Below are 288,358 nucleotides of genomic sequence, written 5' to 3' on the forward strand. Positions count from 1 at the left end.
GCTGAATTGACTAAGCAGAAGAAAGGATATCAGAGATTGAAGATCAACTCAATGAAATAAAATGAGAAGGCAAGATTATACAAAAATAAGTGAAAAGAATTGAACAAAGCCTCCAAGAAATATGGGATTATGTAAAAAGACTTAATCTACGTTTGATAGGTGTACCTGAATGTGATGGAGAGAATGAATCCAAGCTGGAAAATACTCTTCAGGATGTTATCCAGAACTTCCCCAACCTAGAAAGGCAGGCCAATATTCAAGTCCAGGAAACACAGAGAACACTACAAAGATATTCCTCAAGAAGAGCAACCTCAAGACATATATTTGACAGATTCACCATGGTTGAAATGAAGGAAAAAATGCTAAGGGCAGCCAGAGAGAAAGGTCGGGTTAGCCACAAAGGGAAGCCTATCAGATTCACAGGGGATCTCTCAGCAGAAACCCTACAAGCCAGAAGAGAGTGGGGGCCAATATTCAACATCCTTAAAGAAAAGAACTTTCAACCCAGAATCTCATATCCAGCCAAACTAACCTTCATAAGTGAAGGAAAAATAAAATCCTTTGCAAACAAGCAATTGTGGAGAGATTTCTTCACCACCAGGCCTGCCTTGAAAGAGCTCCTGAAAGAAGCACTAAACATAGAAAGGAACAACCAGTACCAGCTACTCCAAAAACGTGCCGAATGGTAAAGAGCATTGACACAATGAAGAAACTGTGTCAGCTAATGGGCAAAACAGCCAGCTAGCATCAAAATGGCAGGATCAAATTAACACATAACAATATTAACCCTAAATGTAAATGGCTTAATGCCCCAATCAAATGACACAGACTGGCAAATTGGATAAAAAGCCAAAACCCAGGAAGCCCATCTCACATGCAAGGATACACAAAGGCTCAAAATAAGGGGATGGAGGAAGATTTACCAAGCAAATGGAGAGCAAAAAAAGCAGGAGTTGCAATCCTAGTCTCTGATAAAATAGACTTTAAGCCAACAAAGATCAAAAGAGACTAAGAAGGGCATTACACAATGGTAAAAGGATCAATGCAACAAGAAGAGCTAACGATCCTAAATATATAGGAGCCTAATACAGGTGCACCCAGATATATAAAGCAAGTTCTTAATGACCTACAAATAGACTTAGACTCCCAGACAATAATAGTGGGAGACTTTAACACTCCACTATCAATATTAGACAGATCAATGAGACAGAAAATTAACAAGGATATCCAGGACTTGAACTCAGATCCAGACCAAGCAAACCTAATAGATATTTACAGAACTCTCCACCCCAAATCCACAGAATATACATTCTTCTCAGCACCACATCACAATTACTCTAAAATTGACCACATAATTGGAAGTAAATAACTCCTCAGCAAATGCAAAAGAACAGAAATCATAACAGTCTCTCAGACCACAGTACAATCAAATTAGAACTCAGGATTAAGAAACTAACTCAGAACCACACAGCTTCATGGAAACTGAACAACTATTTCTTGAATGTTAACTGGATAAACAATGAAATGAAGGCAGAAATAAAGATGTTCTTCGAAACCAATGAGAACGAAGACAAAACATACCAGAATCTCTGGGACACATTTAAAGCAGTGTCTAGAGGAAGATGTATAGCAATAAATGCCCACATGAGAAGCCAGGAAATATCTAAAATCGACACTCTATCAGATCAAAAACACTAAAAAGCTAGCAGAAGACAAGAAATAACTAAGATCAGGGCAGAATTGAAGAAGATAGAGACACAAAAAACCCTTCAAAAAATCAATAAATCCAGGAGCTGGTGTTTGGAAAAGATCAACAAAATAAAGCACTAACCAGATTAATAAAAAAGAATAAAGAGAAGAATCAAATAGATGCAATAAAAAATGATAAAAGGGATATCACCACTGATTCCACAGAAATACAAACTAGCATCAGAGATTATTACAAAGAACTCTATGCACATAAATCAGTAAACCTGGAAGAAATGGATAAATTCCTGGACACTTGCACCCTGCCATGCCTAAACCAGGAAGAAGTCAAAACCCTGAATAGACCAATTACAAGGACTGAAGTTGAGGCAGGAATTAATAGCCTATAAACCAAAATAAACTGAGGTCCAGATGGGTTCACAGGTGAATTCTACCAGACATACAAAGGCTAGCTGGTACCACTACTTCTGAAACTATTCCAAACAATCCAAAAAGAGGGAATCCTCCCCAAATCATTTTACGAGACCAACCATCATGCTGATACCAAAACCCGGCAGAGACTCAACAAGAAAATAAAACTTCAGGCCAATATACATGATGAACATTGATGCTAAAATCTTCAATAAAATACTTGCAAACAGATTGCAACAGCACATGAAAAGTGTATCCATCATGATCAAGTAGTCTTCATCCCAGGGATGCAAAGCTGGTTCAACATACACAAGTCTATAAACGTAATTTACCACATAAACAGAACCAAAGACATAAACTACATGATTATCTCAATACATGCAGAGAAGGCCTTTGACAAATTTCAACAGCGCTTTATGCTAAAAACTCTCAATAAACTAGGTATTGATGGAATGTATCTCAAAATAATAAAAGCTATTTATGACAAACCCACAGTCAATATCATACTGACTGGGCAAAAACTGGAAGCATTCTTTTTGAAATGTGGCACAAGACAAGGATGTCCTCTCTCACCACTCCTATTCAATAGAAAATTGGAAGTTCTAGCCAGAGTAATCTGGCAAGAAAAGAGAAATAAAGTGTATTCAATTAGGAAAGGAGGAAGTCAAATTGTCTTTATTTGCAGAAGACAGGATTGTATATTTAGAAGACCCCATCATCTCAGCCCAAAATCATCTGAAACTGATAAGCAATTTCAGCAAAGTCTCAGGATACAAAATCAATGTGCAGAAATCACAAGCATTCCTATACACCAATAACAGGCTTAAAGAGAGCCAAATCAAGAATGAACTGCCATTCATAATTGCCACAAAGAGAATAAAATACTTAGGAATACAACTAACAAAGGTGGAAAGGACCTCTTCAAGGAGAACTACAAACCACTGCTCAAGGAAATGAGAGAGGACACAAACAGATGGAACAACATTCCATGCTCATGGTTAGGAAGAATCAATATTGTGAAAATGGCCATACTGCCCAAAAGAATTTATAGATTCATTGCTGTCCCCATCAAGCTACCTATGACCCTCTTCACAAAACTGGAAAAAAAAACACCTTAAACTTCATATGGAACCAAAAGAGAGCATGCATAGCTAAGTCAATTCTAAGCAAAAAGAACAAAACTGGAGGCATCATGCTACCTGACTTCAAACTATACTACAAGGCTACAGTAATCAAAACAGCACGATACTGGTACCAAAACAGAGATATAGACCAATGGAACAGAACAGAGGTCTCAGAGGCAACGCCACATGTCTACAACCATCTGATCTTTGACAAACGTGACAAAAACAAGCAATGGGGAAAGGATTCCCTGTTTAATAAATGATGTTGGAAAAACTGGCTAGCCGTGTGCAGAAAGCAGAAACTGGACCCCTTCCTGATACCTTACACTAAAATTAACTACAGATGGTTTAAAGACTTAAACATAAGACCTAACACCATAAAAACCATAGAAGAAAAACCTAGGCAAAATCATTCAGGACATAGGCATAGGCAAGGACTTCATGACTACAACACCAAAAGCATTGGCAACAAAAGCCAAAATAGACAAATGGGATCTAATTAAACTCCAGAGCTTCTGCACAGCAAAAGAAACAATTGTTAGAGTGAACCGGCCACCAACAGAATGGGAAAAAATTTTTGCAGTCCACCCATCTGACAAAGGGCTAATATCCAGAATCTGCAACAGCTAAAACAGATTTACAAGAAAAAAACAAACAAACCCGTTCAAAAGTGGGTAACATATATGAGGCCAACAAACGTGAAAAAATGCTCATGATCACTGGTCATTAGAGAAATGCAAATCAAAATCACATTGAGATACCATCTCACACCAGTTAGAATAGCGATCATTAAAAAATCTGGAGACAGACGCTGGAGAGGGTGTGGAGAAATAGGAACACTTTTACACTGTTGGTGGGAGTGTAAATTAGTTCAACCATTATGGAAGCCAGTGTGGCAATTCCTCAAGGACCTAGAAATAGAAATTCTATTTCACCCAGCAATCCCATTACTGGGTATACAACAAAAGTATTATAAATCGTTCTACTATAAGGACACATGCACACGAATGTTCATTGAAGTACTGTTTACAATAGCAAAGACCTGGAACCAACCCAAATGCCCATTGATGATAGACTGGACAGGGAAAATATGGCACACATAAACCCTGGAATGCTATGCAGCCATAAAAATCGATGAGCTTGTGTCCTTTGTAGAGACATGGATGAACCTGGAAACCATCATTCTCAGCAAACCAACACAAGAACAGAAAATCAAACACTGCATGTTCTCACTCACAGACGGGTGTTGAACAATGAGAACACATGGACACAGGGAAGGGAGCGTAGTACTCTGGAGTCTGTTGAGGAGGACTAGGGGAGGGACAGCAGGGGGTAGGGAGTTGGGGAGGGATAACATGGGGAGAAATGCCAGACATAGGTGATGGGGAGGAAGGCAGCAAACCACACTGCTATGTATACCTACGCAACAATCTTACATGTTCTTCACATATACCCAAGAACCTAAAGTGCAATAAAATACATATATTTTAAAAAATAAAAAAGAAATAAAAATTTTAAAAAGGTAAATAGTAGAACTTAAAAAATAAAGTAAAATAAATAAATATATAAAAGTTAAAATTTAAAAAAAAAAGGTTATTTTGGAGCTTTAAAATTTGAGCACCCTGCATGATTTTGGACTTGCATGGGCCCTATAACCCCTTTATTTTGGCCAATTTCTCCCATTTGAAATGGCTGTATTTACCCAATGCCTGTACCCCCATTGCATCTAGGAAGTAAGTAGCTTGCCTTTGATTTTACAGGCTCATAGGTGGGAAGGGACTTGCCTTGTCTCAGATGAGACTTTGTACTGTGGACTTTTGGCTGAAATGAGTTAAGACTTTGGAGGACTGTTAGGAAGGCATGATTGACTTTGAAATGTGAGGACATGAGACTTGGAGGGGCCAGGGGCAGAATTATATGGTTTGGCTGCGTCCCCACCTAAATCTCGAATTATATCTCCCAGAATTCCCATGTGTTGTGGGAGGGATCCAGGGAGAGGTAATTGAATCATGGGGGCCAGTCTTTCCCAAGCTATTCTTGTGATAGTGTATAAGCTTACGAGATCTGATGGATTTATCAAACGTTTTCGTGCTTGCTTTTTCCTCATTTTCTGTTGCTGCCACGATGTAAGAATTATCTTTCACCTCCTTCCATGATTCTGAGGCCTCCCCAGCCATGTGGAACTGTAAGTCCAGTTAAACCTCTTTTTCTTCCTAGTCCCAGGTATGTCTTTATTAGCAGCATGAAAACAGACTAATACAGTAGCCATCACCAAAAAAAAAAAAAAAAAAAACCCTCAAATAGTGTAAGCCAAAAATAAAAATTGTAGACAGAGGATTTTGACTTCCTGATTGATTGATTGATTGATTGAGACACGGTCTTGCTCTGTCACCCAGGCTGGAGCACAGTGATGTGATATAATTCACTGTAATCTCTGGGTTTAAGCAGTCCTCCCACTTCAGCCTCCTGAATAGCTAGGACTATAAGCATGTGGTAACATGACTGGCTAATTTTTCATTTTTTTTTTGTTAAGACAGTGGTCTTACTTTGTTGCCCAGACTGGTCTCAAACTCCTGACCTCAAGCAGTCCTACTGCCCTGGCTTCCCAAAGTGTTGAAATTATAGGTATGAGCCACCATACCTGGCCAAAAGAGGATTTATTGACTCGTATAACTGGGAAGGAGAGTGTTAAATCCAAACTTTAGTGGATGTTGCTAGAAAGTCTTCTTCAATTCATGCCTGTAATCCTAGCATTTTGGGAGGCCAACACAGGTGGAATACCTGAGGTCAGGAATTCAAGACCTTTCTGGCCAACATGTCAAAACCCCGACTCTTCTAAAAATACAAAAATAGCTGGGTGCAGTGGTGCACGCCTGTAGTCCCAGCTATTCTGGAGGCAGAGGCTGGAGAATCCCTTGAACCCAGGAGGCGAAAGTTGCAGTGAGCTGAGATTGCATTATTGCACTCCAGCCTCAGTTACAGAATGAGACTCTGTCTCCAAAGAAAACAAAACAAAACAAAACCCAAAGTCCTCTTCAAACTTCTAGGTTTTGTTTGTTCTTGTTTTTAAAATCTTAACCTATCTTTGATTTACTTCATTTTTTTGGGCTTCCACCCAAGAAACAGACTTCCACCCATCTCTTATGGCTTACTTTATCATAGACTAGATTGAAGGGGAGAGGTTTCTTTCAATGTGTTTATGTTTTTCAGTCCTGGCTATGGGCTCCAGTTAGCTTTGACTGTGTCATGTGCCTGCATTTTGGACCAATTATCATTGTCAGGGAAATGGTAAACTGTAATTGGCTAATCCTGGGTCACTTGCTTACTTCTGTGGTCAGGTGAAAAACTTTATAACCAAAAGGAAGATAAGAATCTTGATGGGCAGATATCTTTCTTTTGAAAATATGTTAAGCTCATTTTCTGTTATATCTCTGATCATTGCCTAGTTTCATTCTTTCTTTTGCAATGCAAATAGTCTTTAAGTTTGTTTTGTTTTCTGTTTCATACATCTTTTTCTTTTTTTTTTTTTTCAGACAGGATCTCACTCTGTTGCCCAGGCTGGCGTGCAGTGGCATGATAATGACTCACTGTAGCCTCGACGTCCCAGGCTCAGTTGATCCTCCCACCTCAGCCTCCCAAGTAGCTGGGACTACAGGCATGTGTCAGCACACCTGGCTAATTTTTGTATATATTTTTTTAATTGTAGAGACAGGGTTTCATCACATTGCCCAGGCTGATCTAGAACTTCCATTATCAACAAACAATCCACCCACCTCAGCCTCCTAAAGTGCTGATATTACAGGTGTAAGTCACCGTGCCCAGTCTCATATATCTTAAAATCAGTGGAGATTCTACCCAATTTATGGCATATGGTAAACTGTGACCACTTTTTTTGTGTGTTTCTTCTAGAGTAAATTATTATCTTGTTTGCTTCTTGTATTAATGCCCTAGAGATGCTGTAACAAAGAACCAAAACTAGATGGTTTCTTAAAACCACAGAAATATATTCTTTCAGTTGTGGAGGCCAGAAGTCTCAAATCAAGGTGTTGGCAGGGCCATGCTTCCTTCACAGACTTGAGGGGAGGCACTGTCTTCTGTCTTCTGTTACACTCAGGCATTTCTTGGCTTGTGGAAGCATAACTCCGATATCTACCTCCTATCTTCACATGACTGTCTTTCCCCTTTGTCGTTGTTGTGCCTTCGCATGTGTTCTCCTTGTGTGTCTGTGTCTGTGTTCAAATTTCCCTCTTCTTATAAGGACACCAGTCAGATTAAAGCCCATCCTAACAACCTTATCTTAACTTGATTTCATCTGCAGAGACTCTATTTCCAAATAAGGTCACCTTCACAAGTACTGGGGGTTAGGACTTCAACGTATCTTTTTTGGGGCAAACACAATTCAACCCATAACACTTGTTTTCTTATTTTTCTGTCTAGTCCATCCTAAACTCTTTGCTGATTGCCTATATTGCCTCTTTAGATCTTCAGATTCACCAAATTTACTACAAATTTCAGTTTACTAGGGAAATCTCTCCTAGAGCATTCTGACCTGTTCTCACATAGGGTGCTATTGCCCTCTGTGCCCCATCCTGGGATCTCCTCATACCATCATCCTGAGAATTCACTTTGCCAATCTTCTGTTTTCCCCATCCCATGGCTTTCTCTGTTTTTAGGAGCTAGTTTTCCATTGGATTCCTATGAAAGAGTACATGATATAGAAATTAAGACTTTTCATGACTAAAAATGTTTTTATTTCATCTACTTAAGTTGGCTAGAGAGTTTTATAATTTTTTTTTCAGCATAACTTTATTATAATTCTAGCTTCCAGTGTTGCTTTGGAAAGCCATGCTGATTTCTCCTTCTTTATTAATGATCAACTATTTCTCTGTGGAAGATAGAGGGATCTTCTCTTTGTCCCTCGTGTTGTGAAATTTTAAGATGATGTGCTTCAGTGGTTTCTGCTTTTATCTTTATTGACTTTTTTTTTTCTATTTTCTTTCAGCTTATTTTATACATTGCTTAGTACTGGTTTAGCTTTATCCAACAAATTTTATAGGTTATAATTTCAGTATTATTTGGGTTTATGTAGTTTTAAATTCCATTATGATTTTCCCTTTGAGCCGGGAGTTCCTTAGAAATGTCGATTTTAGAATTCTGAGTGTATGAGAACTTTTAGCTTATATATTTGTTGTACACTTCCAACTTAATTACATTGTAGTCAGAGAAAGTGTTGCATCTCTGGTATGGATTCTTTGAAATGTGCTTTAGTATGAGTCTTTTTCTATGTAATATGTTAGAACATGGTGGATTCTTTTAATTTGGAAAAATATGCACTTGGTTTGGGGAAATTATAAAAATTATTTCATTGATAATCTCTACTTCTTTCTTTTTTTGAGCATCTGTTATATGGAGGTTGGGCTTCCTGTATTGGTCTTCTCATCTTCCTATCTTTTTCTAAAATCCTTTTGTCATTGTGTTCTACTCTCTGTAAGATTTCCTCGAATTTACCTTCCAAATTTTATATTAGGCTAGGCACCGTGGCTTACGCCTATAATCCCAGCACTTTGGAAGGCCAAAGGCAGGCAAATTGCTCGAGCTCAGGAGTTTGAGACCAGCCTGGGCAACATGGTGAAATCCCCTCTTTACAAGAAAATACAAAAATCAGTTGCACATGGTGGTGTGTGCCTATAGTCCCAGCTACTCAGGAGGCTGAGGTGGGAGGATGACTTGAGCACAGGGGACAGAGGTTGCAGTGAGCCAAGATCATGAGATCATGCCACTGCACTCCAGCCTAGGCAACAGAGCCAGACGTATCTCAAAACAAAACAAAACAAATCTTATATTAAAGCTTTTGCACTATGCAATAATATTTTTAATGTACTTTAATGTACAAGAGTTCTTTTTTGTTCTCTGGGTACTTCACTATTTCATGGTTACTACATCTTCTAATCTTAATATATATATTTTTTCTTTGAGGCAGGTTCTTGCTCTGTCACCCAAGCTGGAGCGCAGTGGTGCATTCATGGCCTCAAACTCCTGGGCTCTAGTGATCCACCTCAGCCTCCTGAGGAGCTGGGACCACAGGTGTACACTACCAAGCCCAGCAAATTCTTTTGAAATGTATTGATAGATGCATTATAACCTAATATATAGTCAATTTTTATTAAATGTTGCATGTATTTGAAAGTAATGTTTATTCTGTAATTGTCGATAGGTTGAGTTTCTCTATATGTCAATTAAACAAAACTTGTTAATTCTGTTTTTTAATATCTCTCTTTCCTAATATCTTATAATTTAAGCCATCAATAATATAGAGGAATGTGTTGAAATTAACCACTGTTATGATGGTAGATTTATTACTTTCTTCCTATAGATCTATAAATTTTTGCTTTATATATTTTGAAGCTCTTTTATTTATTCCATGCATGTTTCTGATTGTTATGTTTTTCTGGTGAACTGTACCTGTTTTCATTCTTTAGCAGGCTTTTCTGCTTCTAATAATGTTTTCTTTTGTCTTGAATTGTTTTGTCTACCATATAGTTATCCCCCTTTCTTTACATATTTCTTTGGCATATCTTTTTCTACCTTCTCACAGCTTTATGTTTATAGTAGCTCTCTTGTAAATATCTGGATTTACAAGATAAATATTTACAAAATAAAATATCTGTTATTTTCAACCTTCTCACAGCTTTATGTTTATAGTAGGTCTCTTGTAAATATCTGGATTTTTCTTCCAGTCTGACAAACTCTTTTAGCTTTCAAATTTAGTCCATTTATATGTACTGTGATTATTGCTTTACTGGGACTTGTTTCTGTGGTCGTAATTATTATTTCCTTTTATCCAATTTTTTGAATGCTTCCTTTTCTTCTTAACAATTTTCGATTCATTGAAAAAGCAATTTTAGCTGGTCATAGTGGCCCACACTTGATTATCAGCCCTTTGGGAGGCTAAAGCTGGAGGATTGCTTGAGGTCAGGAGTTCAAAACCAGCCCGGTCAACATAGAGAGACCCTGTCTCTACAAAAGAAAAAAAAAATAGCCAGACATCATAGCACATGCCTGTAGTTCTAGCAACTCAGGAGGCTGAGGTGGGAGGATCACTTGAGCCCAGGAGTTTGAGGCTGCAGTAAGCCATGATTGTGTCTGGGCAACACAGTGAAACTCTTAAAATTTAAAAAAAAATTTTAAACTTTTTTAATTTCACTTCTTTCCCATACTGTGTTAGAATTTATACTTTCTATTTTTTTTTTTTTAACCTTTCATTAGTCCATTCTCATACTGCTGTAAGTATACTACCTGAGACAGGGTAATTTATAAAGGAAAGAGGTTTAATTGACTCACAGTTCTGCATGACTGGGAAGGCCGTAAGAAAGTTACAATCATGGTGAAAGGCGAAGGGAAATCAGGTGCCTTCTTCACAAGGTGGTAGGAAGGAAAGAGCACAGGGAAAATGCCAGACACTTAACCAAATCTCATGAGAACTCACTCACTATCGCAAGAACAGCATGGGTGAAACTGCCTCCAGGATCCAGTCACCTCCCACCAGGTCCCTCCTCCAACACAGGATTATAATTTAGATTACAATTCAAGATGAGATTTGGGTGGGGCACAGAGCCAAACTAGACATATTTAAGTTAGTAATGTCTAAAAATTAAACAGTAACTCAAATTTGTTGGTGAAAAAATATAAAAACCTTATAATACCTTTAAGTTCAATGATCCTCTCCTAACTTACATATTTTTGTTGTATAGTATTTTGGTTCTGACCTTTCTTTAACCCAAAAATATAATAATCAGCATTATTGCTATGATTTAGACAATGTTTGTTTATATTAAATATATTTAAATTTACTTATCTTTTATCCTTTCCTCTTAGAACATCCTTATCAGATTATTTTTCTTCATTTTGAAATTCACCATTTAGGCTAGGAACAGTGACTCATGCCTGTAATCTCAGCACTTTGGGAAGTCAAGGTGAGAGGATCGCTTGAGCCCAGGAATACAAGACCAGCCTGAGCAACATAGTGAGACTCTATTTCTAGTAAAAAAAAGAAAACAAGAAAAATTCACCATTTAGATTAGTTTATTTAATGACAGTCTGTGGTGGTAGATTGCATTAGGTTTTTTAAAAAATGCCTTTAATTTGCCTTTATTCTCAAAAGATAGTTTTTCTTGGTTCACATTTCTAAGTTGACAGTCATTTTCTCTCTGCTCTTTTATGGTATCATTTACACTATCTTTTGACTTACATGTTGCAATTACAGTTGTCCTATTAGTATAATTGTCATTTCCTTGCAAAATACATATGCAGGAAAGGGTTAACTCAATAGGCTTGCACATTCCCAAGGTCCTTAAGACTGTCCTGTGGCCAGCCTCCTGGGAGATAACCTCTGAGTCCTTGGAGTATTCTTTTTCATAAGAATGTTTTCATATGACTGAGGCCTTGGGTTTTGCCAGATAGTTTATGCAAACAATGTGATTTATGGTAAATATTGTTTTTGATGCCTGAGGCTTTGGTCTACCCTGTATCTGTTTGACCTCTGGGGGCTGAGTAGCTGAGGTCTGTCATGAAGGAACTACATGCCTGTGTGACTGACTCCAAATAGAAACCCTGACCCCAAGGCTCACTGAGCTTCCCCTTTGTACATGGGAGAATTAACTGCTGACCATGTGACTCCACTGAAGGAGGACAACTGGAAGCTTCTGCTCCTTGGCTTGGCCCTGTATCTTTTCCCTTTGCTGATTTTAATCTGTATCCTTTTGCTGTAATAAACTCTAACCACTCTAACAGCTTTTCTAAGTCCTGTGAGTCCTAGCAAATCACAGAGCCTAAGAGTGATCTTGGGGCCTGACACAATGTATCTTTTCTTTCTGGATTCTGTTAAGGTCTCTTTGTCTGGGGTGTGCTATAATTTTACTGGAATGTGTACATAAGTGGATGATCATGATGATGATTTTTTAAGACAGGGTCTCACTCTGTCATCCAGGCTAGAGTGCAGTCATAAGATCATGGCTCAGTGTATCCTTGACCTCTTGGGCTCAGGTGATCCTTTCACCTTAGCCTCTTGAGTAGCTGGGACTACAGATGCATGCCACCATGCCCAGCTATTTTTTTACTTTTAGTAAAATGAGATCTCACTGTGTTACCCAAGTTAGTTTTGAACTCCTGGCCTCAAGTGATCCTCTTGCCTGAACCTCTCAAAGTATTGGGATTACAGTAAGTCACTGCACCTGGCTTGATTATTAATTTTGTTTGCTGTTCTTTGTAAATTTTAATTTTTCTTGGGATTGGGCTTCCTAAATCTGTAGATTCATGTCTTGTATTAGGTTGAGAAATTTTTCAACTATTATTTATTATATTCTCTCTGGAATGGTAATTATCAAATGTTAGGCCTCATTCTATCCTCCACATCTTTCAACCTCTGTTCAATATTTTTCATTTATTTGCTATAGTCTGGGCAGTTTCATTAGTAATTCTCTCTTTATGTATCTGCTTCTTAAGCCTTTCACTGAATTTTTTATTTTAACAACTTTATTTTTTATTTCAAGAAATTCTGATTGTTTTGTTTTCAAATCTGCTTTTCATTCCTGGTTTTTGGTTTTTTTTTGAGACAGGATGTCTTTCTCTGTTACCTAGCTAGAGTGCAGTAGTGGGATTATATCTTACTGTAACCTTGAACTCTTGGGCTCAAGTGATTCTCCTGTCGCAGCCTCCTGAGTAGCTATGGCTACAGGTGTGGACCACCACACCTGGCTACGTTTTCTCTTTGTTATTTTTTTTGTTTTCTTTTTTTTAGAGTCAAGTCTCACTATGCTTCCCAGGCTGGTCTTGAACTCCTGTACTCGAGTGATCCTCCCTCTTTGACTTTCCAAAGTACTGAAATTACAGGTGTGAGCCACTGCGCCTGGCCTGCATTTTATTCATGATAGTTTTTGGTTGCTTGCTCATTCTTGAGAGCCTGGGTCCTGGGAGAACTTAACCACACTGAAGGGAAAGGCCATGGGCAAGGTCTAATGCTGTGTTGGCTTCAGGTCTGACCCAGCTTAGTCCTATTGGTGGTAGTTACAGAGGTGCTTGCATCACCATATCCTCAGTTCCAGGTGGCTCAGCAGAGATAGAGACTCCATTTGTTTGGGAGAAAGTAAGGGAAAAGAACAAGAGTCTCTGCTTAGGAATCCAGATAATTTTTCTAGATCTTATCTAACACTACCAAGGTGGTACTGCTACAAGTCTGCAAAAACCAGTGTTACTGGGCTTGGGGCCCAAGTCCCTTGGAATACCTAAGAACCCTTCTCAAGAAGGACAGGCATAAACAAACTCAGACTATAAAGACTACAATAAATACCTAATTCTTGAATGCCTACACATTGATGAACATCTATAAGCACTAGCATCATGACCTCACTGGAGAACTAAATAAGGCACCAGGGACCAATTCTGGAAAACAGATATATGACTTTTCAGACAGAGAATTCAAAATAGTTGTTTTGAGGAAATTCAAAATAATATAGAGAAGGAATTTAGAATTCTATCAGATAAATTAGACAAAGACATTCAAATAATTAAAAAGAATCAAACAGAAATCCTGGAGATGTAAACTGCAATTTGGCATACTTAAGAATGTATCAGTCTCTTAACAGCAGAACTGATCAAACAGAAAAAATAATTAGTGAGCTTGAAGACTGGCTGTTTGAAAAGACACAGAGAAGACAAAAGAAGAAAGAATGAAGAATGAAGCACACCTACAAAATCTAGAAAATAGCCTCAAAAGGGCAAACCTAAGAGTTATTGGTCTTAAAGAGGAGGTAGAGAAAGAGATAGGGGTAGAAAGTTTATTCAAAGGGATAATAACAGAACTTCCCAATCATAGAGAAAGATATCGATATCCAAAGCCAAGAAGTCTGTAGAACACCAAGCAGATTTAATCCAAAGACTGCCTCAAAGCATTTAATAATCAAACTCTGAAAGGTCAAGGATAAAGAAAAGATCCTAAAAGCAGCAAGAAAACAGAAACAAGTAATGTAAAATAGAGATCTAATACATCTGGCAGCAAACTTTACAGTAGAAACCTTACAGGCCAGGAGAGAGAGAGATGACACATTTAAAGTGCTAAAGGAAAAAAAAAAAGTACTAAAGGAAAACAACTTTTACTCTAGAATGGTATATCTGGCAAAAATATCCTTTAAGCATGAAGGAGAAATAAAGATCTCCAAAGATAAACAAAAGCTGAGGGATTTCATCAAGAGCAGACCTTTCCTACAGGAAATGCTAAAGGGAGTTCTTCATTCTGAAAGAAAAGGATGTTATGTTAATAAACAATAAGAAATCATCTAAACGTAGAAAACTCACTGGTAATAGTAAGCACAGAGAAAAACATAGAATAGCATACATTGTTATCATAGTGTGTAAACTTCTCTTGACTGAAGTAGAAAGACTAAACAGCAAAGCAGTAAATCATAACTACAACTTTTCAAGACATAGACAGTATAATAAAAGATAAAGAGAAAAAAAGTTAAAAAGCAAGCGGACAAAGTTAAAGTATCAAGTTTTCATATTCTTTTTCATGTTTTGCAAATCAGTGTTAAGTTGTTACCAGTTCAAAATAATAAGTTATAATATTTGCAAGCTTTATGGTAACCACAAATCAAAAAACATATAATGGATACACAAAAAATAAAAAGCAAGAAATTGAAGCGTACTGCAAGAGCAAATCATCTTCACTAAAAGGAAGACAGCAAGGAAGGAAAAAATAAAGAGAAGACCATCAGTCTACCAGAAAACAAATAATAAAATTGCAGGTGTAAATCCCTAATTATCAATAACAACATTGAATGTAAATGGACTAAACTCTCCAATGAAAAGACATAGAGTGGCTGAATGGATTAAAAAGAAAAACAAGATCCAGTGATCTGTTGCCTACAAGAAGCACACTTTACAATAAGCTATAAAGATACACACAAACTGAAAATAAATGGATGGAAAAAGGTATTTTATGCCAATAGAAACCAAAAAATGAGCAGTAAGCTATACTTAGACAAAACAGATTTAAAGGCAAAAGCTGTAATAAAAGACAAAGCAGGTTATTACGTAAAGATAAAGGGGTTAGTTTAGTAGGAGAATGTAATGATTCTTCCACGGTTTTACTGTGGCCCATTGTATGAAGTTTGGTAGTTACCCAAGAGACATTCCCCCACCTCCCTCTGTGCCAGAGCTGTCTTTTCTGTGTTTTACTGTCTGCTCTTTCTGACTGCTTATAGTTAGAAGTGATTTCCTTGAAATGCATGAGGCTAGAAAGGGAGCTGGAACTTAAAGTGGCAGTGTTTGTGCAAGATGACGGTGCTTCTGCTCTGTCAGACATAATAAAAGCCATACATGACAGATGCACAGCTAGTATCACACTGCATGAGAAAAAACTGAAAGCCTTTCTTTTTAAACCCGGAACAAGATAAGGATGCTCACTTTCCCCATTGTTATTCAACATAGTGTTGGAAGTCCTAGCTAGAGGAGTCATATAAGAGAAAGAAATAAAGGGCATCCAAATTGGAAAGGAAGAAGTCAAATTATCTTTGTTTACAGATAATGTGATCTTATACTTGGAAAAAACTAAAATTTCCACCAAAAAGTTATTAGAACTGATAAATAAATTCAGGAAAGTTGCAGGATACACAATCAACATACCAAAATCAGTAGCATTTCTATATGCCAACAGTGAACAATCTGAAAAATAAATTTAAAAGGCAATCCCTTTTACAATAGCCACAGATAAAAATAAATGGAATTTACCTTACCAAAGAAGTGAAAGATCTGTACAATGAAAACTATAAAACATGAAGGAAATTTGAGAGGACACCAAAAAATGGAAATATATTTCATGTTCATAGATTAGAAGAGTCAATATTATAAAAAATATCCATATTACTCAATGCAATGTGCAAATTTAATGGAATCCCTATAAAAATACCAATGACATTCCTCACAGAAATAGGAAAAACAATTCTGAAACTTATATTCAGTCACAAAAGATCCAGAATAGCCAAAGCTATTGATATGGTTTGTCTCTATGTTCCCACCCAAATCTCACCTTGGATTATGGTAATCCCCACTTGTCAAAGGTGGGACCAGGTGGCGATAATAGGGGATCCAGGGTAAACTCGCACATCTACAGTAAGCTCATTTTCCATAATGGTACCAAGCACAAGGGGAAAAAGACAGTCTCTTCCGTAAATAATGCTGGGAAAACTGGATATCCATATGCAGAAGAATGAAAGTTGATCCTTACCTCTTACCTCATACAAAAAATTAAATGGATTAAATACTTTAAGACCTCAAACTATGATGCTACTGCAAGGAAACATTGGGGAAATACTTGTTGAATAATACTCCATTAGCACAGGCAATCAAAGCAAAAATACACAAATAGGATCACATCAAGTTAAAATGCTTCTGTACAGCAAAGGAAACAATCAACAACATGAACATACAACCCACAGAATGAGAAAAAAATATTTGCAAACTACCCATCTGGCAAGGGATTAATAACCAGGGGCTCAAACACCTCTGTAGGAAACAATCTAATAACCTGATTCAAAAATGGGGAAAAGATTTGAAAAGATATTTCTCAAAAGGAAATACACAAATAGCAAAAAGGCATACGAAAAAGTGTTCAACATCACTGACCACCAGAGAAATGCAAATCAAAAGTACAATGAGATATTATTTCACCCTAGTTAAAATGACTTTTATCGAAATCTCAGGCAATAACAGTTGCTAGTGAGGATGTGGAGAAAGGAAACTCTTATTAAAATTGTCGGTAGGACTGTCAATTAGTACAACCACTAGGGAGAACTGTCTGGAGGTTCCTCAAAAAAACTAAAAATAGGCTGGGCGCAGTGGCTCATGCCTGTAATCCCAGTACTTTGGGAGGCCAAGGTGGGTGGATCAGGGGGTCAGGAGTTTGAGACCAGCCCGGCCAACATGGTGAAACCCTGTCTCTACTAAAACTACAAAAATTAGCTGAGCATGGTAGTGCTCACCTGTAATCCCAGCTACTTGGGAGCCTAGGCAGGAGAATTGCTTGAATATGGGAGGTGGAGGTTGCATTGAACCGAGATTGTGCCACTGCACTCCAGCCTGGGCAACAGAGCAAGACTCTGTCTTGGCAAAAGAATCAAACAAGCAAACTAAAAATAGAGCTACCATATGATCCAGCAATCCCACTGCTGGGTATATACCCAAAAGAAAGTATATCAGAGAGATATCTGCACTCCTATGTTTATCAGTATACCAAAGAGATATCTGCACTCCCATGTTTGTTGCAGCACTGTTCACAATAGCCAAGATTTGAAAGCAACCTAAGTGTCCATCAACAGATGAATGGGTAAACAAAATATGGTACTCATACACAATGGTGTACTATTCAGCCATAAAAATGAATGAGATCCTGTCATTTTCAACAACATGGACAGAACTGGGGGTCATTATATTAAGGTAAATAAGCCAGGCACGTAAAGACAGACATCACTTGTTCTCACTTATTTGTGGGATCTAAAAATCAAAACAATTGAATTCATGGAGATAGAGAATAGAAGGATAGTTACCAGACACTGTGAAGGATAGCTAGGTGCTGGGGGTGGGGGTTGGTGCGGGAAGTTGGGGATGTTTAATGGGTACAAAACAATAGAAAGAATGAATAAGACCTAGTATTCGGTAGCACTATAGGAGATTGCCTTATGTACACAGGAAATTCAGTTATAAATTGTATTCTAAGAGTTCTTGCGCAAAGTGGAAATGGTAAAATTATAAAAGTCTGGTATTTTAAATTGTACATTTAAAAACAAAAGAGTATAATTGGATTGTTTGTAATGTAAACAATGAGGGATGGATACCCAATTTTCCATAGATGTGATTATTATGCATTGCATTTCTGTACCAAAATAACTCATGCACTGCGTAAATATTTATACCTACTATGTCCTTACAAAAATTTAAAATAAAAATAATTACATAAGAAGTTTCTGGCTGGGCATAGTGGCTCACGCCTGTAATCCCAGCACCTTTGGGAGGCCGAGACAGGCAGATCACCTGAGGTCAGGAGTTAGAGACCAGCCTAGCCAACCTGGTGAAACCTTGTCTATACTAAACACATAAAAATTAGCTGGATGTAGTGGCACACACCTGTAGTTTTAGCTACTCAGGAGTCTGAGGCATGAAAATCACTTGAACTTGGGAGGTAGAGGTTGCAGTGAGCCGAGGTCACGCCACTGGACTCCAGTCTGGGCAACAGAATGAGACCCTGTCTCAAAAAAAAAAAAAAAAAAAAATTACATAAGAAGTTTCTATATAGTCTTTATTTAAAATAGCAAAAGCCCTTGATAAATACATCTCTGCTTCTGAATTCTGAAAAAGAAGATATATCACTTCTGCAAGATATGCTGTTTCTCTCTCTCTCTCTCTCTCTCGTCCTCCTGGCCTCAAGGAGTCCCTCTCAAAGTATTGGAATTACAGGCATGAGCCACTATGCCTGGCCAGTATTTCTTTATTATGGGAAATTGTCAAAATTACCAGAGTTGAGAAATCAAGGAATTTAGTGTTTAACTCAGTTAAATTTAAATTTGTGTTTTAACTCAATAAAACATGCAAATTTTCTCTCCCACTTCAGCATGCTTGAATCTCAACTCTACCATTACTTGCTCCCTATCCTTAAGTAAGTCAATTAATCTCTCTGAAACTTTTCTCATTTATAAAATGGAGGTAATATAATCTGCCTTGCTTGGTTCTTGTGAATATTAAATGAACATATGTTTTAAAACCAATTACTGTTGGGAGTGGAGTAAGCATTTAATAAATGCTTGCTGTTATTAATATCTAATAAATACAGATATTGAGACTAGTTGCATTTGAAATAAAGCAATATACAAGTATAATATTTGGAGGAATTATGCAATATCTGCCTTTTTTCTTTTTCAGTTTCCTGCAAATACATCAGAAATATGTTGTATTATTAGAGCATCACCAGGAACAAGAAAAGTGAAAAATAAAGGTGTTATTGCAAAGAAGAAGAAATATTCCTTTCCTAAGGATATCCCTCAAGGTACTGTAGTATGAATGCAGAACATACTTTTTGAATGATATAATTTTTTCATTATAAATGCCTTATGTACACAGGAAATTCAGTTATAAATTGTATTCCAGTAGTTCTTGCACAAAGTGGGAATGGTAAAATTACAAAAGCCTGGTCAAGGGTAGACTCAGTGGCTCATACCTCTAATCCCAGCACTTTGGATAGCTGAGGCGGGAGGATCAGTTGAACTTAGGAGTTCAAGGTTATGATGAGCTATCATCAGGTCACCCAGCCTGAGTGACAGAGAGATACCCTATCTCTTTATTTAAAAAAAATGTCTGGTCAGATTTTGGAACCAGGGTAAAATAATTTTTTTAAGACAGATATTTTATCTTTTGAAAAATTAGCTTATAACACTGATGTAAAATCTATCCAGGACACTTCCTCTTACAATTATGTGAAATTTAGTATTGTTTTGGTTTCAGTTTCAGTTGCATTGTTTTTAGAGATATGGATATGTTTTTGCATTCACTTCATATTGGTTGAGTACTTCCTCTGTGAAAGGCATTGTACTAAGAACCTTATATTTCATTTATTTCTCACTATGACTTTATAATAGATGAGATATGTACTGTTATTCCCATATTACATATAAAGACTCTGAGATTTAAAGTAGTATGCAGTTTGTTCAACATCATACTTCTTCCAAGTGGTAGAGAGGAATTCAGTCTTTTAAGCCTGCTAAACTCCCAAGTGCAGCATTTGCAGTGTTGTTGTTTTTTTTTTCAGTTTAAGAGGCTTAACATCTCCCCTCACTATGCTTCAGGCAGAATGTCTAATTACTCAGTGGCACTTTGAAATTTTTATAAGTAAACAGCCAATGAAGCAACTGAAACTTAGTTAGATATGTACAACTTGAATTCAACAAAGATGTCTACTCTTAATTCTTGTACTTATTTCCTCCACAGTGCCTGCCCTGATCATTCTCTAAGTCTATAGAGAGCTCTCCTTTTTTAACAAGTTCCTTGAATATTCAATTCAGTGCTACTCATTTGATACTTAATAATTATATTTGTCAGCATTCTCCAGAAAAACAGAATCAAAAGGAGATAGATAGAGATATATGAAGGGATTTTTAATGAGAATTGGCTAATGTGGTTATGGAGGCTGAAAAATTCCATGACGTGCCATCTGCCAGCTGTAGAACCAAGGAAGCTAGTGGCATCACTAAGTCCAAGTCCAAGGGACTTAGAACCTGGGGAGTTGCGATGAAACTCCCAGAATCCATAGGCCAGAGAACCTGGAGTTCTGATGTGCAAGGGCAAGAGAAGATGGATGTCCTTGCTCCAGAAGAGAGAGCAAATTTGCCTTTTTCATGCCTTTTCTTTTTTTTTTTTTTTTTTTTTTGAGATGGAGTCTTGATCTTTCGCTAGGCTGGAGTGCAGTGGTACGATCTCAGCTCACTGCAACCTCCGCCTCAGCCTCTCGAGTAGCTGGGACTACAGGCGCACACCACCACACCAGCTAATTTTTGTATTTTTAGTAAAGACGGGGTTTCACCATGTTGGCCGGAATGGGCTCGATCTCTTGACCTCGTGATCCGCCCTCCTCGGTATCCCAAAGTACTGAGATTACAGGCGTGAGCCACAGCGCCTGGCCTTTTCTGCCTTTTCTATTCTGGTCCTCAACCAATTGGATGGCAGATCTTCTTTGTTCAGTCCACTGATTCAAATGCCAGTCTTTTCTGGAAACATCCTCACAGACACAGATCTACTCAGAAATAATGCTTTACTGGTTTTCTGAGTATCCCTTATTCCAGCCAAATTGATATCTAAAATTGACTATCACAATAATATATTGCTACGCGACCTAATTTGCAGTGCTGACTTTTCATATTTCATATTCCATAGGTTATAAAGTTTTCAAGGAGAAAGCACGTAATTGACTTCTTTCTATCTCTATCTCTGATAACATCAGCATAGTGGTAGGGAATAGCAAGATCCTGTATTTGTCAGGATTCTACCAAGAAAAAGAGCCAATAAGATGTGGAAAATATTAAAGAGAGATTGAAAGTTATAGAGGATAGAATAAGGCCTAATGTACACTAAATACCATTCTAGAGAGAACAAAACAAGGAATCGACGTATACAGTTATGGAACTGTACAAGTCTAGCTGGGCAAGTTTGCAAACTGTACAGCAGGCTGGAAACTCTTGGGCAGGAGCCGATGAGGCAGTCTACACATAGATTTCTTCTTGTTCAGATAAACTTTTTAAGATTTGCTTTAAGGCCTTTCAACTGATTGGATGAGGCCTACCTACATTATCAGGGATAATCTCCTTCAAGTTCATATAAAGTTTATTATAGATATTAACCACATCTACAAAATACCTTTGCAGCAACACTTAGATTAGTTTGACTGAATAATTGTGTAATGTATCTTAGGCAAGTTGTCACATACAACTAACCATCACAGTGCATTCCTTATCAACTACTCATCCATTTGCATCTCCTTAAACCATATTTAATCTCCAAATAAAGGCAATAATAAAGTCATATTTTTGCCTAACATGCTACAATTGTCCTGCATAAAACTGAAAATGTGCTAACCCTCTCTCCAGAAAAGGATACAAAGTTTTGGTCAATGTTCACCCTTCTTGCTATCCTGTAATTTAAAAACTGTGATAGAAAGTTAACTATTATTAATACATTATATGATAAGGGGATAAGAGAGAGAAAAAAACAAAGATATTTGCCTGACTAATCAAGCGATCGTGGCAGGTATTTATAACTACCTTCTTCCACTACCCATGCATATTCCTTTTGCCTTCAGCAAGCACTTCCAATGGTCATGGTTCTTTACCTGCTGGGTAACACAAACCTTTATTTCTGAGCATCTGAGCCATTAGTAGTCCTTCCTGGATTGAGTTATTGTAGTTTTCCATTAGCCTTAATCACAGAGTGTGATAAAATTAACAGATACCCTAAGAGATCTCCAGACATATTCTTCCTTACCACCATTGTGGAGTAGTAGTTCAGATTCCCCTTGGTAGTCTGGATCAGTCACTCCAGCCAACACTGTAAGCAGGCTTAACTTCCAGTTTAATGGAATCAATATTCTGGTGGAGGAATTCCTCCCTTTGGAACTAAGACCTCTAAGCCAGTGGAGCATCAAATTATGAGACCAGGAAGAATAAATTTTGCTAGTGGATCACTAGGTTTAATAATGCATGGTGCCACTTTTGTTTCTACCCCTTGATTCCTGGCTACAGAGGGAAAAAAGGTACCATTTATTGGATGCTGATTCGGAGCATATATATAGCCTTCTGGAGAACTTTGCCCTAGCCTGCAAGTTATTTCCCCCAGCTGGTGCTGTAATTGCATCTTCAAAAGGCCATCCCACTATCCTATTAGGACAGCTGCTTCAGCATGGTAGGGAACATAGACCAGTGAATTCCAGGAGCAAGGACCCCGTACTGCAATTCTTTTGCTGTGAAGTGAGTTCCTTGATCAGAGGCAACGTTGTATGAAATATCATGACCATGGGTATAGCATTCCATGAGTCCATGGATGTCAATTTGGGCAGAATTTTGACATGAGGAATGAAATTTTGTATTGAATGTCTGTTCTAGTAATAACAAAATGCTACCCCTTCCATGGAAGTAGTTCAATGTAATCAACCACAAAGCTGACTGAACACCCAGACGAATAGAGCCATACTGGGGAGTCAGTGTTGTTGTCTGCTGCTGACAGGTTGGGCACTCAGCAGTGGCATCCAGGTTGGCCTTGGGTAATGGAAATCCATATTGGTGATCCTATGTATGAACTCTATTCTTGCCACCATGGACACTTTGTTCATGAGCCATGAATGAAGAGGATACTAGTTAGACTCTTTCCCCAGCTCTGTTCTGACAGAGGTGGCTGGGAGAGACTGACTGGATTCTACAGACTTGATTATCCTATATTCACTTTATTATTAAAATCCTCCTCTGCTAAGGTCACCTTTTGGTGAAATTTTATGGGATACATCTTCATTTCTCCCCCCTCATTGAAAGAGGTCTGTCCTGGCTGGGTGCAATGGCCTATGCCTATAATCCCACCACTTTGGGAGGTTGAGGTGAGTGAATTGTTTGAGCTCAAGAATTTGAGACCAGCCTGGGCAACATTGTAAAATCCTGTCTCTTCAAAAAAAATACAAAAATTAGGTGTGGTGGTGTACTCCTGCAGTTCTAGCCACTTGGGAGGCTGACGTGGGGGGATCACCTGAGCCCAGGGAGATGGAGGCAGCAGTAAGCTGTAATCACCCCACTGCACTACAGCCTAAGCAAAAGAGTGAGATCCTGTCTCAAAAAAAAAAAAGGTCTGTCCAATGCCTCCCAAATTTTTCAGCCCACTTTTGATGGATTACTGAGTGTCAACTCGATTGGATTGAAGGATGCAAAGTATTGTTCCTGGCTGTGTCTGTGAGGGTGTTGCCAAAGGAGATTAACATTTCAGTCAGTGGACTGGGAGAGGCAGATCCATCCTCAATTTGGAGGGCACCATCTCTCTAACCAGCTGCCATCGTGCCAGAATGAAAAGCAAGAAGAAGAATGGGAAAAGATTAGACTGGCTTAGCCTCCCAGCCTACATCTTTCTTCCAAGCTGGGTGCTTCCTGCCCTCTAACATCGGATTCTAAATTGTTCAGCTTTGGGACTCAGACTGGCTTCCTTGCAGATGGCCTACTGTGGGACTCTGTGTTCGTGTGAGTTAATACTCCTTAATAAACCCCTCTTTATGTATATATATCCTATTAGTTCTGTCCTTCTAGGGAACCCTGACTAATACAATGTTCTTTCCAAGTCCCTAACCCTACAACCAAATCATTGGCTACCACTCTAGAATATAGTTAAACACCTAGCTATTCTTCCTTTCAACAACCAGGTGCACTCCTCTCAGTTCTGCCCATTGGGGGACTTATCTTTACCAATTTCCTTTAGGGATGTCCCAGAAAGAATTTGTAGGTGCTCTAACTGTACACTTTTAGGCAGTGACTGCATATCATAGAGAACCATTTGTAAATCAAACATGAGTTTTCTCTTCCTCAGTCAACTGTAGAGAATTCCTCATGTTATATTAAAAGCAGGCGGTGAGAGAAAAGGTAATGTAGCAAGGGTGGGGGCCACGGACATTTGGGTCACTTCCTCATGTTACTTACTTACGACTTCAGGGCCTGCTCAAGCTCAATCTTACATAAACCATTTCCATTTGATAATGGAGTACAGCCGTTAACACCAACTTTATGACTTGGTAGGTCAGACAACACATAGTCCATGATGGGCAGTGTGTGTCACATGGTAACTTGATAGCCTTTGGTTAAGTGTTTAGTCACTACTGAAGTCTGGCAATAGGCCAAAAGCTGTTTCTCAAAAGAGTAATTTTCCACTGAGGATGGAAGGGCTTTGCTCAAATCCTAAAGGTTCACCCTGTGATTCATCTGCAGGGACCTGCCAAAGGGTCCAAACAGCATCTCTATCTGCCACTAACACTTCAAATACTGTTGGATCTGCTGGATCATTTGGCACAATTGTCAGAGTATCTCCATAGCAGCCTGAACCTATTGCAGAGCATTCTCTTGTTCTGGGCCTCCCTTCCAATCTGGCAGCTTTTTAGGTCACTCAGTGAGTGGGCTGGAGTGGCACACCCAAATGAGAAATATGTTAACTCCAAAATCCAAAAAAGCTGACTAGGCATTGTATCTCCCTTTTGGTTATAGGAGGTGCCAGAGGCAACACCTTATTCCTCACCTTAATAGGGATGTCCCTCATACTACTGGACCCCTGGAAATTACAAAGATGGAAGGCCTTTGGTGACCCACCAATTCCATTTGTAGGAATATACCCAACTGTAATATATATCTGTGTCACCAAAAATATATATACTAGAATATTAATAGCATCAATGTTCATGATAGCCTCAAGCTGGAAACTATCTAAATGCCCATTAAGTAAAATGAATAAATAAACTATGGTATATTCATTCATTAGAGTGCTATATAGCAGTGAAAATCAATAATATAAAGTTAGATGCAACTGTTACATATTGCATGCTAGGTACACAATTACAAACATAATGATGCATTTAACAAAGGGTGCCAGACAGAGTTGAGTGCATTTAATATTATTTACATATAGTATAAAACCTGGCAAAACTTAAACTATAATGAAAATCATCAGAGTGGATCACCTTGTTGGAGTGGGGGCATTACTTGGAAGGGATTACAAGGGGGAATTCTAGGATGCTGGTAATGTTGTGTTTCATTATCTTAGTGCTGTTTACACAGGTATGTTCTGTTTGTGAAAACCTATCAAGCTGTACATATATGTATTTGTTATGCATCTATGTACTTTGTTATACTTTAAGAAAAAGTTGGCCAGACATGGTGGCTCATGCCTGTAATCCCAGCACTTTGGGAGACCAAGGCAGGTGGATCACCTGAGGTCAGGAGTTCAAGACCAGCGTGGCCAACATGGTGAAACCCCCTCTCTACTAAAAGTACAAAAATTAGCTGGGCGTGTGGCGGGTGCCTATAATTCCAGCTACTTGGGAGGCTGAGGCGGGAGAACTGCTTGAACCTGGGAGGCAGAGGTTGCAGTGAGCCAAGATTGCATCACTGCACACCAGCCTAGGCAACAGAGTGAGACTCTGTCTCAAAAAAAAAAAAACAAAACTTTACAAATAACACCAGAAATACTCTTAATTTGATTTTTGGCCTGTCATATTAGTTTCTGATATTAGATATTGTCAAAATTCTGGGCTTAAAGTATGCAACAAATCAAAACCAAAATGTATCTGGTGGTTCTTTTGAGTGTTCAGACTGAAGACTTTTAGTTTAATTTACAGAGATAACTGCCCTCGCTTCCCCACCCCATTACTGTTGAACTAATGAACTAATGGTGCCATCTCCTGACCTCTTTCTAGGCTCTTACCATAACAGCTGCCTCCTGTTTCCCTTTCAACCTCTGGCCACTTGTCTCTTTCCTTTAGTAAAAATAGCAAAGCACCAAGCTAACTAGTGATCATGTTATTTTAAACATGCAGCAGCCTATTTTTAGTCTTGGCATTTAAAGTTTTAGCTGTTTTGGCAGTACTCTAATCAGGACTACAGGGTGAAATTCACTTTTGAATTTCAGTCTAGGATTGTGATCAGTATGCTTTTTGTTCATTAATAACTGGCATTATGCTGATTAAATAAAAAACAATGGTGAAAGTGAAACCAAAGAGATGTGATAGAGGAGGTGGTGTGGGTAAGTAGTCAGAATAGTGACAGCCAGATAAAGGAGGCTGTAGAAAACATCTAGTCTAAGGTTTCTCAATATGTGGTCCTTCTGACCACCTCCACCAAAATAACTGCAGACTTGGTAAACTATAGTCTCTACCGATGGCACAGGAACCTGCATTTTGAAAGTGATTCCAGTAAACACAAACATTTGAGAACCATTTCATTAGTCTATTTTACATGTAACAAAAATGACCTGGCCAGGTTAAGTGACTTGCCCAAGTTCACAGAGCTTATTACTTGCATAATCAGAACTAGAACAAGACACTGTAGGAACCCAAGAGAGGACACTTTTAACTTTAAGGTGTTAGAGAAGACTTCCAGTCTAATAATACTGTTTGATAAATCAGACAAAACCTGTAGCTATCCTTATATTAACATTAAAATTTTTAATTTCATTTTGAGCTCCAGAAGAGATGATAAATTATGTGTTATGAATTCATATCTCAGGCTAGTACTGTAGAATCACAGTCTTTAACTAGATGCATATGTTATCTTTAGTGAGAAGTTTGATCTTCTAGATCATAGTAGCACGCAGAAGTATCACATAGATATGTGACAAATGAAGTAGAAACATATTAATTTGAGTATCTGAAAGATGGTAGTAGAAATCACTTAGGAATAGGACATCCGGCCGGGTGCAGTTGCTCACGCCTGTAATCCCAGCACTTTGGGAGGCTGAGGTGGGCAGATCACCTGAGGCTGAGAGTTCGAGACCAGCCCGACCAACAGAGAGAAACCCCGTCTGTAGTAAAAAATACAAAATTAGCTGGATGTGGTGGCAGATGCCTGTAATCCCAGCTACTCGGGAGGCTGAGACGGGAGAATGGCTTGAACCCAGAAGGTGGAGGTTGCAGTGAGCCGAGATCACGCCATTGCATTCCATCCTGGGCAACAACAGTTAAACTCCATCTCAAAAAATAAATAAATAAATAAATAAAGAATAGGACATCAATAAGTTCAAATTCTAGCTGTCATATAAGCAAATTCCTTAGACTTTCTGAATTTTAGCCTCCTATCTGTAAAATTAGTAAAATAGTAGTTCTTACCTCAAAGAATTGTTGTGAGGACTTGAGATAATCTTTGTAAAGTGTGTGACATATAAAAATCACTCATTATACAATGATTATTATTTCTTTCTATAGGTTAGGTTAGTTTCTCACGCTTAGCTTTCTTTGTCTCCCTTTTGGAAATTGTTCTTTGGTTTTTAAGAAAATTGCAAAAAGCCTAAAATATGCTGACTGGTTAGTTATAAATTTGGTTATACCATCTCATGTAAACAATGTATCAGGTAAATGTGTATAGTCTGACACAGAACCATTGTTCTAGTGAAAATACAGAGATGAAATATGCCAGCAAGTGCCTTGGGGATAAAGAAATCAAGCTAGTTTGACATCGTGGAGGCCATTTAAGTCTTTTGTTTTAGTATCGTGGTTATAGATGGAAAAGATGAGGTTCTCTAGTTGTTTAGTTCACTCATTCAGCAAATATTTATTGAGTCTGGATGTCATATGCTAGAAATAGTTGCTGGTGATATTGAGACAAAGACATAGTTATCTTCATAAAGTTTATAGTTTTATAGAGGAAGTCAAATATATAAAACAAGTCCAATGGAGGTATATATGTGTTTTTGTTTGTTTGTTTGGGACAGAGTCTTGCTCTGTTGCCCACACTGGAGTGCAGTGGTGTGATCATAGCTCACTGCAGCCTCTACCTTCCAGGCTCCAGTGATTCTTCTCCATCTCAGCCTGCCAAGCAGCTGGTACTACAGGCAAGTGCTACTATGCCCACCTAATTTTTATATATTTTGTAGACATGGGGTTTCACCATGATGCCCAGGCTGGTCTTGTACTCTGGGGCTCAAACGATCTGCTCACCTTGGCCTCCCAGAGTGCTGGGATTACAAGCATGAACCACCACACCTGGCCCAAATTTACTTTTTATTTGCTCATTCTCACAAGAAGTATAGGGGTGATTTGAGAAGAAATTACCCTAGAAGCAAAAAGGCTAAGTGGGAGTTTTGCAAAAGCCAGTGAACAAAGTTGAAAAAATAAGTATCTGAGCTAGTGTATCTCAAAATGTGGTACTCAGACCACCAGATGAATTTATAAATGATGCACATTCCCAGGTCATTGCCTCAGGGATCTGATTTAGGATTTCTGTAGGATTTAGGAGAACCAGTCTAAACTAAAAAAATTTTATTAGTATAATTGACAGAGCTTAGTGACTAACATAGGTACTGGTGCAGAGTAGTAAGAAAGAATGGTAGTTAGAGATGACTTGTGGGTCTCTAGCATTGTAAAGTGTCAGAAATGATGCACTGTAGGTGATGATGAAGGAAAATATAGCTCATGGTCTTTGATGTGTATTTCAAGACTGAGAAGGTAAAGGGTAGGTGAGACAAGATAGTTGGGTTGGCTGATTACCCACTTGGGAAGTTACCCAGAAGTTCATGTGGAGAGGATGACTGTGAACCAGTTTCCAAAGTCTTTAATGAATGAGCAGTGTCTGAGGTCAGGAAACAGGGAGGAGCAGAGAATAGTGTAATATAGCCAGCACCTCCAAAAGTTTAATGTGCTTTTGAATTGCTTGAGGATCTTGTTAAAATGGAGACTTTGATTCAGTACATTTAGAATGGGACCGAGGATTCTACATTTCTCACAACCTTTTAGGTGATGCTGACATAACTGGTCCGTGGACCCCACTTTGAATAGCAAAGATACAGGTTTCTGGTTCTCACGTTAGCTGCACATCATACTTTCCTGTTGTCTGATATTTGGGTCCCTGATCTAATTGGTATGGAGGATGGCCTAGATATCAGGATTTTAAAATCCTAGGTAGTTTTAGATGCAACAAAATTTCAGAGCCATTGAGATAGGCTGATTAGGCCACAGGATGAGGTATATCATAGCATGAAAGTAACAATGCTAACTAGGTAAAGCTGGTTCCACTCTTGATCTCTTGGCCCAAGATGTGGGGGCAAAGGCCCCAGAATCAATCCTGTCTTTGGGACGGAACCTGGGTTCAACTGCAACAAAGGGCAGGAAAACGCAAAGGAAGGGTAGGTGAGAGAATATAAGAGGCTTCTTCCTGGGTGGCGACTGAGGACAGGGATGAAAAGCACAACTGGATCAGGTGCTCCAGGTTACAACGCTGGGGTTAAAGACCCTGTGATGGCCACTAACAGTGATTTTTCCTGGGCTTTCCACCAGAATGTTATTGAGCAGATCTCCTTGTTTCTCCAAAGAGAACATGTCCTCAGCATGCCCTAGAAGGGATGAGTCAAATATTCCTTTTTTTTCTTTCTTTTTTTTTAATGGCCTCTGGATTTGTTTCCTAAGGCTTGATAGGGTGAAACTAGAGTGGCCTGGGCATCAAGTGCTCTCTCCCTGTGGGCTGGTTATTAATAACTATTGGACAACTGCTTGTATGTGAAGTAATCTATTGTTTTGTTTTTTTCCTCCAGATATCATAATAAAAATGGCATGAAAAAACAGCTGTGGCTGAATTTTCACTACTTTGAAGATAGGAATGTGAAGTCAAAGTCTGTAAAGCAGAATGTCTGCCTGAAATTTTATGAAATTAAAAATTCTCTAGTTATTTGTGATATATCTCTGTGTTGAAATTCAGTTGAGGTTCTTGTCATTTACTTTTAATCAGTTAAGAAAAAAACATTCATATGCTTCTTAAATGTATGTATTTATATTATAAAGAACAAAATCACTAGTATTAGAAGACTGTACACTAAAATAGATGGTTTTAGCTATTCATAAGGAGGCTTCATCCCTGAGAGTTCTCAGAAAGAAAAAGAAAGCCAATGCCAGGGTACAATGTAACTTCCTTTGATGTTTTTTTTTTCTTCAAAGTTTATTGTTAGTATGATTAAAAGTAGTAAATCTTTCTCTAAAGCAATGTAGAGAAAAAAACAAACAAACAAAAAACACTAAAAGGTAGTGAAGTTACTGAAGTGCTAAAAATGAAAATGCTTATATTACGAGCTATTTTTAACAGAACTTAATTGAAACCACATGAGTTAGAGACCTAATTTCAGGTCTGACTGAAAGAAACTCTATACTCAAGGTTTGCTGAAGCAGGGAATGTATAATATGTATAATCAGTCCCATATTATTTAATATATTACCTTATCCCCAAAAAACCTTCTTTAGCTAATACTATCTGTAGGATTTTTAAAAATTTGGTAATATAACTTGCAGTATTTCAATAATGCCCTTCTTTAAAAGCAGTAATCCTGTACAGTGAACAGAGTCCAGTTGTGTAACTTGGAGAGATTTTAACTTGATTAGTCCTTGATGCTAAAGGGCTTTACTAATATATATTCCTAAGAATCAAATTTTAAAAACTTCAGGATTAAGAAAAATTATAACATCTATGAGTTAATTTATAGTTAAATACCTGTATAGTACTCATTTTTAACAAGGCATCCCTATGAAGATATCCTTGTAATGATTTGACTAGGCTTTAAGCCACTAACAAAGCTATTTGTGATTTTGTGATTTCATCTGAAGGTGAAATATGGAAAAGTTGTGAAGAAACATAGATGAGACAGTTAACAATGGAGGCTAGCATAAAATTTAGACCTGTATTCTAAATTAATACTCAACTAAGTCAGCAACTCTTGTGGTGAGTTTAAAAGAAGAAATGTGATAAGCAATGGGGAAGTAAGGAATGAAATAGAAGCCCTGTTCTCTGCCTTCAAGCAGTTTATAATTCAGGTGGGATGGGAGAGAATGAGAATGAATTATTTGCTGGTTTCTTATCAGGTGGTAGGTTCCTATGAGAAAGAATGATACTTGATTCTTAGATTGGGCCTGGTGGGGTTGGTAGAAATAAACATTTGATAGTTCCATATTGCTGATGAAGAAAATATAGGGAGCCCAGAGACGTAAGTATTTGGCCAGGGTTATGTAATTTAGGAAGTGGTGGAGCCAAGATATGAGGCAGTAACATTTGAGTATATTTTTTTCTTCTCCCCAGAAAAGGCATATTCAATTTTTTTTATTTTTATTTTTTTAAACAGGGTCTTGCTTTGTCGCCAGGCGCCAGGCTGGAGTGCGGTGGCACTATCTCAGCTCGCTTCAACCTCTGCCTCCCAGGTTCAAGCAATTCTCCTGCCTCAGCCTCCCGAGTAGCTGGGACTACAGGCATGTGCCACCATGCCCAGCTAATTTTTGTATTTTAGTAGAGACAGGGTTTCACCGTATTGGCCAGGATGGTCTCGATCTCTTAATCTCATGATCCGCCCGCCTCAGCCTCCCAAAGTGCTGGGATTACGGGCGTGAGCCACCATTGCCCGGCCAATATTTTTGTATTATAGACTGGAGTACAAGGAAAGGTGGGAGGGGGTAAGGAATTGGAATTGGTGTTGGTATTCAAGACTTAGGAGTGAGGACACAACAGCTTCAATTATGATTAAGAGCAAGGAAAGCAGAAGAAGCCTGCTGGCTGGTAACATGAGAAGTCCAAAGAAGAATCCTATTGGTAAGTCCCTGGAAAAGATTGTATGCTTAATCTTGCATCTGTTGCAGGCCTAAGAGGTCTTTCATTGAATCTCCCTGGAAGAACATGAAAAAAGGAATTCATCTCTTTCTGGGATGAGGAGCTCATAGTTTTCATCCATTTTCAACATCGACTGCTATCTAAAAAAAACCAACCCTTTTACTTCAGCATGTAACTGAACTTTATTTTTAATCATTTTAAATTATATCTTAAAATTTTATCTCATTAAAAACAAATCTCAGGTTTTTGTTCAGTTAAAAAATTCAGTTAAAAGTACATGAAAGAGCTGGGCATAGTGGCTCATGCCTATATAATCCTAGCGCTTTGGGAGGCTGAAGCAAACAGATCGCTTGAGCCCAGGAGTTTGAGACTAGGCTGGGCAACGTAGGGACACTCTGTCTCTACAAAAAAAGTACAAAAATTTGCTGGGTGTGGTGGCACGTGCCTGTAGTCTCAACTACTCAGGTGTCTGAAGTGGGAGAATTGCTTGAGCCCAGGAGGCAGAAGTTGTAGTGAGCAATGATCGTGCCACTGCACTCCTGCCTGGGTGACAGAGCGAGACTCTATCTCAGAAACAAAACAAAACAAAACAATACAAAACAAAAACCTGAAAGGTGATGTCATTTCCATTTTAAAATTTTTAACTAGAATGGTTTTTTTTTTCCACCTCTCCAAGATATCATTCATCATGGCTTGTTCAGTTATGAATACCCTCTTTATGTTATATATAGCATACGTGTTTATAGAAAGGGTATTATGCCCAAAAAGTTATCTTCAACCTCTCCTGCTCTACTCTTATTTTCTAACTTGAATTTAAAAATGTTTCATCATCTTACATGTTAAATCCTACCTTGACTCCATATGTTCTTCTAGCTAACCCATAATTCCTCATCTGTTTGCATTCACGTTTCCTAAAGAGTGTGCTTTCTACTTTCTCACAGACCCCTCACATTTTACCCTCCCTAAATACACCCAAACACACATAATTTGGCCTCAGCTTTGTTTCTCCACTGACATTGTTCCCCTTAAGGCTCCCAGCAATCTCCTCAATGCTAATCTAAGGGATATTTTTCAGTTCTCATCTTACCCAACTTCTTCTAGCTAATGATGTTGCAGACTAGTACTTTCTTCCTAAACGCCTCCAGAAAAGAATAACTTCTCTGAAACATATCCTCCAGGCTTTCATCTCATCTTAGCTCACTCTTTTCAATTTCTTCCAAAGGCTTCTCTTCCTCTGCCCAATCTTTGAGTTTTGGTGTTTCCTGGGGTTCTGTTCTGGGGCCTCTTTTCATGCAACACACTTAAATTAGGTGATGTCATCTACTCACGGCTTTAGTTACCATCTCTGTGCAGTTGACCCCATGTTTTTGTCTCTGTTATGGATATTGGTTGTGGGCATTTGTGGTGACTTTCCCTGCATCTATCCATTGCCCTTCTAACTTTACCCTACGTAGATTTTAAATTTCTAAGCCATATGGTTTAGGTGAGATTGATCCCACGATAGTTCCAGGGGTAGGCCTTTAATGGCATAAGCCAATTCACATTAGCCGTCTCAACTCTGGCACAGTAATTGGTTTGGGGATAGGTCCAAGGCCTATAATGATCTTATTGGGATTAAATATCAGAGCTTTTCTGCTTGGAATGCTGGGACACACTTTCCTTTTTCTCCTGCACTTTTATCTGAAAGGATATATCATGGAAGCTGCTGGGGGCCAGCTTATGTCCACAATTGGAGACACTACCTGGGAATAGAGTCTGTACAGAGAAATTAGAGATGGGAAGAACAAATTGAATTCTCAATACTATTGTTGCAGTCCTTGGTTAAAGCTGTGCCTGACCTGTTCATCTACATTAGATCCGGTTATGAGTGCTCATCAGTTTCATTCTTTGCTTATGTTAGTTTTGTTTGAGTTTTCTATCATGTGCAACATAGAACATCCTGACTAATGGACTCAGTCAAAATCTTTCTAGAGTTTCCCACATCATAGCATTTATCACAATGTACTATAATTGCCCATCAATTTTTTATTTTTATTTTTACTTTTTTTTGTTACAGAGCCTTGCTCTTTGTCACCCAGGCTGGAGGCACTGGCGCAACGTTGGCTCACTGCAACCTTCGCCTCCTGGGTTCAAGTGATTCTCTTGCCTCAGCCTCCTGAGTAGCGGGGGCTACAGGTGTGCCATCATGCCCGGCTAATTTTTGTATTTTTAGTACATACAATGGTTTTGTCATGTTGGCCAGGCTGGTCTTGAACTCCTGATCTCAAGTGATTCACCTGCCTCGGCCTCCCAAAGTGCTGAGATTACAGGCATGAGCCATTGCACCCAACCTGTCGATTGCTTTTTCTCCTTAGACTGTAAGGTCCTTGAATGCAGAAACTATGACTTCTTCTTTATTGTATTTCTGGATTCTAGCACGGACACATATTAAGCATATTAAATGTTTGAAAAATATTTGTTAAAATAATCTTTGTCATAGTTTTGTGCACTTATAATAGAATCCTAGATGAGGATTTCAAGCCAATTTATATGTGAAGGAAAAGTTTGATTACCTAACAGAACTTATCACAATCTGTAATACTTTTTTGTTACTTAGTTTCTTAAGGACAGGGCCTGTACCCTTCCTGTTTATATTGTATTCCTAGCACATGGAACATAGTAGATGCTTATTTTCACCATCTCTATTAGATTGTTTTGGTTGCATACAAAATTCTCTAATATCTCCCATTTTAAACAAAAGAAAACCAATTTTCCCTTTCCATCTCCTGTCTGCTCCCCATCTCAGCAAAAAAAGAGGAGTTGTCTGCGTTTCCTTTACCACTTCCTATTTGCCCCCTTTGTCTTTTGGAACCTGGCTTTTACTCACATTACTCCACTGAAACTGTTCTTGTCAAGATATCCATATTGACAAATGTAATGAACACTCAAATTTTCAGCAACATTCAACATAGTTGACTTATTTCTCTTTTTGGAGACGTTTTCTTCTCTTGTCTTACTGCTGCTCCTTCTCATTCTTCTATGTTGGATCTTTCTCCTTCAGACCTGTAAGTGTTATCCTCTTTGGGCCTTAGTTCCTAACCTTCTTTATATACACACTCCCTTCAGGTAAAGTCATCCATTCCATTATTTTAAATTCATCTAGAAGCTAATGCCTCCCAAATTTCTCTCACTAATCCTAATTTCTCCCCATATATTCTACTCAGTATCTCCACATGGATGTCTAATAGGCAATTCAAACTTAATACATCCAAACTTAATATGTTTGGTTTTCCTCTTCAAATCCATGTGTTCCCTGGTCTTTTAATCAGGAAATGACTTCTACTTAATTGCTCACAGCAAAAACCTAGGAATCATCTTTGATTATTCTTTCCTTCATTCCTATTACAAGTGTGTATCTCCAAAATAACTTGCTCGCCACCATTGATTCTCTCTTAAAGTACAGATAGTCACCTGTTTCATTTCTCTGATTCCATTCTTCCTCTTCTAAAATTCCTTATCCACAGAACAGCCACAGTAGAATCATAAATTGTATCATGTCCCTCGCTGTTTTAAACTCCTCTGACAGCTCCCATCACACTCAGTCTGACCTCCTTTCCATAATTTACAAGGTCCTATGTAATCTGGTCCCTTGTATCTTTCTAACCATTTCAAACCATCTCCCATTCTCAAAGTATGTTTTCGTTCTTCTGGCCTCCTTTCTCCTCTTCAAACAGGCCCAAAGCTCTCTTAGAGCTTTGTACTTTTTCTTCCCTTTGCCAGAATGTTCTTCACCACCTTCTTCCTATGGCTGGTTCCTTTACATTCTTTACATCTTAGCTCAAATCCCACATCTTTGGATAGGCTTTCCTTGACCACCCTATCTAAATTTGGTCTCCATTAGTTGCTTGCTATCCATGCTTTCTTTCCTAGCTCCTAGCACAACTTGCAAACATCTTGTTTATTTTGTCTCTTCTCACAAAAAAAAAAAAAAAAAAAAAAACTCAGTTTCTAAGAATAAGGACTCTTTTGTTCTGTACCATATTCGCCATACCTAGAGTTTGAGATGTTGGAGGGACTCAAGAAATGTTTGTTGAATTAATCACTGTTTATGTTTTCTGGTGCCTGAGACTACTGCCATTTCCTTATTATATAGCAATAAATGGTCAGTTGGTTTAAGAGTTTTTAAAAGTGAGGTACTTTGAGCCCATCTAAATGTTTTTCAGGCAGGTATACTTGATCATCTTGATTTTTAATGTCTTGTTATGAGATATTATCAATGAAATTATAATTTGTTTCAGGATAATTCAGCATAATTGAGGCTATACTTATTAGTATGGTGGTTAAAGGAGGAAGATTTTAGTTTTGTTGCCACCTTTTCCTACATGTGGTAACCAGCAAATGCCTATAGCAAAGTGTACCCATGTCTTTTATGCTATTGGGGGGAATCTTTGAAGCAGGTGGACAGAAACCCAGACTGTTGAAGTTTTGGGGAGACTGAATCTTCTACCCTTGAGTGAGAGTGTAGGCCTTATGTCTAATCTTTGTTACCCAATAGTTCACACTGATATAACGTGAATGAGTAGATAATTATTTTCTTTCTTTTTTTTTTGAGACAGAGTTTCGTTCTTGTTACCCAGGGTGGAGCGCAATGGCGCTGTCTTGGCTCACTGCAACCTCCGCCTCCTGGGTTCAGGCAATTCTCCTACCTCAGCCTCCTGAGTAGCTGGGATTACAGGCACGAGCCACCATGTCCAGCCAATTTTTTGTATTTTTTGTAGAGATGGGGTTTCACCATGTTGACCAGGATGGTCTCCATCTCTTGACCTCATGATCCACCTGCCTCGGCCTCCCAAAGTACTGGGATTACAGGCGTGAGCCACCGCGCCCGGCAATTATTTTCTTTCTTACATTTCCTCTTTGCTGACTTGTTAAACTTAAAAAGGCTGCCTGTAAGACACCTCAGCTTTTCTGTGATGGGATGTAGTACTAAGTAAGAGGGGGGAAAAAGATAATATTCACTGATACTAAAATTGAAATATTTAATCTTTAAAATTATGTATAGTTGTATCCTCTTTTTTATATTATTTTAATTTCTGGGGTACACGTGCAGAACATGCAGGTTTGTTACATAGTTATACACGTGCCATGGTGGTTTGCTGCATCCATCACCCTGTCATCTACATTAGGTATTTCCCCTAATGCTATCCCAACCCTTGTCCCCCATCACGACAGGCCCCAGTGTGTGATGTTTCCCTCCCTGTGTCCATGTGTTCTCATTGTTCAACTCTCACTTATGAGGGAGAACATGTGGTGTTTGGTTTTCTGTTCTTATGTTAGTTTGCTGAGAATTACGGTTTCCAGCTTCATCCATGTCCCTGCAAAGGACATGAACTCATCCCTTTTTATGGCTGCATAGTATTCCATGGTGTATATGTGCCACATTTTCTTTATCCAGTCTATCAGTGTCCTCTCTTATTACAAACTTCTATCATTTCAGTGCTCTCTGATTTTGTGACTTTAGTATTACACTGCAATGTAGGAGAAATGTGATGGATAATAGGAAGTAAATCTAGTTTTTCTCTGTACCTGTCAAGTATAACACTAAATGAGACTACAGAAATAAAGCTATTACATGATTAGTATCTATAATTACCCATGAAGTAATTTTTTTCCCAAGATGAAAGCACACAAGTTTATTGTATTTGGAAAGTTCCTTCTGAGGGGACCCGAAACTATTCTTTTTTGTGCCAGTCATGAACAGCCATTAATCCTTAGTGTCTTTGGTCCTGTACAGACAGACTTGAGCCTGTTTCCACTTGTACTCATTTAGTGTAACTTAACTAATGTAAAAACAAAACTTCTTCAAATGATTGCCCCATTAATTGACTGATAGGATCTACATTTCTTTTGACTTTTTAAAAATTGCATTGACTTTATTTTTTTGTTTACAAAAATTTCATTCTACATTCAAATGTTTTGTGAGAAAAATATACATAGCTCATTTTACTCTGTTAGAAATCTTTCTGCATTTGGTGCCAGAGGAGTATCTGAAATGTCTAGGTGAAATAGTACTGCTGTTTTGATCCCATATTGCCCAGTAGCTTCTGGAGCTTGGGTAATATACAGAGAAACTGAATGAATTTCAACCTAAGCACCTCAAATAGTACCTCCTCAGTGTTTGCTGACACCCTCATTTGATTACTAAGTTCTTACTAACTTAACAACAGTAGTCACTACCTGAAATAACTTTATATACTTATTTACTGTCTTCTCACCTAGAAAGCTAGCTCTTTACTTTGGATCCCCACTTCCTAGAATTTAAATGATTGTGGAATGAATATGTTAATATCTTAATCATTTATAAATAGTGCTTTAAAAAAATCTTGGAACATTGAGACTCAGTATTTCAGTCACTGACAAATTCTCATAGGGATATAAATTCTGCCTATTACTTTTTCTTTTGTAAATATCTTCAGACCCTTATTTATAGCTTAAACTCTAGCTGCAAATCAGTGGGAGTTGGTAGCCACTTAAAGAAAATTTGATTTGTATACCTAGTTAAATGAAACTCCGAAAAAGTTTTTTTTTTGTTTCGTTTTTGAGATAGGGCCCTGCTGTGTTGCCCAGGCTGAAGCGCAAGTGGCACTCACTGCAGCATTGACTTCCCACACTCAAGCCATCCTCCCACCTTAGCCACCCGAGTAGCTGGGACCACAGGCATATGCAGTGACCACACCTGGCTAATTTCTGTGTTGTTTATTTTTGAGAAGGAATTTCACTCTTGTGGCCCAGGCTGGAGTTCAATGGCGCAATCTTGGCTCACTGTAACTTCCATCTTCCGGGTTCAAGCATTTCTCCTGCCTCAGCCTCCCGAGTAGCTGGGCTAACAGTAATGTGCCACCACACCCAGCTAATTTTTTGGAGACGGGGGTTTCACCATGTTGGTCAGGCTGGTCTCAAACTCCTGACCTCGTGTGATCCACCAGCCTTGGCCTCCCAAAGTGCTGGGATTACAGGCATGAGCTACAGTGCCCGGGCACACCTGGCTAATTAAAAAAAATTTTTTTTGTAGAGACAGGGTCTTACTGTTGCCCAAGCTGGTCTTGAACTACTGAGCTCAAGAGATCTGCCTGCCTTGGCCTCGCAGCGTTGGGATTACAAATGTGAGCTACCACACCTGCCCAAAGTATTTTTATCCAGGCTTCCAACCGTATACAAGTTATTTCCTACATTTCTCCGAGGAATTGCATCCCATTGTACAAGCTTCCTCATCCTGGAAGGTGAGTGAATGGATGGAGGTGCTGAAAATTTATAAGATTAGTTTGATCCAAACTGATGTATTTTGGTTCCATGGATTAAATAAGACTGTGAGGTCATATGTAAGCAAGGTTTTTCTTTTTTAGAAAGCGTTTCTTCCCTATAACTTGGTTAAAATTCCACAGTTCCTCCCTTCATCATACTTAAACATTAAGACAGATTTATTAAAATTCTAAATAGCGCAAAAAGGATTAGATATCTGTACATATATGTCTTTAGGCTTCCTGCCTTCGTTGGTTTCACTTCTGATTTTGTTGGTTACCAAGGAAACAGCCTAACTCCTGAGCCTCCAATCACTAGCTCTTCCAAGAGACTAATTCCCTGTGTCAGGGTTCGAGGCGCTAGTATAAACACTGAGGGCGACTGCCCGCAGTCCCTGCCCAAGGTCGTCTTTGTGGGGTGCCATGGCTGTGGCAAGGGTGCCCCGAAGTCCTCCACCAGTCCCCGTGAGCCAGCCTCCGCGCTGTCCAGATTCTAGACCTTTCGCGGGTCGGCGCGGCCTACTAAGGACGGGCCTGGGGTCCTGGGCTCAAAGTTCAGCCTTGACCACGGCCCCACGGGTACGTTCGTGTGCCTTCAGTGCTACAGGGCCAGCCTGACTCTGCCGGGTGCGGAATGGAGGTGTGAAGCCACAGAAACTAGGGAGGGGCTGACAAGCGATTGTCGGTTGCCCGTGGTTCCCTAAGCAACTCTGTGGGTATGGGGGTCGAAGGTTTCTCAACTCCAAGGCCCGTAGCATTGTCCCCGCGCCACCCTGGCTAGCCTCTGATGGCCGCTGACAGCCTCACGCGGGAGCATCGACACTGACCCCGCTCTCGCTACACATCCCTACCCACCTTCCAGCCCCGCCCCGTGAGCTGCCACGTGACGGGACCCGTCAGTGAGCCTATGGAAGACAGCTCCGCCCCACGCCCCCGCCTTGCCCCCTGCTCCGCGCGCCGCCACGTGATGCGGCCGACCTCCAGCCAATGAGCGCCGGCCTCGCCTCACGCCCCGCCCCGCGCGCCGTGGCCGTTTGAAGTGACTAATTTCTGTCATATGACTGAGGCGCCCATGGGGGTGGCGGGGCGGCTGTAGGAGCGGGGGCCTAGCAAGAGCCCAGCGGAGCGACCCCTGCCTGGCCGTGGCTACCATGGCCCCTACGCTGTTCCAGAAGCTCTTCAGCAAGAGGAGCGGGCTGGGCGCGCCCGGCCGCGACCCCCGGGACCCAGATTGCGGGTTCAGGTAGGGCGCTGTAGGGCTGGGGTCGCGGAGCCGATGGTCTTGTGGGCTACGAGCTCCAGGGGTGTTGGGGCCTTCGGTGTTGAGACCCGCGCGGAAGTGCCGCGCCGAAACCAGCACCTGGTCCACGGTGGGGTGGAGCCGGCTGCGGGCTCGCGGTGGAGGGTTGAAGCGAGGTCCTATCTCTCCTCTTACCCCACCCCCCTCGCCGGTGCCCCTTCCCCCTCCTCCCGCCGGTTTGTTTACGACCTGTCCCCAGCCACGCGCGACTCTGCTCCTCCGGACCTAGCACCGCGGCCTGAGACTTTGGGTCCACACGCCTTCCTGGCACAGAGTGGAGTTGGGCGCGGGCTGGATTGGACCTCAGCCGCCGTACTCCGGGGCCGCGAAGTTCTCCCCTCCTCCCCGTGACCAGTCGTCCTCCGGGTGCTGCGTTCCAGCTTGGTTGGCGTTGTGGAGAGAGCAGCACGTTTGGCCAAGCTACTGAGTTGAGAGAAGGTTGGAGGAGTGAGTAGGCAAGGTGCTGTTCTTTCAGGTTTTTTGGACGCTAAAATTGGAGGTGTGCAGTAACTGAACCGAGCGACCTTAATGTTATCAAAAAAGAAATGTGAAACCTAAGAGTTTAGGGCTACTACTGAAGCAAGACCAAATTAAATGAAATCTGGTCTTGGAACTGGCTGTAGATTCTTCCTCCTCAGAGCTGTTACTGAAAAGGAGTCTTAAAAATTGAAAAGGTTAGCAGAGTATTTTGTGGTGTTGCAGGCTTTGTTAATTTTTCATTGTAGTACCTGTTGCTGACAGAATAACTTTTAAGAATTGTAAGATTTGATGTACACCTAGATTCAAAGTAAAATTTAGTTGTTAAACTGCGCCCGAGGAAGAGATTATGTCCAAACGGCCTTTATATGTATTGCAGTGTGGAAACTTGCAAATATAACTAGGCTAAATGTCAAATACCACACAAACTTGGTAGGATAGGAGAGATCCCAGTTGTACAGCAGTAGTAGAAACAAACAAACAAAAAGAGAATCTGTCAAATTTTGGAACGGGCAAAATTGAAATGATTGTGCCACACTAGTAAGAAATTTTGATATTATTAAAATTATTCACTCTCTCTTGCTGATGCAGGTCTCAGCAGAAAACACTCAATAAATGCATGTGGAATTGAAGACATTTTTCCACTAATCTGTCTTTTCACCTGAAAAATAAATGTGCCATGCTCATCTGTCTCTCTTTAAACATTTCTTTAGTGTTGTTTTTCCTTTGAAAAATGAAAGTGCATCTTAGTTAATACTATATTGAGCCATTGAGTAACTCAAGAGACAATAGGAAACAGGTTCCAATTGGATATTTAAAAGGTGGCATTTGAATAGACAACTGCTTTGTTTCTGTGCAAAGATTGACTTTGGGTACCTAGGTTTACAAGGGTCTCAAGTCACTCACATAAAAAAAAATTTCTCGTCTATTTTTTAAAGTAAAGTCTACTGTATAGTTGTGCAATACTGTTTTACAGTTACCAAAAGACTTTCTCATCAGTTATCTTATTTGATGTTTCACAACAATCTTACGAGATAGAGCAAATAGCAGTACAGACAACTATATACTTTTGCTAGTGGAAGTAAGAATTATCAGTAAGCCCAGTAACTGCAGTACATTGTAGAATTGCTCACTTTAAAAATGAAACGTGTGCATGTGAGAAATGAAAACTGATGAAATGAAACAGAACAGGCATATCTGAAGAAAAAAATTAAAATTCTGGTTAATGTCACACAACTAATAACTTACAGATCTAATCAACCCAGGATTTTTTAAAAACAATTTCATTGAGCTATAATTTATACACAACAAAGTGTAAATACATTTTAAGCATACATTGTATACAATTGTATACCCACCACCCCAATGAAGTTTTGGAACTTTTCCATCACCCAAAAAGTTCCCTCATGCTGTGTTGCAGCCTAACCCCTCCTCAACCAGGTCACTGATACTTTCTGCCCATAGTCTTGTGTGTGGGTTATTTGTTGCATTTGTTAGTTCCTTTTATTTTTTTGAGACAGGTCTCACTCTGTCAACAGGCTGGAGTGTGGTGGCGCAACCATGCCTGATGCATCATGAACCTCCTGGGCTCAAGCGATCCTCTCACCTTGGTCTCCTAAAGTTCTGGACTTACAGGGATGAGCCACTATCCAGCCAGTTCCTTCAATTTTATTACTGAATGGTATTCCATTGTGTAGATATACCATGATTTGTTTATTCGCTCACTAGTTGGAGGACATTGGGTTTTTTTTCCAGGTTTGGGCTATTATGAATAATGCTGCTGTTCATGTTTGTGTATAAGGCTTTATGTGGACATATATTCTCATTTCTCTTGGGTGGATACCTAGGAGTGGGGTTGCAGAGTCATATGCTAAGTGTTGTGTTTAACTTTAAAAAAAATTGTCAGACTTTTAAAAAATAGTTGTACCATTTTGTATTCTCAGTAGCAGTGCGTGAAGGTTAAAGTTTCTTCACAGTCCCTTCAATATTGATATTGTTATTTAATTAAAACATTTTATTGTAAAAAACATACAAAATTTACATTTTGTTTTTTTTTTTTTTTTTTTTTTGAGATAGGTTCTCTCTTGCCCAGGCTAGAGTGCAGTGATGCAATCGGCTCATTGCAGCTTTGACCTCCTGGGCTCAAGTAATCCTCCCACCTCAGCCTCCTGAGTAGCCTCCCACTTTGGCCTCCCAAAGTGCCGAGATTACAGGCATGAGCCACTATGTCTGGCTGAAACTTACTGTCTTAATTGTTTTTTTGATTCTTTTGATTATAGCCATTTTAATAGTATCTTGTGGTTTTAATTTGCATTTCCCAAAGATCATATTCAGCATCTTTTTATGTAACCCAGGTTTTTGAGTAGACTCACATTTAGTTTTCATTCTAGTATATCATGCCTTCCTTGCAGGAATCCTTTTTTGGGGAATTAGCACTTTTTTTTTTTTTTTTTTTGAGACCGTGTTTCGCTCTTGTCACCCAGGCTGTAGTGCAATGGCACAGCCTCGGCTCACTGCAGCCTCTGCCTCCTGGGTTCAAGCGATTCTCCTGCCTCAGCCTCCTGAGTAGCTGGGATTATAGGCACCCGCCACCATGCCCAGCTGATTTTTGTGTTTTTAGTAGAGATGGAATTTCACCACTTTGGCCAGGCTGGTCTCAAAATCCTCCTCTCAGGTGATCCACCTGGCTCGGCCTCCCAAAGTCCTGGGATCACAGGCATGAGCCACTGCGCCTGGCCCATTATGCTTTTTTAAAAAGTGCCAGTTGTGGCCGGGCATGGTGGCTCACGGTGGCGGGTGCCTGTAATCTCAGCTACTCGGGAGACTGAGGCAGGAGAATCGCCTGAACCTGGGAGTAGGAGGTTGCAGTGAGCCGAGGTCATGCCATTGCACTGTAGCCTGGGTGACGAGTGAAACTCTGTCTCAAAAAAAGAAATGTGCTGTGATCATGAACCGCAGACAAAATGATGTTTAGAATGTAATATCTTCATAACAGGTTTATTTTAACGATTCAGAGATAAGTCATGTAAAGAACTTAATGTGGTGCTTAGCACGTGGCTTTCAGGAAGCAGAGGTAGTTGTTATTGTTACGATATCAGTCTTGTGTAAGAACCACTTGGTTTGGGCCCAGACTCATTAAAGGAAGGCTTTTGCCTATTCTGCATAGTGAGACTTTTGCCAATTCACTAGCTTTGACTTTTTTTTTTCCCCATGATGACATTTTAAAAAATAGCCACTATACTATTATTGTACTCAATATAACTTAATGGAATTAACAGAAATTCCTTAATAAAAGCTAATCTTAGTCCATATTCCAATTTTCTGTCACCTCAATATGTCTTTTTATGGTAGGTTTGTTTGAGTCAGTCTTAAGAGTCTGTGTATTGCATTTGCAGTTAGGTAGCTTAAGTAATTTTTATTCTATAGTAACCCTCCCTGCTTAAATGTGAAATTTCCCACATTGTGTTTGGCTTTTGCAGTCTTATGGTTTCCTAGCAATATGTGGTTTAAAAAGCCCCCTCCATGCAATTCTGATGCTCAGGTTTGCTGTAAGTTCGCTCTAACTTATTCCTCTATTTCTTGTCTTTCCTGAAAACTTGAAATTAGATTTAGATATTTTATCATATTTAGGTTCCCTTTTTTTCAATAAAAATATTTTGTAGATGTTGTGTACTTCATCAAAGCTACATACCTGATTGCCCCACTTGTACTAGTTTCAGGTGGTATCGCCTTATTCTTCTGTTACATAAATTTCTCCTTTAATGATTTTAGCATTCTTTGTTGATTATTGCTTGAATTCATTATTTGTTAGAGTTTACAAAATGGTGATATCTTGATTCTCTAACTTTTTGTGCATTTATTTGCTGCAACAACTTTTATCAACTATTTGATTACTCCTTGCTACAGAAAAGGGAGCATAAAAATTAGATGATTTCCCTATGCCATTTTCCAAAGTAATTGGTAATGAGTTGTTCACTGAACATTTTTTGTTTTAATTATCATTTTAAAAGATTATCATGAGCTGTTGAATTTTAATGTGTTTTAATCCACTCCAATCAAATTGTCTCACATTTGACCAACGGAAGCCTTTTTAGTTGACTTCTGTTTCTTTTTGCCATGACCTCATTAATCTTTGATAACTTCTTGCTTTCTTCTGGACTGTGTCTTAATCTGTTCTCCTCCTTTTAAGATTTTATCACCTTGGATTTATTGTAGATTCTGGGATATGCCAAACTGTACTGCTCCCTGTTCTTGATATAGTCCTTATACCTTTTTGTTTAGCTTTTTGTAGTGATCATCTGGGCTTATTCTAATTATTCCTTGCTCCAGAAAGCCTTTTCTGATTTCTTCCAGACTAGGGTAGGTCTGACTGTAACTTTGTTTCATAGCTTATCGCATGTCCTTCTGTGACATCTGTCACAGTTGTCATTGTCCACGTCTCTCTGCTTACTCTAGCGTTCTCTTCAGTGGTAAGCATTGAGATTTATTTTATAGTCGGGACTCTAAATTCACCTAATGAGTTGCCTGTGGGGAGTAGATGCCTAGGTAGTTAGGTAGATGTCATTTTTTTGGGCGCGAGGGGAGCAGGATCTCGCTCTGTCACCCAGGCTAGAGGGCAGTGGTATGATTTTGGCTCACTGCAACCTCTGCCTCCTTGACTCAAGTGATCTTCGCACCTCAGCCTTCTGAGTAGCTGGAACTATGAGGTGTGGGCCATCCTGCCTGGCTCATTTTTGTATTTTTTGTAGACATGGTGTTGCCATGTCTACATGGTTTCAGCGTGTTGCCCAGGCTGGTATAGAGGCTGATCTTGAAACAGTATCAAAAATAAACCTTCTCCCCATTTTCTATCAGAACACACTTTCTATCCATCATCGCTCTTTTAATAATTTATTATAATCCATCTCTCCCAAGTTTTACATTATTGTGCCAGTGGACACCACAGTGTCTGAGCATATGCTCAGTAAATATTTGTAGAATGAATAAATGAAATAACAATTTTAAGGGCAGAGGGAGAGGGTCAGAAGTTCTATTTTGGATATTTGGTCTAGTTTTAATTGCCATTGAGATATCCACCTAGAGATGACAGTTCAATAAAGTCAATCTGGAGTTCACGGTAGAGATTGGGATTGGAGATAAGAGTTTGTGTGTATGGTTAATATTAAAACTACAGATGGATGAGATCATCTAGGAAAAGGGTGTAGATAGAGAAGTGGAAAGGACCTAGGGCTTTGCCCTGAGGATGTGTTGAAATCTACAGATCTGAGAGAGGAAGATCTACAAAGACAGATAGGGAAAAGCCAGGGATGTGTCGTGTTAAGGGAAGCTAAGAAAAGGAAGTGTTTAAAAATGGTAAGAGTGAGTGATAAATTGTTTGTATGCTGTTGTCGACAGGTCTCATGAGATGAGAAACAGAAGAGTGTCCATTAGATTAGTCCAGATGGAGGTAATTGGTGACTTTGAGGGTTTTTTGGTAGGGAGGATAAATGTTTTGGGGAAAAAGTGAGAGAGATGTAGAGTAAATGTGAGGAAATGGCCTCACTACTTAACTTTCTGTTTATTATTTCTATAGACGAAATAATCTGTAGTGCTAGTTATTTTTTCACTTTCAGCGTTCTGATTTTATGTCACAGTTTGAGCTTCTGAATTTCTTAAAGGCTAGTTTCATAATATTGCCAACAATTTTAAGAATCATGTTTCAGAAGTTTTGTTTTTTAAATGGGATTTTAAAAAATTTGCCATACCCACAAGAATTTTTATTTTACCTAATTTATTTTAAATATATGTATTTTTAATTGATATAATAATTGTACATATTTATGGGGTATAGGATGATATTTTGATACATAAACTCCATTAACCAACTTTCCACTATCCTTCCCTCCCCTATATACTTCCCAGACTCTTGTAACCACTATTTTATTCTACTTCTATGAGATCAACTTTTTTACTTTCTACATGTGAATGAGGACATGTGGTATTTGTTTTTCTGTGCCTGACTAATTTCACTTAACATTGCGTCCTCTGTGCTCATCCGTGTTGCTGCAGATAACAGAATTTTATTTTTTTTAATGGCTGAATAATATTTCATTATGTATATATACAAAATTTTCTTTAGCCATTCATCTGCTGATGGACACTTAGATTGATTACATATCTTGGCTAGTGTAAATACTGCTGCAGTAAATATGAGTGTGCAGATATTTCTTCACTAGATTGTAAGTTCTGTAAGGGCACAGATTTTGTCTAACTTAGTGCTGGACTTCTGGTGTCCAGCTCAAAGAAGACATTCAATAAATATTTGATAAATGAACAAATGAATAAAAATAGTCACTGAACTGAAAAAGTTCTAATTCATTTAACAAAGATGCTTCTGTTTTGGGTTGCTTGCTTAAAGTTATTCATTCAATGAGCAATTTAAGCAGACTTTTCTTTGACATCATTGTTTATCAATTTAAAGGAAAGTTTTATTATTTTGATTTTTTTTTTTTTTTTTTTTTTACGTTGCAAGGGTAGCCTCATTTTCCAAAGTAAGTTATTCCAGAATAAGTTTTGGAATCCGTTATGACTCCCATAAATGTGGATTTTGTATTAATTTTGATTAATGTCTAGTTACTTTAGAATATAAAACAAACCACATATTTGTTAAAAAAAATAGAAATTATTTGTGAATAATTTAAATATTTAAAAATAAATATTTTCTTTTTTTTTTTTTTTTTTTTTTTTTTGAGATGGAGTCTTGCTCTGTCACTAGGCTGGAGTGCAGTGGTGTGATCTCAGCTCACTGCAACCTCTGCCTCGTGGGTTCAAGTAATTCCCCTGCCTCTCAAGAGTAGCTGGGACTACAGGCATGTGCCACTACGTCCGGTTAATTTTTTGTATTTTAGTAGATATGGGGTTTTACCGTGTTGGCCAGGATGGTTTCAATTTCCTGACCTCGTGAACTGCCCGCCTTGGCCTCTCAGAGTGTTGGTATTACAGGCGTGAGCCACCGCGCTCGGCCCAAAAAAATAAATATTTTCAAAGAAACAAGGTCTTACTTTGTTGCCCAAGCTATACTTGAATTCCTGGCCTCAGGCGATCTTCCTGCCTCAGTCTCCCAAGTAGCTAGGACTACAAGTGCACACCACTGCACCCATCTAATATTTTAAATTTTTATAAAGGAAAGGCCTGAATTGTTTAAAGATTACATGGTAAAGTCCTGTATTAACTCCTGACTGGCTAGGTGGTGGAGCCCATTACTGGAGTACAGTGGCACAATCTTGGCTCACTGCAACCTCCGCCTCCTGGTTCAAGTGATTCTCCTGCCTCAGCCTCCCGAGCAGCTGAGATTACAGATGCCTGCCACCACACCTGGCCAATTTTTATATTTTTAGTAGAGATGGGGTTACGCCATGCTGGGCAGGCTGGTCTTGAACACCTGACCTCAAGCAGTCTACCTGTCTCAACCTCCCAAAGTGGTGTTGGGATTATAGGCGTGAGCCACTGTGCCCGGCCTGCATATTAAAATATGACTGAAAATTTTATGTGTTGAATTTTGCCTGCCCAACAGCATTATAGCAGAAAATTACTTACGGTAGTAGTTCCCTGTCCCGCTGTGCCTCAAACCCAGTCCCAATTCTAGAGGCAAACTGCTTTTTCAATTACTTTGCCATTTCTTTGAGTATTTAATATTTTTTATTTTTATTTTTTTTGTAGAGACAGTCTCACTCTGTTACCCAGGCGGGAGTGCAGTGGGGTGATCATGGCTCAATGCAGCCTTAATATTCTGGGGTCAAACAGTCTTTCCACCCCATCCTCCCAAGTAGCTGAGACTACAGGCAAGAGCTAGCATGCCCAGCTTATTATTTAGTTTTTGTAGAGATGGACTCTTACTTTGTTGCCCAGGCTGATCTCGAACTCCTGGGCTCAAGCAGTCCTCCCATCTTGGCCTCCCAAAGGGCCGAAATTACAAGTGTGACCCACTGTACCCAGCCTTTCTTTTATATTTTCAAACAAATTGAATATGCTGTTTATTATTTATCATTTCCTAATAATTGTTTAGGTCTTTAACACATAACACATATACCCTTCTTCATTCTTTCAATATTAGAATTTTTGGTTAAATGAACAGAATTAACTATATTGTTATATTGTAAATGTCTGTTAACAGATGAGCTAAGTATATTTTATGTTTTCTTTCCTTTTTCTTAAAGGTAATTGCTGAATTTTTGTATTTTTTTCTCTGAAATTTTTAGCTAAGTATTTCTATATCCTTTAACAGCTCCATAAAACCTCTCAAAACAATTTATCTCTTAATTACCTGACAGATAATTGATCAGTTTATATTGTTTCCTCCTGGATGTGTCTTTTTTTGGAACCTTCCATTCCTCTCTGGCTGCAGTCTGGATTGCTCGCCCTGTAGGTATGCTCCCAGTGTTGTCAGGAGGCTTTCTTTGTCTTGCTCTAAGGAATTACGTTGCCCTTGGGTTTTTTCTTTCTTATTCTTTTTCTTTTGTTTTGTTAGGGTGGGGGATTACCCATTGATTGGCTTCCATGGCTTCTTTCTCTTTGGATTATTCCTGTGTTTCGGTGGACCATATCTATCCAGAAGATTCCTGAGAATGAATGGGTGGTAGATAAATTTTTGAGACTGCAAATCTGAAAATGCCTTTGTTGTATTTTTATGCTTGTTTGGCACTCTGCCAAGTACACAATTCTAGACTCAGATTCATTTTAAGTCAATAATTTGAAGGCATTGCCCTATTGTTTTGGCTTTCAGTATTGCAACTGAGAAGTCAAAAGCCATAACTGACCCCCAAGAAGCTTTTTTGGGGGTTTTCTTGGTTTTTCTTTTTATCTTCATTCTGAAATTTCAGTGATGTAACCCATGATTTTGTTTATTTTTTTTCTTTAATTCATTTTCTAATAATTGATGGGCCTTTTAATCTGGAGACATTTTAGTTCTGGGGAATTTTCGTACATGATTTCTTAGATTGCATCACTTCTTAGAACTTTAGATCCTCCAGGGAAAGTCTCCTGTATTGATCTTTCAGATTTCTTGGTTTTTTTCCTCTCCTAATTTCTGACTTAGCTTTCTATTCTACTTCTAGGAGATTTCATTATTTTGGGGAGAAGTGTCTATTTTTATGTCAGTTGTCATGTTTTTAGTTTCTAAGAGCTCATTCTTATTTTTCTTAATTCTCTGTTTTCAGATGTGTTTCTCAGCCTCTTTCTCTGAAGTCCTAATGACCATGTGTCTGGTATTTCTTTGACAGTTTCTGAAGAGAATGCACCTCTGTTCTGTGTAAGAGATGGGACTAGGAAAGGGAACTTCGTAGTATACAAGCATACATAGGTGATATTGCATGTTCAATTCTAGGCCAGTAATTACTGCCAAAAAGCAAGCTATGCAGATTTTTTTGTTTCCTAGTGCATATAAAAGTTACATTTATACTATACTGTAGTCTGTTAAGAGTGTGGTATAGCATTATGTCTTAAAAAACAATGTTTACATAACCTTAATTTAGAAATACTTAAGAAATGGGCCAAGTATGGTGACTTACACCTGTAACCCCAGCACTTTGGGAGGCCAAGGTTGGTGGATCACCTGAGGTCAGGAATTCGAGACCAGCCTGGCCAACAGGGTGAAACATCGCAACTGGCTTAGGCTCCACTTTGAATTCTAATTCTCTTACTATTTCTACCACATGTGCAGTTACTTCCTTCACTGAAGTGTTAAACCCCTCAAAATCATTCATTTTGGTTGACTTCAGCTTCTTCCAAACTCCTGTTAATGTTGGTATTTTGACCTCTTCCCATGAATCATGAATATTCTTAAATGGCATCTGGAATGATGATTCCTTTCCATAAGGTCTCTCTCTCTCTCTCTCTTTCTCTGTCTCTTTCTCTCTTTCTTTTTTCAGGGTCTAGCCCTCTTGTCCAGGTTGGAGTGCAGTGGTGTAATTTTGGTTCACTGCAGCCTCTGTCTCCCAGGCTCAAGCCTCCCACCTCAGCCTCCTGAGTAGCTGGGACTAAAGGTACTGCCACACCCAGCTAACTTTTGTGCGTTTGTGTTTTGTTTTGTTTTGTTTTGTTTTTAATTTTTTTTTATTTTGGTAGAGTCAAGGTTTTACCATGTTGCCAAGGTTGGTCTCTAACTCCTGGCCTCAAGTGATCCTCCCACCTCAGCCTCCCAAAGTACTGGGATTACAGGTCTGAGCCACATTGCCTGGCCTCCAGAAGGTTTTCGATTTTCTCTTCCCAGATATATCAGAAGAACCATTTTTGGAGGGCCAGAGCCCAGCAGTTCAACATCAGCTTTCTGGAGACAAAATAATCCTTCTTTTTCTTTTTCTTTTTTAAGAGACAGAGTTTCCCTGTGTTGCCTACGCTAGAATGCAGTGGTGTGATTCTAGCTCATTGCAGCCTTGAACTTCTGGGCTTAAGTGATCCTCCCACCTCAGCTTTCCAAGTAGCTAGTAATACAGGTGTTTGCCACCATGCCCGGCTAAGTTTTTTGTTTTACGTAGAGAGAGCCTTGTTACGTTGTGGAGGCTGGTAAACTCCTGGCAGCCTCCCCACCTTGGCCTCCCCAAGTGTTGAGATTTACAGTCATGAGCCACCACATGACTGTAAATCTGGCCTTAAAATGTGTTTCTTTTTTTCTTTTTCCTAAAATGTATTTCTTAATTAGTAAGGCTTGAAAGTCAGAATTACTCCTTGATCCATAAGCTGCAGAATGGATATTGTGTTGGCAGGCATGATAACAACATTAATCTTCTTGTACATCTCCATTGGAGCTCTTGGGTGACAAGATGCATTGTCAATGAGTAGTAGTATTTTGAAAGGAATCTTTTCTTCTGAGCAGTACTTGAGTGTGTCTCAACAGTGGGCTTAAAATATTCAGTAAACCATGCTGTCAGCAGATGTGCTATCATCCAGAGCTTGTTCATCCATAGAGCACAGGCCAAGTAAATTTAGCATCATTCTTAAGAGCTCTAGGATTTTCAGCATGGTAAATGAGCTTTGGCTTCAACTTAAAGTCACTAGCTGCATTAGCCCCTAGCAGGAGAGTCAGCCTATCCTTTAAAGCTTTGAAGCCAGGTATTGATTTCTCCTGTGTGGCTACGGAAGTTTTAGATGGCGTCTTCTTCTGATATAAATAGGCTGTTTTGTCTACACTGATAATCTGTTTTTTAGTATAGCCACTCTATATCAATTATCTTAGCTAGATCTTCTGGATAATTTGCTTTTTCACTTGTAATTTTATGTAAATGGAGATGGCTTCTTTCCTTAAACCTCTTGAGCTAACCTATGCTACTTCCAAACTTCTCACCTCTCTCAGAACTCATAGAATTGAAGAGAGTTAGGGTCTTGTTCTGGATTAGACTTTGGCTTAAGGGACTATTGTGTTGGTTTGATCTTCCATCCAGACCATTTGAACTTTCTCCCTATCAGCAATAAGGCTATTTCACTTTCTTATCATTTTTTTAAATTCACTGGAGTAGCACTATTGATTTCCTCCAAGAACTTTTTCTTTGCATTCACAACATGGCTAACTGGTACAAGAGGCCTGTCTCAGCCTTCCTTACTAAGCTTAATCATTTTTAGCTTTTGATTTACAGTGAGAGATGTGCAACAGTTCCTTTCCCTGGAACACTTAGAGGCCATTGTGGGGTTATTAATTGGCATAATTTCCATATGGTTGTGTCTCAGGGATTAGGGAAGCTCCGGGAAAGGGGGAGAGAACGGTTGGTGGAGCAGTCAGAACACACACAACACTTAGCAGTTAAGGTTGCTGTCTTATATGGGCACAGCTTGTGGTGCCCCAAAAACAATTACAATGGTAACATAAAAGATCACTGATCACAGATCACCGTAACAGGTAAAATAATAATGAAAAAGTTTGAAATATTTTGAGAGTTACCAAAATGTGACACAGAGACAAAAAGTGGCATGTTCTGTTGGAAAATGGAACCAACACAGAGTTGCCAAAAACCTTCAATCTGAAAAAAAAAAAGTGGTATCTGCAAAGTGCAGTAAAGCGAAGTTTAATAAAAGCAGATGCATCGGCCAGGCATGTTGGCTCTCATCTGTAATCCCAGCACTTCGTGAGGCCAATTTAGGCGGATCACCTGAGATCGGGAGTTTGAGACCAGCCTGTGCGGGTGTGGTGATAGGTGCCTGTAATCCCAGCTACTCAGGAGGCTGAGGCAGGAGAATCGCTTGAACCCAGGAGGCAGAGGTTGTGGTGAGCCGAGATTGTGCCATTGCACTCCAGCCTGGGTGACAGAGCGAGACTCTGTCTCTAAATAAATTAATAATTAAAATAAAATGAAATCAAATGAGATGCCTACATAGACTTTTGTTCTGTGCCTTTTTCCTCCATCCTTGAAAGCGCCTTATGCTTCCAAGGCCTTTGCTTCTCTAGGTTATGAGATGACTCCTTTGGTTGCTCATTGATACTCCCATATATAGACATTTAGAACGTAGTTACTTGTGTTTTTGAAAATTCATTTCCTAGAATATCTTTCAAATATTTATTGAAGTCTCTACATTTGATAGTCTCCTGTCATTCTTTTTGTCTTAAAAATACATACATATATTTCATTTACGGTCATTTTAGTGGGATTTGACTGTATCAGTGTTCCTTGCTTATATGGATTCCCTGAAACATTGTAAAGCCTTTTTTTTTTTTTTTTTTTTTGGTAGAGACAGGGTTTCACCATGTTGCCCAGGCTGATCTCAAACTGCTGGGCTCAAGGGATCCACCCACCTTGGCCTCCCAAAGTTCTGGGATTACAGATGTGAGCCACTGTGCCCAGCCTTAAAACTTTTATTATGAAAAATTTATAGCAAAAATGTAAAGAGCATGGTCTAACATCTACCGTTACCCAGATTTTACATTTATCAACATTTCTGGTTTTTTGTTTCATTTTTCCCTCATCTTATTTTAAATATTAATACTATTACTGTTATTTTTGGTTGGTGCCATATTTTAAAGCAAATTGTAGACATCCTGGCATTTCGTGTATATATACTTGAGTGTGAATCTTGAAACAATATAGCTAAAAATGAACAATGATTCTTTGATACTTAATACTCAATCCATGTTCAGTTTTCCTTGATTGTCTCAGAAATGACTTTTTAGAGATGGATGTTTGAAGTAGGATCCCAAGGTTCACATACTCATTGTCTGTAAAATGTTCCATATTTTGCATTTGGGTCTGATATCTTCCTTACAGTATACTTTACCTTACCTTGTTCCTCTCTCTACATTATTTTTGTTAAATTGAGAGTTAGATCTAGAGGCTTGAAGATTCAGAGTCAGGTTTTATTTGTTTGTTTCCCAAGACAATGTCATAGGTGGTACTGTGTTTTTTTGCTTTTGTTTTTGAGAGGAGGGTCCTGCTTTGTTGCCCAGGTTAATTTTGAATTCTCACGCTCAAGCAATCCTGCAACCTGGGCCTCCCAAAATGTTGGGATTATAAGCATGAGCCAAAAAAAAAAAAAACCAGAAAGCACTAGAAAGCACAGAAACCTCTGGTTTTCCCGTTTCTAGTGGTGTTAAGATGGATCGGTAGGTTCAGGGGTTGTCAACCTGATCCGTCCATCATAGGGTTGTGCATTCAGCTGATGGCTTTAGCATCCATTGATGATGATTACAATAATAATAATTTCAGTGATGCTCAAGCATTAGCGTTCATCAGAATCACCTGGAGAGCTAGTAAAAACTTAGAATGTTGGGCCCCACCCCCAGGAATTTGTATGTCTAACAAGATTCTAATTAGTGCTGATATTATTGGTATAGGGATCACAGTTTGAGAGCCACAATATATCATTAGTGGTTGCAAAATAACGATTTGCCAGTTTGCATTTCTTCTGAAATAAGTTTTTTCAGTAAAGAAAGTTTACATGTTTTATTAATTTTCAAAATAATGTTTCAGTGTTTAGCAACTTTCAAAGGTGACCATTGAACTTTCTTTAGTTGGTATTTTCTTTTTTTTTTTTCAGCATTTGATTCAGTCTATTGCAGTCATAATTTTTTTTAAAAATCATCTTTGGCCAATGGGAACTTTTTAGAGTGGCACCCATTTTCTTCTCACATTAGCTTAGTAGTTTTTTGGGGGGGCACAAAACTATGCTATTTCAAGCATATTTTTGTGACAGGACCATTTTACCCAACAATCCCAGTTCATTTTGGTAGGAACAGCATTTAGTGATCACACTGTATTCTAGAGGTCTTCGCTGCCACTGGTCATCATTATTTCTAAGTCTTTTCAGAGGATAAAACAGAGATACAGAATTTCTCTTGTTCAAAAAAAATAAGTTAGCTCTGAAAGTTCCAATTCAAATTAAATTTTAAGTTTTAAAATTTTATATTTCTCTCATGTTGAAAATTGTTTTTTAACAATCTTTATTTAGTTTATTTTATAACATGTACATATAGCAGCTTCAAAATAATAATGGTGCGCCACCATGCCCTGCTAGTATGTCTTCGACAATGTTTTGGTAGAGACAGTCTCACTCTGTTGCTTAGGCTGGTCTTGAATCTCCCACCTCATCCTCCCAGAGTGCTGGAATTATAGACATGAGCCATGCACCCAGCCTAAAGTACAATTTATTGAAGCATAACATGTATTCAGAAAAGTGTATGGATCATAAACATACACCTCAGTACATTTTCTCAAAATGAACACACATATGTAATCAGCACCCGGATGAAGAAGCAAAGTGTTACCAGTGTCCTGGAACCTACTTAATTTGCCTTTCTAGTCACTCTCCCTCATCTTTTCCCTGGGTAACTGCTATCCTGTTTTCTAACAGTATAAATTAGTTTTGTCTGTTTAACCCTATGTAAGTGGTATCATGTTCCAATTTTAGTATATGTGCTGTGGAAGCAAGCCCAGTGGAATCATATTGTAATCACATACCCCTGTGTTTGGCTTGTTTTCAGGATATTTCAGATATATTGTCACATGTAACAGTTGCTGCTGTTTAGTATCTTGTTGTATGAAAATACAATTTATCCAGTCTATTGATGGAGAATTGTTATCAGTCAAAGGATTGGTTCTAATTTTTGACTATTAAGAATAGTGCTGCTATAAATATTTTTATATATGTTTTTTGGTGGACAGATGCTGAATACTTTGATAGTTTCTCTTCAGCATTTCTATGTTTGGAATATATGTTAAATGACGGTTCCAAAGTTATATACTTTGCATTTCTAAATATGTTGTGTAATATACATTGCACGTGTCAGAATTATATGTTTAACCCCAGTATAATTATGCATGTAGAGAATATAGATAAAACCAGATCTTACCATGTAAAATATGCAGAAGTACACCAGTGACAACAGTTTTGCGGTGGTTGCAGTAAGCCGTGCAGTTCTACAAATTTACCATTTTAAAAGCATTCTGTCAGACTTTCTGAATACAAAGATGCTGCCAAGAAACTCACAGCCTAATAGATGAGTTAAGATGTGAACATAGCATAAATTATTTTGCATTGTGCTGAAATCATTTAAGTGCCAGAAGGAATGTGTGAAGTGGTATACTAGATAAAAAAATGTGGCATATCTATAAACAGAGATTTAAAAGGTAAGAGAATGTAACTTATAGCGAAATATTTATTTATTGCTTATGTGTCAGGCAGAATTTTAAGGACTTTAGATATATATTCATTTAATCCTTAAAACAGCTCTACAGGGCCGGGTAGGGTGGCTTCTGCCTGTAATCCCAACACTTTGGGAGGCTGAAGCGGACGGATCACCTGAGGTCAGAAGTTTGAGACCAACCTGGCCAACATGGCGAAACCCCGTTTCTACTAAAAATATAAAAATTAGCTGGGCATGGTGGCGCGTGCCTGTAATCCCAGCTACTCAGGAGGCTGAGGCAGGAGAATTGCCTGAATCCAGGAGGCGGAGGTTGTGGTGAGCTGAGATCACGCCATTGCACTCCAGCCTGGGTAACATGAGTGAAACTCCGTCTCAAAAAAAATAAATAAATAAATAAAAATAAAATATATATATATATATATATATATATAAAAATTAACCAGACATGGTGGCGGGCCCCTATAATCCTAGCTACTCAGGAGGCTGAAGCAGGAAAATTGCCTGAATCCAGGGGGCAGAGGTTGCAGTGAGCCAAGATCATGCCACTTCACTCCATCCTAGATGAAAGAGCAAAACTCCATCTCAAAAAATATATAATATATATTTATAATTCAATATTGAAATATTAGATAATTGATACATATTTTATTTTTAAATGAACTATTTTATTATCCTTACTATTTGAATATAAAAGATGCTTTGGGATTTTACATTTTCTTCAGTAAATATATACTGATAATTGTTTACGTGTTAATTTAAAAAGCTCAGAGGAAAAAATATTCAACTTTCTGAAAACATAGCATACACAATAAATAACTGTTTGCCAGGGGGCAAAAAAAGCCCTGTTGTCTTCTAGTACCAGTTGGTATTACGTAGGTTTGTTTGCTGTCTCATATCTTATTTATAGTAGTTTGGAACTGGAAACTAGATACTAAACAAATAGTAATGTTCCATGTAGTTTAACTATGCGTTGGAATCCTTCTTTGATCATAAGTATTTTTATTTAGGCATATGCCTCTGTGAAACTGGCAACTTCTGAGAAAGTGTCAACTTGCTTGGATCAAATCCATTTTTATATACCTTAATACAGAAACAATATGTAGCATATCTAAATCTAAATGTACTGATTTGTCTAGATGATATTTATAAAATCTTTGTAACATTACTAGTAAGTTATAAATTAATAGAAGATATCATAGCAGTTACTAAGAGAGAGAGCATGAGGAAGCATTTATGGGTATCATATGTCTGACTTTAGAAGCTTCCCAGACTTCTTCCCCTCAAGAAAAGTGCTTCTGTTGGGAGAAATTTCAAATTCCAAGGCTGTGTTTGTTAAAATATTTCAGATATGTACTAAATATTCTAGGGTTCTCAGAATTTGCAAGTGTTTAAAAATCATACTAGTGGAGAATTTTAGTTGTGTGTTTCTTGTTTTCTTGGCTTTTAGCAGCTGTCTAACCTTGCTTTCCTCCCTGAACACACAGACCAAAGCATTGGGATGACTTCATTTTATACTAGAAGTGACCTTTATTAGTTAGCCTGATTACTCTTTTATAATAGCAGAGAACCTTTGTGAATGCATTTTTCAAAATCTTGCAGAACAAATGGAAGAGTGTGAAATGAAAGATAGGTGTGTGACTTTCAAAAGTTGATCTGAAAGAGCTCTTAAAAATTTAAGACTTGTTCAATGTTATTTCTTAGAGGTAATATAAGATGTTATATCTGACCTACTGCCTTTACACTATTTGGAAAATAAAGACTATTTTGGCTTTGTTTTAAAAATGCAAAGGAGGCCAGGCGCAATGGCTCACACATGTAACCTTAGCAATTTGGGAGGCCGAGGTAGTAGGATGGATTGAGGCCAAGAGTTTAAGACCAGCCTAGCCAACAAAGTGAGACCCTTATCTATATGAAATGTAAAAAAATTAGCTGGACATGGTGGCACTCATCTGTAGTGCCAGCTACTTCAGAGGCTAAGTCCGGAGAATCACTTGAGCCCAGGAGTTCAAGGTTCTAGTGAGCTATGATCACGTCACTGCACTCCAGCTTGTTGACAGAATGAGACTGTGTCAAAATGTGAAGGAGTTAAACAAATGACTTCAAACATATATTGTTTCATTCGTTTGGTAAGCACATGTTGGGCACAGCTTCCCCCTGCTCCCTCTTTTTAATGCTAGCCACTGTACTGGGCCTTCATAGAAGAATGAGATCCTGTAGAGAATGAGATTAAGAATGATTAATGATTCTTAATTATTTTTTCTTGCCCTTTGACAGGTTGGTAAAACCTATACACAAACCTCTTCTTAGAAAAATGTTTAGAAACACTTAGAATGGCTGGGTGCGGTGGTTCACACCTGTAATCTCAGCACTTTGGTAGGCCGAGGCAAGCGGATCACCTGAGGTCAGGAGTTCGAGACCAGGCTAACCAACATGGAGAAACCCCATTTCTACTAAAAATACAAAATTAGCCTGGTGCAATGGCGCATGCCTATAATCCCAACTACTTTGGAGGCTGAGGCAGGAGAATCACTTGAACCTGGGAGGCAGAGGTTGTGGGGAGCTGAGATCATGCCATTGCACTCCAGCCTGCGCAACAAGAGTGAAACTTCGTCCCCCAAAAAAGAAAAAAGAAACACTTAAAATGAAATACACAGGATTATAAAGGAATCATATTGAAATAGTTGTCAGAAGATTAAAATATCTAATGTTGTAGCACATACCACATTATTAACTCATGAAATAACAAGACCTAGAAGTGGATCTAGTAAGTATTGTAATTTTGAATAATGATAAGCATGAAACATTTATCTAGGTATCTATATCAGCTGTAGTATGATGAAACTATCTATATGATTCCTATTGGTGATCAAAGTTATAGGAACTTCAATACCACTGAAGTTTGTTGCCTGCATTTTAATAGAAGGAAATACTAAATGGTAGTTAGAGACTGGTGGAAATTTCTAACTACAGTTCATTTCCCATCCAAGTTCATTGGCTCACTGAACCACAGATCCTTGTGGGTCAGCAGATTGCGCTTTAAGAATCCCTGCTGTAGGAGCTTTTGTTTAGGCTGTGAGACTGATACTACAGTAGGTAGTTATATAATATTTGAAATCTGAGCAGGTATTCTGTCTCATTTACCTTTATGTTTTTATAATCTCACAGTGTCCAGTAAACATTAAACAGATGGTTATTAATAGAGCTAGATAAATGATTTGGAGGTATATATGGGAGATTACTTCTGTTAGAAGAGGTAGCATTGAGCTGTATTCTAAATTTAGTATACATTGTAATTTTCAGGTTGGATGAAGTAAGAAAGGTATTCAGAATTGAGGCATGCTCATAGGCATAGCATCAGGAAGGGGTGTGACAGGTTTGATGATTATTGAGAGTCAAGATATACATTTAAGGGAATGGCAGGAGATGAGAGGTTGAGATAATGCTGGGGAGAGTTTTGTGTATACTAGGCAACTGGTAACTTACAATGATATGATACAATCAGCTTTGTGTTTTAGAAAGTTATCTCAGTTGGAGTCATGACAGACAAATGGGACAGAGTAAGGAGATTGGAAGCAGAGTCCTGTGAAACACTGTTGCAGTTATTACAGGTTAGAGAGGGCAGGGTCATGATGGTAGCAGAGAAATGGGAAATGAAGATCTGTATCTAGGAGAAGAGGATTCTGTGCTTGACTGGATATGGGATGTGAAGGAGAAGGAAGTTGTGGCCTGAATCTACCCTACTGGGAGGCTGGAGCATGGACCATGGTAGTGCCAAAACATAGAGCTATTAAACAAGGTGAGAATTGGAGGAGGGAAGAGTAGGCATGGTGGAAAAGATAGAGATATTTAGTTGCACTTAGTAAGTTTGAGGTAGGCTAAGATTCAGGTAAGAGTTTTCTTAGTAGGCAACTGGGGTGAGAGATTTTGAAATTTTACCCTTTAGATTGGTCACATTTAGATCATTACAGTCATCTGATGAGTTTTTTTTTGGTTTGAATTTGTTTTATTCTGATATAGTTTACATGCAGTAAAATTTGCTCTTTTTCAGGTTTATAGTTTGGTGAATCTGACAATATAGTCATATAGCCAACATGACAGGAGATATAGAATATCACCCCAGAAAGTTCCCTTGTACCTTTTGTGATTCTCTTCTCCCCCACATCAAGCCCCTCGCAAGAACTGATGTGATTTTTATCCCTATAGTTTTGCCTTTTCCAGAATGTCTTATAAATGATATCATACATTGTGTAGCCTTTTTGTCAGGTTCTTTCTCTTAATATAAATGCCTTTGAGATTCCTCTGTACATGTTATTCCTCCATGTATCAGTAGTGTATTTTTGTTGCAAGGTAATATTCCTTTGTATGTGTGAAGGTTTTGAGAAACATGTCTCCCTGGGCTCCAAACCTATATATCTATTTATATCTGAATTCAGAAGGACAGCCAGGAAATGGTAATTTCTTAGAAATGATATGAGATGACAGTATTATGGAGTAGAGTGCAAGGAGTTAAATATGCGTAGGTGAATTTAGTGTTAAATGTGCGTAGGTGAAATGGAACATAAAAGGCTGTGCCTAGGACTGTTTTTTTATGTTTGGTTTAAAAGAGAAAGTAAATGCGACAGTAACATAACATGAAACTTTTTAAAGATAAATAGATGAATGAAACAAATCAGAGGTGTAAGAAATAGGTAAGATTCAACAGGAGACCGGAAGGGATTGCTTACGGAGAGGAACACATTTTTCTTTACGGTAAAAGCAGAGCTAGTATGATTGGGTGCTGTTATAGTTGAATTTAGAGGACTTACAGATTTTTGATCTGAGCGTCTGGGTGAATAGAGACTTAGTAGGTTGACATTAGAGAAATAAACTTCTAATTAATTCAACTACAGGTTTTCCTGTTTTGGGACATTTTCCCTTTTTTTTCATTATTTCTTAGTTTTGTGACACTTTGCTGGTTTTCAAGCTAGTGGCCATCAAGCTTTTCCCTGGCCAATTATTTCCTATCCTGAAACCCTTCAGTGGAAAAACAAATCATGTTCTGCCTTAAAAGTATGATGGTTATTAAGCTATTTTATATTCCTTGGAGGAAAGGACATATAATCCTGGGGATTCAAAGAAGTGCTTCTTGAAATGAATGTGAAGTTTTAGTATCAGACTAGAGGTACAGATGAGCATAATACAGAAAACATAAATGTTTCCCTTTCTCCAATTCCATTTTCATTTCCTTGGGGTTTCATCTTTTAATAGTTAATTCTAAGTTAACTACTTAGAATTTATGTCTTTGTATTGTTTCTAATTAATCTTTCTTGAAAAAGCTTAGTGCACATACAAACATACTGTTAATGTTTGTTTGCCTCCCTACTAATGGTATACATAGTTTTGAACCTTGCTTTTCTTCACGTAGTAATCACTTTAGAGATCTTGGTGTGTGTGATGCATGTTCTAAGGGTTGAAGAGAGAAACATCCCTGTGTCAATCTTAGAGGTAGTCTTGCTTTATAGACAAGTAATTGAGGACTAGAGAAGTTAAGGCCCTTCTCTACAGTCACAGTGAATCAGTATGTGGCAGAGTTGGAATTTAAATCCAAGTTTCGCTGATTCAGAGCCCATTCTTCTGTTTTTGCCATGTTGGGTGTAAGGAATGATTCTTGGTCTGGGCATATTGTCTGTTACCTCATAAACTAACAGACTAATAGCTCATTAAGGCATTTCTGTTAACTGAATTAGTCCTTTTGGCATACATACACAGATGCACCCCTTGGTTTTTCTAAAATGATGTGCTGATACATATTAAAATATAAACCCACTGAAAAACAGTGCTTGTAAAGCACTCTAAAATGTCTCTATTTCATGAACCAGCTACATAATGTATTACAATATGGTAGTCTTATTGTGGTTTATAAATTAAAAGGCAGTAAAAGGCTAGACTTGTCCACTTGAACTCAACGCAAGAGTTCAGATTAGTGAGCCAGTTTACATACTGAGCAATCTGGGCCCTGTGTTCATTAGGGCCTGCTTTTCAACTTCCTTGTCCTCTGGGTAGAATACAAGCTTGCTGTGGCTTCCAAGAAGGTGTATGTGGACTTGTCTGAAATAGCAGAGTTTGGAAATACAGAAGTTGAGAAAGGAACTATTATGTTTTCTTGTTTACCAGATGAACCTCAATTTCTTATACATATGGATTATTGAAGACCTGGGTTCTAAGCCATAGTTGCCTAAGCCCTCTTACTCTGGACCTTGTTTAGTTAAAGCACCCTTAAAAAATACATACATTGGCATTTCTGGTCCGCACCAGGTGCCAGGACAGCACTTAGTTTACAGAACACTTAGATTGATTTTTTTTCTTAGTCATGTACTTATAGTAGAAGAGATAAAGGAATTGAAAAGCAGTCATAATTGCTTCTGTAAAAATCCCAGACTCTTCAGTGAAACAAAAAAGCAGGATGTTACTTGTGAAACGGTAGGACTGGAAAGATGGAGCCTTTTGCAAAAATAGATTTTGTCATGGGCAACAGATTTCTTAAAGGCTCCCAGTCCCTCATGGTTCCATTGCTAGGATTAAGCCTTTTTGCATTGCAGCATGGAGAGCCTTTTATTTGAGTTAAATTCAGACTTCTTGGTATGTCACCTGACAGTCTTGTGGTTTCAGATGAATATGGTTCATTGCTATTATTAACCTGGGTTGACAGTTGTGCATGACTGGAGTTTTTAGGGATTTTGAAAAGTGGAACTGCTTAAGAGAAATAGGATGCCACTAATGTAGAGCTTAACCTAATGTGATATTCAAGTGTGTTAGCATCAAAATAATCCAAACTAGTTATAAATTTGGTGATATATTTGCTTTAAAATATCTGAAAATTTTAAATGCCAAGATTTTAGATAGATTTATTAAAAGTTAAATTATGATAATAACTTCAATTATTAGAAGGACTTCTTGAGAATATTTTAAGCAAGTGTTAATCGTTGTTTAAAAATATGTAATTCATAAATACAGTATATTATTAGTCCTTGGTTTATGTATATTTTATGATTCTCTTTCTGCCATTTGTTGCTCTTTCTTGATATGTTTACATGGGAACCTTCACTGCAGGTATTTGGAAAGCAGTGTGCTTTTGTGTTTATATCATATGTATATATATATATATATATGTGTAAAATTTAAATTAAAAGCTTGACATTGTATTAATGTGTTGATCATAATCCAGTTATTTTTATAGTTAATACTATTCTCTAATTTAACTGAGATGGACCTGATTTTATTTAGAATTATTTTTGATGCTTTGTGAAAACCTTAAATGTTGCCGGGCGCGGTGGCTCAAGCCTGTAATCCCAGCACTTTGGGAGGCCGAGGCAGGTGGATCACGAGGTCAAGAGATCGAGACCATCCTGGTCAACACGGTGAAAGCCCGTCTCTACTAAAAATACAAAACATTAGCTGGGCATGGTGGTGCGTGCCTGTAATCCCAGTTACTCAGGAAGCTGAGGCAGGAGAATTGCCTGAACCCAGGAGGCGGAGGTTGCGGTGAGCCGAGATCGCGCCATTGCACTCCAGCCTGGGCAACAAGAGCGAAACTGCATCTCAAAAAAAAAAAAAAAAAAAAGAAAACCTTAAATGTGTGTCCCCACTTAGTCATTTGAATTAAATAATTTGAATTAATAATGGCCTTATACTAATTTAAGTACACTGTTTTTATTTATTTTTTTAATTATTTTTTAAGACAGAGTGTCACTGTATCACCCAGCCTGGAGTGCAGTGGCATGATCTCGGCTCACTGCAACCTCTGCCACCTGGGTTCAAGCAATTCTCCTGCCTCAGGCTCCCGAGTAGCTGGGATTACAGGTGCCTGCCGCCACACCCGGCTAATTTTTGTATTTTTAGTAGAGATGGGGTTTCACCATGCTGGCCAGGCTAGTCTTAAACTCCTGCCCTCCGGTGGTTCACCCGCCTCAGCCTCCCAAAGTACTAGGATGACAGGCATGAACCACTGTGCCCTGCCTGTTTTTATTTTAAATAAGTCCCATTATACAAGTTCTTTTTTTTTTCCCCCCCACTATGTATGGCTCAGTGGAACAACTTGGATACTGGCTCTCTAAATTGTTTTAGCTCATTTAGCACTCTTCCAGTGTTTTGCTATAGTTTTTAGGTTCACAGGTATATAGAGTTAATGTCAGAAAGTTAAACCACATAGGCCAGGTACACTTCAGTTAGATTATGTATTGCTGAAAAATACTAAGTAAATATAGCATATTTATACATGATAGCCCCTCATAGTATAGAAGTCTGTTGCTGAGGTTCCATTTTTACCAGGAATTCGTGTTAATGAATTCTTTGTGCATAAAATCTCATACATGTTAAATTATATGATAAATATAAGTGAATTTTGGAACTTTAATGCTGATAATAGTTTATCTTTTTGTTACGGTATTTTTTTCACATCTAATTTGATTAAATGATGATAGTAACCCTATGGCCAAGCAGCTGACTATACCTGTCATTGAAATGAAAATTACAGTCACTAGAATTTCATTAATACCCTGAGTATAGTTGAATTTATTATGACAAAATAAGTCTAAAGTTTAGTGTTCTTATAATATTTAGTATATTAAGATGTAGTTAGAGAAAAATAATGATAGAAACAGCCTATCTATATAAATATTAATCAAGATTTTTGTGATACAAATAAGTCCTAAATTGATAACTAAATTGTTTGGAACTGAGATTAGCAAATCAGTAATTGAATTATTTTTCTGTCAGATTAGAGAATTATAATTCCTTAGATAGAGAAATGATTACTATACATACAGGTTTCCAGCATTAAAATGGTACTTCTTGAAATAGGTATTTATTTACTCACTTGTTTAGCAAAGTAATTGAAGTTTTATTATATTCATTATCTCTCACAGCTTCTCCCTATGTTATTTAGGTTAATTTTTGATTAACCAGTTGTCAGTCTGGAAGGAATTTCCACTGCTTACAAAATAATTTGAATTATATAGAAACTGGTACTCTAATGATGTCTTGTCACTGATGGTCCTACCTACTTAAGAAAATTTCTTTTAAGCCTGACAGTAGGAGATACTTTCAATTGCAGTGCAGGAGAGTTGCAGTGATATAAGCCATGGTGGTTAATGTTAGGTGTCAGCCTGACTGGATTATAGAATACCTAGAAACTGGAAGAACAGTGTTTCCCAGTGTGTCTGTGAAGAGTGTTTCCTGAGGAGATTTGGTGTGTGAGTCTGTGGACTGAGTGCAGATCAGCCCTCAGCATAAGCAGGCACCATCCAGTTGGCTGGGGGCCTAGATAGAATAAAAAAAAAGGCAGAAGAAATGGAATTTCTTCTTTCTTCTGGAGCTGGAACATTCTCCTGCCTTTGGACATCAGAACTCCAGGCTCTCTGGCCTTTGGACTCAAAGATCCATAACAGTGGCTTGCTGGGTTCTTAGGCTTTGGGCCTCAGACTGAGAATTACACCATTGGTTTCCTTGGTTCTGAGGTGTTTAGATTGGACTGAGCCATGCTGCTTGCATCCTGGGTCTCCAGCTTGCAGATGGCCTATCATGGGACTTCTCAGCCTCTATAATCTCATAAGCCAACTCTCCTAATAAATCCCCTCTCGTATATCTATATCTATATCTTTATCTATATGTAGATCTTCTATTGTTTCCACCTCTCTGGAGAACCCTGACCAATACAGAAGCCTTCTGGACTATGACATTTGGGCTTGACTGCTTCCTGGCTAAATAACCTAGAGATTTAACCAGCATTTAACTGAATTGTAGATTGGGACCAAGGGCACCTGAAACATTTTGGATTGGAGAAGTCTCTTGTTAAAGATAAGTAGGGGCAGGGCTTTAAAAACTACAGGCTAGCCCGACACAGAGGCTTATGCCTGTAATCCCAGCACTTTGGGAGGCCAGGGTGGCGATCATGAGGTCAGGAGTTCGGAGACCAGCCTGGCCAACGTGGTGAAACCCTGTATCTACTAAAAATACAAAAATTAGCTCGGCACAGTGGCGAGCGCCTGTAGTCCCAGGTACTCAGGAGGCTGAGGCAGGAGAATCACTTGAACCTGGGAGGCGGAGGTTGCAGTGAGCCAAGATTGCACCACTGCACTCTAGCCTGGGTGACAGAGCAAGGCTTCGTCTCAAAACAAAAACAAAACCAAAAAAAACTGTAGGCCAACTGCAGTAGCTGATGCCTGTAATCTCAGCACTTTGGGAAGCCCAGGCAGGAGGATTGATTGAGACCAAGAGTTCGAGACTAGCCTGGGCCACATAGCAAGACCCTGTCTGTAGTCCTCGCTCCTTGGAGGCTGGAGGCATAAGGATCACTTGTGTCCAGGAGTTCAAAGTTACACTATCCCAGCCTGAATGACAGAGTGAGACCCTGTCTCAAAAGAAAAAGCACTAACACTACAGAGTAGAGGAAAGAGAATATTAATATGCATCAGAAAAAGATTAAATTTCTGAAACTTCCTAGTTGGAATCAAAATTTGTAATTAGGTAATTTGGTATCCTCAGAAGGATACAAGAAAGAGTGTTTTCTGAAACAGGAGCAGAGCATAAGGAGATGCTTGGCAAATAAGATGTAAGATTACAATGAAAAGGGAGATGGAGAACATAAAGATTGCACAGAAATGAAAACTTCTGTGGCAAAATTAAGTTTTATAAGGTCGTTAAAAAGTAGAGTTGATAAATGGGGATATTTAGTAAATGTCATGAAGGTCAAATATGAAATTCTGCTGAAATACAGAGGAAAAGGAAAAGTTGAAGAAAGTGTCAGATGTTATGTACTGTAGAGTTATGTACTATAAAGATAAACCATTGGAACAGAAGTCAGCATCAGATAGAGTGAAGACATCAGAATAGAATAAAGGATATTTATATGCAAATTAAGAGTGTTTAACATTCTTAAAAATATGGATTAAAAATAGTTTTGATTTCTTTTTAAGGAACACATGCTTACATTTGCCTTTTATTGCTGGATTTCTCAACTCGTCCTAATAGGTACTAATGGAGAAAGAAACATGTTCTAACATATCCTAAAGTTTTGCCTAAAGAGGTGTTTCTCCGTCAGACACTTCCATTCACTCTAAGAAAACAGTTTTTGAAAGAAAGCATGCTTACATTTGCCTTTTATAGCTGAATCTATAAACCCACGTAATCTGAATCAATGGGAAGGAAACGTGTCTTACGAACGTGTTTCTCCCTCAAACACTTCCGTTCGCTGGAAGAAAAGTTTATGATACAGTTTTTTTTTTCCCAGACAGAATCTCCCTCTGTCATCTGGGCAGGAGTGTAGTGGCATTATCACAGCTCACTGCAATCTGGACCTCCTGGGCTCAAGTGATCTTCTTACCTCAGCCTCCCAAGTAGCTGGGACTACAGGCGTACACTAGCATGCTTGGCTAATTTTTTTGTTTTTTGTAGAGGCAGGGGCTCACTATGTTGCCCAGGCTGGTCTTGAACTCTGGCCTTAAGCAGTCCTCCTATTTCAACCTCTGAAATTGCTGGAATTATGTGAGCCACCATACCCAGCCGTATGATGCATCTTAAAGGAAGCATCCTTCTATTTACCTTAAAAAAAGTTTTAATTTCACCAAGTATAGTGTCATAGAGCAGTATAACAGCCATTTTTATACCTCAAAATGGCAAAATTTTGATGCCTGAGTTGGGATAGTTATTGGATCTAGTCCTTGACTCTACAAAAATATTGAGTACTATCTATAAACAGTAAATAATTGATGCACATGTAGTTCTGGTTTTCAAATGTGTATAGATGTTCTTTTTATTAATGCTATACTAAATTCATAGTATTTTTCAGTCATATTTTGTTAGTTACTGTGTACTTAATTTTTTTTTAGACATTCAATAGATATGACCAGGTGCAGAGGCTGACACCTGTAATCCCAGCAGAGGCTGAGGTGGATAGATTGCTTGAGCTCACAAGTTTGAGACAAGTCTGGGCAACATGGTAAAATCCCATCTGTACTAGACACAAAAATTAGCCAGGTGTGGTAGTGGACATCTGTGGTCGCAGCTACTGGGAGGCTGAGGTGGGAGGATCATCACTTGAGCCCAGGAGGTCGAGGTTGCAGTGAGCCATGAACACACAACTGTACTCCAGCCTGGGTGACTCTGTCTCAAAAAAAAAAAAAAAAAAAAAATGAAATCAGTGTATTAGGCCATTCTTGTATTGCTGTAAAGAAATATCTGAGACTTGATGATTTATAAAGAAAAAAGGTTTAATTGGCTCATGCTTCTGTAGGCTGTGCAAGAAGCATAATGCTGGCGTCTGCTTGGCTTCTGGGGAGGCCTCAGGAAACTTGCAGTCATGGCAGAAGATGCATGAGGAACAGGCACTTCACATGGCTAGAGCAGGAACAAAAAAAGGCAAGGGGAGATAACGCACACTTTTAAATAATCAGATCTCGAGAAAGCTCTCTGATGCAAGCACAGCATCGAGGGGATCATGCTAAGCCATTCATGAGAAACTCACTCCCATGAGAAAATCACCTCCCATCAGGCTCCACCTCTAATACTAGGGATGAACATTCAACATGAGATTTTATGGGAACACAGATCCAAACTGTTTCAAAAGATATCTTACTAGAAATGGGAATTACTGATAACAGCACCTTATGCTCACAATTTTTTTTAATGTAGAGTAAACATATCAAAAGAAAAATTAAAAGCCCTCTTATCTGATACAATTGAGGCTTGCATATTAATGGAAAAGTCAACTGAAGTGACGAATTTAAAAGTTATATATTGTAACATTTTGTTTTTAGCTTAAAACATGTAAATACTGATATGGTTTGGATCTGCGTCCCTGCCCAAATCTCATGTTGAATTGTAATCCCCAGTGTTGGAAGTAGGATTTGGTGGGTGGAGTTCTCAGGAGACCTGGTTTTTGAAAACTGTAGTACCTCCTCCCTTTCTTTCTTCCTCTTGCTCCTGCCATGAGGTGCCTCTTTCTCCTTTGCCTTCCTCCACAAATGTGAGTTTCCCTGAGGTTTCCCCAGAAGCTGAGCAGATGCCAGTATCATGCTTCCTGTACAGCCTACAGAACTATGAGCCAATTAAAACTCTTTTCTTTATAAATTACCCAGTCTCAAGTATTTCTTTACAGCAATATGAGAAAGGGACCAATAATATGCATTCATTTACCAGTCTTTTGCTGGCCAGTATAGGGGTGTGTGTGTGTGTGTGTGTGTGTGTGTGTGTGTGTGTGTATTTACAGGGTACATGAGATATTTTAATACAGGCATACAATGTGTAATAATCACATCAAGGTAAATGGGGCATCTATCTCATCAAGAATTTACCCTTTCTTTGTGTTACACATAATCAATTATGCTTTTAGTTATTTGTTAATGTACAATAAATTCTTGTTAACTGTAGTCAGCCTGCTGTGTTATCAAACTCTAGATCTTATTCATTCTACTTAACCATATTTTTGTGGCCATTAACCATCCTCTTTCCACCTGCCTGTACCCTTCCCAGCCTCTGGTAACCATCATTCTACTCTATCTCCATGAGTTCAATTATTTTAAATTTTAGCTCTCACAAATAAGTGAAAAGATGCAAAGTTTGTCTTTCTGTTTCTGCAATAACGTGACTTCCATGTTATTGCAAATGACAGGATCTCATTCTTTTTTATGACTGGATAGTACGCCATTGTGTATAAGTACCACATTTTCTTTATTCATCTGTTGATGGGCACTTAGGTTGCTTCCCAGTGATTTCCTTTCTTTTGGGTATATGCTTAGCAGTGGGATTGCTGGATCATATGGTAATTCTAGTTTTAGCTTTTTTGAGAAACCTCCAAACTGTTCTCCATAGTGGTTATACTAACATTCCTACCAACACTATATGATGGTTCCCTTTTCTCCACATCCTCACCAGCATTTATTATTGCTTATATTTTGGATAAAAGCCATTTTAACTGGATGAGATGATATTGCATGGTAGTTTTGATTTGCATTTCTCTGGTGATCCGTGATGTTGAGCAACTTTTCATATACCTGTTTGCCATTTGTATGTCTTCTTTTGAGGAATGTCTGTTTAGGTCTTTTGCTCATTTTTAAATGGATTTTTAGATTTTTTTCTTATATAGTTGTTTGAGCTCCTTACACATTCTGGTTATTAATCTCTTACCAGATGGGTAGTTTGCAAATATTTTTTCTCATTCTATGGGTTGTCTCTTAACTTTGTTGATTGTTTTCCTTACTGTGCAGAAGCTTTTTATAACTTGCTGCGATCCTCCTTGTCTGTTTTTACTTTCATTACCTGTGCTTATTGAGTATTACTCAAAATATCTTTGCCTAGTTCAATATCCTGGAGAGTTTTTCCAGTGTTTTCTTTTGGCAGTTTCATAGTTTAAGGTCCTAGATTTAAGTCTTTAATCAATTTTGATTTAATTTTTATATATGGTGAGAGATAGAGGTCTGGTTTTATTCTTCTGCATATGGATATCTAATTTTCTCAGTGCCTTATATTGAAGAGACTGTCCTTTCTCGAATGTATGTTCTTGGCAGCTTTGTTGAAAATGAATTCCCTGTAGGATTTGTTTCTGGGTTCTGTATTCTCTTCCATTGGTCTGTGTGTTTTTATGCCAGTATCATGCTGATTTGGTTACTATAGCATTGTAGTATGATTTAAAGTCAGGTAATATGATTGCTCCAGTTGTGATCTTTTTGCTTAGGATATCTTTGGCTATTCTGGATCCTTTGTGGTTCCATGTGAATTTTAGGAATTTTTTTTCTATTCCTGTGAAGAATGTCATTGGTATTTTGAAAGAGATTGCATTGAATCTGCAGATTACTTTGGATAGTGTGGACATTTTAACAATATTGATTCTTCTATGAATATGGAATATGTTTCCATTTTTTTATGTCCTCATTAATTTCTTTCATCACTTTCATCACTGTTTCATAATTTTTGTTGTAGAGATCTTTTACTTCTTTGGTTAAGTTCCTAGATGTTTTATTTGTAGTTACTATAATTGAGATTACTTTAAAAAAAAACTTTCTTTCAGATTATTCACTGGTGGCATGTAGAAATGCTACTGATTTTTGTATTTTGATTTTGTATCTTGCAACTGTATTGAATTTACCAGTTCTGATAGTTTTTTTCTAAACGTAAGATGATGTCATCTGCAGACAAGCTTAATTTGACTTCTTCCTTTTCAATTTGTATGCCCTCTTTTTCATTTTCCTGTTGGATTGTTCTAGCTAGGACTTCCTGGTCAGTATGTTTTACAGAGGGAATGATGAATGCTATTTCTTTGTTGTAGGACCAAAAAAATTAAATGTTGTGTAAAGTAATAGAGCATTGCATGACCATATACTTTGCTGTCTGGAGACACATTTAAAAGTTGGTCAGTTAGCAGATTTCTTTAAAGTAAAATCTATTCAGAGGTTTTTAAAAACTCAGAAAATTTTACCAATGTACAGAAAATATTGCTTCAATTGACTGTGGTGCTTTTGGGTTCTGATGGTGGCCAGTTATTGGCATGATGTTATATTGGGAATATTTTTGCCTTTGCTCTTGCAACCTAATTTAGCATACTTCCCTCCTTCCCTGCCTCCATTCTTCCTTACCTCCTTTTTTCTTTCCCTCCTCTCATCAAACTCAGAATGTTTTTCACTGCTTGGTTGTTGTGGTGAATCCCTAATTCTGTATACATAGCTTTTGAAACTTGGCTCCTCTTTTTCTCCATTTCATATAGGAGCATGGGATGTTAATGGTTTCTTAGGTCTGTTATCACCTTCCATGTTTTCAGTGAGAAATAACAATGATGGATAAGGCTTAGGAAAGAATAACTAACATAGTGCAAGACACATCATAGGCACTGTACAAATAATTATTGAATTCATGAACTAAAAAAACTTAAGGTTTGCTAAGTATACTGTATAGTAAGATCCTTTGATGGCTAACTAGAGGTGAAAATATATGGACGGTCAAATGGAAGTAGGTAGAGGAAAAGGGTAGAGAAAGAGAAAAGATTAATTAATATTTATTTACAGGTTCATGAAATTAAATTTTAAAGTGATTGATAAGGCAGAGATTTTATCACATAGAAAAACAAGTAAGTTATTTCAGTATTTTTTATAGGTGACAATTTTTAGTGTTTTGAGATACAAACTAGTGTTTAGCCCAGTATTTCTCAAAATTTTTTTTTCGCTTATATTCCCCCAGGCAGCCTTTTTTAAAATTAACACCCTGATTTCTTTCTTTTTTTAAAAAATTTCAACCTTTATTTTAGATACAGGGTATACATGTGTAGATTTGTTACATGGGCATATCATGTGAGGCTTAGGTTTGGGATATGGATTCCATCGTCCAGGTAGTGAGCATAGTACCCAACAGGTAATTTTCCACCCATGTTTTTCCCCCTTCCCCTCTAGTAGTCCACAGTGTCTATTTTTCCCATGTTTATGTCAGTGTGTGCTCAATGTTTAGGTCCCACTTATAAGTGAGAACATGTGGTATTTCATTTTCTGTTCCTGCATTAATTAACTTAGGATTATGGCCTTTAGCTGCCTCCATGTTTTCTTCTGTGCATGATTTCTTTTTTTTTTATGGCTGCATATTATTCCATGGTGTATCTGTACCACATTTGCTTTATTCAGTCCACCATTGATGGGCTCCCAGGGTTTATTACATGTCTTTGTTATAAATAGCATGATGATGAACATATGAGTGCATGTGTCGTTTTGTAGAAGAATTTATTCTCCTTTGGATATATACCCAGTAATGAATTGCTGGATTAAATGGTAGCTCTGTTTTAAGTTCTTTGAGAAACCTCCAAACTGCTTTCTGCAGTGACTAAACTACCTTTTCAATAACAGTGTATAAGTGTTCCCTTTTCTCCACAGCCTCACCAGCATCTGTTATTTTTTGTCTCTTTAATAATAGCCAGTATGACTGGTGTAAGATGGTATTCCATTGTGGTTTTGATCAGTCTCTCTCTGATGATTAGTGATGTGAGCATTTTTTCACGTTTGTTGGCTGCTTGGATGTCATCTTTTGAGAAGTGTCAGTTCATGTCCTTTGTCCATTTTTTAATGGATTGTTTTTTGCTTGTTGATTTGTGTAAGTTCCTTATAGATTCTGGATATTAGACCTTTGTCAGATGCAGTTTGTGAATATGTTCTCCCATTCTGTTGGTTGTCTGTTTACTATTTATAATTTCCTTTGCTGTGCAGAAGCTCTTTATTTTAATTAGGTCCCACTTGTCAATTTTTGTTTTTGTTGCAATTGCTTTTGGGGACTTAGCCAAAAATTATTTGCCAAAGCCAATATCGAGAAGGGTATTTTCTAGGTTTTCTTCAAGGATGTTTATAGTTTGAGATCTTACATATAAATCTTTACTCCATCCTGAGTTAATTTTTTTATGTGGTAAAAAGTAAGGATCCAGATAAGGCTAGCCAGTTATCCCAGCACCTTTTATTTAATCGGGATTAACACCTTTTTTTTTTTTGTTAAAAAACATTCCCCCTTCATGAAATTTTAACACCATAGATATGCTGTGTATTTGCCTATGTACTGTGGCCCTTTTGAGGGCTACATCCCACTTAATATCTAAGTATTTTTCTCTCCCCTTCCCCACTTCTAAAAGTTTGCCCTTTTAGAAGTGATCCTGGCCCCACTGAGAATGCATGGCTTAGTCCTATTTTAGTAGTCAGTAATGTGTGTTACAGGAGTTCACATGGTCTTCTGAGGCACAGTGTCAATGTGTAAAGGAGAGTGTCTATTCCAGCATGTTTATTTTCTATTAGCATTCTTTGAAGGTGTCAGATAAAAAAACATGCAGAGCAGATAAGCTGGCACACTATAAATAGCATCTATGTAAAGTCTTAAAATAGTTTGTGGTTCATCACTGAGTTTTTTTTTACCGACATTTAAATATGCTAAATACAATTGCTTAATAGCAATTATTGAAGAAAGTTTTTCTATAGCATATAAATTTGTGTGAATGGTGGTGGTATACTTAACACTGTTAGTGATTTGGCTTGCATTTGTCTTCAGTTAAATTTTGATTAAAAAGAAGTAACATGGTGAAGCGGAGAGCAGTATCAGAAGACTTAGGTTCTGGTAAAATGAGAGATCATTATAAACACTTGAGTGCTGAGCATAAGCAAATACCAGTGAAGACAGAGTAGGGCTACAGGTTAAAAAAAAAAAAAAAAAAAAAGAGGCACCAGCCAGCACTATCCAGAACAGCAGCTTTAGGTGAGTCAGTTTTGCTTTTCCTTCACTTCTTTCACTTGATGAAGTGAATAAATTTAGAATGACTATTACCATTTAAACTTATTTGCCTTTTTAAAGAGCCACTCTGTTGTGAGGATTGTTGTTTAATTCTCATATTCTCCTAATGACAAATAATTAATCTGTGAGGCAACTTTTTGGTAGTAAGTTTATTTCGTTAATTTCATGTGTCTGTAGAGTTCCATGTCACAACTTCTTTCTATTATAAGGTAAAGGGAATCAGAGCTTAATTAGTAACCCTTCTCCATTTCAGGGACATACTCTGCAGAGGCACACATGTCTTCCCAGATGATTTTGACCAGCATTTTGTTTTCATTTTTTGTTTATGACTCTAGGAATGTCTGATCTAGACCAAAACATCTTCACAAAGATTTCTGTCTAAACATAAAGCTATGTTATTTTCATCTCTGCTTTAGACATTCCTATCTCAATTCAGACATGACCCAAAGTATAAGCCCCTCTATGAAGTGAGCCTTCATGTTTTACTCCTTCCTTCCCTTCCTTGTCTAATAATGCCTATGGTGCCTTTTCTTTGCATCATTTAGAACTCCTTTCTTGTGTCCCCATTTTCTTCCCCCTTGCCCACTTTTTTTTCTTTCTTTCTTTCTTTTTGGCCTTCAGGGGCCGTAATTCTTCCTTTTGCCCTTCCAATAGGGAATGTTTATTTTGCCATACCCTGTTCAACTTTGGGCTTAGTAACTTGGCCCTGTCACTATTGCCTGGAGACTGTTCCCTGTCCTCTCATGAGAACCTGTTCTTTTATGAGACCTATGACATTGTACTACACTTTGCTCTATTTTGTTATTGGCATCCATGGCCAACCTGTACCAGATGGTTGGCCAGTATTCATCAAGAACCTTGACACTTGGCTAATAGTCCTTCTTTTTAGATCACTTTGTGCAATCAGCTTGAGCAGCCCACATACCTATCATTCTGGCCTTCCAGTTCCTTCTCTTATTCTCTACCTTCATGTGTTCTTCTTGGCTCTACCTTGAGCCTTGTTAGCTAACTGATTGCTCTCTTTCTGAGATCTTCCCATTGTGACCGCAACTTCATATCCTTTGATCTTTCTCATATCCTTATTCAGACTTGTGCCTCCCAGAGTCAAGCGATTCTCCTGCCCTAGCCTCCGAAGTAGCTGGGATTACAGGTGCCCGTCAGTATGCCCAGCTAAATTTTTTTAAAAAATAGCAATGATATCCTCTGCTTTTATTTTTATAGGGCTTATAATTTTTCTATGGATATATGACAAGCTACCATAAACTCTTAAAACAACATCCATTTTTATGCCAGTTCTTTGAGGCAGAGTCTGGTATAACATGGCTGGATTCTCTCTTCATGCTTTCAGAAGATTGAAATGAAAATCTTGACCAGACTGAGTTCTTATCTTGAGGCTTTGGAAAACTGCTTTTTCCAAACTTATTAGGACTGAATTCTGGCAACAAGAAAAATAAGCTTGTTGAGGTCCCTGTTTTCTGGTTGTATGGACTCCTCCATCCTCAAGCCATCAACAGATCACTGAATCCTTCATGTACTTCAGCTCTCTCAATTCTCCTGTGAGCTATATGGTTAGGTTGGGCCTACCTGGATAATAGCCGTTTCTTTCTTTCTTTCTTTTTTATTATACTTTAAATTCTGGGATACAGGTGCAGAACATGCAGGTTTGTTACACCCATCAACCCATCATGTACATTAGGTATTTCCAATTAGTATTTGCATTAGTATTTCTCCTAATACTGTCTCTCCCCTAGCCCCCCACACATTGACAGGTGCTGATGTGTGATGTTCTCCTCCCTGTGTCCATGTATTCTAATTGTTCAACTCCCACTTATGAGTGAAACCAGGCAGAGTTGGGTTTTCTGTTCCTGTGTTAGTTTGCTGAGAATGATGGTTTCCAGCTTCACCCATGTACAGGCAAAAGACATGAACTCATCCTTTTTTATGGCTGCATAGTATTCCATGGTATATATGTGCTACATTTCCTTTTTTTTTTTTTTTTTGAGTTGGAGCCTCACTCTGTCGCCCAGGCTGGAGTGCAGTGGTGCAATCTCAGCCCACTGCAACCTATGCCTCCTGGGTTCAAGCAATTCTCCTGCGTCAGCCTTCGGAGTAGCTGGGACTACAGGCACATGCCACCACGCCTGGCTAATTTTTTTTTTTTTTTGTATTTTTAGTAGAGACAGAGTTTCACTATGTTAGCCAGGTTGGTCTTGATCTCCTGACCTCATGATCCGCCCACCTCGGCCTCCCAAAGTCCTGGGATTACAGGCGTGAGCCACCGTGCCCCACCAATATGTGCCACATTTTCTTTATCCAGTCTATCATTGATGACACCCAGCTAATTTTTGTATTTTTCATAGAGATGGGACTTCGCCATGTTGACCAGGCGGGTCTCAAATACCTGATCTCAGGTGATCCACTCACCTCGGCCTCCCAAAGTTCTGGGTTTACAGGCATGAGCCACTGTGCCTGGCCACCAGACCATTTTTCATCAATCTGTTGCACATCTTTCTCCAGATACCTCACAGCCCCCTTGAACTCAATCTGGCAACATGTTATCCCAGATTTACTCCCGCCTCCCACCCCCAGATATATTCTTTATCTATGTTAATGATATCTCCTTTCATCAAATCTGAAACCTGAGTGTTGGCCATTCTCATCCTTTATTTCCCATATAGTCTTCCAGGTCCTATCTCTGCCTTTTAAATAAGATGTAGCTCTATCGCTTTCTATTTTCAGTACTATTCCTTTGTTCAGCTTATAACATTCTTTTCTCCAGTCTTCTCTCTTGTCAGTTCTTTAGGTTTATGTCTGATTTTCTGAAATGCACAGGTGATCTTGTCAGCTATTGTTTAAAACCTTTGTTTACTCATTGCTTGGATGAAGAAGTCTGTATGTGCTTGTTGAACTGGTTATGTCTGTTGATCTGATGCTCCAGCCTGCCTTTATAGCTGTGCCTGTTGCTTCATTGTATACTCCTGAGCTAGGATCACTAAGAATTACAGCAGATGCTGTTTTCTTCTTTCAGGGAAGAGAATACTTTTCTCCCCTGCCCATCACTTGAAGCCGAAACTTATTAAGTATCACTTCCTACTTAAGTGGCCAAGACCATACAGAATGATTTAGATAATGGACTGAAACCTAAACCCAGCTTTGACACTTTTGCTAGCTAGTTGTATTATTTTGGGCATGTTATTTAATCTCTCTATGCCTTAAATTTTCTTACCTATAAAATAGTAGTACCTGCCACATAGAGTTGTTGTAAAGATCAAATGAATTACTGTTGTGAAAATTAAATGAATTAAAATATGTAATACACCTAGAACAGTAGCTGGCATACAATAAATGTTGTGTTTTAGTTACTATTTATTTATCGTCTATCATTTATTATTTTTCTTCAGTAAACCCTTGCCTTTCCTGCATATGCAGACCTCTTATCTAGATTGTAAGTTTGCCTCAGTCATAGCATATATCACATTGATAAAATCAGTTGTCTGTCTTCCCTATTAGACTGAGCGTTTAATGGTATGGCCATCTTTTTCTTTTCATGCTGAATGAATGCTTTTAAGTCAGTGAATGAATGCATAAAGAATGTGACAAGAGAAACATTCCCAGTACTTGGCATTATGCTGTGAGTTTTGTAAATGTTTAATATCTCTGTTTTAATGAGATGTCTATAATGTAATGTAACTTGATTAATATAGTGTTACCTTTTTAGTAGTCCTTCTCTTTTAAAAATTGAGCTATAATTTGCATACAATAAAATGCACATATTTTAAGTGTATAATTTGATTTATTTTGAAAAATACATGTGTCTATGTAACCACAACTGCAATAAAGATATAGAACATTTTGATCACTCTGGAAAGTTTCTTAGTATACCTCTCCTTTCCTCTCATTCTGTATCCCTGATCACCGCTTTGATTTCTATTATTGTCCATTAGTTTTACCTCTTCTACATATAAATAGAATTATCAGTATTTTATGTCTGGATTCTTTCACGCCACAGTATTTTTGAGTTCATCTTTGTTACTGTGTGATCAGCAATTCATTCTTTGGTATTTCTGGGTAGTATTTCAGTGTAGGAATATATCATAGTTTGTTTATCCATTCTCCATGTTATTTGGGGTTAAATAAAACTGCTGTGAACATTTCTTTGACTGTGAACATTTGTTTTTATTTTTATTGGATAACTCACTGTGAGAGGAATTGTTGAATCATAGCTGCCAAGCAATATTCCAATATTCCAACACTTTCACACTCCTCCTAACAATGTGTGAGAGTTCCAAGGGGCTTCATATTGTTACCAACAATTGGCGTTGTTAGTTGTATCAATTTTAGCCATTTTAATGGTTGTAGCCATGGTTTTTGTTGTTGTTGTTGTTGTTGTTGTTGTTACTGTTGTTCTTGTTGTTTTTTGAGATGGAGTTTCGCTATTGTTGCCCAGGCTGGAGTACAATGTCGGGATCTCGGCTCACGGCAACCTCCGCCTCCCAGGTTCAAGCGATTTTCCTCCCTCGGCTTCGTGAGTAGCTGGGATTACAGGCATGTGCCACCACGCCCAGCTAATTTTGTATTTTTTTTTTTTTTTTTTTTAGTGGAGACAGGATTTCTCCATGTTGGTCAGGCTGGTCTCGAACTGCCCACCTCAGGTGATCCACCCACCTCAGCCTCTCAAAGTTCTGGGATTATAGGTGTGAACCACTGCACCCGCCCATGGCCATATGGGCATTTCTCTGATTGATTGGCATTAATTGGCATTTCTCTGATGATTCACACTGTTAATTATCATTTCCATATACTGTTTATCCATTCATATATCTCCTTTTGTGAAATGCCCAAGTTGTATCTGTACCCTTTTAAAATTGGATTGTTTATTGCTTTCTGCTTTGTAGGAGCTCTTTGTCTTGGCTGTTTATAAGTCCTTTATTAGATATATGCATTGCAATGTTGTCTTCCAATCTCTGGCTGGCCCTTTTTCTTTTTTTCTTTTTTTTTTTTTTTTTTTTAGCTTGTTTTGATGTTCAGGTTTAAAGTTTTTATAAAGTCCAACTTAACAGTTTTTTATTTTATGCCTAGTAATTTTTTTATCTTGTTTAAGAAATCTTTGCCTAACCCAAGGTTGCATAATCACTTGTGTTTCTTTATAAAAGTTTATAATTTTACCTTTTTCATAAAGGCCTATTTTAAATAAACAAAGAATACAAATTTGCAAATAAGTTTGATAATAAAGCCTTAGTTTTTATTATTGCTGAGATATACTTCACATTCTATAAAAATCACTTTTCTAAAGTGTGTAATTCAGTGTTTTAGGTTCATTTGGTGGTGGTGGTGGTTTTGTTATTGGTTTTGGTTTTGGTATATTCACAAATTTTTTTTGGAAACCATCACCACTATCTAATTCCAGAGCATTTCATCTCCCCAGAAAGAAACCCCATACACATTGCAGTCATTATGGATTTGCCTATTCTGGACAAGTCATATAAATGGAATCATCATACGTAGTCTTTTTGTGTTTGGCTTTTTTTTGTTGTTAACCTAATGTTTTCAAGGTTCATCTATGTAATATGCATTCTCTTTATGGCCAAATATTCCATTGTATTGACATACCACATTTTCTCCAGAAAATTTTGTCCATATTAGGCACTTTTTAAAAATGAATATACCAGCCAGGTGTGGTGCCTCATGCCTATAATCCCAGCAGATTACTGGAGGCCAGGAGTTCAAGACCAGCCTGGACCCCATTTCTACTAAAAATACAAAAATTAGCTGGGCATGGTGTCACATGCCTGTAATCTCAGCTAATTGGGAGGCTGGGGCACAGGAATCTCTTGATCTCAGGAGGTGGACATTGCAGTGAGCCAAGATCACGCTACTGCACCCCAGTCTGTGTGACAGACTGAGACTTTGTCTCAAAAAAAAAAAAGAATATACCGCCCCCCGACACAAAGCATTCCTTCTATTGTAGTGTATTGACTTACCTGAAATTATCAAATTTATTTATTTCTTTGCTTAGCTACTGTTGTATCATTCTCCCAGAGCAGGTTCTTTCTTGTCTTGCCCTAACCAGTGCTTGGCATATAATAGGTACCTATCTGTATTTAATGAATGAATGAACTGTTCTACCTCTAATATCTTAAACTTGGATCCTACCCTGTGATTATAGCCTCCTATTCTTTGTTCCCTCTGCCTCCCACTCTCCTTCTTTGTGTTTTTCCAGCACTTTGACTATACTGCCTCCGTTTTCTGTTTCCCCATCCCATCACTATGTTCCCTAATTAGCTTAGATAAGTTCAGCTGTATTCTTGTCAGTTTGCCCATTTCCATAGCCTTCCTTTTCTTTTGGCCCATATACCTGTCAAAACCCTTACCTTGGCACAGTTTGATCCAAATTCAAGCACATGAGCGCCTACCAGAGAAAATCACCTAACTGTAGTTTGTGGCCAGTACATTGTCCGTCTTCAACATTATGTAGATGTACAGCATTGCCTGGAAATCTTATGTTTTCTATTCAGTATTCACTCATGTACCAGTGAATGATGGGACTGTGTTCTTAGAAATGCATTGTTAGGCAATTTTGTTGTTGTGCAAACATTGCAGAGTGTACTTACACACACCTAGCTGGTGTAGTACACACGTAGGCTGTATGTTAATAGCCTATTGCTCTTAGGCTACAAACCTGTACAGCATATTGCTGTGCTGAGCACTGTAGGCAGTGTAACACAATGGTAAGTATTTGTTTATCTACACATATCCAGACATAGAAAAAGTACAGCAAAAATATGGTATAAAAGATAAAAAGTAAGCCAGACGCAGTGGCTCACACCTGTAATCCCAACACTTTGGGAGACCAAGGCAGGCGGGTCACCTGAGGTCAGGAGACCAGCCTGGCCAACATGGTAGAACCCTGTCTCTACTAAAAATACAAAAATTAGCCAGGCATGGTGGCACACTCCTCTAAACCCAGCTGTTGGGAAGGCTGAGGTAGGAGAATCACTTGAACCTGGGATGTGGAGGTTGCAGTGAGCTAAAATTGCACTACTGCACTCCAGCCTGGGCAACAGACTGAGACTGCATCACATATGCACAAAAAAGGATAAAAAGTGGTACACCTATATAAGGCACTTACTGTGAATGGATTTTGTGAGACTAGAAGTTCCTGGGTGAGTCAGTGAGTGAGTAGTTAAGTGACTATGAAAGCCTAGGACACTACTGTATATTACTATCGGTTTTAAAAACAAGCACTGTATACTTAGGCTACATTAAATTTATTAAAAATGTTTTTCTTCAATAATAAAATTAACCTTAGCTTATTGTAACTTTTTTACTTATAAACTTTTTAATTTTTAAAATCTTTTGAACTCTTGTGTGGTAAAACTTTGCTTAAGATACACACACATTGTACCAACTGTAAGAACGTTTTCTTTATGTCCTTATTCTATAAGCTTTTTTCAATTAAATGTTTCTTAACCTTTTTGTTAAAAACTGCAACACAAACATACCATTAGTCTAGGCCTACACAGAGTCAGGATTATCAGTATCACTGTCTTTCATCTCCACATCTTGTCCCATTGTAAGGTCTTTGGGGGCAATGACACACATGGAACTGTCATCTCCTGTGATAATAATGCCCTTTTCTAGAATACCTCCTGAAGGATCTGCCTAAGGCTGTTTTACAGTTAATTTTTTTTATAAGTAGGAATATACTTTAAAATAATGATGAAAAGATTGTAAATACATAAACCAGTAACATCGTCTTTTATTATCAAGTATTGTTTATTGTACACAATTGTATCTATTATACTTTCATATAACTGGCCGTGCAGTAGGATTGTTTACAGTACTATCACCACAAACATATGAGCAATATTTTATGCTATCATGTTATGACAGCTACAGTGTTACTAGACAATAGGAATTTTTGAACTGCATTATAATCTTATGAGACCACCATCATATATAGTTTGTTGTTGACCAAAACGTTTTATGGTGCTTGACTGTATTTTATTTCCTAACAACCACTATTCTCTTTTTTACTCTATACTATCCCCACACTTTACCACCTTTCCCTTATATTCCTTCACCTACTTGGCAAAGAAAATGGATCTCTCTGACATGGATTCCCTCAGCACCTTACCTTCATATCTACAACTCTTTTTGCACCCACATATGTCTTTACCTCCTTTCTTTCCAGCCTAGTGCGAGAGTTATTTTCGTTGAGCTAATATTTTCACTTGTGCTCTATATCCTGTTCTCTACTTCCTCAGAGGCCTTGTATTTCTCCTCCATCTCAGATTCGTTGTCATCAACATATATGTAAACATGTTTAGATGTGTCATTTTTAATAGCAGAATATCGATCACTCTCACTCTACCTGAGGATTCATTTTCTTTCTCTCTCTCTTTTTTTTTTTTTAACCAGTTGTCTATTTTCTCTGCTCCTATTCACTCTTCAGTCCCCTGTAATCTGACCTCTGTACTCCTTATTCCTTAGAACTGTCCTTGCCATGGTCACCAACGACTTTTGCTTTTGTAGTGGATGCTTTTTAGTGACTGCCGTGGTATTTCTTTTTCCTTTCTAAAATGTTCTTTTTCATTGGTTTCCATGAGACCACTTTCTTTATTTTCATCCTTTGCCTGTTCCTTTACAGTTTCCTTTGCACAGTTTGAAAGCACAGTTTAGTAGAAACAGTTGAGTTAATGCAAATCAGTGTGGTATAAGGAGGAATCTCTGGTTTAGCCTGGATAACTAGTTAGGTCTTTATCATTTACTAGCACACAGACATTTGCTAAAGATTAGACAGAGGAAAACTAAAATTATATTTTCTGTCAAGAATTTGGGATGAAGATGTTTTATGTTGCCAGTTATATATAGTTTCACATATGTTGACAGGGTTAGAGTTAAGGCTCTCTTAAGGAAATGAAGAATTGCGCCTGATGAACAACCCACACAATGGCAGAAAATGTTCACAAACTGTGCATCTGACAAAAGTCTAATATACAGAATCTATAAAGAATTTAGTCGGGCACGGCGGCCTACACCTATAATCCCAGCACTTTGGTAGGCCGAGGCGGGCAGATCACAAGGTCAGGAGATCGAGACCATCCTGGCCAACATGGTGAAACCCTGTCTCTACCAAATACAAAAAAATTAGCTAGGTGCGGTGGTCCATGCCTGTAGTCCCAGCTGCTTGGGAGGCTGAGGCAGGGGAATTGCTTGAACCCGGGAGGCGGAGGTTGCAGTGAGCCAAGATCACGCCACTGCACTCTAGCCTGGCACCCGGTGACAGAGTGAGACTCTGTCTCAAAAAAAAAAAAAAAAAAAAAAGAATTTAAACAATTCAACAAGCAAAAAACAACCGCAATAAAAAGCGGACAGTCCAGGTGGGATGGCTCTTACCTGTAATCCCAGTATTTTGGAAGGCTGAGGCGGGCAGATCACAAGGTCAGGAGATCGAGACTATCCTGGCTAACAAGCTGAAATCCCATCTCTACTAAAAATAAAAAATATTAGCTGGGTGTGGTGGCATGCACCCGTAGTTCCAACTATTTGGGAGACTGAGGCAGGAGAATCATTTGAACCCAGGAGGCAGAAGTTGTAGTGAGCCAAGATCATACCACACCGCACTCTAGCCTGGGCAACAGAGTGAGACTCCATCTCAAAAAAAAAAAAAAAAAAGTGGGCGAAACACACGAACGTAGACACCTCTCCGAAGAAGATATCCAGGCAGCCAACAAACATGAAAAAATTCTCATCATCACTAATCATCAGAGAGAGACGAATCAAAACCGCAGTGATACACCATCGCACATTAATCAGATTGGCTATTATTAAAAAGTCAAAAAATAATGGATGCTGTTGAGGCTGTGGAGAAAAGGGAATGCTTATACACCCTTGGTGGGAAAGTAGTTTAGCCACTGTGAAAAGCAGTTTGGAGATTTGTCCAAGAACTTTGAAAGAGAACTACCATTCTACTCAGTGATCTCATTACCGAGTATATATCCAAAAGAAAACAAATCTGCTAAAAAGACACATGCACTTGTATGTTCATTGCAGCATTGTGCACAATAGCAAAGACATGGACTCATCCCAGGGGCCCATCAGTGGTGGATTGTATTAAGATAATGTGGTACGTAGGTACTATGTAATACTACACAGCCATAAAAAAGAATGAGATCGACTGGGCATGGTGGCTCACACCTGTAATCCCAACACTTTGGGAGGGTGAGGTGGGTGGATCATGAGGTCAGGAGTTCGAGACCAGCCTGACCAACATGGTGAAACCACATCTCTACTAAAAATACAAAAAATTAGCCAGGCATGGTGACGCATGCCTGTAATCCCAGCTACTCAGGAGGCTGAGGCAGGAGAAGTTCTTGAACCTGGGAGCTGGAGGTTGCAGTGAGCCGAGATTGTGCCACTACACTCCAGCCTGGGCGACAGAGTGAGACTCTGTCTCAAAAAAATAAAAATAAAAAAAGAATGAAATCCTGTCCTTTGCAGCAACATGGAGGCAGCTGGAGACCAGTATCGTGAGTGAATTAATGCAGGAACAGAAAACCAAATACCTCATGTTCTCAGTTATGAGTTGGAGCTAAACATTGGATACTCGTGGTTATACGATGGCAACAATAGACACTGAAGACTAGTAGAGCCAGGTGGGAGGGAGAGGGGCAAGAGTTGAAAAACTTAATTGTTGGGTTCTATGCTCACTGTCTGGGTGACAGCATCAATTGTGCCCCAAACTTCAGCATCATGACATATATGCATGTAATCTACATATATACCCCCTGAATATAAAAGTTGAAATTATAAAAAACAGTCTGTTGTAACTAATGAGAAACAGCTCCTGGCATATCCATTCTCCCATTGCCTAGCAGCTGTCCTGTCATTTATATTGTGTTTGGTTCACCAGATAGTTGTCACTCAGTTTGTTTTCTCTTTCCCTTCTTCTTTACCTTACCCACCCCATTAATCTTTTAAATTGTGGAATGTAATGCATATATAAAAGTGCATAAAACAAATGTGATGTACTGTTTAAATATATATTGTAAAGTAAAGATCCGTGTCAGCACTATCTGGTCAAAACATAGAACATAGTCATTGCCTATGTTCACCTAGTATGTCCCTTTTCTGGTTACACTTTTCCCTCTACCTTACTCTAGAAGTAATTACTCTCCAAACTCTTGAGGCCATTACTTACTTTGTTTTCTTTATAGTTTTAAAAACTAAGTATGAACCCCTAGACAAACATTACCCATTTTTAACCTCTATGTAAGTGGAAAAATACAGTAGCTATCTGTGTGTGTGTGTGAGGCATTCTCTGACATCTTTTGCTTGTGGTCTATTTTTGCCTATAGCTGAAATTCATTCATTGTGATAAATTTTTCTGGAGTAGAATTGCTGGGAACAACTTCATTTCTATTGGGATTTGTTTGTTTAGTACATACGTATAAATTTTTAAAAACCTGTTTTCTAAAGAGATTGTGCCAATTTATTTTTTATTTTTATTTTTTGAAATAGGGTCTTCTGTCACCTATGGTGGAGTACAGGGGCATGATGACAGCTTGCTATAGTCCTGACCTTCCAGGTTCAAGTGATCCTCCTACTGCATCATCTCAAGAAGCTAGGACTACAGATGCGTGCTGTCATGCCTGACTAATTTTTTAACTTTTTGTAGAGATGGGGGTCTCACTCTGTTGTCCAGGTTGATCTTGAACTCCTGGGCTCAAGTGATCCTCCTACCTTGGACTCCTAAAGTGCTGGGATTACAGGTGTGAGCCACTGCTCCCAGGAGTTTATATTCATACCAGCAGCATATGAGCATTTTCACTATACTTGATTGTGCTCCACATTTTTTTTTTTTGCTTTTTTTTTTTTTTGTCTTGTAAGGCCTTTGCTGTTATTTAAACTGAAAACTGTTTTATTTTTCACTTTTCCATGTTGGAGAAATAGTAACAAAACTACTTAAAAATATGGGTTAACCTTATTGTGTCATCTTGGTCCATGACATGAAATCAATACGTATTTTCATTATGTTAAATATACTCATGTATATTTATTAAGTTAATGCTTTTAAAAATCATAGGGTAACTATTTTATATATACTAAGTCATAGTTGCTACTGTTATTTTTAAATAAAAATAATTTTGTTTTGCCTTTATTTTTACTCTTAAGTTTTCAGCCATGAACTGGTGATATTTTGTATAAAGATAAAATAATACAATTTTGGGCTTTATTATATAGGTTTAGTTCTAAGAATGTATATGGAATATTTATTAAAATAACTCTAATGAATCTTTACTTTTCTTTCAAGTTGGCCTTTACCAGAGTTTGATCCAAGCCAGATTCGACTGATTGTATATCAAGACTGTGAAAGACGAGGGAGAAATGTCTTGTTTGACTCCAGTGTTAAGAGAAAAAATGAGGACATATCAGTATCGGTGAGCATCATTCTTCATTTGGTTGACTTTTGGTGTCGAATGTTTTGATAATTCCAGAATTATCAAGCTAAATAATTGGGGCTGAAGGAGAAGGAAATGACTGGATGTTGGGGCTAAGGGATAATGAAATGTTTGGTGAATCTAACATTTTGATTTGAATAGCTGAGGAGTGGTTTGATGCTTAAGAGTCATAGAATTGGAGATGGTCAAGCAGACAGTTAAAATCCAAGGCTAATCACAAATGTGATAAGCATGTTTTCTTTGTATTTAGACTGCTAACAACAGCTTAGCAGAACTTGTCTGAGACTGATTTATTTATTTGTTTGTTTGTTTTTAAAACTTATCTCTTATTTTTTACTTTTTCAGCAGACATTTATTCAAGTTTTGCTTTTTTTTTGTATTTGATCGTATCCTATTGAATTTCAGCATATAACCTAACTTTTAATCTTAATTTTGATTAATGCGGTTCATTGTGTGTTTCTTCAGTTGCTGCTTTTTTATGTTAAACCACCCTGTAAGAATCAACTCATGCTGTTTTTTGAACTCTCCCTGCATGCCTTTTCTGGGATGATGCTTCATTAGTCTCATTAATTTCTCTCCTGCTGATGTCTTTCTTTTTCCCTCTCAGCTTTTCTCTTTGCTTGGAAACATTCACAATGCCTCTTTACCCAACACCCACAAAATAATTATTTTTTACTTTTTCCTTCAGGTTTGTGTGTGTTTAGTTCAGGCTACTGTAACAAAATACTGTATACTGCATGCCTTAAACAAGATACTTTTATTTCTCCCAGCATATTTGGGATAAATAAAAGAAATACTTTTATTTCTCCTAGATTTCTTCTGGGCTGCAGACTGCTGACTTCTCACTCTACCCTCACATGGTAGAAAGAAGGGGAGATAACTCTTCATAGTCCCTTTTATAAGGGCACCAACCCCGTTCATGAGTACTTCACTCTTATGACCTAATTATCTCCTAAAGTTCCCACCTCCTCGTGTCATATGGTGGGTTAGGACAACATACAAATTTTGAGGAGACACAAGTATTCAGTCCATAACAGTGTTCTCTCTCTTTTCCCATGCCTGGCCCCTTTGTCCCTCTCAGTCATCTTTCTTGGTGTCTGTTGGTATCTCTTATTCTCCCTTTATCTCTCTATTACTCAGGCTTTCTAGAGTGTTTCTTCTCAGTCTATCTCTTGATCTCTCCTTGGTCTGTTTTAGTCTCTGTCTCTTGGTGTTTCAGTGGTAATATATTGACTCTCTTCTCAAACTATTCAGTTATTACTCAACTTTCTGAAATTTGCCTATAAGCCTACCCTTCTTTTCATTATAAAACTTTTCTGGAAACTCATCAGTGTCTAGAAATCAAACATTCCTGACTACTTTCAGTCCCACTTATTTTATTATGCCTTTACTGTATATACTCTCTCTCTTAATTGAAAATTTATCCTCCTTCAGGGTTTATTTTATCACAACTTTATGAATCATTTCTGATTTTCTCTAGGTATATTTATTTTCTCCTCCATCAGAATTTTCATAGTTCTTTGCTCATATTCATAGCCTTCTGTAGCATAGCTGTATTTGTATGTGTATTTGTTCTTAGACTGGGAAAAAAATCTTAAAGTAAAAAATTGTCCTATTACTCACCTTTATTTCCTACACTGCATGCTGCCTTACATGTGGTAAGTACTCAGGACATATTTTGATCAGTTGTAATTAACGTTAGGAAGTTTCTTTTCAAAATCCTGTAAATACCTTCCTGAAGATTTTCTGTCTTCCTTTTGAACACTACTGTACATACTGAAATACTCATTGTTTGTCCTGGGTTCTATATATGGAAAGAAGAACATTGTGTTGTAAATGTTTTTTTTTTTTTTTTTTTTGTATTGTAAATTTTTTTTTAAACTTTCTACACTATAATTTGGGTTCATACATAATGATGGCATTATGTTTATTTTATTATTAGCAGTTTGCTGGATGAAAGTAAATTATTCAGCTTTGCTATACTTGTACAGTATTATATTTTGCTCTGCTAAATGTTAAGTAACTTATTATGATTTTCTTTCTTAGTTTTAAAACAGTTTACAAGAGAATAAGGACTATAAATATTATTTCAAACATACAGTTTACCAAAGCTTTTTTTTTTCTTTTGAGACAAGGTTTTTTGTTGTTGTTTTTTGAGACAGGGTCTTGCTCTCTCGCCCATGCTGGAGTGCAGTGGCACAATTGCAGCTCACTGCAACCTCTGCTTCCCAGGCTCAAGCAATTCTCATGCCTCAGCCTTGCGATTAGCTGGGATTACAGGTGTGTACCACCACACCTGGCTAATTGTTATATTTTTAGTAGAAATAGGGTTTTGCCATGTTGGCCAGAGTGGTCTTGAACTCAGGCTCAAGTGATCCACCCGCTTTGGCCTCATAAAGTGTGGGATTACTGGCATGGGCGATGTTGCCCAGCGTATTTACCAAATTTGTATTGAAAACCTTCTTTTTTAAAAAATTAGAACACAATGTCACTGTGAGTCATAAACAGAAAGTCAAGCTTTAGAATGTGAAGCTTGCAAAATTGTTTTCCTCTGTTCTCTTTATCAAAAAAGGAATTAAAACATTTTCTCATTTGGAAACAGCTGTTTTTTTTTTTTTAAAATCAAACTGGGAATAGGCTCTGTCCTTCCTTCCTTCCCTCCTTCCTTCCTTCTGCCCTTCCTTCTGTCCTTCCGTCCTGCTATGTTGCCCAGGCTGGATTGAATTCCTGGGATCAAACAGTCCTCCCTCTTCAGACTCCCAAGTAGCTGCACTAGTGGTATGCACTACATAAATGCTTTGATTTTGTTTCAGAAACCAAAGTACTTTGCATGCTCATATAGTGTGGTATGCACAGTGCAACTACTTGGGACAGTTTATTATCAGCTGGAATCTGAATTTTAAGATTATTTTTGGAAAAATATCATTTGAAAGTTGCCAGGTAGGAGTAGAGGATAGTAATATTTGGGCTCACCCAATTTTGAGTGTATTTAATTAAATCAAAATCCTATTAATGATTCTTCTTTACTTTGAAGCTATTCCAGCATTAAAAAATGATCATTGTAAAAATACTAAAGTCCTTTTAAATGTATAAGACACATGGTAGTTTTGCTTATAAAGATTATAGGTGATCATAATTCACTTTTTTGAGTACCTTTTATCTGGAGTGAGAGAGAAGCCAATATTTCACAGTGGAATATTGATCCACTTTTACTTTTGGTTGAACCAAGGAATTGTCTGTGAAGAATATAACAGCACTTTATTAACATAAGGAGATTATTTTTGTATTTCCGTGCAAAGCAAGCATTGTGTATGTAGAGTGTATTTGATGGGATTGCAGAGAAAATTAGGAAACTATACATTTTATTACATTTTAAATTCTATACACAGTGAACTACATAAATGCTTTGATTTTGTTTCAGAAGCCAAAGTAATTTGCATGCTCAAATAGTTTCTTATATAAGTTGAAATAAAATTGTTAATCAGTGTATAGCTTTCTTAGAATACATTTTTTGAGATCTGTTGTATTCTATGAAAAATGACTGTTGAACTATAAAACCTGATTAAAGTGAATATGTGTACTGATCTTAAAGAAGTGAAGAGAGCGTTCTTGGATCTTGAGCAAGAAAGAATTCAGGGCAAGTCCACTAGGTGAAAGCAAGTTTATTAAGAAAGTAAAGGAATAAAGAATGGTAATTCCATAGGCAGACCAGCCCCGAGGCCTGCTGGTTGTGCATTTTTGTGGTTATTTCTTGATTATATGCTAAACAAGGGGTGGATTATTCATGCCTCCCATTTTTTACACCATATAGGGTAACTTCCTGACGTTGCCAGTGGCATTTTTAAACTATTTTGATGCTGGTAGAATGTAGCAGCAAGGATGACCAGAGATCACCTTCGTCACTGTCTTGGTTTCGGTGGGTTTTGGCCAGCTTCTTTACTGCGGCCTGTTCCATCAGCAAGGTCTTTGTGACCTGTATCTTGTGCCAACCTCCTACCTCCTTCTGTGACTTAGAATGCCTTAACCATCTGGGAATATAGCTCAGTAGATCTCAGCTTCATTTTACCCAGACCCTATTCAAGATGGAGTTGCTCAGATTCAAACACTTTTGACAGAAGAACCTTCCCATGTTTGAAAAAATATTGAGATGTGGTTTTGATATAAACACTAATATTGGCAAATGGATCCATTGTGATTTTATCATGCTACTATCCTTATCCTAGACATTGTTTTTATGTCAACAGTAGTGCAATGCTGTTTCATGAGTTCCCAGTGAAGTTATATGACTGTTCACATGGGTCAGCTTTCACTGATTATAAACAAGCATAAAGTCATACATCAGTAAATTTGTATAACTTTGGAAAGGTGAATACAGATTTTAAGGTGTGAGAACACTCTGACGCATCATACAGTACTAATTGGGTAGTTGAGTCTTATTTATAATATCAAATTTGCACATAGGTTTTGGTTAGGTAACTGGATTTAAGTTAACATACAGGAATCAGTAAGCTTGATATATGCAAATAGCTTCCAGTTTGAAGACATAAAAGTGAATGGCCCATTTAAAATAGCAATTAAGGACAGGCACGGTGGCTCAGGCTTGTAATCCTAGCACTTTGGGAGGCTGAGGTGGGGGAATCATGAGGTCAGGTGTTCGAGACCAGCCTGGCTAACATGGTGAAATCTTGTCTCTACTGAAAATACAAAAAAATTAGCTGGGCATGGTGGTGCATGCCTATAGTCCCAGCTGCTCAGGAGGCTGAGGTAGGAGATTCACTTGAACCCGGGAGGCAGAGTTTGTGGTGAGCTGAGACCTTGCCACTGCACTCTAGCCTGGGCAACAGAGCAAAATTCTGTCTCAAAAAAATAAAATAATATAAAATAGAAATTAAAATGACAAAGTGGGCCCAGCACGGTGGCTCACACCTGTAATCCCAGCACTTTGGGAGGCCGAGGTGGGTGGATCACGAGATTAGGAGATCAAGACCATCCTGGCCAACATGGTGAAACCCCATGTTTACTAAAAATACAAAAAATTAGCAGGTGTGGTGGCACACGCCTGTAGTCCCAGATACTCAGTAGGCTAAGGCAGGGGAATCGCTTGAACCCAGGAGGTGGAGGTTGCAGTAAGCCAAGATGGTGCTACTGCACTCCAGCCTGACTTCTCAAAAAAACAAAACAAAACAAAAAAAAAGAGACAAATTGCCAATTCATACAATTAACAAAATCTGTAAGTTTAGAACTTTAAAAGTCTTCTTAAGGGACATGAAAACATACCTCAACAAATGGAAAGGCAAAACATATTCTGTGCCAGTACTCAATGTTGTAAAATTGTCCAAAGTGCTTTGTGAAATAATGCTATCACAGAAACAGTGTTATCCTTATTTTTGTGTGTGGGGGGTGAGGTTAGTGTCTAGAACTAGATAGTGAATTCTAAAGTTCAAATGGAAAAAAATTAGCAATGATTGGTTGTAAAGCTGAAAAAGAAGGGTAGTGAGGATAAGTAGTCCTATCACATTTGAAAATTGCAATACTGCACAGTCTCAATATTTAAGAAGTATGTTATTGACACATAAATAGGCAATAGACTAATGGAACAAAATAAAGGATCAGAAATACATCCAAATACGTGCAGGAATTTGGTTTATGATTAAGGCATCATCTTAAATGTTGCTGGGATAATTGGATAGCCATGTGGACGAAAGATTAATTTGGACTCATATTGTTATTACTTACTATTATTATTATTTTAGAGATGGAGTCTCACTGTTTTATCCAGGCTGGTTTCAAACTCCTGGGCTCAAGCATGAACCACTGTGCCCGGCCTTAATTTGGATTCGTCTCTTACAGTGTACACCAGGATGAAACCAAGTATATCAAACATTTGAATGTAAAAATATAAAACTATAACATTACAAAATAAAAAATGAGGGAGTTCCTATGTATCTGTGGAGTGGAAAAGGTATTTCTAGGCTGAGTGTGGTGGGTCACCTGTAAACTCAGCACTTTGGGAGGCCAGGGTGGGTGAATCACTTGAGGCCAGGTGTTTGAGACCAGTCTGGCCAACATAGGAAGGCCTTGTCTCTACAAAATCACAAAAATTAGCTGGACGTGGTGGTGAGTGCCTGTAGTCCCAGCTACTGGGAGGCTGAGGCAGAAGAATCGCTTGAGTGCAGGAAGTGGAGGTTGTAGTGAGCCAGGATCACATCACTGCACTCTAGCCTGCGTGACAAAACAAGACCCTGTCTCAGAAACAAACAAAAAAGGACAAACATGAACATTCTTCTACGTAACATGAACATTCTTCTGTGTAACCACAATACAGCAAAAATTCAGAAAATTATTTATATATTATAACCAAATAATCCTCAGATCCCATTAAAAATTGGCAAGTCGTCCAAATAACATCCTATAGAACCAAAGGATTCAGTTGAGAATCTTGTATTGCATTTATTTGTTGTATCTCTTTAGAGATAGGTTCCTTGCATGCGCATTCACAATAGTATTCGAGCTCCTGTGAGAATCTAATCCTGAGGTGGATGTGACAGGAGGTGGAACTCAGGTGATATTGCTCACTTGCCCGCCACTCACCTCCTGCCATGTGGCCTTGTTCCTAACAAGCCATGGACTGGTACTGGTCTGCAGCCACACCCTGGCATAGAACACGTAGTACTTAACTATTTTTGTTGTCTGATGAAATGGTGGTTTGTGATAGTGGATAAGTCAAGCCAACTGGGTTTTGTCTGTAAGTAGATAACAGATTTACTAGCTCTTGAAACCTTGGTGAAGTTACCTAACCTGTTTGAGCTTCACATTTCTCATCTGTAAAATAGGATCAATAATATCTACCATGCTTCATATTAGAGAAAATGTACAATAAAGCCTGGCATTTTGTTGGTGATCAATAAATAATAAGGTTATTAAGATGTGGCCAAGGATACCAGTAGTAAAAATACCCATATTTTTATCAAGTGTTGAAACATACATGGAAATATCTGGTGAAGTCTCTGACTTCAGTTATGTCAGCCCCTCATTTTAACTGTTTTCTAATAACAGTTATAACTAGGTCGAATGCAGTGGCTCACACCTGTAATCCCAGCACTTCGGGAGACCAAGGTGGGAGGATCACTTGAGCCCAGGAGTTGGAGACCAGCTTAGGCAACCTAATGAGACCTTATCTCTACAAAAAGTAAAATTAACTGGATAGGGTGGCACACACTTGTAGTCTCGGCTCTGTAGAGGTAGTTAGAATATTATAACTATTATATATAATATTACATATGTATGTATATAAAATACACAGACACACACACACACACACACGTTCCCTTAAGTGTTGTTAGGTAGGATTTTTCTTCCCATTAAACAAATAACAAATTAAGGTTTAGAGAGGTCAATTAACTTGCTCAAGGATCCAGGTTTTGAACTCATATCTAGTTCTAAAGCTCTTATTCTTATTACATTAACTTTCTTTGTTAGAGATGATTTGGAGACTACTAAATGTAATTTTTAATGATGCCTTTGGTGATGTTGGTGACTATAGACCAATCAATCTTCAATAAATGATTTTATTCAGATTGTTTCTTCTAAAACCCTACCTGAGGTCTGTTAAATGGAAGACTGGACATACTGGTAACTGTGATAAAGCACTGAAATACTTTGAGGAATATCACAGATGTTGGTGGATTGTAACTTTGGTAGTTGTGAACAGTGAAAGACATGGAGAAGTTGTTGGGGAGGAGAAAGAGAAAAGGGAATTAAAAAAAAAATACATTTTTCTTCCACACTAGACTGCACAGTCATCTGGTGCTAGGTTCATTCTTTTATTAAAAATTTATTCATTACATGAATATATTCTCATTTCAAAAGATTAAACATATATATTTGTGTGTGGTTAGATCTAAAATTCTCACTTGCATCTCACCTTTCATCCCTGCGTTTCTACCCAGAAAAATAGATAATTTTTAATAACCGTGTTACTTATGTTAAATTGGGTTTATTGTTATATTTAAAGGAATGAATAAGTATTTTTAAATGGTTTTAGTTTTAATTTCTAATTAAAATATGGGAAAATATTGATAGATATAACCCGTGTACACAAAAGGCTCTTGGGATCCTTGATAATTTGTAAGAACATTAAAGGTTGTTTGTTTGCTTTTTTTTGAGGGGAGGGTTGTTTGTTTGTTTTGAGACAGAATCTTACTCTCACCCAGGGGGAAGTGCAGTGGTACAATCTCAACTCACTGCAACCTTCGCCTCCCAGGTTCAAAAGATTCTTGTGCCTCAGCCTCCCCAGTGGCTGGGATTACAGGCATGCGCCACCATGCCTGGCTAATTTTTGTCTTTTTAGTAGAGACAGGGTTTCTCCATGTTGGTCAGGCTGGTCTTGAACTCCTGGCCTCAAGTGATCTGACTGCTTCAGCCTCCCAAAGTGCTGGGATTACAGTTGTGAGCCACCATGCCTGATCCATAAAAGGATGTTGAGAGCAAATAATTTGAAAAACTACTGCAATATATTGTTACATCAGTATTAATGAATATCGTATAGGCCCTGGTAACCTGGAAAAGTCTCAGGATGTAATAATGTTAGCCAGAGAAGTGCATTACACACTGCACAAATTTTATTACAGTTATGAGACAAAGAATAGAAAATAGTATTGGAGAAAATATAGTAAAATGCAAACAGTTATATTAAGGTTGTATTATTTTGAGTTATTTTATCCTTGGTTTTTCCAAAGGTTTTTGCACCATGATGAAATTTGTGTATGGTTAAAAATCTGAGGGCCGGGCACGGTGGCTCACGCCTGTAATCCCAGCACTTTGGGAGGACAAGGCGGGTGGATCACGAGGTCAAGAGATCGAGATCATCCTGGTCAACATGGTGAAACCCCGTCTCTACTAAAAATACAAAAAATTAGCTGGGCATGGTGGCGTGTGCCTGTAATCCCAGCTACTCAGGAGGCTGAGGCAGGTGAATTGCCTGAACCCAGGAGGTGGAGGTTGTGGTGAGCCAAGATCACGCCATTGCACTCCAGCCTGGGTAACAAGAGCGAAACTCCATCTCAAAAAAAAAAAAAAAATCTGTTAAAATATGAGTGGAAATATTATCTGTATTTCAGAAACTCTGCAGTGATGCTCAAGTTAAAGTCTTTGGGAAATGCTGCCAACTGAAACCTGGAGGAGACAGTTCTTCCTCTTTAGATAGTTCTGTGACTTCATCTTCTGATATAAAAGATCAGTGTCTTAAGTACCAGGTAAGATCATTGATGTCATTTAGTTATTCATTCATTTATAAATATTTTTGAACATCATCCAGCAGACTGTGGGGATATAAATAGCTGTTAGTCCTTATCTTCCTAGAGGTTGCATTGAAGCTGGAGAGACAGATAAACAAGTAAGTTTATGAACTTTGATAAATCTTAAAAATAGGAGTAGAGAGCCATAGGTATAGGTTGCATGAGTATTTTATATTTCCCAATTCAGACTTACTGGTTTATCAGAATAATTTCTTATTTTATATACTTTTTCTGAAATATGAAGATAAATATAAAATACTAATGCCATTTCAGTTGTAGTATGAGATTAAAGTATGATTAGAAGTATACATAATGCACAAGTTTATTTTTCAAAAATAATGTGACTTGTAAAATACAGAATTTAAACATATTAGTAAGTATATATAGGAACTTCTCTCTAAATGTGTTACATTTTGGCCGGGCGCGGTGGCTCAAGCCTGTAATCCCAGCACTTTGGGAGGCCAAGGCGGGTGGATCACGAGGTCAAGAGATCGAGACCATCCTGGTCAACATGGTGAAACCCCGTCTCTACCAAAAATACAAAAAATTAGCTGGACATGGTGGCGCGTGCCTGTAATCCCGGCTACTCAGGAGGCTGAGGCAGGAGAATTGCCTGAACCCAGGAGGCGGAGGTTGCAGTGAGCCGAGATCGCGCCATTGCACTCCAGCCTGGGTAACATGAGTGAAACTCCATCTCAAAAAAAAAAAAAAAAAAAAAAAAAAAAAAAAAAAAAAAAAATGTGTTACATTTTATATAAAATCAGTGTTTGGTCTCATGCTCAACAAATGTCATCTGATGTAAATTTATTTGTGTCATCCAAGTTTGCATGAATCACAAGTATTTTATATTTACACAGTACCAAAATAGAATCTTGGCTTTTAATTATTGGTAATGAGATGATTGTATTTTGATGGAAGTTGATCTTTATACCTAATCAATGGGACCAGTTATGTGAAAGGAGTCTGAAATTACTAAATCCCAAATGGATTTACTGCATAGTTCCCCCTGCCTTCTTCTATTTCACTTCCTCTTTAGGCACAATACCTTAACAAATCCATAATAGTTCTGTGCCATACTACACCATCATGACTTGTGCCAGTTTGCACAACTTGGAAAGTTTCCTCATTTTTTAAAAATTAGCCATGTGTGCTGGGCGCAGTGGCTCACACCTATAATCCGAACACTTTGGGAGGCTGAGGAGGGCAGATCACCTGAGGTCGGAAGTTCAAGACCAGCCTGACCAACATGGAGAAACCCCATCTCCACTAAAAAGACAAAAATTAGCCAGGCGTGGTGGTTCACACCTATGATTTCAGCTACTTGGGAGCAGGAGAATCACTTGAACCTGGGAGGTGGAGGTTGTAGTGAGCCAAGATTGTGCCATTGCACTCTAGCCTGAGCAACAACAGTGAAACTCTGTCTCAAAAAGAAAAAAAATTAGCCATGTATGTTGGTGTGAGCCTGTAGTCCCAGCTACCTAGAAGGCTGAGGTGGGAGGATTGCTTAAGCCCATAAGTTCTAGGATGCAGTGAGTTATGATCATGCCATTGCACCCCACCCTGGGTGACAGAGTGAGACCCTGTCTCAAAAAAAAATTGTCTATATAGAGTGGTTGGTAAGATGGCCAAATAGGAACAGCTCCAGTCTGCAGCTCCCAGTGAGATCAATACTGAAGGTGGGTGATTTCTCCATTTCCAACTGAGTATAAACAAAGCTGTCTGGAAGTTTGAACTGGGTGGAGGCTACCTCAGCTCAGCAAAGCTGCTGTAGCCAGATTGACTCCCTAGATTCCTCCTGTCTGGGCAGGGCATCTCTGAAAGAAAGGCAGCAGCCTCAATCAGGGACTTAATAGATAAAACTCCCATCTCCCTGGGACAGAGCACCTTGGGGAAGGGGCGGCTATGGGTGCAGCTTCAGCAGACTTAAATGTTCCTGCCTGCCAGCTCTGAAGACAGCAGCAGATCTCCCAGCACAGCACTTGAACTCTGGTAAGGAACAGACTGCCTTCTCAAATGGGCGCCTGACCCCTGTGCCTCCTGACTGGGAGACATCTCCCAGCAAGGGTCCATAAACATCTCATATAGGAGAGCTCTGATTGTCATCTGGCGGATGCCCTTCTGGGACGAAGCTTCCAGAGGAAGGAACAGGCAGCAGGCTTTGCTGTTCTACAGCCTCTGCTGGTGATACCCAGGCAAACAGGATCTGGAGTGAACCTTCAGCAAACTCCAGCAGACCTATAGCAGTGGGACCTGACTGTTAGAAGGAAAACTAATAAACAGAAAGGAATAGAGTCAAAATCAACAAAAAGGACGTACACAAAAATCCCATCCGAAGGTCACCAGCATCGAAGGCCAAAGGTAGATAAATCCACGAAGATGAGAAAAAACCAGCATAAAAAGACTGAAAATTCTGAAAATTCCAAAAACTAGAATGCCTCTTCTTCTCCAAAGGATCACAACTTCTCGCCAGCAACAGAACAAAACTGGATGGAGAATGAGTTTGATGAAATGATAGAAGTGGGGTTCAGAAGGTGGTTAATAATAAACAACTCTGAGCTAAAGGAATATGTTCTAACTCAATGCAAGGAAGCTAAGAACCTTGAAAAAAGGTTAGAGGAATTGCTAACTAGAATAACCAGTTTAGAGAAGAACATAAGTAACTTGATGGAGCTGAAAAGCACAGCAGGAGAACTTTGTGAAGCATACTTATGTATCAATAGCTGAATCAAACAAGTGGAAGAAAGGATATCAGAAACTGAAGATCAACTTAATGAAATAAAGCATGAAGACAAGGTTAGAGAGAAAAGAATGAAAAGGAACGAACAAAGCTTCCAAGAAATATAGAACTATGTAAAAAGACTAAACATATGTTTGATTGATATACCTGAAAGTGACAGGGAGAGTGGAACCAAGTTGGAAAACACTCTTCAGTAAATTATTCAGGAAAACTTCCCCAGCCTAGCAAGACAGGCCAGCATTCAGTTTCAGGAGATACAGAGAACACCACAAAGATACTCCTCAAGAAGAGCAACCCTAAGACACATAATCGTCAGATTCAGCAAGGTTGAAATAAAGGAAAACATGTTAAGGGCAGCCAGAGAGAAAGGATGGTTTACTCACAAAGGGAATTCCATCAGACTAACAGTGGATCTCTCTGCAGAAACTCTACAGGCCACAGGAGAGTTGAGGCTAATATTCAATATTCATAAAGAAAATAATTTTCAACCCAGAATTTTATATCCAGCCAAACTAAGCTTCATAAACAAAGGAGAAATAAAATCCTTTACAGACAAGCAAATACTGAGAGATTTTGTCACCACCAGGCCTGTCTTACAATAGCTCCTGAAGGAAGCACTAAATATAGAAAGGAAAAACTGGTACCAGCCACTGCAAAAACATACCAAATTGTAAAGACCGTCTACACTATGAAGAAACTGCATCAACTAATGGGCAGAATAACCAGGTAGCATTGTAATGACAGGATCAAATTCATACATAACAATGTTAACCTTAACGTAAATGAGCTAAATACCCCAATGAAAAGACACAGACTGGCAAATTGGTTAAAGAGTCAAGACCCATCGGTGTGCTGTATTCAGGAGATCCATCTCACATGCAATGACACACATAGACTCAAGATAAAGGGATGGAGGAATATTCACCAAGCAAATAGAAAGAAAAAAAAAAGGGGTTGCAAAACTAGTCTCTGATAAAACAGACTTTAAACTAACAAATATCAAAAAAGACAAGGGAGGGCATTACATAATGGTAAAGGGGTCAATGCAACAAGAAGAGCTAACTATGCTAAATATATATGCACCCAATACAGGAGCACCCAGATACATAAAGCAAGTTCTCAGAGACCTGCAAAGAGACCTAGTCTCCCACACAATAATAGTGGGAGACTTTAATACCCCACTGTCAATATTAGGCAGATCAATAAGAGAAAATTAACAAGGGTATTCAGGACTTCAACTCAGCCCTGGACCAAGTGGACCTAATAGACATCTACAGAACTCTCCACCCCAAATCAACAGAATATACATTCTTCTCAGCACCACATCACACTCATTCTAAAACTGACCACAAAATTGTAAGTAAAACTCTCCTCAACAAATGCAAAAGAACGGAAATCATAACAGACAGCCTCTCAGACCACAGTGCAATCAAATTAGAACTCAGGAGTAAGAAACTCATTCAAAACCACACAACTACATGGAAACTGAACAACCTGTTCCTGAATTACTACTGGGTTAATAAAGAAATTAAGGCAGAAATCAAAAAGTTATTTGAAACCAAAGACAGTGTACCAGAATCTCTAGGACACAGCTAAAGCAATGTTTCAAGGGAAATTTATAGCATTAAATGCCCACAAAAGAAAGCAGGAGAGATCTAAAATTGACACCCTAACACCACAGTTAAAAGAACTAGAGAAGCAAGAGCAAACAAATTCAAAAGCTAGCAGAAGACAAGAAATAACTAAGATCAGAGCAGAACTGAAAGAGATAAAGACACGAAAAACTCTTCAAAAAAATCAGTGAACCTAGGAGCTAGATATTTGAAAAGATTAACACTGCTAGCCAGACTAATAAAGAGGAAAAGAGAGAGGGATCAAATAGACACACAAAAAATGATAAAGGGAATATCATCACTGATCCCACAGAAATACAAACTACCATCAGAGCATATTATAAATGCCTCTATGCAAATAAACTGGAAAATCTAGAAGAAATGGATAAATTCCTAGACACATAAACCCTCCCAAGACTAAACCAGAAAGCAGTCGAAACCCTGAATAGACAAATAACAAGTTCTGAAATTGAGACAGTAATCAATATCCTACCAATCAAGAAAAGCCCAGGACCAAACGGATTTGCAGCCACATTCTACCAGAAGTACGAAGAGGATCTGGTATTGTTCTTTCTGAAACTATTCCAAACAATCGAAATAAGAGGTACTCCTCCCTAACTCATTTTATGAGGACAGCATTATTCTGATACCAAAACCTGGCAGAGATACAACAAAAAAAGAAAATTTCAGACCAATATCCCTGATGAACATCAATGTGAAAATCCTCAATAAAATACTGGTAAACCAAATCCAGCAGCACAACAAAAAAAGCTTTATCTACCACAATCAAGTTGGCTTCATCCCTGGGATGCAGGGCTGGTTCAACATACACAAATCAATAAACATAATCCATCACATAAACAGAACCAATGACAAAAACCACATGATTATCTCAATAGATGCAGAAAAAGCTTTCATTAAAATTCAGCAGCGCTTCATTCCAAAAACTCAATAAACTAGGTATTGATGCAACGTATCTCAAAATAATAAGAGCTATTTACAACAAACCCACACCCACTATCGTACTGAATGGGCAAAAGCTGGAAGCATTCATTTTGAAAACCAGCACAAGATAAGAATGCCTTCTCTTACCACTCCTGTTCAACATAGTGTTGGAAGTTCTGGCCAGGGCAGTTAGGCAAAAGAAAGAAATAAAGCGTATTCAAATAGGAAGAGAGGAAGTCAAATTGTCTCTCTTTGCAGATGACATGATTGTATATTTAGAAAACCCCATCATCTCAGCCAAAAATGTCCTTAAGTTGATAAGCAACTTCAGCAAAGTCTCAGGATACAAAATCAATGTGAAAAAAATCATAAGCATTCCTATACACTTATTAGTAATAATAGACAAACAGAGCCAAATCATGAGTTCACTTCCACTCACAGTTGCTGCAGAGAGAATAAAATACCTAGGAATACAACTTGCAAGGGAGGTGAAGGACCTCTTTAAGGAGAACTACAAACCACCACTCAAGGAAATAAGAGAGGACACAAACAAATCGAAAAAAATTTCATTCTCATAGATAGGAAGAATCAATATCATGAAAATGGCCATACTGCCCAAAGTAATTTATAGATTCAGTACTATCTCCATCAAGCTACCATTGACTTTCTTCACAGAATTAGAAAAAACTACTTTGAATTTCATATGGAACCAAAAAAGAGCCCATATAGTTAAGACAGTCCTAAGCAAAAAGAACAAAGCTGAAGGCATCATGCTATCTGACTTCAAACTATACTACAAGGCTACACTAACCAAAACAGTATGATACTGGTACCAAAACAGATATATAGACCACTGGAACAGAACAGAGGCTTCACAGATAATGCCACACATCTACAACCATCTGATCTTTGACGAACCTGACAAAAACAAGCAATGGGGGAAGTATTCCCGATTTAATATATGGTGTTGGGAAAACTGGCTAGCCATATGGAGAAAGCTGAAACTGGACCCTTTCCTTACACATTGTACAAAAATTAACTCAAGACTTAAACATGAGGCCGGGCACGGTGGCTCAAGCCTGTAATCCCAGCACTTTGGGAGGCCGAGGTGGCTGGATCATAAGGTCAAGAGATCGAGACCATCCTGGTCAACATGGTGAAACCCCGTCTCTACTAAAAATACAAAAAACATTAGGTGGGCATGGTGGCGCGTGCCTGTAATCCCAGCTACTCAGGAGGCTGAGGCAGGAGAATTGCCTGAACCCAGGAGGCAGAGGTTGCGGTGAGCTGAGATCGCGCCATTGCACTCCAGCCTGGGTAACAAGAGTGAAACTCCGTCTCAAAAAAAAGAAAAAAAAGACTTAAACATGAGACCTAAAACCATAAAAACCCTAGAAGAAAACCTAGGCATTACCATTCAGGATATAAACATGGGCAAAGACTTCAAGACTAAAACACCAAAAGCAATGGCAACAAAAACCAAAACTGACAAATAGGATCTAATTAAATAAGAGCTTCTGCACAGGAAAGAAACGATCATCAGAGTGAACAGGCAACCTACAGAATGGGAGAAAATTTTTGTAATCCATCCATTTTACAAAGGTCTAATATCCAGAATCTATAAGGAGCTTAAACAAACTTACAAGAAAAAAACAACCCCATCAAAAAGTGGGCTTAAGGATGTGAAGAGACACTTCTCAAAAGAAAACATTTATGTGGCAACCAACATATCAAAGAAAAGCTCATCATCACTAGTCATTAGAGAAATGCAAATCAAAACCATGGTGAGATACCATCTTATGCCAGTTAGAATGGCGATCATTAAAAAGTCAGGAAACAACAGATGCTGGAAAGGATGTGCAGAAATAGGAATGCCTTTACATTGTTGGTGGGAGTGTAAATTAGTTCAACCATTGGAAGACAGTATGGTGATTCCTCAAGGATCTAGAACCAGAAATACCATTTGACCCAGCAATCCCATTACTGGGTATATCCCCAAAGGATGATAAGTCATTCTACTATAAAGACCCATGCATGTGTACCTGTATTGCAGCATTATTCACAATAGCAAAGACTTGAAACCAACCCAAATGCCCATCATTGGTAGACTGGCTAAAGAAAATGTGGCACATAAACACCATGGAATACTATTCAGCCATAAAAAGGATGAGTTCATGTCCTTTGCAGGAACATGGGTGAAGCTGGAAACAATTATTCTCAGCAAACTAACACAGGAACAGAAAACCAAACACCGCATGTTCTCAACACATAAGTGGGAGTTGAACCATGAGAACACATGGACACAGGGAGGGGAACATCACACACTGGCACCTGTTGGTGGGTAGGGGGCTAGGGGAGGGATAGCATTAAGAGAAATACCTAACATAGATGTAATGTTGATGGTTGCAGCAAACCACCATGGCACATGCATACATATGAAACAAACCTGCATGTTCTGCACGTGTATGCCGGAACTTAAAAGTATAAAAATTTTAAAAAAATATGTATATAATTTCAGGTAAGTGGAACATTGTCTTTGAGTTATACAAGTTATAACAGATTTATTAGCTTCCAGCAGTGAGTACTTAGAATAGACCTTTAAATAAGGCATTTTTTAAAAGACAGTAATGGTAATAGCATCATTTTAATTATAAGCTTCATTGTAGATTATGTCATACTAAAATACATAGCTAGCCAGTTATTCATGATAACTAGTATATGTTAGAACAGACAAAGAGAAACTTAATGGTAAATTACATGGTCTCATAAAATTTACATAGTAACTTATTAATATATATATATATCTGTATATTGAGACAGAGTCTCGTTCTGTTGCCAGGTGCCAGGCTGGAGTGCAGTGGCGCAATCTCGGCTCACTGCAACCTCCAGTTCCTGGTTCAAGCAATTCTTCTGCCTCAGCCTCCTGAGTAGCTGGGACCACAGGTGTGCACCACCACGCCCAGCTAATTTTTTGTATTTTTTAGTAGAGACGGGGTTTCACCAGGGTCTCTATCTCTTGACCTCGTGATCCACCCGCCTCAGCCTCCCAAAGTGCTGGGATTATAGGCTTGAGCCACTGTGCCTGGCTACTTATTAATATTTTTACTCTATTTTCCTTACTGGGGATCATTGTATTTGTATAATAGTAAAATCTATAAATGCCTTGGTATTTAAATTTGTGTAACTTAATATAATAAATAATAAATGCATTCAAAATAGCCAGGGAGTTAGACACATTATAGTAAAAATGAGCTTATAAGGGAAGGCTGCCATGTCTGTCATTAGCCAGAAGTAATTTAGGTTGCCAAGTAATATAGGCATTGATTTTTTTTTAAACTATTTTATCATTTAAAAAATTTATTCCACTCTGTTTCTAAAATGTTGTCCTCAGTACCCAAGCCTCTGTGTCTTGAAATAAAAATTTGATCTTAACCAGATCTCAAGAATAAATTAACTGCTTCCTGTATTGGTAACGTAGGTATGACAGAATTTTTTTTTTTTTTAATTCACTTTGTGCTCATATTAAACCAAAATTAAGTGTATAGCTCTGAGAAAGAAAAAAAAACATGTAAATGAACATAGATAAAACAAATATAAAAACAGTTATATATAGTAAACTATGTTGCTACTTGGTGTCTTTTTAAAAAAAGATGTAAATATTTAAATATATGGATTTTCTTAACCCAAAATAATAAGACAATGTAAGATAGGGAGTAAACAGATAAAAGAGTAAAAGAATCACATTATGAAACAAAAAACAATGTGCAGCTGTATATCCTGGTCTGCACTTGTACAATGGGGATTCTCTTCACTTTATTGTTATTAGAATTTTCCTTAATATTTTGAAAACTGTTTATTTCTTGATTTTTATAATTGCATCAGTTAAGACTTGTATTGGGATACTCTCTAAACAGTGGCTTAAACAAATTAGGGATTGTGTTTCTGACATGATAACACTAAAAGTATACTATCTAGGTATGATATTGGGCTTTAAGATACCCTTAGAAACCATGGTTCTCTTATCTTTCTACTTAGAGTTAAATTATACTTCTTGCCTTATCATTATATTATGACATCTCCATCTGTAGTGACTTCCTCTTACATCTAACTGACCAGGACTGTGTCAAATATATGTAAATGAATAGTTCTGAAAATTGCTACTCCAACCATAACACTAATCTTTTAAGTATAAAAATTACTCCAGCTCTCCTATCTTCAAGTGAGGCTGTGAAATAAATTTTTTTTTTTCAGTTGGGCATATTAGTGCCCTGAAACAAACTAGACTTCAAAAAAATGAGGAAGAATTAGAGAATAGATACTTGGTAGGTAAATAGTGATATTTGCCATGATATCTAAATAGTAACCAAATGGATAAGCTCAATCTTTAACTGTTTTCTGACTCCTGTGAAGACAAATAATAATGAAATGGAATAACTTTTTAATCAGGAGTTTCCTTGAAAAAAAAAAAATTTCAGTGGTTCAAGGAAGTCTTTTTTTTTTTTTTTTTTTTTTTAAACGGAGTCTTCCTCTGTTGCCCAGGCTGGAGTGCAATGGTGCAATCTTTGTTCACCACAGCCTCTGCCTCCTGGGCTCAAACGATTCTCCTGCCTCAGCCTCTCCCGAGTGGCAGGGATTACAGGCACACGCCACCATACCCAGCTAATTTTTTTGTATTTGTAACAGAGATGGGGTTTCACCATGTTGGCCTGGCTGGTCTCGAACTCCTGACCTTGTGATCTGCCCACCTTGGCCTCCCAAAGTGCTGGGATTACAAGTGTGAGCCACCACACCCAGCCTCAAGGAAGTCTTTAAAAAAAAAAAAAAAAGTTGTAGTGAGAACATGAGATCTACCCTCTCAAATTTTTAAATGCACCATGAATTGTTGTCTATAGGAACAATGTTGCACTATGGATCTGTAGAGCTTATCCTAATTGCTTGACCGAAATTTACTGTCATTGATTAGTAACTCCCCATCTCCCCCTCACCCCAGCGCCTGGTAACTGCCATTCTACTATTTGATTTTGTAAATTTGGCTATTTTAAATACCTCATGTAAGTGGAGTATTTATCTTATCTTGCAGTATTTATCTTTTTGTGACTGGCTTATTTCATTTAGCCTAATGTCCTTAAGATTCATCTGTGTTGTTGCATGTTGCAGAGTTTTCTTCTTTTTAAAAATTGAATAGTGTTTCATTCTGTATATATATCATATTTCATTTATCCATTCATCTGTCAATGGACATTTGGGGTTATTTTCATACCTTGGCTATTGTGAATAGTACCATAATGAACATAGGAGTGCTAATGTCTCTTTGAAATCCTGATTTTAATTATTTTAGATAGATACTCAGAAGTGGAATTGCTAGTTCACATGGTAGTTGTATTTTTAATTTTTGAAGGACTTGCCATGTTGTTTTCCATAAGGACGGTACCATTTTGCATTCCTACAATTTGCAAGGGCTCCAGTTTCACCACATCCTCACCACTTGTTGTCTTTGCTTTTTTGATAATAGGCAACCTGACAGGTTTTGTGGTTTTGATGTGCCTTTCTCTGATGTTTAGAAATGTTGAGCATTTTTCCTGTATCGGTTGGTCATTTGTATGAATTCTTTGGAGAAATGCTTATTCAAGACCTTAATTGCGTTACTAGTTTTTGCTATTGAGTTGTAGTGGTTTCTGGTACGTTTTGAAGCCTAATCCCTTATCAGATACATGGTTTGCAAATATTTTCTGCCATTCCATATTTTACCTTTTCACCCTCTTGATTATTTACTTTGCTGTGCAGAAACATTTTAGTTTGATGTAGTCCCACTTGTCTATTTTTGCTTTTTGTTACCTGTGCTTTCGGTGCCATATGTGTGAAATTACTGTCAAGACCAGTGTCATCAAGCTTTTCTCCTGTTTTCTTTTAGCAGTTTTACAGTTTTAGGTCTTACATCTAAGCCTTCAGTCCATTTTGAGTTGATTTTTTGCATAATGTAGGAGACCAGTTTTATTCTTTTGCATGTGAATATCTAGTTTTCCCAGCAGCATTTGTTGAGGAGACTATGCTGTCCCCATTGTGTATTCTTGGCACCCTTTTTGAAGATCAGTTGACTGTATACATGTAGGTTTATTTCTGGGCTCTTTGTTCTGTTCCACTGGTATATATATGTGTGTATTAATGCTAGTGCCTTACTGTTTTCACCACTGTAGCTTTGTAGTATAATTTGAAGTCAAGAAGTGTGATGCCACCAGTTTTGTTCTTTTTCAAAAAAAGAACAAAAAGATTTGACTCGTGGTCTTCTGTGGTTTCATATAAATTTTAGTATGTTTTTCTGTTTTGTAAAAAATGCCATTAGGATTTTCATAGGCATAGTATTAAAACTGCAGATCACCGATATGTCTTTTCAGAAGTACAAAATAGATATAAATTGCCCTATTTGTGGATTTTTCTTTTGTACTACAGGAGTAGTAAAAGTTATTCTGCATATTCTTTGAATTTGACTTATCTATCCTGGAGAAATATTATATATGCATAAGATGTGGTTAAGAATGCCTACTTGTGCATTATTGATAATAGCAAACATCTGGAAGTGACCTAAATGCCTGCTAGTAAAGGAAACTGGTCTGACTGTGTAATTTTCATACAGGAAATATGGTACAGCTCTTAAAAGGAATTAGTCAAATTTATGTGTAATAACGTATTTACATCCACAAGACATTGTAAAATGAAGAAAATCAAGTTGCAGAACAGCATATACAATGTAGAATTACAACTCTTAATGTAGAATAACTATATAAAAAATTTTTAATAAAAACATGAAATAATCATAAGGTTTAAATTAACACAGTTTGTTAATGTATGGTTATTGTGTAGGGTTCGCGGTGTTCTTCTGATGCCAATATGCTTGGAGAGATGATGTTTGGCTCAGTAGCAATGAGCTACAAAGGATCCACCTTAAAAATTCATCAGATTCGGTGAGAGGTTTTCTGATTTTTTTGTTATTGAGTCCATTTTTAGATATTTGGGTTTTTTAAAGAGAGAATTTTATATGATCTTCACTCAGATTGAGCTTGTCATACTCCATTTAAAATGTTCTGTGATTTTAATGCTACTTCATGGCTCTCGCAGCTATGCTGTGAAACCTCTGTGACTTATACATTTTTATTTGTAATAAATCCAAAAAGTCATTATATTTTAGTTTTGAGCCCTGTCTTTCTCTTTTTCTTCATAGGTCCCCTCCACAGCTCATGCTCAGCAAAGTGTTTACTGCACGGACTGGCAGCAGTATTTGTGGAAGTCTCAATACGTAAGCGCTTGTGGATACGGGGGAAATGTATTACTTTAGATGTGCAAAGTATGAAAAGTAACAAACGGCTTTTAGGACTGCAGCCCAAGTTCAGATTTTCTCTCTTTCCTTAAGTTTAAAAGTTCATAGAGGCCAGATTTCACTCTCAATTGCATTTGGTTGAGAAACAGGAGAGGTGGTTTCTGTTTCTCTAAATTGGTAGAAGCAATGTCTGCAAGTAAAATGTTGAATGGATTTCCGTCTTAGGTCAACTTGCTGATTTTTGGTTTTGTGGTACCATGCTGAGTTACTACAGTCTGTAGGCTTATGCTCTTCAATTTTCAGACCACTAAGAAATTAGCCCTGCAGACAGGACTGACCTAGGTCAGCCATATGGATATTAGACATAATATATACAGTATATAATGATAACCACCAGGGTATTACAAGCTATTAATGCAAAGAGTGGAATAGTGAAGCTGAAACAAAGGCAGGCCTGGTGTCAGGATCATGCGCCATGTGCCAGAACCTAATAAATTATAGGGGCTAAAGTTAGGCAGTAGAAGACCCCAGAGAGAGATTTTGCAGGTTCCATATCAGAACAATGCTCGTTGGCTAGCCAGAGCCTTTGGGAGTACCCCACGGTCAAAGGCAGCAGAAGGCAGCAAAAAAAACTACTCCAAACTACAGATATTCTCTAGAGCCCCCATTAATTGTTAGTGGTTTAGAAAGACCTGTTTGGCAACTCCATCAAAAAGTGGGTGAATGATATGAACAGACACTTCTCAAAAGGAGACGTTTATGCAGCCAGCAAACATATGAAAATAAGCTCATCATCACCGGTCGTTAGAGAAATGCAAATCAAAACCACAATGAGATACCATCTCAGGCCAGTTAGAATGGTGATCATTAAAAAATCAGGAGACAGGCCGGGTGTGGTGACTCATGCCTATAATCCCAGCATGTCTCTGAGGGCTGAGGCAGGTGGATCACAAGGTCAAGAGATCAAGACCATCCTGGCCAACAGGGTGAAACCCTGTCTCTACTAAAAATACAAAAATTAGCTGGGCGTGGTGACGTGCACCTGTAGTCCCAGCTACTTGGGAGGCTGAGGCAGAAGAATTGCTTGAACCTGGGAGGCAGAGGTTGCAGTGAGCTGAGATTGTGCCACTGCACTCTGGCCTGGCGACAGAGCAAGACTCTGTCTGAAAAAAAATCAAGAGACAACAGATGCTGGAGAGGATGTGGAGAAATAGGAACACCTTTACACTGTTGGTAGTAGTGTAAATTAGTTCGATTGTGGAAGACAGTGTGGTGATTCCTGAAGGATCTAAAACTGGAAATACCATTTGAGGCAGCAATCCCATTACTGGGTATAGACCAAAAGGATTATAAATCATTCTATTATAAAGAAACATGCACAAGTATGTTTATTGCAGCACTGTTCACAATAGCAAAGACTTGGAACCAACCCACATGCCTATTTGTGATAGACTAGATAAAGAAAATGTGGCACATATACATCATATACATCATGGAATACTATGGAGCCATAAAAAAGGTTAGTTCTTGCCGTTTGTAGGGACGTGGTTGAAGCTGGAAACCATCATTCTCCACAAACCAACACATGAACAGAAAACCAAACCCCAAATGCTCTCACTCATAAGTGGGAGTTGAACAATGAGAACACATGGACACAGGGAAGGGAACATCACACACTAGGGCCTGTCAGGGGATGGGGAACTAGGGGAGGGATAGCATTAGGAGAAATACCTAATGTAGATGACAGGGTGATGGTTGCAGCAAACTACCGTGACACAGTGTATAACTATGTAACAAACTTGCACATTCTGCATATGTACCCCAGAATTTAAAGTATTTTTTTAAAAAAGGACCTGTTTGGAAGAGTTTTATTAGCTAAATTTCTAATACTTGTAGCTTTTTTTAACTTTTAGGCAGGAAGGAAAGTGGGAGGTGTTCTTTAAAATATTATGGATACTTTAAAAAATCTTGAAGCCAAAAATATAGAGATTAGAGATCTACTAAAGTAGAAATTAAAGATTCCATGTTGGAATCACTGATGTTAGCCATGATCACCTGAGTTTTTTCATCTCTTCTAAATGATAATTCCTAAAATCTCTAGAAAGGACATTTTGCACTAAAAGCATAAAGTACTTTTATTTTCGTTATCTTGAAAGAGTCACTAAAAGAAATGACATAGGTTATTTGTAATATATTAGACTAAAAACAGTTTTTGGATATTTGCCTAATGATGTAGTCTCCTCCTCTTCCTCCTAGCTTCTACCTCTCCTTACCAGATAATTAGAAAATATTTTTAGGTCCAAAATATGCGGGGAAACCTTGTTTGTAATCTAAATCAGGTTAGCAGCTTTCTCCTTTAAAGATTCAGATAGTAAATATTTTTGGCTTTGTGAGCCAAACAATGGGTTACAGTTTCTCAGCTCTGCTGTTGCAGCATCAAAGAAATCATACACAGTACATAAATGAATGGGCATGGCTATGTTCCAATAAAACTTTATTTACAAAAAGAGGTAGTAGCAAACTTGATCTGGCATTCAGGCCACAGTTTGCCAACATCCTATTTAAGTAGTTATGTTAGTTAAGTTATAATGATAATAGGAAGAAACTGTTTTTGCACTTAAAATTTCATTAGGATGTACAGAGAATTGCCATTAAACCGTAAAACAAATTTGGAATTAATTTTTTTCTCACCCTCCATAGGCTACAAGATAGTCTTGAATTCATCAATCAGGACAACAATACATTAAAGGCTGATAATAATACAGTTATTAACGGACTGCTTGGAAATATAGGTAAATGGCTTCCTTGATTTTATAAGTTTAAAATATATGAACAGTATAGGAAGTGTTTTTTGAAGTTATTCCTTAATGATAGAAATCTGTTATGATAACAAAGAATTTCAAATACTGTAAATGGAAGAGGCATTTAAGTTGCCAGTATCTCTTACATTTGTTTTATTTGGAAAACATATTTTTCATATATTTGAACATAATATTTATTTTTTATCTGATTAAGAGAACTGCTATAGATGTATCTAATTTGTCTTCATTATTTTTCATTGTTAAATTTGATGCATCTTTGAAAGATCTGTCAGTGATAAAAAAGCCCTTACTAGTTCCTTTGACTATTTCAGCCGAAGAAGACTATTACACCTTCTTCCTTCTCTTTTCCATAAACACAAAAGTCATTTTAAAATGATGCTTGTTTTTGTCACCTGTAATTCAGATGAGCAGATGTTTAAATTTGATATTTCTTAAAAGATTTATTAGAACAGTTTATTTAGTACTTCAGTTAGCTGATTGTTGTTATTTAAATTCTGCATTTTACAGTGACAGACTCTAAAATTTCTGGTCATTTTTTTCTAGACAGCTCAACTGAACTGCTGCTGTATTGAGATATTTCTGGTGCATAAAAAGCTGTAGTAAGCCAAAGGAATGAGATAGCAATTAGATTAGTGTGAATATTTCTCTCATTTTCTGTTTAGTAAGAACTTTTATTTATAATTAATTTAAACAAATATTTGTAGAAAACAGAGTTTTTTCTTCCAACTTGAGCTGTGTGACATCCTCTTGTTTATTTTTTTATAGTTTGTGTTTATTCAAATGAGCAGTCACTTATAAAACATTTATTACTGTGGGCTAGTCATAGTGTTAGGCATATACTTTTTAATGTGTGAGTGTTATAGAAAAATAGAAGTTCTGCTTTTTCTTAACTTGCTTGATTACTTCATTGATTTTAATAAAAGAAAAATATGACAAATAATGAAATCTTTTTTCTTTATAATTTGATAATTTTCAAAGCTCAGAGGGCTTGTTGAATGTTGAAAGTCATTCATAGGGTTTTTTTGTTTGTTTTTGTTTTTCGATACGGAGCCTCACTCTGTCACCCAGGCTGGAGTGCAGTAGCATGATCTTGGCTCACTGCAACCTCCACCTTCCAGGTTCAAGCGATCCTCCTGCCTCATCCTCCCAAGTAGCTGGGACTGCAGGCATGCACCATCATACTTGGCTAATTTTTGTTTGTTTAGTAGAGACAGCGTTTCGCTATGTTGGCCAGGCTGGTCTCGAACTCCTAACAGCCTCCCAAAGTCCTAGAATTACAGGTGTGAACCACCATGTCCCAGCCAAAAGGAATTCATTATAATAACACAAATTCATTATTACTTATAAAGGTAAATTATACTGTGGAGGCTATATACTTGTTGTCTCTTTTAAGATAGAGTAGACGATCCATTTTACATACTACTGACTTTACATATGAGCAACATTTACTTGCACCCTTTTTAATTGTGAATCAAGGACTTTTTTTGTGTGTATCATTTTTTATTTCTTTCAATTTCCAGTCAGTCAGTCAGTCAGTCAATCAATAAGTATGTGGTGAGCACCTGTAATATGCCAAGCACTCTGCTGGCCCCTGAAGATACAGTGGTGAACCAGATATAGTTCCTGCCTCAGTGGATTTATAGTTGGTGGAATTCAGAAAAGTAATACAACAATTACAGTATACTATAGTAAATTCTTAGACAGAGTTAAGAACAGGGTGTGATAAAAATAAAGGGAAGTACTTAATTCAGTCCTGGAGAGTCAGGGAAGGCGTTCTTGAGGACATGAGGCCTAAGCTTGAGGGATTAGCCAGATGGTTAGGGAAAGAAATGTTCTATGAAGCAATATTTGTACACAAAGCTAGGAGCAAGAGATCATAGAGTATGGAAAGAATGTGAATAAATCAGTATGTATGGAGCACCGAGTAGGAGTAAAGTAAATGAAAAGAAAGAATGGAGCAAGAGCTAAATCACAAAGGATACTATAGGCCACACTGAGGAATTTGGACTTAATGCTTCATGTAGTGTAGTTGGGCACCAGTGCAAGTATGTTGGTTTGGGTCCATCACCTGTTTTTTTCACAGGTGCCAAAGACAGGATTAAACATGCAAGAATTGTATTAGGGGAAGTGACTATGTAAAGGAAAATGAGGAACATGCTGGGAAAGGCTAAGAGACCACTGAATTGTGATGTAAGTCTGACCATGAGTGAAGGAGAGAGGGATAGAACATTGACTGGAAGTATCTTAGCTTGGTATACAGTTCAAGGGAAGTTTGGCAAGGCCCTGGGAAGTATTTGAGTCAAAGGTGGTTGTCAGAAATGTCCTGTACCTCCCCAAAATGGGCCTGCTTTAGTATACCTACTGTGTTCACCCATTGGCTGGGAGCAGCCTATCAGCTATGTGTCCTTGTGCAAATGTGGCAATGGATTTCAGAACACAGCAGCAGGGGTTCTTAATCAAACAGACTCTTTATAGTTGGAGATCTTTGAGATACATTCTTGAGGCCGTGACAGAGGGATTTTCAGAATTTAGTAACACAATCAGATTATATTTGTATCTGCAGAAGAATATCCTAACTGCAGCAGGAATGGATTCAGGTGAGCAAGTAGGATTGAGAAAAGGCCCATATTAGAAGGCTGCTCATGGTAATCCAAATGACAGATAATGGTACCTATAGTAAGTTAGTGTGGGTGGGGATAGTTGAGAAATTCTTTTAAGGGAAATAGAGTGGACAGGATTAGCTAATTAGATAGAAGAGGTGAGGTCAAAGGAAGGATCAAGTTTGGCACTTTGCTGTCTGTTTAATTGCATGGGTATTGGTGCTATTCACTGAGGGGAATAGAAGAAATCAGAATTGATGATTTTAGGTTTAGGCATGTTCAGTTGGAAGTATTGGGATATCCAAGTGTAGAAATCCATTGTTGTTAGCTAGTTAGTTAGGTATATTGTAGTATTCTCTTTAACATAAAAATGGATGAATGTTTAATAATTTAAAAATAATAGAAGTTGACCAGTTAGCTGTATCTTCTGTAGATCTGAGAATCATCAGGACCTAAATTATAATCGAAAGCATAGGAATAGAGGTTGACCTAGGAAATGTAAAGAATGAGAAGGAAAGATTGTTGAAGATGGAACCCTGGGGAATGCTGGCTTTAAGAAGGGGTAGAAGAGAAGCACACAAACTGAGACTGAGAGTGAGGGGAAAAAAATACAGAGAGTGTGTTATCATGGGGAAAATGTTTACAGTATAATATAGTCAGCATCAATTACTGCTATAAGGTAACATAAGATAATATGGACTAAAGCAACAGGAAGCCTTTTGGTGGCCTACATGAGCAGTTTCAGTGGGGAGAATCGACGCCAGAATTGAGAATACTCAGAGGTTAGACCTTTGTCCAAGATGCAAATAGTCGTACTCAAACGTTTTGGTTTCAGGAGCCCTTTACACACTTAGAAATTATTGAGGTCTGCAGAGAACTTTTGTTTGTATGTATTACAACTATTGATAAATACTTTATTAGAAATTTAAAAAAATATTTAGCAAATCCTTGAAAAATAACACTAACATCCCCTTTCATGTTATTACAAACCTCCAAAAAATTAATGAGAAGAGTGAGATTGTTTTACATTTTTACAAGTCTCCTTAATGTCTGGATTAGGGTACAGCTAAATTCTCATATCTGTGTCTGTATTCAGTCTTTTGTGATATGTTGTTTTCATTGAAGTGTATCAAGAAAATCCAGTCTCACACAGATATGTAGGTGGAAATTGGAGGACTTCACAGACCCCCTGAAAGTCTCGGAGACCCCCAGGGGTCCTTGGATGATATTTTGAGAACTGCTGAACTGCTGTAGGATTAGATGTATGGAGGGAGGTGGAAGAAATTTGGCTATGTTTAAGTGTTGATAAAAGGAAGTTATAAGGAGGATAAAATTAAAGACTAGAAGTTACAATTCACAGAAGTTTTTGAAGAATAAGGGTTTGGGGTCCTAGCTGACTTACAGTTAACTTAAGGGAGGAAGGAACTTAGGATTTTTTACTAAGTCCCTAGCACATAGTAAGACTTGAATAGCATGACTGCTTAGGCAGGAAAGAGGCAAGGATGGATGAGAATTAGAGTAAGTTTTGAAGCAGAATAATAGGAAAAAAAGGGTTCCAGTCTGGTTAATTCTACTGTGTGTATGTGCATATATGCATGTGCATACTCTAGGAAACAAAGTTTTATGCTCAGAAGAAGAGGTAGGGAAGGAGATAAAAGAAAGTAGATAATTTCTGAAGTAACTAGAGAAAGAAAGCTAGGGAGAATTAAAGAGCTGACCATTGAGACATGGAAGGATTGCTATACATGTGCTATAATTATAGAAGCTCTTGTTACAGAAAAATAGTATCTGTTAGCAATTTGAAAACTACAATTGGCTGGATACAGTGGCTCATTCCTGTAGTTTCAGCACTTTGGGAGGCCAAGGCAGGAGGATCACTTGAGCCCAGGAGTTTGCGATCAACTTGGGCAATGTGGCAAGACTTTGTCTCTACTAAAAGGTTTTCAAAACTGGCTGGGCCTGGTGGCATGCACCTGTTGTCCTAGCTCATGGGGAGGCTTGAGGAGGGAGGATCACTTGAGCTCAGGAGTTCAAGCTTGCAGTGAGCTATGGTTATGCCATTGCATTCCAGCCTACATGACAGAGCAAAATGCTATTTCAAAAAAAGAAAGAAGAAAAATAGAGTTGTCACTTTTTAAAACAGAAAGCCTCGTATTCCATCCTAGATAAATGTCCTACATGGCTATTTAGACTATTTTGATTAAGCATAACTAACAGGTAACCCAGCTGCTTGCTTTCAAACTATAATGCCATTCTTGGGTCTTCAGACTACAGTTACCTTTTCTTGATGAAGCATGTGGCAGCCACTTCTCTTGAACAGCTGGGAGTCTGGTCCCTGATGAGCTTCATTTGTGTTCCTTCTTCCATGGTGGCTGACTTCTGGTTTAGTAACCTTGGTTTCTTCCATTAGTTTGTAATTTATCACTGGTTTAGAAAAACCAATTTTTAATTTGTCAGTAAGATCTCTTTTCTGGTTTTGCTCTCTGTTGTATGCTGTGTGCCAAGTGCATAGGTGGTTTTCTCCTTACTGCAATTGTATGAGCATGCTATAATATTAAAACAACTTTTTAAAAAATAAACTTATTTGGCAAATATCAGATTCAATAGATAACATTATTGTACTTTTTCAAATCTTTGAAAATACTATTTCACATTAGAAAGGATTGAACATTTAAAATAATTTTTACCTTATATAGCAGAAGCTTATTTTTACTATAAATAGATTTATTAGTAAAAATACATGAAGTTGTTGTTTGATAATCATGACTAAAGAAACACCATCCTGTTTCAAAAATGAGAAGACACCTTGAATTATTCTTAGTTTAAAAGTTTCCATCCATATCTGTTGGTCTGCTCCTGTGCTGCCTTAGCTCACCTTTTTTCCCTGACGCATTGTGGCTTCTCTAACAGTCCTCTTTCATGTGTATTTTACGTTTTTGCCATGTAGGTCTTTCACAGTTCTGCAGCCCCAGGCGGGCATTCTCTGAGCAGGGTCCGCTCCGCCTGATCAGGAGCGCCTCTTTCTTTGCAGGTTTGCGATGTGCTGTGTGGGTAGACTAGTTGGTGTGCCCCAACGGCTAGACTGTAGTTAAGTTGTGGAAACAAGAGAGTAGATGAATGCATTTGTTGAGGTTGCGGTTAAGAAAACATTGCTTTAGGAAGTATAAGAACTTGATTGCTTTCTACTGAACATGTTCTTAAAGTTTCCAGACACTGAGTTATCAGTAAAATTGACATTTTTATGAAATTTCAGCTTGCCATTTCTCTCATGGCATAATGCTTTTAACTTTAGAATCTGAAACCAAAACTTAATATGAACTTTATTTCTCAAGGTACCACTTGGAATTTTTAATGTGACACTGTCTTGTTTCCATGGCTGAGTAGCTTTTGTACCATAGTTCACCAATTGCAGAAAATTATCCTATCTTGTTATTATTGTAAAGTTTCTGATCTACACTATTCCATAAGAACAATTTTTCTTGGAGCTAGGATTTAGATGAACAAGCACCACTGTAATGCTCTGTAAAAAGCATATATGACTATATTTGCTTATATAATCAAGTTGATGATTGTAAAGTATGTCCATGCATATATATCCAGCATTCTAATCATAGTCCTTGTTTTCACACATTTTAGTGGGTTACAACCTTTTAGTGGAAATTATTAGAATGTAAACACATTTTCTTGTCATTGTTTTCAAATTGGTGTCAATTTAAACCTTTTCTTCATTAATATTTTCTTTCCCTATAAATATTAGATGTAAACAATATGTATTTATAGAAAACTTGGAAAATATTTTTAAAAGGCAAAAATAAAATATATGTTAGTCATTTTATCAGCCAGAAATACCTGCATTTTTGTTTTTTTTTTTTAACAAAATTGGGATCATACTATTCAAACAAATTTCTCAAAACAAATTTCTCAATGTATTATGGAGAATTTTGAAACATACATTGTTATAGGCAGAAACAGTGTAGTGAACTGTGATATACCCACCACTTAGACCCAGCAAGCACTTATACTGTTCAGTAGCTTGCTTTTTTTCATTTAATAGTATATTATGAATATCTGTCATTGACTATGCTTCTAAAATATGACTTCTAGTCACTCCTTGCTGCTTTAGATATTATGTTTTAGATTCTCATACTGTGTATCAAATCTTCACAGAGCTCTCAAAGCTTGTTCAACTGAGTAATAGCTCTTGGTGTTGGGTTGGTGCCATGCTATTGAAAAAAATAAGGGAATGCAATGAGATGAGCATGATTTTGTTTGCTATTTAAAAGGAGCTGTTCATCCAGCTTAATAGCAATATATTTTATAACTGACAGTTTCATCTTTATTTATAGTTCACAGCAACCCAATGGACATGCCTGGAAGAGAGCTGAATGAGGACAGAGACAGTGGCATAGCACGGTCTGGTAATGTCAGGTTCTTGTATTCAGTTTTTTATGAGATTGCTGTTGGCATTGATTTTCTTTTTTATCTCTCCCTTGTATTATCAAATTTGTTCATATTGATATTAGCCTTACAAGAGAACTGTGAAAAGAGCAGGGCAAAGTCTCATATATTTAACATTTTTCATGTTTACTTTTAAGTGTGCTCAGTAGAATAAAACCTGGATGAACTAAAGCCAGAATAAAGTATATTGGTTAAAGCTTAGTATAAGAAGAAAAGCATTGGTCAGAAGACTGCTTGGAAACCATAAAAACACACACACACGCACGCACGCACGCACACACACACACACACGCTTATATTTGCTTGCTGCTAACTAGAATTTAAATTTTCATATTGTCTCTTGCCCAGAAAAGCATAGGCATTTTGAACCAATGTTACACTTTTTTTTTTTTTTTCTAGCAAACATTTATTGAAACATGGTGGACATTAAAAAAATTAAAGCCCAGAGTCTACCCTTAAGGAACACAGAAGTATGGAGTCTACTGGGAGAAAAATTAGGAAAATCATCTGTCATAGTTTATTGTGTGATATGTTTAGTGATAGACCTGTGCAAAGAGCTTCAGAGAAAGGGCAGCACACTTAGCCTGGGCAAGGGGCAGGGATGCCAACAATGCTTTACAGAAGAATGATGATTGAGTTGTATTTTGAGAAATAAATAGCAGTTATCTAGGGAAAAGCTCAGAAAAAAAGGCATTTTAGCTAAAAGGAAAAGTGTTTGTTGGGGCCCAGAGAGCAGCATAAGTAAAAGGAGGAGTAATTTCAGATTTGAATTACTATTTGATATGAGAAACTTAGTTCACTGTGATAGTCATCATATGTTGTTTCTTTATATGGCTCTGCTATCAAAATTGTTTTATGATTCAGTTTTGAGATAAATAAAAAATCTAACCTTGCCATATGTTGTAATCCCTAGGTGGGTATTAGAATAAGAAGGAGAAGTTTTAAAAACAAATTCCAGTGCCTAAACTTTACTTCCAAAGACTCTCATTTAACCTAGAGAAAGGGTTAGGCATCTGTATTTGAGAAACAAAACAAAATGTAAAACCTAACACCTGATTCTAAAGGACAGCTAAGGTTGCCAACCACTACTTTAAGAAGAAGAGCTTGTGTTTTTCAAGTAATCTCATCTTTCTTTTCTAATTGAGTTCCTTATTTTTTGTTTTAAGGAATCTAGAGTATATTTATCTTAATACCCTTTGCTTCTATGTGATCTAGAGGTTTAGACTTCCCTGGCAGGAATTTAATTCTCATTATTTTATTTAAGATTTGAAAGATGATAATTTATCTATACTTATATTATTTGTAAGTTGAAGCATCTGGCTAGACTGATCTGTTACGCTGCTTCAAGTTATTGGATTCATATATCCCATTTAAGTTAATGTGTGTTTTCTTCTTTTTCTAATAGGGTTATTTTTAATATTAGAATGTAGTAAAATGTATTTTTTCCAAACTTAAGACAGCATTTTATTTTTCACTGAAGTCATACCCAGATTTAGTTGTACATACCCAATATTGGATTATAAGGCTTTATAATACTAATTGATAAAACGTGGTCTATACAAGAAAGTAATTTAGAATGAGTTCATTGATGGTCTCCATGTTTGCATGGCACATACAGCTTTATCCTCTACCATTGAATTTGTCAGAATTCAAATGAATAGATTTTTGTAATGAAAGTCTCTCAGTTTTTAGTGCCGGTGTCCAAAATAATTTATCATTTGGCATATACCTTTTTAATAGTAATGATAATACTTTCCTGTTTTGAATATACATTTTCAGTATGTGCTTATGATCATAAAAGAAGTCTAGAATATTGCCAAACACAAGCCCTTAATGGCAGGTCTTATCCTCTCTAAATCCAGTGGGGAAAATGGGAGGACCCCTAGCTTAATGAAAAATCAGCAGTTGTGGCTCTTAACATGTCAGGCAATAAACATATCTTACAGATTTCAGAGTGTTTTGGGAAGGGAATAATCCCCAAGGTCAGGGGATTGCAGCCATTACAGAGTGGAGTCTGCTAGGATGTGTTTATCACCTTGGTACTCCAGAGAGCATTCTTTTTTGGAATTTATTAAGTATAGTCATGATTCGTAATTAAAAGTGGTAGGTTTGACTGCATGTGCACAGGTGATCCATGAGTATTTGTAAATGACCTCTTTAAATGCCATTCAAACACTTATTTTCAAATATAGCTTGTTCTTAAAATCCAGCTGCTACATTGTTTGAATAGCATCAGATTTCCTTTAATTTAAGAACTAAAAGGATTCAGCTAAGTTATGGGACAGTCAGTCCAGTGGCCAAAGGGTTAATGCCTTGTTGCAAAGTATAATTTTATTTTGGAGTCCCTGGAGGAGAATGCCAAAAGGGGATTGTCTGAGTTTTTTGCTGATACATTGTTAATATATGATTTTTCTCCTCTGAGACCTTGCTCCAAGAAGGATGTGTTTTTTTTTAATGGACATTTTAGAGGCTCATGAAGCAAAATAAAGTTTAACTTAACCTATTTGTAATTTTGTTAAAAGGAAATTTGTCATTATGCTCAGTCATTACTGATAACTTGTTCTTCTGACTTAACAGCATCTCTCAGCAGCTTGCTGATCACTCCATTTCCTTCTCCAAACTCCTCACTTACACGAAGTTGTGCCAGCAGCTACCAGCGACGTTGGCGACGCAGCCAAACAACAAGTTTGGAAAATGGAGTATTTCCTAGATGGTAAGTTGGAACTTTAAACACAGAACAAAATTGAATAGTTCCTTAAACACAATTTTATATGGGTTTCTTAGAGCCTGGACTTGCATTCTGTGTATTTTAAGTTTGGAACTGAAAACTTAAAATTTATTACCTTTTAAAAATTGTGGTAAGTTATACATAACAGTTTACCATTTTAACTATTTTTAGATGTACAGTTCAGTGACATTTATTTAAGTACCTTCATACTGTTGTGCAACCATCAATACTATCCAACTCCAGAACTTTTTCCTCTTCCCAGCTGAAGCTCTGTATCCATTCAATGTAACTCCTCATTCCTCCCTCCCCTTCCCCTTGTCACCACCATTCTGTTTTCTGTCTCTATGAATTTGATGAACATAGGTATCTTGTATGAATGAAACCATACACTACTTGTCCTTTTGTGTCTGCCTTATTTCAGTTAGCATAATATCTTCAAGGTTTAGTGATGTTGTAACATGTGTCAGAAATTCATTCCTTTTTATGACCAAATAACATTCCATTGTATATACATACCACATTTTATTTATCCATTTGTCTATTGATGGACACTTGGGTTCCTTCCACTTCTTAGCTATTGTGAATAATGCTGCTATGAACATGAGTGTGCAAATATCTGCTCAAGTCCCTGTTTTCAATACTTGTGGTTATATACCCAGAAGTAGAATTGCTGGATCATATGGTAATTTTGGTTTTAGTTTCGTGAGGAACTGTCACAGTAAACACTGTTTTTCATGGTGACTGTACCATTTTACATTCCTACCAGCAATGCACAATGGTTCCAATTTCTCCATATCTTCACCAGCACTTATTTTCTATTTTTTTTGATAATAGCTATCTCAATGGGTCTGAAGTGGTTTCTCATTGTGGATTTGATTTGCATTTCTTTAATAATTAGTGAAGTTGAATATCTTTTCTATTCTATTCTTTTCTTTTTGAGTCACCCAGGCTGGGGTCCAGTGGCGCAGTTACAGCTCACTGCACTGAAGCCTCAACCTCCCAGGCTCAGGTGATCATTCCACCTCAGCCTCCCAAATACCTGGAACTACAGGCTTACTACCATGCTTGGCTAATTGTTTTTTTTGTTTGTTTGTTTTGTATTGCATTTTTTTGTAGAGATGGGGTTTTGCCTTATTGCCCATGAGCCCAGAGCTCCTGGGCGCAAATGATTTGCCTGTCTTAGCCTCCCAAAATGCTAGGATTACAGGCATGAGCCACACAACACCCGACTTGACCATCTTTTCATGTGCTTATTGACTACTTGCATATCTTTTTTGGAGAAATGTCTACTTAAGTCCTTTGCTCATTTTATATTTGGGTTTTTTTGCTTTGTTGGTGAGGTGTGGGAATTCTGTATATATTTTAGATATTAATACCTTATCAGATCTACGATTTGCAAATTTTAAAAAAAATTCTGTGGGGTGACTTTACTCCATTGATGCTGCCCTTTGATGCATAGAAGGTTAAATTTATATGTAGCCCAGTTTATTTTTTTTTTCCTTTGTTGACTGTGTTTTTTGTGTTACATCCAAGAAACCATTGCCAAATCAATGTCATGATGCATGATGCCTTTACCCTTTGTTTTCTTCTAAGAGTTTTATGTTTAGGTCTTTGATTTATGTAATACATGTTTTGATATTTCAGTTTTTCATGTTTTTATTTTGGCGAGGTAATTCATTCTTGAAAGAGTTTTTTAAATCTACATTAAGTACAACTGTAGACACTAAAAATTCTTGTTTTCTCCTCTTTTTCATTTCCTTTATTCATTCATCTTTGACTTAGCTCCTGAAATCAAAAACAGAGACCAGTAGATTCTAGAACAGGGAAAAGAGTCTGTCAGACTCATCTATAAATCTTAAAATATAGACACTTTTTGGTTAATTATGAATTGGAATTATCTGCTTCTTTAGTAACTTCTAATTGGACAAAAATGTTCCCAATCTGACTCTAGTAAAATTTTTACTAAAACATGAACCTGAAAAAATAGCTGGTAGATTCCTTAAAGAGATACACAGCTGGTACAAAATTATGGGTTTGTTTGATAAAACAACAAAATACGTTTAGCTTGTCTACATTTAATTAGCAAGAAGATTGAATTGTGATTTCAATTATTTTTATTTTTTAAATTAAAAAAACATTTATTTTTAAGGTCTATAGAAGAAAGCTTTAATCTCTCAGATGAAAGCTGTGGCCCTAACCCAGGAATTGTGAGGAAAAAGAAGATTGCAATTGGGGTAATCTTTTCATTATCCAAAGATGAAGATGAAAATAACAAATTTAATGAATTCTTTTTTTCACATTTTCCTCTCTTTGAAAGCCACATGAACAAATTAAAGAGTGCAATAGAACAGGTAAGCATAGTTGTTTATGTCTTTTCCTTTTGAAATCTTATTCTCTCGATTAAGCATTATGTTTCTTTGTTTGGCAGAAAAATTGACAGACATTGTGCATGTGCCCTATAAAGTGCTCTGGGGGATGCAAATAGATTGAACCCTTTTTAAGGTGCTTACTCTCTAATAAATGATATAAGATCATTCATCCATTTGTTCTGTAAATAAATATTTGAGGGCCTAAAATGTGGTAGACACCATTCTACCAACTAACAAGAAGTGATAAAAGCAACACTCTGACCTCATGGGACAACAAATAAACATATGAGTTTAGATGTATGTAATAAGTGTTGTAGAGAAAAATAAAATGGAGAAAGGTATATAAGGAACCCTAGAAGGAAGAATTACTAATTTTTATAGGCTAGTCAAGAAGGCCTCTGATTAAAAGACATTGGATATGGTCCAGAGATATGGAGGAAGTGAGCTACAACCATCTGGATCAAGATATTCCAGGCAGAGGCAAAGGCCTTACTGCAGGGGTAAGCCTGATTCTTAAGCAACATTAATGAGGTCAAGGTGCCTGGGTTGAAGTGACACTAGATCATGTAGGGTCTTATAAGATACCATTGTAAGAATATTAGCATTTATTCTTACAAAAGTATGAAAGATGGGAAACCTTTGGAGGGTTTTGAGTGGAGGAAGAATGACATTGTTTATGAGAATCACTCTTACTGATGGTGGATAATAGATTTCAATTAGGATACTGTTGCAGTAATCCAGGTGACAGATGATGAATACTCAAACCATTTTAGTGATAGAATTGTTAAGAAATTGTTGGATACTGGATATATTTTGAAACATATACATGAAAACAGAGCCAGTGTGATTAGCTGGTGGACTGAATTGGCATATGGGAGAAAAAACAATTAAGGTTGACTCTTAAGTTTTTTTATCCAAGCAGTTAGAAGGATGAAGTTGCCAGCATTGAAGTGAGAAAGACTACAAGTGAAACAGATTTGATGAAGGAAGATGGATTTTTTATATTTGTGTCCTTGGAATCCAAGTGTTTTTATGAGTCTAGAGTTCACCAGAGAGGTGATGAGTGTATAGATAGTGTTTAAAGCCATGAAACTGCTTGAGATTGGCAAGAGAGGACAGGGAGTGTTAAGCCTGACTTGTGGTGCGTTTCAACATTAAGAGTTCAACGAGATGAGAAGGAACCAGCAGAGGAGAAGGAAAAGGATTGGCTATTCAATTAGGAGAAAAAACAAGACTGTACTCTTTTGGGGAAGCCAAGTACAGAAAGTATTTCAAGGAGGAAGTAATCACTTTCGTCAATTGCTGCTGAGATAGTATATATAATACAAATATGTAAAGTAAAAAATTTGTGAAATATTAGAATGTAAGCTAAAAAGGAAGGACAAACAAAGTTTTTTCAGAAATTCAGAGGAAAGTGGCCAGGCACGGTGGCTCACGCCTGTAATCTCAGTACTTTGGGAGGCCGAGGTGGGCGAATCACGAGGTCAGTAGGTTGAGACCATCCAGGCCAATATGGTGAAACCCCATCTCTACTAAATACAGAAAATTAGCCGAGTGTAGTGGCGAGTTCCTGTAGTCCCAGCTACTTGGGAGGCTGAGGCAAGGGAATCACTTGAACCTGGGAGGCGGAGGTTGCCATGAGCTGAAATCATGCCGCTGCACTCCAGCCTGGCAACAGAGCAAGTCCGTCTCGATCAATCAATCAGAAATTCAGAGGAAAGTGAAATGACTTCCTGTTGGGAAGAAGTTTTGTTTGGATTGCACTTTGAAGGATGTATGGGATGTTTTGAAACATACAGTTCTGAAAATTGGATATAGCAGAATAGCAACAAAATTTATATTCTTGCCACCCAAAGGGAACACAGTAACTCATTATTGAAAAATCTTATTTAGGCCTTTTCTATGCATATTGTGCTTTTACTTGGTAGGGATTGTGCTATGCCCACATTTTTCAAATTATATGCCCATTTTTAAAAACTCAGATTGAGCAACCTGTCTCTATTAAAAATTTTTTTTAAATTAGTCAGGCATGGCCAGGCATGGTGGCTCACACCTGTAATCCCAGCACTTTGGGAGGCTGAGGCAGGTGAATCATGAGGTCAGGAGATGGAGACATTCCTGGCCAACATGGTTAAACTCCATCTCTACTAAAATACAAAAAATTAGCTGGGCGTGGTGACGCATGCCCGTAGTCTCAGCTACTTGGGAGGCTGAACCCAGGAGGTTGCAGTGAGCCGAGATCATGCTACTGCACTCTAGCCTGGCAACAGAGCAAGACTCCATCTCAAAAAAAAAAAAAAAAAACTAGCCAGGCATGGGGGTGCACACCTGTAGTCTTAGCTACTAGGGAGGCCAAGGCAGGAGAAGCACTTGAGCTCAGGAAGTCAAGGCTGTAGTGAGTTGTAATTGTGCTTCTGCACTGTAGTGACAGAGTGAGTCCCTATCTCATAGTAAAATAAAATAAAAATCATTGTCACGTACACATTTCTTAAGTTATTGTAAATGGTTCTTACATATATTTTAGTAGGTCTCCTCAATTTAAGTAACAGTTTCCCTGTTAGGCCATTTCTACTGTTTGACAATTGTTGCTACCCTATCATTAACATATTGGTGAATTTACCAGATTATTTTTTAGAGGAAATTCCCAGAAGTTGAGCTCATAAAATCAGTGGCTGTCACCAAAATTTGTTACAACAGTCTGTGGAGAGGAAAGGATATGAAGAGGAATAGTGAGTGGTACAACTGGCAAAGTTAATGAGGACCTGATGACAAAGAATGTGGAGTGCTTGCCAGAGAGTTCTGACTTTGTCTTTAAGGCTGTTTGCAAGTTGTACTTTGGTGAGATTAACTTGGCGGTGTGTTTTGTGTATGGCTGCTGAAGGGAGCACTTGGCAGTGTGTTTTGAAGAGACTAGAATAAGAGATGAGAGGTGGCTAGACCAGTTAGAATAGTTTAGAAAGCAAAGGATGTAACTCAATAACTCATTAGTGATTAAGGATCATCTGCCTCTAGAAAAGACATACATGTTAGTTGTTCATATTTAATATGTCAGAAAACAAATACTTCATTAGCAATACTTTTTTATTGAACATATGAGTAAAGGCTATTTTCATTTACCTTTTCTTAAAAGCTGGATACTGATTACATTTTCTTCAGTTGGCTATTCTCACATTTTGTAGTCTAGCCAGAGTCATCACACACAGTAATAAGTTGGGGGTGAACTGACATTTTGAGTTATTTGGAGAAGTATTTCAGGCTTTGTATAAAACTTGAAATAGGCATTATAGAACTCATTAAAGATTACTTTGCAAGTGTTTTCATGTTTTAACTCTTTGACAATTCTGTAACGTAAAGCAGCAGTCCCCAACCTTTTTGGCAACCAGGGACCAGTGTTTTGGAAGATAATTTTTTCATAGACGGGGCTGGTGGTGGGGGAGTTGCCATGGTTTTGGAGGCTTTAGATTCTCGTAAGGAGCGTGCAACCTAGATCCCTTGTATGCACAGTTCACAACAGGGTTTTCGCTCCTATGTGAATCTAATGCTGCCACTGATCTGACAGGAGGTAGTGCTCAGGCAGTAATGCTTGCTCACTCGCTTGCTGGACCCAATTCCTGACAGGCCACTGACAGGTACTGGTCCATGCCCCAGGGGTTGGGGACCCTAACCTAAAATGTACATTGTTAATGCTTATAGTTTGGATATTTGTTCAATTGTTGTATCCCATGTTTTATTAAAGCTGAAAGATGAAATTGAATGCTTTTACATAAACGAATGGGAATTAATAATTTTTAAAGTTCTATAGTAGTTACTTAATGATAGAATATTAATAAGAATAGAATATAATAGTGAATAGTGCACCATCTAAAGAAGTTACCTTCTAGGGCCAGTTTTCAAACTTTTTTTTTTTAATAAAAGCTGTGGATTTTGTTTCTGAGTACCTTGGCAACAATTATTTTGAAGTCTTCTACCTCTTGAGATTTGTGATTTAATTTAAAAACAGCATTGCTGATAAGATTAAGGAAGAACACTGCCAAATTCTAGCAAAATAATATTCACTTCTTTATAAATTGCCAGTTCTTAACAGTTTGAAAAATCATAAAGTATGTTTCACTTTCACCCTCTGAAGCTTTTAGATGTGTAGGAACATGATTTCTGGTCTGAAGTAGGCTGACCTCTTAATATGTTTTTTAAACAATATTTAATCACTTTATAATTACATAAAGAATATAGAATTAGGCTGGGTGTGGTGGCTCATGCCTGTAATCCCAGCAATTTCGGAGGCCGAGGTGGGCGGATCACCTGAAAGGGCAGGAGTTGAAGACCAGCCTGACCAATGTAGAGAAACCCCATCTCTACTAAAAATACAAAATTAACCGGGGGTGGTGGCACAGGCCTGTAATCCCACCTACTTGGGAGGCTGAAGCAGGAGAATTACTTGAACCCAGAAAGCAGAGGTTGTGGTGAGCTGAGATGGTACCATTGCACTGGAGCCTGTGCAAGAAAAGCAAGACTCCGTCTCAAAAACAAACAAACAAACAAACAAACAAAAAACCAAAAAAACAGAATTACATTCTCTTTGAAAAAGTGTAAGAGATTAAAGTTCTTTTTGTACTCCATATCCTAATCCTGATCCCCTTGCCGTCTACCTAAGTTAAGGCTTTTTAGCCTTGGCTAAATATATTTTAAGAAAGCAAATATTGCTAATACCTTCAGATATCTTACTGTAGAATCTTTATATTCTTTTTTTTTTTTTTTTTTTAGGCAGTCTCACTGCATCACCTAGCCTGGAGTCCAGTGTCATGATCTCAGCTCATTGCAACCTCAGACTCCTGGGTTCAAGCAGGCCTCATGCTTAGCCTCCTGCGTAGCTGGGATTACAGGTGTGGGTCATCACACCTGGCTAATGTTCGTATTTTTAGTAGAGACAGGATTTTGCCATGTTGACCAGGCTGGGCAAAATTTTTAAAAAGAGTTAACAGAAGTGTTATCTGTGAAATATAAGCGTAAAACCATGAGCTGTTGTTACTCAGTTATTATGTCTTGTTCTGTTTGAGAAAAAGAAGTTTTTTGTAACCCAGAAACAGCAGCAGTTTTTTTTTTATGTATTGACAGTCTGCAGTTTTAAAAATAAGAGATTGAAAACAGTTGAAAATTTTTAATTTTGTTCAACCATTCATTAAATGTGTAGAAGAGAAAGCTACAATAAATGCATTTACCTTCTTTATTTCTCAATAAGAATTTTGGTAGAGTGTTGTGTAAATATGTGACTCTGTCTAAAAAAGACTCTTTTCCATGTTTTGCTCATGATTGACATAATAATTAACTATCTTAATGATTGTTTTCAAGGCTATGAAAATGAGCCGGAGATCAGCTGATGCCAGTCAGAGGAGTTTGGCATATAATCGAATAGTTGATGCCCTAAATGAATTCAGGTACATATTCCCCAGCTTTCCATAATGCAGTTATTCATAGTGTACACAGGAAGATTTATTTCTTTAATTTGTTCTAAAAAATTTAATTTCTTTGTCCTATAGTCAAATGAGGGTAAAATTTAGTAGACCATTGGCGACTATGTTATTACATGTCAGATGTGCTTGAGAGTCAAGCACATTGAGAGCCATCAGTGGTGTGTTTTTCAGTATTGGGCCATTTGACAAGCAAATATGACCACGAAAGACCCTTGTTCTAGCAAAAGTATGCTTTGTTCTTTCTTAGGCTCCTAGATGTAGGGACTGTTAAGTGTTATTTAACCAGTGGTAGTAATCAGATGTTCTTGAATACATGAGATACAAGGATATATGGATATAAGGACATGAACTGGATATGCTAAGTGGCTTTGTTGCTTGATTCTTTCTCTAAATATGGCACAGTGAATAGTCCTTCTGCCAGGGTTTTCTGGCTCAACAAAGCTTGTACCTGAAGCCCCAAAAATTGCTGTAGCTATCTTCTAACTATATGGCAAACATACATATTACAAATGATCTAATCTTGGGAATTATCTAAGTGACTAATATGTCTCCTTTGAAAGAGGCTCGGTTTAGGTCTACTTCATCTTCTCAGTCTTTCCTTCTTTAGAGAGATAGTATAGCACTGGGTGAATCTGTCAGACAGAGTTGGATTTTAACCCTGGCTCTGCCACTTACTACCTGTGGTGATCTTGGGCAGGTGCATTAGTGTTTTTGACCCCTAGTTTTCTAGTATAAAATAGGTAAATTCAGTTTAGTAATAATCTATTAGATTGTTATAAGGATGAAGTGAGATTGTATGTGTAAGGTACTTAGCAGAATGCCTAAGAATAGTGGTACCATTTTTTTTTTTTTTTTTTAATTTTTAGGTAGAGTCTTGCTCTGTTGCCCAGGCTGGAGTGCAATGGCGCTGTCTTGGCTCACTGCAACCTTTGCCTCCCGGGTTCAAGTGATTCTCCTACCTCAACCTCCTAGTAGCTGGAATTACAGGCATGTGCCACCATGCCTGACTAATTTTTTTTTTTTTTTAAGTTGAGACGAGGTTTCACCATGTTGGCCAGGCTGGTCTTGAACTCCTGACCTCAAATGATCCTCTCACCTCGGCCTCCCAAAGTGCTGGGATTATAGGTGTGAGCCACTGTTCCCAGCCTATGATAAACATAACCTACAGCAGTGCTTCCCCAACTTAAGTCACTTACATCATATCTTCACAATTTTGCCAAATTTACATTATCATGTATACTTTTTAAATGTAGTGTTTCTGGGTTTTTTTGTTTTTGTTTGTTTTTTTTTGAGACGGAGTCTTTCTGTGTCGCCCAGCTGGAGTGCAGTGCACTGCAACCTCCACCACCTGAATTCAAGCGATTCTCCTGCCTCACCCTCCCTAGTAGCTGGGACTACAGGCGTGCACCACCACGCCCAGCTAGTTTTTGCATTTTTAGTAGAGACAGGGTTTCACCATGTTGGCCAGGATGGCTTCGATCTCTTGACCTCGTGAACCACCCACCTCGGCCTCCCAAAGTGCTGGGATTACAGGCATGAGCCACTGCACCCAGCTATGTTTCTCTTCAAATTTGACCATCTTTTATACCTAAATAAATTTATTTCAACATGAAACTTCATTATCCTATATAGGGAAACAATATCCTTTACCATTATAAGCTAGCTATAAAAATACATTTATAATAACTAAAATTAAAATTGTGTATCTGGTCTGGGTGTGGTGGCACATGCCTGTAATCCCAGCACTTTGGGTGACCAGTGCGGTTAGATTGTTTGAGCTCTGGAGTTCAAGACTAGCCTGGGCAACATAGTAAGACCCCGTCTCAAAAATAATAATAATAAATGAGTATTTGTATACCACGTTGTGTACACTGTGTAGCACTGTGTAAAGTTTATTATTACCAGTAATCTATGTATTTGCTTTTAGAAAAACTATATTTTTTAATTGACAACTCTGTAGTCTTTTATTGTGACAGGGATCTTCTAGGTTGTTTGTTTAATAGACCATCACATCTTGGAGTGAAAGGCTGTTTTAGCTAGTAAAACTCTGGGATTGACATGATGAAATTGTAGGCATGCCATATGTATATCTAAAATTTTAAAACTTTTAAAATATATAAAACTTTTTTAAAAGCTGAGCTAAAGAGTGGTAGATTTAAACTGAAGAAATTTACTTTATGACTATTGTGTAATAATCATTTACTCGACTCAATTATGGAGAAGGACAATAATGTCTATTCATTCATTTGGTTTATGCATCATAATGTTTAGGATAAAAGACATGAAAAGCTAGTTAAATAAACCTTAATGTTCCATACAGTAAACTCAGTGGTTAGGGGAAATGTGAAGAAAAACATAGAGCATCTAATTTAATTTATATTATTTTTTGTTATTAGAAGGAAATAATTCGCACAGGAAAAACTATATTTGAGATGATATTTCGGCCATATATGTTAATTTTATTTTAACATTAATTTTAGGCATTTCTTAATTTATTATATGAAGCATGCTAACGAATAATATAACATTTAAATTTAATATTTTTATTGTAAAAATATATAACATTTAATTTTATAAATCATTTCTTAAGTGTACAGTTTAGTAGTGTTAAGCATATTTACATTGTTTTGAAATAGATCTCTAAAACTTTATCATCTTGGGACACTGAAACTCTAGTGATACAGTAATCAATGTGGTTTCGTTTAGTTCACTGGCATCTTCACTCTATATCTGAATTATATGCAGAGTTATTCACAATTTCATTTGCTTGTACATAAACCTTAAAGGTTTAGATTGTCACATTTTTGGGCACCATTTATGATTGAATAAAAGCATTATATAAATTTTTTTTTTTTTGAGATGGAGTCACGCACTGTCGCCCAGGCTGCAGTGCAGTGGTGTGATCTTGGCTCACTGCAATCTTCGCCTTCTGGGTTCAAGCAATTCTTCTGCCTCAGCCTCCTGAGTAGCTGGGATTACAGGCATGCGCCACCATACCCAGCTAATTTTTTTGTATTTTTAGTAGAGACAAGGTTTCACCATGTTGGCCAAGATGGTCTCGATCTCCTGACCTAGTGATCTGCCTTGGCCTCCCACAGTGCTGGGATTATAGACATGAGCCACTGTGCCTGACCATATAAATGTTTCTTATAGACAAAGTGTAGGAGAAATAAAATACATTTGCAGAGGGGATTTAGAGCAATTTTTATGAGCTGCCTGATGTGTAGTCTACTTTGGCTTTATAACTTCTCAATTTATATAGCTCTGTTTGTATGTTTCTAGAAGCTCTTTATGTGAAAGCACAAAATTTGATGATTTTACAAGTGTAAGAAATAATTTTAACATCAGGATTGTTTGCTTTAGATGAGAATTTCTTTGAGTTTTATTCTTTTAATATAAATGTTTAGGTGTCTTCTTTATGATTTAGGAGGTGAATTATACAAAGTTGCTTAAACCAAATGTTAATGGTTTAGACCTGCCTAGGATACATTTTTTAACCATTGACTTGATATTTCATTAAGTGTTCTATAGTTAAGGAAGAAGAAGCCCATATTAAGCTCATGATAAGTGTTTTCTGTTTTCTCAGTGTTGAATACAATTTTTGAAAGCAGGTAAATTGTAGGTGATGGAACTCCAGCCAGCAAGTAGACATTTTATGTGACTACTGTGTTTTTTTAAATAAACATTTGAACCTTTTGGCCTGTAGACCAGGCAAGCTTTCTTTAGTTTGGTATAGGCTGTATCTCTCTCAGTTGCATTAACCCATATATTGTATAATTTTGTTCCTGCCAGGCCTCTGAAGATTATTAATTTGTACTTCTGTTTTAGGAGTTGGTGATTGATATCCATTAATCTAGCCTTGTTCTCTTTTAATCTGTAGTGCAGTCTGATTTTCTTGCATCTTCTGATACTATCCATGTTTGTATCTGAAGAGCTAACCCTCCACAGGTTGAATGATGACTATTCCTTCTTTCTTTTCTTCTGGAATGTTGAGAGTGGGAGTGGAGGACAGCAAAATGAAATAATAACTAAGTGGTGAATTCTAAGACATGTCTATCTCCTATATCCTCTATTTCTTGGCCACTCTGTATTATCAGTTGAGTATAAATAACTGTAAATAGCTTTATTTTTCCAATTTGGTGCATACGTTTGTGCATGGATGCATGCGCACACATAATGAATAGACTTAATTTGAACAGTTTCAGATTTAAAGAAAAATTGAGCAAATAGTAGTTTTTCCATATAGCCCTCTCCCCCTATCTACAGTTTTCCCAGTTATTGCTTTATTTTAATTATTTATTTATTTTGAGACAATGTCTCGCTCTGTGGCCCAGGCTGGAGTGCAGTGGCATGAACTCAGCTCACTGCAGCCTCTGCCTCCAGGGTTCAAGTGACTTTTGTGCCTCAGCCTCCCCAATAGCTGGGTTTACAGCTGCTCACTACCATACCCAGGTAATTTTTATATTTTAAGTAGAGATGAGGTTTCCCTATGTTGGCCAGGCTGGTGTCAAACTCCTAGCCTCAAGTGATCTGCTTACTTTGGGCTCCCAAAGGGGTGAGATTGTAGGTGTGAGCCACCGCACCCAAACTCAGTTATTAACGTATTGCATCAGTATGATATATTTGTTAAAACTAATGAACTAATGTTAATACATTATTATTAACCAAAGACCATAATTTACATTAAAATTCACTCTGTTGTGTAGTTCTATGGTTTTTAGTAAGTGTATGATGTCATATACATGCCATTGTAGTATCATACGGAATAGTTTCACCACCCTAAAAATCTCCTGTGCTTTACCTGTTTATCCCCACCCACTAACTGCTGGCAGCCACCGATCTCTTTACCTCTTTACTGTCTCTGTATTTTTGTCAATTCCAGTATACCATATACTTGAAATCATATAGTATGTGAACTTTTCAGACTGGCTTCTTTCACTTAGCCAGTCTTTCTTTCTTTCTTTTTTTTTTTTTGAGACGGAGTTTCGCTCTTGTTGCCCAGGCTGGAGTGCAATGGCGCGATCTCGGCTCACCGCAACCTCCGCCCTGGGTTCAGGCAATTCTCCTGCCTCAGCCTCTCGAGTAGCTGGGATTACAGGCATGTGCCACCATGCCCAGCTGATTTTTTGTATTTTTAGTAGAGACGGGGTTTCACCTTGTTGACCAGGATGGTCTCGATCTCTTGACCCCGTGATCCACCCGCCTCGGCCTCCCAAAGTGCTGGGATTACAGGCGTGAGCCACCGCGCCCGGCCTTAGCCAGTCTTTCATAACATTCTTCCTTGGTTTTGTTCTTGTTACCTAATAGCTCATTTCTTCTCATCACTGAGTAATATTCCATTGTATAGACGTAACCCAGTTTATTCATTTACATTCTCTTGTTGAGAGATATCTTTCTTATAGCTTTTGGTGATTATGAATAATACTGCTATAAATATTCATGTTTGGGGTTTTATGTGGGCATAAGTTTTCAACACAGTTAGAAAAATGCATAGGAGCATGATTGCTGGATGTTACGGAAAAACTGTGTTTAGCTTTGTAAGAAATGATCAAACTGTCATCCAAAATGACTGTACCATTTTCATTCCTACCAGCAATTAATGAGACTTTCTGTTACTCTACATACTTGTCAGGATTTGATATTGTCAGATTGTCAATTTTAGCCATTCTAAGAGACAGGTAGTGATACATCATTATTGTTTCACTTTGAAGTTCCAAAACAACATATGTTGAGCATCTTTCAAATGTTTATTTTCCATCTGAGTATCTTTTTTGGTGAGGTGTCTGGTTGTTTTTGTCCATTTTAAGTTGGCTTCTTTTTTTTCTTATTGTTGAGTTTTGAGGGTTTTTGTTGTTTTTTTTTTTGGATACCAGTTTTTTGTCAGATTTTTAAAAAAATACTATCTACTAGTCTGTGGCTTCTTTTTATTCTTATAACAGTATCTTTCACAGAGCAGAGTTTTTCGTTTTAATGAAGTCCAACTTAATAATTTTTCTTTCCTGTATAGCATTTGGTGCTGTATCTAAAAACTCATCACCTAACCAAAGGTTATTTAGATTTTCTCCCGTGTAATTTGCTATATACTTTATAGTTTTGCATTTGATACTTATGACTATGATCCATTATGAATTAATTTTATGAAAACTGTAAGATCTTTGTCTAGATTTATGTTTTTACATATGGATGTCCAGTCATTGCAGCACCATTTGCTGAAAATACTTTCTTTTCTCAGTTGAATTACTTTCGCCCCTTTGTCAGAGATCAGTTTATACTGTATTTGTTTGAGTCTCTTTGGGGACTCCCTGTTCTGTCTGGTCTGGTCTGGTCTGGTCTGTTCTGTTCCCTTGATCTCTGATTTTTTTGCTTTTATTTTTGGCCATTCCCATGTTTTTTTGTTTTTTTTTTTTAGTTGACAGGTAAAAATTGTGTATCTTTACGGTGTGTAAAATGTTGTTTTGACATGTGTACACATTGTGGAATGGCTAAATCAAGCTATTTAACATATCTTTTACTTCACATAATTATCATTTTTGTTGTGAAAAACACTTAAAATCTACTGTCTTAGCAATGTTCCAGTATATAATATTATTAACTGTAGTCACCATGAAGTGTAATAGATCTCTTGAGCCCTGAATTTTTATTTATTTTTTTTTTTGGCAGTCTCTCTCTGTCCTAAAGGCTGGAATGGAATGGTGCAATTTCAGTTCACTACAGCCTCCACCTCCTGGGTTCAAGCAGTTCTCGTGCTTCAGCCTCCCAAGTTGCTGGGACCACAGGCGTGTGCCACCACACCTAGCTAATTTTTGTATTTTTAGTAGAGACAGGGTTTTGTCATATTAGCCAGGCTGGTCTCAAACTCTTGGACTCAAGTGTTCCACCCACCTCGGCCTACCAGAGTGCTGGGGTTACATGCATAAATCCCCATGCCAAATTTTGTGTTCTTTGAGCAACATCTCCCCTGTCTCCCAATCCCCATGCTATCTGGATTACTATATCTTTATAGTAAATCCTGAAGTTGAGTAGTGTCAGTCCTCCAGCTTTTATTCTTAAGTATTGAGTTGATTATTCTGGGTCTTTTCTGTTTCTATATAAACTTTAACATCAGTTTGTAGATGTCCACAAATAACTTGCTGGGATGTTAATTGGGATTGTGTTGAATCTATGGATGAAGTTGGGAAGAATTGACGTTTTGACAATAGAGTCTTCCTATTCGTTAACATGGAAACTCTTCCCATTTATTTAGATCATGTTTGATTCAACAGAATTTTGTACTTTTCCTCTTATAGATCCTGTGTATATTTTTTTAGATTTATACTTGCCTATTGGGGGCGGGGGGAGGGAACCTAATGTAAATGGTATTGTTTCTTTATACATATATATATATATATATATATATATACACACACACACACACACACATATGTATATATATATATATTTTATTGCATATTAGATTTTGGGGTACATGTGAAGAACATGCAAGATTGTTCCATAGATACATACATGGCAGTGTGGTTTGCTGCCTTCCTCCCCATCACCTATATCTGGCATTTCTCCCCATGTTATCCCTTCCCAACTCCCCACCCACTGGTGTCCCTCCCCTAGTCCCCCCACAAACCCCAGTATGTGATGCTCCCCTCCTTGTGTCCATGTGTTCTCATTGTTCAACACCCGCCTATAAGTGAGAACATGCAGTGTTTGATTTTCTGTTCTTGTGTTGGTTTGCTGAGAATGATGGTTTCCAGGTTCATCCATGTCCCTACAAAGTTCATGAACTCATCGTTTTTTATGGCTGCATACTATTCCATGGTGTATATGTGCCACATTTTCCCTGTCCAGTCTATCATCGATGGGCATTTGGGTTGGTTCCAGGTCTTTGCTATTGTAAACAGTGCCGCAATGAACATTTGCATGCATGTGTCCTTATAATAGAACAATTTAAAATCCTTTGGATATATACCCAGTAATGATTTGCTGGGTCAAATGGAATTTCTATTTCTAGGTCCTTGAGGAATTGCCACACTGTCTTCCACAATGGTTGAACTAATTTACACTCCCACCAACAGTGTAAAAGTGTTCCTATTTCTCCACATCCTCTCCAGCATCTGTTGTCTCCAGATTTGTTAATGATCGCCATTCTGACTGGTGTGAGATGGTATCTCAACGTAGTTTTGATTTGCGTTTCTTTAATGACCAGTGATGATGAGCATTTTTTCATGTTTGTTGACCTCATGTATGTCTTCTTTTGTAAAGTGTGTATTCATATCCTTCGCCCACTTTTGAATGGTCTTGTTTTTTTCTTGTAAATCTGTTTTAGTTCTTTGTAGATTCTGGATTTTAGCCCTTTGTCAGATGAGTAGATTGCAAAAATTTTCTCCCATTCTGTTGGTTGCTGATTCACTCTAATGACTGTTTATTTTGCTATGTGGAAGCTCTGGAGTTTCATTAGGTCCCATTTCTCTGTTTTGGCTTTTGTTGCCAATGCTTTTGGTGTTTTAGTCATGAAGTCCTTGCATACGCCTCTGTCCTGAATGGTTTTGTGTAGGTTTTCTTCTAGGGTTTTTATGGTGTTAGGTCTTATGTTTAACTCTTTAATCCATCTGGAGTTAATTTTAATGTAAGATGTCAGGAAAGAATCCAGTTTCTGCTTTCAGCACGTGGCTAGCCAGTTTTCCCAACACCATTTATTAAACAGGGAATCCTTTCCCCATTGCTTATTTTTGTGAGGTTTGTCAAAGATCAGATGGTTGTAGATGTGTAGAGTTGCTTCTGGGGCCTCTGTTCTGTTCCATTGGTCTATGTCTCTGTTTTGGTACCAGTACCATGCTGTTTTGATTACTGTAGCCTTGTAGTATAGTTCTAAGTCAGGTAGCGTGATGCCTCCATCTTTGTTCTTTTTGCTTAGAATTGATTTGGCTATGCCAGCTCTCTTTCGGTTCCATATAAAGTTTAAGGTGTTTTTTTTCCAGTTCTGTGAAGAAGGTCATTGGTAGCTTGATGGGGATAGTGTTGAATCTGTAAATTACTTTGGGCAGTATGGCCATTTTAATGATACTGATTCTTCCTAACCATGAGCATGGAATGTTTCTCCATCTGTTTGTGTCCTTTCTGATTTCGTTAAGCAGTGGTTTGTAGTTCTCCTTGAAGAGGTCCTTTACATTAATTGTTAGTTGTATTCCTAGGTATTTTATTCTCTTTGTAGCAATTGTGAATGGCAGTTTGTTCTTGATTTGGCTCTCTTTAAGTCTGTTATTGGTGTATAGGAATGCTTGTGATTTTTGCACATTGATTTTGTATCCTGAGACTTTGCTGAAGTTGCTTATCAGTTTCAGGAGATTTTGGGCTGAGACAATGGGGTCTTCTAAATATACAATCATGTCCTCTGCAAATCGAGACAATTTGACTTCTTCCTTTCCTAATTGAATACCCTCTATTTCTTTTTCTTGCTCTATTTCTGATTGCTCTATCTAGAACTCCCAATACTATATTGAATAGGAGTGGTGAGAGAGGGCATCCTTGTCTAGTGCCAGATTTCAAAGGGAATGCTTCCAGTTTTTCCCCATTCAGTATGATATTGGCTGTGGATTTGTCATAAATAGCTTTCATTATTTTGAGATAGTCAATACCTAGTTTATTGAGGGTTTTTAACATAAAGGGCTGTTGAATTTTGTCAAAGGCCTTCTCTGCATCTATTGAGATAATCATAGGGTTTATATCTTTGGTTCTGTTTATGCGGTGAATTACATTTATAGACTTGCGTATGTTGAACCAGCCTTGCATCCCTGGGATGAAGCCTACTTGATCGTGGTGGATAAGCTTTTTGATGTGCTGTTGCAATCGGTTTGCTAGTATTTTATTGAAGATTTTTGCATCTGTATTGGCCTGAAGTTTTCTTTTCTTGTTGAGTCTCTGCCAGGTTTTGGTATCAGGATGATGTTGATCTCATAAAATGATTTGGGAAGGATTCCCTCTTTTTGCATTGTTTTGAATAGTTTCAGAAGGTATGGTACCAGCTCCTCTTTGAATGTCTGGTAGAATTCGGCTGTGAACCCATCTGGACCTGGGCTTATTTTGGGTGGTAAGCTATTAATTGCTGCCTCAACTTCAGCCTTTGTGATTGGTCTATTCAGGGTTTTGACTTCTTTCTGGTTTAGGCATGGGAGGGTGCAAGTGACCAGGAATTTATCCCTTTCTTCCAGGTTTACTAGTTTATGTGCATAAAGTTGTTTGTAATAATCTCTGATGGTGGTTTGTATTTCTGTGGAATCTGTGGTGATATCCCCTTTATCATTTTTTATTGCATCTATTTTATTATTCTCTCTTTTTTATTAATCTGGCTAGTGGTCTTTCTATTTTGTTGATCATTTCCAAAAACCAACTCCTGGATTTATTGAATTTTTAAAGGGCTTTTTGTGTCTCCATCTCCTTCAGCTCTGCTGTGATCTTAGTGATTTCTTGTCTTCTGCTAGCTTTTGAGTTTTTTTGATCTTGCTCCTCTAGCTCTTTCAATTTTGATGATAGAGTGTCGATTTTAGATCTTTCCTTGCTTCTCATGTGGGCATTTATTGCTATATATTTTCCTCTAGACACTGCTGTAAATGTGTCCCAGAGATTCTGATATGTTGTGTCTTCGTTCTCGTTGGTTTTGAAGAACATCTTTATTTCTGCCTTCGTTTTATTGTTTATCCAGTCAGCATTCAAGAACCAGTTGTTCAGTTTCCATGAAGCTGTGGGATTCTGAGTTAGTTCCTGAATTCTGAGTTCTAACTTGATTGCAGTGTGGTCTGAGAGGCTGTTTGTTATGATTTCCGTTCTTTTGCATTTGCTGAGTAGTGATTTACTTCCAATTATGTGGTCAGTTTTAAAGTAGGTGTGATGTCGTGCTGAGAAAAACGTATATTCTGTGGATTCCGGGTGGAGAGTTCTGTATATGTCTATTAGGTTTGCTTGGTCCAGGTCTGAGTTCAAGTCCTGGATATCCTTGTTAATTTTCTGTCTGGTTGATCTGTCTAATATTGACAGTGGAGTGTTAAAGTCTCCCACTATTATTGTGTGGGATTCTAAGTCTCTTTGTAAGTCATTAAGAACTTGCTTTATGTATCTGGGTGCTCCTGTATTGGGTACATATATATTTAGGATCGTCAGCTCTTCATGTTGCTTTGATCCTTTTACCATTATGTAATGTCCTTCTTTGTCTCTTTTGATCTTTGTTGGTTTAAAGTCTATTTTATCAGAGACTACGATTGCAACTCCTGCTTTTTTTGCTCTTCATTTGCTTGGTAAATCTTCCTCCATCCCTTTATTTGAGCCTTTGTGTTTCCTGGTTACAGCACACTGATGGGTTTTGGCTTTTTATTCATTTTGCCAGTCTGTGTCTTTTGGTTGGGACATTTAGCTCATTTACATTTAGGGTTAATATTGTTATGTGTGAATTTGATCCTGCCATTTTGATGCTAGCTGGCTGTTCTGCCCATTAGTTGATGCAGTTTCTTCATTTTGTCGATGCTCTTTACCATTTGGTATGTTTTTGGAGTGGGTAGTACTGGTTGTTCTTTTCTAATGTTTAGTGCTTCTTTCAGGAGCTCTTGTAGAGCAGGCATGGTGGTGATGAAATCTCTGAGTAATTGCTTGTTTGTAAAGGATTTTATTTCTCCTTCGCTTATGAAGCTTAGTTTGGCTGGATATGAAATTCTAGGTTTAAAGTTCTTTTCTTTAAGGATGTTGAATAATGGCCCCCACTCTCTTCTGGCTTGTAGGGTTTCTGCCCAGAGATATGCTGTGAGGCTGATGGGCTTCCCTTTGTGGGTAACCCGACCTTTCTCTCTGGCTGCCCTTAGCATTTCCTCCTTCATTTCAACCCTGCTGAATCTGACAATTATGTGCCTTGGCGTTGCTCTTCTTAAGGGATATCTTTGTGGTGCTCTCTGTATTTCCAGGACTTGAATATTGGCCTGCCTAGCTGGATTGGGGAAGTTTTCCTGGATAATATCCTGAAGACTATTTTCCAGCTTGTGTTCATTCTCTCCGTCACATTCAGGTACACCTATCAAATGTGGATTAGGTCTTTTCACATAGTCCCATATTTCCTGGAGGCTTTGTTCATTTCTTTTTACCCTTTTTTCCCTAATCTTGCCTTCTTGTTTTATTTCAGAGTTGATCTTTGACCTCTGATATCCTTTCTTCTGCTTGGTCAGGTTGGCTGTTGAAACTTGTGTATGCTTTGTGAAGTTCTCATGTTGAGTTTTTCAGCTCCATCAATTCATTTACATTCCTGTCTAAGCTGTTTATTCTCATTAGTGTTTCATCAAACCTTTTTTCAACGTTCTTAGTTTCTTTGCATTGGGTCAGAATATGTTCTTTTAGCTCAGAGAAGTTTCTTATTACCCACCTTCTGAAGCCTGTTTCTGTCAATTCATCAGACTCATTCTCCATCCAGCCTTGTTCCTTTGGTGGTGAGGAGTTGTGATCCCTTGGAGGAGGAGAGGCGTTCTGGTTTTGGATGTTTTCATCCTTTTTGCACTGGTTTCTTCCCATCTTTGTGGATTTATTTACCTGTGGTCTTTGTAGTTGGTGACTTCAGATGGCGTCTCTGAGTGGACATCCAGTTTGTTGGTGATGAAGTTATTTCTTTCTGTTTCTTAGTTTTCTTTCAAACAGCCAGGCCCCTCTGCCGTAGGACTGCTGGAGGTCCACTCCAGGCCCTGCTTGCCTGGGGATCTCCTGCACCGGCTGCAGAACAGTAAGGGTTGCTGCCAGTTTCTTCTTCTGCTATCTTTATCCCAGAAGGATACCTGCCAGATGTCAGCCTGAGCTCTCCTTTGTGTGATGACTCTTTGGCTATATGGGGGTCAGGGAGCTGCTTGAGAAGATAGTCTGTCCTTTATAGGACAAGTGCTGAGCTGTGAGCTCTGTTGTTCCATTCAGAGCTGCTGGGCAGGTACGTTTAAGTCTGCCGCAGCAGAACTCATAACCACCTTTTTTTCCCTAGTTACTCTGTCCTGGGAAGGTAGGGCTTTATTTATAAATTTCTGTTGTGCTGCTGCCTTTTGTCAGGGCTGCCCTGCCCAGCGAGGAGACAGCCTAGTTACAGTCTGCCAGCAGAGGCTTTGCTGCGCTGCTGTGGGCTCTGCCCAGCTGCTTTGTGAACTTCCCTGCAGTCCGGTTTATAGGGGCATAGTTAGAACTGCCTTGGCAGTGGCGGCCCACCTCTGTAATGACGGACTCTCTCTGTAATGGCGGACTGCCTCAGCAATGGCGGGCTACCTCGGTACTTGTGAACTACCTTGGTAATGGCAACCCGCCCCCCCCCCGACCTCCCTCACGTGGCTGGACCATCCCAGGTTCAGCTGTGCTTCCTGTGAAACTGCAGAGCATTTCAGATTGCAGAGCTTTTCAGATTGCCGGTTTTGGAGATGGGACCGGACAAGCCTGATCACCTGGCGCCCTGCCTCAGATCCCCTATTTTTGTTTCAGTTGAACAGGTGACTCTGTCTCCTAGGCGTTCCAGTCACCAGTTGAAATGGTGCCCAGATTTGTATGATTTCTTGTGCAGGGACCCACTGCACTGGCTGAAACAGCCACTGGAGACGCGTGCTGCGTTTTCTCCTGGCCTGGCTCCCTTTTTCAGTCCCCTTTTTATCAGTTGAATGGGTGACTCTGTCTCCCAGGCGTTCCAGTCGCCAGTTGAAAAGACGCCCAGATTTGTGTCAGATTTTGTGTGGAGACCTGCTACACTGGCTGCAACAGCCGCTGGAGACTTGCGGTGCCTTTTTCCCAGGGAATCTCCTGGCCTGGCTCCCTGTTTCAGCCCATTTTATCAGTTGAATGGGCAACTCTGTCTCCCAGGCGTTCCAGTTGCCTGTTGAAAAGGCACCCGGATCTGTGTGATTTCCTATGTGGAGACCCACTAAGCCGCTGAAACAGTCGCGCTGGAGATGCATGGTGCCTTTTCGCCTGGGAATTTCCTGGCCTGGCTGCCTGTCGCAGTCCCCTTTTTATCAGTTGAGCAGGTGACTCTGTCTCCCAGGGCTCCACTTACCACCTGAAATGGCGCCCAGACCCATGTGAGTATTTCGTGCGGAGACCCACTGCTCCAGCCAAAACAGCTGTGCTGACGACCCATGGGGCTCCTCTGCCTGGGAGTCTCCTGGTCTGTGGGCAATAAAAGTCCATCTGGAAATTCGGCATCCACTCACCCACCGGGCTCTCACTGGGAGTTGCAATCCAGAGCTGCTCCTAATCAGCCGTCTTGGATCCCTCCTCCAAATGATACTGTTTCTATTTTCAGTTATTCATTGCTGACCTATAGAAAAGCAATTGACTTTTGTATATTTACATTGTATTCTGCAGCCTCCTTATAATCACTTATTAGTTACAACAGTTGTTTTTTCTTGGTTGATTCTTTGAAGCTTTTTATGTAGACAATCAAGTCTTCTACAAATAAAGACTTTTCTTTTCCACATGTATACTTTTTCTTTTTTTTCTTCCCTTTTTTTTCTATCTTCATGTCTTTCTTACTGCCCTACCTGTAACTTCCAGTATGATATTGAATGAGAATGGTGAGAGGACACATCTTGACCTTGTTCCCAGTCATGGGGAAAAACATCCAGTCTTTTACTGTAAGTATGATGTTAGCTATAGGTTTCTTGTAGATATTCTTTCAAGTTGAAGTAGTCCCCCTTTTTTTTCAGGAGTTTGCCAAGAGTAGATAATTATTTATTCAATTTTTTAAGTAGACATAGGCTATTCAGGTTATCTGTAAGTTTTGGCAGTTTGTGTTTTTCAAAAAATTGGTTCATTTCATCTAAATTTGTGGGCATAGGGTTGTTCATATAATTAATTCCTTAATTATCCTTAATTATGTTAATGTTCATAGTATCTATAGTCATACCTCTCTTTTGTTTCTGTTATTTGTAATTTGTGTCTTTTTGTTTTTTTTGTTGATTTCCTGGGTAGAGGCTTAAAAATTTTACTGATATTTTCAGAGAATCAGTTTTTGGTTTTGTTGATATTCTCTATTGATTTTTCCATTCAATTACAATGATTTCTGCTCTAGATTTTATTATTATCTCTTGAATTTTTTAGTTTTATGTTGTTCTTTGTCCATTTCCTAAGATGAAAGGTTGGATTGTTGATTTTAGATCTTTCTTCTTTTCTGACATATGTATTCAATACTATTAATTTCCCTTTAAGCACTGCTTTTGCTATATTCATAAATAATGATAAGTTGAATTTACATTTAATTCAAAATATTTTAAAATTTCTTTCAAGATATCTTATATGACCCATGTGTTATTTAGACACATGTTGTTCAATCTCCAAGTATTTGGGGATTTTCTAGTTACCTTTTTCTTACTGATTTCTAGTTTCATTGTGATTTGAGAACATACATTGTATGATTTCTCTTATGTTAAATTTGCTAAGGTGTGTCTTATGGCCTAGAATGTGGTCCATTTTGGTGAATATTCCCTGTTAGCATGGAAAGAATGTATATTCTCCTGTTTTGGTATGAGGTATTGTATAAATGTTAATTAGATTCAGTTGACTGGTGGTACTGTTCAGCTCTATTATATTCTTACTGATTTTCTGCCTGATGGATATGCCATTTACTGATAGAGGAGTACTGAAGTTTCTGATGATAATAATGAATTTATTTATTCTTGCAGCTTTATCTGTTTTTGCCTCACATAATTTGGTGCTTTTTTGTTAATTGCAAACTCATTAAGGATGATTATGTCTTCTTGGAAAATTGGCTCCTTATCATTATGTAGTGCCCCTTTTTATCTCAGATAATTTTTGTTGTTCTGACCTCTGCTTTGTCTGAAATTAATATAACTATTAATCCATTTTCATACTGCTATGAAGAACTGCCCAAGACTGGGTAATTTATAATGGAAAGAAGTTTAATTGACTCACAGTTCAGCATGGCTGAGGAGGCCTCAGGAAACCTATAATTATGGCAGAGTATGAAGAGGAAGCAAGGCATCTTCTTCACAAGGCAGCAGGAAGGAAAAGTGCCTAGCAAAGAGGGAAGCGCTCATTATAAAACCATCAGATCTGGCTGGGCGCAGTGGCTCACTCCTGTAATCCCAGCACTTTGGGAGGCCAAGGCAGGTAGATCACTTGAGATCAGGAGTTCAAGATCAGCCCGGCCAACATGGTGAAACTCCGTCTCTACTAAAAATGCAAAAATTAGCCAGGTGTGGTGGCATGCATCTGTAATCCCAGCTCCTTGGGAAGCTGAGGCAGAGAATAACTTGAACCCAGGAGGCAGAGGTTTCAGTGAGCTGAGAATGCACCACTGCCCTCCAGCCTGGCCAACAGAGTGAGACTCCATCTCAAAAAAAAAAAAAAAAAAAAGAAAGAAAAACCCATCAGACCTGATGAGAACTTACTCACTATCACAAGAAAAGCATGGGGGAAACTGCCTCCATGATTCAAATACCTCTACATGGTCCCTCTCTTGACATGTGGGGATTATGGGCTTACAATTCAAGATGAGATTTGGGTGGGGACACAAAGCCTAACCATATAAGCAATTCCAGCTTTCTTTTGATTAGTGTTGATGTAGTATATCTTTTTCTTTACCTAACTTTTAATCTATCTGTGTCTTTATATTTAAAGTGAGTTTCTTATAGACAACATAAAGTTGGGTCTGTACCTTTTAACTGGTATATTAAGACCATTCATATTTGAAGTGATTATTGATATAGTTAGATTAATATCTACCATGTTTGCAACTGTTTTCTATTTATTTCACTTTGTTTATGTTTTTGTCCTGTCCTCATTTTATGTCTTCTCTGGTTTTGAGCAGTTAAATGCTTCCATTTTTCTCTCCTCTTTTAACATGTCAATATATTTCTTTAAAACTTCATTTTTTAGTGTTTGTCCTATAGCGGGAAGTACACATTTATAACCAATCTGCTTTCAGATAACCCTGTACTGCTTCATGGGCAGTGTGCATACTTCATAACAAAATATTCCAAGTTCTCCCTCACATCCCTTATAACATTGCTGTCATTCAGTTTACTTTTCCATTAGCTATGATAATTCAATATGTTGTTTTTTTTATTACCCTAAGCAAATATTTTTCTATTAGGTCAATTTAGAATAAGAAAAAGGAAAGACTTTATTTTATATGTATTACTTTTCTGATACTCCTTTTATGGAGATTTGAGTTTCTATCTTGTATTTTCTCTGAAAAAAAAAAAATTTTTTTTTGAGACAGAGTCTAGCACTGTCGCCTGGGCTGGAGTGCAATGCCATGATCTCAGCTCACTGCAACCTCTGCCTCCCCAGTTCATGCAATTCTCCTGCCTCAGCCTCCCGAGTAGCTGGAATTACAGGCATACACCACCACACCTGGCTAATTTTTTGTATTTTTAGTAAAGACAGGGTTTCACTATGTTGGCCAGACTGGTCTTAAACTCCTGACTTCATGATCTGTCTGCCTTGGCCTCCCAAAGTGCTGGGATTACAAGCATGAGCCACCGCACCTGGCTGAAAAATATCCTTTATTGCTTAAATACATTTTTTCTGCCATCAAATTCTTTCAGTTTTTGTCTGAGAAAGGCTTTCTCTTTCCCTTTTGAATTATTTTGCAGGATACAGAATTCTAGATTGTTGTTTTTCTTTCAACGTTTTAACCATTTTTCCCTAGCCTCGTTTTGTTTGCATAGTTTCTAACAAGAACTCCAATGCAGCTCTTACTCTTTTATAGGTAAGGTTGTTTTTGTCTTTCTTAATTCTATTAAAACTTTGTCTTTGGTTTTCTGCAGTTTGAGTATGATATATATAGGAATAGATTTATTGGTATCTGTCCTGCTTGGTGTTCTGTGAGCTTCCTACATCTATGATTTGTTGTCTCTTAGTAAGTTTTTAAAATTCTGAACTATTATTCGTGTATTTTATTTATTTATTCTTCATTTTTTATTTATTACATGTTTACTTTTTGTAATTGTACCACAGTTCCTGGATATTATTTTTCATCCTTTATTCTCTTGGCTTTTCACTTTGGGAAATTTTTATTGGCCTATCTTCAAGATCATTGATTCTCCTTGGTCTTGGCCAGTCTGTTGATGTGCCCATCAAAAGCATTCTTCATTCCTGCTCCTTTTTTTTTTAATTGCTAGCATTTCCTTTTGATTTTTTTAACGACTTTCCATCTCTCTTTGCATTGCTCATCTGCTTGCATGTTGTCTGTTTTAAACATCAGAGTAGTAATAATCAAGCATATAATTATGTAAAATAAACATTTATCATAATTTTCGATGCCCATTCTGATAATTCTAAATAAACTCTTTGCCAAATTTGTGTTTGATCCTGATGCTTTGTCTGTTCAGACTAGTTTTGTGGCTTTCTAATTTTTCATTGATAGCTATATATGATGTGTTAGGATATAGGAACTGAGTTTAATAAGATTGTAGTATGAAGTTTTATATTAACCTGGCTAGGAGCCTTGGATGTGTTTAATGTTTGCTCTAATGTTAGTTGTGGATGCCAGAAGCTTCGCTTTCCCATAGTTTCTTTGTTTTTTAATTTTAAACTCTTCTTTCTTTGGTTTTACCCTATAACTATTTATTTAAATGGATTCTGTGTCCTACAGGTATTTTAGTTGTAATCCACTGTTGTTACAACGGGAGCTATGTTGATATGGTAGGAAGGTGTTGGAAGAGGAAGGGAAAATGTTCTGTAATCTTATAATTAAATCTGATTTTTTTTTTAGTTTGAGTTTCTGGGATGTGACCTTTGGAAGTATTTCTTAGCGGCCCCCCTCCCTTCCGCCCCCCTTTTTTCTTTCCAGAGGCCAGCCAGGAAGGCTAGTGGGGATTAAAGTTGTCTAACTGCCCTCTCTCAAGTCAGATAAGGCTCTGGTAAAGTATTTTGTTTGGAGGACAGACCTTTGTTTTGGTGAATGTTCTAGGAATATTTCAAAACTGTAACATAGCCAGATGTTTCTCTGATTTTCAACATGAAAATCTGATAGTACCCCATGGAAGTGGGGAGGCTCCCTAAGACTAGGCCCCTAGGAGTTTTTGTCACTGAGAGGTAATTCACACTCAGTCTTCATCAGTTACTGTTTAAATGTTCCTACTGGTTATTGGTTCTAAAGGCTTCTGCTTCAGGTAAGTTGTCATTCTCTGTATTTACCTATTTTTTCCAGTTTTCAGGGTGATGGTTTTCCCTCTGTCGTCAGTTCAGTGATCGTAACTAAGAAAAGACATTGGCCGGGCACGGTGGCTCAAGCCTGTAATCCCAGCACTTTGGGAGGCCGAGGCGGGTGGATCACGAGGTTGAGAGATCAAGACCATCCTGGTCAACATGGTGAAACCCCGTCTCTACTAAAAATACAAAAAATGAGCTGGGCATGGTGGTGCGTGCCTGTACTCCCAGCTACTGAGGAGGCTGAGGCAGGAGAATTGCCTGAACCCAGGAGGCGGAGGTTGAGGTGAGCCGAGATCGCGCCATTGCACTCCAGCCTGGGTAACAAGAGTGAAACTCCGTCTCAAAAAGAAAAAAAAAAAGAAAAGACATTGATTTTTCAGTTTCTTCAGTTTTTTCTTTGTTCTAAGAACAAGAATAACGACTTCCAAGCTTTTTACAGGTCAAAGCTGAAATTGGAAGTTCAAGTATTTTTAAATCAATATTTTAATTTAAGAACACATTGAACTGAAGTAGGATTTAAAACTTATTGGAGTTAAAAACTGAAATTGGGCCACGCATGGTAGCTCATGCCTGTAATCCCAACACTTTGTGAGACCAAGGTAGGTGGATAATTTGAGTCCAAGAGTTTAAGAGCTGCCTGGGGAACATGGTGAAACCCTGTCTCTTCAAACAGTACAAAGATTAGCCAAGCTTGGTGGTGCATACCTGTAATCCCAGCTACTTGGGAGGTTGAGGCAGGAGGCTTAGTTGAACCTGGGATGCACAGGTTGCAGTGAGCTGAGATTGCACCATTACACTCTAGCCTGTGTGACAGAGCAAGACCCTGTCTCAAAACGAAAAAACAACAACAAAAAACCCACAACCTAACTTGATCTAGACTTTTGTTTGGTATTTAAATTACATTATAAACCTATGCTTTAAAAAAAAAAAAAAGACATCAGGTACTCCTGTCACTAGAGAAGTATAATGAAAACTATTTACCAAACTCTTAGAGTTTGAATCAGTAGATATGAGGCCTGGCATCTATATTTCACAAACTCTTTTGGAAATAACTGTCTTAAACTTATTCAAGGGCCAGGCTTGGTGGCGCATGCCTGTAATCTCAGCCCTTTGGGAGCCCACAGAGAGAGGATTGCTTGAATTTTTGAGACCAGCCTGGGCAAAAAAGCAAGACCCTGTGTCTGTTGATAGCATAACAGGGTGACTGTAGTCAGTGGTAATTTAATTGTATAATTAAAAGTAACTAAAAGAGTATGATTGGATTATTGGCAACACAAAGGATAAATACTTGAGGTAGTAGATGCCCCATTTACCCTAATATGATTATTACACATTATATCCCATAATTTATCTATGCTTACAATGTACCCACAAAATTTAAAATTTAAAAAAAAAAAAAGACCTCATCTCTATAAAGTAAAAATTTTAAAAGTAGCCAGGCTCAAGTGACATGTGCCTGTAGTCCCAGCTACTCAGGAGGCTAACGCTTGGCAGGATTGGTTGAGCCTAGGTATTCAAGTTTGCAGTGGGTTACGATTGTGCCGCTACACTTCGGCCTGGGTGACACAGTGAGACCACATCTCTTTAAAAAAAAAAAAAAAAGGACAAAACTTTTCAAGGAGAAAAATTACCACATTGTGTCTTTCTTCTGTGCTACTGTAATGCTACTATAACCCTTGTCTTATATAATTGCTGTTCAACTCTTGGTAGGGATGTCAGAGTCAGCATTTGAGAGCAGTTTTGTATTGAAATTAAGCAATTTCTGATTATTAAGAGAGCTTGTATATGTAAAGGAAGGCATTTGTATGTTTAATTGAAAGCAAGACATTTTGAACCTAATATCTTGATAAACTAAAATATTATCAATTGGGTAAAATTGGTTTTTTCGTATTCCTAATGGGTTATGACAGCTTTACTCTGTACACATTCCTGTGTAGCCCAGTGCATCTGCCACCAGGGCATGTACTATTTACATTGCTGGGAGATTGAACTTAACGACAATTCAAACACAATTTAAAAACAATTCACACAAAACTGGAGTGGGTTCTCTACCTATAAAATAGGCCTCCTATGAATATAAGTAGTATTTGAGAACTATGCAAAGTTATAGCTTTGATTTTTCTAAATTTAATCGATAGTTTTAAATTTTAAGTGGAGTGAGGCAGGACTGCTTGAAAGCTTACTCAAAGATTCTTAAGGAGCCAGGTGCAGTGGCTCACGTCTGCAGTCACAGCACTTTGGGAGGCTGAGGAGGGTGGATGATCTGAGGTCAGGAGTACAAGACCAGCCTGGCCAACATGGTGAAACCCTGTCTCTACAAAGAGTACAAAAATTAGCTGGGTGTGGTGGCAGCTGCCTGTAGTCCCAGCTACTGGGAAGGCTGAGGCAGGAGAATTGATTGAACCTGGGAGCTGGAGGTTGCAGTGAACCAAGATCACACCACTGCAGTCTAGCCTGGACAACAGAGCAAGACTCCGTCCCCGCCACGCCCCCCCCAAAAAAAAAAAGATTCTGGAGACAACAGATGCTGGAGAGGATGTGGAGAAAAAGGAACACTCTTACACTGTTGGTGGCAGTGTAAATTAGTTCAACCATTATGGAAGACAGTGTGGCGATTCTGCAAGGATCTAGAAATAGAAATTCCATTTGACCCAGCAATCCCATTACTGGGTATATATCCAAAGGATTATAAATCGTTCTGTTATAAAGACACATGCACACGTATGTTCGTTGTAGCACTGTTTATGATACCGAAGACCTGGAACCAACCCAGATGCCCATTAATGATAGACTGTACAGAGAAAGTGTGGCACATATACACCATGGAATACTATGTAGCCATAAAAAATGATGAGTTCGTGTCCTTTGTAGAAACATGGATAAATCTAGAAACCATCATTCTCAGCAAACTGACACAAGAACAGAAAACCAAACACTGCATGTTTTCACTCATAGATGGGTGACAAACAATGAGAACAGTTGGGCACAGAGAAGAGCACAACACTTACTGGACTAGGTAGTGGGGCAAGGGGAGGGACGGTGTGGGGGCAGGGAGGATGGGGAGAGAGAACACCAGGAGAAATGCCTGATGTAGGCAACTCAGGGGCGGGGGGATGGAGACAGCAAACCACCGTGGTGTGTATGTACATATGCAACAATCCTGCAGGATGCAGGATGTGCACATGTACCCCACAGCCCAAAGTACAATTTAAAAAAAAAAAGATTCTTAAGGGTTTTGCTTCCCCTAAAATATATTATGCTACTAATATAAAAGAAATGTGCAATGAATGATCAAATGAATTACAAATTTCATTTGTAAATTTTTATTTTTGTGGTTTAAGTTGTTTTTGTTTTGGAGACAGGGTCTCACTCTGTTGCTTGGCAGGAGCATAGCTACTTGAGGATAGCTCACTGTAACCTTGAACTCATGGCCTCAAGCGATCCTCCTGCTTCAGCATCCCAAGTAGCTAGGACTATATATATGCATACCATGCCTGGCTCACTTTTTAAATATGTTGTATAATGGGGTCTCACTGTGTTGTCCAGGCTAATCTTGAACTCTTGTCTTCAAGGGATCTTCTTGTCTCAACCTCCCAAAGTACTGGGATTACAGGCATGAGCCAGCATGCCTTGTCTGGTTTAAGCTGTTTTAGTTTACTTTGTTTACACCAGAATTATTAGAAATATGTTTCCAGTAGTTCTTTTTTGCTTATTTGCTTGAAATAATCCTTCAGGATTCTTTTTGAGTATCACATTTTGTGTTAGTATAAGGCAGTGAATCTTTGCCCTTGAACTTGCAGTTAATTATACTGTTGGATTGACAGATTCTTTTCTGCAGTCACAAGCTTTGTGGCAAAGGCCAAAAGTCTCTGCTTGGGCTCTGAGGAAACAGTCATTATAGGTTCAGCTGAGGTTACCAGAATAGTAAATATTGTCATAAGACTCCTTCCAAACAGGATACTGATCTTGCTCTTAGATTTTAAAAAACATTTTTATTTTTCAAAATGTTATTTAAATACTTGTGAGTCAGTTGCTATGGTATTGGTTAGTATAAATGGCCTAGACTTAGAATTTCAAGATTACCTGGAATTTACAATGTGCAGGTTATAAAATCTATGAAAGTATATGTCATGATTGTGTGCCTTTCCATTTGTATTGTTTAATTATTTTGCTTCAGTTACTGTGCAAATCTGAAAGGTTTATTAAATATTCTTATAGTATTTCATAATAATTTTCAATAGAAATAATTTTCAATAGAAATGCTACCTGTGTAAGCATTTGCACATATACAATTGATATTCGCCATTTGTAGATTTTGTATTTTAGAATTCACCTACTTGATAACATTTATTTGTAACCCCAAAATATATTTGCAGTGCTTTTGCAGTAATTTATGTACATGTGTAGAGCAGTGAAAAATGTGAGTTGCCTGACGCACACGTGCCCAGATTAGATCAAACAAAGTCTAATGCTCTGCCTTCTTGTTTTAACTCTTGTACTGTTAACAAATGTACTTTTTTGAAATTTATTTAGTGCCAAGTTTTTTACATTTTTCTGCTTTTTGTTAGTGATTTTGCTGTTAAAAATGACTTCCAAATGTAGTACTGAAATGCTATCTGATATTCAGTGTAAGAAGATTGTGATGCACCTTACAGAAAAAATACATGTATTAGATAAGCTTCCTTTAGACATTATTTATGGTGTTGTCAGCCATGAGTTTAATATTAATGAGTCAACAGTATCAAATAAGGTATCCTTAAACAGAGAGGCACATCAAGGTGTCATTTATTGATGTGTTGATGAAAATGTAACCAAAGGCTCATAGGAACCTGTTTATTTTCCCTAGGGGCAGTGGTTTAGTGTTTGCTAATTTGATGCTTGAGTGGACTTTATAGAACGTAACTATTTCACATAATGAGAATAGACCCTGCAGTCAGCCCTTTATATCTGTGGGTTTCACATCTGCAGATTCAGCCAACCTCAGATCAAAATATTTGAAAAGAAAAAACAATAAAAATTACAATTTAAAAACACATTAAAAAACCGATGCAGTATAACAGTTATTAACAGCATTTACATTGCATTTGGTATTATAAATAATATAGAGATGGTTTGAAGTATACAGGAGGTTGTGCATGGGTTACATGCAAATGGTATGCAATTTCGTAGGGGATTTGAGTATCCACGGATTTTGGTAACCATGGTGATTCTGGAACTAATCCCCCCAGGACACTGAGAGATAAATGTACTTCTTAAGGGATTATTTAAAATTACAATGACATATTCTTTAAAGTAAATGATTATTTGAGATCAGGTGATTAATAAATTTGGGGTAGTTGAGAAGAGGAAGGAAATTATTTACATGTATACAGAAACCTTGAAAGCTGGCGAAGCAGGAAGCATGTTTAGTTAGCATTGCTGCCTAACAAAGTCTTTAGATTTTTATGTAGACGCTAGGCATATTGAAGAAAACTAAGTCATGCCCACAGTTTTCTCCCAACCAAAGGAGTCTTTCATTGCCAGGGCACAGGCTGAGAAAAATAAGGGGACAGATTACTGAAAATACTTGCCTTTCTTATCATTGAATGACAGGGCATAATTATTAGTGGGGATGAAAGAAATGATTTCTAGAATAAACCATTACTTCTAGATTATATTTTTTATTTTTTTGAGACGGAGTCTTGGTCTGTTGCCCAGGCTGGAGAGAAGTGGTGTAATCTCAGCTCACTGCAACCTTTGCCTCCCAGCTTCAAGTGATTCTCATGCCTTAGCCTCCCAACTGGCTGAGATTACAGGCATGCACCACCAATGTATTTTTATTAGACACAGGGCTTTGCCATGTTGGCCAGGCTGGTGTCGAACTCCCAACCTCAGGTGATTCGCCCACCTCAACTTCCCAATGTGCTGGGATTACAGGCATGAGTCACTGCATTCGGCCATTACTTCTAGATTGTTAATGACAACAACATAGATTTGTGTATAGTGAGAGGCACTGTTGTGTAATTAATTTCTTTGCCTTCTTAGTACTTGATAACACTCTGACATCACAGCATATATAACACTAAAATAGTAAAGCAAAGGTCCTCAGTGGACCACTAATAGCAGTGTTTGTGATCTGGCTCTGTCCCATGGCACAGACTTATAGTAGATAGTAATATGCTGAAGAAACTCATGAAAAACTCTTAAATGGTCAGCTTATTTATTTATTTATACATTGTTTCTTTTAATCTATAAGTATATGCACATGGTTAAACAAAAATTCCTGAAAGGTCTAATAATTAAAAATAAATGAGCCCTATCCTACCCACCTCATTCTTCCTGAACACATTCTCTTTTTAAATATTAGTTATTTCTTGTTATTTACCTCCTCATTATTATTATTATTATTATTATTATTATCATTATCTTGAGACAGAGTCTCAGTCTGTTGCCCAGGCTGGAGTGCAGTGGTGCGATCCTGGCTCACTGCAACCTCCGTCTCCCCACTTAGGTGATTCTCCTGCCTCAGCCTCCTGAGTAGCTGGGATTACAGGTGCGCAGCAGCATGCCTGGCTAATTTTTGTATTTTAGTAGAGATGGGGTTTCACCATGTTGGTCAGGCTGGTCTCAAACTCCTGACCTTGTGATCCACCTGCCTTGGCCTCCCAAAGTGCTGGGATTACAGGCCTGAGCCACTGAGCCTGGCTGATTACCTCCATATTACTAAAAAGTATACATAACGATGCTATTTCTTTGATATATCAGTTTTAGATCATATTTATTTTCTGCCACGATATATGAGTTTACACCCGTTCCTTGGTCCTTTATGCTCTCAGTATGGTTATAGCACCATCATGTTCTTCAGCTCTGGTACTTTTTTTTTGTTTATTCTGTTTTCTCTCTGGAATCCTTATTTTTTTTAAGAAATTGGCACTCCTGGATTGTTCTGTGTTCCTTTTTTTTCATATTTTCCTTTTTCTGAATGCTTTGTTTTTCTATCCTTTCTATGCTTTTTTTCATTTCAGCAAATGTTTGTTGCTTTCTTAATTTTCGGATAATCCTTTTCTATGAAAATTAGATTTTCTACCATATTCTTCAATTTTAATGTGCATTAGAGTTTTGTGTAAAAGTTTTCTTCCATTGTGTGCATGATTTCTGTTTTTCTCTGGATTCATTTTGTATGTGTGTATTCTTTCTGTTTTTGTCTGTTTCTCCTCTTGGAGGCTTTCTTAGTGTAGTGTTTTTGGTTGTGCTCTGTAGTTCCGAATGAGTTATCAAACTGCAGGTTGGGAATTCTGTGCGTAATCAGGCTTCTGACTGGAGACCTTCACTTCAGGCAGTGTTTTTCAACCTTTTTTCGTTATCATTATCTGAAGAAGCATATTTAGATACTTTTCCCCTAATCTCTGCTCTTCCCAGTACCCCATGAAGATTTAATACTACGAGATATACTCTGTGTCTGATTATATACTCTGAAAGATACAAATGTCAGGAAGGGTTTTGAAAAAGTCATTCTGGGCCATTCAACTGCTGTATTTGCTCTCTCCTGTCTGTAGTCATTTTCTGGGGAAGCAGAGAGGAGGTAGGGAGCTGCCATCCATTTATGGACTTTGAATTAGTCTCCCAGTTTTCAGTACTCTTTCTTAACTCCCGCCATGACTTTGCCAAGAATTTGTGAGTCTTGAGCCTCTTCTTGTTTTAGGGGGCCAAATTAGCTCCCCTTTGTCCATGTCTCCCTCTGTGATACTGTAACCTTGTAACTTTCTCTATTCTGCTACTTCAGTCACAATTCCACCCTATGTTTTGTCTTCCAGAATTTCGTGAAATCCCTAATTTTAATTTTCAGTAATAGTTCCTTTCCAGTTTTTTTTTTTTTTTTCGTTCATTCATTAACTTTTTAAATAATAGAGACAGGATCTTGCTATGTTCCCCAGGCTAGTTTCGAACTCTGGGCTTAAGCAATCATCCTGCCTCAGTTTCCCAGCGTGCTGGGATTACAGGTGTGAGCCACCACACCCAACGAGATCCTCTCTAATTCTGTGTGTTGCACTGGTTTATCCGTTTTCAAATGTTTAGGTGGTATTGAGTTGGGGCTTCAGACACTGAAGAGAGGATAAATATTTGTCTTCAGTTTCCCATCATATCTGGACATCCGTAATAAGCTTTAAAAACAAACATTTTCATATATCCCTAGTTTGTATTCTAGTTGTATTTGCTCTATAAAATACCTTTCTGTTTATTTAAAACTTCTTTTTAATGATTGTATGTTCTACAAGGAGCTCATTAAAATGACCTGTTTTTATTGCTTCTATCCATTGTAATATATCATATTTATATTGTTTCAGATTCAACGAAACTTTAGAGGCAAGATAATTCTTTTCCTTTTTTGGCTCCTAGGTGTTAGACAATTATACTGAGGTTGGTATTAGAATTTGTGGAAATCTCAGAGAACTTTATAGAGTAGTATTGTACAATACAATCTCGGCTGTCAGCCACATGTGGCTGTTTAACTTAATTGAAATAAATTCACTTCCTTAATCATACTGGTCACATGTCATGTGTTCAGTAACCACATACAGCTAGTGGCTACCATTTCACAAAGTGAAGGTTTCCATCATTGCCAGGCTCTACTAGACAGCACTGTTTTAAAAAGTAGAAAGTAGGACACCATTCTGTAGTGTCTGCAAGATTGACTAGTTTCTTAAGCCTCAGGCTTTTTCAGGATTTTCTTAGTCTAGTGAGTGTATAGGGCTTTGTTGAACAGATAATGATGTAAAAAGAAAGTAATTAGCATCTTAAAAGTATGCTTTGAAGCCTTCAGGAGAAAGTACAATTCACAGGACTAGCTATTGTGTAAATTAGTCCAAGAGACAACCAAGAAGTCACTATACTAATTGTGTGATAATCTTTTCTTTTGTTGATTCAAGGAAACACACTGTAGAAGGTTGAGAGAGTCATAAAATATAACATGAATGAATGTATAGTGCTCTCACTGTCCTTAAGAATGTTACTGGAGTCTTAGAATCGGCAACAAAACAATGGAGCTAAACTGTTGTTTTGAGTGGGTAGATGGATAAGCTGTTACCACATTTAGAATATTTTCCTTTTGTATATGAAATTGATTATTTGCAGTATACTTAGGTACAGCATACCCCTTAGAAATGTGGGGCTGGAAAGAGCTTTAGAAATTATCATCATATCCTTTCAGTTTACAGATATGGGAAACAAATGCTTAAAGTAGGGAAATTATTTACTCTAGGGCACATAGTCACTGGTAGGGAGAGCCAACACCAGAACCAGCATATTTTGAGAACATTCTGGTGGTACTGTGTTGTTGACAAGGAAGAAAGGACTTGGTTCATTGTCTTTTCTCAAAAGCTTTAATAATCTAGGTGTGAGGCCCAAGCTGGCAACATAAAATTATTTTAAGAGTATGTAACTCTGGGGGGCCGGGCGCAATGGCTTGTGCCTATAATCCCACTGCTTTGGGAGGCCAAGGTGGGTGAGCCATGACATCAAGAGATTGAAACCATCCTGGCCAACATGGTGAAACCCCGTCTCTACTAAAAAAAATGCAAAAATTAACTGGATGTGGTGGTGCACACCTGTAGTCCCAGCTACTCAGGAGGCTGAGGCAGGAGAATCGCTTGAACCCAGGAGGCAGAGGCAGTGAGCCAAGATCGTGCCACTGCACTACAGCCTGGCAACAGAGCAAGACTCCGTCTCAAAAAAAAAAACAGTATGTAACTCTGGGAACTGTAAATTTCATAATGTATCTTCCTCTTTTTAGAACAACAATTTGTAATCTTTACACAATGCCACGAATTGGAGAACCTGTCTGGCTTACAATGATGTCGGGGACTCCAGAAAAGAACCACCTTTGCCATCGTTTCATGAAGGAGTTCACTTTTCTAATGGAAAATGCTTCCAAAAATCAGTATGAATTTATTTATTTATTTATTTATTTATTTATTTATTTATTTACTTATTTATTATACTAGCTATCTAGATTGTAAGCAAACTCAATTACAGATGTGGAAGAACCATCCATTATCTTTGGAATTATATTATTAATCAAGATTAATAATCAGAATTCTAAAAGATAATTAAATGATAGGATATGGAAGAGTATCACAGAACCTTATAAATGAAAGCAGTGAAAATGTCTATAATTACGTAATTAAAATTCCTGACATAGAATTCTCTGAGGCTTTGCATATTTTGTGAGTTGTATCCATTTATAGTTTTATTTCATAGAAAAGAGGTAGAAAACATGTAAGGAAATGCTGGCATTCTAATGATGCGTTTTTGATGTGATGTTTTATCATATTGTTGTCTTTTAACTGTTCATCAAGTCTTTGGAATCCAGATGAGTAATTCAGATGTTTTTATTCTCTTTGATGGGAGACAGAGTTTGCTTAATACTTTGCTTCATTTTCCCATTCAGTGATTTAGAAATGTAGGGACATGCTAGTTGATTCAGTAATGAATTGTGTGATTAAAAACTGAAAAGAACCCATAATTTTTGAAGTAAAATGACATTTCTGTTTTGTACTAAGAACTGCAATAGCTCTTATGAATGTTACCTTTATTTCAAGTAGTTTTTAACTCCTAACCAGAAGCTATTAACTTTCATTTTAATCCTGGTGTTATATACTCATCCTTTCTCCTCTCCATTTTTTGGTGCCATTTGGCCACATGAGCATACTCTCCTTGCTTACTTTGTCACTACATTTTACCTAAGGTTTTGTGAAGGCAGATTGGAATCTGATCGGATGTATTTTGTTTTCAGATTCTTGCCAGCTCTCATTACTGCGGTTCTGACCAATCATCTTGCCTGGGTTCCAACAGTCATGCCAAATGGACAACCACCTATAAAAATATTTTTAGAAAAGCATTCCTCTCAGAGTGTGGACATGTTGGCAAAGACTCATCCATATAACCCACTTTGGGCACAATTGGGTATGTAATCTGAAAACCGTTATACTGTGTATTAGACATTTTTGTAGCTATCTGTAGTTATTTTATACCAAACCCAAAAATAAATAAAATGTTCTCTTTTACCTCCTGCATTCTAAAGTTTCTCTGCTTTGCTTGTCCTTTCATGCCTGCCAAATTGTCCTATCCTCATTTTAGACCTGAAATCATTCCTTATAAATGGAAAACTGCAGATACAGAGCAAGAGGAGCAGGCTGATAGCTGGTTTACTAGTAACTTCAGATCTTCAGGGTGATTTGTGATTTTGTACTTTCTGTTAGGTACTTCGCAAGAAAGAATTTATCAAAAAGTCACCTGTGATACCTAAAATCAATCTGGTTAGGAGGGAAGCAGTTCACTGAGGTTTCTGTGGATCCACTTTTGTTCACTTGCTAACTCATTTTGGAAAATGTTTCCCTTAGTGTTATGTACCACTAAACAGGTGGGGAACAGAGGGGAGAGTGAATGGTTGATAAGTTCATAGGTGATAGGAAGGCAGTGTAGCAGGGTGCTAAAGACACACGCTGTGGAGTCAGGCACACCACATTTGAATCACAGTTTCCTTATTTATAAAGTAAGAATAATAATAGATGATACATATGTTAAAAGTTGTAAAAATTAAATGAGGTAATACATGTAAAATGATTAGGACAGTATCTGGTAAACATAGCTGCTAATTACATGTGCTGTTACTCTATTTGCTGTTAAATGATAAGGGAAGAGTAAGAGGAGAACATTTTAGTGACTGCATAGTAACTTTCCTTAGGTTGCTTTGGTGATTGAGCTTGCCAGTTGGATTATCATATGACTTATCAATTCATATAACCAGTCTCCATCCCTATTGGCTTTCTCCCTTGCTCCTACCCCACTCTTCCATTTTATTGAGTTATAGTTGACATATAGTAAATGCATTTTTTAAATGGGGTCTCAGTCTTTCCCCCAGGCTGGAGTGTAGTGGCACAATCATGGCTGACTACAGCCTCAATCTCTCAGGGATCAGATGATCCCCCTACCTTAGTCACCCAAGTAGCTGGGACTACAAGTGTGTACCGCCGCACCAGGCTAGTTTTTGTATTTTCACCATGTTGCCTAGACTCGTCTCAAATTCTTAGACTTAAATGATGTGCTTACCTTGGCCTCCTAAAGTACACAATTTGGACCGGGTGCGGTGGCTCATGCCTGTAATCCTAGCACTTTGGGAGGCCAAGGCAGGTGGATCACTTAAGGTCAGGAGTTCGAAACCAGCCTGGCCAACATGGTGAAACCCTGCCTCTACTAAAAATACAAAACAATTAGACGAGCATATTGGTGGGCACCTGTAATCTCAGCTACTCAGGACCTGAGGCAGGAAAATCACTTGAACCCAGAGGCAAAGGTTGCAGTGAGCTGAGATCTTGACACTGCACTACAGCCTGGACGACAGAGCAAGAATGTGTCTCAAAATAAATAAATAAATAATATAAAATACACAATTTGATAAGTTTTGGCGTGTGTGTGTGTGTCTGTGTGTATGCCTCTAAAACCATCACCACTCAAAATGGTAATCATATTGCATCACTTCCAAACGTTTCCTTATACCTTTTTTGTAGTCTCTTCCTCCTCCATCTTCTCCCTCTCCCCAACTTCCCAGTTCCTCTTCCACCATCCCTAGGCAGCCACTGGCCTACTTTCTATCATGGTAGATTTGTTGCATTTTCTAGAGTTGTATACAAATGGAATCATACAGTATGTATTTTGTCTGACTTCTTTCATTCAATGTAATTCAAATTCGCCTATTTTGTATGTATTAATACTTCATTCCTTTTTAATGCTGAGTAGTATTCCATTGCATGTACCTATTTATTTATTTATTTAGAGATGGGATTTCGCTCTTGTTGCCCAGGCTGGAGTGTAATGGCGCTATCTCGGCACACTGCAACCTTCACCTCCCTGTTTTGAGCAATTATCCTGCCTTGGCCTCCCGAGTAGCTGGGATTATAGGCATGCACCACCACACCTGGCTAATTTTTTTGTATTTTTAGTAGAGATGGGGTTTCTCCATGTTGGTCAGACTGGTCTCGAACTCCCGACTTCAAATGATCTGCCCACCTCAACCTCCCAAAGTGCTCAGATTATAGGCGTGAGCTATGGTGCCTGGCCTGCATGGACCTTTTTAAAATCAGATTATTAGTAGTATTTTTTAAATTGGGACATTTAAGTCCTTTTTAAATTCTACAATCATTTGTTGACTGCCTAAGGCTCTGTGCAAAAAGCACAGCGGATATAAAGATGAATAATTTGGAAATTATCCTCAAGAAGTCAACAGTCTGAGACTATAGGTAATATATATGCAGACAACAATGATAATTCAAGGGGGAACTATAAGAGAAATGAAAAGTTTATTTAATAGGAGTGCAATAGGGGAGCCTACTTTTGCCTAAGTGAGGATGCTTAGGTGGGAAGCTATGGACTGGCAGAGATACTAAGGAAAGGGACATGAGTAAAAAGTCAAGGTGTTAAAAGTGCAGAGTATATTCAATGGTCCAGTTTAGCTGGGGCTTTGCATGAATAAAGATTATTTCTTTTTATGACTGCCAAAAAGGAGGATGAGTATAAGAAGATAGAGCTGGAAAAGTAAACTGGGAATCATGAAAGACTCACTGCATGCCAAAGCAATTTCAACTTACTTGGTAATTCGTGGGAATTGTGGGAGTAGTTTAGACCAGTGGCATGGTGATATTTGAGCCAAGTGTTAACCAGAGGAGAAAATTTATCATGATAATATTTATAGCATATATTTATTTGAGACCTATTTATATTTGTTCCTTTAAAAAATGCGAGGGTTTTGTAAAGTAAAAATAGAGGTTTTTAAATGTGTATACTGAAAATTTGCAAAAGTTGAATTTAAGTTGAAATTAATGGCTTTGTAGTCTCCGTTTTTTTTGTTTTTTTTTTTTCTTGAGACAGGGTCTCACTTTATCGCCCAGGTTGAAGTGCAGTGGTGTGATCATGGCTCGCTGCAGCCTCAACTTCCTGGGCTCAAGTGATTCTTCCACCTCAGCCTTTCAGGTAGCTGGAATTTCATGCATGCACCACCATGCCCAGCTACTTCTTTGTATTTTTTTGTAGAGATAGGGTTTTGCCATATTGCCCAGGCTGGTCTTGAACTCCTGGGCTCAAGTGATCAGCCCACTTCCACCCCCGAAAATGCTGGGATTACATGTGTGAGCCACCATGCCCAGCCCTATTCTCCATTGTTTTGGCACTGAAATTACGGGTTTGATTTGAATGATAGCATAAATACAGAAAGGATACTGATAATTTCTAGTCCTGTCCCCCTCACCTCCCCTGCTTTTAACATAATGGCTGGTCATATTTAGAATGGATTCAAAAGTGAAAATGAACTGCATGGCTAAACTTGTTGCCCTTTCTTTTTCTTTTAGTAAACATGAGTCTCTCTCTTTCTGTCCTTCCTGGCCTATCCTGAGTACCCAACCCTTTATGGAATGGAAGGGTAAAATAGGCTTATACTAACATGGGAGCTGGTGGCGTGGGGTGCTGGCTAAGGGAACAACAGTTAAAGTGTGGAGATATGACATTTAAAAAAATTTTTTTTGAGATGGAGTCTCACTGTTGTCACCCAGGCCAGAGTGCAGTGGTGCGATATTGGCTCACTGCACCCTCTGCCTCCCAGGTTTAAGCAGTTCTCCTGCCTCAGCTTCCCAAGTAGCTGGGACTACAGGCACCCGCCACTACGCTGGGCTGATTTTTGTATTTTTAGTAGAGACAGGGTTTTTTTTTACCATGTTGGCCAGGCTGGTCTTGAACTCCTGACCTCAAGTGATCCACCCCTCTCAGCCTCCCAGAATGCTGGGATTACAGACATGCAATCCGTGCCTAGCCCCAGAGATATGATTTAAATCAGGAATGATTAGGTGTGTGGTGTGACTACTCTAGCTTTGCTCCATTTTACCGCTACTCCTTTCTTCTCCTTACAAGCCAGCAGAGATTGTGCTTTGTCTTTTCTTGAATGGACACAGCTACAGAATCCTTGTGTACATAGTACTTCAGGCAGTACTTCTCTAACCAGGTAAAAATGCTCTGCATGGAGCCTGGCTTAGAGAATATTCTTGGGATATCTGAGTTTCAGAACTATTTGCTTAAGGTTCCTGAACCATAGCCTTTGTTTAAGGAGGAAATCAGAAAACCCTTAAATTCACCTTTCTCTCTGGTTAAGATTTTTCATCTCATCTTCCCCACCTTGAATAGTCACTCATCTGTTAAAGAACTAAGAGTAAGGGAAGGCGTGGTGGCTCATGCCTATAATTCCAGCACTTCGGGAGGCCAAGGCCAGAGGATCGCTTGAGCCCAGGAGCTCAAGACCAGCCTGGGAAACATGGCAAAACTTTGTGTCTACCAAAAAAATATGAAAAAGTAGTCAGGTATGGTGGCATGCACCTATAGTACCAGCTACTCAGGAGGCTGAGGTAGGAGGATCACCTGAGCCTAGGAGGCCGAGGCTGCAGTGGGCCATGATTGTACCATTGCACTGCAGCCAGGATGACAGCATGAGACCCTGTCTCCAAAAAGAAAAGAACAACAGTAAAACCTAAACTACTATTCATATAGTAACAGTAGGTTTCTGATCATTAAAAACAGCCTACTTAGCTGTGTCAGTAAAGAATGTGCTTAATAACTGAGTTTTTTTTCATTACAGGAGACTTGTACGGTGCTATTGGCTCTCCTGTACGGTTAGCAAGGACTGTGGTGGTTGGCAAACGACAAGACATGGTCCAGAGGCTACTTTATTTTCTTACTTATTTTATAAGATGCTCTGAACTTCAAGAAACACATCTTTTAGAAAATGGAGAAGATGAAGCCATTGTTATGCCAGGCACAGTTATTACTACCACTTTAGAGAAAGGTGAAATAGAAGAATCGGAGTATGTCCTTGTCACAATGCATAGAAACAAAAGCAGTTTGCTCTTTAAAGAATCAGAAGAAGTAAGAACTCCTAATTGTAACTGTAAATATTGCAGTCGTCCACTCCTTGGGCAAAATGTAGAGAACATTTCTCAACAAGAGAGAGAAGATATTCAAAACAGCTCTAAGGAGCTTTTAGGAATTTCAGATGAGTGCCAGATGATTTCTCCTTCTAACTGCCAAGAAGAAAATGCTGTTGATGTTAAACAGTACAGAGATAAATTAAGAACTTGCCTTGACACCAAGTTAGAGGCAGTTGTTTGCACAGGATCTGTTCCAGTAGACAAATGTTCATTGTCAGAGTCAGGCTTAGAGCCAACAGAGGAAACATGGCAGAGTGAGAAGTTGCTGGATTCAGATAGTCACACAAGCAAAGCAATGAGATCCACAGGAATGGTTGTGGAAAAAAAACCTCCAGATAAGATTGTGTCTGCTTCATTTTCTTGTGAGGCTGCCCCTACAAAGGTTACTTTCCTGATTGGGGATTCTATGTCACCTGATTCAGATACTGAGCTTCGAAGTCAGGCAGTGGTGGATCAGATTACCAGGCATCACACCAAACCACTGAAGGAAGAAAGAGGGGCTATTGATCAGCATCAAGAAACTAAACAAACAACTAAGGACCAATCTGGAGAGTCTGATACACAGAACATGGTTTCTGAAGAGCCCTGCGAACTTCCCTGTTGGAATCATTCAGACCCAGAAAGCATGAGCTTATTTGATGAATATTTTAATGATGATTCAATTGAAACCAGGACTATTGATGATGTTCCCGTTAAAACAAGTACAGATAGTAAAGACCATTGCTGTATGTTAGAGTTTTCAAAAATATTGTGTACAAAAAATAACAAACAGAACAATGAATTTTGTAAATGTATACAAGCAGTTCCCCAAGATTCATGTAAAACCTGCTTTCCTCAGCAGGACCAAAGAGATACACTCTCCATTCTTGTCCCCCATGGGGATAAAGAGAGTTCAGACAAAAAAATTGCTGTAGGAACTGAATGGGACATTCCAAGAAATGAAAGTTCAGATAGTGCCCTTGGGGATAGTGAAAGTGAAGATACAGGTCATGATATGACTAGACAAGTTAGCAGTTATTATGGAGGAGAGCAAGAAGACTGGGCAGAAGAGGATGAAATACCGTTTCCTGGGTAAGTAGGAAGTTTTCACCTATAATGGGCCCTATGTAAATATGTACCATTCTTTTGTTTAGTATTCTCTGAAGGTTGGTATAAAAGAAGAGATCATTGTCCTAGATAGATCTCTCTTATTTTCATATTCTCTTAACTCATAAAAAGGATTAAAGCCTGAGCTCCAGAAACACCTCAGAAAGGTTTTATGAAGACCTCAGAGAAAAGTTAAAGGATCTGGTTACGATTTCTTACTGCTTAGAAGGCTTCAAGCCATTTAGGAGTGAATTATGCCCCACAAAAGGACATATTGCTGAGCATGGCAGTTAGGGAGCACTAATCCCTGAGATGTTAGAATGGCTGTTAGAAATATATTTGGCCAAGACTAAGAAGAAAACAGAGAATGTATATTTTCAGTCAAGTATGTAAGAAGATTCATGCTTGAGAAATGTTACATACCCACCTTTGGACTTGTGAAGCATTTAATTACTTTGTTTTAGATGATTGTATTAAGAATGTGTTACAAACATAGGAAACAGCTCTCTTAAAGTCTGTTACAAAAGATTAATTCTCACTTCATTACTGAGTTGCTCCCCAGACCTCCTCTTGATAAGAAGTGTTTTATTTTCTGATAGAGCACTTGAGCCAGTTTTTAAATAAGGATGATTTTACTATTATTACCAGTTACTCTTGATTTTTACCATTACCATTATATAAGGATGATTTTACTCTTTGTATTAATACAGACTAGTATAAAATATGGACTAGTAGAGTTCACAATTCTTTTTTTAAATGGTTAAATATATTTATTATTAATTAGATGTCTTTTGGGGGCATTTTGCTTCCAGGTCGAAGTTAATTGAAGTGAGTGCTGTTCAGCCCAACATTGCCAATTTTGGGAGGTCCTTGCTGGGTGGCTACTGCTCATCTTATGTGCCTGACTTTGTTCTTCAAGGAATTGGAAGTGATGAGAGGTTCCGTCAGTGTCTGATGTCAGATTTGTCTCATGCTGTGCAGGTGAGTGACCTTCACTGTTCTTGAGTTTATTTAGAACAAACTCTCTTAACCAGCAGAACCCAAAATTGCCTTATATTTTTGGTCATACTTTTACAACACAATCCTTGTCCTCTGATTCCATTACTTTATATTCAGTGCCCGTTATGTATTCATGGATGTCCATCAACTTAGGTTATTTACAGTATCAAAAATTTACAAATGCTTAAGTTTGAATGGAATTATTTTCTTAATTTCCGTTTCAGATTGTTCATTGTTTCCATATAGAAGTGGGGTTGGCTTTTGCATATTGATCTTCTGAACTCATATTAATCTTTTCAGTTTTTTATATAGATTCCCTAAGGTTTCCTACATAAAGGCTCATGTTATCAGTGAACAGATAGTTTTAAATCTTTCTTAACAATCTGAATGCCTTCGTCCCCCCGCCCCCAACTTTTTTTTTTTTTTTTTATTCATTGCACTGGCTAGAACTTTCAATAGAATGTTGCATGGAAATGGTGACCATGGACATCATTGCCTTATTCATGATCTTAGGAGAAGACGTTGCATCTTTTATGATTAAGTGTGATGTTAGCTGTAAGGTTCTTGTGATGCTCTTTATTAGATGGATGAACCCTATTTATTTATTTATTTATTTATTTTTGAGATGGTGTTTCACTCTTGTTGTACAGGCTGGCATGCAATGGCGCAATCTCAGCTCACCGCAACCTCTGCCTCCTGGGTTCAAGTGATTCTCCTGCCTCAGCCTCCCGAGTAGCTGGGATTACAGGCATGTGCCATGTGCCACCACACCTGGCTAATTTTGAATTATTTTGTATTTTTAGTAGAGACAGAGTTTCTCCATGTTGGTCAGGCTGGTCTTAAACTTCCGATCTCAGGTGATCCTTCTGCCTTGACCTCCCAAAGTGCTGGGATTACAGGTGTCAGCCCCCGTGCCCAGCCCCCTTTAGATTTTTATTATTTTTTTAACCCAATGCTTCTTTTAGAGACAGGCAGTTCCCTTTTATTCCTAGCTTTTAGACCAGGGTGGGGTTCCATCCTTTATTCATGAGTGAATGTGGGCTTTTGGTCATATGCTTTTTCTGAATGTCTATTGAGATGGTATTGTCGTATGATTTTTCATCTTCAAATTATTAATGTCATGGATTTCATTGATTGATTTTTAGACATGAAGCCAACCATTGTATTCCTGGGAAGCAATCCCACTCTGTCATGGTATATAATTTTTTTAATATGGATTTGATTTACTAATATTTTGTTGGGGATATTTGAGTCTATATTCGTGAGAAATGTTGCTCTTTTGTTTTCTTATGATGTCTTTGTCTAGCTTTGATATCAGGGTAACACTGGCCTTATAGAGTGAGTTGGGAAGTATGTCCATCTCTATTTTCTGGAAGAGTTTCTAGAAGATTAGTACTGTTTTTATTCTCTGAATGTTTGGTAGAATTCACTAGTAAAAACATCTGCATCCAGGCTTTTAAAAATAAGAATATTTTAAATTGCTGATTTAATTTCTTCACCTTTTATACATTTAGATTTTCTAGCTCTTCCTGAGTCAATTTTGGTAATTTTTGTCTTGTAGGAATTTATTAGTTTCATTTAAGTGGTCTAATTTGTTGAAATAAAGTTGTTTATAGTATAAACTTATAATCCTTTTAATTTCTATAAGGTCGCTAGTAATGTCCCCTCTTCTATTTCTGAATTTTATAATTTTGTGTGTGTGTGTGTGTGTGTGTGTGTGTGTGTGTTTCAAAAGGTGGGGGCTTCTCCACAAAGAGGTTCATTTGTGGTTTAACTTAAATTGTATATATTTTTTTGCCCATATGCATCAAGGATTAATAAGCTATGGACAGTGGGCCAAAGAGTCCTGATTTTTATAGATAAAGTTTTATTAGAACACAACCACAGTTATTCATTTATATACTGTCTGGCTATGTTCATGCCTAACAGCACAGAGTTGAATCATTGAGACAGAGACCTTTCAGTCCCCAGACCATAAAATACTTTCTGTTGGTTTTTTGCTGCTGCTTCTTTTTCTTGAGACAGAGTCTCACTCTGTCACCCAGGCTGGAATGCAGTGGCGTGATCTCAGCTCACTGCAACCTCCACCTACCGGGCTCAAACGATTCTCCTGCCTCAGCCCCCCAAGTGGTTGGGATTATATGCGTGTGTCACCACGCCTGATTAATTTTTTGTATTTTTAGTAGGGATGGGGTTTCACTGTGTTAGCCAGAATGGTCTCCTGACTTCATGATCTGCCCTCCTTCGCCTCCCAAAGTGCTGGGATTACAGGCATGAGCCACCACACCTGCCCCCTTTGTTTTTTCTTCTTGAGACAGAGTCTTGCTCTGTCACCCAGGCTGGATGGAATGCAGTGGCTCGAGCTAGACTCGCTGTAACTTCTGCCTCCCAGGCTTAAGCAATTCTCTTGCCTCTGCCTCCACCTCCTGAACAGCTGGGATTACAGGCACCCACCACCACACCTGGCTAATTTTTGTATTTTCAGTAGAGACAGGGTTTCACCATATTGGCCAGGCTAGTCTCGAACTCCTGACCTCGGGTGATCCACCACCTCGAGCTTCCAAAGTGCTGAGATTACAGGCGTGAGACTCCATCCAGCCGAATCTGACAAATTTTGATCTGTTGTGTTTTCAGTCTCATTCATTTCAAAATGTTATTAAATTTTACTTGTAATTTCTTTGACTTGTGAGTTATTTGGAAGTATGCTATTTAATTTACAAATATGTATGGAATTCTTAAAAATTGTTTTGTTGGTTTCTAGTTTAATTCTATTATGGTTGGAAAACATACATTGTTCAACCCTTTTAAATTTATTGAGAATTGTTTTATGGCACTTGAAAAAAATAAATATTCTGCTCTTGTTGAGATGTTCTGTAACTATCAGGTCAAGTTAGATAACCATTATATAATAGCCTTATATAAGTATTTTATGTCCTTGCTGATTTTTGGTTTGGTTCTGCCATCAATTACTGAGAGTGAAATATTGAAGTCTCCAACTATTGTTTTGTTGGGTTTTCTGTTTCTCCCCTCAGTTGTACGTATCAGTTTAATATTTTGCTTTAATAACAAAATCTGGCCACCTCTAAATTTAAAAAGTTAAAAAAGAAATGGAGAGGGCAGACATGGTGACTCAGGCCTATAATTCCAGCACTTTGGGAGGCTGAGGTGGGTGGGTTACTTGAAGTCTGGAGTTTGTGAGCAGCCTGGCCAACATGGTGAAACCCCACCTCTACAAAAATACAAACATTATGTGAGCATGGTGGCGTGTGCCTGTAATCCCAGCTGCTGGGGAGGCTGAGGCATGAGAATCGCTTGAATCTGGGAGGTAGAGGTTGCAGTGAGCCTAGATCACGCCACTGCACTCCAGCATGGGCAACAGAACAAGACTCACATCTCAACCAAAAAAAAAAAAAAAAAAAAAAAAGAAAAGCGATGAAGAAAGCCAAGTGGGAAATTATGGATGAGGAAATGTGGCTCAGTGAGCAACAGTCAGTTGTTAGCCAATAAGGTTTAACCTGTGTCTGTAGAAAGTTAGCTAAGTTGTGAAGTTTGGTGTTTTATTAGATAGTAGAGGAATTATGGCAAATCTAGATAAAGTTTGTGAAAAAAATTCATCAGAACGTATGATCTCATATTTAAAGGCTAGTTTGCTCAGCTTTTGAATACCAATCAAATCAATATTTCCTGACCTACTGTGTTCTGAATATAGTGCCAATACTCCAAGGGATATATGTCTGAAAAAGAAAAAGTTTCTAACTTCAAGTTTTTTACTTAGCAACAGAGAAAATAGGCCAAGTGCATGAATAAATGTAGTACAAAACATAACAAAAGTAGTGCTTGAGAAAGGTACTTGAATGTATTATTGCTTGAAAGGACAGAATTTTTATTATTTGGTGGTATGGATGCCCTTCAGCGTAAAGGAACCGTTTCTAGTTTTTCCAATGCTTCCCTCCCAATGCCTAACGTAGTGCCTACTATTTGTTGAATTACTTGGTTAAGGAATTGTACATGAGTTATTCTAATGCACTCTGTGTACTCTTGTCTTTATGTCTTATCCTAGTTGCTTAGTCTCTTTTCTTTTTTCATCTGTACCTGTCACCAAACATAGTGTCTTTTGACTTTTACTCTGTGAAAGCTTGGCGTTGGAAAGGCTTGCTGCCTCCTGTTGAAGATAAAGATAACATTTTGATTTTAAGGGTTTCTACCTGCTAATTATTATAGGATGAATAATAATAATAATAGCATTTAGTATTTATTGTTGTTTTACTGTGTCCCAGGCACTTAAATGTGCTATTTCACTTAATCTTATAATAATCCTTTGAGATACTTATTATTGTTATCTCTGTGTTTCAGATATGGCTCAGAGAAGTTTTTAAGTTACATAGATAGGGAAAGGCAAAAACTAGAATTCAATTCTTACCTGCCTGATCTTAAGCTATGTTCTTAAGCTATTATGCCATGCTGTTACTAAAACAGATGAACAAAGAGTAATACAAATAGCAAAATCACCATTACAAAGTTTATAAGACTTTTATATTAGTGGTCCCAGGTCTGTTACTCTTAGATTCTTTCCAAGAGTAAAAGAAGGAACTATTTGTCTTTCCCCCTCTGTTTTAGTAATTGGGTTTCTAGTCTTTCCCTCTCATATTTTCATTTAGTCATGTAAGTATATTATCAAAACACTGTTATAGAAAAATTTGACAAAAAGGAAAATAACGAACTTCAGTCTCACCACTGACAGGTTGTTGAATTTTTTTATCAATCATTTTAAAGCATGTATAGGATTCCTTTTCTTTTCTTTTCTTTTCTTCTTTTCTTTTCTTTTCTTTTTTTTTTTTTTGGAGACGGAGTTTCACTCTGTCACCAGACTGGAGTGCAGTGGCACAATCTCGGCTCACTGCAACCTCTGATTCCCTGGTTCAGACTATACTCTTGCCTCAGCCTACCGAGTAGCTGGGATTATAGGCACCCACCACCACGCCCAGCTAATTTTAGTATTTTTAGTAAAGAAGGAGCTTCACCATATTGGCCAGGATAATCTCAGTCTCCTGCCCTCGTGAATCTCCTGACCTCATGATCCACCTGCCTCAGTGTCCCAAAATGGTGGGATTACAGGTGTGGGCTGCTGCGCCCAGCCAGGATTTCTAAAAAAATGACTTTAATCCTTGCATACTTATAATTTATCATATTTATAGTGCAAATTATTTTTTATGTGACTATATGGAAAAACATGTAGGAACCTTTTACTACATAAATAATGGAAGTGATACTTTTTTAAAAAGATAAAATCCTGTTTTTCTGAATTATAAGAGGGGAGTTTCTTTTTCTCCCCGATTTCTAAGAAAGTAGCATTTTTCTTACTGAATCAATATATATTTATTATACAAAATGTTGAAATTTGAAGAAAGTCAAACACAAATTTTCCCAACTCTGTTATCAGCTATTCTTAATACAAAACTTCCTCCAGGCATTAGGCAGCATTGTGGCTTCTCATAAAACCCAGAATTGACCACTTTCTACCTGTATATCATAAGACAGAATGTTTACTCTAGGAAAGCCTCAGTTTCTTTGGCTATAATGAAAGTAATACTGATGTTTATATACCAGACTTATACTGTTTGGTTACATTAGTCACACTGTGCTTTGCATCTTCTTGTTAGGATTATTACTCTGTATGTATGTGTGTTTATATATCATGTATTATGTGAAGCCTCATATATAAAAGATATGCTTGTATATATCTGGGCATCCATATGATATATATTTTTATATAGTTGAGTCCTTATATATAAAATATGTACATGTATATGTATTTACATATATATATATTTTTGTACTCTATATGATTTTATGTTATCTGTTTTAAATTCTGCTTTTGTCACATAACAGTTAAGAATATTTCCCTATACTAACATAGTGTGTAAACATTTTTTTAATGTGTGTGGATTATTGCATGGTTTTTGCATAGTTTATGTTTCTTACCATTCTTCCATTGCTTTTTCTTTTTTTTCTTTTGAGACAGAGTCTTGCTCTGTCATCCAGGCTAGAGTGCAGTGGCACAAACATGACTTACCGCAGCCTTGAACTCCTGGTCTCAAGCAGTTCCCCCACCTCAGCTTCCCAAGTAGCTGGGACTGTAGGCACACGCTAGCATGCCTGGCTAACGTTTGTGTGTTTGTTTGTTTGTTTTTGTGAAGATGGGGTCTGGCTGTATTACCCAGGCTGGTATCAAACTCTGGTGCTTCAAGTGATCCTCCCACCTCAGCCTCCCAAAAATCTTGTTTTAAAGAGAAAGCCAAATTTCACCTTTGCATTAGTGTGTTAGTAATGTTAAACCCAATTCTTAATAAAACCTTCTAAACAAATCTATTGAATCTTAATTAGCTCAACCATAAGGTAAAATTTTCATAAACCTTTTTTAATCTTTTATAATTTTACTTTAAGCAGTAAATCAATTTAGTAAGAAAACCATGTAATTCAGAAACATGAGCCCAGATTCTGGCCCTGCATTAGTGTGCTCTTATTTCAGTGTTCAACATACTGAAAAATTGAATAGCCCCTTCAGATCTTAGCAAACTTGCTCATACCTACAGAAATTCCTTTACAAGATCAACCCTCCACAAACCCTCTATACCTTGCCTAAACCTTCAGTTTTGTCACATTACTCTTTCAGGTTAAGACAATCATTAAAACCCCCTGAGCTACACAAAATGTTATTCCCTTTAACAAAAACATATTCCCATGCCTTCTTATAGCCTCCCACCAAAATCACATTTCTTTTTTCCTTCTGCACCTTGCATATAAAACTGTTTTTACAGTAGTCTCAAATGCATGCTGCACTGTTAAAACTTTTAGCAAATTTTATTTTTGGTGAGAAACCTGGTAAGCAAGCATTTTTAACCATGTATAAGATTTCAGAGCCTGTGACTTTTCCCAGCCTAGCCAGTGGACCTGCCTAACTTCTTACATCTCCAGGCCTTACCTAGAATCTATTGGCTGGAGAACAGACAATTAGTAAAAGTCACAGAAGTAATTTATAACCTTAAAGCATCCAGCAAACAGTGTCTGACCTGCCTAATTTAGTCTAAATATATGAACTTTGAAGACATTTTCATTTTACTTTACCAATAACCTTTTTTTTTATTTAAAAAAAGATTATTAGAGTCATGTGACCTACAGGCCTTAAAGTTTCCATTTTTCTGACAATGTTTAATTCAAGTGCTTATTATTCTTTAAACCAATTAATTGAAGCTCTCTGTATAAACATCACACACACAGCACATATAAATACACAGAAACAGAATCAAGGCAAAATTCCATCTACTGAGAAGTTTTTGGAGGGAGAGCAAGGGCTTTCAAACAATATCTGTACACATGTAGCCCAAATATCAGCTTTAATTAAGTTGATTTCTGACTATGAAGCTCTCAAAAGAAAAATTCTTTTAAAATCTTTTATTACCAGATTTCAGTGAGGACAAACTCTTGACTTCTGAATCCTTTTACTAGAGGTAACCTGATATGTGAAATCAGTAAGCCTTAATTAAGGGGATGACTTAAACAGGGATGCAGGAGTTATCTCCAAAGAGACGGTAAACGATTTACAAGATCTAGAATATCCCCAGGCCGGACATGGTGGCTCATGACTGTAATCTCAGCACTTTAAGAGGCCAAGGTGGGTGAATCACCTGAGGTCAAGAGTTCATGACCAGCCTTGCCAACATGGCGAAATCCCATCTTCACTAAAAATACAAAATTAGCCGGGCACAATGGTGTGCGCCTGTAGTCCCAGCTACTCAGGACGCAGAGGCAGGAGAATTGCTTGAACCTGGGAGGCAGAGGTTGTGGTGAGCCGAGATTGTGCCACTGCACTTCAGCCTGGGTGACAGAGCAAGACTTTACAGTAACTATTTCTCTACTGCAATTAAATCCATGCGCCATGGGTCAGCAGTGCGTTGCTAGTAGAGATGATGCCAGCTTCAGCCCCCAGTCCAAGAGAACTACACAGCCACTTGGGCTAGTCTCTGGATCCGTTGCCAGTGGGGGGCTACCAAACCACAGGCAGGTAGCTGCAAGGGTGATCCCAGATGAGCCCCCAAATTCATAACCGCCCAGGGGTTCTTCCTGCCCACTGCATAAAGACAGACTATGGTATCGTAGTAGAGAAAGAGTTCAGTAGACACAAGGCCAGCCACCCAACATGGGAGATGGAGTTAATACTCAAATCATCTCCTTCAAAGCTTGTAGGTTAAGGGTTTTTTAAAGGCAGTTGGAAGGAAGGGGTGGGGTGGCCACGTAACAGGTGCTTGTGGCTTATTGGTTGGGGCAGAAATAAAATCACAGGGGGTCGAAGCTGCCCTACTGGGGCCAAGTCACGTCTGGATGGGGCAACAGGAGCAGGTTGTCAGTCCAGGTGGAGCCAAGGCAAGGGAGTCAGACATGCAAAAAAACCTGGAAAGATCTCTCAAAAGGCCAATCTACAATAATGGTGTTATTAGCAATTGGGTAAATTTCATATCCTATAACCTCCAGAATAATGTCTGCATCTTAGCAGGACTCAGACTCCTCTCTTCCCTTTTAGCTTTACAAAAGTGGTTGAGTTTTGAGCAAGGTGTATTATCATTTAAACTGTAGCCTAGACTGCCAGGATTGCATCTGCCTTGAAAGCACAGAGCCTCGTTCTCACCACTCTGCCACCTGTCCACACCTGTAACCAGTCCACCATGGATGATAATATCACCGTACTTTTTGTCAACAACGGCTCCAGCATGTGCAAGGCCAGCCTTGTGGTCAATGATCCTCCCAGGCCGTCATCTTCCCCGTCATGGGGCAGCAGAGGCACCAGGACATGATGATGATGGGTGTGAGTCAGAAGGACTCCTGCATGGGCCTTGAGGCCCAGAGCAAGAGAGGCATCCTGACCCTGAAGTACCCTATTGAACACAGCATCATCATCAACTGGGATGACATGGAGAAGATCTGGCACCACACCTTCTATAATTAGCTGCATGTGGCTTCCAAGGAGCACCATGTGCTGCTGACTGAGGCCCCCTTAAACCCCAAGGCCAACCACAAGTAGATGACCCAGATCATGTTTGAGACCTTCAACATTCTAGCCATGTACGTGGCCATCCAGGTTATGCTGTCCCTGTATGCCTCTGGCCATACCACTGGCATTGTGATGGACTCTGGCAACGGGGTTACTCACACTATGGTCATCTACAGGGGATACACCCTCGTCTGGACCTGGCTGGCCAGGACCTGACTGGCTACCTCATGAAGATCTTCACCAAGCATGGCTACAGCTTTACTACCATGGCCAAGTGGGAAATTGTGCATGACATCAAGGAGAAGCTATGCTATGTCACCCTGGACTTCGAGCAGGAGATGACCACAGTAGCCTCTAGGTCCTCCCTAGAGAAGAGCTATGAGCTGCCCAATAGCCAGGTTATCACCATCGGCCATAAGCTGTTCTGCTGCCCAGAGGCACTCTTCCAGCCTTCCTTCCTGGGCATGGAATCCTGTGGCATCCACAAAGCTACTTTCAACTCCATCATGAAGTGTGATGTGGACATCCACAAAGACCTGTACATTAACACAGTGTTGTCTGGTGGCACCAACATGTACCCTGGCATTGCCGACAGGATGCAGAAAGAGATCACCGCTCTGGCACCCAGCACGATGAAGATCAAGATCATTGCTCCTCCTGAGCGCAAATATTCTCTGTAGATGGAGGGCTCCATCCTGGCCTCGCTGTCTACCTTCAAGCAAATGTAGGTCCGCAAGCAGGAGTATGAGTCCGGCCCCTCCATCATCCACTGCAAATGCTTCTAGGAGGACTGTTATTTAGTTGCATTACACCCTTTTTTGACAAAACCTAACTTGTGCAGAAAACAAGATTGGCATGGTTTTATTTGTTTTGTTTGGCTTGACTCAGGATTTAAAAATGGGAAAGTGAAGGGAACAGCAGTTGGTTGGAGTGAGCATTCCCCGAAGTTCTACAGTGTGGTTGAGGACTTTGATTGTACATTGTTCTTTTTTTTAATGGTCATTCCAAATATCATGAGATGCATTGCTACAGGAAGTCCCTTGCCCTCCTAAAAGCCACCCCCCTTCTCTCTAAGGAGAAGTCTTAGAAGAGGGTCCATAGAGGTGAAGTGATAGCATTGCTTTCTTGTAAATTATGTAGTGCAAAATTTTCTTAATATTCACCTTAATTTTAAAAATTTTATTGTATTTTGAATGGTCAGCCTTCATGGCCCCTTTTTTTGGTCCCCCAACTTGAGATATATGAAAGCTTTTGGTCTCCCTGGGAGTGGGTGGAGGCAGCTGTGGCTTACCTGTACACTGACTTGAGACCAGTTGAATAAAAGTACACACCTTAAAAAATAATAATAAAATTAAAAAACTATAGCCTAAATGTCTGTCAAAGTTAGCTTGGCCCCATAGACCATAATAATTAAGGGAAAGGCAAGATGGGGTTTGGGTTAGCTTAGTTTACTCTAATAATGTTCTCACTAATATAACTTTTGCAAAGGCAGTTTCAGTATCATAGAAGGGTCCATGTTGTAAAAGAAATAAAAAGCAGTCTTGAATAATATGAACCCTTCTGCTAGATTGTCTAATGTCAATTTGATTTTTGGCATTGATGTTTCTGTGTCTTGTTCCTCATTGCCTGGCACTGGTTTGGAAGCACTCATCTCCATTGAGTTGTCTTCTGTTCATTCCTCTGGTATGGTGTCTATTAGCTCTTGAATTTCTTGACAATCCATATCTTGAAAGTCTTCACCCACCATTTTTTTTTTGGTCATATTTACAATCTCTTTCATGATTTCCTTGATTGATTCTGTTGTTAAGTTCTGTGCACATCTGGACGTAGTTTTCTCCAGCAGGAAGTTATTGTTTCAGGCTTGAAGGCTTCCATAGATTTTTCTGTTACAGCAATGGCATATTCTGTGGAGTAATTCTTCAGACTGCCATCATGTTCTCTCCATTGGGGTTCTTTTCCATAGCACTGACAGTCAGTTTTATAGAATGTTGTGTTTAATGGCCTTTATGGCACCCTGATCTAGAGGCTGAGTTAGAGATGTGTTTAGAGGCAACTAGACTACTTTAACACTTTCAGTGTTAAACTGACAAGGTTCTGAGTGGCCAGGGGCATTGTCAAACATAAGAGCTTAAAAAGGCAGTCACGGGCCGGGCGCGGTGGCTCACGCCTGTAATCCCAGCACTTTGGGAGGCCGAGGTGGGTGGATCACGAGGTCAAGAGATCGAGACCATCCTGGTCAACATGGTGAAACCCCGTCTCTACTAAAAATACAAAAAATCAGCTGGGCATGGTGGCACGTACCTGTAATCCCAGCTACTCAGGAGGCTGAGGCAAGAGAATTGCCTGAACCCAGGAGGCGGAGGTTGCGGTGAGCCAAGATTGCGCCATTGCACTCCAGCCTGGGTAACAAGAGCGAAACTCTGTCTCAAAAAAAAAAAGGCAGTCACTTACTGGCAAGGTACTTCTTGATTTTAGAGATAAAGCTTGGTGGGGCCAGGCACAGTGGTCATGCCTATAATCCCAGCACTTTGGGAGGCCAAAGTGGGCAGATCATGAGGTCAGGAGTTCAAGACCAGCCTGGACAATGTAATGAAACCTCATCTTTACTAAAAATGCATAAATTAGCCAGGTGTGGTGGCAGGCACCTGTAGTGTCAGCTATTTGGGAGGCTGAGGCAAGAGAATCGCTTGAACCCAGTAGTCAGAGGTTGCAGTGAGCTGAGATCTTGCCACTGCACTCCAGCCTGGAGGACACAGTGAGACTATCTCAAAAAAAAAAAAAAAAAAAAAAAAGGCATGGGTGGATTCAATCCAGAAAAAGAGCTTTTGTTTTCCCAGATTTCTTTTTCAACGGTCAGAAGACTGGCAGAGGTGGTGATTATCTTTTTTCCTTCAAGGCCCAGAGGTTAGCAGCTCTTTATATAAGGGTAGTTCTGATCTTACTCCTGAATGCATTTACACAAAACAGTGGAGTTAGCTTATCCCTTCCTGCCTTAAATCTTGGTGCTTGCTCCTCTTCCTTACTAATAAATGTACTTTGTGGCATCTTTTTCCACAATATGGTACTTTCATCTGCAATAAAAACCTGTTCAGGCAGGTATCTTTTGTCCTCTATGATTTTCTAGATGGTGTCTGGGAATTTGTCTGTTGCCTCTTGGTCAGCAAAAGCTGTTATCTTGATGTTTTTTAAGCTAAAACTGTTTCTAAAATTATCAGACCATCCTTTCCTAGCATTAAATTCGCCAGCTTTAGATCCTTTACCCTCATTTTGCTTTATGTTGTCGTATAATGACTTCATTTTTAAAAAAACGTTAGAGTCTATAGTTAGAGCTTTTTTACAGCAATCCTGTACCCACATAACAGCTGCATTTTCATTATGAGATAAAAAGGTATTCTGCAGAAGTACATGGTTTTCACACCTAGTGGTGTCGCTACAGTGACAGCTTCACAAATTTCCTTGTGTTATTTTACAACAATCCTCTTGGTGGATTCATTTTATCTTGAAGTGGTGGGTAACCACAGCTACTAGACTTCAATCTATGGTCCATTTCAAGACGTTCAACTTTTTCTTGTAATGTCTTAACTTCTCTCTACTTGAGAGCATTCCCAGCATCACTAGTGGCACTCCAGGTGGGTCCCATGATATTATTCAGGGTTTGCTGTATCACAGTAAACATGATGGAAAATACTTGAGAACCTTTAGAGATCAGTTTTATTTGTTATCTTTTTGTCTTATTAGAGACAGAGTCTCACTCTGTCACCCAGACTGGATTGCAATGGTGCAGTTATAGCTCACTGCAGCTTTGAACTCCCGGGCTTAAGGGATCCTCCTACCTTAGCCTCCCACAAGAGATCAGTTTTTGACTGAGATACGCAATTTATTGGAGAGAGGAACTGCTCCTGCAGAGTTGATTAACTTGTTGGGGTGTTTTAAGTACATGCTTGCAACACTTGACCTCAGGCAATAGTGACAGGAAGTGGCTACAACACTATTACAGTAGCACAGTAGGTTCTACAGCTAATTTTATGCAGTTATGATTTAATACTACATCTTTACATTTGCTTACATTTCACTGGGCTGTGAATGTCACCTTGTATGCTTTGTAAGTGTGTAAATTTTTATAAATTTTAACTTTTTTAGTTGATTTGCATATATTTTACAGTAGTAAATGATAAAATATACTATCTATATTTTTTGTTTGTTTTGAGATAGGTTTTGCTGTGTTTCTCAGGCTAGTCTCTCGAACTACTGGGCTTAGTTGATCCTTCTGCCTCTGTCTCCCCAGTAGCTACGATTAGAAATGCACACCACTTTGCCATGCATCTACATATATTTTATGTATTCATGACATGCCTCACTTTTTCTTATATTCCGTTTTCCTAGGCTACGCGGTTTTTGTCTCTTAAGTTTTTCAAATTGTTGCAAATTTCCAAAAACTTTTTCCATATATTATATTGAAAAAAATTGGCATCTAAGTGGACCTGCAGTTTGAACCCATGTTGTTGGTCAGCTGAATATATTTTCCAATATCACAGGCGTATATACCTTTGCCAAAATTGTACTTCAGTAATTAAGTGAAGAATAACAAAGTATTCTATCCTTGGCAAGAGATGAATAAATATTTGAGTACCATTTTATAAAAAGCAAATACAAATTTTGCATTCCATGGAAAATCTTCCCAAGGTGTATTTCTGGACTTTTCCTTTGCCATTCTCTTCTCTCTTATCTCTCAAAATTATTTCTCACAAATGTAGCCATTTGTATCTACTTCTGAGTCTTATTCTTACTGAATTATCCATGTTCTCCCATTTTTTTTTTTACTAGCAGTCCTATCTATACACTTCAATGTCATATTCCTATATCCCTTTCACTGAGAAACTCTGTATCACACAGATCCCACAATTGCCTTCCTCTACTTCCCCAGTACTTGGTTTCTGCTTCATCATTAACACATTTTTTTGAAAGTTAGATGTATATATTTTTATCTCCCTCACAAGCCTATGAGTTCTGTTGCCCTTGTTTCTTTAGTGTCCATGGCAGAGCTTTATTCAGAATAGTTGTTCATTAACTAGGCAAAGGAATATCATTTGAGGATGCTAAGCCTGGGCTTATAAACAATATAAAGATACACAGAATAAAATATAGAAGACCTTTATACTCCTATATTCCTGCTTCTTCAGGGAGATCTTCAGTACTTCATACTTGATTTGAGTATTTTCTTTTTTCTATACATTTTTATTTAGATGTAAATATGAATTTTTAGATACATAACTGTATGTATAGTGACTCTTTTTTTGAGACGGAGTTTCACTGTTGTTGCCCAGGCTGGAGTGCAATGGCGTGCTCTCACCTCACTGCAACCTCCGCCTCCCGGGTTCAAGTGATTTTCCTGCCTCAGCCTCCCGAGTAGCTAGGATTACAGGTGCCCACTACCACACCTAGCTGATTTTTTGTATTTTCAGTGGAATCTTGGTTTCACCATGTTGGCCAGGCTTGTCTTAAACTCCCAACCTTAGGTGATCCGCCTTTCTCGGCCTCCCAAAGTAGTGGGATTATAGCCATGAGCCACTGGGCCTGGCTCAAAAAAATTTTTTTTTCATTTAACAATGTATCTTGGGGAACCATGTTAGTATATGTTGATGTGTCCCATTTTTAACTGCTGTATTCATACTCTGGACATATGTCTTAGTCAAACAGAAAAATCTAATGCATGTAGGCAGCAAAGTATTTCATGACATCAAGGAATAGCTTCTCTGGTGCTGAGGGAATATTAATGCCTGACATATTGGGATAGTTAGCACAGGATCTTACCACTGACTTATTTGTGTGAATAAGTCTTTTTTTTTTTTTTTTTTTTTTTTTTGGAAACAGAGTCTCACTCTTTCACCCAGACAGGAGTGCTGTGGCACAGTTTTAGATCACTGCAGTTTTGAAGTTCTGGGTTCAAGCAATCATCCTGCTTCAGCCTCCTAAATAGCTGGGATTACAGGTGCATGCCACCATCCCTGCCTGATTTTTTAGATTTTTTTTTTTTTGTAGAGATGAGGTCTGCCTATGTTGCTCAGGCTAGTCTCAATCTCCTGGCCTTAAGCAGTCCTCCCACCTAGCCTCCCAGCATGCTGGGATTATAGATGTGAGCCACTGCATCTGTCTTGTCCTGTCCTGCCTTGTCCAATTTTTATGTTTTTCTCAGATGCAGCACAGTGGCTCACACCTGTAATACCAGCACTTTGGGAGGCCAAGGCAGGCTGATCATGAAGTCAGGAGATCGAGACCATCCTGGCCAACATGGTGAAACGCTTTCTCTACTAAAATACAAAATATTAGCCAGGTGTGATGGTGCAAACCTGTAGTCCCAGCTACTCGAGGGGCTGAGGCAGGGTAATAGCTTGAACCCGGGAGGCAGTGGTTGCAGTGAGCTGAGATAGTGGCTCTGCACTCCAGCTTGGTGACAGAGTGAGATTTCGTCTCAAAAACAAACAATAAAAACAAAATAAAATGTTTGTCTCTTTCAGGGTAAAGAACATTTTCTTTCAATTGCCTGGCACATAGTTAACACTTAATACATTTGTCAAATTAATGAATGATCAAAGACTGTTGAAAGTTAAGTTCTAGACTAAATCATACAAAGTGCTTGTAATGAATACAAAGTCTCTATCTATGATGACATCTATAATATGTCTCAGGGTATTTGTTAACGAGTTAGTTATTCTATTCTCCTTGGTCAAGGAGATATCAAAATATTGAAGTTTAATATTCTTTTGTTTTTGTTTAGTAAACCTTCATTGCTGAATTACTATTATCTTTGGAAACTTCATTTGCTAATCATAAGATGAATTATTCTTTTATTTCCAGCATCCAGTGTTGGATGAACCAATAGCAGAAGCTGTCTGTATTATAGCTGACATGGATAAATGGACTGTTCAAGTGGCCAGTAGCCAGAGACGAGTAACAGATAATAAATTGGGAAAGGAAGTATTGGTTTCCAGTCTTGTTTCCAACCTGCTTCATTCCACACTTCAGCTTTATAAGCATAACTTGTCTCCAAATTTTGTAAGTATGTGTAGCAATAATTGCGTTACTTTAAGGGCTCTAGTAGATAACTAAGCTCTGCTTCATTTGTGCCTACAGTAAATACTGCTGCTAGCTTTCATTATTGTTTTTGTGAAAGAAAGCTGTTAGGGACTGAATATTTGTGTTATAGCCCGAACTCATGTATTGAAGCTCTAATCCACAGTGTGACAGTATTTGGAGATAGGGTCTTTGGGAGATATTTTAAGATCAGGTCTCGAGGGTGGGGTACTCATGATGTTATCAGTGGCCAAAGAAGTTGAGGAAGAGTGAGAAAAGTTGTTCTCTTTCCACCATCTGAGGATACAATGAGAAAACAGCTGTCTGCCAGCAGGAAGAGAGCCCTCACCAGAACCCAACTATGCTTGCACCATGGTCTTGGATTTCTAGCTTCCAGAACTGTGAGAAAATAAATATCTGAGTTATTTTCTTTGTTTGTTTGTTTGTTTGAGACAGTATCATACTCTTATCACCTGGGCTGGAGTGCAATGGTGCCATCTTGGCTCACTGCAGCCACGACTTTTTGGGCTCAGGTGATCCTCCTGCCCTGCCTGCTGAGTGGCAGGGAATACAGGCACATGCTACCATGCCTGGCTAATTTTTTGTATTTTTTTTGGTAGAAACGGCATTTTGCCCCATTGCCCAGGCTATTCTCAGACTCCTGGGCTCAAGTGTTTCTCCCGCCACAGCCTCCCGAAGTACTGAGATTACAGGCATGAGCCACCATGCCCAGCTATACATGTGTGTGTGTGTTTTTTTTTTTAAGCCACTCAGTCTACCATATTTTGTTATGGCAGCCCAAGCTAAGACAGAAGGGGATGTATACCTGTCTGTATGTTCTGATTTCAGCAGCTAGAATTTTTGATCATGTGTAGTATAGTCATGCAACATCTCCCTTGGCCGGACACGGTGGCTTATGCCTATAATACCCAGCACTTTGGGAGGCCAAGGTGGGCAGACCACCTGAGGTTGGGAGTTCAAGACCAGCCTGACCAACATGGAGAAACCCCATCTCTACTAAAAATACAAAATTAGCTGGTGTGGTGGCACATGCCTGTAATCCCAGCTACTCAGGAGGCTGAGACGAGAATCACGTGAACCCAGGAGGCAGAGGTGGTGGTGAGCCAAGAATGCGCCATCGTACTCCAGCCTGGGCAACAAGAGTGAAACTCCATCTCACAAAACAAAACAAAATCTCCCAAGCTTTATGTAGAATGTCAGTATATTCTGGATCCTCACTGTCATGTCAGGACTTTGAATGATCTCTTTATAATACTGGTAACCTCTTACTAATTACCCCATTTCAAACTTATAGGGTTCTTTCTTTCACTTATTAGGAGAACTATAATTTAGCATAGTTTAAAAGCTCTGTAGTTCAAGATGATAAAGGAAATCTCTGACAAACCCACAGCCAACATCACACTAAGTGATGGAAGACTGAAAGCATTTCCCTAAGATTAGGAAAAAGACAATGCTATCCACTTTCACTGCTTCTGTTCACACATGCTACTGAGAGTTTTAGCCAGAGCAGTCAGGCAAGAAAAATACAGATGACTTCAAAACTGGAAAAGAGGAAGTAAAATTATCTGTTTGCAGATGACATGATCCTCTTGTACATAGAAAACATAAAGATTCCACAAGAAAATAGTAACGCTAATAAGCACATTAAGCAAATTTGCATAATACAAAACATATAGAAATAAGTTGCATTTCTGTACAATTATTTGAACAGTGAACACTCTCAAAAGGAAATTAAAAAACAGTTCCACTTACAATAGTACCAAAAAGAATAAATTACCTAGGAGTAAATTTAGGGAGGCAAAAGACTTGTACACCGTAAGACATAAAACATTACTGATAGAAATTAAAGGCATATGAAAATGAAAGTACTTCCCATGCTCATGGATTGAAAGACTTAATATCAGTAGGATGTCATTACTACTCAAAGTTACCTACAGATTGAATGTAATTGCTATCAAAATCAAATTGATATTTTTTGCAGAAATAGAAAAACCCATCTTAAAATACATGAAGAATGTCAAGAGACCCCCCCAAAGAGAAAAAACAATCTTGAAAAACAACAGTGTTGGTAGATTCACATTTATTGATTTCAAAACTTATTACGAAGCTACAGGACTGAAAACATTTTGATACTGGCAGACCAATGGAATAGAATGGAGATTCTAAAAATCCTCACATATAAGTTTAATTGATTTTCAACAAAGGTGCCAAGACCGTTCAACAGGGAAAAGAGTCTTTTTTTTTTCTTTTGAGATGGAGTTACACTCTTGTTGCCCAGGCTGGAGTGCAGTGGTGTAATCTCAGCTCGCTGCAACCTCCACCTCCTGAACTCTAAGCGATTCTCCTGCCTCAGCCTCCTGAGGAGCTGGGATTACAGGCATGCACCACCATGCCCTGCTAATTTTGTATTTTTAGTAGAGACAGGGTTTCTCCGTGTTGGTCAGGCCGGTCTCAAACTCCCAACCTCAGGTGACCTGCCTGCCTTGGCCTCCCAAAGTACTGGGATTACAGGCATGTGCCACAATGCCCGGCCGGAAAGGAGTCTTTTCTACAAAAGATACTGGGAAAACTGGATATCTGCATACAAAAGAATTATGCCATGTACAGAAACGAACTCCAAATAGATCAAAGATTTTAGTTAATACTATAAAACTTGAAAAAAACCTAGGTGATAATCTTTGTGACATTGGATATGGCAATGACTTCTTGAATTTGATACCAAAAGCATAGGTAAAAAAGTAAAAAAATAGATAAATTGGACTTCATCAAAATTAAAAACTTTTGTTTATTAGCTCTATCAGCAGAGTAAAAAGACAACCTATAAAATAGGAGAAAATATTTGCAAATCATATATCTGAAAAGGAATTGATACTCAGAATATATAAAGAACTTCTACAATTCAACAGAAAGTAAACAATTGAATTAAAAAATGGCAAAGGACTTGAATAGATATTTTGCCAAAGAAAATATACAGATGGCCCATAAGCACGTGGAAATATGCTTAACATCATTAGTCATTAGAGAAATGCAAATAAAACCACAGTGACCTGCCATTCAATACTTGTAAGGATGACTATGATAAAAAGAATCCATAACAAATAGTAAGCATTGGCTAAGATGTGGCGACCTTGGAACCCTCATGCATTGTTGATGGTAATGTAAAATGGAGCTGTGGAAAAGTTTGGCTGTTCCTCAGAAAGTTTAACATAGTATTACCATATGATCTATTGATTCCACTTTTATGTTAATACTCAAAACAATTAAAAGCAGGGATTCAGGCAGATAATTGTATACTATTGTTCATAGAAACGTTATTCTCAATAGCCAAATGTTAGAAATAACCCAAGCATCCATCAGCAAATGAATGGATAAACAAAATGTGGTTTTGTTGCAATGTTTATTCAGCCATTAAAAGGACTGAAATTCTAATACATGCTACAATATGGATGATCCTCATAAGCATTATGCTAAGTGAAATAAGCTAGACACAAAAGGACAAAAATTGTGTGATTCCACTTATATGAGGTACTACAAATAGGCAGGTTCATAGAGACTGAAAGTAAAATAGTGGTTACCAAAGGCTGCAGGAAAGAAGAGAATGAGGAGTTACTGTTTAATGAGTACAGAGTTTTCGCTTGAGATGCTGAGTACAGAGTTTTTGTTTGAGATGATGAAAAAACGTTCTGGAAATGGATGGTGTTGATGGTTGCACAACATTGCGAATGCTCTTAGTACTATGGAATTATATACTCTAAAGTAGTTAATACAGTAAATTATATTACATATTTTATGTATACATATATTCAGCAGTTAACATTTTCTTATGGCATTATCAGCCTAAAGCATTGTAAAAAAAAAAATACACTACAAAGCCACAACCATTTGGTTGTGTTTTTCCAATAATAAAGTAGATTTTTATTAGGAGCTTAATAGCTGATTTCCATTGGAAAGGAACACTCTGAAGAACCTAATGTTTAACACCTGAAACTTCTGGTTTTTTTTTTTTTTTCTTTTCTTTTTTTTTTTTTCCATTTATTTATTTTATTGCATTTTAGGTTTTGGGGTACATGTGAAGAACATGCAAAATTGTTGCATAGGAACACACATGGCAGTGTGATTTGCTGCCTTCCTCCCCATCACCTACATCTGGCATTTCTCCCCATGCTATCTCTCCCCAGCTTCCCCCCCCCCACCCTCCCTCCCCTATTTCCCCCCAACTGACCCCAGTGTGTAGTGCTCCCCTCCCTGTGTCCATGTGTTCTCATTGTTCAACACCCGCCTATGAGTGAGAACCTGCGGTGTTTGATCTTCTGCTCTTCTGTCAGTTTGCTGAGAATGATGGTTTCCAGGTTCATCCATGTCCCTACAAAGGACCCAAACTCATCGTTTTTGATGGCTGCATAATATTCCATGGTGTACATGTGCCACATATTTCCTATCCAGTCTATCGTCGATGGGCATTTGGGTTGGTTCCAGGTCTTTGCTATTGTAAACAGTGCTGCAATGAACATTCGTTTGCACGTGTCCTTATAGTAGAACGATTTGTAATCCTTTGGATATATACCCAGTAATGGGATTGCTGGGTCAAATGGAATTTCTATTTCTAGGTCCTTGAGGAATCTCCACACTGTCTTCCACAATGGTTGAACTAATTTACACTCCCACCAACAGTGTAAAAGTGTTCCTGTTTCTCCACATCCTCTCCAGCATCTGTTGTCTACAGATTTTTTAATGATCGCCATTCTAACTGGCGTGAGATGGTATCTCAATGTAGTTTTGATTTGCATTTCTCTGAAGACCAGTGATGATGAGCATTTTTTCATATGTTTGTTGGCCTCACGTATGTCTTCTTTTGTAAAGTGTCTGTTCATATCCTTTGCCCACTTTTGAATGGGCTTGTTAGTTTTTTTCTTATAAATCTGTTTTAGTTCTTTGTAAATTTTGGATATCAGCCCTTTGTCAGATGGGTAAACTGCAAAAATTTTTTCCCAATCTGTTGGTTGCCGATTCACTCTAATGATTGTTTCTTTTGCTGTGCAGAAGCTGTGGAGTTTGATTACGTCCCATTTGTCTATTTTGGCTTTTGTTGTCAATGCTTTTGGTGTTTTGGTCATGAAGTCCTTGCCTACACCTACGTCCTGAATGGTTTTACCTAGATTTTCTTCTAGGGTTTTTATGGTGTTAGGTCTTATGTTTAAGTCTTTAATCCATCTGGAGTTAATTTTAGTGTAAGGTGTCAGGAAGGGGTCCAGTTTCTGCTTTCTGCGCATGGCTAGCCAGCTTTCCCAACACCATTTATTGAACAGGGAATCCTTTCCCCATTGCTTGTTTTTGACTGGTTTGTCAAAGATCAGATGGTTGTAGATATGTTGTGTTGCCTCCGAGACCTCTGTTCTGTTCCATTGGTCTATATCTCTATTTTGGTACCAGTACCATGCTGTTTTGATTACTGTAGCCTTGTAGTATAGTTTGAAGTCTGGTAGTGTGATGCCCCCCGCTTTGTTCTTTTTGCTTAGAATTGACTTGGCTATGCGGGCTCTCTTTTGGTTCCATATGAAGTTTAAGGTGGTTTTTTCCAGTTCTGCAAAGAAGGTCATTGGTAGCTTGATGGGGATAGCATTGAATCTGTAAATTACTTTGGGCAGTATGGCCATTTTCACGATATTGATTCTTCCTAACCATGAACATGGAATGTTTCTCCATCTGTTTGTGTCCTCTCTTATTTCGTTGAGCAGTGGCTTGTAGTTCTCCTTGAAGAGGTCCTTTACATTCCTTGTTAGCTGTATTCCTAGGTATTTTATTCTCTTTGTGGCAATTGTGAATGGAAGTTTGTTCTTGATTTGGCTCTCTTTAAGTCTGTTATTGGTGTATAGGAATGCATGTGATTTTTGCACATTGATTTTGTATCCTGAGACTTTGCTGAACTTGCTTATCAGTTTCAGGAGGTTTGGGGCTGAGACGATGGGGTCTTCTAGATATACAATCATGTCGTCTGCAAATAGAGACAATTTGACTTCCTCCTTTCCTATTTGAATACCCTTTATTTCTTTTTCTTGCCTGATTGCTCTGGCTAGAACTTCTAATACTATATTGAATAGCAGTGGTGAGAGCGGGCATCCTTGCCTGGTGCCACATTTCAAGGGAAATGCTTCCAGTTTTTGCCTATACAGTATGATATTGGCTGTTGGTTTGTCATAAATAGCTTTTATTATTTTGAGATATGTTCCATCGATACCTAGCTTATTGAGTGTTTTTAGCATAAAGGGCTGTTGAATTTTGTCAAAGGCCTTCTCTGCATCAATTGAGATAATCATGTGGTTTTTGTCTTTGGTTCTGTTTATGTGGTGAATTACGTTTATAGACTTGCGTATGTTGAACCAGCCTTGCATCCCCGGGATGAAACCTACTTGATCATGGTGGATAAGCTTTTTGATGTGAAACTTCTGTTTTTTTCCTCAAATGCGTTTAGCATCAATTCACATGATTAAATCACCTATTTTAGTAAATTGAGCAAGTTAATTGACAATAAAATATATGTGTTTTCATTGTTTTTTTTTTAACTTTTTTCACCCAGGCTGAACTGCAGTGGCACAGTCATGGCTCAGTGCATCCTCAAAATCCTGGGCTCAAGCAGTCCTCTCACCTTAACCTTCTAACTAGCTAAGACTATAGGATTGTGCCACCATGCCTGGCTAATTCTTTTTTTTTTTTTTTTTTTTTGTAGAGACAGGGGTCTCACTATGTTGCCCAGGCTGTTCTCGATGATACTTTTGCCACCACCTCTCAAAGTGTTGGGATTATAGGTGTGAGCCACCATGCCCAGATGTGTTTTAATTTTCAGTCTTTCAGCTTTCTTTGTGAAGTTTTGCCAACTGTTTTTTATTCTCCACAGGAGAATACATCCTTTCCTATGTAAACACAATTGAAATGTATTTATTCATAAAAATTTTATATTGATCAAATTTACAATAAAAACATAGCAAAAAAAAAAAGTTTTGGAAATGGAAAGTGGTGATGGTTGCACAACATTTTGAATGTATTTTAGTGCCACTGAAAATGCTTAAAAAAGGAGCCAGACACAGTGGTTCACACCTGTAATCCCAGCACTTTGGAGGCCGAGGCAGGCAGGTCACCTGAGGTCAGGAGTTGAAGACCAGCCTGGCCAATGTGGTGAAACCCTGTGTGTACTAAAAATACAAAAGAAATTATCTGGGTGGTGTGCATGCCTGTAGTCCCAGCTACTTGAGAGACTGAGGCAGGAGAATCTATTTAACCCGGAGGCAGAGATTGCAGTGAGCTGAGATTGTGCCATTGCACCCCAGCCTGGGTGACACAGTGACACTCCATCTCAAAAAAAAAAAAAAATTGTTAAAAGAGTAAATTTTATGTCATGTGTATTTCAGCGCAGTTAAGAAAAAACAAACAAAAAAATGCTGTAGAAGCTAATCTTTGATATGAGCCAGAAAAAGGTTCACTTCCTTTTTAGCTAAAACTACATACTTTAAAAATGTGCTTCAAATCTTAGTTCATGTTGGAATAAATAAAGAGAATTGTCAGAAACATTATGTTTTGGAATTTGCCATGACTTAGAGTTGCATACTATTTTCTCACTTGATTATTGATTTCTCCCTAACTGCAGTGTGTAATGCATCTTGAAGACCGGTTGCAGGAGCTATACTTCAAAAGTAAAATGCTGTCTGAATACCTGAGGGGGCAGATGCGTGTTCATGTCAAGGAGCTGGGAGTGGTTCTGGGGTATGTTAATGCTTTCTTTTCTGGCTTTGCTTCCATTGCTCTGTCATCAGGTAAGGAATGATCCTTAGAATTGCCCTTTTTCTTTTAAGTATCTTTTTCTATGAGAAGCTGGAGGCTGTTATCATTTAGGTTGCCCTGTACCATGTAATAGCAGATTCCCTGTCATCCACTAATCTGAAAGGCATTATCCCTTCTTTGTGCCATTCATGTAGTAGGTTGAGAATATAGTCAGAATGAATTAAAATCTGAATTTTTGTGTCAGAAAAAATAAGTACATACTCATTTTTAAATTTTTTACATATGTTGAAAATTCATTCTTCCCAAGCATCTACCCTGCCTTCCAAATGATGTAACAGAAGTCTGCGAATGGTAATACATTATCTACATATTACTCCTTCTTCCCATTAACTATATATTATATCTGTCTACTCTGCATTTTTCTGTGGCAGAAAAGTTAACAATAATGCTTACTGAAAGAAGAATGGGAACTTGGTGGGGGACATAGTATAGCCCTATTTCATTATGTTCTGTGGTCACTTTTCCTCTGTTCTTTGGCTACTTTAGGCGTGTTCATGTGAATCATTTCTTGAAATCCCATTAAAGAAAGTAAAACAAGCTAGAGCTTTTATCTAGTTTGGCTTTTATGATGGGAAAAGAAACCAACATCACTGAGAACCTACTATATGTCAGAAACCCAAATGAAAAATTTTTATTAGTGTTATTTCTTAATTCTTTTTTTTTTTTTTATTTCTTAATTCTTATTATCATCCTACAGTGCGTAGGCAGTGTCATCAAGGTTAGAAACAGATGATTCTGTCAGTTAACATGCCACATGTCACACACTGGTAGGACTGATAGGGATTTGAATGACTCTGTATCTTGGTTACTTTAGACCCTATTTATATTCTGTAGTACCACACTGTTAGTCAAGTCCTGATGAAGATTTTTACTTGAGTTATACAGAGAAAATTGTTCTCCAATATTTGGAAAATCGGTAACGGGATATAATCTTGTATTTCTGGGGAGTGAGGGGTATGTGTGTGTGTGTGTGTGTGTGTGTGTGTGTGTGTGTGTTTAATGCCTTTATGTAAAAATATTTAAGATAAGATTTAAAACTAACATACATAGAACCAAAATGTACAGTATATTTTGGCATACAATGAAAAGCAGGTCATTGTCTTTTTTCCCCCAACTTCCAACCCCTATTCAGACACTGTTAACAGATTGTTTTATAGAATTTTTAAATGAATATTATTTAAAAATCTAAGTTGGTTTATACTCTTATGTTGTTGTACAACTTTTAATATATCTTGAATATTCATATAAGCACATACCAATCAATGTCATTCTTCCTAATGGCTGTCTAGCATTCCATTATATTTTGGAACTTAGATTATTTTTAGTTTTTTGCTGCTATAAACCAATGCTAGAGTGAATATAAATCTTTGACATTTGTAGGATAAATTCATTGAAATAGAATTTTTGGTTAAAGGGCCTGTATTGATAGTTTGATAGATTATACTGAATACTCTGCAGAAAGTTTCAGTATGAATTCCCACAAATAGTAATAGGCACTCTACTCACTACTGGCTATTACCACATTTCATCTTTTCCAAGGTACCAGCTAAAAAATGGCACCTGATTTTATCCAAATTTCTCTAACCATGAGAGATCTGATTACTATTATCTATGTTGATTGGCCATTTTTCTTTTTCTATAAATTTGTGGTAGGATGTATTTTGATGAAGCTCCCATTACTTCCAGTAAATCTTATTATAAAAGCATTTGAATCTCAAACAATCTGGGTACAGACTATTACTCTTTTTTTTTTTTTTTGAGACAGGATCTTGCTCTGTTGCCCTGCTGTTGGTGCATGGCTGACTTTAGCCTCAACTTCCCAGACTCAAGAGATCCTTCTGCCTCAGCTTCAGCAGTAGCTGGGACCATGGGCACACACCACACTCCCAGCTAGTTTTTAAAAATTTTTGTGGAGACAAGGTCTCACTATGTTGCTTAGGTTGGTCTTAAACTCCTAGGCTTAAACAATCCTCCCACCTAGGCCTCCCAAAGTGTTGGGATTACAGGTATGAGTCACTGTATCAAGCTATTATTACACTAGATTGTAGTTGTTAGTCATTGTGCCTTGCCCAAATGTATGTTCTATCAGCATGTCATTGAGACACTTTCCTACATTTATGATTTTGTTACTTATATCTGTAGTTCTGTGTTTTATTTACTGAAAAATTTTCCTTTTGTCCTGAGTGACCTAGGTCCTTAACCATTGAGGTACTGTGACCTTACAGGTAGTGGTCATTGCCTGTAGAGTTCATGTCCTCAGTACAGAAAATCAGAACTGACATTTTTTTTTCTTTTATTTCAGGATTGAATCCAGTGATCTTCCACTTCTGGCTGCTGTAGCAAGCACTCACTCTCCATATGTTGCACAAATACTCCTTTAGTATGCCTAAAGATTGTTAGAAATTGGTGGGAAGTTAAGTAGAAACCAAGGAAGCAGACACAACATGCATTTGTGGAGATTCTTTTTCCCTCTTAGACTTTCTTCTGAATGAGTCAGTCACCAGGGTATCCTGCACAGCATTGTGTATTCTGTATATGTCAGATGGCTTTTTCTTTTTGACTGGACTTTTGGGTGGTGGTAGATTTTTAAACAAATTAGAGCAACGTTAATAATTTTGAAGCATTCGAAAAAGCCAAAATGTATGGTAGAAATTTCTACAAAATGAATATTATCAGGAGTTTCATGTGATCACTGCAGTGTTGTCACAACTCATAAATAGCAACAGTGTCTCATGATTTAATGGCTCAGAAAGTCATTTTGTTAGTTTTTAATTTTCAATTTCTAAGGTACAGAAATCTCTAAAACCTTGATTATTTGTTATTTTGTTTTGCAATTCAAAACAGCTAATTTCTGGTTATTTCTCCAAGTATTTTAAACAGCCTGTTAATTATAACAAACTTAGAATAATGAGTGTAAATGTGTTATGTTATCCACCCAAGTGTACATATATACCTATTTTTTTAAAAAAGCAGAAGTAAGAAATACAAGATTGGTAAACACACCTTTAAAAAAAAAATTACAACTAGTATTGTCCATAATGCTGAACTGTTACTTACTGGTGATTTTTCTGTTTCACATAACCTAAAATATAAGTAAAGCCAACCTTTTGAAGGTTGAGATTCCCCAAATGAGAATACTACTTCATACCATTTGTTTATAAGTATGAACTATTCTTATGAATATTAATATTTACATATTCACTAATTTGACATAAATAAAAATTAGGATTAAAAATTACACCAAAGCATTGGCAAAAACAATACTATATTCTTTAAAACTGCTCAGGTAGCCAAGGCCCTTGCTTTTGGTATCAGCCCTTCATGAACCCATAGGAGCTGAATATTTGTTTCACTGCTTAATAATACTCCATTTACACTAATAGAACTCATAACTCTTAAAATTATTCTCTTTTTTTCTACGAGACTCTCCCTTCTAAAATTGCGTTGTTTTTTTTTTTTTTTTTTTTTTTTTTTTTTTTTTTTTTTTTTTTTTTCAAAGAATTTTACTTCTCAGTCGTTGCCTTTGTACATACTATAGAGTGTTGCTTGTAAGAAAGGCTAATACGGAACCAAACTCTTGTAAATAATGTAAATAGAAAGTTGGGTGGATAAAGTTTTCAATATGCTCTACTACCTCAGTTTACTTGAATACTACATTATAGCTTATTCTTTGCTTATCTGGTCTAAGAAACTTAATGCTAGTAGTAAAGTTGGTTTCTGCTTTCATTGACTATTTTCATCATAATTTCATCATTGATTTAAAAAATACACTTGTTTATTCAGTTATTAAAATACATTTACTGTATAACACATCCATTCTTGCTGTTAAATTTTCAACAGTTAATGGAAAGTTGTCTTTGACCTTGAATTTACAGCATTGGGTCACATTTTGCCTTGTTCTGTATGTATTCAAGAGACCTCCAGGCCAGGTGCAGTGGTTCACACCTGTAATCCCAGCATTTTGGGAGGCTGAGGCAGGCAAATCACAAGGTCAGGAGATCGAGACCATCCTGGCTAACATGGTGAAACCCCATCTCTACTAAAAATACAAAAAATTAGCCGGTGTGATGGCACTCAGGTGGCTGAGGCAGGAGAATTGCTTGAACCTGGGAGGCAGAAGTGGCAGTGAGCCAAGATTGCGTTACTGCACTCCAGCCTGGGCAACAGAGTGAGACTCCTTTCTCTCTCAAAAAAAAAGAGAGACCTCCAACTAGATGAAGAAGAAATGATTGTTTTTATGGAATGTAAACCTGAAATTGGTATGTCTGCAATCTGTTTGGCCCACGACCTTTTACCTGGTCCCAGTTATTACCTGAGTCTCCCATGGATGACTCGCTGCCAAGGAGTGTTTGTGGATATATTTTCTTTGGCTTAATTTTCTTATTGCATGCATTAACAAAATTATTCGGTTGTCTAATTTTGGAATTCTGTGAGTCAATCTTTTTGGCAGAATTCAGAATATTAAAAAGTTCATACACATGTGGGCCATTTTACTTTTTTTTTTTTTTTTTTTAAATGGAGTTGCACTCTTGTTACCCAGGCTAGAGTACAATGGTGCCATCTCAGCTCAGTGCAACCTCTGCCTCCCAGGTCAAGTGATTCTCCTGCCTCAGCCTCCCAAGTAGCTGAGATTTCAAGTGTGTATCACCACGCCCAGCTAATTTTATACTTTTATTGAGATGAGGTTTCACCATGATGTTGGCCAGGCTGGTCTTGAACTCCTGATCTCAAGTGATCCACCCGCCTCGACCTCTCAAAGTGCTGGGATTACAGGCATCAGCTACTGCACCTGGCCTTGTTCATTATTTTTATATTGTAGCTGTATGTAGCAGTTGGATAATGTCTGGGTGTTTCCTTAACCATCAAACTATTCTTTATTTAAAATGTTTATTTACCATTTATAAATTCTAGTCCTCAATAAGTGGGTGGCTCATGCTACTGTTGTTTCTAAAGCTAAGCTTTGCTGGGAAGGAAGTGGCCTATAGTTCCTTAAAGAATCATTAATCCTTATAGGATTCCTGAGTTGTTGTTGTTTTCCTCCCCCCTCCCTCCCATTCCTGAGTTTTATAATTCCTAATCCTTCTGTAATTTCTGTTACCTTCATCATAGTCATTCTTTCCTTATGCAAAGCCCAAGGAATGAGCTGCTGCTAGTTTAAAGTGTGGTCATTATGATGAATGTGAAAAGACTTTTGGCTTGTTCAAAATAATTTTTTCAAGTTATGATACAGACAGTTGTTACATATCAAAATGAAAACCCTGTTTATTGAAATAGGAAATAAAAAAGGGATCTTTTACATTATAGAATTAAAACTTTTTTTCTTGTATATAAACTAATTGGTTTGATTTTAAGTATTTCTGGCTTTTATTAATGTCTTAATTTTGAGTTTGAAAATGTTAAGTGCAATAAAAACATACTATTACAGATTTTGTTTTGTTGGAATTGGCATACTCTGGGGATGATCACTTAAAAAAACAGATTTTACACAATGCCTATTTCTGGTATATGTCTTATGAGATTGTTCTGCTTTTTCTAAGTTACTTAGTTGATGGATATGTAAAATGTACATAGTTGTTTCTTGTTCTGTATACATTTCTCAAATGTACACTTGTATTATAATAACCTCCCAGTTCTAGGGGATATTTGTGCAATAAATACACATGTCAATTTGATGGATGGTGTTGGTCTTTATTTCATATATTAAAGTATACTTAACATTATGGAGTCTGATGTCAGACCACCTAGATTCTTGCCCAGAGTTAACTTCTAAGGATGTGACCTTTCCACAAAGGTAATTTAATAGAATCTACTTCATGAGGTGGTTGTGAGAATCAAATGAAATAATGAATGTCAAGAATTTAGCTCAGTGCTGGCATACTCCAAGTGCTTAATAATTTTTGGTTGCTACTTTTACCAGATAATGTGGCCAGTCTTTCTCCTGTGTCCCCCCTACCTATTGTTGTGAGAATTTTTAACATGTTCTTATGAATAAAAACATAGTTACAGAAAATAGTGTATCTTACACAGACAACAAATTGAAAATTTATTTAAATGCTTTTATGAAAGCAAACTGAACCCAACAATCAAAAACCTAGAAGTTACATATGTTGTTAAGATAATTGTATTCAATGCAGGCCAGGTGCAGTGGCTAATGCCTGTAATCCCAGCACTTTTGGAGGCTGAGGTAGGCAGATCACCTGAGGTCAGGAGTTTGAGACCAGCCTGACAAACCTGGTGAAAGCCCCTCTCTACTAAAAATACAAAAATTAGCCAGGAGTGGTGGCAGGCACCTGTAATCCCATCTATTCAGGAGGCCGAGGCAGGAGAGTTGCTTGAACTGGGAGGCAGAGGTGGCGGTGAGCTGAGATCGCACCACTGCACTCCTGCCTGGGCACAAGAGCAAATCTCGGTCTCAATAAAAAAGAACATTGTATTCAATACAAATTAGTATACTTTACAAAAAATTGGCTGAATAGTTTGGGTTTTAGTCCTCTTTGTTCACTGATTTGCATGTGACTGAGCAAGTCTGTTGTCTTTATCTGTATTGTAGGGAAGTCAGCTTTGTGCCTGCTCTATAGCAGTGATTCATCAGTGAGTAAGCATACAGTATTGGTAAGTTCTCTTCCTCAGGCTGGGTTGATCTGGGCAGAGTTAGTCCTGGAGGCAGGACTAGACCAGGGGTTTTTTGATGTACCTGTTTTCGTATAATATTACATGTATCACTCGTAACCAAAGAGAATAAGTGGACTGTTTCAAAGCAGATAAGTCTCAAGTATTTGAGAAATCTCAGCTATTTTAGAGGTTTAAAATTGGTAACATTTACGAGAAGATTTTTGCTAATGAGAAAAGGAAATATAGAGAGTTTAATGTGATTATTCGAAGTCATATAGTTTTTCCTGTGATGTTCATCTTTTCTCCCAGACCAGAATGGTTTCTCAACTACTGTGTGGTGACAGATACATTGTAAAGATATCCGGTATTTCTTCATTTGTCTTTGCCAATATGATAGGTAGGGGTAGGGTGGCAAGTAGGACCAAACCTGAGCTGAAGGTGTGAGTGGGAACAGCTTAGGCAGATAGAAAAAGGGGAGACAGGAGAGTGTAGTGCTTCCTGTTTTTTTTCCTTACTGCAGACTGGGCTTTGCCATGTTTGCTCTAAATTTAAGATTAATTGAGACTTCCCTGAAAAAAAAAAAAAAAGCAGTCAAAACCAGAATATGTTTCCACCCATTATTTGTCAGGAGAACTTTGGTGGCCTTTTGGTCTTAAAGGATGTGCTCAGTTACCCTCTCTCCTCCGATAGTGTGGTGATTAGGTCTCTTTATCTTTCTTTTAACACCAACTTTCTTTCTGGTGAACCTGAATCTAGACCTGATCCCTTCATCAGACTGCAGACACCACTATCTGGGTTAACACAGACTTCTTAGACATCCCACAAATAAACCTGCATTTACTCTAAGGAGAGTCTTAAAGAAGCCTGAGCTTCCTTCCTTTTCAAGTGCCTGTCTTAATAAGGACAGTCCGAAAACCTGTCTTTATATTTACCTCAGTACACAAATTCAAATTAATGATAAAGGCAATATTCCTTTCCTACATTGTCTCAAGGGGAAGGACGAAACTGTCGATAAATGTGTAAATACACGGAAGGTATTAGTTCCTTAAGAATCTTGTGATACCATTCTTGGGGGGCATTTTTGGTCTAGCACTTACAAGTCAATGTCCTTCTTAAGTATGGTACAATGGCTGGGCTTAAAAATGGATCAGACTAGTTTAGAACTACAGATACTATAGTTTAAAGTTGTTTTCAAACCTGGTTGCATATTAGGAGCACCTGGGGTAGCTTTTGAAAAATATGAATTCCTAGATCTCCACTCCCAGAGATTCTGATTCAATGATAACAACTGACCTTCTGGATGTGAGTCAGTAGAAGCTCTTATTTTTCCATAGTAGTGACTCAACCTGTAGCATACTCCAAATCTCAATTCCTTACTTCATTTCAAATACTGTTAAAACCAGAGCCCTTTACTTCATGTTTTTGTGGTTTGCAGTTATTCTGGAAAGATGGATATATGATTATGTTTGTTTACTGAGCATTCAATTTTGCAATGCAGTAGCTATGTAACCAGACATCATCTTTGTCAGTGGAGAGCAATCTACCTCTCTTTTCTTTTAAAAAAATTTTTGGCTGGGCACAGTGGCTCACGCCTATAATCCCAGCACTTTGGGAAGCCAAGGTTGGTGGATCACAAGGTCAAGAGATCGAGACCATCCTGACTAACACAGTGAAACTCCATCTCTACTAAAATATAAAAAATTAGCCAGGCACGGTGGCAGGTGCCTGCAGTCCCAGCTACTCGGAAGTCTGAGGCAGGAGAATTGCTTGCATCTGGGCGGTGGAGGTTGTGGTGAGCTGAGAATGCGCCATTGCACTCCAGCCTGGGCAATAAGAGTGAAACTCCATCTCAAAAAGAAAAAAAGAAATTTTCTTTCACTCAAGCAGGTTCATGATATTCAAGTACCTCTTTTTCTAATTGCAAAGTGTCCTCTTAATAAGTCAGTCCTTAGTTCCCTTTGTTAATTCAGCAAATGTTTATTCAACACCTATTATGCGCTAGGCATAGGTTTGGGTACTAGGGATATGCCAGTAAATGACACATTATTTCTGTTTATATAGAATTTACATGTTTTCCCTTTTGTGGAGGGGATAGACGAAAAAAACTAAATACATATATATGTTACTCATATGTAATGTGCTGTCAGGTAATAGTAAGTTTAATAAAAATAAATAGTTAAGCCAATTTTTTTAAAAAGTCCTTATTTTCCCACAATTTGATAACTTACTTGCATTTAGACCATTATATTTTTCTTTCAGATACAAGTTAATGCTGGTGAACCCTGCCCTGGAGGTTGCCTTTTGTCTGAAAATAGCTATTAGAACTTTACTGTCTCTCCTCACTTTTTTCTGTATATAACAATATAATATAGTAAAGGACAAGACAGATTTTGAAAATGTATACTTTTTAGATATGGATAGTCACCATGGATATTAATGTAGTTTTTACTGTTGCTGTTTAATGACAAAGCCTAATTATGTTTGCATACTTTCTCTTGTGAAATATATTCAGAAAACAGAATATATACTCATGTAACCATCAATAAGGCCAATAAGTAGATCATTTTCAGCAGCCCAGAAGACCCCCTTCTCCATGTGCTCTATCCTGATCATAATGCTCTACCTTCTCATTTTTGTAACTACCAACCTGACTTTATTTCCTTGCTTTCTCTTTACTATTTTACTTCTTTATATGCATTCCTAAAAGACCTAATTTTGCTTGTGTTTAAACTCTGCATGTATAATTATACTCTGTATTTTGTTTTCCTTTTTTTCTCTCAATATTATGTTGGAGAATCATCACTATGTGCTATGTAGCTATATGCCATTGTGGATGAATATTTCACAATTTATCCCTTCAGTATTGATGGATATTTGGGTTATTTCCAGTTTTGGGCTTCCATGAGTAATGAACATTTTTGTCCATCTTTTCTGTTAATAGGGCAGGGGTCCCCAGTCCCCATGCTGAGGCTGCTACTGGTCCATGGCCTGTTAGGAAGCAGCTGCATAGCAGGAGGTGAACAAGCATAACTGCCTGCGCTCCACCCCTGTCAGATTAGCAGGGGCATTACATTATCTAGGAGCAGGAACCCTATCATGAACTGCACATGTGAGGGAACTAGGTTGCATGTTCCTTATGAGAATCCAATGCCTGATGATCTGACCTAGAACAGTTCCATACTGAAACCCTCCCCCCGCAGCCCCATAGAAAGTTTATCTTTCACAAAACCAGTGAAATAAAAGGTTGGGGACTGCTGCTACAGGGCCTATATCAAGGAGTGGACTTGCTGTCACAAGGTGTGTTATGTTTCAGCTTTATTACTTTTTTTTTTTTTTTTTGGTCAAAAGTGACTTCCCAACTTGGACTTAACCAGCAGTTTGAAAGAGTTCCTCTTGCTCCACATCTTCACAAATACTTAAATGTGTTTCTGAATTGTTACAAGTGAAAAAAAACTACATTTAAAAAATAAAGTATTCATAGTTGAATTTCTACTTTAGAGAAATCACTTCCCAGGCTGAAGCAGTGGTTCACAACTATAATCCCAGCAGTTTGGGAGGCCAACCAAGGTGAGTGGATCACTTGAGGTCAGGAGTTCGAGATCAGCCTGGCCAATATGGTGAAACCCTATTTCCACTAAAACTACAAAAATTAGCCGGATGTGGTGGTGGGGGCCTGTAATCCCAGCTACTCGGGAGGCTAAGGCAGGAGAATCCCTTGAACCCAGGAGGCGGACGTTGCCGTGAGCCAAGGTCATGCCATTGCACTCCAGCCTGGGCAACAAGAGTGAAACTCAGTCTCAAAAATAAATAAATAAATAAATAAATCACTTCCCAGAGGCGAAATAATGGAAATAATAAAGAGTGCTTGGATTGTGCAGACAACACACTAAGTGCTTCATGTGAATTTTCTCACGAAACCTTAAGAAAATTCTGAAACAATAGGTCCTTTATATTCCCATTTAACAGATTAGGAAAATGAAGTTCAGAGATGTTAAATAGCTTCAAGTTACTTAACTAGAAGAGGTTTAATATTAGAGACACAAATTCTAGGTTTGTTTGCCCCTAAATTCCAAGTACATGGTGATTATGCTTTATAGTTCCTTTTCTCTCTTTCAAACTATTCATGTGACTCTGGAAATTGATCCTTGAAGAATGGAAGGGATAGCTTTTGTCTGATCCTGCGCAGGCCTTTGAGAGGTTATATTTATACAAAAAAAAAAAAAAAAAAGATGAGGAAAACGGATCATCTGTCCCACCTTGTGATTTTTCCTCAATTTATTTCTGCAATGGCTATGTCACACTTCTCTGGCAAGGTTTTTGTTCTACACCTGAAAAAGAGAAATGTTAAAAGTATGTTGTTGTAAATTCCCAGTTTGGACAAGCCCCAGGACCAACAGAAAACAGCCCTTATTAGCATGAGCCGTCATTGCCGAAAATTACTGTGTGAATCGGTCACTAGTTGAAAGCACCGTCATAATCATAAATCACCTCGTTATTCAGTGAGCTGTGCTAATTGCTGTGAGAAATACCAAGGCGTACCTACATGTGGTTACAGCCCTCAAGGAGCTTAAAATTCAGTGGAAGGGTGGTGTTGCCAAAGTTAGGAACTGTTACCTATGAACTTATGAGAAAGGGTAAGGACTATCCTAGAGCGATGGATTCTGGAATTGTCAGTGAGCTTATTGTTGAAACAACCTCAGCAGCTCTCTGGCTGCTCCTAAGGGTGGTCTGTTTTTCTTACCAGTGAAACAGTCTGTTGGGAAGCAGACTAGAATGTAAAAAGTATTGCAAGAGTTGCCACTCAAGTTCAACCCTAAACCCAGTTGCCTGAGAGACGGCTGCCCAGGGCATTTAGTTTCACGAACGCAGTCCAAACCCAGTTTTTTGACTCAAAGGTAATCGTCAGCTGGCCGCGGCACTGGCTGCCCATCCTGGCCGTCAAAATTTGCTTTCTCTGCCCTGGTCTCAGGACGTCCGTTTCGAATAGAACAAGGACTTTTCTGTGGGCATCTTTCACAAGAGATTTCGTTTTATTTAAAGAGATATGGTATGCGTGGACTTCCTTCTTTGCCAAATGGCGGCTTCTACTTCCGTATATTCAAAGTCGGCCGTGGAAGTTGCAGAAGGGGAGCGCAAGCCCGGGCTTGGCCACGCCCTGGGCTTCCGGATTTGAGCACAACAGTTCTCTCCACTCACAACGCCATCCCACGGTTCTGCCCCAAAATGCTACTTTTGCTCAGGCCCCGAGCACGTTTCCGTCTCCTACGGCGGATGGAGAGGCCAGAACCACAACATTGAGGCGGATCCTGTGACGGGTTTAGGTGAGGTCTCGCGAGGTGTCTTTGAATCTCACGACTACTGCAGGAAACAACCTACTCGCACCGCCCCAATTCTGACGTCACAGTGGAGTCACTCCCTTGGGTGCTGCTTAGCGTGCGCGTGCGTGCGGCGCAGGCGCACTTACCCTCCCCCGCCCCCGCGCGGGTTTGTCTCCGGCCAGTCGCGCGTGGGTAGAGGCCCTAGGCGGGCGTTGCGAAGGGTTGTTTGCTTGAGCTTGGACCTTGTTACGGCGCGAAGTTCCCTCTTTGGGGCGGGGGCAAAGTACCGCACCCTTTGCCTGGGGTGAATGAACTGTGGCGTGGGCTGCTAAGGGCAGGCTGGGGAGCACCCGGACCGTGGCCATGAACTCACCCGTGGACCCTGGCGCTAGGCAGGCGTTGAGGAAGAAGCCGCCCGAGCGGACTCCCGAGGTGAGGCTGGTCGACCCTTGTGCGCGCCCCACAGTCCAGCAGACAGCATCCCCCTGTCTGTCCGAAACCCGCGGCGACTGCCCTGTTGCCAGAGCCTCGCACCTGCTACTGGGTATCTGTTCTCTTGAGTGTCTGCCCTGACCCAGGCCCTTGTCGCCAGTAGGATTCTGACCGCCCTTACTGCCGGTGATGCCGTCTTAACCCGCGTACCTGTTCTTGCCGGGGGCTTCCAAGTGTAGTTAAGAAAGCACCATTATTAAGTGCTTTATTTATTATTTTTTGAGTTGGGTAAAATATTCGTTTCGGAGTTAGATGCCTATTCGTTTAAGTAGACTATGAAAAACGAGATGGAAATTGTAAAGGAAGTATCTCAGCCATCTAATTTAGAAATAGTTTTTCTTTTAAAGATCCCTGAAATATTGTACAGTTGCCTAAAAATATATGAAGTTTTCAAAGTTAGTTTAAAAGTTTACGTCCAGTCAAATGGTGAATTCTGTGTAAATGATGGATGTTTAAAGATCACCACTGTAGGGACTTTTTCAGACTGTCCCTGGGAAATTTTACAGTATTTCGTGCTCAGATCCAAAATTTGCTGTGTTGAGTTAACAGTAATTGCATTAGCTTAAATGAGTTCATTCGACCTGAAGGCTAGTTTTCACGCACATAACTAAAACCTGTTAGATTTGCCTATCCAGGTAGAATGCTGAGGTTTGGGGGAAGATTTTCCTTTATTTGGAGAAGTTTCTATAACAGGTGGGACGTGTTTTCTAAACAAAACAGCAACAGTGTGGGTGGATTGTTGGGATTGTCTTATTTAAAGTTGCAGTAAATGAAATGAAATGCTTTGTTTAATTCTTTCTAAGTCACTTTGGAGTTCTTCAGATATGTAGTGTTTTGCATACCGAGCCTTAGGGCTGCTCAGCGGTTGGGCTGACCTTTTGGTACATGATCATTATTCAGGCCCTAACTGATGTCATGATAGATCAAATTATGTTATTGAAGATCCTGATGCTTGCATAGGAACAACACAGATTCTACCACTTTCCAGAGTTCTCTTTTAGAGGTATGTATTCATAATTCCATGTGTTTTTATTTCCTTATGATGATTCCTGAAGTCAATTTGAGCTTACTGAAAGTATAAATTTGAGTAGGCGAATTCGCGTACAGCTTTGTAGCATTGGAAAGTATTATACAAGGCTTACGGTGTGTAATGTAGGTCTAGTTTAGTGTAATTTTTTCTCTTTTTTTTTTTTTTTTGTGAGACAGCCTCACTCTGTCACTCAGACTGGAGTGTGGTGGCACGATCTCAGCTCACTGAAACCTTTGGCTCCCGGGTTCAAGAGATTCTTCTGCCTCTGTCTCCCGAGTAGCTGGGTCTACAGGCACGTACCACCACACCCGGCTAATTTTTTGTATTTTTAGTAGAGACGGGCTTTCACCATGTTGCCCAGGCTGGCCTCAAACTTGTGACCTCAAGTAATCTGCCCATGTTGGCCTCCCAGAGTGCTGGGATTATAAGTGTGAGCCACAGTGCCTGGTGCCTAGACTCTTAATTTTAAACATTACTTGTGTTACTAAATTCACATTTTAATGGGAAAATTCTACTGCTCTTTAACAGTAGAATTATTTAGTTTGAAATTGCCTTTTTATTTGTTTGAGACAAAGTCTCACTTTGTTGCCCAAGCTGGAGTGCAGTGGCGCAATCTCAATTCATTGCAACCTTCACCTCCTGGATTCAAGTGATTCTCCTGCCTGAGCTCCCGAGTAGCTGGGATTCAGGTGCACACCACCATGCCCGGCTAATTTTTGTATTATTTTTAGTAAAAATGGGGTTTCGCCTTGTTGGCCAGGCTGGCCTTGAACTGCTGACCTCAAGTGATCCACCCACCTCAGCCTCCCAAAGTGCTGGGATTACAGGTGTGAGCCACCGTGCCTGGCTGAAATTGCCTATTTTTGAGCCTTAGGAAATTTTCTAAACTGTTTTTAAAGTTATGTTGGCCAGTGTGTGCTGTGTTAAGTACTTTATTTTGTTTTATTGGAACAGTAACATTGCTCAAGGGAATAATAAATAGCTGCCCACAGTAAACAGAAGATAGCCCTGACATCTAGCAGCATAAGAGATTAACTGATGCATTTTTAGTGCTTTTGAATGAGTGTAGAATTTGTTTGGGGTAAAGAAGTATGAAGAAGGAAATCTGAATCTTAGTGATGATTTGTTTGTGATAAATAATTTAACGAAATTCTCACAAGTTCATTTCTGTTTTAAGAAGGTCCTTGCTCTTTTACTGGACTCCTAAGAGTCTATTGTAAATATATTAGCTCAATAGTTGCTTACTGAGAGTCTACCAGTTCAAGGCACTATTCTGTGCACTAGGTTGTATCCATAAGCAAAGCACGTCTGCCCTAGTAAGACTTACATTCTGATAGTGAAGAGGGGGGAAAACAGATAATGAATATAATAAACAGATAAGTTACATAATATGTAGCTTATAATTGCTATTAAAAAGCAGAATAAGAGGGATTGAAAGCAGTGGGCAAGGGCTGGGTTGCAGTTTAAATAAGGTGGTTTGTTTGTCCGGGTTGAGATGATTTTTGATCAAAGATTTGATGCATGTGATGGCATTAACTATAGGGGTATATGGAGAAAGTGCTTTCTCAGCAAAGGGAGCAATCGTTGCCAAGACCCTATGTTGAGAGTGTGTCTTGATACATTCCAGAAATAGCAAGCAGCTTTGTGTGACTGGAGAAGGGTGAACAAGTGTGAGAGCACTAAGAGATGAAGTAGGAGAGGAAGTAATGATGCATAGCATAGGGCACACGATGTAGAACTTTCTAAATCATTGTAAATTATTTGACTTTTCAGTGAGACGGAACACTGAAAGATTTTGAAACAGAGGAGTGATATTGACCTACTTAACCTTTTTTTTTTATCTTTGGTTTTAAAGAAGGTCTCACTGTATTGCCCAATCTGGTCCCTAATTCCTAGGCTCAACAGATTCTCCTGCTTCAGCCTCCCAAGTAGCCGGAACTACAGGCAGGTGCCACTACACCTGACTACCCCGCTTAATAACGTTTTAAAAAGAGTCTCCTGGCTGCTGTGTTGAGAATAGACTGTTGGTGTTTAAGGGCAAAAGCAGGAGGTTAAGGCTATTATTGCATTAAATCAGGTAAAAGGTGATAGTAACTCTGACTAAAGTGATAGTGATAGTAACGGAAGTGATGAGAAGTGGTCAAATTTTAGAAATACTTTGTAGGGTTAGCCAACAGGATTTGCTAATGGATTAGGTGTGGACCTTGAGGAAAAGAGAAGAATCAAGCATGATTTCAAGGTTTTTGGCCTAAATGACTGGAGTGTTGGAGTTATTGTCAGAGAGGTTTAAGCTGCCATCAGAGAGATGGGGAAAACTGCAGAAGGAGTCGGTTTTAGGGGGCAAGATCAGAAACTGAGTTTTGAACATGTCAAGTTTGAAATGTCTGTTAGAAATGAGTAAGAAGTTTCATATACAAATTTATATTACTAAGAAGCCTGGGCTGGAGATAAAAATTTATAGTCATCAGCATACATATACTGAAAGTCATGAGACTAGATAAAATTACCAAGTAATGAGTGTACGTATAGAATAGAAGAGGACCAAGGACAGTGAGTGCCATGGGACGTGAGACCAATATAAGGTCAGGGGAGAAGAGTAGAAATCAGCAAAGGAGAATGAGTGGAAGCAAACAGTGCAGTAGGAGAAAAACCAAGAGAGAGTGGTGGTGTACTAGACGCCAAATTAATAAAGTGTAAAATAGAAGGGGTTTATTATTCAGCTTATTTTTCCTTGAATGCCTACTGGGTGCAAAGCATTGTGAAAAATATATAAAGGGATAAGAATTAGTATGTTGAAATCATTTGTTTGCATTGTGTAATAGATGAGTAAATAATGAGTAAAGAACTCCTTGTGTTTCTGGGACAAAATTAATGGTTCCTATATTTTGAACCATCTGTTGTCCTTAGGTGAAACTACCAACTGTGGCATAATCCTAGTGAGCCAGACATCGAGTATAGACACATGTTATAAAGTGTGCCATTTAGATATCTTTCTGTGTGTGTGTGTGTGTGTGTGTGTGTGTGTGTGATTTCTCCTTAAGATTCAGCTTTCACAGAACATTGTCTTTCCTGAGCTAGTTCTCTGATTTCCTTTCTCAATTTGCAAAGATTTTCTTATGGAAAATTTTAGACTTAAATACTTTATGGAAAATTAAGTGCTCTAAAAAAACAAAAGCTGTTAAGGTACAGGTATACCTCCCAGATACTGCAGGTTTGGTTCCAGACCACTGCAGTAACACCAATGTCCCAATAAAGTGAGTCACGTGAATTTTATTTCCTGGTGCACATAAAAGTTGTTTACACATAGTCTACTGTGTATGATAGGCTTATGTCTACAAAAAGGTATGTACCTTAATTTAAAAATACTGTATTGCTAAAAAAACACTAACCAGTCATCCGAGCTTCAGCCAGTCGTCATCTTTTGGCTGGTGAAGGGTCTCACCTTAGTGTTGATAGCTGCTGACTGATGAGGGTTGTGGTTGCTGAAGGTCAGGGTGGCTATGACAGTTTCTAAAAATAAGACAATGAAGTTTGCCGCATCTATTGACTTCCTTTCATGAAAGATTTCTCTGTAGCATGTGATGCTGTTTGATAGCATTTTACCTACAGTAACTTCTCTCAAAATTGGAGTCAGTCCTCCCAAACTCTGCTGCTGCTTTATCAACTAAGCTTAAGCTTATGTGGCATTCTAAATTCTTTGTTGTCATTTCAACAACGTTTACATCATCTTCACCAGGAGTAGATTGTCTCAAGAAACCACTTTTGTTGCTCATGCATAAGAGGCAGCTTCTCATCCACTCAAGTTTTATCATGAGATTGCAGTAATTTGGTCACACCTTCAGGCTCCATCTCCATTTCTTTTTTTTTTTTTTTTTTTCCTTTCCTTTTTGTTTCTTTGAGGTAAGATCTCATTCTGTTGCCCAGGTTGGAGTGTGATGGCATAATCACAACCCACTGTACTCTCTACTTCCCAGGCTCAAGTGATTCCACCTCAGCCTCCTGAGTAGTTGGTACTACAGGCGCAGGCCACCATGCCTGGCTGATTGTTTTTGTAGAGAGGACATCTTGCTATGCTGCTCAGGCTGCTCTTGAACTCCTGGACCCAAGCAGTCCTCCCAGTTTGGCCTCCGAAAGTGCTGGGAGCCAGTCCAGCCTCCATTTCTAATTCTAGTTCTTTTGTTATTTCTACCCGACATGCAGTTGCTTCCTTCACTGAAGTGTTGTACCCCTCAAAGTCATTCACAAGGGTTGGAGTCAGCCTCTTTCAAACTCCTGTGTTGATATTTTGACCTCCTCCTATGCATCACAAATTTTTTTTTTTTTTTTTTTTTTTTTTTTTGAGATGAAGTCTCGCTCACGCTGTAACCCAGGCTGGAGTGCAGTGGCGCCATCTCGGCTCACTGCAGCCTCCACCTCCCGGTTTCAAGCAATTCTTCTGCCTCAGCCTCCCGAGTAGCTGGGCTTACAGGAGCATGTCACCATGCTTGGCTAATTTTTTGTATTTTTTAGTAGAGATGGAGTTTCACCATGATAGCCAGGGTGGTCTCCATCTCCTGACCCTGTGATTTGCCTGTCTCGGCCTCCCAAAGTGCTGGGATTACAGGCATGAGCCACCATGCCTGGCCCACAATTTTTTTCTTTTTCTAAGTGGTAGTCTCACTACATTGTCTGGGCTGGGAACTCAAGCGATCCTGCCACCTCAGCCTCCCAAAGTGTTGGGATTGTAGGCGTGAGTCGCCCTGCCTGGCCCACAGATATTTTTAATGGCATCTGAAATGATGAATCCTGTCAAAAAGGTTCTCAATTTTTTTTTCACAGGTCTGTCAGAGGAATCACTATCTATATCAGCTGTAGCTTTATGAAATGTGTTTCTTTTTTTTTTTTTTTTTTTTTTTTTTGAGACGCAGTTTCGCTCTTGTTGCCCAGGCTGGAGTGCAATGGTGCAATCTCGGCTCACCGCAACCTCCGCCTCCTGGGTTCAGGCAATTCTCCTGCCTCAGCCTCCTGAGTAGCTGGGACTACAGGCACGCGCCGCCATGCCCAGCTAATTTTTTGTAGTTTTAGTAGAGACGGGGTTTCACTATGTTGACCAGGATGGTCTCGATCTCTTGACCTTGTGATCCACCCGCCTCGGCCTCCCAAAGTGCTGGGATTACAGGCGTGAGCCACCGCACCCGGCGAAATGTGTTTCTTAAATAGCAAGACTCGAAGGTTGAAATTTTTTCCTTGATCCATGGGCCACAGAATGGATGTCAGCAGGCCTGAAAACATTACTAATCTCCTTGTACATCTCCATTTGTGCTCTTGAGTGACAAGATGCATTGTCAGTGAGTAGTAGTATTTTGAAAGAAATCTTTTTTTCTGAGCAGCAGGTCTCATCAGTAAACTTAAAATAGTAAACCATACTGTAAACAAATGTGCTGTCATTTAGGCTTTGTTGTTTATTTATTGAGCACAGGCAGGGTAGATTTAATGTAATTCTTAAGGGCCTTAGGGTTTTAAAAATGGTAAATGATCATTGGCTTCAACTTAAAGTTACCAGCTGCATTACCCTCCAACAGGAGTCACCCTGTGCTTTAAAGCTTTGAAGCGAGACATCGATTTCTCCTCTGTAGCTATGGAAGTGTTAGGTGGCATCTTCTTCTGATATAAGGCTGTTTGTTTTGTCTACATTGAAAATCTGTTTTTTAGTGTAGCCACCTTCATTAATTATCTTAGCTAGGTCTTCAGGATAACTTACCTTTTATGTTAGTGGAGATGGCTTTTTTTCTTAAACTTCCTGAACCAGCTTCCACTAGCTTTAAACTTTTCTGCAGCCCTCTCATCTCAACCTTTATAGAATTGACAAGTTAGGGCCTTGCTCTGGATTAAGTTTTGGCTTAAGGGACTGTTGTGACCGGTTTGATCTTCTATCCAGACCACTCAAACTTTCTCCATATCAGCAATAAGGCTTTTTCATTTTTGTAAATCATTTTTTTTGATCACTAAAGTAGCACTTTCAATTTCCTTCATATGCTTTTCCTTTGTATTCACTGCATGGCTAACTGTGTGGTGCAAGAGGCCTGGCTTTGGGCCTTTCTCAGCCTTCCTAAGTTTAATCATTTCTAGTTTTTGATTTAATCATTTCTAGTTTTGAGAGAGATGTGACTTTTTTCACTTAAACACTTAGAGACCATTGTAAGGTTATTAATTGGCCGAATTTCCATGTTGCTACCTCTCGAGAAATAGGGAGGCCCCAGGAGAGGGGGGGAGAGAGAGAGAGATGGGGGAACAGTCAGTGGAGCAGTCAGAACACATATATCGATTAACTTTGCCATCTTACCTGGGCACAGCTCGTGGTGCCCCAAAACAGTTACAGTAGTAACATGAAAGATTGCTGATCACAGGCCACCATAGCAAATATAATGAAAAAGTTTGAAGTGTTATGAGAATTACCAAAATGTGACATGGAGACATGAAGTGAGCATGATGGACTTGGTTGAGATAGGGTTGTCATGAACCTTCAATTGTATTTTTAAAAAAAACACAAAAACCCACAATACGAGCCAAGCACAGTAACAACAGGGTGTGCCTGTACTTCTTCATGTCATTATGCCAGAATTTCTTAAAGAAGCCACAGTGATAATTTGAGACCTTGAATTTAGCTGTATCTCAACTCAGTCCACATTTAATACCATTCTTTATAACCTTTCTTTTTTTTTACTTCAGAATGAACTCCTTATATTTTCCTAAATGTTTATTTCCCTCTCAGTGTTTAATGCCGTGTTTTGCACCTACTAAATGATGAAAAATATTTTACAAACCAAAATTTGGAAATATATTTTGTAAAGTCATCACGTATTGAAAAGATAGTACTTCCAATTCATTAGAACTGCTAACTTCATATTTCTTGGACAGTCTTAGCAGCTTGGTTTCAGTTAATTGTTATGGACTAGGACCTCCTAGGACTGTGTTTTCCCACTTACTCGCTACATTTTATGTGCTTCAGCATTATGTATCTAACCACCTTGTCCTCAAGATTCTTCAACCATTTGTCCTAAATTGAAGCCATTATTATTCCTTTTTCATATTCTGTTGGCAGTTGGCCCAGTTGCGCTCTCTAGAAATTTGTATTATTTCTCTTTATGCCTCATAGACAATTTGCCATTAAACTTTATTTTATCCCCGGAATCTTTTTATTTCCCCTTTTCTTACTAGTTTTACTACTCTAGTTCAGGCTATTTTATTGTTTCTACCCCCAGATTTTTGCTTGAGTCATTTTTATTGTCATCTTGCTGCTAGAGTGATCTTCCTAATGCTCAGATCTGATTATGTTCTCTTGCTCAGAATTTTATTTCCCATTTCCTAGGTATAGATTACCAATTCGTTATTCAAATCATTTTTGGAAATTAAAAGAGAAGGTATTGTCCGGGCATGGTGGCTCACACCTGTAATCCAAGCACTTTGGAGGCCAAGGCGGGTGGATCACCTGAGGTCGTGAGTTCAAGACTAACCTGACCAACATGGTGAAACCCTGTCTTTAAAAAAAAAAAGAAATTAAAAAAAAAGAGAAGGTATTAATATTCATGCCAGAATAACAGGTTAAAGAGGGACTGCCCCACTTAAACTGGGATATGGTTACCTCACCCGGATGATAACATTAATTTGTACATTCATTTAAGAAATAATATATCTGACATATTAAAAACCAAGGTTGTAGAGAGGAATTGGAGCATGATCCCTATTCATCAGTGACTTGGGAGACATAAACATAAATGTGGCTGGATGCAGTGGCTCATGCCTGTAATCTTAGCACTTTGGGAGGCCGAGGTGGGTGGATCACGAGGTCAAGAGATTGAGACCATCCTGGCCAACGTGATGAAACCTTGTCTCCACTAAAAATACAAAAATTAGCTGGGCGTGGTGGCGTGTGCCTATAGTCCCAGCTACTCAGGAGGCTGAGGCAGGAGAATTGCTTGAACCTGGGAGACGGAGGTTGCAGCCAGCCGAGATCGCACCACTGCACTCCAGCCTGGCGCCAGAGTCAGACTCTGTCTCAAAAAAAAGAAAGAAAACATAAATGTAATAAATGTTATGATTATTAGTGACAAAGATATGAATAGGGCTTTGGGATTACAAGATGGGGAAAGGAAAAAACTTCATGGAGCAGCATTGAATTCAGTGTTAAATGTCATGAATTGATTTCTGGATGATCGAGAGAGGTCATTCCAAGCAGAGAGGCAGGAGCAAAAGTACTGATGGTGGCAAGCCATGTGTAGTTGTAGAGTAAGAAGCCAGTCTGTAAGTCTAGAGCATGCATTCCCTTTGGAAGTGATATCACTCCCAGAGATGCAAAAATTGGTTTTTAGGGGAGTGAGGAAAAAAAATTGCTGCTATTGCTATGGTTTGTAGTCCTCCAAAACTCAGCCCTAAATTGACAATGTCTTATTCCTTAGTATTTAATTAGGAATGGGGCAGTGCTTAGGAAAATTTGTCTGAAAGGTTCTTTTGGAGGGGGTGAGAATGAAAAAAAGGTTGCAAAACACTGGGCTAAAGTTTACGATGTTTGGGGATGATGGTTCATGATATCAGATGTTTAATGATGAAGCTGGATGTACTAGCAGGGCTTGGATAATTTCAGGAATTTGGACTCCATCTTGTAAATAAAGGAAAAAACCATTGCAGGGTGTAAAGGTTGGAAATAAGATCAGGTTTATAAAGATTACTATGTGAGCATTTTGGAAATGTAATTGAGTGGGGAGGAGCAGACCAGAGACAAGGAGGCTTATATGTATACAGGTAGACCAGACATATATTTTATCCAAACTGGGATACTTTTCCATATGAAAGATAAAACTATTAGTGATTATACTAAGATAATATGGAAACCAAGAAGTTTGTTTTGTTATTAGTAACAAATGCAGTAGTTCATGTGTGAGATAAGGTCCTAGACCCAGTGGTGGCAGCAGTTAAGTGCGATAGTGAGATATAAGGAGGTAGAATTAGCCCAACCTGGTCACTGATTGGAAAGGTAATTTCTCTCTGTCCCCCAGACTTTTTTAAAAAAAACTTTGAAATGGACTATAAAAAAGATAAAGACCATATGCCCTAAATATATATTTGCAGGTTAATTTTTTTTTTTTTTGAGACAGAGTTTCATTCATGTTACCCAGGCTGGAGTGCAATGGCGTGATCTCGGCTCACCGCAACCTCCGCCTCCTGGGTTCAGGCAATTCTCCTGCCTCAGCCTCCTGAGTAGCTGGGATTACAGGCACGCGCCACCATGCCCAGCTAATTTTTTGTATTTTTAGTAGAGATGGGGTTTCACCGTGTTGACCAGGATGGTCTCGATCTCTTGACCTCGTGATCCACCCGCCTCGGCCTCCCAAAGTGCTGGGATTACAGGCGTGAGCCACCGCGCCTGGCCATTGCAGATTAATTTTTACAAACATATTTTACTCTGTATATCATGATATAGAATATAGATAAAGAATATTACCAGCACACCAGAAATTGCCCCATTTTCCTTCTCAGTCAGTATCCTCCCAAAGGAAACCACTGTTCTGCTTCTGTCATTGTAGATTTGTTCTTCCTTTAAACTTAATTTGAGTGGAGTGTGTGTGTGTGTGTGTGTGTGCACGTGCGCGTGTGTTTTAGATGAGGTCTTGCTGTGTTGCCCAGGTTGGCCGCCAGCTTCTGGGTGCAAGCAGTTTTCCCAAGTAGTTGGGAGTACAGCTGTGCACCACCATTCCCAGCTCATTGTGAGTATTCCTTTCTAGCAGCCAAAAGGACTATGAAGCTACCTTGGTTCTTTGCATTTTGCCTTTGGACTGGACCTTGAACCTCCTGTCTTGGGGCTTTCCTTGGTATTCATCTGATTATCCTTCGTATCCTGGCACTAAAATCTCTCCTTTTTCTTTGCATTGCATAGGATGGGAACATGTTAGATACAGTATGGTGTTACTGGCCTTTGAATTTTGCATTTGGACAACCCTACTTCAAATCTGGGCTCCAGTTCTGAGAATTTGAGTGATCCTAGGCAAGTTATCTAACTTCTCTAGGACTGAATATCTTTTTAGGATTCTTGTGTGGGGTAAATGAGATAATATGTGTGAAATAATTAGCAAAGTGTCTTGATAATAAACACTCAGTAAATGATAGCCATATGTATTAGCTGGCTATTTTTTCTGTTTGGAAAGCCATCCTCTGGCTTGGCACATTCTGATTTTTCACTAAAATCTCTAGTGCTCATTTGCAGAATTGTGCATCCCTCCCTCCTCACTTTTCCACTCCTCTGTGTTCCCAGGATACTTTGCGCCCTCTTTCACCATAGTAATTACTGTGCTGTGTTATGATTACTTGCATATTTCTCTCTGATTATAAGCTCCTTGAAGACAGCGAGTGTACCCTTATCTCCTGGTGTTCATCACACAGTACTTGGTACATAGAAGATATCTAAATATTTGTAGAGTAAATTACTTTAAAAAGGCAATGTGAAAAATACTGTTTCTTTACTATTCTAGTAGTGATATCTACTTGTCTAATATTTAAAGTGCTGAGATAAAAAGACTTGATGAATTTTGGCAAAATGGCAAAATTTTCTTTTACTATTCTCATTAAATATGAATAAAGTAGAGTTACCACAAACTGTTTTACCTGGCAATTCTTGAGAGACAATTCAGATGGAGGAAACTTAGTAATATCTTGGAACAGAGACTCCTTTTCTGTATGGCTTCAAAACACATTTCCAGGGAACATCACAGAAAAATAAAGATAAATGCCAGTTTCAACTGTTTATGTTCTTTCACCAAATGATACAAAACTTCTCTGGGCAAAATTTCATGCTCTGCTAGGTGTTAATGTGATTGCCGACTTAAAATCAGAAAAAGTTTTTTTTTCTTTAAGAACTAGGTTTTTTTGGTTATTAAAAGTTAAGAGCTGAGATTTTTTAAAATGTAAAATTTAATATAATCTGTTACAGAATTTAGAATAATGATCTTTAAATGTACACTTGTAGAGTTTTTTTCTGAATTGGCGAAAGAGCATCATTGATTATACTTGGAGTCATTTTTGAGTGAGTCACTGTGCACATCTCTGGTTGTCAGAACAAAGATTCTGTTGTGCTTTCCTGCAACAGATGCACATTCAGAGGGTTCTTTGGGAAGAAAAAGAACTTACTCATACTTCTGGGGCCCCTTGACCTTCATTTGTAAATCCAGTTGGATAGAAAGGGAATGTTAGATCAGGATGAGACCTGGATTATCTGGATGAACATTTTTTCCAGGCCCATCATTTTACATATGTTGGAGATTCCTAATTTGATGAGCTTGACCGAAGAATGAGAAATTTTATTAAAAATAGATTGTGGAGGCATAAGCAACACATGTTTGATGTTCCTTTGGCATGGAATGACAAAGGTGAAACACATTCTCCACTATTTTAATAAAATTGCTCATTCTGTTTTTATTTACAGCCAGACCTTAGTTTACTCAGGCTGGTCCAAGGTAAAGTCAAATGTTAAACACAGTGTTATAGAGTTCACAATCATTCCGTCCCTTGCGAAGACCAAGATTTTGTCACGTAGTTAGGCTCATCATGCCTGCCGCCTCCTCCTCTTTGGTGAATTCTGAGGGAAGTTTCTCAGTCTTTCAAAATCAAAATCTTAAGTGTCTGAACTTGCACATGACCACAGCTTTTCTCAAGGAACCAAACTAAAATAGGTTACCATCCTCTGTGCTTTTTAGAAAAGAGTTTTTGAGTGTCCTAAGTGCCTGTTGTGGAGTTTGGATTCTTAAGTGTCTCTGTGAGGCACAGGTGAATACATAATTTTTTTGAGGGAGACTGCCTAATGAACATTTGTGCAGTAAATATTCTTAAGCACTGTTTCATGTGCTAAGGTTAAAAGATTAAAGACGGCTCTTCCATTTGGGGAGGAGATAGAGAAATACATAGACAATTAAAATATGACCTGATTAAATACTGTGATAATTATAAATATCAGGTGCTCAGGAGTTTGTAGGAAGGCCTTTGGGGGAGAAGAGCAAAGTGTAGGCAGGTGCTGTTGAAGTTGTTTTAGAAAAGGGAACCCTGATGAGTCTAGGATAGAGTTGGCCCTTCATATCCATGAGTTTTGCATTTGCGGATTCAACTAACCGAGGATGGAAAATTAGTTAGGCCTCTGATGGTTGCGCCTGTGCTGAACATGTACAGACTTTTTTCTTGCTAGTATTCCCTAAACAATACAGTATAGCAACTCTTTACATAGGATTTCCACTGTATTAGGTATTAATAAGTAATCTAGAGTAATGACTTAGAACATACAAAGGCCAGATGTGGTGGCTGATGCCTATAATCCCAAAATGTTGGGGGCCTAGATGGGTCCTCAAACTCCTAGCTGCTTGAGCCCAGGAGTTTGAGACCAGCCTGGGCAACATGGTGAAACCCTGTCTCTACAAAAAAAGTACAAAAATTAGCAGGGTGTGATGGCATGTGCCAGATACTCAGGAGGCTGAGATGGCAGGATCTCATGAGCCCAGGAGGTTGAGTGTGATCACACCACTGCACTTCAGACTAGGCAACACAGTGAGACTGTCTCAAGAAAAAAAAAAAAAGAAAAAGAAATTAAAGCATACCAGAGGATATCTGTAGGTTATATGCAAATACTGTACCGTTTTATATAAGGGACTCAAGTGTCTGTGGGTTTTGATATCCACGAAGTCTCCTGGAATGAATTCCCAGTAGATACCAAGGAACAACTGTATATAGAAATTTAGGTGAAGAAGGGAAGGTATGTTTCTTGAAAGGGTAACAACCGCATATGCCAAGGCCACAAGATAAGTATGGTATATACATGCAAGTTGCCTAGGCAGCTGGAACACTGGGACAAGAATAAGTGGTAAAGTAGATGAAGCTGGAGGGATAGTCAGGATCCGGATCATGAATTGTGTTCTCCTTATTAAGGAACTTAGATTTGGCTTCCATAAAGATTGCTCTGGCAGTAGTGTGAAGAGTGGATTTTAGGCTGGGGATGGTGGCTCATACCTGTAATCCCAGCAGTTTGGGAAGCTGAGGCAGGTGGATCACTTGAGGCCAGGAGTTGGAGACCAGCCTAGCCAACATGATGAAACCCTGTCTCTACTAAAAATACAAAAAAATTGCTGAGCATGGTGGTGCGTGCCTTTAGTCCAAGCTGCTTGGGAAGCTAAGGCATGAGAATTGCTTGAATCCAGGAGGCAGAGGCTTGCTTTCTTTCCTTTTTTTTTTTTTTTCTTTGCTCTTGTTGCCCACTCTGGAGTGCAATGGCGTGATCTTGGCTCACCCAACAACCTATCATCAGCTGAGATTGAGTCATTGCAATCAATCCAGGGCAACAGAGCGAGACTCTCTCAAAAAAAGAAAAAGGAAAAAAAAAAAAAGGATTTTAGAGTCCAGTTATTTCAGTTATTCACTGAGAAATACTGAATTTCTAAAATGCCTCATTTGTTTGCAGTAGTAAATGGAGATATTTAGAAAGTAGAATTGACAGATTTCTGGCCAGAGCCAATGAACCTGAGTACTGTTACCTAAATTAGGGAACTGGTAATGAATTTTGCACTTGAGTTGCTGATGAGTCAGCCAGATGAAAGTGTTCGGTGTCCAGTAGAACATAGAATTTCTAAGTTTACTGGAGAGCTTTGGGCCAGAAATACAAATATTGGATTCATAGGCATATATGATAGTTGAAGCTATGGATGTGGAAGATATTCCTCACAGTAGAGAGTCTCTAGTGAATAAAAGGCAGATGTTGCCGTTCTGAGAACATAAACTTTATAAACATTTATAGGAGTAAGAAAAAAATGAGAAACCTATGAAGGAGACTTAGATGGAGCAGATGGACCGAAAATGACAAAAAATAGAAACGGAAAAAAAAGCAGCCAGAGCAGAAAGGTAATAATGGAAATAAAATACTGAAGACTTGCATGCTATATGGTGGTTATTGGATGCCTGTCACTGTTATGAAAACTATATATACATTCAATCCTTCAAGAAACCCTCTGAAAGAAGGTATTATCCACATTTTACATACAAGGAAATTGAGTCAGATTAATTTGTCTATTGTCACACAGCTAGACACAATGTAGTCAGGATTCAAACCTAGGCAGTCTGATTTCATAGTCTGTGCTTATAATCATTGCTAAATGTTTCTCATTTAAACAAGCATCCAGAGAGAACCATATTACAGGAGGTTGGGAGAGTGAATGATAACATGTCAGCAGTCAATTGCTGTAGAGAATTCGAAGAGAGATAAGGATTGAAAAGTACATGTGGAATTTAGGATTAACAAGTATTAGGTGACTTCAAAATGCATAGTAAGATCCGAAAAGTGAAGTGAAAAGCTTAACTTTGAACTTGTAAATAATTGGATGCTTAATGTTTTGATACATTGTAATTTCAGTGATTAATTATTGAAGTCCTAAAGTTTAAGCATATCATTTGAGACTTTCATTCTTAAAAATTAAATTTCTAGGGTATAGTTTTTATTTTTTTTTTGAGACGGAGTTTCGCTCTTGTTACCCAGGCTGGAGTGCAATGGCACAATCTTGGCTCACCGCAACCTCTGCCTCCTGGGTTCAGGCAATTCTCCTGCCTCAGCCTCCTCAGTAGCTGGGATTACAGGCACGCGCCACCATGCCCAGCTAATTTTTTGTATTTTTAGTAGAGACGGGGTTTCACCGTGTTATCCAGGATGGTCTCGATCTCTTGACCTCGTGATCCGCCCGCCTCGGCCTCCCAAAGTGCTGGGGTTACAGGTGTGAGCCACCGCACCCGGCCTATAGTTTTTTTATATATATGTATACTTTGAATGTGCAGGTTTGTTACATAGGTATACACATGCCATGGTGGTTTGCCGCACCCATCAACCTGTCATCTATATTAGGTATTTCTCCTAATGCTATCCTTCCCAAGCCCCCGACCCCCAATAGACCCCCTGTGTGTGATATTCCTCTCCCTGTGTCCATGTGTTCTCATTGTTCAACTCCCACTTAGGAGTGAGAACATGTGGTGTTTGGTTTTCTGTTCCTGTGTTAGTTTGCTGAGAATGATGGTTTCCAGATTATTCCACATCCCTGCAAAGAACATGAACTCATCCTTTTTTGTGACTGCATAGTATTCCATGGTATATATGTGCCACATTTTTTTAAATCATTGATGGGCACTTGGGTTGGTTCCAAGTCTTTGCTATTGTGAGTAGTGTTGCAATAAATGTACGTGTGCATGTGTCTTTACAGTAGAATGATTTATAATCTTTTGGGCATATACCCAGTAATGGGATTGCTGGGTCAAATGGTATTTCTGGATCTAGATCTTTGAAGAATTGCCACACTGTCTTCCACAATAGTTGAACTAATTTACACTTCTACCAACAGTGTAAAACCATTTCTATTTGTCCACATCCTCAGGGTATAATTTTTAATGTCAGCTTTTATTAGCAAAGTTAATTTTGTAGCAATTTAATTAAATAATGTATTAAGCAATGTTAAATAATGTATACTAGTCTACAAATGAAAAGTTCAGGTTTACTATGAGAAATGTGTAAGTGCTTAGATCTATAGCAAGCCAAGGACTAGATTCTAACATAGTTGTAAAAAGAGGTAGGCTTTCCCAGAGAACATTGCTGGGGGCATTTGTCCTCAGCAATAATGAAAAAGTTGAAATTTAAATATAGCTAGAAATATCTGTCACCACATGAAGGAGAAGTAGGAAATAGTTATATGTTCCTCACCCCTCATCTTTCTATTTGAAAATTTTTAAATTGCAGAAACAAGGATCTAGAAATAGAAATGCCATTTGACCCAGCAATTCCATTGTTGAGTATATACCCAAAGGATTATAAATCGTTCTATTATAAAGACCCATGCACATGTATGTTCATTGTGGCACTGTTTACAATAGCAAAGACTGGTAACCAACCCATATGCCCATCAAGGATAGACTCTATAGAGAAAATGTGGCACATATACACCATAGTGTCCTGTGCAGCCATAAAAAAGGATGAGTTCATGTCCTTTGCAGGGACATGGATGAATTTGGAAACCATCATTCTCAGGAAACTGACACAAGAACAGAAAACCAAACACTGCATGTTCTCACTCATAAGTGGGTGTTGAACAATGAGAACACATGGATACAGGGAGGGGAACATCACACACTGGGGTATTTTGGGAGAGGGGGGGCTAGGGGAGGAATAGTAGGGGGTGGGGAGATTGAGGAGGGATAACATTTGGAGAAATACCTAATGTAGATGATGGGGGGATGGGGGCAGCAAACCACTATGGCGTGTGTATACCTGTGTAACAATTCTGCAAGATCTGTACGTGTACTCCAGAACTTAAAGTATAATTTTTTAAAAGCCTGAAAAAAACACCTTTTTTTAGATAAAAAGAAGAAACATTGACAGAATAGTATCCTTTATTATATGTTCCTTACAGTAATATTTTGTCATGTTTATTTCTGTCTAACATATACATTTGCTAAACGATATGAAAATAGTTGCAGTCTTAATGACACTTTACCTCTCAACAGTTATTGCCAAGATGTCTCTTATACCTGTTTGTTTCTTTCCTTCCTTTTTTTTTCTTTGAGACGGAGTTTCGCTCTTGTTGCCTAGGTTGGAGTGCAATGGCGTGATCTTGGCTTGCTGCAACCTCTGCTTCCCGGGTGGAAGCGATTCTTTTGCCTCAGCCTCCCACATAGCTGGGGTTACAGGCATATGCCACCACTCTCGGCTAATTTTTGTATTTTTAGTAGAGACAGGTTTCTCCAGTTTAGTCAGGCTTGTGTTGAACTCTTGACCTCAGATGATCTGCCTGCCTCAGCCTCCCAAAGTGTTGGGATGACAGGCGTGAACCACCATACCCATGTCTTTTCTTCATTTTCTTCTTTTTTTGACAAGGCCTCATTCTTGACGCCCAGGCCGGAGTACAGTGGTGTGATCTCGGCTCCCTGCAGCCGCTTGTTTCCCGGATTCAAGCAGTTCTCCTGCCTCAGCCTCCCACATAGCTGGCATTATAGATGTGCGCCACCAGGCCTGGCTAAATTTTGTATTTTTAGTATAGATTGAGTTTTACCATGTTGGCCGGGCTGGTCTTGAACTCCTGACCTTAAATGATCCACCCGCCCCAGCCTCCCAAAATGCTGGGAGCCGCTGTGCCTGGTCATCTTACCCCTGTTTCATTTTTCAATCCAGGTCTAGCCAACGTATATTACATCCTTTAATCTAGAACAGTCCTGGTTTTTTTTTTTTTTTCCCTTTTATGAACATGGCACTTTCGAAGAGTCTTGCCAGCTCTCTTATAGAATGCACTATAGTCTGGATTCATCTGGTTGTTTTCTTATGATTATATTCAGGTGAAATGATTTTATTGAGAAACTGTATAGATGGTTGTCTGTATTTCACATTTTGTCCCATCACTGACACGTATTGTCAGTTCTTTCCATTATTGGGCATGCAAAATAGGGTCATTTGTTGTAAAGGTACAATGCTATAATTTATAAGTGATCCTGAGGTTATACTTGAAGGTGTGAATGTTGTGTTGTCCAACAATGTTTTTACCTTGTGGTTTTAGCATGCATTGATAATTCTCACATAAATTAACTATTACTTTGCTGTTACAAAGTGATGATTTTTTCTTTGAATCAGTTTCACTCTGTCCTTCAGGCTGCTGTGCAGTGGTGTGATCTTGGCTCACTGCAGTCTCTGCCTCCTAGGTTCAAGCAATTCTTGTGCCTCAGCCTTCTGAGTAGCTGAATCTGCAGGCATGCATCTGGAGGATCACATCACACCTGGCTAATTTTTGTTATTTCTTATTTTTTTAAGTAGAGATGGGGTTTCTGCTGTGTTGCCTGGGCTGGTCTGGAACTCCTGATCTCAAGTGATCCTCTCACCTTGACCTCCCAAAGTGCTGGGATTGCAGGTGTGAGCCATCATGCCTGGCCATATATTTTTGATTCTGTATTTCTTTTACATTTATTAGTTGTTTTCTGTATAGAAGTGCTTTCCTCACCTTTCTTTCTCCTCCTCTCTTTTTTAAATCCCTATGAAGTAAAGGATAATTTTTGCATTCAATATTGTTACCCTTTTTGATTATTAAATTGCTCCAAATTTAGCTAGTGTAAGCCCTTTCAAAGTCAGCTCCTATGTCCTTTTGACGTGACCCTGTTAGTCTTTAAGTACTTTTTTGCTTTCTGGCATAAAAAGATGTTCCAGGCCTGCAGTTTCTTAGCTCTAGTACTGAAGTCAGCTGTTTATCCAAAGAACTTCAATTCCTTTTAGTGAGAAATGTATTTAGACCCCAAAGTCTGGGCTCCAGTTGTGTTAAATGTTTTATACATCTTTACTGCCATTTTGCTGGATATATTTACACCACCATGAATGAGAAAATCAGGAAGTTCTATGTTTAATATATGATATTGTTAACTTTGACATATTGTTAAATCTTCAAAATGCTTTAGTAGTCTGCTGTGTATTTTAATCCTTATTTCGTAATTTTAGAATACAAAATATACTAATATTACTATTTACCGTGTGATCGTCTCTCTGCTGCACATTTAATAAACATTTTAAAAATTTGTATTTTTAGTAGAGACTGGGTTTCACCATGTTGGCCAGGCTGTTCTTGAACTCCTGACCTCAGGTGATCACCCGCCTCAGCTTCCCAAAGTGGTGGGATTACAGGAGTGAGCCACCGCTAGCTGGCTGTGGTGGCAGGCGCCTGTAATCCCAGTTACTCAGGAGGCTGAGGCAGGGGAGTCACTTAAACCTGGGAGGCGGAGGTTGCAGTGAGCCAAGATTGTGCTGCCACATTCCAGCTAGGGCAACAAGAGTGAAACTGTCTCAACAACAACAAAAAATTGGTGTTCAAAGATATTTTATCCTTCCCATTGTACAGATAATAAACTTTAAGCAGATTATCCAAGATTATACAACTGATAACTGACAGAGCTGAAAGAGGCAGAATTTGAACACAGGGTTATCTCCAGAGTCCAAGTTTTGGGTTTGTTTTGTGTGTGTGTGTGTGTGTGTGTGTGTGTGTGTGTGTGTGTGTTGTTTTTTAGAGACCAGGTATCTCCAGATTGGCCTCCTTCTTATGGGCTCAAGTGATCTCTCCCACCTCAGCCCCCTGATTAGCTGGAACTGCAGGCATTGCCACTGCATCCAGCTATCTTCCACATTGTTAGGTTGCCTTCCAAATGATTTGTAGAAAATTCTTCGGCATAACTTTTCATTATAGAACCATAGCTGCAGAATGTATATAGGTTAGAATTGAATTTGTGCTGATCTTAGGATCTATCCTGAGACATTTTTCACTGTTAAAATTTCTGGGATGGATTTGTTATCTAGGTAAAAAAAGAGAATGAGTAAAGTATCTTGGTTATTAGAAGTTTTGGATAATGATGTTTTATTGAAAGTTTTGTGTGTCTGGGTGCGGTGACTCACACCTGTAATCTCAGCACTTCAGAAGGCCAAAGTAGAAGGATCCTTTGAGCTTAGTTCAAGACCAGCGTAGGCAACGTAGACCTTGTCTCTACATAGGAAAAAAAGAAAAAGTTAGGGGTGGTGGCATACTCGAGAGGCTGAGGAGGGAGGATCACTTGAGCCTGGGAGGTTGAGGCTGCAGTGAATCATGATTGTGGTGCTGTACTCTAGCCTGAGCAACATAGCTAGAGCCTTTGTCAAAAAGAGAAAAAAGATTGTATGTTATGAATTAAGTGTATCATAGATAAGAAACTCACTTGTTTTAAACTTTAAGCATCAGAAAAATGCAAAACTTTTCTAAGCATTTCAGTTTGAGTTTTCCAAGTTTTGGTTGATTTTCTAAGCATCTGTAGAAGGGCAGTCAGCGGAATTGGGAAACGGAGTTTCTGAGAGCACCACAGTTGCTTGTCATAACATTGTAAACTAAGGAATGGGATGAAAATTCCAACCTGCTTTATTTAAATCAGTAATTACTTGTTTATACAGTGTTCCAAATATAAATTTATTTCATTTGACAACAAAATTGAAAATCCATAGAATATATCTGCAATGAATGCTGTAAGTAAGAATTGTTTAAAGCATATACAGCAGAGTTGTTTTGTTATAGAATGGCAGCCATCCTACCCACCTCAGCTTATCCCACCTTTACTATAAAAACAACTGCCTGAGAAAGTGTAGCTGATCTGTTTTAGGAAGTACTGACTCATCACCACTTCCTCACCTTCTTCTTTTTTTTTTTCTTAGGTAGAACCTGTTATTCCCCAATCCTGAGCTGATACTTGTTTTTCTAATGTGTCTGGATAATTTTTGTAGTATTTTGTTGAAATTACAGAAGCTAGTACTGAATCACATGTTACTGATCTGGGATGTCAGGCTATCCCAAATGGATAGTTTTCCCACCCTTCTCATGACTTCTCTCTCTCTTTTTTTAAAAATTGAGACAGAGTCTTGCTCTGTTGCCCAGGCTGAAGTACAGCAGTGTGATCTCGGCTCACGGCGACCTCTGCGCCCGGGTTGAAGCAATTCTCATGCCTCAGCCCCCCGAGTAGCTGGGACTACAGGTGTGCACCACCACACCTGGCTAATTTTTTTGTATTTTTAGTAGAGATGGAATTTTGCCATGTTGGCCAGGCTGGTCATGAACTCCTGACCTCAGGTGATCCACCGCCCTCCCAAAGTGCTGGGATTACAGGTGTGAGCCACTGCACTTGGCCAACTTACCTTGAATGCTACCTAGAGCTGCTTTTGAGTGCATTTAGGGTAAATGATAAGCATCTCCTTGCGTCTACCATTTAAATACTTTACTGCCAAAGACTGTAAGACTTCCAGACTGACTCTATCAGGGTTCTTTTTCTTTCTTTTTTTATTTGTGACTTTATGCCTAATAGGTCATATGATATCTGAAGCTTGTCTTGCAGTTAATTGGTACTAAAGCCCCAAGAAACCCTTTTCCAAGCTCAGCATTACATACTGAACAACTCCTTGCTGTCCTATGTAAACAAAATGCCGTAACCCCCACATCATGTGAGAAAGAATTTATCAGGTTACCACTACAACCATACTTTATTCTGTTTTGTGAATGCTTAGTATTCTTGTGACCGTCAAAGTAGGTATACAAATACAGGGACTAGGATTTACTAGGCATCTTAGTGCTGTTGTCCTTCCCCCTTAACAGACAATCCAGAGTGACATAGATCCCCACTTATAAACAGTGGTTGTCAAACTTCATTGTGCAGAAGAATCACCTGTTGGACTTAGTAAACTACAGACTGCTGGTCCCTACACCCAGAGATTCTGATTGACTAGGTCTGGGGTGGGGCCTGAGAATTTACATCTTTACAAGTTCTCAAATGATGCTGATGGTGCTGGTTCAGGATCTCACACGGTTATTACTTACATGCAACAGAACTGAATTTTGGCCAATCGAAAGAAAAAATTTACTAAAAGGATACTGGGTAGCTACAGAATTAGCTAGAAATACTACTTGGAATACTAGAAAAACAGACTTGGGGCTAGGCTTAGGTCTGTGATTCTTATCACAGATTCCAAGATACTACTGCTACTAGCAGTGAATAGTGGATGCCACAGTTTGCACTGTGGACCACTTGTACTGTACATTGCATATGTTGTGGACCCTTGATATGATTTGCCTCATGCCCCCACCCAAATCTCATGTTGAATTGTAATCCCCACTGTTGGGAAAGGGACCTGTGGGAGGTGATTGGATTATGGGAGCAGATTTCCCCCCTTGCTGTCACACCTATTCATTTACCTGTTGTCAGTGGCTGTTTTCATGCTATAAAAGCAGAGCTAAATAGTTGGGATAAAAACCACATGTGATGGTGAGTTCATTCTCATGAGATCTGTTTGTTTAAAAGCATGTAGCACTTTTGCCCTACTTTGCCGTCTCTCTCTTGCTGGCTATATGAAGATGTGCCTGCTTCCCATTCATCTTCCACCATGATTGTAAGTTTCCCAAGGCCTTCCCAGGCATGCTTCCTGTACAGCCTGCAGGACCATGAGCCAAACCTCTCTTCTTCGTAAGTTACCCAGTCTCTAGTAGTTCTGTTTTTGAGACAGAGTCTTGCTTTGTCACCCAGGCTGGAGTGAAGTGATGCAATCTTGGCTTACTGCAACCTCTGGCCCCTGGGTTCAAGTGATTCTCCTGCCTCAGCTTCCCGAGTAATTGGGATTACAAGCACTTTCCACCACGTCCAGCTAGTTTTTGTATTTTTAATAGAGACAAGGTTTTGCCATGTTGACCAGGCTGGTCTCAAAACTCCTGGCCCCAGGTGATCCGCCTGCCTCAGCCTCCCAAAGTGCTAAGATTACAGGTGTGAGCCACCGTGCCCGGCTAGGTAATTCTTTATAGCAGTATGAGAATGGACTAATATAGCCCTGCTGCCGTCACCGGCTGCCCAAGTGGATTCTATGCAGTTCTTGCTTCTTGGTGTCACTAGCTTCTGATTCAAAGTTCTGGATGAATGTGTCTTAATTGGTAACATCTGAATAATTTGCCCCCTGCCTTTGTTGTATGGGAGGTTGGAAAAATGAAAATCTGGTATTTTCAGCTTTCATGGTAGGAGACAGAACTCCTCCAAAACTTACAAGGTGGGCTCTTGTCAAAGAGGAGTTTATTCATGACTTGGCCACACTGTAGCTGTTTTTTGACCATGTGTTTCAGGAGCCAACAAAGTATGACCAGCTATTTTTGTAAATAAATTTTTATTGAAACAGTCACACTTTTCATAGACTTATTGTGTATGGCTGTTCTCATACTATAAAAGCAGAGCTAAATAGTTGTGATAAAAACCATCTGGGCCACAAATATTTACTATTTGGCCCTTTATAGAAAAAGTTTGTCAACCCCTGACAGGAATAATGAGATATTTCAATTCAGAGTCATGCAGTCAACATTACAGATGTTGTGGAGAGCTACATGTTCATTTGTCCAAATTGTTCCTTTAAAATAGGGAGATTACAAACAAATATTTGAAGCTATTTGAAGAAGGGCTTTTTAGATGTAAAGTGGTAAACCTTATTAGTCTCTCTTTAGGCAGAGAACTGAGGAAACGTATACTTCAAACTTGGGAGTGAAATTCTCTCTCAGACTTTAACATTGAAAAGTTAATTCTTAATTCTTTCTCATATATTCATGCCATCGTTAATGATGTAGCAAAGATGTCCTGTAACTTGAGAAGAGAGAAAATTATGTGATATAAATGTAGTTGAGAGTCTTAGAAAATTCTGGTGCCCTTTAACACTAGCCTACCCACATGAATTAAGTCAAGTTATGAGAGTTTTGATTCTGTTTGCCATAACCTTTGTATATTACAATTTTCGGAACTTGTTTGCCACCAGAACAAGTTATCTTGTCAAAAATGAAAGGCACATATTCACAGGATAGACATTTTATGACTGCCTGTCTACCTACACCTGACTCAGTGTGTGGGGCCCAGGCAGCTCTGTTTTTAGTACAGACATTCCTCGACCTGCAGTGGGGTTGCATCATAATACAACCATGGTAAGTTGAAAATCTTGTAATTCAGAAATGCATTTAATATACTTTACCTACCAAACATCATAGTTTAGCCTACCTTAAACATGCTCAGAACACTTACATTAGCCTACAGTTGGGCAAAATCACATAACAAAGCCTATTTTATAATAAAGGGTTGCATATAAACAGTGAAAAATAGCATGATTGATGGGTATTCAAATTATGGTTTCCCAGGCTGGTCTCACAAAAAAATAAAAAATTAGATAAGCATGGTGGCGCATGCCAGTAGTCCCAGCTACTTGGAAGGCCAAGGTGGGAGGATTGCTTGAGTCATGGAAGTCAAGGCATCAATGAGCCATGATTGCGCCACTGCACTCAGCCTGGGTGACAGAGTGAGACCGTGTCTCTAAAAGCAAAACAAAACAAAAACATAACACAGTGTCCACTGAAAGAATGCCACTTTTGCATCATTGTAAAGTCAGGAAATCTTGATTGTTAAGATGGGGACTATTTCTATGTGGTCACACTTACTTGGGCTGTTGTTACGTAATAAGAAAAAGTGGGGGAAAGTGTATAGTTTGGAAAGGAAGAAATAATACTCTATTCATAGGCAATGTCATTGTATATGCAGAGAATCGAAAAGAATCTACAAACTCTGAAAAGTAAGTGAATTTATTAACATGGTGGTTGGATTCAAGTTTACTATACAGAATCAATTGATTTATGTAAACCAGCAATAAACCAAACAGTCTCAAGTTTAAAAAATGACTCTTTTTGAGACAGAGTCTCTGTCATGCAGGCTGGAATGCGGTGGCATGATCTCAGCTCACTGCAACCTCCATCTCCCAGGTTCAAGTGATTTTTGTGCCTGAGCCTCCTGCGTAGCTGGGATTGTAGGTGTATGCCAACACACCTAGCTAATTTTTGTATTTTTTTGTAGAGATGAGGTTTTACCATATTAGCCAGGCTTGTCTCAAACTCCTGAGGTGATCCACCCACCTTGGCCTCCCCCAGAGTATTGGGATTACAGGCGTGAGCCACCACTCCCAGCCAAATATGACATTATTTAAAAATATTAGAAAACTGTAAATATTTTAAGAATCCAGCAAAAAGTATAGGAAATTTCTTTACTGAATACTACAAAATGTTTGTGTTAGTCTGGGTTCTGTTAGAAGCAGTTGTCACAACAATATTAGACATGCAAGAAATTTATTAGGAAAAATGCCTATGAGCAAAAATGGAGAGAGTTGGTAGAGCATTTACACCAGAATATTTGTGTGACATTTGTGAAGGAGAGATGAAAGGAAGGTTGGGTGGAAGAGGCTTAGACTGCAGTATAATCGAGGTTTAGCAGAGTGAAAGGAGAATCCTTGAACTCAGCAGAGTAGTCCTGAGTCTCCCAGAACAGGCTTTCCTTAGTATCCTTACCAGGTCAGTTATTGATTGGGAGTATCGCATGGGAAGCTTGGCCCCAGTCAAACATGATAAATTACAGAGCCCCGTAATAGGGATTTTGTTCAGTTACACTGCCTGTAATTTGGAATGTGAGAGGCATACTTTGAAGGCCACCTGAGTTTACACTTTGCAGCACACAGATCTACTACTTCACACAGGTTTGAGGTTCAGGGAGCAGCTCCTCTATGGCTCTCAATGAACTCTTTTCCTGAGAAGAAACTTAGACAAGAGATGGTGGTTGGAAGAATCACAGCCCCTGTATGGTTGACCTCAGGGTTGCAATTGGTACTTATCGTTCTCCTCCACTATGCATTTTGTTTTCTCCTCACATAATCATGTCTGAGGATCTCAGTGGCTTATATGGTGGTATGACTCAAGCCTTTTTTCCAAAGTGTCTGAACCCTTGGTAATCGTTCCTCTCAGGCTAATGTTATGATATATGTCCATTTACAGTTAAAGTGAGGTAAAGGAATAACCAAGTAAATCATGTGGATTCCACACATTCCTCTCTGTTCATATTCCATAAAAGCAGTCCTACTTCCACCTACTGATCAGAATCAGTTACCCCTGCCAAAATGGCAACTCATTTTGCCTGCTGATTCCTGGAGTTTAAAGTGCCCTGGTGGCAGCAGTAAACTTGTTCATTGAGACTCTTGTACTATTGCCTGGCAAGAGTATATGCCTTTGGAACCAGGACCTGCAAATGTACAGAGTTCACAGTTGCAGGCATGGGACGTATAAAATCCCTTTGTGGCTCATTGGGAATAATGATAAATGGGTGATTCTTGCTGCTTCTCATTTGTTCCTGAGTCTATTCTTCGTGCTGTATACACTGCACCATATAGAGGTCTGTGATTTGATGTATCTTCATGTTAAAAGGTATCATTCCATTCTTTCACATTATTGCCTTTAAGCTAAAAGTTCAGCTCTGCCTTTATAAGGTATTACAGTGTTCTGTGAGGTCAGTTGCTTCTGGATGGCGTGGTATGTGATATGACTAGTGGTCCCAAGGTTATGAGCATACTCCTGTGTTTGCTTTGAATTGGGTTCACTGATTGGACACTTTGATGTATAGGATTCTAGTCCTGTGGTTCAGGCATTCTGTAAGCCCCTGGATTATGGTCCTGGCTGAACCTCTCAGATAGGTAAGATAAACCCAAACCCAGAATATAGATATCTATCACTGAAATGAACTACTGGCCCTTCTGGGATGAGAGATGCCTGATATAGTCTACTTGTTAGCAAATGATTGACTGGTTGTTCTCTTTGAATAATAGAATCATAATAGGAGTTCATATGGTTGGTCTCTGTTTCTGACAGGTTGGACATTCAGAGGTAGCAGTAGCTAGACAGAACTTGATAAATGGAAGTTCATTATTGTTGGACCCATGTGTAGCCTCTATCTAGTGTCATTGTGGTCAGTCTACTCATGTATTAATTGTACCAGTTCTAGGATGTATCCTATTTTATCTTCATGATTGTTCAGTGCCTCTTCCATGGCTTATGCTTTTTGGTGGGCATTATTGTGGAATACAAACATCTTTATACACTTTGTGACCATTCCCTTGTCTCTGTCCTGTGCCTTTATCCCATCCCCCCCTTGTTCCTGATCTTTTTGTCCTTTTCCTTCTAGACCCCTAAGCAGATATCCATGCACTGGAATTTACATATATTTTCACCTTGGGCCACTGTCTTAGTCTGTTCTGTGTTGCTGTAGCAGAATACCTGAGGCTGGCTCATTTATAAAGAAAGATATTTGGCTCACAATTCTGGTGGCTGGAAGGTTCTAGATTGGCTACCTGCATCCAATGAGAGCCTCAAGCTGCTTCTACTCATGGCAAAAGAGACCAGCCTGGGCAGCAAAGCAAGACCTTGTCTCGACAGAAAATAAAATAAAAAATTAGGCATGGTGTTGCGTGCATGTGCCTGTAGTCCCAGTTACTCAGGAGGCTGAGGTGGGAGGATTGCTTGAGCCCAGGAGGTTGGGGCTGCATTGAGCCATGTTCATGCTGCAAAAAAAGAGATCACATGGTAAGAGAGGAAGCAAGAGGGAGAAACTAAGGAAGCCAGACTCTCTTTAACAACCTGCTCTCCAGGGAACTAATTGATTTCTGTGAGAGTGAGAACTCACTTGCCCCCTCAGACAGGCCTTAATCTATTCATGAGGGATTCACCACCAGCACCCAAACACCTCCCACTAGGTCCCACCTGCTAACACTGCTACATTGGGGAGATCAAATTTCAGTATGAGTTTTGGCGGGGACAAACCACATCTAAATTATAGCAGCTGCTATCCTTTGGCATGACCCATATCTTCTGCTCACAACTCTACCCATTGAAGAGATTTTTCCTTTTCTCTTCTTTTAAGGCCATTCGTGAATGTAACTTAAGCATAGCATGTCAAAAAACAACAACAACAAAAACGGTTAATGTAACAGATCCAAGACTGCTGTCCTTAGGAAGGTCTATTTGTAAAGTTGTCTCTTGGTGGTTGGCATCTGGGAATTTGGATTTCAGAAATGTTCCTAGCATTTCATAACTGATAAGAATTAAAATATAGACATTATTCTTATCTAGGGTTAACAGACTTTTTCTATAAAGGGCCAAATAGTAAATATTTTAGGTTTTGTGGCCCAGGTGATTTTTATAACAACTATTTAACTCTGCTTTTATAGCATGAAAATAGCCATAGCCAATAGGCAAATGAATGGGCATGGCTGTGTTTAGCAATTTCTCTTCTGCTTACATGATGCCAGTAGCACTCCTCCTTCAAAATTCAACCTGATATAACTTCAGACATTGCTGAGTATCATCCAGAGGGGAAGAATCAGTCCTGGGTCAGGACTACTACTATGATTTTTTTCAGGTGGATCTTTACCTCACTTTAGATATTTCCTGATGTCCTATCTTATGAAAAAAAAATTTTTTTTTTTTGAGTCAAAGTCTTGCTCTGTCTCCAGGCTGGAGCGCAGCGGCTTGATCTCAGCTCACTGCAACCTCTGCCTCCCGGGTTCAATTGATTCTTCTGCCTCAGCCTCCTTAGTAGCTGGGACTTCAGGTACATGCCACTATGCCAAGCTAATTTTTATATTTTTAGTAGAGATGGGGTTTTACCATGTTGGCCAGGATAGTATCAAACTCCTGACCTTGTGATCCCTCAGCCTTGGCCTCCTAAAGTGCTGAGATTACAGGTGTGAGCCGCCACGCCTGGCCGAAAAATGTTTTATGTATTTGTCTTTTGTTGTTGTTGTTGTTGTTGTTGTTAGTTGTTTTAGGTGAAGGGTAGGTCTAGTTGCTCTTATTTTATCTTGACCTAAAGCCAGAGTCACTTTTACATTGCAGGAGATGTCCTGACATGCCCCTAACCACTGCATACCTAAAAACTCACTGAAGTGGCAGATCTTTTGAGTCTTCATAGGGTTTATCTTCCATCTTCTGGAGCCACATGTGTGTTACCAGGGACTCTAGGATACCAGTTACCTCTAGCCCATTCTTTTGTTCATTCTGTCCAATCAGCATGATGTAATATATGTAACAGATCAGGAGGTTTCGATGTCTGTCCCCACCCAACCCCACTGACTGTGTTATGACAGTCTAAGAGATAAAATAGTCCTAAGACAAAACTGTAAGTTAATATTACACCACATGGTTGCAGATTGTTTCTGATCTTCTAACTAGAATGGAAAGTAATGCATTCACCACATCAATACTTGAGCTTTAATTAGCTTCAACAGCAGTATTATGTCTGAGACTGCAAGTTATGATTAGGGCTAGAATTTGTTTCATTCTGTGATAGTTCACACAGTCATTTTTCAGGATCTTTCTGCTTTCTGCATGAATTAAATAGAATACAATAGAAACTATTACCTCTGCATACTTATAAGTCTTTACTCTGGGCACTAGTCTTTATTCTTTGCTTCTCTGGAAGAAATAGTCTTTTATTGACCAGGTGCAGTGGCTTACGCCTGTAATCCTGGCACTTTGGGAAGCCGCCAGGGTGGGGGGTAATGGGGGGGGCAGATTATGAAGTCAGGAGATCGAGACCATCCTGGCCAACATGGTGAAACCCTGTCTCTACTAAAATACAAAATATTAGCTGGGCGTGGTGGTGCGTGCCTGTAGTCACAGCTACTTGGGAGACTGAGACAGGGGAATCGTTTCAACCTGGGAGGCAGAGGTTGCAGTGAGCCGAGATCACACCACTGCACTCCAGCCTGGCAACAGAGCAAGACTCCGTCTCAAAAAGAAAAAAGGAATAGTCTTTTATTTATCTTGTTCTGGGCAATGGGTCAGAGGTTTCCACTTGGCTTGATCCATTGTGACGGCTTTTACCACACAGGTGATGGACCCATTGTGGCGGGTATTCTAAATGCCAAATATATAAATTCTAATTATGAACTGAGGGACTAGAGAATGACCATTATTAGGTGGATCTGCAGACTCAGTGGGCCCACTGTGAGCCACGCTTTTGCCACGACACTCTTTATTACCTGCATTCAGCATATTCTACCCCATAGAGCCTCAACTGGGATTATTCTTTTAATTCCATTCAATTGGTAGCTGGGCTGCTCTAAAAAGGCATAACTTACATATCTCATACCTTGGTGTTATTCCATGTGGCCTGTCTCCCCAAGGCTAGCTGGGCCTTCTTCACAACATTGGTGGTCTCAGGGTACTTGAATCTTGTACACAGCCTCACTTCTGTTACATTCTTCCGTCAGAACAAGTCACAAAGCCAACCTAGATCTATGGGGAGGGCATATAGATTCCAATTTTTGATGGGTTACTGGCAAGACTGCATTGCAAAAGAGTACATGAGATAAATATCTCTGTGGCCATCTTTGGAAATAAAGTTTACCATATCCCTGCTTCATCTGCTGTCTTCCAAAATGCAGTAGACCTTTCTCATTTGCCATGGTTTCTTTTAGCCTATTCAAATCCTTCTTTTTATATACTTAAACATCTTTTTCACTGTTATTTTAGTAATGATTTAGCAGAAGTAAGTGTGGTTGTTCAGTTGTTCAGTCCACTGTGGTTAATTGGTAGTTGTGATCTTTGGAATTAGAGATTATTGCTATATTCTCTCTCTTTTTTTTTTTTTTGAGAGGGAGTCTATATCACCTAGACTGGAGTGCAGTCGCCAGTCTCAGCTCACTGCAACTTCGTCTTCCCAGGCTCAGGCCATCCTTCCACCTTATCCTCCCTGGGACTACAGGTGTGCCACAAGCCTGGCTAATTTTTTTAAATTAACTTTTGTAGAGACAGTTTCACCATGTTGCCCAGGCTGGTCTCTAACTCCAGGGCCCAAGCAATCTGTCTGCCTCAGCCTTAAAAAGTGCTGAGATTACAGGTGTGAGCCACTGTGCATGGCTTGTTGCTTTTCTTTTTTCTTTTTTTATTGTACTTTAATTTCTGGAACCAACCCAAATGCCCATCAAAGATAGACTAAATAAGGAAAATGTGGCTTGTTGGTTTTCTTAATGGTTCTGTGTTATCTTATTAACCTACTGGAAAACAAGTTGTCTTTAGTTTCTCCCCCACTACTCCCACTATCATCTGATAATTTTCTTGGCCAGTTGCATATCAGAGTGGGAAGGCAGTGTTTGGAAGTGGTTTGCCCTGGTATAAAGGCATTATTCCCTATAGAAAATGGGAAGTACCTTTTTTCATAGTGAATTTAAACTTGTCTGCTTTTTAGTCTTAAACGACATCAGTGGTACAATACCATTTGCTGTCAGGGATCTGTAGACTGTTTTCACTTTCTTCTGCTATGTCACTGCTCCTAGTTGAGGTTATACTGTGTCATCCTGCGGTTTTGTTGTTGTTGTTGCTGTTTTAATACCTAGTTATCTGGGTGAGGAATAGAGAAAGATTTTCTACCTCTTCCACATAGTGAACAATAGGATTGTCCCATTGGGAATCTTTTTTATTTAGTGGTAGATCATGTCATTTTGAGTCTCTTTAGAAAAATTCTTTAGAAAGTCATATTTTAAGAGGAATATTGATAAACTGGGTCGTCTCTAGAGGATGTCAGCCAGGATATTTGGTATTAAATATTTGGAGGCCACTAAAGAAAAAATGTTTACATCTGCTTAGAAGTGAAATAATGAGTTAATATACTTTCATATATAATAATGAGTTTCGCATTCTGGCATTGTTTGAATGAATAGAGGCCATTGGCCGTGTTGAAGAGGAGTTCCTTTGAGAGCCGAGTAAGGTCTTCTCGGCCTTTTCCAGTCTTTTATAATTCAGAGGTTTTAGGATTTTTCCATAGATAACAGCTCTGCCATAAGTGGTTGTTTGCTTAAAATCAGAATTGTGGGGTGCCTTATATTTTAAACAGTATATTTGAAAAATAATCTGATTTTTTCTTCTGTTCCACAGGACTTAAATACTATTTATTCTTATCTTCATGGAATGGAAATATTATCAAATCTCAGGGAACATCAGCTTAGGTAAGTGTGGTTCTGTATTAAAGAGCACATGATGTATAGCCATTCGTTAATTTATTCACCAAATACTTGTTAAGCACCTTTATATTCCTTACTGTTTTAAGCCCTTGGAGTATACAATATAGATTAGATCCCTGGTTTCCAGGAATTTATATTTTGGTAGGGGTGATTTTGGAGTTGGGGAAAAACACTGACAGTAAAAACTGAATTTGTCTTTCTCATTTTGGTTTTTCTTAGCCATGGGACCTTAAGTTGGAACTAACATTTAGCTGTGGTTTTTGGCTTCAATAAAATAGGGATAATAATAGTATCTTTGTTGAAGTGTTTTGAGGATTAAATAAAAATAAGTACCTGAAACAAAACAGTCTGAGGATGTGCTAGCTAGTAAAGGCAAAACTCCTGTTATCTTTTTGTAGTTTGTATTGGTATTTATCATGCCAAATGCTTCAGCTGGGTATGGTATGTTGTATTACAGTGTTGTATTAAAGTGGAAGGAGCAGGAATCTTGATTTGGCCTAAGCTGCTGAGGACAAGACCCATAAACTTTCTGAACCCCATTTTTTTCTTCTAAAAAATGGGCTGGCTATCTGTCCTGCTTATTATACATCATTAAGATTGTATTTATGAAGAGTTTAGAGTGCTATAAAACATTTAACTGTATAACATTTCAATTAAACATGTGTTCCCATCATGAACAGCTTATTCAGTGACTTTTCCTGGGTATTCATCAAGTTTCTGCAATGGACCAAATGGATAAAATATAATTGTTAAGGATTTATTATTTACTATATATTTTCCTGTATAACATAATTCAACTGTTAGTATATGCCAAATAATTATATCAGGAAGAACGAAAACTGAAACTATAGCATTTTGTAATACTCAAAGTATTTTTTTATTGCAAACTGATTTATATATTCAGCAATGTTACTGTATGTACCTGCCTCTGTCAGTAGCTGTTCTTCACACTGAGGATTCAGTAATGAACCAGACAGATTGTATTTTTTGTAATAAAAACATTATTTAGTGCAAATTGACAGATTTTATAATGTACATAAAGAGTATTATGGTTGATGCCATTGAATATCTATATTATTGCATTTTATATATATATATATGCACATATATTTCTAAACTCTTTGTAGTTCAGTGAAAACGACCTAGTAGATCTGGTCACTGTCTATTGTAATTATAACAGAATTTTAAAAACAAAATGTAACATAAAATCTTCAAATTTTTTTAAATATGTTAGATTAATGTCTGCAAGAGCACGCTATGAGAGATACAGTGGCAATCAGGTTCTCTTTTGGTAAGTATTTCCATAATTCACTTAAACTAATGACTTTTATGTTTAAATTTTAACTGTTAGCATTGAAATTCATTTGATTCTGAGACCATTTATGTACAGCACGTTGGAAAATATTCATAAACCATGAAGTATATAACATGCATAGAATACGCCAAAAGTGTACAATGCAATGAATTTTTAATAAATATATACTAAATGTGCAGTGACTACTCAGATGAAAATAGAGCATATCAGTTTTCCAGAAGGCTCTAATTAACTTTCTTTTTGAAAGTTAATCACAATTCTGACTTCTTTTTTTTTTTTTTTTTTTGTGTGGGGGAGTTTCACTGATTTTACCCAGGCGGGGGTGGAATGGCGCGATCTGGCGTCACCGCAACCTCCGCCTCCTGGGTTCAGGCAATTCTCCTGCCTCAGCCTCCTGAGTAGCTGGGATTACAGGCACGCACCACCATGCCCAGCTAATTTTTTGTATTTTTAGTAGAGACGGGATTTCACCGTGTTGACCAGGATGGTCTCGATCTCTTGACCTCGTGATCCACCCGCCTCGGCCTCCCAAAGTGCTGGGATTACAGGCTTGAGCCACCGCGCCCGGCCTAATTCTGACTTCTATCTAGGTTAGTCTTGCCACTTATTGAACTTGCTATTGGGAGAATCTTTTTGTGAGGCTTTTTTACTTAACAAAGGTGCAAATTTTTCTTTGTTTTTGCATGTGTTCTTTTTCACTGCTGTACAGTGAACAGTTGTGTGCAAATAATGATTTATTTGTCCCTTCCACTGTTAATAGTTGGGTTATTTCTAGTTTGTGTGTGTGTATTTGTGTGTGTGTGTGTGTGTGTGTGTGTGTGTGTGTGTGTGTGTGTGTTTGATATGGAGTTTTGTTCTTGTTGCCCAGGCTGGAGTACAGTGGTGCAATCTCAGCTCATTGCAGCCTCCACCTCCTGGGTTCAAGTGATTCTCCTGCCTCAGTCTCCCAAGTAGCTGGGTTTACAGGTATTATCCACTATGCCCTGCTAATTTTTGTATTTTTCGTAGAGACGGGGTTTCACCATGTTGGTCAGGCTAGCCTCAAACTCCTGACCTCAGGGGATCCGCCTGCCTCGGTCTCCCAAAGTGCTGGGATTTCAGTTACGAGCCACCATGCCTGGCCGATTTCTGATTTTTAGTATTATAAATAATACAGTTTCTATTAACATTCTGTTCTTTTTATACCCTTATTGCTTATTCCTGTTGACCATATTCCTAGGAATAAAATTATGATCACATGCTACATAATGTTGTTTTGGTCAACAGTGGACTCTTGTGTCACAGTATTCAGTATTCAATAGAGTAACATGTACAGGTATGTGCGCTAGGAGCAATAGGCTATACCTATTGCTATATACCTACTATACACCTACTAGCTATATAGTAGGCTATGCCATCTTCTAGATATGTGTTAAGTACACTCCAGGATGTTCCCATGATGAAATCATCTAATGATGCATTTCTCAGAAAGTATCACCATCATTAAGCAAGGTGTGACTGTAGTGGAAATGTGCATGTTCAAATTTTGGAGATTGTAACGGTTTTCTAAAATTAGTTGTGCTAATTTAAATACCCATTAGCTGTGTATAGTAAGTTCCAGTTGCTCTACATGTTTGATAACCCTTGATATTTGTGTTTTATTGTTTGCTTATTTTGAATTTTTGCTATTCTGCTGCTGATTACATCATGTTAGCTCATTGTGATTTTATTTTACATTTCCCTGTTTACTGATGATGATGTCTGTATCATTTCTATTGATTTGTAAAAATTCTTTTTGAATTCTGAATGGAAGTCCTTTGTGTGGTATGTTTATTGCAATATCTATTTCCACTGTGCCACTTTTTCTTCCTTCCTTTCCCTTTCCCTTTTCCCTTTCCTTTCTTTCCCTTCTTTCTTTCTTTCCTTCTTTCTTTTCTTTCTTTCTTTCTTTCTCTTTTTCTTTTCCTTTTCCGTTTTCTTTTTCTTTTCTTTTTGAAATGGAGTTTTCTTGTGTTGCCTAGGCCAGACTTGAACTCCTAGGCTCAAGAGATCCTCCTGCTTCAGACTCCCAAGGATTACAGGTGTATGCCAGTACACTCAGCTCTTTTTGCTCTATTATTGGCATCTTTTGAGGAAGAGAAATTCCTTTCTCAACTTATCCTCTTTTGATTAGGGCCTTTTGTGTTCTGGTTTTAAAAAAAAATCCTATCTTTCCTTGCTTCATAATTGTGAAGATGTTCTTTGTTTCTCCTCTGAAAGTTTGGTGTTTTGTTTCTCAAATTTAGATCTGCAATTCATCTTGGAATTGAATTTACTTTTGATGTGAGGTAGAATTCAAGATCCATTTTTTGTAATCTAAAAAATATTTATTAGTCATTTTAAAATTAATGAGAAACCCATCACATTTTTATTTTTCTTTTTTTTGAGACAGAATCTCATTCTGTCACCTGCTGGAGTGCAGTGACACGATCTTGGCCCACTGCAGCCTCCGCCTACTGAGTTCAAACAGTTCTCCTGCCTAACCCTCCTGAGTAGCTGGGACTACATGTGCATGCCACTGTGCCTGGCTAATTTTTTTATTTTTTATTTTTTATTAGAGATGGAGTTTCACCACATTGGCCAGGCTAGTCTTGAACTGACCTCGGGTAACCTGCCTGCCCCGACCTCCCAAAGTGCTGGGATTACATGAGCCACCACGCTCGGCCTAAGCTGTGTGTTTTGATATCTGAGAGCATGAGTTTGTATTCAGTAGAGTAACTAAGGCTTGTATTCAGGCTTGTTCTTCAAGATTGCCTTGTCTATCACTGTTGATTTGCCTTTCTGTGTAAATTCTGGATTCAGATAGTCAGTTTCCACACAGGTATATAAAAGAAAGCCTGTGGGAGGCTATGAGTTTTGGATTAGGATAGCATTAAATCCACAAGTCAGTTCAGAGTGAAATGACATTGTTGTTACAATGAATCTGTCAATTGGCAAACATGTATACTCTTCCATTTATTTAGTCTTCTTTAATTCTTTACAGCAGTGTTTTAGGAGATTGTTTTTCCTACGTATATAGTTCTAGCAGGCTAGGTGTGGTTTTCTTTCAATTTATTGTGACGGAGGTTCGTTCTTTTTACCCAGGCTGGAGTGCAATGGCGCGATCTCGGCTCACCGCAACCTCCGCCTCCTGGGTTCAGGCAATTCTCCTGCCTCAGCCTCCTGAGTAGCTGGGATTACAGGCACGCACCACCATGCCCAGCTAATTTTTTGTATTTTTAGTAGAGACGGGGTTTCACTATGTTGACCAGGATGGTCTCGATCTCTTGACCTTATGATCCACCCGCCTCGGCCTAGCAGTTTTTTTCTGTAACATTTTAAAGATGTTTTACCATGTTCTTGCTTCTGTTTATGTTGAAGAGTCAGTAATCAGTGTTATTGTTACTCCTTTGCAGTTAATATGTTTTTCCTCTGACTGCTGCTGAGATTTTTCTTGCTTTTTGCTTTTCGGCAGTTGTGTCTAGTGATGCTAGGTGTGGTTTTCTTTCAATTTATTCTGTTTAGGGTTTATAGGTCTTCATGATGCCCTAATACTATATCTTGAATCAATTTTGGAAAATTCTTATTTTTTAAATTATTGCTGCTTTCCTGTTTTTTCTTTCCTCCTTGCTGCTTTCTTTGGTTTCATATTTCCTTTACACTGTTTTCCATCTTCCTGTTCTTTTTTCTCTCCTTCAATCTCCCATTTTCTACTGACTTATTTTCTAATTTGTGAATTTCTGTCTTCTGCTGTTTCTAGTCTAAAATACCCACTCATGTGAAAGTTTTAATTATAGTGTTTCTTCTTTATTTTATTTTTATTTTTTCCCATTTATTTTATTGCATTTTAGGGTTTGGGGTACACGTGAAGAACATGCAAAATTGTTGCATAGGTACACACGTGGCAGTGTGATTTGCTGCCTTCCTCCCCATCACCTACATGTGGCATTTCTCCCCTTGCTCTCTCTCCCCAGCTCCCCACCCCCCACCGTCCCTCCCCTATTTCCCCCCAACTGACCCCAGTGTGTAGTGCTCCCCTCCCTGTGTCCATGTGTTCTTATGGTTCAACACCCGCCTATGAGTGAGAACATGCGGTGTTTGATCTTCTGCTCTTCTGTCAGTTTGCTGAGAATGATGGTTTCCAGGTTCATCCATGTCCCTACAAAGGACCCAAACTCATTGTTTTTGATGACTGCATAATATTCCATAGTGTATATGTGCCACATTTTCTCTATCCAGTCTATCGTCGATGGGCATTTGGGTTGGTTCCAGGTCTTTGCTATTGTAAACAGTGCTGCAATGAACATTCGTGTGCACGTGTCCTTATAGTAGAACAATTTGTAATCCTTTGGATATATACTCAGTAATGGAATTGCTGGGTCAAATGGAATTTCTATTTCTAGGTCCTTGAGGAATCGCCACACTGTCTTCCACAATGGTTGAACTAATTTACACTCCCACCAACAGTGCAAAAGTGTTCCTATTTCTCCACATCCTCTCCAGCATCTGTTGTCTCCAGATTTTTTAATGATCGCCATTCTAACTGGCGTGAGATGGTATCTCAATGTTGTTTTGATTTGCATTTCTCTGATGACCAGTGATGATGAGCATTTTTTCATATGTTTGTTGGCCTCATGTATGTCTTCTTTTGAAAAGTGTCTGTTCGTATCCTTTGCCCACTTTTGAATGGGCTTGTTAGTTTTTTTCTTGTAAATCTGTTTTAGTTCTTTGTAAATTCTGGCTATCAGCCCTTTGTCAGATGGGTAGACTACAAAAATTTTTTCCCATTCTGTTGGTTGCTGATTCACTCTAATGACTGTTTCTTTTGCTGTGCAGAAGCTGTGGAGTTTGATTAGGTCCCATTTGTCTGTTTTGGCTTTTGTTGCCAATGCTTTTGGTGTTTTGGTCATGAAGTCCTTGCCTACACCTACGTCCTGAATGGTTTTGCCTAGATTTTCTTCTAGGGTTTTTATGGTGTTAGGTTATATGTTTAAGTCTTTAATCCATCTGGAGTTAATTTTAGTGTAAAGTGTCAGGAAGGGGTCCAGTTTCTGCTTTCTGCACTTGGCTAGCCAGTTTTTGGAACACCATTTATTAAACAGGGAATCCTTTCCCCATTGCTTGTTTTTGACTGGTTTGTCAAAGATCAGATGGTTGTAGATATGTTGTGTTGCCTCTGAGGCCTCTGTTCTGTTCCATTGGTCTATATCTCTGTTTTGGTACCAGTACCATGCTGTTTTGATTACTGTAGCCTTGTAGTATAGTTTGAAGTCTGGTAGTGTGATGCCGCCTGCTTTGTTCTTTTTGCTTAGAATTGACTTGGCTATGTGGGCTCTCTTTTGGTTCCATATGAGTTTAAGGTGTTTTTTTCCAGTTCCATGAAGAAGGTCATTGGTAGCTTGATGGGAATAATGTTGAATCTGTAAATTACTTTGGGTAGTATGGCCATTTTCATGATATTGATTCTTCCTAACCATGAACATGGAATGTTTCTCCATCTGTTTGTGTCCTATCTTATTTCCTTGAGCAGTGTCTTGTAATTCTCAATGAAGAGGTCCTTTACGTTCCTTGTTAGTTGTATTCCTAGGTATTTTATTCTCTTTGTAGCAATTGTGAATGGCAATTCGTTCTTGATTTGGCTCTCTTTAAGTCTGTTATTGGTATATAGGAATGCTTGTGATTTTTGCACATTGATTTTGTATCCTGAGACTTTGCTGAAGTTGCTTATCAGTTTCAGGAGACTTTGGGCTGAGACGATGGGGTCTTCTAGATATACAATCATGTCGTCTGCAAATAGAGACAATTTGACTTCCTCCTTTCCTATTTGAATACCCTTTATTTCTTTTTCTTGCCTGATTGCTCTGGCTAGAACTTCCAGTACTACATTGAATAGTAATGGTGAGAACGGGCATCCTTGTCTAGTGCCAGATTTCAAAGGGAATGCTTCCAGTTTTTGCCCATTCAGTATGATATTGGCTGTTGGTTTGTCATAAATAGATTTTATTATTTTGAGATACGTTCCGTCAATACCTAGTTTATTGAGAGTTTTTAGCATAAAGCGCTGTTGAATTTTGTCAAAGGCCTTCTCTGCATCAATTGAGATAATCATGTGGTTTTTGTCTTTGGTTAGTTTATGTGGTGAATTACGTTTATAGACTTGCGTATGTTGAACCAGCCTTGCATCACCGGGATGAAGCCTACTTGATCATGGTGGATAAGCTTTTTGATGTGCTGTTGCAATCGGCTTGTCAGTATTTTATTGAAGATTTTTGCATCTATGTTCATCATGGATATTGGCCTGAAGTTTTCTTTTCTTGTTGAGTTTCTGCCAGGTTTTGGTATCAAGATGATGTTGGTCTCATAAAATGATTTGGGAAGGATTTCCTCTTTTTGTATTATTTAGAATAGTTTCAGAAGGAATGGTACCAGCTCTTCTTTTTATGTCTGGTAGAATTCAGCTGTGAACCTGTCTGGTCCTGGGCTTTTTTGGGTGTTAGGCTCTTAATAGCTGCCTCAACTTCAGACTTTGTTATTGGTCTATTCAGGGTTTCAACTTCTTCCTGGTTTACGCTTGGGAGGAGGCAAGTGTCCAGGAATTTATCCATTTCTTCCAGGTTTACTACTTTATGTGTATAGAGTTGTTTGTAATAATCCCTGATGGTTGTTTTATTTCTGTGGAATCTGTGGTGATATGCCCTTTATCGTTTTTTGTTGCATCAATTTGGTTATTCTCTCTTTTCTTTTTTATTAATCTGGCTAGTGGTCTGTCTATTTTGTTGATCTTTTCAAAAAACCAGCTCCTGGGTTTATTGATTTTTTTGAAGCGTTTTTGTCTCTCTATCTGCTTCAGTTCTGCTCTGATCTTAATTATTTCTTGTCTTCTGCTAGGTTTTGAGTTTTTTTTATCTTGCTCCTCTGTCTCTTTCAATTTTGATGCTAAGGTTTCAATTTTAGGTCGCTCCTTGCTTCTCATGTGGGCACTTATTGCTGTATATTTTCCTCTAGAGACCGCTTTAAATGTGCCCCGGAGATTCTGGTATGTTGTGTCTTTTTTTCTCATTGGTTTTGAAGAACATCTTTATTTCTGCCTTCATTTCATTGTTTATGCTGTCAACATTCAAGAGCAAGTTGTTCAGTTTCCATGAAGCTGTGCGGTTCTGAGTTAGTTTTTGCATTCTGAGTTCTAACTTGATTGCACTGTGGTCTGAGAGACTGTTTGATATGATTTCTGTTCTTTTGCATTTGCTGAGGAGTGATTTACTCCCAATTATGTGGTCAATTTTAGAGTAGGTGTGATGTGGTGCTGAGAAGAATGTATATTCTGTGGATTTGGGGTGGAGAGTTCTGTAAATGTCTATTAGGTTTGCTTGTTCCAGGTCTGAGTTCAAGTCCTAGATATCCTTGTTAATTTCCTGTGTGGTTGATCTGTCTAATATTGACAATGGTGTGTTAAAGTCTCCAGCTATTATTGTGTGGGAGTCTAAGTCTCTTTGTAAGTCATTAAGAACTTGCCTTATGTATCTGGGTGCTCCTGTATTGGGTGTGTATATATTTAGGATCGTTAGCTCTTCTTGTTGCATTGATCCTTTTACCATTAATTAATGTCCTTTTTTGTCTCTTTTGATCTTGTTGCTTTAAAGTCTGTTTTATCAGAGATGAGAATTGCAACTCCTGCTTTTTTTTGCTCTCCATTTGCTTGGTAAATCTTCCTCCATCTTTTTATTTTGAGCCTTTGCGTATCCTTGCATGTGAGACGGGTTTCCTGGATACAGCACACTGATGGGTTTTGGCTTTTTATCCAATTTGCCAGTCTTTGTCTTTTGATTGGGGCATTTAGTCCATTTACATTTAGGGATAATATTGTTATGTGTGAATTTGATCCTGCCATTTTGATGCTAGCTGGCTGTTTTTTTTGTTAGTTCATGCAGATTCTTGATTGTATTGATGCTCTTTACCGTTTGGTATGTTTTTGGAGTGGCTGGTACTGGTTGTTCCTTTCTATGTGTAGAGTCTCTTTCAGGAGCTCTTGTAAAGCAGGTCTGGTGGTGATGAAATCTCTGAGTACTTGCATGTTCGCAAAGGATTTTATTTTTCCTTCACTTATGAAGGTTAGTTTGGCTTGATAGGAGATTCTGGGTTGAAAGTTCTTTAAAGATGTTGAATATTGGCCCCCACTCTTCTGGCTTGTAGGGTTTCTGCTGAGAGATCTGCTGTGAGTCTGATGGGCTTCCCTTTGTGGGTAACCCGAACTTTCTCTCTGGCTGCCCTTAGCATTTTCTCCTTCATTTCAACCCTGGTGAATCTGACAATTATGTGCCTTGGCGCTGCTCTTCTTGAGAAATATCTTTGTGGTGTTCTCTGTATTTCCTGGACTTGAATATTGGCCTGCCTTGCTAGATTGGGGAAGTTTTCCTGGATAAAATCCTGAAGAGTATTTTCCAGCTTGTAGTCATTCTCTTCGTCACATTCAGGTACACCTATCAGACGTAGATTAGGTCTTTTCACATAGTCCCACTTTCTTGGAGACTTTGTTCATTCCTTTTTACCCTTTTTTCTCTATACTTGCTTTCTCATTTTATTTCATTGAGTTGATCTTCGACCTCTGATATCCTTTCTTCTGCTTGGTCAATTCGGCTGTTGAAACTTGTGCATGCTTCGCGAAGTTCTCGTGTTGTGTTTTTCAGCTCCATCAATTCACCTATATTCCTCTTTAATTTGTCCATTCTCGTTAGCATTTCTTCAAATCTTTTTTCAAGGTTGTTAGTTTCTTTGCATTGGGTTAGAACATGTTCTTTTAGCTCACTGTAGTTTCTTATTACCCACCTTCTGAAGCCTGATTCTGTCATTTCCTCACACCCCTTCTCCATCGAGCCTTGTTCCCTTGCTGGTGAGGAGTTGTGATCCCTTGTAGGAGGAGAGGTGTTGTGGTTTTGGGTGTTTTCATCCTTTCTGTGCTGATTTCATCCCATCTTTGTGGGTTTATCCACCTGTTGTCATTGTAGTCACTGACTTTCAGATTGGGTCTCTGAGTGAACTTTCAGTTTGTGGATGCTGAAGTTACTTCTTTTCCTTAGCTTTCCTTCTATCAGTCTGGCCCCTCTGCTGTAGGACTGCTGAGGTCCACTCCAGGCCCTGCTTGCTGGGGGATCCCCTGCAGCAGCTGCAGAACAGTAAGTGTTGCTACCGGTTTCCTCTTCTGCTATCTTTGTCCCAGTAGGATGCCCGCCATATGTCAGTCTGTTCTCCTTTATGAGGTGACTCTTTGGATATACGGGGGTCAGGGGGCTGCATGAGGAGACAGTCTGTCCTTTATTGGAGCTCAAGTCCTGAGCTGTGATTTCCATTGTTCATTCAGAGTTGCTGGGCAGGTACGTTCAGGTCTGCTGCAGCAGAACTCATAAACTCCCTTTTTTTTTTTTTTTTCCCCCAGGTGCTCTGTCCCAGGTAGTTATGGCTTTATTCATGAGTTTCCATTGTGCTGCTGCCTTTTTTTTTTTTTTTTTCTTTCACGGCTGCCCTGCCCGGCGAGGAAACAGCCTAGTCACTGTTAGCCTGCAGAGGCTTTGCTGAGCTGCTGTTGGCTCCGCCCAGGTGCCGTGTAATCTTCCCTGCAGTCCTGTTTATATGGGTGTAGTTAGAACTGCCTTGGCAATGGTGGCCTGCCTCTGTTATAGTGGACTCTCTCTGTAGTGGCAGGTTGCCTCGGCAACGGCAGGCTTCCTCAGTGATGGTCAGACTACCTCTGTAGTGGTGGAGTATCTCAGTGATTGCGGACTTCCCTCCCCCACAGAGCCGGGCCTCCCTGGTTCAGCTGTGCTTGCTGTGAAACCCTCAACCCAGAGCGTTTTCTATTACTGGGGTTTTTTTTCTGTGGCGGAGGTGGGGGGTTGGTGGGACCAGCCGAGCGTGATCACCTGGCTCCCTGACTCAGAGTCTTTTTTTGTTGTTGTTGAACAGTCGACTGTCTCCCAGTGTTCCAGTCTCCTGTTGAAAAGGCGCTGGGATCTCCCGTGCCGCGACTCACTGAGCTGGTTGAAACGGCGGTGCTGAGATTCCTGGCGTTTTTTTTTTTTTTTTTTTTGCCTAGGAATCTCCTGGCCTGGCTCACTATTTCAGATGAATGGGCGACTCTGCCATCTCAGGGCTCCAATCGCCCATTAAGAGGGCACCCAGACCAGTGTCTTTTGTACGGAGAACCGCTGCACCAGGGCGCGGGCAAAGCAGCCGCATGGGCCGAAACAGCCACGCGGGCGGAAACAGCTGCGCTGGCCGAAACAGCCGCGCCAGCAACCCGTGGGGCTCCTCCGCCTGGGAATCTCCTGGACTGTGGGCAATAAAAATCTGTCTGGAAATGCAGCATCCACTCACCCCCTGCACTTTCACTGGGAGCTGCAATCCTGACCTGTCCCTAGTCGGCCATCTTCCCCCGATTCCCCAGTCCCCCAGTCTTAACTCAATCCAGCATTAACTCAAAAGTCCAAGTCAAAAGTGTCTTCTGAGACATGGCAAGTCCCTTCCACCTATGAGTCTGTCAAATCAAAAACAAATTAGTTAACTTCCAAGATACATTTGAGGTACAGGCATTGGTTAAATTCTTGTGTCTCAAATGGTAGAAGTTGGTCAAAGTAAAGCAACTACAGGTCTCGTGCAAGCCTGAAACCCAGCAGGGTAGTCATTAAAGCTTAAAGCCTCAAAGTAATCTCTTTTCACACCGTGTCTTACATCCAGGGCACACTGATGCAAATAGTGGGCTTCAAAGGCCTTGGGCAGCTCTGCCCCTGTAGCTCTGCAGGGTACAGCCCCTGTGGCTGCTTTCATGGGCTGGCATTGACTGCCTGTGGACCTACCATTCTGGAGTCTGAAGGACAGTGGGCAGCTCCACTGGGCAGTGCCCCAGTCGGACTCTGGGTGCTCTAACCCCACATTTTCCCTCCATACTGCCCTAGTAGAGGTTCTCTGTGAGGGCTGTGCCCCTGTAGTAGACTTCTGTCTGGACATCCAGGCATTTCCATACGTCCTCTGTAACCTAGGCAGAGATTTCTAAACCTCAACTTTTGCCTTCTGATTACCAGCATGCCCAACAGCATGTGGAAGCCACCAAGGTTTGGGGCTTGTAGCCTCTGATTCAATGGCCTGAGCTGTACCTTGGCCCTTTTGTGCCACACACTTTTAAATGGACAAATGTTGTGAGGGCTCACTATCACAAGAACAGCATAGGGGAAATCTGCCTCTGGGTTGGAGTGGGAGCAGCTGGGTTACAGGGCTCCATGTCCTAAAACTGCACAGAGTAATGGGGCCCTGGGCGTAGCCCACAAAACCATTTTTCCCTCCTTGGCCTCTGGGCCTGTGATAGAATGGGCTGCCTTGAAAGACTCTGAATTGCCTTGGAAATATTTCCCCCATTGTCTTGGCTATTAACATTTGGCTCCTCTTATGCACATTTCTGCAGCAGATTTGAATTTCTCCCCAGAGAATGGATTTTTCTTTTCTACCACATGATCAGGCTGCAAATTTTCCAAACTTTTATGCTCTGTTTCTCTTTTAAATATAAGTTCCAGTTTCGGATAATCTCTTTGTTCATACTTATGAACGTACACTTTTAGAAACAGCTAGGTCACCTCTTAAATGCTTTGCTCCTTAGAAATTTCTTCTGCCAGATACCCTAAATCATGTCTCTCAAGTTCAAAGTTCCACAGATATCTAGGGCAGGGGCAAAATGCCATCAGTCTCATTGCTAAAGGGTAGCAAGAGTGACCTGTATTCCAATTCCCAGTAAGTTCTTCATATCCATCTGGGATCACCTCAGCTTGGACTTTGTTGTTTATATCACTATCAACATTTTGGTTGAAAGCATTCAACAAGTCTCTAGGAAGTTCCAAACTTCCACATCTTTCTGTCTTTTTCTGAGTCCTCTAAACTGTTCCAGCCTTTGCCCTTTATCCGGTTCCAAAGTCACTTCCACATTTTCAGATATCTTTTAAGCAGTGCCCCACTCCTGGTTCCAGTTTTCTGTATTAGTCCATTCTCACACTACTATTAGGAACTTCCTGAGACTGGGTAATTTATGAATAAAAGAGGTTTAATTGACTCACAGTTCCACAGGCTTAACAGGAAGCATGATCAGGAGGTCTCAGGAAACTTACAATCATGGTGAAAGGCAAAGGAGAAGCAAACATGTCTTACCATGGTGGAGCAAGGGAGAGTGTGAGGGGGGAAATGCCACATACTTTGATAACTCACTATCGTGAGAACAGCGTGACGGAAGTCTGCTTCCTGATCTAATCACCTCTCACCAAGTCCCTCCCCTGACACATGAGGATTACAGTGTGACATGAGATTTGGGTGGGGACACAGAGCCAAATCCTATCAGTCTCACAAAATTACTTCAGAATGTTTTTTATCTTCCCCCAACAATTTATATTATTGTATTAATTTATACATTTATCTGTTGGATGTTTCTTAGCCATTAATTGTAGCTCCTGCTGTTTTTAACCACTTTGGTTTTCAGTCTTCATACTGGAGGATTGAAAAATTCCCATAGTACCATTACAGTATTCTGAGAATGATTATAAACTTATCTCTACTGGTGAGCTTTATACTTGCACATGTTCTCATGATAGTAATTATTGTTTTGTCTCCAGGTATGGCACTACTACAGGCATTTCTTGGTGATGAATTCCCTCAGTTTTTTTGTCTTACCAGGTCTTTATATCTCTTTTACTTCTGAAGGATAGCTTTGCTGAGAAATGTGTTGATAATATAATTGGAAGTTCTCTTATATGTTACCTGATACATTTCTCTTGCGGCTTATAGAATTCTCTCTTTGTCTTTGACTTTTGACAGTTTGACTATAATGTGTCTCAGTATTTTTTGAGTGGTCTAATTGAGAATTTTTGAGCTTCCTTTATCTGGATGTCTTTATCTCTCCCTAGACTTGAGTTATCTTCTGTTATTTCATTAAATTGGCTTTCTGTGTCATTCTCAATTTCTTCTCCCTCTGGTTACCCCTATAATGCAAAAATTTGTTCACTTAATGGTGTCCCGTAAGTCTTAACTGGCTTTCTTCATTCTTTGTTCCTTTTTTTTTTTTTTAACCCTCTAACTGGCTTATTTCGGAAGACCTGTTTTCAAGTTCAGAAACTCATTTTTCTGCTTGAGGTGGTCTGTTGAGCTCTCAGTTGCAGTTTTATTTCATTCATTGAATTCTTGAGCTCCAAGGTCTCTGTTTGGTTGTTTCTTATCCTTATCTCTGTTGAATTATCATTCAGATCATGAATTGTTTATTGATTTTATTGAATTAATTTTCTGTATTTCTTTGTGTCTTGCTTAGTTTCTTTAAGCTCATTATTTTAAATTTCTTTATAAGCCATTTTTAAAGTATTTTTTCGGCCGGGCGCGGTGGCTCACGCCTGTAATCCCAGCACTTTGGGAGGCCGAGGCGGGTGGATCACGAGGTCAAGAGATCGAGACCATCCTGGTCAACATGTGAAGCTCTGTCTCTACTAAAAATACAAAAATTCAGCTGGGCATGGTGGTGCGTGCCTGTAGTCCCAGCTACTCAGGAGGCTGAGGCAGGAGAATTGCCTGAACCCAGGAGGTGGAGGTTGCGGTGAGCCAAGATCGCGCCATTGCACTCCAGCCTGGGTAACAAGAGCGAAACTCCGTCTCAAAAAAAAAAAAAAAAAAAAAAAAAAAAAAAAAAAAGTATTTTTTCTTTCGTGTCTGTTACAGACCTAACTTATTTTGTTCATTTGGTGATGTCATTTTTCATTTTTGGTTTTCATGTGTTTTGTGTTCCTTATGTTGTTATCTGTGCATCTAGTTTAATGCTTTTTCTGTTTTATGGTGTGGCTTTCATAGGGAGATATTTTTTTTCTATAGATGGGTTCTAGGGTGTTGTTTGATTATAGTACATTGACTTTGGCTCTGGGTGGACTCAGTAGTATGGTCTCTATGCGATTTCTTCAGCTATAATCCTTGTTAGCAGTGTCTGCAGTTGCCTCAGTGCCCTAGACTGGGGAGTTTGACAGTGCTGTTGTGGTTTTGCTAGGGGTGGGGTCACTGGGCTAGTTTTTAGGCTTGCATATTAGGACATGGTGGGCCAGTCAAGGAGTTGGGCCAGCCAGCTCTTCATCAGTTTCCATGCTGTGCAGGTCTGCCTGTTCTTGGGAAGCATAATGCTACATAGGTTTAGAATCCGGGTCTTGGTTTTTTCTTCGGGCCTAGATTCTGTGTAGCTGGTGTGTTGATGCTGCAGGTACCCATGTGACTGTGGTGGAATGACAGTAGGGTCTCAAGAATGGAGAGAGGTAGTAGCTGCTGGCCTGCAGGGCAGGATGAGCTCTGGCAGTGTATCTGGTTTCAAGATGGCATTGGGTCATAGCCACTCAGATGGTGGAGGTAGAGCATGCATAATGTGGGCTTGTACTCTGGGGCAGTGCAGCTTTGTGAACTCTTGCATCTCTCCAAACTGGATTTGGGGTCTGTGAAGATTGGTGTCTCCCTGTAGCAAGGATTTCTGGCATCTGGTGGCTATGGGGACTGCTTGGGGTCTTTACCTTACCTTTTTCTTATATACCAAAGTCCTCCTGACTTTGAGCTGATCCTAGGTATGGAGACAATGTGACAGAGGCAAAGGCCTTGGTCTCTAACTATCCTGGGCTTCTGGGCTCCTCAAGGATTTTGTCACTCCCCTGGTGCTATTCAGTGTACTTCCGTACTGACTATTGTCAAAATATAGCCATTTATTCATTGTTTTGCTCCTTTTTTGTTGGAGGGATAAACACCAGGTAAACTCCAGTGGCTATCTTGTTGACATCTGTGTCCAGCATTGGTAATTTTTGACTTCATGCCAGACACTGTATGAAAAGTTGTTGAAGTGCTACTTATGTCTCTTTCTCTAAGGAAATATTTAGATATTTTTTGTTTTGGCAGGCGGAGTATAGGCGGATTTCTTGATGTAGTTGAGAATAACAAGTGGATTGATGTGGTAGCTTTTAGTGGAAGTTTTCTTGCTGTTTTTGTTTCCTCAGTAAAACAAAAAACAAGATCATGAATTCAGAGTTTAGATGAGAAAGACTATATTTTGCACTTGAAGAAAGGAGACAGCGAATGGTCTACAAGTAACATATTATGGTTCCTAGGCAGCTTTGGGATTCCAACTGAAGTTTGTGATAGTTACGTTTTATTCATCAGTCATATTCAGCTATGGGGGTAGAAATGAAATAAGCAAAAAGTTGGACTTATTCATCCACTAAATACAATAAAATGAGCATAAGGAGAATTCAGGGAGTATTTGTAAAAGGAGTGATTATTGTAATTTAAAACAGAATTTATGGTGGGTACAGAAGGGAGGGATGGAAAAGAGATGATAGAATCATTGTGAGATGATAGATTCTGGAAGTCTGGTTGATAGAGTGAACTAGAAAGAGAGGGGTGACAAAAGAATGGGATGCTTGAAATTGAGATTATGAATGTCTTATAGTTATTTCTGAGGCACGGTTTCTGGTGACAAACCATGGAAGTGAGTGAGTAAAATAAAGTAGAGGATAAGACCTTTAAAGAAGAGATTAAGAATTTGAGAAGCCATTATATCAGAAGAATCATTTACGTAAGTATTAATGTCATTACAAAACCTGACAGAAGTAATGTTAAGCCAATAATTAAAATATTCCGGAAATGAGGGGATTAACCTTCATTGGTTTCTGTAATTGATTATTGCATCAGAAAAGGACAGTAGGATCTGATGATCTGAGATTCAAAGCTGGAAGTTTTTAGGGAGGAGAGGAAAAGAATGGTTTGGAATTGATTATAAATTACATGGAAAGGACACTGACTTATCTCTAGGCCTAGTAGGAGGAGGAGTGTGCGAGAGAAAACATTTACCACTTTAAAAGGGCCGTAGTGGAAGCAGTGTCTTCAGGAAGTAATGGGAGAACACATTGAGAATATAAGTTATTTTTCAGATGTCTGACTATGAGTACTAGAGATTCAGAGCAAGAGTTTTAGCACTAGGGGAAGGGATGGAAGAAAAATTCCTCAGAAACTGGGAAATTAGAGCCATACACAAATTAGAGACTTGGCGATGAAGGATGACATGGGAGACCTGGATTTTTATGGTGAGTGATATAGATCAGAGATAAAAGACTTCTTGAGAATGTTTTTCTTTGAGTAGCTGGTGTTTCATTCTCTTAGGGGTGATAATATATTTTCTAGAAATTACTGTGGCTTTGAGTTTCCCTTCATTAGTTATATATTTTTTGAGATAGGGTCTCACTTTCTTTCCCACGCTGGAGTACAGTGGCACTGTCACAGCTTACAGGAGCCTCGGCCTCCCACCTCAGACTCCCAAGTAGCTGGGACACAGGCACATACCACCATGCCTAGCTAATTATAAATTCTTAATGAAGGAAATTTTAACATTTTTCTTAAAATCTATAATGTTCTCTTAATGTGTTCATTACTGTGCCTGGCTATTGTAGGCTTGGAAGGCTTAATGAGAATATACTTGAACAGATATAATATTCAGGATTTTACTGTCTAATATAATATTTTAATGTTAACTTCTATCAGCTGAGTACTCAATAAAGGGAAATTTGAAAATTAGAGCATTTGGTAAAAGTAATTAAATTCATAGAAAAATTATAAAACATCAGACAAAAGGTAGGCTTAGTGTTTTTCTGAATTAAACATTTAATCATAAGGCATAAGTTCTTTTAATACAGCTTTAAGTGGCTTTAAGTTAGAATTATTTAAATCAGGTTATTAAAGATTCATTCAGACTGCAAAATTATGTGAAATTTTAAAACATATACAGATGTAAATGCAAATATTATGAAGAGGCCTTTTTCTATAAATATTTTGTTCCTGAAGGTAGGCTCTCTCTATCTCAGATATCCATGGTCTTCATTGGTTTATCTTGGAAAGTGCCATATGTTCATGAGAAAATGTTTTCCAGTGTAAGTCAGGTGTGGTGATGAGCTCCTGTAGTCCCAGCTACTCAGGAGGCTGAGGCAGGAAGATTGCTTGAGCCCAGAAGTTTGAGCCTGCAGTGAGCTATGATTGCGTCACTGAGCTACAGCCTGGGAAGTAGAGTGTGACCCTTTCTTTAAAAAAAAAAAAAATTCCAATTTAAAGTGAAATATTTCAAAAGTGTATTAGATCAAAATAGCATCAGTTGTCAAATGTCTCCTGGAGGATCGACCACATTTCTGTATTCACCTTCTCTCCACCCATTGCTGCTGCTGCTGCTGCTGTTATTGAGACAGGAGTTTCCCTCTTGTTGCCTAAGCTGTCCGGAGTGCAATGATGATCTCAGCTGACCACACCCTCCGCCTCCTGGGTTCAAGAGACTCTCCTGCCTCAGCACCTCGAGTAGTTGGGATTACAGGCATGCACCACTACCCCCAGCTAATTTTGTATTTTTAGCAGGGTTGGGGTTTTTCCATTTTGGCCAGGTTGGTCTCAAACTCCTGACCTCAGGTGATCTGCCCACCTTGACCTCCCAAAGTGCTGGGATTATAGGCATGAGCCACTGCGCCCAGCCCTCTCCACCCATTCTTGAGAACTGCTGCTGTGCAGACTTTTAGCAGCTCTTTCCATCTGGACAGAAAGTAATAATTCACCCTTAATCTTATCTGGGTTTTTTTTTTTTTTATATCATGCCTTCCATATACATTCATATTGTCCGTGAGTTGCATATGTTCTGCTTTGCTCCTTTATATGCATTTCTATTTTATGTGTATCTCCTTATATATTTGTATTTTTTAATGCTTGTATGGTAGCCCATCATATTGATTATACCATAGTTACGGGAAGGAAAGTCTTGACTGTGAGTTGTCCAGGTTCTTTGTGTGCTGAACAAAGAATTGAACAAAATGCATAAAGCAACAAAAGCACAAGTTCATTGAAGTGAAAGTACACTCCACAGAGTGGGAGCAGGCTCAAGCAGGTGGCTCAAGAGCCCCAGTTGCAATGTTCTTTAGGGTTCTATTAAACTAAAAGAATTTGTTAACACCACTAAGTACTCTTTAGAGGCCTGTGGTTGGTTACACCATGTGTGAATGAAAGCTGAAGTGGATACTTGGCTCACTATCAATTAGAGGCATTTCCCATTTGTGACATAAGGGAGCGGGGGTTTTGTAGAGGGAGGAGCCTCTGGCCCTTTGTCATTTGGCATGGACAGGTGACGTTTTCCTTAGTCCAATTCCAAGAAGGCAGCTATGGGTTGGCCTTAGGTTTCCTGTCTCCAGACCTGATTCTCCTGCCTCACCATGATTTGTTAAATCATTATAGTATTATTACTAGATGTTCAGGTTGCCTTTAATACTAGATATTTAAATTACTTACATGATGTCTTTTTTACATATATATTTTATTTTATTTATTTTTATTTTTGAGACAGACTCTCATTCTGTTGCATAGGCTGGAGTGCAGTGGCACGACCATGGCTCCCTTCAACCTCTGTCTCCTGGGTTTGAGCAATTCTCCTGCCTCAGCCTCCCAAGTAGTTGGGATTATAGGTAGCCTACTGCCGCACCCAGCTAATTGTTGTATATTTAGTAGAGATGGGGTTTCACTATGTTGGCCAGGCTGGTCTCCAACTGCTGACCTCATGTGATCTACCCACTTCGGCCTCCCAAAGCTTCCTATAGATTTTTGATATTAGATTTTAAAAATAATTTGTATTTCTATTATTGCACATGTAATTATAGCAAAATTAGAAAGTACAGATAAGCAGTAAGAAAAAATTCATCTGAAATTTTGTTGTGAAAAATGAGAATAACTTCTCTATGATAATTCCTTGGGATAACATGGTGGAGCACAGGTTATGGGATCCTTGTAGCTTGTGCTGTGTATTGCTCTGTTGATTTGGAAAAGAGGTTGTGGTGATTTTGATTTGCAGTATTAGTAAGCAGTGAATAAGTTTTTATCACACCCTGTGTAAAATGGATGATGTGTGATTTTGGTTAGTATTTTAGAGTTGTTTTCATTTGCATTTTCTGTTTACCAGTTACTCTGGGTTCTGTGTACCTGTTAAAAATTGTGTGCTTTCATCTTTTGTTCATTTACTACTTGAAATAGTAATGCATTTCTGTATGTACTGGTACCTATTACAGGTATTATTCTTTATTGTATGATATTCTAGAATTATTTTACGTTTATCTTTTGGTTTTATTCAAGTTTTAACTTGTGTGGGCTAATATACTTCAGAATAAAATGTTATTTTCTTCTACAAGTATGATATAATTCTTTGTTTTCTTTTTTCCTAGGAAACATGTTTCTTAATTGCTTTCTTAGCTTTAACTAAACTTAATTAAACTGAAATTTATTTCAAGGAGTAGTATGAACAATGATTGTGGTTTTTTGCTAAAATATATTTATAAAATACTTTATTCATTTTAAGTATTGGTGTTTTATATTTTGTAGGACTAGACTTAATATGTTACTACTTTCTTTTCAAAATACTCTTTTATTTTTTTTTTAATTGCATTTTAGGTTTTGGGGTACATGTGAAGAGCATGCAAGATTGTTGCATAGGCATACACATGGCAGTGTGATTTGCTGCCTTCCTCCCCATCACCTGTATCTGGCATTTCTCCCCATGCCATCTTCCCCCAACTCCCCATCTCCCACTGTCCCTCCCCTATTTCCCCCCAACAGGCCGCAGTGTGTAGTGCTCCCCTCCCTGTGTCCATGTGTTCTCATTGTTCAACACCCGCCCATGAGTGAGAACATGCGGTGTTTGATTTTCTGCTCCTGTGTCACTTTACTGAGAATGATGGCTTCCAGCTTCATCCATGTCCCTACAAAGGACACGAACTCATCGTTTTTGATGGCTGCGTAATATTCCATGGTGTATATGTGCCACATTTTCCCTGTCCAGTCTATCATCGATGGGCATTTGGGTTGGTTCCAGGTCTTTGCTATTGTAAACAGTGCCGCAATGAACATTCCTGTGCATGTGTCCTTATAGTAGAACGACTTATAATCCTTTGGATGTATACCCAGTAATGGAATTGCTGGGTCAAATGGAATTTCTATTTCTAGGTCCTTGAGGAATCGCCACACTGTCTTCCACAATGGTTGAACTAATTTACACTCCCACCAACAGTGTAAAAGTGTTCCTATTTCTCCATATCCTCTCCAGCATCTGTTGTCTCCAGATTTTTTAATGATCTCCATTCTAAGTGGCATGAGATGGTATCTCAATGTAGTTTTGATTTGCATTTCTCTAATGATCAGTGATGATGAGCATTTTTTCATATGTTTGTTGGCCTCATGTATGTCTTCTTTTTTTGTGTGTTTTTTTTTTTTTTTTTTTGAGACGGAGTTTCACTCTTGTTACCCAGGCTGGAGTACAATGGCATGATCTCAGCTCACCACAACCTCCGCCTCCTGGGTTCAGGCAATTCTCCTGCCTCAGCCTCCTGAGTAGCTGGGATTACAGGCACGCACCACCATGCGCAGCTGATGTTTTGTATTTTTAGTAAAGACGGGGTTTCACTGTGTTGACCAGGATGGTCTTGATCTCTTGACCTCGTGATCCACCCGCCTCGGCCTCCCAAAGTGCTGGGATTACAAGCATGAGCCACCACACCCGGCCATGTATGTCTTCTTTTGTAAAGTGTCTGTTCATATCCTTTGCCCACTTTTGAATGGGCTTGTTTTTTTCTCGTAAATCTGTTTTAGCTCTTTGCAAATTCTGGATATCAGCCCTTTGTCACATGCATAAACTGCAAAAACTTTTTCCCATTCTGTTGGTTGCTGATTCACTCTAATGACTGTTTCTTTTGCTGTGCAGAAGCTGTGGAGTTTGATTAGGTCCCATTTGTCTGTTTTGGCTTTTGTTGCCAATGCTTTTGGTGTTTTGGTCATGAAGTCCTTGCCTATGCCTATGTCCTGAATAGTTGAATCCTACTTGATCATGTTGGATAAGCTTTTTGATGTGCTGTTGCAATCGGCTTGCCAATATTTTATTGAAGATTTTTGCATTTATGTTCATCATGGATATTGGCCTGAAGTTTTCTTTTCTTGTTGAGTCTCTGCCGGGTTTTGGTATCAGGATGATGTTGGTCTTATAAAATGATTTGGGAAGGATTTCCTATTTTTGCATTATTTGGAATAGTTTCAGAAGGAATGGTACCAGCTCCTCTTTTTACGTCTGGTAGAATTTGGCAGTGAACCTGTCTGGACCTGGGCTTTTTTTGGGTGTTAGGCTCTTAATTGCTGCCTCAACTTCAGACCTATTTATTGGTCTATTCAGGGTTTCGACTTCTTCCTGGTTTACGCTTGGGAGGAGGCAAGTGTCCAGGAATTTATCCATTTCTTATAGTTTATGTGCATAGAGTTGTTTGTAATAATCTCTGATGATGGTTTGAATTTCTGTGGAATCTGTGGTGATATCCCCTTTATCATTTTTTATTGCATCAATTTGGTTATTCTCTCTTTTCTTTTTTATTAATCTGGCTAGTGGTCTGTCTAATTTGTTGATCTCTTCGAAAAACCAGCTACTGGATTTATTGATTTTTTTGAAGGGTTTTTTGTGCCTCTGTCTCCTTCAGTTCTGCTCTAATGTTAGTTATTTCCTGTCTTCTGCTAGGTTTTGAGTTTTTTTGATCTTGCTCCTCTAGCTCTTTCAATTTTGATGATAGGGTTTCAATTTTAGATCTCTCCTTTCTTCTCATGTGGGCACTCATTGCTATATATTTTCCTCTAGAGACTGCTTTAAATGTGTCCCAGAGATTCTGATATGTTGTGTCTTCGTTCTCGTTGGTTTTGAAGAACATCTTTATTTCTGCCTTCATTTCATTGTTTATCCTGTCAACATTCAAGAGCAAGTTGTTCAGTTTCCATGAGGCTGTGCAGTTCTGAGTTAGTTTCTGAATTCTGAGTTCTAATGTGATTGCACTGTGGTCTGAGAGACTGTTTGTTATGATTTCTGTTATTCTGCATTTGCTGAGGAGTGATCTGCTTCCAATTATGTGGTGAATTTTAGAGTAGGTGTCATGTGGTGTTCAGAAGAATGTATATTCTGTGGATTTGAGGTGGAGAGTTCTGTAAATGTCTATTAGGTTTGCTTGTTCCAGGTCTGAGTTCAAGTCCTGGATATCCTTGTTAATTTTCTGTCTGGTTGATCTGTCTAATATTGACAATGGGGTGTTAAAGTCTCCAGCTATTATTGTGTGGGAGTCTAAGTCTCTTTGTAAGTCATTAAGAGCTTGCCTTATGTATCTGGGTGCTCCTGTATTGGGTGTGTATATATTTAGGATCATTAGCTCTTCTTGTTGCATTGATCCTTTTACCATTATGTAGTGTCCTTCTTTGTCTCTTTTGATGTTTGTTGCATTAAGTCTATTTTATCAGAGACGAGAATTGCAACTCCTACTTTTTTTTGCTCTCCATTTGCTTGGTAAATCTTCCTCCATCCCTTTACTTTGAGCCTTTATGTATCCTTGCATGTGAGATGGGTTTCCTGGATATAGCACACTGATGGGTTTTGGCTTTTTATCCAATTTGCCAGTCTGTGTCTTTTGATTGAGGCATTTAGTCCATATATACTTAGGGTTAATATTGTTATTGGTGAATTTGATACTGCCATTTTGTTGCTAGCTAGCTGTTTTGCCTATTAGTTGATATAGATTCTTCATTGTGTTGATGCTCTTTACCATTTGGTTTATTTTTGGAGTGGCTGGTATTGGTTGTTCTTTCTGTGTGTAGAGCCTCTTTCAGGAGCTCCTGTAAAGCAGGCCTCCTGGTGATCAAATCTCTGAGTACTTGCTTGTTCGCAAAGGATTTTATTTTTCCTTCACTTATGAAGCTTAGTTTGGCTGGATATGTAATTCTGGGTTGGAAGTTCTTTTCTTTAAGATGTTGAGTATTGGCCCCCACTCTCTTCTGGCTTGTAGGGTTTCTGCTGAGAGATCTGCTGTGAGTCTGGTGGGCTTCCCTTTGTGGGTAATCCGACCTTTCTCTCTGGCTGCCCTTAGCATTTTCTCCTTCATTTCAATCCTGGTGAATCTGACAATTATGTGCCTTGGGCTTGCTCTTCTTGCAGAATATCTTTGTGGTGTTCTCTGTATTTCCTGGACTTGAATATTGGCCTGCCTTGCTAGGTTGGGGACGTTTTCCTTGGATGATGTCCTGAAGGATATTTTCCAACTTGTAGTCATTCTCTTTGTCACATTCAGGTACACCTATCAAACGTAGATTAGGTCTTTTCACATAGTCACACATTTCTTGGAGACTTCATTCATTCCTTTTTACCCTTTTTTCTTTAATCTTGCCTTCTCGTTTTATTTCATTGATTTGATCTTCGACCTCTGATATCCCTTGGTCAATTCGGCTGTTGAAACTTGTGCATGCTTCGCAAAGTTCTCGTATTGTGTTTTTCAGCTCCATCAATTCACTTATATTCCTCTCTAATTTGTCCATTCTCACTAGCGTTTTGTCAAATCTTTTTTCAAGGTTCTTAGTTTCTTTGCTTTGGGTTAGAACATGTTCTTTTAGCTCATGGAAGTTCCTTATTACCCACCTTCTGAAGTCTTATTCTGTCATTTCATCACACTCATTCTCCATCCAGCCTTGTTCCCTTGCTGGTGAGGAGTTGTGATCCCATTTAGGAGCGGTGTTCTGGTTTCAGGTGTTTTCATCTGTTTTACACTGGTTTCTTCCCATCTTTGTGGATTTTTCCACCTGTCGTCTTTGTAGTTACTGACTTCAGATTGGGTCTCTGAGTGGACGTCGAATTTGTTGATAATGAAGTTATTTCTGTTTCTTAGCTTTCCTTCTAACAGTCTGGCCCCTCTGCTGTAGGGCTGCTGAGGTCCACTCCAGGCCCTGCTTGCCTGGGGATCACCTGCAGCAGCTGCAGAACAGTAAGGGTTGCTACCAGTTTCTTTTTCTGCTATTTTTGTCCCAGATGGATACCTGCTAAATGTCAGTCTGATCCCTCCTTTATGAGGTGACTCTTTGGATATATGGGGGTTTGCGAGCTCCTTGAGGAGACAGTCTCTCCTTTACATGAGCAGAAGTGCTGTGTTGTGAGCTCCATTTTTCATTCAGGACTGCTGGGCAGGTACCTTTAGGTCTGCTGCAGCAAAACTCATAAACACCTTTTTTTTTTTTCCCCAGGTGCTCTGTCCCAGGGAGTTAGGGCTTTATGAGTTTCCGTTGTGCTGCTGCCTTTTTTTCAGGGCTGCCCTGTGCAGCAAGGAGACAGCTTAGTCACTGTCTGCCTGCAGTGGCTTTGCTGAGCTGCTGTGGGCTCCGCCCAGCTGTCATGTGAACTTCCCTGCAGTCCTCTTTATATGGGTGTGGTTAGAACTGTCTCAGCATTGGTGGCCCGCCTCTGTAATGGCGGAATCTCGCTGTAATGGCACGTTGCCTTGGCAACGGCAGGTTGCCTCGGCAACAGCGGGCTGCCTCAGCAATGGCAGACTACCTCCAAAGTGGTGGAGTGTCTCGGCAGTGGCGGACACCCCTCCCCCACAGAGATGGACCATCCCTGGTTCAGCTGTGCTTGCTGTGAAACACTCAACCCAAAGAGTTTCTGATTGCTGCTATTTTGTGGGGGTGAGACCAGCCAAGCCTGATCACCTGGCTCCCCGCCTCAGAGCCTTTTGTTTTTTAGTTGAATGGTTGACTCTCTCCCAGGTGTTCCAGTCGCCTGTTGAAAAGGCACCGGGGTCTACGTGATTTCCCCTGTGGCGACTCACTGCGCCACTGTGGTGCTGAGATTCGTGAGGCTTTTTGTTTGTTTGTTTTTGCCCGGAAATTTCCTGGCCTGGCTCCCTGTTTCAGACCCCATTTTAGTCTGATGAATGGGCAACTGCGCCTTCCTGGGGCTCCGATCGCCAGCTAAAACGACACCCGGACCAGTGTATTTTATATGGAGAACTGCTGTGCTGGGGTACCACAAAGCAGCGTCGCAGGCCAAAACAGCCACAGGGACTAAAACAGTCCCCCTGGCGACCCATGGGGCTCCTCCTCCTGGGAATCTCCTGGTCTGTGGGCAATGAAAATCCGTCGGGAAATGTGGCGTCCACTCACCCTCTGCACTTTCACTGGGAGCTGCAATCCTGAGCTGTTCCTAAACGGCCATCTTGGATCTGGTCCTCAAAATATTCTTTTATATATCCATTCCTTTTTCTTTTTTGTGTCTTAGAATATTTGTTGTGTTCTATTTGTATATAGGTCAAATTAAATCTATAAAAGGCATTTAATGGCTAGAAAGATTATTGTAAAATATATTAATATCAACTTACATCTTTCAACAAATCTTTATTGATTTGTTTTGGGTTTTTTTTTTTTAATGCACCAAACATTTCTTAATGTTCTAGAAATCTCAAGTGTATTTTTAATTCTTTTTATATTTTTGTCTACTGCTATGATAGTGACCTCTTTTATTAAGTAGATTTAACTAATGTATAAGAATGATCATGAGTTTCATGTTTCATTACCTGCACATTGTATTTATCATTATTTCTAGAGTATTTACTGGATTTATATGGATTTTAATAGCTGTTTCGTTCATTGTTCATCTGTGTAGTTATTATTAAATTCTTGTTTGCTGTGTATTCTCTTCGCCCTAGGTAAAGAATGATAAGAAGACAGACAGTATTTGCTGTTGTTGAGTTTATCATGTAGTAGGGGAGAGAAAATTAAAATAATTAAGTGTTACTAAGGAAAAGTGTAGGTATAGAGTAATGGAACACAATCGAGAGTTGAGAAGTAAATCCTCATGTTTATGAACAGTTTATTTTTGACTAAGGTATGAAAGCATTTTAATGAGGAGAACATAGCTCAGCAAATGGTGTTGGGTCAAGTGGATATTCACATGCAAAAAGTGTATTTTGACCCCTAATTTACAACATACACAAAAATTGAGATATGGCTTTATACCCATTACAATAGCTATAATAAAAAGATCATAAATTAATTATAAAGCATATTACCAATTGTATGTTAATAGTTTTTGTATAATAAGGTATATAACTTATATAGTGAATCCTTGTATAAATATAAATTAATGGAAAGTAGACATATTCCAAAAGATAGATAAATGTTGGAAAGGCTGTGTTAACACTGGAATCCTCATACATTGCTGGTGGAAGTATTAACTGGTATGGCCACTTTAGGAAGCAGTTTGACAGTTTCTTAAAAAGTTAAGCAATTTTACCATATGACCCAACAATTTCATTTTTAGGTATTTACCCAACATACGTCCATGCAAAGACTGTACACAGATGTTCATAGCAGCAGCATTTATACTAGCCTAGAACAGGAAACAGTCAAAGTACATTAGTTGGTTAGTGGATAAATAAAATGTGGCATATTTATATAGTAGAATAAAAAATTTTGCAGTAAAAGGAGTGAACTACAACACATGATGGGTGAGCTTCAAAAACATTACACTAAGTGGAAGAAACAGGATAGAAAAGACCGCATATTGTATGATTTCATTTATGTGAACTGTCTAGGAATGGCAACTCTGTACAGAGTGAATTACTGGTTGTCACGGTTGGGTGGAAGCAGGGGTTGACTATTAGACAGGCATAAGTGAACTTTTTGTGGTGATGGAAATGTTGTAATGTTGGGTTGTGGTGATACTTGCACTGTTCTTTCAATTTCATAAAAATCATTGAGTGGTACACTTAAGATGGGTATATTTATGGTATGTAAATTATATCTCAAGCTGTTTTAAAAATATTAAGCATAATATGAATTTGTATCTGGCTAATCATAAAAAAAATTTAAAATAGAGTATGTAAGTTAATTGAGAGTTTTAAGTTTAGAGGTTTGTAGAGACAGAGAAAGGAGTGTGTATACTTTCTTTTTGTCATTGGATAGAATGAAAATAAGCTAGTATTTTCCAGTGTCAGGAGCAAAGGAAAAGAAAAAGAGAGGTCTGGAGAGGCATGTGGAAGCCTTGTTAAGAGTTTTTTGTCGGCCAAGCATGGTGGCTCACGCCTGTAATCCCAGCACTTTTGGAGGGGAGTTTGAGACCAGCCTGACCAACATGGAGAAACCCCATCTCTACTAAAAATACAAAATTAGTTGGGTGTGGTGGCGCATGCCTGTAATCCCAGCTACTTGGGAAGCTGAGGCAGGAGAATCACTTGAACCTGGGAGGCAGAGGTTGCAGTGAGCCAAGATGGCACCGTTGCACTCCAGCGTGGGCAACAAGAGCGAAACTCTATCTCAGGAAAAAAAAGAAAAAAAAAAACTTTTTGTCTTTATCTTAGGAGCAGTGTGAAGCCTTTAAAGAAATAAGATCTGTTGAAATTAAGCATATCTCGCTTTTCTGGAGTAGATCTATATTATTGCATTCATTTGCTGGCAAAGAGATAGAGACAGCATAGCCTCATGTTAAAGGGTTTCATGTGCTTTGGGTTTATTTATCAGATGAATTGCCAGTGTTCTTAGGGTGGAATTTTTTGCAAGGTCAGAATAGTTTCTGATTCCTGAGTTGGCATGTCTCTTTTGGTAGTGGGAGTGATCTTCAGGATCTTTCCTGCATTTACAGAGAATTTAATGACAACTCCATGAAGACTTCAGCCAATTGAGATAAAAATTGTAGGCCTGTGGTGGTATCTAATCATAATTTTCTTTTATATTAATTTTCGGCAAATTTATCCTTAATTGATTTTATTCCTTATTGATTTTTTTTTAAAGCCACATCTCAGGCTGGTTTGGTGGCTCATGCCTATAATCTCAGCACTTTGGGAGGCCAAACCAGGAGGATCACTTGACGCTAGAAGTTTGAAACCAGCCTGCTCAAAACAGTGTGACCCCAGTGCCTACAAATAATTAAAAAATTAGCCGAGTGTGGTAGCATGCACCTGTAGTCCTAGCTACTGAGAATGCTGAAGTCAGGAGGATTGCTTAACCCCAGAAATTCGAGGTTATATTGAGCTATGATTGAACCACTCTGCATTCCAGCCTGGGCAACAGGAGGAGACTCTGTAAAAAGTAAAAATAAAATAAAATAATAAAGTCATATTTCAGCCTTGACTACCTGGGCTCAAGCAACTCTCCCACCTCAGCTTTCCAAGAAGCTGGAACCACAGGCATGCATCACCATACCTGGCCAATTTTTAAGTTATTTGTAGAGATAAGGTCTTACTGTATTGCTCAGGCGGGTCTTGAATTAGTCTCTCCTCCTGCCTCAGCCTCCCAAAGTGTTGGGATTATGGGTATGCCTTGAAGTCATATTTCATCCCAGCACATTGTTACATGCCTGTAGTCCCCACTACTCAGGCTGGAAGATTACTTGAGACCTGGAGTTTGACGCTGTATTGCTGTTATGATTCTACCTGTTGATAGCCACTCACTCCAGCCTAGGCAACATAGCAAAACCCGTTCTCTTTAAAAAGAAAAAAAAAAAATCCTGTTCAAAAAAAGGAAGTAGGATTTTTAAACAAAAGAACCTTAAGTAGGAGATTTGCACCTTCCCTTGGTTAAGAGGAAAAGTGATATAAAGAATTTGTAATAGTTCTTGGAACAAAAAAAAAAAAAAAGAATTTTTATATACCTGCTGGAAAGCTGACAGTTTTCCCGTTTTGTGATAAGCAATAGTATTGATTCAGAAACCTTACTCTGGATGTTATGGTTTCTGAATGAAGAATGGCACTACTATTTATTGAAGGGAGAATGCTTTAAGATCTAAGTGTGAAGGACATGGTAGTGAAGTAGATTCTGAACTGTTGAACTTGAGTTGTCTTTTAAATATACAAGTGACATGTCAAATGAACAGCCAGGTAGGTATATAGTTCTGTAATTCAGAGGAAAGATTTGGTTGTTATTTTTTTTTTTTTAGTAGATATTAGAATCTTCTAGACATTCGAATTAATTGAAGGTTTACATGTGGTAGATAAAAATATCTGAAAGAGAGAGAAACAGAAAGAAATGAGATTATATAAACTAGTATCTCACAAGATAATGGAATTCCATTGGAGATTTAACCTAACTAAAATGTTGACATATTTAAGTCATTTGGTATTTATCCCCCAAACACATATAAAATGGAAGCTTGGGTGGATTTTTTTTAATGTTTGTTCTAATAAAAATTAGAAGAAATAAACAGGTCACTCTGATCTAAATTGTAATTGAAAATGAAGGTAAAACATAAAAATACAGGTTGGGCATGGAGGCTCAACCTCCCAGGTTCAAGCAGTTTGGGAGGCCCAGGTGGGTGGATCACGAGGTCAGGAGTTCAAGACCAGCCTGTCTAATATGGTGAAACCTTGTCTTTACTAAAAAATAAAAAAATTAGCTGGATATGGTGGCACACGCTTGTAGTCCCAGCTACTTGGGAGGCTGAGGCAGAAGAATCACTTGAACCCAGGAGGTCAGAGGTTGCTGGAGATGGCAGTGAGGGGAGATCGCACCACTGCACTCCAGCCCGGGTGACAGAGTGAGACTTTGTCTCAAAAAAGAAAAAATTAATAAAAGTATGATTTCCAAATAATAGTCTTCAATATACATAAAATTATTAAAATGAAAATTTTCTAATATGCAGATATAGTACAATATTTAAGTTAATCTTAAACATCTGATACACAAAAATGAAGGATGTGAAGTTAATAATATAATTAGTAAGATGATAATAAACATATTATGAAATTTATACCTTAAGGTAGTGATTATACTTTTATTTCATGTAAACATGGTCTATGTGAAACCTTAGGCAACAGGCAAAATATCCCAATTTCCAGATAGCATTACTTAATTTTTAATTATTTGTACTATTAACAGAATATATTTTATATTGAATTCATATACATATGATCATGTGTATTTTTAAACTCACTTATTTACTTATTTATACAGTTCAGAGACAATTGCCAGATGTTGGTACATCCTGCTTTCTGGATCTGTGCTTGTGAAAGACTCCATGGTCTTACCTCCTTGCAGGTACGTTTACATTTGCTGCTTATTGCATATGGCAGGCAAAGTTAATATTACAATCATTTATTTTTTCTCAAAACTATTTTGTATAGGATGTGTATTTTCTTTCAATTGGTGATACATCTTTTAAATGTCTTTGCTTGTTGGCACCATTGGAAATACTTGGCAGGAATCAGTTAATCTTTTGTATTTCTGAGGGTATAATCAAGTTTACATTATGACATGTTCTTCCCCTTTGAAAATAAGTTTTATGTACAATTTGATATATCTAATGGATTTTGGATTCATTGCTGTTATTAGATGCATAGAGGTGATATAATAGTTAAGAAACTGGTTTTTGGAGTAAATCAACTAAGTTAAAATTCTGATTTCATCACTAGTTATGTGACTTGGGACAAATTTTAGTTTTCTTGACTGAAAAATGGGGATAATAATTGTACCTACTTAAGTATTGTCATGAGGTTTTAGGAAACCACTATCAGTGCTCTCAACAGAAGTCTATATGGACTCACACTCTGGAGCCATACTTCATGAGTTCATACCTGCTTTACCATTTTTGGGGCAGATTACTTAATTTCTTTGTGCCTTACTTTGCTCATTTGTAAAATGAGCCAAGTAATAGAACCACTTTCATAGCATAGGCTAGTTCTAAGAAATAAATGATTTACTCTATTATAAAGCTTTTAGAACTGAGTACCTGGCTGTTAAAAATAATGGTTAATTATCATCATAACTACTAGGTAAAGGAAGAGAAGGGTGGTGAAAAGAAGGTCAATTGTGGAATTCTCTTAGTAATTTTTAAGATTTTAGGGTCTCAACTTAAGCTTTGGTGACGTAAAAATATAATTTTTAGTGACTCTTTTCCCATAATATTGAGAAGAAATTTCTAGGCTTTCAAAATAAGATTTCAAATTGTAGTTAATTTAGTGGCGTAAGTATTTAACATAAATGTCAGGATATGGGATATCTCAATTTAGATGTCATTTTAGAATTCATGTCTTAACTCCTGAAACTTTACGTCATTGGCCTTTGGTTAAATGAAATGTGCTGTTGACTAGTTGAATAACACATGAAGTTGACTGTATTTATAAATATATAGTCATTGTGCCTTTTGGCCGTTGTTCCTTTTCGTGAAAAGGAATTTGTGAAACTCATATTAATGAATTTGTATTGTTAGCCCTTGAGAACTCAATAAACTGGATTGATAACTGCCTACAGTTATGTTTTAAGATTATTAGTATTCTTTTTTTTTTTTTTAGCACTCCTGCTGTTCTGAATAGTCAAGAATGTATTATGAGGACTTTTAATAGCCCTTAATCAGCTGCAGTAATTCATTAGTAGTTTGTAATCAAGACAATGTTTATCTTTTTAAATAAATAATAGGAATGTTTGAGATTTTAGAACAGTCATGATGTGCATTAATGTAATCATGAACTGTTCAGCAAACATGATTATGGAAGTTTAATCTTTAAAGAATAATGCTGAATAGAGAATTTGTATCTTTTGCGTGAAAGATTTATAATTGGCTATTAGAGGTTCATTTTTAGGATTAGTGAGTTACTGCAAACAAACTGCCTAGAATAGTGCTTAGCATATATTAAGCAGTAAATAATTTTTGCGGCTTCAGTCAGAATACAGAAACCACACTAATTGGAACAGGTAGTTCAATTATTTATTTACTTAATTTATTTATTTATTTATTTATTTAATTTGAGACAGTCTCTGTTGCCTAGCCTGGAGGGCAGTGGCACAGTCTTGGCTCACCACAGCCTGCACCTTCCAGGTTCAAGCCATTCTCCTGCCTCAACCTTCGGAATAGCTGGGATTATAAGTGTGTTCCACTACGCCCAGCTAATTTTTATATTTTTAGTAGAGACAGGGTTTCACCATGTTGGCCAGGCTGGTCTCAAGCTCCTGACCTCAAGTGATCTGCCCCCCTTGGCCTCCCAGAGTGCTGGGATTACAGGCATGAGCCACTGTGCCTGGCCTGAGCAGGTAAAGTTTAATTTTAAAATTAAACTATTTCAAGGGATCAAGCTACCAAGAAGGATAAAGCAGAATACCCTACAACGGAGAGTGAGTTTCCAAGGACAGAACAAACTTGAAAGGGAGACCCCTTCCCCATAACTGTAGAGTTCAGACTTTGTTGAAGAATATGCTAGTTGCAGCCCAATAAATAGCAGAAATGTTCACTGAGTTGCTGTGGGCCAGAACTGGTTCACAGTCATCTGGTCAAGGATGCCAGGAAGGAAACTGCTGACCAGGAGTGGCACGTAGGAGACCCCGCCTCCCCCCCCAACTACCATGAGGCAGATGGCCCCTGAAGCTGGGGACAGAGACAGGAAACCCCCCAGTTGCAGAGTAAAGACTTTCCTACTGAAGTGTTCCTCTAGCACCCTCTGCTGATAAAGCTGTAATATTTTCAGTTGGCAAAGGAGAACATTTACAGAATTCACATCCTTATCACAAAGTAGGGCAATAAAGGGTAGATTTGAAGCCAAGAGCCAGTATGTTTGGAGAGGCAATAAAAAACTGTCACAGTCTCCTCCCTTGGCTGCTCAGCTTCCTTACGAATGCTTCTAAACACCATTCAACAGTCTGTGTCTACCAGCAAGATATAACTATCCTTTATACAAATGAAGTTTTTACCCTTTCCCCCAGATAAGGAGACACACAATCACAACAATCATTCCTAGCTATATTTATATATATTCTTTCATAGTGCCTCTGAATATTCTGTGAACTAAAGACTACCTTATAAAGTTTACCTTCAATATCTTCTACTATATATATAGTAAGCAAAGAAAAAATGTGAGAAGCTTACTACAGTCCTTGTTTCTATAATTGGTCCCAAGGCTATAGTAGATGCCTCTGTCATCTTTCACTGTCCATTCAGTATTTCTTGTCTCAGCTAAAACTTCTGTTCTGTGTTCTTTGTGGTTAGAATAAAACTTTCCTTTTGGTGGGTCTTCAATTGTCCTGCCTTTTTCTTGGTTGCTGTAGTTTTCCATTAACCTTTTTTTGTGTGTGTGACGGAGTCTTACTGCTTTACTCAGGCTGGAGTGCAGTGATGTGATCCCAGCACACTGCAACCTCCGTCTCCTGGGATTCAGGCAGCTCTCCTGCCTCAGTCTCCCAAGTAGCTGGGATTACAGGTATGCACCACCACACGCAGCTCATTTTTGTATTTTTTTCTAGAGATAGGGTACCATATTGGTCAGGCTTCATTTTTGTATTTTTTCTAGAGATAGGGTACCATATTGGTCAGGCTGGCCTCAAACTCCTGACCTCAAGTGATCTGCCTGTCTTGGCCTCCCAAAGTGCTAGAATTACAGGCTTAAGCCATCTCACCTGGCTGTTTTGCATTAATCTTTATTGAGGTGTTTTTTTTTTTTTTTTGAGACGGAGTCTCATTCTATTGCCCAGGCTGGAGTTCAGTGGTGCAGTCTCAGCTCACCTCAACCTCTGCCTCCCGGGTTCAAGTGATCCCTCTGCCTCAGCCTCCCAGGTAGCTGGGACTATAGGTGTGCACCACCACATCCAGCTAATTTTTGTATTTTTGTATAGATGGGGTTTCACCATGTTGGCCAGGCTGGTCTGACCTCCTGACGTCAAGCGATTTACCCGCCTAGGCCTCCCAAAGTGCTGGGATTACAGCGTGAGCCACTGCGCCCAGCCCTATTAATCTTTAATAGTGGGCATGGAAGTACTAACGAGCATAAGAGAATGGCCTAAGTTCCAGATGTTGTCCCTCTTGCCTACATTTGGTGCAGTAATTCTCCCTCATAATTTTTCCATAAGGAAATTCCTTGTGTACCTAAAATCTTTACCCTAAACGGACTGAGGGAGCAAACCCAGCAAGGCCTGTTCAGATTTATTGACCTATGTAACATTCCTTCCTTCCAGGTATGGGGCAGGACTTTTCTGGAATGAGGGTTTTCAAGGGAAAAAGGAGAGTAACATTTCTACGTTTTATGGCTTGCTCTGGGAAGAGGAGTTCTACTTTCTGTGACTCACATTGGGAAAGAGGTTTCTGTGATTCACTTTGAGGGAGAAAGAGGGGTAAGAGAAGGTCAGAAATTTTGCCTTTGAGTCGTTCCAATCTCCTTTAGTTTAAAGAACTCAGCATCTCAGCATGCCAAAGCACCATATTTTGGAGCATTGTTTTGTTTTTTGTTTTTTGCGACAGAGTCTCACTCTGTTGCCCAAGCTGGAGTGCAGTGGTGTGATCTCTGCTCACTGCAACCTCCACCACCTGGGCTCAAGCAGCTCTCCTGCCTCAGTGTCCCAAGTAGCTGGGATTATAGATGCATGTTACCATACCCGGCTACTTTTTTGTCTTTTTGGTAGAGATTGGGTTTCACCATGTTGGCCCGGCTGGTCTCAAACTCCTAACATAAGGTCATCTACCCACCTCAGCCTCCCAAAGTGCTGGAATTATAGCCATGAGCCACCACGCTTGGTGTGGAGTATTGTTTTCTGAGTTCTAACACTCCCTAGTTTAACTCTTTTATTGTGAAATATAGTATGAGGGAAGTGCATATAACATAAATCTACATGTTAGTGAGTTACTATACATTGAATATTTGCCTAATCACCCATATCAAGAAATTGAACGTTGTCACTACCTAGAGGCAGCTTCCATATCTTTTCTTAAACTGACTATCTTACTTTTCCTCAACACCAGTTTCCTAAATTTTAATCAGTTTTGCATGTCTGAAGAGTTTTAGCCTGTGGATATGTACACCATAGTTGAGGTGAGGCACTTACTAAGGTGTGCATATCCACAGGCTAAAACATTACTTATAAATAAGGCAGTTGTGGACATTTTTGTATATTAGATGCACTTGTGGATGCATTTCTGCTGGATATACCTAACAAGGAATTGTTGGCTCACAGTGTTCTAGGACTTCCTCCTTAGTTCAGCTCAGAGCCGGGTCTTGTTACACAGCCATGAAATATTAGGCTCACAGACACTTTGAAGGATAAGAATAATGGAATTTATTGAGCAAAAAGGAAAAATGGAAAACAAGGATTCTCTGCAAAACCAGAGTCCCGGCTAATGTGCTTCCTGCCTTGCAGATTGAATTCCAGGTACCATGCAGGAAGAGGCAGTGCGCAGGCCAGTTAACAGTTTTTCTGGGAACCCCTTTACCCTTGGCTGTCTCAACAGGGTGGGCCTACATTCAGTTTTGTTAATTCCAAGTTGTATTTCAAATTGATGCAGTAATTTGCACACCTACCAGGAGTGTGTCAGAGTTCCCATTGTTCCACATTCTCAATATTTAGTATTATAAGTCTTTTTACTTTAAAGTTTTTGGCTGCTTAATTTCAATCATTCTTTTCTATTTTATTACAGTTTTTATTTGCTTTTTAGTGACTGCTGATGAATACATTTTCATTAGAATAATTTTTTTTTTTTGAGACAGAGTCTTACTCTGTCACCTAGGCTGGAGTGCAGCGGCATAGTTTCGGTTCACTGCAACCTCCACCTCCCAGGTTCAAGCAATTCTCCTGCCTCAGCCTCCCAAGTAGGTGGGACTACAGGTACATGACACCACACCAGCTAGTTTTTGTAACTTTAGTAGAGACAGGTTTCACCACGTTAGCCAGGCTAGTCTTGAACTCCTGGCCTCAAGTGATCTGCCTGCCTTGGCCTCCCAAAGTGCTGAAATTAGAGGCATGAGCCACCACACTCAGCCTAGAATGACCTTTTTTGTAAGATGACTTCTCAGATCTGTTCCCCATTTTCCTAGTAAGTTGTCTTTTTCTTTCTGAGATGTAGAAATTTTTTACATATTCTGAGTAAGAAACCTTGCTTGGTTATTTTTATTGGAAATACTTTTTCCCCACTCTTTTTTATTCATTGTTATATTCATTTTGTTATTAATGTCTTTGGATGAACACTAGCTGTTAATTCTAATGTAGAAAAATTTGTCTCTTCTGTTTCTGAGGTTGTGAACCCCAAAAATCTAAGACAGGTCTCAGTTCATTCGGAAAGTTTATTTTGCCAAGGCTGAGGATACACACCCATGACACAGCCTCAGGAGATCCTGATGACTTGTGCCAAAGGTGGTCAAAGCGTAGTTTTGTTTCATACATTTTAGGGAGAGATAAGACAATCAACATATGTAAGATCAGCATTGGTTCAGTCTGGAAAGATGGGACTACTCAAAGCAGGGAGGGGGCTTATAGGTAGATTAGAGACAAATGGTTGCTTTTTTTTTTTTTTTTTTTTGGAAACGGAGTTTTGCTCTTGTTGCCCAGGCTGGAGTGCAATGGTATGATCTCGGCTCACTGCAATTTCCACCTCCCAGGTTCAAATGATTCTCCTACCTTAGCCTCCCAAGTAGCTGGGATTACAGGTGTCCGCCACCATGCCCGGCTAATTTTTGTATTTTTAGTAGAGACGGGGTTTCACCATGTTGTCCAGGCCAGCCTTGAACTCCTGACTGCAGGTGTTCCCCCCCACCAACCTCCCAAAGTGCTGAGATTACAGGCCTAAGCCACTGGGCAGACAGTTGCCGTTTTTTTTTTTTTTTTTTTTTTTTTTTTTTGGGTTTTTGATTAGCCTCCCCAAAGAAGGCAGTCAGATATGGATTTATCTCAGTGAGGAGAGGGGTGACTTTGAATACAATGGGTGGCAGCTTTGCCCTAAGCAGTTTCCAGCTTGACTTTTCCCTTTAGCTTAGTGATTTTGGAGGCCCAAGGTATTTTCCTTTCACAAGGTCATGGACACACACACACACACACACACACACACCCCTACCTTTCCAGACACACACACGCACGCACACACCCCTACCTTTCCAGAAGTTTTCTTGTTTTCCTTTCACAGTTAAATCTGTAGTCTACCTGGAATTGAGTTTTGGATATGGTATAATGTTGAGTGGTTTTCCATATGGATAACTAGATGTCTTTTTCCTGCTCATTCAGCGCCACCTTTTATGTAAATCAAATATCCACATTTGTGTGTACCAGTTTTAATTTTCATGTTTTTGATGAATAATGATATTGAACACTTTTCCTTATGCTTATTGGCCATTGCTTTCTGTTTTTTCTTTAATGAAGTATCTGTTTTAAGTTTTGTGGGTGTGCGTGTTGTAAACTCCTGTTGTTTATTATCGTAACTGCCCAGTGGATTCTCCCTGCCCACTGTACAGACAAAACCAATTCACTGAGACTATGGCATTGTAATAAAGAGTTTAATTGACACAAGGCTGGCCATGCCATATGGAGATGGATTTATTACTGAAATTAATCTCTCCCAAAATTTGGAGGTTAGGATTTTTTAAGGATAGTTTGGTGGGCCAGGGAGTCTGGGTTTTGGGTGGAGCCACAGGGCTGGTCAGCAGGGGTGCGGGTCTGTGGGTCCTCGTGGCCACTGATGAATCATCAGAAATGCTAAAAACCCGAAAAGATGTCTCAAAAGGCCAATCTCAGATTCTACAATAGCACTGTTACCTGTAGGAGTAATTGAGGGTGTTGCAAATCTTGTGACTTTTGAAATAAGTAATGATAATCATTTATGTCTACATCTTAGCAGAATTCAGGCTCCTTGTCCTTGTAACCTGGTGGTCTTTCTTTCATTAGCTTTTCAAAGGCAGTTCAGTTTTGGGGAAGGGCTATTATCATTTAAACTATAAATGTCTCCCAAAGTTAGGGTGGCATAAGCCCAGGAATGATTGAGGGCAGTTTAGAGGTTAAAGGAAAGATGAAGATTGGTTAGAGCAGATCTCTTTCACTGTCATAATTTTCTCATTATTATAACTTTTGCAAAGGCGATTTTATTATTCTGTAAGAATCTTTCTATATCCAGGATGCAAGCTGCCTGGTAACCATTTTATCCCCTTAATTTGGCTTGAATTTTTGTTTTATTTATTTTTAAAACTTTTTTGAAGTATAACACATACACTAAACTGTACGATTTACTGTATAGTTTAATAAGATTTGGCATATATAAACATCTGTAAAACCACCAGTATTAACAAAGATAATAAATTCTATCACTTGAAAAAGTTTCCTCATGCTGCTTTGTAAACTTTCCCTCTCATAGTTAGCTGATCTGTTCCTTGGTCCCCAGGCAAAATTACTCATTTTTCATCAATGTAGATTAGTTTACATGTTCTAAAATTTTTGTTTCTCATTCAGCTTCTTGCACTCATTAAAATTATTTCGAGGTTTATTCGTCTTATGTGTATCAATATTTTATTCTTACTGCAGTGTTCTCTCATGGATGTTAACAGGAAAACCAAACTCTGTAAAATATTTTAAAGAGATTTATTCTGACCCAATATGAATAACCATGGCCAGGGGAAAACACAAACCAAAGAAGCCTTGAGTAAGTGGCCCCAAGGTGGTTGGATTACAGTTTGGTTGTATACATTTCAGGGAGGCGGGAGTTAAGAGGCAAAAACACAAATCAATATGTGGAAGGCATGCAATTAGTTTGGCCCAAAAAGGCAGGGACTTATAGATTATACAGGGACCCAGAGATTCTTTAATTGTAATTGGTTAAAGGAGTAAGGCTCTGTCTAAAACTTGGAATCAGCAGAAAGGAATGTTTAAGTTAAGGATGCTGTATCAGAGTCAGTTACAATAAAATGAGGTATTTAGTGAGATTATTGATCTGCAGGTGTGACTTAATCCTTGCCGTATATGGCCTTAGGTCATATTTACAATTTGGCATCTTACCGCCACAAAGGGTCTGTTTTGTCAGCCTTATGATCTCTGTTTTAAGAAACAATGCTCATCAGTTATGTCTAAACTCCAAAATGGAGGGGATATAACAAGGCTTGTCTGACCTCCCTTCCCATCATGGCTGAGAACTCAGTTTCCAAGGTTTCTGTGGGGTCCCCTTGGCCAAGAGGGGGTCCATTTAGTCGATTGGGGTTTAGGATTTTATTGTTAGTTTACATGGATGTACCACTATTTCTTTAGCATTCAACTGCTGATGGACTTTTGAGTTGTTGCCTGTTGACTGTTTTGCAAAGAATGTTGCTGTGGACATTTGTGTACAAGGTATATGGTCATATACTTTAATCTCTGCATAATATATAGGAGTGGGATGGCTACATTGTATTTAAGCGAATACATACTTTCATGTATTTTGAATAAATACCTAGCAATACTAGGTTATATGATAGGTGTATGTTTAACCTTTAAAAAAGTGCCTTATTCCAAAGTTGTATCGTTTTACATTCTCACTGGCAGTATATGAGAGTTCCAGTTGTTCTAAATCACATTCTCACTAACACTTGGGGTATAGTCAGTTTATTTAAGTTACTTTTTTGTTTTTGAGATGGGGTCTTGCTCTGTCACCCAGACAAGTACAGTGGCACAATCATAGCTCACTGTAACCTCTAGTAAGTTACATGTTTACATGTTGGTATATGGTAATAGCTTATTGTGGTTTAAATTTGCATTTCCCTAAAGATTAATGATGGTCAGCATCTTTTCATGTGCCTGTCATTTGTATATCTTTTATGAAGTGTCTCTTTGAGTCTTTGACCCGTTTTTGAGAATAAAATTCTTATTTTGTGCTTCAAAAGTTCTTTATGTGCTTCAAAAGTTCTTGTATGCTGTATACAAGTCCTTTAACAGGGATGTGATTTGCAAATATTTTCTCCCTATCTGTGGATTGTATTTTCCCTCTTGTGTTTCAAAGAGCAGATGTTCAGTTTATTATTTTTCCCTTATTTGACTGTGTTTTGTGGGTCATATGTAAAATCTGTTACTAGCCCAAGGTTGCAAATAATTTTCTGTAAGTTTTTTTCTGGGTGTTTTACAATTTTAGATTTTACTATGATCTATGTAGGTCTGTGATCTATTTAAACTAATTTTTATATATGGTATACGGTGTGGATCAAATTTTATCTTTTTGCCTGTGCATCTTCAGTTATTCCAGCACTATTTGTTGATGAAAATGTTTTTTGTCTTCTGGAATGCCTCTGCACCTTTATTAGAAATTAATTGACTATATAGTTGTGGGTGTATTTCCCAGCTTTTTGTTTTGCTTATTTTTCAACCTTGGTGCCGGTACCACTTATCCTGATTACTGTAGCTTTATAAGTATGAAATTAGGTGGTATGGATCCTCCAACTTCATAAAAATTGTTTTGGTTATTTGTTTTCATATGTTGTTTGCATTTCCATATGATTTCTAGCATCATTTTGTTAATTAAAAACAAACAAAAAAAATACCTGCTGGGGTTTTGATTGGGAATGCACTGATCTGTAAACCAGTTTGGGGAGAAGTGATTGTCTTATTAGTTGATTCTTTTAAACCGTGAATGAGGTACATCACTCCATTTCTTTAGGTCTTTAATTTCTTTCAGTGATGTTTTGCAGTTTTCAGAGTAGAGATATTGAATATGTGATCTTACATCTTACAACCTTATTAAATCACTTAATCTAATTGCTGTTTTATAGATTTGTTAGTATTTTTGTACTTAAGTGATCTTATCATCTGTGAATAAACAACTTCACTTCTTATTTTCCTGATCTGAATGCCTTTTCTTTTTTCTTACTGCACTGGGTGAAAACTGTAGTACATTGTTGCGACAGAGTGGAGCAAACATTCTTGTTCTCCATCTATTAATAAAAAGTAGTTGGGGCTGGGTGGGTGTGGTAGCTCATGCCTGTAATCCCAGCCCTTTGGGATACTAAGGTGGGTTGATTACCTGAGCTCAGCAGTTGGAGACCAGCCTGGTCAACAAAGTGAAACCCCACCTCTGCTAAAAATACAAAAATTGGCCAGGTGTGGTGGCGTGCATCTGTGAACCCAGCTGCTCAGGAGGCTGAGGCACGAGAATCGCTTGAACCTGGGAGGCAGAGATTGCAGTGGGTAGAGATGGCACCACTGCACTCTAGCCTGGGTGAGAGAGTGAGAGTCCATCTCAAAAACAAAACAAAACAAAACAAAAGTAATTGAGGTTGGAGATATGGGAGTTGGAAGCATTCATTCAGTTTTTCACCAAATTTAATCTTACCTTTAAATTTTTTGTGCATGCCCCCTTTACCTGGTTGCCCCTCTGTAGTCTGTACTTTTCACACCTTTATCATCAACCACTGTTTCTGGTTGTAACAGTAAAATATAGAGTATTTTACATTTTCTTCTATTTTATGTAAATGGAATAATATGTTGTATAGTTTCACTATTTTTTCTTCTATTTTTCTTCACAATATTTTCTTCTATTTTATGTAAATGGAATAATATGTTGTATAGTTTTACAACTGTTTCTGGTTGTAACAGTAAAATATAGAGTATTTTACATTTTCTTCTATTTTATGTAAATGGAATAATATGTTGTATAGTTTCTTTAATTAGTTTTTTTCATTTAGCATAATGTTTTTGTGGCTCACCCATGTTTTAGCACATTATCAATTCTAGTATGTCCTTTTTGTTTTTAAGATGGAGTCTCACTCTTTTGCCCAGGCTGGAGTGCAGTGGCATGATCTCAGCTCACTGCAACCTTTGCCTCCTGGGTTCTTGGAATTCTCCTGCCTCAGCTTCCCGAGTAGCTGGGACTACAGGCGCACGCCACCATTCCTGACTAATGTTTTATATTTTAGAAGAGATAGGGTTTCACCATGTTGCCTAGGCTGGTCTCGAACTCCCGAGCTGGGAACAGGCAGTCTGCCCGCCTCAGCCTCCCAAAGTGCTGGGATTACAGGCGTGAGCCACCATGCCTGGCTAGTGTGTCTGTTTTTTAAAAAAGTGGTACATTGTCTTTAGTTCTTCATTGATACTGCATTTTGTCCATTCAGAAGGTAAAAAAATTCAAAAATTTTTGGTTTTTACTTTTGGGCTGTCACAAATAATGCTGTCAACATTTGCATGAAAGTCTTTATATGGCCATGTGTTTTCACTTCTTTTATAGATATGCAGAAGTGGAATTTCTGTTTTATATAACTTAGAACTTCTTTTTATATAACTTATAACTTTTTTATATAACATGCTTAACTTCTTAGGAAAAGACCAAATTGTTTACAAAATGACTGTACCACTTTACATTTGACCACTACTTGGTATTGACAGTCTTTTATATTATTTACTGTTTGGGTATATATTAACAGTTTCTTACTGTGATTTTAATTTGTAGTTCAGTAGTGATGAGTGATGTAGGAGATTTTTTTTTTTTAATTGTATTTGGGCTCTGAGGTGCATGTGCACGTCCTGCATCCTACAGGATTGTTGCATACGTATATACATGCCATGGTGGTTTGCTATCTCCATCCCTCCCCCACCGTTGCCTACATTAGGCACTTCTCCAGGTGTTATTCCTCTCCCTCCCCTCCCCTCCACCCTCCCACCTAGCCCTGTGAGTGTTGTTCCCGTCCCTGTGCCCAGGTGTTCCCATTGTTCATCACCTGCCTATGAGTGAGAACATGCTGTGTTTGGTTTTCTGTTATTGTGTCAGTTTGCTGAGAATGATGGTTTCTGGGTTCATCCATGTCTCTACAAAGGATACGAACTCATTGTTTTTTATGGCTGCAAAGTATTCCATATGTGTATATGTGTCACATTTCTTTTTGTCCAGTCTATCATCAGTGGGTATTTGGGTTGGTTCCAGGTCTTTGCTATCGTAAACAGCGCCGCAGTGAACATACGTGTGCACGTGTCTTTATGATAGAACGATCTATAATCCTTTGGGTATACACCCAGTAATGGGATTGCTGGGTCAAATGGAATTTCTGTTTCTAGATCCTTGAGGAATCGCCACACTGTCTTCCATAATGGTTGAACTAAATTACACTCCCACCAACAGTGTAAAAGTGTTCCTTTTTCTCCACATCCTCTCCAGCACCTGTTGTCTCCAGATTTTTTAATGATCGCCATTCTAACTGGCATGAGATGGTATCTCAATGTGGTTTTGACTTGCATTTCTCTAATGACTAATGATGATGAGCATTTTTTCATATGTTTGTTGGCCGCATATTTGTCTTCTTCTGAAAAGTGTCTGTTCATATCTTTGGCCCACTTTTGGATGGGTTTGTTTTTTTCCTGTAAATCTGCATTAGTTCTTTGCAGATTCTGGTTATTAGCCCTTTGTCTGATGGACAGATTGTGCAAATGTTTTTCCCATTCTGTTGGTTCCTGGTTTACTCTAATGATTGTTTCTTTTGCTGTGCAGAAGCTCTTAAGTTGAATTAGATCCCATTTGTCTTATTTTGGCTTTTGTTGCCTTTGCTTTTGGTGTTTTAGTAATGAAGTCCTTGCCTGTGCCTATGTCCTGAATGGTTTTGCCTAGGTTTTCTTCTAGGGTTTTTATGGTGTTAGTTCTTATGTTTAAATCTTTAATCCATCTGGAATTAATTTTTGTATAAGGTATAAGGAAGGGGTCAAGTTTCAGGTTCCTGCATATGACTAGCCAGTTTTCCCAACACCGTTTATTAAACAGGGAATCCTTTCCCCATTGCTTGTTTTGGTCCGGTTTGTCAAAGATCAGATGGTTGTAGATGTGTGACATTGCTTCCAAAGCCTCTGTTCTCTTCTATTGGTCTGTATCTCTGTTTTGGTACCAGTACTGTGCTACTTTGATTACTGTAGCCTTGTGGTATAGTTTGAAGTCAGGTAGCATGATTCCTCCAGCTTTGTTCTTTTGCTTAGGATTGTCTTGGCTATGCGGGCTCTCTTTTGGTTCCATATGAAGTTTAAGGTGGTTTTTTCCGGTTCTGTGAAGAAGGTCAATGGTAGCTTGATGGGGATAGCATTGAATCTATAAATTACTTTGGGCGGTATGGCCATTTTCACAATATTGATTCTTCCTAACCATGAGCATGGAATATTTTTCCATCTGTTTGTGTCCTCTCTTATTTCCTTGATGGGTGGTTCATAGTTCTCCTTGAAGACATCTTTTACCTCCTTTGTTAGCTGTATCCCTAGGTGTTTTATTCTCTTTGTAGCAGTTGTAAATGGGAGTTCGCTCATGATTTGGCTCTCTGTTATTGGTATATAGGAATGCTTGTGATTGCTGCACATTGATTTTGTATCCTGAGACTTTGCTGAAGTTGCTTATCAGCTTAAGGAGGTTTTGGGCTGAGACGATGGGGGTCGTCTAAATATACAATCATGTCATCTACAAATAGGGACAGTTTGATTTCTTCTTTTCCTAATTGAATGCCCTTTATTTCTTTTTCTTGCCTAATTGCTCTGGCTAGAACTTCCAATACTATATTGAATAGGAGTGGTGAGAGAGGGCATCCTTGTCTAGTGCCTCTTTTTAAAGGGAATGCTTCTAATTTTTGCCCATTCAGTATTATATTAGCTGTGGGTTTGTTGTAAATAGCTTGTATTGTTTTGGGATACATTCCATCAATACCTAGTTTACTGAGAGTTTTTAGCATAAAGGCTGTTGAATTTTGTCGAAGGCCTTCTTTGCATCTATTGAGATAATCATGTGGTTTTTGTCTTAGGTTCTGTTTAGGTGGTGAATTATGTTTATAGATTTGCATATGTTGAACCAGCCTTGCATCCCCGGTATGAAGCCTACTTGATCACGGTGGATAAGCTTTTTGATGTGCTGTTGGATTCGGTTTGCCAGTATTTTATTGAAGATTATTGCATCAGTGTTCATCATGGATATTGGCCTGTAGTTTTCTTTTTTAGTTGTGTCTTTGCCAGATTTTGGTATCAGGATGATGTTGGTCTCATAGAAAGAGTTAGGCAGGATTCCCTCTTTTTGTATTGTTTGGAATAGTTTCAACAGGAGTGGTACCACCTCCTCTTTGTATGTCTGGTAGAACAGCTGTGAACCCGTCTGGACCTGGACTTTTTTTTGTTGGTAGGCTAATTGCTGCTTCAACTTCAGACCTTGTTATTGGTCTATTCAGGGATTCAACTTTTTCTTGGCTTAGTCTTGGGAGTGTGCAAGTGTCCAGGAATTTATCCATTTCTTCTAGGTTTACTAGTTTATGTGCATAGAGTTGTTTGTAGTAATCTCTGATGGTAGTTTGTATTACAAGGAATTGGTGGTCATCCCCTCTTTATTGTTTTTTATTGCATCTATTTGATTCTTCTCTCTTTTTTATTATCCTAGCTAGTGGTTTATTTTGTTGATCTTTTTTTTAAAAAAAAAAAACAGCTCCTGGATTTATTGATTTTTTTTTTTGAAGGGTATTTTGTGTCTTTGTCTCCTTCAGTTCTGCTCTGATTTTAGTTATTTCTTGTCTTCTACGTTTGAGTTGTTTTGATCTTGTTCCTCTAGCTCTTTCAATTTTGATGATAGGGTGTCGATTTTAGATCTTTCCTTGTTTCCCATGTGGGCATTTATTGCTATAAATTTCCCTCTAGATACTGCTTTTAATGCGTCCCACAGGATCTGGTATGTTGTGTCTTCATTCTCATTGGTTTCAAAGAACGTTTTTATTTCTGCCTTCATTTCATTGTTTACCCATTGGTCATTCAGGACTAAGTTGTTCAGTTTCCATGTTATTGCGTGGTTTTGAGTGCTTTTCTTAATCCTGAGTTCTAATTTGATTGTGCTGTGGTCTGAGAGACTGTTATGATCTCTGTTCTTTTGCATTTGCTGAGGAGTGATTTACTTCCAATTATGTCATCAATTTTGAAGTAAGTGCAATGTGGTGCTGAGAAGAAAATGTTTTCTGTGGATTTGGGGTAGAGTGTCCTGTAAACGTCTATTAGGTCCTCTTGGTCCAGATCTGCATTCAAGTCCTGGATATCCTTGTTGACTTTCTGTCTCGTTGATCTGTCCAGTATTGTCAGTGGAGTGTTAAAGTCTCCCACTATTATTGTGTGGGAGTCTAAGTCTCTTTGTAGGTCATGAAGAACTTGCTTTATGTATCTGGGTGCTCCTGCATTGGGTGCATAAATATTTAGGATAGCTAGCTCTTGTTGCATTAATCCTTTTACCATTATATAATGCCCTTCTTTGTCTCTTTTGATCTTTCTTGGCTTAAAGTCCGTTTTATCAGAGACTTGGATTGCTACCCCTGCTTGCCTTATTTTTTTTTTTTTTCCTCTCCATTTTCTTGGTAAATCTTCCTCCATCCCTTTATTTTGAGTCTATATGAGTCTTTGCATGCGAGATGAGTCTCCTGAATACAGCACACCAATGGTTCTTGACTTTTTATCCAGTTTGCCAGTCTGTGTCTTTTGACTGGGGCTTTTAGGCCATTTACATTTAATGTTAATATTATTATGTTTGAATTTGATCCTGCCATTTTGTTGCTGGCTGGTTCTTTTGCCTGTTAATTGACATGGCTCCTTTATTGCATCGTTATTTTTTACTATTTGGTACATTTTTGCAGTGGCTGGTACTGGTTATTCTTTTCACTGTTTAGAACTTCCTTCAGTAGCTCCCGTAAGGCAGGTCTTGTAGCGACAAAATCTCTCCGCAGTTGCTTGTCTGTTAAGGATTTTATTTCGTCTTCACTTATGAAGCTTAGTTTGGCCAGATATGAAATTCTGGGTTGAAAGTTATTTTCTTTAAGGAGTTGAATATTGGCCCCCACTCCCTTCTAGCTTGCAGGGTTTCTGCCAAGAGATCTGCTGTGAGTCTGATGGGCTTTCCTTTGTAGGTGACTCGACCTTTCCCTCTGGCTGCCCTTAGGATTTTTTCCTTCATTTCAACCCTGGTGAATCTGACAACTGTGTGCCTTGGGGTTGCTCTTCTTGAGGAATATTTTTGTGGTGGTCTCTGTATTTCCTGGATTTGAATGTTGGCCTGTCTTGTTAGGTTGGGAAAGTTCTCTTGGATAATATCTTGAAGAGTGTTTTCTAACTTCAATTCATTCTCCCCGTCACATTCAGGTATGCTGATCTAGCGTAGATTAGGTTTTTTTTTCACAAAAACCCATAGTTCTTGGAGGCTTTGTTCATTTCTTTTCACTCTTTTTTCTCTAATCTTGCCTTCTCATTTCATTTCATTGATTTGGTCTACTATCTCTGATATCCTTTTTTCTGCTTGATTGATTTGGCTGTTGAAACTTGTGTATGCCTTGCAAAGTTCTTGTGCTGTGTTTTTCAACTCCATCAAGTCGTTTATGTTCTTCTCTAAGCTGGTTATTCTAGTTAGCATTTTGTCTAACCTTTTTTCTAGGTTCTTAGTTTCTTTGCACTGGGTTAGAACATGGTCTTTTAACTGAAGAGAAGTTTGTTATTACCCACCTTCTGAAGCCTGCTTCTGTCAATTCATCAGATTCATTCTCTGTCTCATTTTGTTCCCTTGATGGTGAGGAGTTGTGATCCCTGGGAGGAAAAGAGGTGTTTTGTTCTTTGGTGGTTTCTTCCTTTTTGCGCTGTTTTTTCCCCCATCTTTGTGGTTATATCTCCCTTTAATCTTTGAAGTTGGTGCTTTCAGGAGTCCCTGAGGGGACGTTTTTTTCTGTTGAGGTTGGAGCTGTATGTTTTTTGGCCTGTAGAGGGCGTTGCTGGGCTCTCTTAGGCTCAGTCAGGTTGTTGAGTGGGTGGTCCTAACTTGGAATTTGTTTGCAAGTGAAATTGGCCCTGCCTTCCCAATGGCGTCTCCCCCAGAGCTCGACCTTCCTGGTTGGGGTCAAGCTGGTGTATTTGCTGCCAAGCTCTCTAGCGAGCGCTTCAGTTTGAATTCTGTGGGGCTAGGGCCTGCCGGCCTTAGGGCTTGTTGCCCTGCTTTCACCTCTGCCTCCCTCTGTGGGATGGTCCCGCTGGCGTAAGTCCAAACTCCCGCCCAGGTCCCTGCGGTAACTTGCGGAGCCCAGCAGTAGCTGCTGCCCAGATTCGCATCAGCTACCCACCGTGCCCCACCGTCTAGCAGGGCTCTCGTGGACCCAGGGTTGCAGGAGGGATGAGGCAAGCACTGGATCTGAAACGGAGCACCAAGGGGATGAAGTCCCCCGACCCTCCTAGCCAGCTGCACGTTTCAAATGGGAACGTGCCTCTCCCATCTTGATTTGCACTCCCCCCTCCCCGCCATGCCTCCCCTCCCCCGGCGGCTCTCGCCTTGCGGCTCCTTTCCTTGGGCCCAATTCCAGTGCCCTGTCAGTTCTGTAGAAAAGAATCCAGCACCTCGTTTGGAACCATGAAGTCCTCCAGCCCTCTGCGTCTCATTCGCTGGGAGCTGCGTTCCGGTGCTGGCTTCTCTTGGCCATCTTGGTGTCAGGAGAACTTTTTATATGCTTACTAGATATTCCTGTACCTTCTCTGGTGAAGTGTCTGTTCAGATTTTTTTCTCCGTTGTTAAATTGTGCTGTCTTATCAAGTTGTAGGAATGTATATATTTTGGATCCAAGTTCTATATCGTATATATGGTTTGCATGTATTTTCTCTCAGTCTGTGGCTTCTTTTTTTATATACGGAGTCTCGCTCTGCTGACCAGGCTGCAGACCAACCTTGGCTCACTGCAGCCTCCGCCTCCTGGGTTCAAGCAGTTGTCTGGCCTCAGCCTCCCAAGTAGCTGGCACTATAGGCGCTTACTACCACAGCCAGCTAATTTTTGTATTTTTAGTAGAGACGGGGTTTCACCATGTTGGCCTGGCTGGTCTTAGCTCCTGACGTCAAGTGATGTGCTTGCCTCAGCCTCCCAAAGTGCTGAGATTACAGGTGTGTGCCACTGCACCCAGCCAGCCTGTGGCTGCTGCTTTTTTTGAGTCGGAACCTTGTTCTGTTGCTCAGGCTAGAATGCGGTGGCATGATCTCGGCTCAGTGCAACCTCTGCCTCCTGGGTTCAGGCCATTCTTCTGCCTCAGCTTCCAGAGTACCTGGGATTACAGGAGCCCGCCACTGCACCCAGCTAATTTTTTTGTATTTTTGGTAGAGATGGGGTTTCACCATCTTGACCAGGCTGGTTTCAAACTCCTGACCTTGTGATTCACCCACCTCAGCCTCCCAAAGTGCTGGGATTACAGGCATGAGCCACTGCACCCGGCCTGTCTGTGGCTCCTTAATAGTGTCTTTTGAAGCATGAAACTTTAATATTGATGATATCTATTTTAAGGTTTATTTTTGAGAGAAGAGCTTTTGGTGTCATTGCTAAGAAATCTTCAACTAAATCAACCTCAATTACTTAATCTTAAGTTTTTCCTAGAATTTTTTTTTTGTTTTTTTTAGTTCTTACGTTTTGGCTTGTGAGCCATTGTAAGGTAATTTTTTTGTTTTGTTTGTATATATATTTTTGCATATGGATATTTGCATATTCATTTTACCCAGCATGGTTTATTGAAAAGGCTGTTTTCTCCCCATTAAATTGCCTTGGTACCTTTGCTCGAAATCAGTTAACTATAAATGTATGTGTTTGTTTTCTGGACTGTTTGTTCTGTCTCATTTAACTATTTTTTTGTCTTGGTACCAATCCTGAGTGTCTTGATTATTTTAGCTTTATTGTAACTTTTCAAATCCAGCAAGTCTTACAACTTTGTTCATTTTTATAATGGTATTGGCTATTTTAGGTTTTTGTTTTTCCATATACATTTAAGGATCTGTTTGTTAATTTATACGGTAAAGCCGGTTGGGGTTTCGATAGGAAATAATTTGAATGTATAGCCTAATTTGGGAAGAATTGCAGTCCTAACAATATTGTGTCTTCTAGCCTATGAACATGGGTTTCTTCTGCATATATTTATCTTTTTACTTCTCTCAGCAATATTTTGTATTTTTCAGTGTACAAGTCTTATACTTTTGTTAAATCATTTTCTTTTTTTTCTTATGTTCCCCAGCCTGGCCCTATATATATCTTGCCTCCTGAAGTGCCAGAACAACTGGCCTGAACTGCAGTGCCTTGTTAAATCATTTTAAAATATTTTATTATTCTTAATGTGATTATGAATGGACTTATGTCTTAATTTCATTTTCATTTCATTGCTCATATATAGAAATAAAATTGGTTTTTGCTTATTGGTCTTATATTCTGTCACCTTGATAAAATCTTTTGTTAGATTTAGTAGTTTATATTTGTAGGTTCCTTAGAATTTCCTATATATGGGATCACTCTCCTATGATAAAGATAGTTTCATTTCTTTCTTTCCAGCCTGTATGCCTTTAATGGGTTTTCTTGCCTTATTGTCCTGGCAAGAGTCTCCATTATGTTATTGATTGGAAGTGGTGAGGGTGGACCACGTTTCCTTGTTTCTGAAGCATATTGCAATCCCACACATTAACCATCAAGAATATAACAAAATCATCCAGGTACAGTGACTTATGCCTTTAATACCAGTGATTTGAGAGAGGCCAAGATGAGAGGATCACTTGAGGCCAGGAGTTTGAGATCTGCCGTTGTCTCTACAAAAAACATGTGGTGGTGCACACCCGTAGTCCCTGCTGTGCAAAAGGCTGAGGGGAGAGGATGGCTTGAGCCCAGAAGTTTAAGGCTGCAATTGAGCTATGATCATGACACTTCACTTCAACTTGGCAACAGAGTGAGATCCTATCTCTAAAAAAAAAAAGTAACGAAAATAGCATTTAAAAAAATCAACAAAGGAATTAAAATGGGACACTAAACAAAAATACTGGTTTGACAGAAATGATGGTAGAACAGGAAGAAAAGAGGAGGAGAAAAGATGAGACTTTTAAAAAATAGGAAAATGGGCTGGGCACGGTGGCTCATGCCTGTAATCCCTGCGCTTTCGGAGGCCGTGGTGGGTGGATCACGAGGTCAGGAGATCAAAGCCTGGCTAACATGGTGAAACCCCATCTCTACTAAAAATACAAAAAAATTAGCCAGATGGGGTGGTATGTGCCTGTCGTCCTAGCTCCTTGGGAGGCTGAGACAGGAGAGTCTCTTGAACCTGGGAGTCAGAGGTTGAAGTGAGCTGAGATTGTGCAACTGTACTCTAGCCTGGTGACGGAGCAAGACTCCATCTCAAAAAAAAAAAAAAAAAAGGCCGGGTGCGGTGGCTCACGCCTGTAATCCCAGCACTTTGGGAGGCCGAGGGGGGTGGATCACGAGGTCAAGAGATCGAGACCATCCCGGTCAACATAGTGAAACCCCGTCTCTACTAAAAAGACAAAAAATCAGCTGAGCATGCCTGTAATCCCAACTACTCAGGAGGCTGAGGCAGGAGAATTGCCTGAACCCAGGAGGCGGAGGTTGCTGTGAGCCGAAATTGCGCCATTGCACTCCAGCCTGGGTAACAAGAGCGAAACTCCGTCTCAAAAAAAAAAAAAAAAAAAAAAAAGGAAAATAATAGACATAATCCAGACAAGTCAGTAATTTCATTACATGTGC

The 288,358-nt window shown here is 38.7% G+C and overlaps 3 protein-coding genes, 3 long non-coding RNA genes and 1 pseudogene across 19 annotated transcripts in view; 5 read left to right on the plus strand and 2 right to left on the minus strand.

Annotated features, from left to right (window-relative positions):
- Positions 1-30,229, plus strand: part of MEIKIN (meiotic kinetochore factor) — a 120,234-nt gene extending 90,005 nt beyond the window's left edge. The window contains exons 12-14 of the mRNA XM_032259635.1: positions 19,209-19,332; positions 25,058-25,170; positions 30,087-30,229. Coding sequence (XP_032115526.1) covers positions 19,209-19,332; positions 25,058-25,170; positions 30,087-30,095 — 246 coding nt within the window. The 3' untranslated portion in view covers positions 30,096-30,229. The remainder of the gene's footprint in view (positions 1-19,208; positions 19,333-25,057; positions 25,171-30,086) is intronic.
- A 10,151-nt stretch (positions 30,230-40,380) lies between these two features.
- Positions 40,381-194,061, plus strand: FNIP1 (folliculin interacting protein 1). Of its 3 annotated transcripts, none has more exons than XM_032246404.1 (18): positions 40,381-40,657; positions 87,385-87,511; positions 96,652-96,786; positions 108,982-109,082; positions 109,340-109,414; positions 112,136-112,227; positions 117,805-117,888; positions 119,204-119,275; positions 121,893-122,028; positions 124,193-124,394; positions 129,759-129,844; positions 158,814-158,960; positions 159,816-159,985; positions 164,697-166,116; positions 166,944-167,112; positions 183,032-183,229; positions 190,908-191,023; positions 193,404-194,061. In XM_032246404.1, exons 1-18 carry the CDS (start codon positions 40,566-40,568, stop codon positions 193,480-193,482), a joined length of 3,501 nt encoding a protein of 1,166 aa, XP_032102295.1. In that variant the 5' UTR covers positions 40,381-40,565; the 3' UTR covers positions 193,483-194,061. The 3 variants fall into 3 exon arrangements, with proteins under 3 accessions (XP_032102295.1, XP_032103670.1, XP_032103042.1); XM_032247151.1 differs by lacking the exon at positions 40,381-40,657 and adding an exon at positions 85,174-85,197; XM_032247779.1 differs by lacking the exon at positions 117,805-117,888.
- On the minus strand, positions 45,339-52,652 carry LOC116531450. The gene is made up of 3 exons (XR_004260510.1): positions 52,502-52,652; positions 48,450-48,452; positions 45,339-45,349 (listed from the first exon to the last, which is right to left on the minus strand). It is a non-coding gene; the product is annotated as an uncharacterized LOC116531450 (long non-coding RNA).
- On the plus strand, positions 174,955-178,312 carry LOC116530354 (annotated as a pseudogene).
- Positions 194,062-203,173: 9,112 nt separating the features above from the next.
- The window catches only part of RAPGEF6 (Rap guanine nucleotide exchange factor 6), a 234,567-nt gene continuing 149,382 nt past the window's right edge, over positions 203,174-288,358 (plus strand). For 6 of the 12 annotated variants that reach the window (XM_032299185.1, XM_032241306.1, XM_032300644.1 and 3 more), the window contains exons 1-4: positions 203,174-203,463; positions 235,888-235,958; positions 237,208-237,264; positions 267,118-267,201. In XM_032299185.1, the coding sequence (XP_032155076.1) occupies positions 203,395-203,463; positions 235,888-235,958; positions 237,208-237,264; positions 267,118-267,201 (281 nt within the window). In that variant the 5' untranslated portion in view covers positions 203,174-203,394. The remainder of the gene's footprint in view (positions 203,464-235,887; positions 235,959-237,207; positions 237,265-267,117; positions 267,202-288,358) is intronic. The other 6 variants (XM_032242699.1, XM_032299892.1, XM_032243472.1 and 3 more) reach the window with 4 other exon arrangements.
- Positions 269,066-270,856, minus strand: LOC116531886. The gene is made up of 2 exons (XR_004260724.1): positions 270,798-270,856; positions 269,066-269,106 (listed from the first exon to the last, which is right to left on the minus strand). It is a non-coding gene; the product is annotated as an uncharacterized LOC116531886 (long non-coding RNA).
- Positions 273,926-288,047, plus strand: LOC116530944. The gene is made up of 3 exons (XR_004260302.1): positions 273,926-274,843; positions 284,613-284,615; positions 288,014-288,047. It is a non-coding gene; the product is annotated as an uncharacterized LOC116530944 (long non-coding RNA).

The sequence above is a fragment of the Sapajus apella genome, unplaced genomic scaffold (assembly GCF_009761245.1).
Source record: "Sapajus apella isolate SASKATOON/1434 unplaced genomic scaffold, GSC_monkey_1.0 scaffold1, whole genome shotgun sequence".
Taxonomy (NCBI): domain Eukaryota; kingdom Metazoa; phylum Chordata; class Mammalia; order Primates; family Cebidae; genus Sapajus; species Sapajus apella.

Excerpts from the sequence above, each read along its gene's own strand:
- FNIP1 (XM_032246404.1), top strand. The coding sequence starts at position 40,566 with ATGGCCCCTACGCTGTTCCAGAAGCTCTTCAGCAAGAGGAGCGGGCTG. Across the intron at positions 117,889-119,203 it reads GAGCGCCTCTTTCTTTGCAG|TTCACAGCAACCCAATGGAC; the intron begins GTTTGCGATGTG and ends CTTTATTTATAG. Across the intron at positions 167,113-183,031 it reads ATTTGTCTCATGCTGTGCAG|CATCCAGTGTTGGATGAACC; the intron begins GTGAGTGACCTT and ends TTTTATTTCCAG.